We start from the raw sequence: 288,358 nt of genomic DNA on the forward strand, positions 1-288,358 counted from the left end.
TATTTTAGTGAAACTAAAGCCACACTTATTCATCTTTGCTCTGTAAAAAAAAACTTAAATGAGGTGAAAAAATAATCTCTATTGTCATTGCTCACTGATAACTTCATGTCACTGCATAGACGCTAATCAAGCAATAATGACATCAGACTCTTTTTCAGTAAACGATAAATTTGTCTGATGCCGTGAAATACTGATAACGTCAGGTTAATGCTATAGCTTGCAGTGCATTTTCCTCTAAACCATCTGTCTTGACTTTGTGCCAGACAAAATGACACTGAAATAAAACCTATTTCATCATGTTTGATTAACACTTGCAGCAGTGTTAGATAAACTGCTGCCTCAAGGGGGGGGGGGGGGGGGGGGGGGGGAGCACAATGTCATGGTGCACAAACATATCTTTACATGCACACTGTGAATAAAACTTGTGCTTTCCAGAGGCAACTTCTATGACAAAAAGTGTAGACATCATAGTATATGAACATGATGGCTTGTGTAGTCTCTCAATGAGGGTTCAGTTACACCTCTACATTTGTATGGGTGGGGTAGCAAAGTGGACTCTGAAACAGCTTCTTCTTCACTCACCTCCATGTGTTTATAAACCACTTTGAATTCAGTCATTAGCTATTATTAATCTCTGGCTCTCTTCCACAGTGTGTCTTGTCCTGTATTACTCCCCTTACCCCCATCTGGTGATAGCAGATGGCTGCACCTTCCTGTTAAAAAGGAGTTTTTCCTTCCCACTGTCACCAAGTGCTCAGCATATAGTGCAGTTATACTTTGCCCTGTAAAAACAAAGACAGGGATATCATGGATTTTCATTTCCACCTACATATTCTGGTAATTAAAAGTTTTGGACAAATTGCATATAATGCAATTAACACATGGAACATTTTAAAATTTAGTTCAAGTTTGACCTCATTAGTCTCTGTTTGGACAACAGTATCTATCTATCTGATCCAATTCATGTTACAAGTCAAAACACTCATTGTCTTGGTTTCTTTTTTATGATTTTCAAATGACATATTTAGCATTTGCTGTTTTTTTTTAACACACTGTTGTCTTAAACATGTAACAGAGGTGTTCCTGTGCATGAGGAGAGAGAGAGACAGATGATAATGACACACAGGATCAGATGTCCCCCTCGGTGGCCCTGTGAACAACATCTGGAACCCGTCCCTGCCTGGTGACATCACACAACCAGCCTAACCTTTGGCCCCAAACCGGCTAATTAGCAGCATGTCCCTCCATAAGTGCCAGGGTCCCCACTTTTTTTTTTCTCTTTCCATCTTTCTCACTGCCCCCTCTCCACCTGTTGCCTCATGTCACTGTGAGTATGAGTGAGGCTCTGAGAGGGCAAAATGCTCACTGAAAGGCTCTCCTAAACACTTACAGGACCTTTATTTGTTATTATTATTAAGAAGAACGGAATGCCCACTCACCACATAGGGTTTCTCTGCCTTATAGGCCACATGTGAATTTAAGTAAGAGTACAAATTATATTTATGACAGTGTTACATCAGGGCCTGTGTTTTATCGACACACGGGACAGAGAAAAAAAGGTTTTCGTGAGCTATTTTTGTTCGACTCCCTTTCCCTCTCTCTTGCACTCTCTGTTTCTCTCTGGTGGATCCATGTATCTCAGAGGTGATCATCAATCTAACAGACTCTATTATTACTTTTCAACTAAGTGCTTTGATTTCCAGCCCACCCAGAAGATTAAACCCCCTTCTTCCTCTCTTCCCATCTCCCTCCTTTCCCCCACTTATCTTTTTTTTCTCTTTGCTCTACTTTCTTACTCATTTCCTTACATCTGTCCTGTATTTCTTCCCAAAGAGCTTTGTTCTTCCTCTATCCTTTTTAAGGCTTTTCCACTTGAAGAAGTGCAGCCCAGCCAAAATGGAAGGATTTCACTGTGTGTTTCTTATTGATAAATTAGATAATACCCGTTTGGATGCACTGTGACACCGGAAGCTATGGGGCTAAAGGTCAGCTCTCAGGAGACACACCTCTTTTCCTCGCACACTTCAGCTGTGTAGCCAACGGATCTGCTCGCACAAACACGAACCCGCAAACACAATGCCGCATCCCAGGAGGAAACACCTGAAGCTTCATGCAAACTCGTCATATTTCAGTGTAATGATGAACAGTTTAAACAAAAAAAAAAGCAAGCGAACAGGAAGCATGGGATTATCAGTAATGTACCCCACCGGAGCTCCAGAGACCTCTGTTGTTTGGACTTGGGCCTGAGTGGGCCAGTGCATGGAGCATCAGTGTGGAATGATGTGGAAGGCCAAACAGGGGATTGTGGGTGCCAGGTATCTATTACATCAGAGGGGACTGAGGCGCCAGTTTGCCATTTGAGACGTGACACCGCTCCAAAAACCCCACACCCACTGTCCTTGCACTTTATTCTGTTAACTGGCAAGATGTGCTGAAAGTTATGTGGACACTGTGAGCGGAACTGGCTAAACTGTGATCCTTTTGGAGCTGGATTGCAATTATTTTGCACAAATCTAATTTCCTAATTCATTATTCAATGAAATAAAAAGACTACATTTTTCTTGTAATTAAGAGACAACATATCACTACACAGATTACATTTGTATTTTGCTAATGGTTAGTTCATTTCCAGTTTCTAAGAATGCACGTCTTTATTCATGTTGCAGCTAATGCATTAAAAAAATATATATTAATCACTTTATTGTGAACCCTACTTCAGGCTGCATAGTTTAAGGAGTGCAGTTGTGTGCTGTGATCACTGTAACTACATAATTTGGAGGCCTCAAGCAAGACAAAGGTTAACTTAAAATACAGTAGATGTACAGAACTGATTGGTGGGCCATGCATGTAGTTGCCAATGTAATTTTTCAGTAATTATGACAAAAGGTTCAAGAAAGAAAGAAAGAAATTCTATGTATAAATGCACCTGTCTCTCTTTTTTATGAGGAAATCTCATGTTCCGGGTTGAACAGTGATTAAAATAAAACACATGTCCTACATCTTGGGCTCATCCAGGGTCCCTTGGGATCCTCGAAACCTTTGGGGAGCCAGCAAGAAAGATCAGCACCGCTGTCTCCTCCCAGCATGTGGTAACGCCCTCTCTGGTCACAAAGATAAAAAAGTCTGTTCCTTTCTGCACAGTTAGTTGTTCATGAACATCCAGCGTGCATCCTGTTCAATCGTGTCCAGCCGAAGAATTCTGCTCCCATGTTTTGAGCCCGCTTCAGTGGGAATACGGTACTAATATGTCCACCGGGTCTCTCAGCGATGTCGACGACGAGCTCCTGGACGGCATCCTGAAGTTTGGTTCCTCCGGTAAAGATTCCAACGAGAGCACGGAGGAGAGCTCAAACTGCGAGGGCTCATGCGCAAACGAGGAACGGAGAGAAACGCCCGGCAAAAAACGGAAGACAACGTCCAGGAAAACGGCGCCCAAGGGTGTGGCACAACAGGAGGGCAAGCAGGTGCAGAGGAACGCGGCCAACGCCCGGGAAAGAGCCAGGATGAGAGTCCTGTCCAAAGCCTTCTCCCGGCTTAAGACCTCCTTACCCTGGGTACCACCGGATACCAAGCTCTCCAAACTGGACACACTGCGCCTGGCGTCTAGCTACATAGCGCACCTCCGACAGATACTGGCCAACGACAAATACGAAAATGGATATATCCACCCTGTTAACCTGGTGAGAATGGGCTTAAGGGGCTTGTACTTTTTTGCTCCCAAAATTTCCACACTTCCAATTTGGAGTTTTAATATAATAATGTAGTGAAATACCTGAATCACTTTTAATCAAAATCCAATGTTGTTTCGTTATTTTAACGTGGCCTGCAAAGGCCAAATTATAGGCCTCAATTACTCAAGTAAAGTGACAAAGGAGGGCGATCGCTCAACTAGGCAGGTGACGAGGGAGGTAAAAACAAACAAGCAAACAGCCAGCCTCGTGCAAGCGTAATAAATACCCGACAGTTTACAATCACTGTAGGCTGCAGACCAAGAAGTGCAATTGGAAATAATTTCATCGTTAGGCCGTCAGTGCCGGCAGTGATTCGTTGGGGAGACAGGTGAAATTAATGTTGCAATGATGTAATTTTTTAAAATAAGTTTTCGGAGCAAATTGAAAAAAAAAAACCGGATTGCAATTCAAAATTATTTATCAAACGCTAGAACTGAACTTAATTAAATATGAATATTGGAGCCAGAAAACGTTAAATGTTCCACGTTATAGCTTTATATTGTGGCCTTTGTGTCTAAAATGTTTGTTTTAATGACACCCGAGAGCACTAAGTGACAGTGTTTGCTCCAAATGAATGACGTTTTTATTATGTTTACCTAGTGGTTTAAGGTGATTTCACGCATACTGGCTTTGAATTTAGGTTTGATTTAGTCTAAACTCTTTGACAGTGCACGCTCTAACTGGTTGCGTTTTCCTCCGCAGACGTGGCCTTTCATGGTTGCAGGTAAACCGGAAAACGATTTGAAGGAGATGCTGAACTCAACGAGGTTGTGCGGAACTACGGCGTCTTGATGCAGCTCAGTGGCAGCAGCTCTTTGCCTTGTTAAAGGAACAATGAAAAAAAATCCTATAGTGACTGAAATGCAAGTCTCATCTCTGCAGACTTTGAGTGGGAATAACGGAAGGGCATCCCACTCTCCTTCGTTCCCGTAAAGAAAAAAAAATCGTTTATTTAAATGCATTGTGATCTTTTATCTTTGCTGGTTCAAAGATAAACTTTGTACTTTAAATTGCTTTTTTTCGTTTTCTTTTTTCTTTTTCTTTCTTTCTTTTCTTTTCTTTTTTCTTTTTTCCTTTTTTTTCAACAAACAGTAATAATCTGCAGATGCGTTTTTACTGATGCAGGCCTGAGTTTTGCAATTGTCTTATGATGGATGGATGATTTGATGGATGGCTGGATAAGGCACATGAAACCTGCTCAAATTGTTGTACAGATTACATGAAGTATATGAAATATATTTGTACCACTTTTACACTCTGTGTAATCAGTCCTTATTATTTTTTTTCTTGTGTGGGCCAATAGTTTGACCTGGCAACCCGCCTTATCGCTCCATTCCTTCAGAATAGCAGACCCTGCCCACCAACAAAGCGTAGGTACAGATAGCCCGGGTCTCCCTCTGTTGTGTCTGAAAGATAACAGTGGACAAAGCTGTCGTTACATAAACAAACGTTTGCCTTGGTAGATTATGTAGGCGTTATAAAGGAGTTACTCTTCTTGTGGCGTAAACAGGCCAAACAGGCCAAATCACGTTTATCTCGTTGCTAACTTTGCTGATGGGGTAAATGCAAGAAAGGTAAATAAACCGGGTGCCAGTGTGAGAAGTATCATTGTTGTCATTGACTTTTACTTTTTTAAAGTTATTTTAACCTGTCAGGGCTGTTTAATAACAGTTTATTATCTTATTTATGAAGCTACACCGCTAAAATATGAGCAGCCATCGTCGTTTTTCGTTAGCTTAATTGCATTTTGCCTTATCAACTCACGCGCATGCGGTGATTGGATTGACTAATTAGCATTCGGCCAATCAGAAGGGAGTCGCTGGAGGTCAGCGGACGAGTTTTTTGGGTTTTTTTAGACGTAGAAAACCTGCTTTAATCCCGCCCAGACCAGTTGTTTTAATTTGCTCGGGTTATGACCGCTGTGTTTACATCACGTCGACAGTTATTTATGCGCTCTGACACAAGGCCTCTCCCCCTTAGTCTCTCTCACTTTTCTCACTGCGGTTTATTGGGAATGAAAAAAAAAAAGAGAGCGCAAAAAGGGAGAAAGCACTAGTTTTCACTTACTCCTTAAAAACAACTAACTAAACACCTAGGCTATAACCTATATGACCTCTGGAGGTCGAGTACTCTTTCAAGTCAGAAAAAATAACACGTAGTTTTCATACTTCTAGAAATGTAGAGAATTTTTAGGCAATTTTTTTCATTTATATATATATATATATATATATATATATATATATATATATATATATATATATATATATATAAAGCCTGTTTTCCAAGTTGTTTTGCTATAGCTAGTATAATTATTGGCCGATTTTCCATCCATATCTTTTGATCTATTTATGATATATTAGCTACATTGCCGTAGATTCAGCCATTCAATAGAAGAAGATGTTTTGTTTTCTTTTACTTATTTATTTATGTCTCCAGAGCGCTGTGAGAATCAGCCAGTGAGCTCATAATGTCTCATCAGAGCCTTTCAGTGAAATGCTCTGAACTCTTCTGTTTTTAAATTGACATTTCCATTTAAAAACTCTCAGTTTGAGTCAGTTTGAGAGTTTTCATTTAGGATATTGTGAGTTGTTTTAAGACAAAACAAAGATCTGAGGAGGATCTGAATACTACATCAGGGAGCAAAAGAGCAAGGCAAAAAACATGAAGTCAATCCAGTCAGTCATTTTTTTTTTGTATTTTGCTCATCTTTTTTATGAGTGAATTTGGAAAATAATAATTTTATAAAATATTGCCAACTGAAGCTTCCATTAACCCCTGGGCGTATTCTCAGTTTCCTTGATTTTTACACTATCGTCTTTAATGATTAGGACTTCCCATTTCAAACTACCAGCAGGGATGTAGGTGAGTTTAATCACACACAGTTGTTACATAAATAAAAGAAGAGGAAGAAGAAAAATAAGAATAGTAACAAGTATCCTTTAACAGGAACAATAAGATTAAGTGCAGCAGTAATAAAAGAGTCCCACCGACATCTCTTAAAGGACCCTCACCTAATACATCAGCAGGAGTACGGCGGGGGCCTCGCCACCACCCCAAAGGGACCACCAAGGAGAAAATAAACTTGGCTGCCTCTCTCCTGGCTCCAGCTGCAGGGAGAGAGCAGGAGAGGAGGAGAGATAGAGGAGGGAGAGAGGGAGGGAACTGTATGAGAGAAGGGCTGGGATTCCCATACTTGCTAATTGTTTTGTTGGATGGCTGCCCAAAATTGTGGTGTGGAAAAGGTCCACACACTGAGGGGAGGAAACGAAAAAATCACATTTTGTTCCATCTGATCCCATCATGTTTCACATCTGCATGACCCTTGTTTTTCTTTGAAAACTTGATCTCGGCTTTGCTGTACGTCACTACTGTACGACACCATAAGCTGATGTTGTATTTTACTTCCTAGAACCTCTCTAAGGACTGATGCACTGACCAGCCCATCTACAAACCACATACTCTCGCAGAAAACAACAGCATTTAACCCAATGACTCACATAACTTTGTGCTTTCTATTCTTACTGTCCAGGCCTATCCACAATGCTGTCTCTGGATACTGCATTTGCCATGCATGAAGTATCTACAGACTGCCATCTCCTGGACAAAATTTAAGTGAGGCCAAAATCTGCAGGCTCGTTTGTTATAGTGACTTTTAAATTCACTTCAAAACATTGTACTTTTCTACAATGACATTTACTTGTTGGATAATCCACAGTTAAAATATCTGCACATATGCATAAATATGATAAATACTCAGATTATTAAGGAAACTATCAGGTTTAGCACATAGTAAACATGTGATACTAATTTTATAAATTAAAGAAAATATTTCAGGAAAACTATGATTTAAAATAAGTACGTATCTTAGTTATGAACTAATTTGATATTTTATTGGATTTTTAAAAATTGCATTTGATTGACATGATATATTAAAAATGTAATGTTTACCACAGATTAGATGATCCTTGATGCTGAACCAAATAGGACACATCCCAAACCTTATTATTATTATTATTATTATTATTATTATTATTATTATTATTATTATTATTATTATTATTATTATTATTATTATTATTATGTTATTCATTTCTTATTCTGCCTGACCAGATGAGGTCATGCAGGAGTCACCATTGCACACAAGAGAGGGCTGATATGATGTAATCCCATCCCCACCTTGAATACATCTGTGACTCCTGCCGCACACGCTTCCCCTTCAGCTCACCTAATACGTCTCTCAGCATGTTGCTTATGAATCAGGGAGTTATCAGGGTCGCTCTTATAAATTTCCATAAAAGGTGGATTTTGGGGTTTGTGATTTGCTTATTTCTTCTGATTGTCTATTTCTGATAACTATTCTGTCATAAGATAAGATAAGATTTAAATTGAACTCTTCTACTACTACTATTACTATGTAAGTAAGTATCTTTAAGTATAGATATGTACATGCATACACACATGTACACACTAAACATATATCTATCTATCTATCTATCAAGCTATCTATCTATATATATATATATATATATATATATATATATATATATATATATATATATATATATATATATATATACTGTGTATACATACACATGCACATGTCCATACATATATATGGTGCATTATGCATGAATTGGTGACCGTGGAAGTCCACTGGATGTCCACAGTGCCCAAGTGACTCATGACATCATTGTTGAGGAGTTATAGAGTCTACCTGCTGTCGGGATGAACAATCTGCAAGAGTGCTCCTTCCTGAAGCGAGGGTGTCTCAGTCTCTGACTGCTCAGCACACTCACAGACTCATGCAGAGGGTGATGTGGGTTGCTCATGATGCCTGCAACATCTCTTTTTATACCAGTAGATGGCAGCAGAGGAGTCTTCTTAACAAAAAGTACTATTGAGAAAGGCACTGAGGGCACAATTAGAGGACAGCATTTACAAAAACTATAAAGATGGTAACGTAGAGCAGTAACTAAATGGAGCACAGTAAGCCAGACGAGCTAAAGCTAAGGTACTTATTGAGCTTTATTTATGAGGACCCTCTCATTGGGATCTAAACACATACCTCAGAAGTTAAAATATAGGTCTGCTTTACCTATATAAAAAGCAGACCTATATAGGTCTGCTAATGTCCTGTAGGTGCCACTACATTTCTATATAACAGGCAGTAGTGACTGTGCTAGCTGTCTGTAGTAACTGCAGCAGTTACCTGAATAGTACTGTAGTAGACAGCATTTAGTAGTTCATGGCACCGATATCGCACGTCTTGCATGATCTTATTATTATGGTCGATAATGAATATGTGTTGTTGTTCTGTTTTCAAATAAGAAAGAAGCTCTCATTGAGCCTTGAATCTAATTTGAATTTAATTATTCAAAATTGGAAATTAAGAGAAAGAAGACAAAGTTTGGAAGGACAATCTGCTTTTCAGTTCTGTATCAATTAAATGTCAGTTTAGCACATGAGCACATTAATTTGTTAATGTTCATGACGTGTAAGGCAATATTTGAATAAATGTTTTAGTGAAAGATTTGCTGTCTGCTTCTTCGCATTAGATCGGTTACAGTAAGTGCAAACGAGCTGCTTTAAATTATGCACATAAAGCTCAATGCTCAACTTGCATTGTAAAAAAAAATCGCCACATATCCTAACATGATTAAGGCAGGGCAACAGCTGGTAGTGGTGTCAATTTGTATCAGCTGACATCACTGCCTGAGCAGACTGGCACAGCAACCACCAGAATAGAGGAGATGCCAAAGATAGCTGGGGCCTGCCCAGATCAGACTCATGCTCATGTTTATTGGGGTGTGTGTGTGTGTGTGTGTGTGTGTGTGTGTGTGTGTGTGTCACTGTTGGCATCACTTTGTGATTATTAAAAAGGGCACAGCAGGTGTCTGCCATCAGACTTCTGTCCTTTACGTCAGTGGTGTCATCTATGGAGTCAACAGCGCGTCTTCATCCCTGAAATTGTTGATATCATGGAAAACTTTTTTAGATTGACAGAACTTCTTAAATAGTAAATGCATTCAAATCAAAGCAGGTATTTATTACGTTTCACCTTTGCCATTATGTGCTTCGGGTTCTATATCGTATTTGTTTCGAGATATATGTGACATTTCTGCACAGAAGAAGAAGAAACAACAGTGACTTCAATGAGACATGAAAAGCTTAAACAGCCAGTTTATTTCACAGTTAGTCAGTTGACCAAAAATTGGCAACTACACTCACCGGCCACTTCACTTGTTACACTTTACTCGTGCCCAGTTGGACAACTCTTCACTGTATAGATGGAAGTAACCCTCAGAAGATGGGTGCACTGCCAGCAATAAATGAATTACATTTTCAATTAAAAACATTTTTTATAGCACCACATCACAACAATAGTTACTTAGACTGTGTTAGTTAGTTAACACATTTCAAACTGTTAACACCAGAACCTAAACTGTTGACACAAGGCAGGATGGATCCATGCTTTCATGTTGTTTTTGCCAAATTCTGAATCTACCATTTGAATGTTACATCAGAAATTGAGACTCCTCAGACCAGGCAATATTTTTCAGTCCTCTATTGCAGAATGTTGGTGTGCTTGTGTGAATTGTAGCCACAGTTGCCTGTTCTTAGCTGTGGCCTTCTGTTGCTGTAGCCCATTTGCTAGAGATTCTATTCTATATCTCTTAACACAAAAGCATCTCTATTACACAAAGAAAAGATCAGCATGAGAGCATTTTCCAAAAAGAAAATGCTTCGTTCTAAGGTGAAAACATAATCCCCCAAAAGCCCTGAAGTCTTAGACCGAAGCTACTGGCTAGTATTCCCAAGGTGATGTTGAATATTGAAGAAGATGAGCTATATCGGAATAGGAAACTGAGGCTGATGAGACTCAGTTTCTCTTGCAACATTCAGAGGGTATGGTCAGAATTCACAGATTTTTCAGTAAGGTCACTTAAGCATGACTTTCCTCAGACACCTTCAGAGATGGAACAAGATTCATCCAGCCTGGGTGCTTTCAACCATCCCCATCCTCCAACAGAGCACAGTTTTAAAATAACAAATTTCCTGGTGAAACCAAAACATAAGCTCGAGTAGATGCTTGCATCTTTATCCTTGAGATATTCACCGAAGGCACAGATTTATGTAGCCTCACATTCAGCAGACTGTGAAGGAATTCGAGCTAAACATGGTGGTTGTCAGTTCGCACTTTGGTGCTTATGTTACAGCAATTAAAAACTGCTTTTATATATGCACCAGCCTGCAATTGGAGGCCTTAGTTTAACAGTGTAGAAGACAAATAAATGATTATTATTACTATTATTTAATTTAGCTAGACTGCTGGGCCTGCGCGGTCAAGCATTTTGATCATTTCAAATGTTGAAGTGCAAAGTTTGTGAAGTGTTGCATTGTAATTGGATTTTTTAGGGCTTAGGGAGTTTTGATAGTCAAATGCATTCTGGGATCAAAGAGCAAGAAAAGGGTAAAAAAGGTCACTCTAACACACACACATACACACAGGAACACACATCCGTGCCGTTAGAGCAGTGTTAGTAGAAGGAAGGGGCGCCTGACTAAATTATGTTTTCCCAGGTGGGCACAATTACCTGTGTGTGGAGTGTGTGCATGTGTGTGCATACACGCAGTCCTCTGTATGTGGGTGTCTGTGTGTGCATAAGAGTTATCCACATGTTGTTTTTAGAGGATTCAGGTCTATTACAATTAGGAAGACATGAATCAAAGCCTGACTCGCGCAGTTCTCCGCAGCGCACTTGCAGGTACGGATCAGACTTTTTAACAGCAACGAATCGGGCGGATGCTTTTCTTATTATTAGCACTTAGAATAATATCGTGCGGACAACTGTGGTACCTAAGCAATGTCCTGAGTTTATTTAACAAGCGCCCATTCATTCTCTGTCAGAGCAGAGCACTCACAAAGCCGCAGTGAGGATAATGATGGGTCACCGCATAGGGGAGCACAACACAAGCTCTCACTGTTGAGTCACGGAGTTTATGAGAAGCTGTGGCTAATCCTCACTGAGCGTGCATGTGTATGCCAGTATGTTGGTGCAGCGGCATACGGCATGTGCAGGATATCAGTGACACAAACACCTGCTTTTGTGCTTATCAAATTGGCTGTGATTGCATACGAGAACATACTATGTGTGGCCTCGCGCGCATGTGTGAGTATGTATGTGTGTGTGGGTGCACATTTGAACAGGCAAACTTGTGTCTCATTAGAACCTGGAATCACTCACAGGTGACTTTGTTTATTTGATCTCATCTACATCTAGGCCTCTTCCCACATGGACGTCTGACCAAGTCTCACAGAAAGAAGAAAATCTCTCTCTCCTATTAATTCCAAACAACATTCCTAGGATTGTAGCGAAAACCCAGAAGAAAAGGAAAGAGGAAGAAAGAACAGATTTATCAAGTCTGTGACCCGCCCCGATGGCTTTAACAACGAGCCGTTTTTATCTACACTCCACCAAAAAAGGGAACACCTCGCAATGCCGAGCACACATGGGCTCAATTACCGTCCCGTGAAAAGTGAAAGTCGGCAATAAGGAAAATATTCCTCTAATCTGGGGTCTTCCTCAAGCTGGGTGTGAAGGAAATTTAGGGGGTCCCCTGTTTTAATTGGGTCCAGATTCGACCACCCTATTGACACAGGCCCAGGACAGTTTTTTTTTAGTGGGCTTATTTTGTTGGAAGGGGGGGGACTATTTTGGTTGTACGTGAATAAATGTCTGATTTTGTCGAAGGCGTTTCTGGAAAGCCAAGTTGGACTGCCCGAGTGTTATAGGAAGCAGATGGACAGGACTAAGGAAAGAAAACAGAGAGTCCCTTAAGAGAGGCACAGTAAGGCTCACAGTAAGATATAGAAAGAGTTAGCATGACAGATGACAGCAAGCAATGTGAACATGAGAAAACGGCCTCACCGTACTCCTCAAAATATGTGCATGTATGACTTATACCAGAGTACACAGAACATTCAAATCTGATTGCTTACTGTCTTGATGAGTTTAGCACACCAGGCCAGAAGTTTGGGGGGAAAACCCAAATCCATAGACTCTCACTGATTCACACACATAGTCACGTACACAGTGACAGCTTAGTGACGCAAGTCACACCTGAACGTCATCGGCACTGACAGCTGAGAGACACCCCTGAGGGAAGAAAAGTAAAACAAAAGACACCCCCCCCCCCCCCAAAAAAAAAAAAAACGACTATTGTTCACATAAGCAGAAAAGATGACATTTAATTCACTCTCATATTTATTTTTATCTTAACAAACAACATATTCTAAAGAACCCCAAAGGGGTTTCATGTATGGCAGGTAGAAAGCCTTATTTTCTTGTCTAGGTAAAATTTAAAGATAAAATAATGACACCCTTCTGAAATACTCACAGATTCAGACTCAGAACGCATTTACACTTTTCCTGCATTTCCTTTACATTGGTCTCTTTTTCTCTTGTTTAACCAAATGCTGTCACTACTTAAAATTGGGACCCTTGGCATTGAAATAAATCAGTTTCAAAGATATTGCCGTGCTGAATAAGACCTGTGCAGTAGCAATAATGTTCCACTTTCATGAGCTTGTACAGGCAAATTTGCATAAAGTAACCGACCTATTCAGCCCTGGCCTTTGATTTTAAAACGAGTAAGAGATAAAAGAAGCTACGTTAGCTGTACTGCACCGTCCACTTGAACATTGTCTCCTCAGTTGGACCTGGACAAAAGCAGAGCAGTTTGCACACGCTATAGTCAAACGGAGGGTTATTTGACCTCACTTTCAGCAACTTACAGTAGTTAACAAACTTTTTAGTTTGCTCTGGGGTTTCCCAACATTCAGTGCATGTTCAATTAGCCCCAATCTCACCAGGCCTCAAAGAGCCAATGAGGAGGGTTAGATACGTTTTGCTGTCATGCATTGTGTGTTTTGGCCTCAAAACAGTCTCTCATTACAGAGACACATGCGATAAGGGGAAAGAAATCAACTCTAATTTACTGTAGAGCTCTTGACTTGGTATTTGTTTTGGAATCTAGAAGAGCTTCTGTACTAGTTTAATAAAAATAAAACACATCTGCAAAGACCTTGGCTTATTCATGATATAATATAACAGTGACGTGATGGATCTGTGTGGTGTGATTATTTGTATACCTAAAAGAAGAGCAAAGGACCCCAAAAGTCGTTACTTCTGCCCATTAGCAGCGAGCTGTTCAGGAGAAGAACACAATGCCCACCTACTTACCCATTCACTTCACGCTTCTCTCCCTCACTTCTCTCCCTCTCCATCCCATTCTTTCTCTCTAGATGCCATTTGTCCACCGTGGTACTCTGATGCCCTTCCGGAGAGTCGAGTATCACGTTTCTTCCCCAGTGTCCCCCAGTTCCCTCCACCATGCATTTTTAATGGACACACTCGTGCAACGGACAAATGATTTTTATTTTTGACAGGGGAGGGTGGGCTCCAGTTACATAGGGATGGAGAGCGAGCGAGCAACACACACCCACAAGAACACGGTGAAGAATGTGCGCACGCACACACATCATGGAAACAACTAGGAAAGAAAATCAGAAATGCTTTGCACTAAAGTCGCAAAAGATGAAACATTTTCACAAATTTATACAGACAAATTTAGCAGAGATTCTTTCCTTACATGTTTCCCAAGACAAAGACCACACATACAGACACACACACCCATCCTCCGCTTACCAAAAAGTAAAGTGGCTGATTAATTCACCACTTGGACTGCAGTGGTCCAATGTCTAGGATGATGAAAGGGGCAAGCAGCACACTAAACCAGCCTTCATTAAACCAGGATTAGAGTCCGTCTAAATCCATTAACTCTGGCTTAAAACCACTTTAATTCCAATTAAATCAGAATTAAAATTCACTTTGTGAGATTATGTACATCCTACACTCTGTGATAGCAGTCTGCTATGTGCTAAATTGTCAAATTATGTGTGTGTGTGTGTGTGTGTGTGTGGGTGTGTGTGTGTGCGTGCGTGTGCGTGTGTGTGTGTAACATTCATTGAGATAGGAGATCTATAACAGGGTATACTTAACAGAAACCACAGCACTATTATTAAAATGATATTCCATTTAATTGTTGTGGTCAGAGGGAAAGGTCAAGAACAAGACATTTGTCAATATTTAAGCTTAAAGTAACTGAAGATAACACAGGAGGAAATAATTTGAAGTTATATCTTATAGGGGACCTGTTATTCTTATTTCCAGCTCCAGATCTTTATTCCTGAATACTACTACAGTTAGTTTCCATGCCTTCCAGATTAAAATAATGCTTATGTATCATTTACTGGTGCAGCTCCTTAGCTCATCCTGCGCATGAAACTAGCGGCTTTAGCTTCTCTTTTAAGCCAAGTTTGTTGTGATTGGCTGTTCCTACATGAAGGAGGTTTGAATAGGAGGTGGGTGTGGCTTCTGCGCTCACAGCAAGAGCTGTGCCTTGTAGTTAACCACAATAAAGATATTCACTCTTACTGACATCCAATGTCCCAATCGTTTAACTTTATTTGACTATTTGAAATTTTGTTTCTTTGAAAATTTTAATATGAACATTCACCATTGTAACAAAATGTGTGAGTCATACAGTTATGGTCTGAAGTTTACTTAAACTCATTATGGGCATGAGTGTTATGGTAATCTGGGGTACCTAATTTTTTTTAACAGCTTTTTTCCTTTCCCCAGGGCACACGAGTTTGAATCGAGGGTAAAAAGTACATATAGGGGCTCAAATATACACATACACCCCCACTGATATTTGTTTAAATGTTCCTAAGACAGTTGCACCTCGATAAGATATTTCTGGTATCCATCAACAAGCTTTTGGTATATTTCTGTGTGGCTATTTGACCACTTCTCTTAGACAAATTGGTAGAGTTCATTTGAAGTGATTGGGTTCTTGATGAACTATTGTTCTATTGGTCTAAACTGTGTCCAAATTTCAACCATTATTAAATCCATTATGTGCAATGTTCCAGAACCACTGGCAGCAAAAAATGCCACCACCATGCTTTATGGTAGAGTGTTCTTAGGTTTGAAAGCCTCACCTTTACTCCTCCAAACATATTTCTTTTCATTCTGTTCAATTTTTGGCCTCATCTGATCATACAACAGCATAACAACATAAAAAGCAGCTGCAAATTTTAGTCAAGCCTAAAGATGTAGATTTCAGGGCAAGGACTTATTTCCCGGTCAGCACTCTCTCTCCATCAGTGGCAATGTAAAACTAACTTCACTGTGGATAGTAACACTGGTTCATGATCCTGTTCATGACAGCCTTCTGAAACACCAAGGATCAGCTTGGGCTTTCTTCCAAAGTGGTGACACATTTGAATGTACTTACATACAATAGTTGTGTTGTAGTTTGTATTTCTTCTTCTTAGATCTTCTTAGATTCCTGGACTTTCCCATTGTTCTCAGTATTTCTCAATCCAGCGAGTCAATCAAGTCTCTTTTATGCTGGCCAAGAGAAATTTTCGGTTGTAGTCAGTCGTGATCAATAATCAGAGGTTAATAGTCCTTTTCGAACTACACGGCAGTGTAGAACCTTCTGTACCACATGTTAAAGGATTTACATGAGTGTATGTATGTATTTGAGCCTGTATATATTGTGTGTGGGTTAGCAAAATTAAAAAAAATCAAACTTGTGCACCCAATTATAGTTTTTTTTAATTAATTAAAGATGTATGCTGTATAATCGTTTCACCCTCGAAAAAGGACAGTTTGCAGAAATCGTTCAAAGCCCCAAGTTATAAGCTATATGACATTTATGATGAGTGTGTGTGAACGTCTGACCACAGCAGTACATAACACAATGAAGGGAACTCCCATTGATGATTAGTACTGCTCCTATATGTGTCATTTCAGTGTAAACCGCAGTGTCAGGTGATTTCCTTACAACAGAACAAAGAAAATGTTAGAAAGTCTGTCTCCAGTCCACATGCTGTGACGCAACCATCTCCTGGCTTTAATTTAATATTTACTTCATAGTTATGACAGTCTTCTCACGGAGGTTAATAATTTTCACAGAACTAAGAAATAAAAGCACGAAACAAACAAAAAACTAAGAACATTATTTGAGCAAATATTTCTATTAAACAGCACAAACTGAAAAACAACTATCTCATTTCAGTGTAGAAAATATGTGCTCTATAATATATATTATAGCATGCATGATGGATGCTTTTTTAGATGTGTTAGTGCATATTCATTAGACAGAATCAGAATGCCCATGAACTGATTTTCTCTCCACACAAACAAAAGGTTCCTTTTTAACACTTCTTCCTACATCTAAAGCTCTGCTTTAAAGTAGAAGTAAACATAAGTAAAGTCAGTTTGATACTTTCCCCCGCAAAAGAGAGGAAATGATGGGGAGAGAGAAAATGTTCGGCAGGTTAGCTGAAAGAGCATTCCCAGGTGTGACCACAGCGTTCCCTCTGTACATTTTAGCAGACCAATGTGTGTGTGTGTGTGTGTTTGAGGTTTGTAGCTTGCAGCCAAACTGGAGCTGAACTTCATTCCTCCAGCCAATAACAACAATTTTAAACTCAAACGCACACACACTGACACACAAACACAGACTTTGTTAAACACATTTGCACGTTGTGAGGTGACAAGTGAGGGTGAAAATGATTTTCATTTGAACACGCAGCTTTCGACGTTTAATTATGGGTAACTTGTCCTTGGAACTTTCTCAGTGTGCACTGGTAAAAAAGCAAATGGGTGGTTTGTGTTGTTGTGTGAGCGAATGTGCAGCGGTGAGTGTGTACGATGCCTTAAAGCGTCCCTGACAGTGTGTTAGGACATTAGCTCGGTTTCACTTTTTTCTTCTCTTAATCCTCGCTCTTTTGGCTTCAGGTTTGAATGAAAAAAATTTGGCTGATTATGTGCTTGATTATGTGTCTGCGTCATGACAACCAGAGCTAAAATATGGAGTATGTGCTTGTATAAATGCATGAGCTTGTGTGGTTAATTGTGTGTGTGTGTGTGTGTGTGTGTGTGTGTGTGTGTGTGTGTGTGTGTGTGTGTGTGTGTGTGTGTGTGTAATGCGAGCCTCTTTGTGACACAGCAGTTGGCAGATAGAGGGGACTGAGTTACCCATGCTCCTTTGGGGCATCTACATTATAGAGTACTGCCTGGGGCACTGCAGCGGTGTGCATAGGTGTGTGTATGGGTGTGGATGTGCATACTCATCCCCTGGTAAGGAAACATGGTGGTTCATGCATGGGGAAAGAAAGATGGCAGCCTGTGGTAGAAAAAGAGGTAAACATGTGAGTCTATCATATGAAAGATAGTAACCCACAGTAAGAACAAACAAAGAAAAAAGCACTGAAATAAAAACAGAAAAAGTAGCACAGAAACACAGGGAATAATACTACATATTATTTCTTTTTGGAAGTAAATTTGTTTTCATTCTGTATGCTTAAAATCCTTATTTGTAAGATCTGCTGTTATAAACAGAGTGACAATAATACTAAACCCTGACTGGCCCGTGCACGACTTTCACTAATGCCATCTTAATCCTCCCGTTTCATTATAGTCTCATTATATGGAAATCCAAGTAAAACAGTTGACAACATTGCAGAAAGAGAAACTTGTTACTGAATTGTGGAAAAACATCAATAAAGTTAATTCTGACAGCAATCTTAAAGCTGCGCAAATTATTATGTTTACATTGGCGGTACATCGGATGACTAATGTTTAATGTGGAATGCATTTACTAATTGCTAATTTGGCTTCATAGCCTGTAACATTACTGTTTTGTAATCATTCTCATCGCATTCATCCAGCATCTAGGATGGTGGGGGGGTGAAAGGTATCGTATGCCATTGGTATACCACAAGAAATGAAAGACATAATGTGCAGTTAGAGATCTAAACAGCTGCTGCTCAGGAAGTAAAGCTGAGAGTTCATTAATAGCAAAGTTGGTGTTTGGTCTCTGCACACCGAATTGATCTTAGGCAGGGCTCATTTTTCTTTCAGATACAGTGAAAATGCTTTTAACAAGAATCCTGCTTTATTGTTAAAGCAAGTCATGCATTACTTGTTTACGCTCTGCTTCGATCAGTCGGTTGTTTAGTTCACGGTATTCCAAACAGATCTATTGCCAACAGGGAAGTTGGGAAGTTTACCTATGATGAGCAAGGTGTTTCTTAACTCTCTCATCCACGATTTTAAATACTGATACTTATATATTGACAAATAGCTAATATTGACCGATATATCGACAGAGCTCTAAATATATCCATCTGTTTGAGTGTGAAAAGAGATGTGTGAATGGTTAAGTGTGGCTTGAAATGTGAAGCACTAGATATTAGCACTCTAATGAAAAATTGTACTGACTACATGAGATAAGTATGTTTTGTTACAGTGTAAGTGTAAATAAAGATAAGGTAGATTTTAATGGAATACTTATTTGGGAAAATGTTAGGCTTGCCTCGTTAGGCTGAAAACAGCAGCAGCTGCTGGACGGTATCTAACAGATGGTACAGGTACATTGCTAAGACACACACACTCTGCTTGCATGATGCAATGCATCACATTGCACACTCTATGCACACCCTACCTGTAGCATAAGCTGCGAATGAACACAAATGAGATATAATGGCAGTTTTACATACCCGTCATCTAACTTTCTCCCCATTCTCTCTTTGAGACTTGTTCTCTCACTGTCCCTCCTCTGTTCACCAACTCCATTCAGCCTGACCTTGTTATTTGAATGAGAGGAGTGGACCACCCTGGGGAGGAATAGGGGAGATCACATTACCCCCAAAAATGTAGAGGGCCTACAAAAGAGCCATGAGACATCAGGGTGAGGGAAAGAGGGCAGCAGTGAGAGAGAGAGAAATAGGAGAGCACATGAAAGAGTGCATTAGTGAGAGGGAGAGAGAGAGAGAGAGAGAGATTGATTGGGATGAAGAGATGAGGGGACGGATAAAGAGAGGTGGAGGTGAGATCAGAGAATGGCTGAATGTGGAAAAAACACTTCTTTATATTATAACAGTCAAAGCTTGTACAGGACTTCCACCGGCCTTCTGAATATGATTGAAAGTCTATATTCAGTCTTTTTCATTCAACCTGCCATTATTTTTTCTGTTTTGGCCATTATTTGCAACCAACTTCCTGAAATCTAGAAAAAAATCAGACCATTACAGAGGTTTCGATCAATCCCCGACAACCCAATTTCATTCTATTTTTTATCCAAGTTGTCCATTTCTGTCAATTCTTCTAAACATTTGGCTTCACATTTGACTTTACAGTGATCTCTCTTAAAAGAACCAAAGCATTTTTATTGCTTTATGTCTACTTCCTGGACTGGAAATACTGTTAAAGTAATCTTTGTAGTAGGTAAAAAAGATGCAACCTTTAGGACACAGGATTACTAACTTACCAAGCTTACTGCTCTGTGGCTTTCCACTGCAATGTAAAATTATTCCTGATATGTAAGAATGCATATTGTGCTTTCTCTGCCCATTAGATAGATCGATCCTTCATTAATCATTTGCAGGAAATTACATTGCCACAGCAACTACAACACGGACATAACACCACATATCCCAAACAGCAAAACAATATTAATTCCCAATAAAGTTTGTAACATATAAAAGAATAAAACTGTCAATCACTAATATTATAATAAAATTCATATCTGTTATTAACCTCTGTCTCTCTTCCACAGCATGTCTTTGTCCTATTTTTCTTCTCTCACCCCAACCGGTCGCAGTTGATGGCCGCCCCTCCCTGAGCCTGGTTCTGCCGGAGGTTTCTTCCTGTTAAAAGGGAGTTTTTCCTTCCCACTGTCGCCAAAGTGCTTGCTCATAGGGGGTCATATGATTGTTGGGTTTTTCTCTGTATCTATGAAGCGCCTTGAGGTGACTTTTGTTGTGATTTGCAGCTATATAAATAAAATTGTGCAGGGTAGGTCATAACTGATTTCAGCTTCTAGAGCATTCATCTCTCCATAAACTGCTGGACTCTCTTCTCTTCAGACCTGACCACATAGCCAGGCTTCTTGATAAGTTTTTCTATTTGGTTCCTGTCTGATGTGCAGACACCTAATCAAACAGAGCATCCTTTTATTTAAAATCCTGCAAACCACACTATATTGGGTGTTGGAGCTAATGTATACCTGTTGATTCAGAACATATATAGCTACAATATTCTTCTGTATGACCCTGTAATTTATAGGTATGAATGTAGGCTAATTATGGAAGACATAAAGGTATTCTCAAATATAAGTCAACCATTGAATTTCTCATAAGTTAACTGAGCTTCTTTCCTCTCACAGAAGTAAATCAATCTTTCAGGAAAGCTGCAGCTTCCAATACTTGTCCTTAGGGGGCGCTGTGGGTCAGGACTTTGGGAATTTTTTGGAGAGTCTAACTCTTCCTTTCACTTTCATTGACATCTAATGATAATTATAACTTGGGTCACATCAGGGGCACATACACACACACACACACACACATAGGTTCACTAACCACACGCACACACTGCCTGGTTAAAAACATGAAGACATTAGCAGTAACTTGACGCTGAGTGAGTATTGATCTAGTCTCAGGGGGCTTAGAGAGTGAGAGAACACCAGACAGCACTTTATCAGAGCACTTGAATATCGCAGCTCAACGAGCGTTAAGTGTGTGTATTAGTGTGCGCCTTTATGTTACAGATTGCAACATTTGCAAAACAGTTTGTTAATCATTTATTACAGGGTGAAAGCCCAGTCTCTTAAAGTCTAGCATCGTTTTAGTCAGAGAAAGATTTTATTTGGCACTAACTTTCTTTCATTGCTACATTTTACTCAGATTTTCTAATAAATTATTACTTTCCTCTCTTGCATCACTTTTCCTCCCAGTGTCCTCCTGTGAGGTCCTGACTGGCATGTTCAATCTGCATCTATAACATTATACAGACCAGACTGAGGAGCAATCAGGCCTGTGTGTGTGTGTGTGTGTGTGTGTGTGTGTGTATCAGACCAGTGGGGAGTTCATGATTATGATTGCTGAGGACACGTACTGCTCAGATTCTTCTCGGTGATTGCCTCCAAACGAAACATAATGCAGAAGAGAGAGAGAGATGACAACATCCTATACTCAGAGTCTTGTTTCTTGAAGATATCCAGACCACAATAACAAGAGTAAAAAGTGACCAAGAAGGACCTGAAAACAAGGAGCAGATGGAAAAACAACCGCATAAGAGTGCACACGTGTGTTTCCATGCTCATGCTCATTTATCTATATATTACTTTATGTACACTGACTGCTGTGGTGTTTTCAGTAACTGTAACAGGTTGTTGTGCGTATAGCTGTTTTTCTTATTCCACCACTTATTTTAACTGATTTGTATGTCCATCATCTATCCATTTGTGCACACTGTACAAAGGTTTGCAAGCTCTTAATGAAAAAAAAAGAGTCAGGTTTTAATAATACTGTGAAAAAATTAGAAAAACAGATATTTGCTCCCATTTATAGTGCATATAATTAAGTTGTTCTGTGGATTCCAGCTTTTTCTATGTGTCTTAGTTCTCTTTGTGTAGTTTGAGCCTGACTCAGTGAGTCTGGGACTATACACGGCTCTGTGGAGACCATACTGTCGCTCAAGCTACACTACAAGGGCAAAAGTAGTGGACCACTTACATCGCACTTATAGGAACTGCCTAGCCATGGAATCCATGCCATGAAGCTCCCAGTGCACAGTTTTTATGCTGATAACAATACCCGCTCTGCAACTTTGTTGCTGAGTCTGCACTAATACGACTTGATACTTGATAATGGATTATCTACGGGCAATATTAGCATCATATTACAGTATCACTCTTGTATTTGCTGATCTCTTTAGAATGACCCATTCTTTTGCAAATATTTGTAAAGGCACAGTGTATGGTTAGGTGCTTGATGTTGTGGCATTGGGACCAGGATTCAAAGATCAAGAGGTGTGGCCTATGAGGCATTTTGTTCATATAGTGTATTCAGGACCAACCTGCGTGTTTGGGGTCATTTCCATGTTGCAGACTGAATCTGAGGTCACTGAAATGATACCTGATGGTATTACATGATAAATAATCTAAATCTCTACAAGGGCTCTTTAGAAAATTGGCAGTATTGCACATTTGCAACTCTTTCATCACCAACTGAGCACATACACTGAGACACACTGTCATCTCCTCAGAAGCCAAGCCAAGTCTGACTACAGAAGCGCTGGTCCGAAGTACTACAGATCTTATGTCTCGAACCTCAGGGCAGTTGGCACATCTCTCCCCTCCCTTTGCTCATCTCGCTTGTTTTCTTTCTATTCCTATCTAAACTTGTGACCTGCTTACTGTTACCACTCCTGCTCGGAGCCGTGTTGTCAATCTCATTGCTCCACTTTTGATATCTTTGCCCTGCTTCATTAGTTCAGTCCTTCTTTACCTCTGACCTGTGCGCAGTGATTTATGAACAGCACACTCACATAAAGTACCTACATGTTTGAATCCCATGTACAATATACACACAACGATTATATTTATGTCCCTCTTAATTCATCTAAGGAAATTATCTGGTGCTAAAAAAAGTTCTTGACTTTCTCTGTAATGTTTTGGGACAACACTAATGTCCACGAACTTACAAAAACAACGGCTTGAGCTTTGAAAATTCTCAGATTTGATTTAAAGAGAAATTCCTTTAAAATAACATTTGACATATTCTGCTCAGTGGCTCAGTTCTCTGTTCAAATATCAAATTATTGATTATTTAAAGAGGATATTGAGAGAGAAAAACAGTTGCTACACTTTTAAAGAAATTGACTGTGTAGGGAAAACAGTGTGAGTAAACAACAACAACAACAAACCATAGAGGAAACACATTTTTATTCCAGAAATTGCAATTTGTCACAATTGAGTTTGCAGTAAGGTCTGTACATTTACAAATCAATTTTAACTCAGAAAATATGAACAATATACTGATGATTAAAACAACTTTTAAAATAGCAAAAGCAAAATTCCCTTCATATAAATCTGTAAAATACACGTTTCTCAAATTAAAGTAATTCAAACATAATTCCCTCACACCACAGTTAAGCAGGCTTGTCAGTCATTCTCCATCTCGAACCTTCATTAACTCTGACAAAAGCAGACTCACACTCCTGTAAAACATGCAGAGGAGTCCAGACTAAATGAAGCCCGTATGCCCCGTTTTTTCATTCTTTCCTTTTCTCCCTCAGTGTTTTCTTCTCTCGATCCCTTTTCTCTTTTAATTTGGCCCCTCTGTTTGTTTTTCTTCATTCTTTCATTAGTTGAAAAAACATAGCAGGCATTCCAGCTGTAATACCACCGAGATTCAGTATCAGCACGGCTGTGGATTCATACATGTGAGTGTTTTAGTGGGCTGAGAAAAAGAGAGCGAGATGGTCGTACACTAGTGTCATGTGGTATTACCTCATATACTATGTATACATGTAGACTGATATTAGCCACAATATGGGGCATTGTGGAAATACTGTATATCTATTACATTCAATCACTGAAAATTTTGGTTACATTGTAAATTTCCTCAACATTACAAAAAAGAGAGTTTCAAATGAGTCCTTATTTTATGAGGACTTTGTAGTTTTGCAGAATGTCTATTTTACTTGTGTTATCCCTACTGACAATTCAGGTGGAAGAATTTTTGTCTTACCACGAAAGTATGGAAAGAGCTTTTCAGTAAAAGTGTATCTGATAATATGTACGGGCACTTTCCGGTCAAGGTCAAAAAATGATAGTATCCCTTTGTCATAATCTAAGTTCACTCTGACCTTCTGAGGAAATGAATCTTTCATTACCTCTTTGACATAGTCTTCTGGTGTAAGTTCATGCAGAATGTTAGTGCAAGAACACACATATATGCCCCAGATCTTTTCAGAATAAGAAACACTGGTTTGAGCAGCCACACCAACAGCCCAGTAACCATCTACCTCTACATCCCAGCTGTGCTTTCCAGAACTAAAGCCTTCATATCCAAGAATATCTGAACCACGCAGCCTTTCAGGGTTTTCAGGAAATAATGTAGAATTGCATGATGTTAGACAAGTCAAATGTTCTGATACAGTCATTCTCTGGGCACAAGTGTTGGGACCCATAACTACAGGAGCTATTGGGTAAAGAAATAGAAATAATAGGGTTTTAGTACAACATCTTGTTCTTTTACTTAATGAAAACATTCAACAGGTACTTGCAAAAGTCCCAGGTACTTCAGATATAAGGTCAAAAAGGGGAGTCAGAAACAACAATATTTTGCTTACTGTATTGGATTAGAGTCTTCATTTTTATCCAGACTGAGAAGAGCAGTTTCCCAAGGTGTTTGGCCTCATCGATCAGAGCTCCTGATGGAGTGACTGGATCTGAGAGTGTGCACTGAGATCTGAAAGAATGGCCAAACAAAACTAAACAAAACAAATCAAATGCACCGCCATTGATTTTTATTTGATTTATTTATTTTGCCTTTTTGTTCACGTGTAGTCACTCAAAGAGAAGTGAGTGGTTATGATGGACGGATTTTCATACTTGAATACATCATTAACCAGCACTTTCTTGTACTTACTGCGCCATAGTGGATTTGATGTTCTATCAAATAAAGAGGAAAGAAATTATTTTTAAAAATCTGTACTTCAGATTTTGTTAGATGGCAAAATTTAAATCAAAAGTATTAATTACCACACATACCATCATAAATGCCATGTCTCCAGCTTTCATATCCTCCTCTAAGGTTATGATTTTTTCTGTAAGTGAGAAGATCTCAACAGTCATGTTTACGATCTTCAGGTTCATTGTCTGACTCTTGAGTGCTGCCTCCTTCCTCACTGCATCTATCCTCCCAGCTTCCTCGGCTCTCAGGAACTGGTAAAGCTTCTGAAACTCTCCTTTGATGGTCTTCTCTGTATCCTGGGCCTGGAGCTGAGGAGAAACACAATTCTGATGGAAGACAAGATACAATGTTTGTTTTAGCTTCAATAACATTTTATGTCTGTAACTTACCTTAATGTGGTTAGCCATTTTATCATATTTGAGTTTTTCTGCTTCAAACGTCCCCAGTTTGCTCTTTAAGTGCATCACCTCAATCTTGATTTTAGTCTACACATAAAGTAAATAATTATTACATAGTATAGAGGAAATCACTTAGTTAGATTTCACTTAGATTATTTACAAAACATTTGTTAACTTTTGTTAACTACCAAATTAAAAACAAATATCCATGCACTGCTTACTCTGTGCTCTTCTGCTGCTTCGTTGATGGGGACACAGTTGCGTTTCTTGCGTTGTTTTGAATCCCTGCAAACCACACAGATGAGCTGCCTGTCATCCTGACAGAAGAGTCTGAGTTTCTCGTTGTGCAGACTGCAGAGGTCCTTAGATGCTGATGCAGCCTGACTCCTCTCTCTTCTCAGGTTGTCAGAGAGGTTTCTCAGTGCCAGGTTACGTGGTGCTAGGGTTGCCAACCGTCCCTTAAAAAACGGAATCGTCCCGTATTTAGAAACAAAAGTACACGTCCCGTATTGAGCTAATAAGGGACGCACTTTGTCCCGTAATACAGTGAGAATCAAAAGTAGTCTATAAGTTTTAATGTAATTAACGCTTTGTTTGAAAACATAATTCCCAGCCCCGCCCCTGCTTTGTGACCAATGAGCTGACAGCACACTTATGACAATTCGAGTATGACAATTCAGATTACCGCTCATCTCATTGGTTGAGGAAAGGTCGCTTGCGGAGAAAATACCGGAAGACAACAGATGACCACAACAAAAAGCATGGCCAACAGGGAAACAAACGCCGACACTGCGGTGCAAGTCTCAGACGACAGTACACCTGAAGCTGGGCAAACACTGCGATTTTCAAACTGCACGATTGGCTCGCATGGGTTATAAGTTCGTAGGTCACGATGCAGGTCTCACACTATACCGCCCGATGCTCTGATGCGACCTGAGTCACACTGTGCCTCCATAAAATGAAGGTTATAACAGAAAATCTGTCGCTCGCTCTCCCTCTTTGTCTTTCACTCACACAGACACACACCACCATCAACTTTGCTAAATTACTAATGACAAACATGATCAGGCAGCTGTGATTGAGCAGCAATGTAAATCCAACTATTTTCACGGTTGTTGTGGTCGTGATAATTTGGTGATGCCACATCGAAAAGGCTCGGATGAGCTTTCCAAAGTTCTACAAGTTGTGCCTCCATCGCTTGAGTCCAGATCACACGCTGCACAGCCGTGCTGCTCCGTCTTTTTCACCGACGTTTACGTGTTTGCGCGTGAGCAGTGTGAGCGGCTGCGGTGACACCCTCACGAGCGATTGATGATCGGGAGCTGGTCGTGAGGTGTTAATCGCTTCTCGTTACCCCACGTATACTACACGATGCACGATGAAGGCCAAAATCGGGCCGATCACGACTCAAAAATCGGCTCAAAATGGGCCAAAAATCGCACAGTGTGAGCCCAGCATTAGACCAGCAATGTTTGTTCCTCTCAGAGAAAGAAAAAAAGGCTGCAAAAGTGCAGGGAAGAATGGGAAAAGGAAAACACCTGGCTGGAAAAGTGCACGATAACATCTATAAAGCGCACTGCACTGTGTGCCGGCGCACTTTTTCCATAGGCGTGCTTCTAATGGTGGGCACATGAAGAACATGAGGGGCGTGAAAGCTCGGGGAACCCTTAACCAATTTTTGTCTACCAGGCCACGGCAGAACCAGATATGGTAAACACTGGTTTGTTTGTTTTTAAACCCTCTGGTTAAGGTTAAAATGGGCATGTGCAGTGAATATCAGCGCTATGTGGCCAGAAGTGTGATAATATAATTTATTTTGTGTAATAAACAACTGCAAGGATAGATGATTACAACAAATAGATGAGTAATACATAAAAGTAATACATAGATGAATAATGATGATGAGTTATGACGCGTAATCATGGGAACAAGTGGGTTTACAAACGGGAGCAAAAGCTGAAATAATGCCTCTGCTGAAGCCAATTGCACTAAATGCACTAAATGTGCACTGTTACAAGAATATTTTTCTTTCTATTGTTTTCTATTAATTTATATAATTTTAAGTTAAGCAGGACAGAGTTCTTTTAAAGAAAGATTTACTTTTATTATCAAAAGTTAAGCATGACAGGCTTCTGTTTAAGAAAGAGACCTGTTTTATTGTGTTAATGTTGTCATTTTGAGCTAAAAATAAATGGCTAAATGATTTTTGTTTCCCATGTGTTGATATCACAAAGAATACGCATCTACTTAAATCAAATTCAAGTCAAATGGTTAAAAAAAATAATTTCACAACAAAAAAAGAGCTAAAAAATTCACCACACTGGGAAGGGTGAAGACAACTGGGTCGCCCGGCCCTGGCCACGAGGTGTCCCTTATTTATTTCTCAGGGAGTTGGCAACCCTACGTGGTGCCCAAGACATAGGAAATATTTCTTTACAGACCGGGCAAGCCTGAAGGCTACTCTGCCTCCACCATTCCTCAAGACAGTACTTACAGAAGCTGTGACCACACAGCAAGACAACAGGATCCTTAAATATATCACAACAAACAGGGCAGGTGCAGTCCAGCTCAGACTGTGATACATTAGAAGCCATTTTGCTGTTTTGTCCTCTGGATGTCTTTTTCCGTTTTCCCTTAAGCAGCCTTACTTTCACTTTCACTTTCAAAGAGGCACATCTGTTTCCTCAAATGTAGTACTCACAGTTCAAGTAGCTTCAAAACCTCTCATAAATTGACCTTACTAAATGTTGTATTTACTGTATATTCTTTTACCGATATTCATTTGAAAATCCACATACGTAGGACAGCTGTGGGTGCGGACCTCCTTCCTGTCCACTAAGGAAAAAAAATAGGGGAGGAGCTTTGTTTGACCCTGTGAAACATAATCACATGGCCTGCTCTGGCCAAAGAAGGAGGAAATACTAGTTTTTTCCAGTTGGTTTCTGTTATGCAAAAGAAAGAAAGAAAGAAAGAAAGAAAGAAAGAAAGAAAGAAAGAAAGAAAGAAAGAAAGAAAGAAAGAAAGAAAAAGGAAAAAAAAAAAGAAGACCTGATTTAAGAAATATTACATTACTATAAGGTTCCCTTCAGTTTCTTAAAAAAAAGTCTTAAGGAAAACCCTATTTGGTGATAATAATCATTCTTTTATTTATTTTTATAACAATATCACACTATTTTGTACTAGAAAGGTATCTGTAAATGCTTAATTCATCATTTGTAAAGCATTACTCATACTTAGTTTGTAATTTATAAATACAGATATAAATGTTTTTGCTTAATTCAAAAGTTCATATAGTTCATAAGTTCATGTTATTATTTAGAAAGTCTAAGTAAGTAAGAGTCCTCAGCTAACAATGTTAGCTTGATGGCGATTAGCCTTCAGTACACAGCACACAGCAATAGTACATCGAAGATACTGAAGTGGCACATAACACAGATAGCTACCACAACTAACACAAGGTAGTTGCAGTAGGCTAACATTAGTTTTTAAAAAGAAGTTGCTTCCAGATGTTTCTTTAGGTTGGAAGTGGAGTCATTTGATGCTGAGAGCAGCTTGGTTGCTGGCGAACAAACCTTGCATTGAATGGTCAGATTTTGCTCATCCCTTTTTCTTCTTTAAATGTGAAGTGGTGTCAGAATTTCCAAGTAAGAAATGCATTCCTGCCCGTGCACTTCTGGCTCTGGGTCCTTTGTGTAACTGACGCCACTAAAATTAACAGGATGCTTACATTAGAACCTCTTATTTAGTGTTTTGTTTGGGTTTTCTGCGATGCGTGGGATTACCAATATTAGAGAGGGAATAGCCTAACATATAAAACAGGAAAAGACCACCGTGTAATCCGTTTATTTCAACAAAGTAACTGTATTCTAATTATCACCTTTTAAACAGTAACTGTAACGGAATAAAGTTACTCATATTTTGTATTTTACATAACACCGGTACATATATTACCAACAAACACCTGCTGCATAGCTATGCTAAAAGTGATCAAGGAAAAAAATTAAGATAATTTTCCTTGAAAATGGGACTGAATTTGGCAAATTACTGGAGTTGGAGTTACTGTCTTCTATGACACAATAGCCTTTTCAATAAAGCTCATAATTAGGACTGCATCAGAGGACACTGAACCATCCCTTAGTTATGCTACATTAGATGTAGGGAGTCAGGTGATCATTGGGGTTTTACCTTACAATGTAAAGTGCCTTGAGGTGAGTGTTCCAGTTTGGTGGTACATATATAAAAACGGAATTGATTGAACATAAGAAATTCTGAAGCAGATACATACTGGGTAAAAGTCGTATATGGGTACCTAGAATTTGAGATCATATTTTTTTCCCAAATTGCTGACTAACTTACAAGTCAAGTCACTGTTACAAGCAAAAGCACATCACCAATCATTTTCTTCCATTCTCTTCCCCCCACCAATCGTTTTTCTCATGGCCATGCATTTGCGTGAAGGCACACACATAAGCTACATCCATCAGATTCTAGACAGTGAAAATTTCTAATGATTTGTCCTCTGACCACTGCAGCAGCTATCAAAGGCTAACTGTTTTAACATGACAGCACTCACCACCATGTGGCTACTACAGTTCCCGCTCTCCCCGCTCTACTTTAAAAAAAATGCGGAGTCTGTCTGTCCCCTCCCGCTTAATGTAACCAACTTGAGACATGGCATTGATTTGATTCAACTGTTGGGTTATCTACATCTCTCACACTACGCAGTGTGAGGTCAGTTACACAGCTTTTCCCACTTACCTACAGGCTGGCGTAATTATTAGAGCAGGGTGCTGTGGTGCGACTGTTTCTATACTTAAATATTATGTCCATAACTATAAAACATTCAATCCACATAAAGCCTAGTGTTCTGGATCTGGCCACAGTAGCATCCCAAGGGTGGTGCTGTAAAGCCGTCCAGAGCCACAATTAGATGGAGAGAGTTGGAAGAAATACTGGATGGTGGCCGGGACTGAACGAGAGCACAGCTGATGGTAAACTAATTTTGTTGGCCTGATACCTCTACCCAATACACACGCATACACACACAAGCCACATGCTTCTAAGTGAAACACAGACACTGCACTGTGCTTTCACACATGAGAGTAGCCTCTCGAGCCTCTGAATGTAGGACGAAATCACACACTTTCCTGCTCTTTCCATCTTGCTTCTCAGCTGCTCTAACACACACTTGATCTTCATCTCAGCGAGTAAGGCATATGCTCCATCATCTGCCTCCAGGGACAAAAGACTAAATACTGGGAAGTAGTTCAGTGAGACACCAAGTGTTGGAGAAAAGTGTTGTATGATATTTGAAATGTGTTTGGAGACTTTGGAGAACATTTTTGATACAGTATACATATATATATTAAAAAATCTCATAGCATTTTTTTAGACCTCTAAAGCTCATCTCAGCTCATTAAAATGAAATAATTAGACATTATTCATACATGCAAAAAGGTGTAACTGTAAACTGACCTCATTTAGAATCCGCAAATCCATTAATGCAAATCACTCCTCGCCTCTGTAAACCCTACTCACAAGTTCTCTTGTGACAAAGGGGTGGGCTACACTGCTGAAGTGTGTGTTTTGTTAAGCAGGAGAGGGCCTCATTAGTAAGGCCTTATCAGTGCCTTATTAGTAAATCAGGAAGTCTGTAACCCAGCTAGGGCACCGTTCTGGTGGGTCAGAGGAGAGAAAAGACCTCATGTCCATCCCCTCCTGCCTGGCCATGCAAATCACACACTACATTTCTTTCAAGTGCAACTGTTCTCCCTGGATATGTCTTCTTCTTCTGTTCAGTGCACAATAAAACTCACCTCAAGGTGCTTTATCCGGTCGTTAAGTGATGACGTGACGAATCCTACTTCCGGGCCTAAAGTAGTCTGCGTTCAATATGGCTTTTGTGTTGTTAACATGTTTAATGTTTTGTATTTTCTTCTATTTAATCTCAAAAAGCTCCTAAAACAGTCAGTGATCACTTTTGACCTGGTCATTGACAAAATGTGCAATGACCAGTGGGGGAGGAGGGGAAAAAGAACAGAGAAAGACAGGAGAAAAGACTTGACTCACATTAAGAAGGTGAATTTAATAACCATAAATATTCTTAAGATAAATGTGTCAGATAAATGTTTCTCATACAAGTCTTCTTAATGTCAAGGAGTGCAGTGTGGCAGGCAGGAGTAGGACCCAAAATACAGGCGCTCAAACTCAAGGTGTTAACTCAAAGTCACAGCTTGCTTGGCTAGGCTTGGCTAGGCTAGGCTAGGCTAGGCTAAACTAAACTAAACTAAACTAAACTAAACTAAACTAAACTAAACTAAACTAAACTAAACTAAACTAAACTAAACTAAACTAAACTAAACCTCACCGGGAGATCCACACAGCAAGAGGGACGACGCGACACTGACTCAGAGAAACACAGGGTTTAAATACACTGGGAAGTAACGAGGAGAATGAGACACAGAAGGAGGGCACAGCTGGGAGAAATCAGGACTGACGAGACAAGGAAAGCAGGACGCATTCACATAAGACACGGACCTTCAAAGTAAAACAGGAAGTACGACATAGAGACGCAAACTTGACACGGTGGAGACAGCAACTAAGAAACACAGAGACAAACCATAAGGTAGAGGACTCTAAGAACCGAAAGACACAGAGGTAAACTCAAACATGCAGACACAGACTTACACAGAACAGAGGGTACACAGAGAAACATGAAGGGCAAGGGATCGAAACTAGAAACCATAGAATAACGCACACAAGTACAATAATACAAAAAGCACAAAGAACTAAACATGCTGGGTCAGGGGACCCAGGACCCTGACACTTAACAAATGATCAAAATTAATAAAATATGACCAGTAATACATTTCAAGCATTTGTGGTAGATGGCTGCCATTTCCTAAGCCTGTTTTCTTCCTGTTTAAATGAGTTTTTTCCTTCCCACTGTCACCAATTGCTTGATCATAGGAGCTGGTCTACTTCTTGGGGTTTCTCTGTACTATGGTAGGCTCTTTACCTTTACCTTACAATATAAAGTGCCTTTACATGACTGTTTTTGTGATTTGGCTAAATAAATAAAACTGAATTGAATTGAATAGTTTACCTTCTGCATTTGAATGTAAATTGTGACTGCACCGTTTATGATGTATATAAAGGCTAGTGGGTAAGATGAAACACAATTTTATTTCTACATTGTGGCTCATTCTAGATAACATCTTTCAAAAACTAAAGGACTACACCAATGGTTGCAGCAACCGAACATCACCGAGAAGAGCAATGTTATCCTTACTACACCTGTCCCCCTCCTCTTCCTCTCTGCTCGATGTGTGTTTTTGTCACTGTGACACACAAATTGGGGCGGAGGATGAACAGAGGACAGGCAGGTACACGTGCATCAGCTCTGAAACAGAGCAGGGGAAAAAAGCTGCTCAGCCTCAGCTGGCAATGTGGCTCCTTAGGCCTGCTACATATGAAACTTTCACTATCTGAATGCAAACTGTTATTTTTTTTTTAATGATTAACTAAGTTAAAACAAAACAAAAAGAAATTTTGAGGAGCAATGTAACCAGAGGAGCAGCTCTGCAGCAGGGCATTACATGAATTTACGACGTGTGAAATGTTTCCTTTGTTCCTCCCTCTGGCAGCTTGCTCCGGGCAATTACAGAAGGCAGTGACCTGAAATGAGATCATTACCCCCACAACCTATCATCAGCCCACATCATTTTTGTCCAGTATGATATGATTGACACAGGAAAACTTTTCATATGCTCTTTTTCAGCTCTTGCAGTAACACGGGGTTAGTGGTAACATGAAAGTAGCTTTTGCCTTCTGCATTTCCACCTTAAACAGCTGTTAGAAGTGTAATTTATCATCATGTTTTCCCAGTATTGTGGTAAAATCTTACACCGAGCCGTGGCACCTTGCCAAAGTCTAAATTGCTCCACACTTCTTCTGTTTTTTTCTGGGCACTCGGCCCCTGAAATAAACTCCATTTGCCATTCCATTTTGCAAACCAATTTGAGATGTAGGGTGGGGGCAGTAAAGGGAGAGGTATAGGTTAGCTGTAGTAATAACCATAAATCACCTCTGAAATGCTGCCATGTCACATGCCACACTGCACCACTAATGACCGGACCCATCTTTCACCGGGTATTTTTATCTGTGTGCCCTGACACTCGACTTCTGGAATCGTCCTCTCGTTTTACGTCGTCAGCACCTCGGCCAGGACTGAGCACAAGTTCCTCACATATCTATAAATACCAGCCAGCTAAATGGCATTTTCTCTCAACCCACCCCCTGCTTGGCAAGAACCGGGAGCTCTGTGACTTGGCACACAGACTCACAGTCCTACGCCACGAAACATCTTGGGGCTTAGCCCCCCCGCACCCCACCCCAGCGTCACCCTCCAGAGAACAGCTGGCCAAAAAAATAGATCCATCTGCCACTGCCTTCAAATTCCAAAGTGGTCTCAGTTTAATTGAAAAAGCGTCAATCGGGCTTCACAAAATCGTGTAAAACATGACAAATATCGGCACACCGGCTCTGCTTTAGGCCGCCTGTTGGATTAACTCTTTAGACTGCTGATGTAGCTGAAGCATTAACATACCGTACGTCAGCGCATGTCGGCTCATACGCACAGGCGGTCTCACACACACCAAGAGGAACACACAAACACCTGTACATGCTTCCTTTGTGCAGAATGTTCTGCCAAGTTTTTTAAGCTTGCTGACATGCGGCACTAGAGACTGCAGTTCAGCAACAGCTTCTTGCTATTCTGGGATGTGTCACAGCACGAGGTTTTAATTCATTCTGCCAGAATGTGTCAATCACTTAGCGGCAGGGTCCAGGCCCGGGTTCTGCTGCTGGACTGAGAAGCAGGAAGGCACAACAGGCTAGGCCTTATTAAAGGAGTCAAAGAAGGATTCAGCTAAACTGTGATATTCATAGACTTTCTTCACAGGTGGGGTGTTAGAGGGGGCGAGGGGGTAGCACAGGTAAAACAGACTGACACGTCCACAACAACAAGTTGGTTGTTTACATAGTTTAAACTAGGTGACAAATAAGAAAATGAGACTGATATTTCCAAGTGTTTATATTAAAAGAGAGTGGGGGTACTAGTCACAGAGCACTGTGCTTCACCTCCTTTCAAGATAACACTCTAAGTCTATTTTATAAAGCATTTTATTTCTAATTGCTGTGTATTTGAGAGTAAATGCAACTACAGCTTTCTCTTTCTTCTACCATCAGGGTACCATTTGCCATGCAAGTTCCTGTACACAAGCCATGCCAAGGGTTTGAATTTGACCCGCCCAATGCGGTGCCAAAACACACATATCAGTCATCATGCGATGTCATGCCAGCTACAAATGGCATCAAATGACTTTGCACTACTTATCCTGTCCAATTCCATGTGATAAATGATGAAAAAGTTAAATTGTGCAGCAGTGTGACTTTGGAAGATGACAGACCTCATTTCTGTGCCCTGTCATTTGCTGATCACTGTAAAAAATGAACATCGTGAAAGCGGCTATGAAACTTAATGTGAGATACGTCTTTCCTTTCTTACCCACAAACACAAAGAAAGACATTTACTTCCATTAGAAGGTATAGTTTTTGTAAAGGGCTGCTCCCACTTTCCTGCCTTTTCTTTAGGGCGACTTTGACTTTTTGTCTTTGGGACTGCCAGTTAAACTGCCAGCCAGTCCAACGAGAAACATTTTTTTTGTTTTTTAGCATTTGTGCAAAGCATTTGAAACCACAGAAACTTTGGCTCTTTTCATCTTACATAATATTACCAAGAAAACTTTGCACATAAACAAAGATTGTGTGTTTGTGAGTGTGTGTGTGTATGCGAGGGAGAGTAAAAGAAAGTAGTGCAAAGCATTTTTCACTTTCTTGTATCTGTGTGTGTGTGTGTGGGAGTCTGTGTGGGCATGCGTGTGTGAACATTAACAGGATCTCTAAAGCAACAATCAGCGATCAGTCAGAGTGGTCGCTGACATCATGATCTTAAATAAATGACAGCATGGTAAAAGAGCGCTGATCCGAAGCCAGCGGGGCCCAACAGTCGGAGAATCCATAAGCCATAACAAACAATATTTCAAATAAACAGATCCCATGGCCAAGCCTGTCATCTTTCTGGGGCGTCTCCAAAACAGTCCTGTCTGACTTTACTCTCATGCTGTTTTCTGTTTGTTTTTTCGTTGCATCTCCAGCGTGTTTTCTGGCATCGTTGTCCTCTGTCTGATCCCCTGCCTGTAACTGTATACAGATTAACCACCACATTTTCCTTCGATGTGTTTGCATAAGTTTGCATTTTTGCCTTTCATGTTTACATATGTACTGTGTATTTTTAAAAAGCTGGCTTTCTAGGGATGTTGTTTTTTGCTATAAAAATACAGTAAAAAGTGTATATATACTTTTGCTATACAATTTTGTTTTCTGAATCCTTTATAATACTTGATTAATGGACTAATTGGAAACCAGATAGATAGATTGATAGCTAGATGTTTTTGCTCCTGTGGGATATATAAAACTGTGAGCACATCATTTGGGCCAAACTATTAATAAGAAATCATTTTGGTCCCCTTCACCCCACCCCACTCTGAACCCCATTACTTCTTTGGACTCTTGCCCGGTAGTATCCGCATGGCAGCTGGACGCATGCGCAGGAGCAATCTTCAATAATGTCCCATGCCTCTGAACTGCCTGGTGCTCAAACTTGGACGCGGACTGAAAATAATGTTGTTTCCCGCGGGGGCGAGCGTTCCGGTCACCGAAAGCGAGCCTCGGGACTCGTGTTTGAGTTTGTAAAATTGTTTTAAGGACTCTGAATAACTCGTCGGCTTGTTTTTGGACTCTTGCTGATAATGGCAAGCAGTAGCTGAGTGTTTTGAACCCGGTCAGTGACAGCCTGCAGACGGCAGGGAGAGCTGTGTGGCGATCACGCAGTACTTGATTATGAGCGCTCGCAAGAAGTGAAGAGAATCTGGGAGCTGATTTCTCGCTGGGACGACAATAGGTTTAACACAGGTATGTTTAAACTAGTTTGTGTTTTTCCCAGACGGCTGTGGCTTTATTATTAGACACTTAAATAGTAGGTCAGGTGGCAGAAGCGAAAAAACTGTCATAGTTTTGTTGAGTTTGATTAATTCCGATTTAAAAACATTTATATGAAAAAAACACAATTCAGTAAAATGTATCAGTAACATTAAAATGAATTATCCTCCATCAAAGAGTGATAGACTGTCCAGTTTTTTATAATATTATTATTAATATAAGTCTTTACCTTACGTTATTGTTGTTGTGAGGCCAGTGCATGCCCGTTAATAACGCTGATGTGTTAAGTGTGTGTTCATTTTTCTCCGACTTCATCCCAGCCCCGGAATCTCGGCACACCGATAGATCATCTGATATTATACAAGTGGACAAAAAATAATAATAAAGATTTAGTGGTTGCTGTAATTTTGCTGAAACATGGCAATAAATGAACAGACAATTACGTCAGATCCTTCCCCGTAAAACTGAATAGTTGTGCAAAAGGGTTTTCTTATTAAAAAGAAAAGAATGATAAAATTACAGTGATTATTTTTTGGTGGTTATTGGTCATACGTCAGTCTTTAACTGCAGGTCAGTGCGGTCCATCCTTTTTTTCCCTCTCAGTTTGTGGACACGTGAAGAAGTTTAGTCCCCTTGGTGTCCCCTCAGTCTCCTCAGTCTTCATCCCTCCGCGTGTCCATGGCTTTTTCTCTCCATCTCGCCTCTCATCCCACGTGGAGTTTGTGTTTATATTTGATATGTAGGAAATGGGAATCTTATACCACTGCCGGGCTCTCAGGGCTTGAATGGCCCCTGGCTATTGGCCTGCCTCTAACAACATGACAAGTTACACGCCGACTCAAAATCTGATAGGGGCCTACTGCGCCGTAATCCATACAGATTAGATTTCACATTAAGGGCTCATACTTAAACAACGCGCATTAATGCGCAAGATTTAGAGTGTGGAGAATTTTTTTGGAAAATTGTAAACTCCTGCACTGGCCTTCTATCTCATTTTACATTGCGGCTCGGTTATTCTAAGGATGATAATCCCACCAGAAATGTGAGATATTTAGGATTAAATATTTTAATGCAGCCAAAGGGGATTTTTAGTGGGTGTTATTATTAGTTAGTATTTAAATTTTTTGTTTAAATGTTTTTTTGGTTCTTTGTAATATCGGTTAATTAGAGGCCATCTTAAGGCATTAAATAATCCCCTATATATACTGTACTTAACACGTCACATTTGTTTCTATTTATTCATTTTATTTTTCCTCTAGTGGGAGAACTCTAAGAGTATCCGTTTCATTATCTGGAAACTGTTTTATGTTGTTTAACCCTGACCCGAAACGGGGAGGGCTGCAAAACGCACTGTTTTATCCCTTTTAAAATGACCAGAATAAAGAACAGCATCGCACTCTTACATTTCTTTTTTTGTACTTAAAAAAGATTAACTCGTATATGCATATCGTATTGTTTATAGAAATGTTGCGTTAGGCTTAAACCTGCCTAGCATAAAATATTTAATTCTGATATGAAGATTTGAGTCTTCATATCAGGTAGTGTGCGCTTCATTTTTATTGTATTTTTATTTATTTGTTTATTTTAACTTTTTAGGTTAAAAGCAAATGTGAATATTGACCATTTAAACGTCAGAGGCCTTAGGGTTTTTTTGTTTTTGGTTTTTTTTTTTTGGGGGGGGGGGGTGTAAACAGTTTAAATTTTGCACAGACTAATCCTTAATCTTGGAAACTGCTCGTGTCATTTAAAGATCGATAGCTGCATATAAGCGATTGCTAAAACAGCGAGGTTAAACTCAAATTTAACATATGATTTTTCTCCGCAGCCACTCCGACCAGCAGCAGTCTGCGGTTTGTTCAACATTCTCCTTCCTTCGGCTTTTATAGCGTGAAATTACCGCGGTGTAGCTATTTGGTCCACTTTCTAACCCTCCGCCGTCCCATATGTGTTTCTTATGTCGCTGTCAATAGCCATAGTGAGAAATATAATTCTCTCTTCTGGGACACCGAAGGAAATGGCAGGCACTATTGATTCCCTGTTTAGTGTCAGGTAACTGCTGGGTGGGTTTTAGGGCCGTGCAGGGCAGCTGGGGCAGATAGACAGAATCATTTAATAAGAATTAGTTCTGACATTTAAAAAAAAAAAAAAAAAAAAGATCCCCTTTTAATCAGCAAACCTCCTTGTGGCTTATTTGTGCTATATTTTAATAATAATTTAAAAAAAACTAAGGAAAACTAAGACAAATGCTCCATTACAAGCATGAAGTAAACTTTGCTCTTTGTGGGTTTACTGCCCATCACGTTTCCGCTAAAGAAGAATAAATCATGAAGGGAAGGGTGAAACCCAGCCAGATCGAATAGAAGGCTGATTATGTCCTCCACAAAGGTGAGAGAGAGAGGGCGGGAGGGAGGGAGAGGGTGGGGGTTGAGGGAAGCAGGGAGGCTTGGGCACAAATCAATTCACCTGAGAGACGCATTATTGTCTTCGGTTTCAGGCTAGGAGGAGCTGAGCGCTATGAAAAATTAAAAGGATGCCAGTTAGTTTAAAGGATCGAGCCAGAAAACTCCACAGTGCACACACATGCAAACACACTGGGCAACAAAACACTGCGCAGACTGAAGAACAACTTGGAGTGCCCCAATTTTGTGCTCATACCTGTCCATATTTTGGGAAAAACATTTTAGACCCTGATCAGTCTTTGTGGTAAAAGTAAACAAATCCCTTGTATCTGTCTTTTAGAAAGAGCAACACACTTGTATGCACATTGTAGTTTTCACTATTACAGTCAAAAAGTGTTACAGTAAAATAATAAGTGCATTTTGATGGAGAACTTGAGATAGGTACAGTTAGTGGCACTCTTTACCACATTGCTGGGAACAACAGATCTAATGACGGGGAGGACCTTTGTGTTTGCAGGTTGTGTGTGTGTGTGTTTTTGCAGCTTATTCTTTTTTCTGACGCCTTTTGCGCAACATACCAGAAAGGAGCCATTCAGTGTCACCCTGTTGGGATAATGGCACCATTTTCCATTGTTTTGTTTTGTTTTTTTGCAGTCCTTTGTTGCCGCGTCACTCCGTGCGTGACAGTAGCGACAACAAGACGAGGAGGCATTGTGGCTTCTGTCCTCATCTGGCTGATCGCAACGCCTCATCTTCGCTTAACTTGTAGACAATCACCTCAGGCTTCTCCGAACTCCTCCGCCAACCTGTCTCCTGTCTAGTATTAATAGGGTCACTCACTATCTTCGTGCGCTAGCCAGCCACTGTGTCTGTGGTCCAGAGGCAGCCAAGCGGCCCTATCACTTACACTTCTCCATTTTCATTGTTGATATTTACTTCTGCAATTATCTCCCCACTTCACCCTCGGCTGAAGATGATATGCTGAAGTTAACGCTGTCGCTTCCCTCCTTCGCTCTCCTGTTGCTCACACATAAACGCAGTGACTGAAGGGCTAACCGACAGATGCACACACACGTACAAAGTAACTTAAATGCTGAACCGTGCGCGATTTCATTCACGATATAAGCCATGAAACTCCCAAAAGAGTGGTTTGTTTTTGCTGGGATTTTGGTGGAAAACAACTCAGTCTATCAGATGATCTTGTTTACTTTCAAGTAAACAAAGCGTCACTTTTAGGCTTCTGACATCTATTTTATTTCCCTATTTTCTTTTTTGGCTTTCAAGTGTGTGGCAGATCAAAGCCAGAGGAGCCATGGAGGCCTCACAGGACCTCAGCGAACAGATGGTGAGTTAAAGGCTACTGTATGTAAGTGTGTGTGGCTGAGCGAGTAAGTATACCTTGTATCGGCCACACAAGTGTGAGGAATGGGTGCATTAGAGACATACATTGTGTGTGTGTGTGTGTGTGTCCAGGCTAATACACAGCAGCTGTGTTTCAGTGAGCGTACAGTAACCATATGGCACCAGTCAGAGTGAATGAGACTTCAGGAGAAACAATGTTGGGCATAGACGTCAATTTAACAATCATGTGTGAATTTTGTGAGCCGAGGTGTGTAACGCAATTCAAATCACTCATTAAATTGAAAAACGAGGTAATTAAAAAAAAAAAAAGACAGACACACAAACGCACACACACGCACACCACACTTGAGCCCGAGGGTTTGTGAGCGTCCCAGGACAGCGGGCCATCTCTGCGTCACGTCAGCGCAGCGTCCCAGTTCTGCTTGTTTAAAGATCAGGCCGTATTGTTGGGAAAATGATTTTGGCGGCGAGCGAGGGCCACTCGCATTTCAAAGTCGTTAGTCAGCCACCAGAACAGGTGTAATTTCATCTTCTTCTCCTCCTCCTCCTCCTCCTCCATGAAGCAGCGTTCTCTCTCCCTCCCTCTCTCTGACCTGCCAGCCTCGACAGTAATAATAGCGCAAAGTGGGACAGAGCCCACGAAGTATGTTGTTTTTTTTTTTCCCCCCCGACTTTTTGTGCTGCTCTGTTAGCCTCACTTCAGGTTGGATTACAGGCGGACCCCAGCGGAGTACATGTCACTCATACATAAAATGCACGCGCGCGCGCACACACAGACGCGCACACTAAAGAACACAAAAACACAGAAATAAAGAGAGAACAGAGAAAAACATCCATCTTGTCTTGCCGCTATCGCGACATCAAATATTGATGTGCATATTCCACAGTTACTTCACCTACTTTAAATAGGGCAGTGATATCATCTATAAGTGAATTTGAGCTGCGGCTCAAAGACATTGATTAATTGTTCGTGTTGGAAATGAGATATCGGAGCAAGGACAGAGATTTTTATTAGTTCGATGGTTTTATAGGCTCAGATTTGTGACTGGCTCAGCATTTTCTGTAAAGGGGCCAAAGCTTACTTTGTAACTTGGACAATGGGAGAATTCAGGGTTGTTGGTATTTAGGAAACTCGGTATATGGTTTTCACATGTGGATATAGCTAAAATCAATACAGGTCAATATAATAGCCCTGCACTAATACTACTTTCAGTTATTGGAAAAATTGAGTGATATTTGGGGTCATTAGTTCCAGTTCTAACACCCGACAGTATGCTGTAACTGTACTTAAGGACTGAGACTGAATTACTATAAGGTGGCCACTGTTTTCAGATATATGGCTAAACTTTGAACTGCAGTCTAATTTCAAAGGTTTATCAAAAAGATAAAGAAAACTGCAGTTTTGAAACTGTTAAACCAGCTGACATATGCCATTTTTCCTTTTAAAAATGGTACAAAATATGTCAACCTCAAATACATTTAACCTCTTTTTCAAGGCTTTAAATGGAAATTTAATTTGCAGCTTTGCTCGTATTGTTTCAGTCTGATTACAGCTGAACCTTTAAACCTTTGATTCTAAGTATGAATGACAGCTTTAACGTCTGACTGAACATTTTAAATTCTAAACGTATCCTATACTTGTAAAAAAATTTTCAAGCTTTCCTTTTGGTTTTAGTCTTTAAACTGAAATTGGCTAATTTTTTCCCCGCACTCCTTCATTGAAATAGGCGTGTCTCGGGTGACTAAGAAAACAACTCAGACCTCACACACAAGGTTTCGGGGAGTTGTCTGTTGATATTTAATACCCCCACTCCTCCTCTTTACCCTTTAAAGTACCCTTACTTCCTCCACCCTGCCCTTTTCCCACCACATCCATCGCACGTCATCTGGGTTACGGTCAGGCGTCCTCTCTGGCCGCCTGCCTGTCGAGAGCCAGCCTGCCGTCTGGGGTCCTCTGGGAGCGCTGGAAAGGAGCCTGAGATGGCGCTCGCAATGGTTCGCTCTGAAGCGCTGCTTACAGCTTCTTGAGGTGTTTCGCTCCACCTGTTGTCGCATATTTTGTTTCGCTTTGGAGAAAAGCTGTTGTTTTTAGGTGATGCTTTGCGAGATGATGTCAACGAATACAACGATTTGTATTTGAATTCAGCCGTGAACATTAAGGAGATTGGAATGACAGATCAGCGTCAGTCATTCAGTGCACACACAGAAAACAGAAAACGCATACAAACTCCACACACAGTCTCAAGAGCTCCTGATCCAACAGACCTCCGATTGAAGTATCCGGTCTTTGGCTTGGTGGAGGTGGAAGCAGTGAGAGATGGGGGAGCAGGAGCATTTGTTGACCCCAGGGAGCTTTGCAGGATTTAAAATGTTGAGCCACCTGAAGGGAAAAAAAGTAAGAGAGATGGAGAAGAAGGAAAAAGCGTCTGAAACACGAGGGGAAAGGGTTCTTTTAGCTTTAGCCTTTTCCTCTGGTGCACTGGGAGAGGCCCCTAGTATGGCAGCTGTCCTAGTGTGTGTGCATGTGCGTGAGACACAGAGCGAGAGACCAAGTAGAAGAAGGAAAGGGGTCAGGTTGCACCCCTCTTTCACCCCTACAACCCCATACAGACACATTCACACAAACTTACAAGCAGCAGCAGTAGCTTAATATGACTACAGCCCAACCCTGATTGCTAAGATTGCACTGGCGTCATAGATGGCCGTTTCAAAATCTGCCCGGCAACGAGACAGATCACTGAAGTGTAGAGTGTAACAGCTACCCCACTGGCATCCCTCTGGTAGGCTGGCATCCTAGCTGGGGCACCGAGGGGCACTTCAATTTCAGCTTGGTGTACAGTGCTCCTCGTAAGATTTATGTGTAGCTGACAGCTGAGTGTTGCTGAGTGAGTCTTCTCTCTCTGTGCAAGAAACGCTGCAGATTATTTTGAGTAAAATCAGCACAGGAGAAGGCAGAGGAGTAGGGAGGGCAGGATACAAAATATGGCATGCACAATGTAGACAATAAATGCTAAATGATATTAAACTGCATGCAGTTGCAGAGAAACCGTGACAAGAAAACCAAGCAAATGAGAGCAGATTTGGAAAATCATAGCATAATAGCAGGAGTTATGATAGTTTTAAGATTGCATGCAGAAGAATGCTCAGAATTTCAATATGTACATATATTTAATTGAAGGAATGCCTTTCAAGGACCGACAAACTCTGAGCCTCCATCCCAAAGTTTATATTAATGTGGCATTCAGGTTGACTAAACAGTATATTGTTAAAGCTACAAACTTTAGCATGAGCCCAATATGGTAAGTGCTTACAATTTTAGCGGAAAATGCTAGTTTTTGGCCAATGAGTTAAATCGGGCTTAACATGGCAACACCGTTTGATCTAAATGGTGCGTGTGTGTGTGTGTGTGTGTGTGTGGGGGGGGGGGTGACATTAAACTGGAGAAATTCACTGAAAAGTGTGTTAAACAGTTGGACACATGTTTCATCTCTACAGGACTTCTTTCCCCAGTCACTAAATCACCCATCAGCACCTGAACCACTAAATAAGCTAAACCTGTTGTTGCACTGATGCACCAATGGATAAGACTCACAACAGATTCCCAACAGCTCCACCCATGGGGCATTGCATAGTTGCGCGTTACTGTAATAAAGATGTAGGGAAGTGCACAGCACAGTGTTTTTCCTTGGCTTAGTGCATCCATAACATGAATCGTCCTGGTGCTGTGAAGGGAGGGTTGTTCACTATGTTAGCCTTCATGTAACCTGCAGAGGGGAAAAAAACACCCCAACCCCCTTTAAACCTTATTTCATGACCAAACTTTAAACTGTTATAATGTGTTATTGCATATCAAACAATGAATAATTGATTATTTTACTGTGTGTTGTTTCCTCCCCTCTTTGAATTTAAGTAATTGAATCAGTCTTTTTTTTGTTCTTCTTTGCCAAATGTTGAAAAACGGGCAAAATCAGCGCAGGTGATCGTTGATACAGGATCTTACTTTTGGAAAAAGAACTTCTACCGAGCTTTGTGTGTTCACATTGTTATTATTTAAGACGCGTGAAACAACCAAAACATCTGTCTTTCGCCAAAAGCCCTTCAGTCCATGCTTTGGTACAGATAATTTATAACTCGTATATGAGAATAGAGTGAGAGTCTGTCTGGCCAGAGAAAGGCAGCTAGGTGTGAGGTCAGCGGGTCACAGACAGTCCCTGAGCCACTCAAAGCCTGACAGAGTCAAAGCCCCCAAAACAGACTGGAGAATCCATCTAGAAGCCAGAGCAAGTGGCGTGGGTTTTCTAGAAGAACACACCAGACAGGAAACCACATGATATGTGTGCTTTAGTGTCTGGTGTGTGAGAGTACGAGTGTGTAGGTGTTTCTTTCTCTGTTATACGCATATACTCTCTGTGGTGTGGGTTGGCTGAGGTCATCTGAGTGGAGACTGTCTAATACTGTGGCCATGCTTGTTTAATGGAAGTCAATCAGGGCTATGTATTTCTTGCCAAGACTCATCACTTTATTGATTACTCTGAGACTTCTCAAGAAAATCCCTATATTGCCAGATGTGACATTTTAACATAGTTGGTTATTATTTCTTTCTTTTCTTTTTTTTGTAACTGACGTGCTGAACTGATGCTTTGAATTTGCTCCGTAAAGACAAAACACGTTTAAAATGTAAAAGCATAACCCCAAGAAGAAGTAATTATTAAAATAGTAAAACATTTTCTTCTTTGTTTGCAGTAACTTCCATAAATAGAGCCGTCGATATAGCCCACCTTTTGTTCGGCCCCAACTTCTGGCTAATGCTCATCTGCCATTGGTTCCAAAAAGAGGAGCATATTTCCTCATTTTGCTGGGAAGGAAATGAAATTGCAACAATTGTGCTTTGGTAACGGAGGAACCTTCTGCCTCGCCTGCCGCAAGAACTTCCTCTGTTGCTCTGCTGGGAGATTGGATTTCTTTCTCTGCAGCAGCGCAGAATCAGAGAGGTGGGAGAGAGGGGTCGGTGGGGCTGTGACCTGTGTCTCTGTGCTGACTTGACTATTGCTACAACTAATGGCTGTTTTCATTATCTGCTACTTTGTTTCTTGTTTTAAGCAGAGATTAATGTCTTATATTATTAGTGTTCATAGTCACGAGCATGGCCAAGTCACATATTTTAAAAAATCCATTTAAAACCAAAAGATCTTCAGTTTTTCATCGAATCTGACAGTTTGGAATTGGAATTTTGCATTTGTGTGCAATTCGTGCTTTCCTGTCTCTTAAGAGTATTCCTTCCTAAATACATTAAAATAATATTAATATTAATTTCTTACATGTTTGTGCTTTGTATTTGGTGCTGGTGTTAGCCTAAAGTTCTGCATGGAGTAGAACAATGACTGGATACACTGAAAGTAAAAAATTCATTTATTAATCTTAATATTCATGAAAGACTTTTTGGTTTTGGTTTTCTGCGACCACATCTGAACTGCATCATTGCAGCAGTGATATCCAAAGAGAAAAAGTATTTTTGTTGCTGTTGTTGTTTTTGGTTTTGTTGTGTTTTTCTTCTTCTTTTTTTTTTTTTTTTGCTCCATGTCCTTGATTTTTTTTTTTTTTTTTTTTCTTCGATCTGTCTGACTGACTGTCTGTCCCACCTTCTCTTTCCCCGCCGGCCTACCCGCCTCTTCGTCTCTCTCTGTGTCTCTCTGGCTACAGAGTGATGATTCAGGCCCTATTGTGAAGTCAGCAATCCGATACAGAGCAAGCCCAAGAGCGAGGGTGGGGAGGGAGGAGGGGGTGGATGGAAGGATAGAGACAGGGAGAGAGCAGGGGGGGGGGGGGGATGAGAAACAGGATTATGGGTGTTCTCGTAGCGGCGTCCGTGCTATTGCGAGCCCTAGGCGGTTTGGCACCCTTACCTGTCCTCTGCTTTACCTGTTGCTCTCATTCTCCAAGTTCACTCTGTAGTCTACGTGTCTCTCCTTCTTTGTTTTCCTTTATCTTTATCCTCCTCACACCCACCAAACTCCTCACTGACCCTTTTTTCTTTTTTCTTTTTTTTAAGCTCCTTGACCATCCTTTTTTTTTTTTACACTTACATACTCTCTCTCTCCCCTCAATCTGTCTTCCTTTTTTGTAGACATCTGGTATTGTGAGTGATTTTATTAGGAAGTTGATATGAAGTGTTTCAAGCCCTGGTATGATCGAACAGCTTGCCACTTCTGAGACATTTAACTCCTGTTCGCTCTCCGTGGTGCATAGGCCAGCCGTAACTTCTAATAATCAGCGGCATAAAGAATCCATGAGCAGATGGTGTTTGCATGTGTGGGTGTGTGCGGAGAGAGACCATACCTTTCTCTGCACTGAAAGTCTCTCCTTGTGTCCCTTTTTTTTTTTTTTTAAGGATATCTACCTTATGTTGTACCTCTCGCATGCATGCACACTGTGATGTCATGAGCAGCATTATTTAACAGGCAGCTGGGAGGCCATTCATCATTTAATTAAAAGCGTCTGAAAGGGATCTGAGGCCTAATGAGATTAGCTTTAATTATTGATGCCGCTGCTGCTGCTGCCCCACACACACACCACCTCCAGTGATGACCACCACGGATATTTAGACCGTCTAGTCTTTCAGCCTTAACACAAGTAGTTGCATGCACTTTTTTTTTTTTGCTTTCCAGTTCTTTTCTTCCCTACCTGATGTCTTCCCAGACACACGCACATCCCATTGATTTTTGTTTCCCTTTGGGATGTCAAGGTGCTTTGGCGGGGGGGGGGGGGGGGCAGTATATTTGAGGGGGGAGGGGGCTACGGTATGAAGACCAAGCAGGGGGTGCGGTAGCTGTGGTCAGGTTGGCGATGGGGGTGTTGCTTGAGGCTGGTGTTGAGTTTCTTTAGGTCTCGCACACCAGCAGAGAACTTGCTGCTTTATTTCTTTCCCTTTAGTTTCATCGCATTCATACATATCAGTGGATTTATTTTGGATCCATTCTGTTAAGTCCTTGGTTTTCATACTGTAGCCTGGGCAGAAGGTAATATTTTGTATGGCTTGTGATAACAACTTACTTCATGTCACACTATGAAACATTAGTATAGAACCAGACCCAGACAGCATTTTCTTCCACTCTGGCTGTAGCTTATCATAGCAGGCCAAACCTTTTTAATGTTAACAAGGATCTGGTGTCGCCTTTATTAATCGTTGAAGAACACTATTAGGTACACCTTGCTAGTGTCAGGTTGGACCAATGTCTTCAGGATGGCCATAATTCCTCATAAAATAGATTCAAAAAGATGTTGGAAACATTTCTCAGAGATTTACGTCATGTTGATATGAGAGCATCAAACAATTGCTGCAGATTTATCAACCTCACATCCATGATGTGATTCTCCTGTTCTTCCACATCCCAAAGGCGCTCTATTGGATTGCGATCCGGTGACTGTGGAGGCCATTTGAGGGCAGTGAACTCAATGTCATGTTCAAGAAATGAATTTGAAATTCTTTGAACTTTGTGCCGTGGTGTGTTATCCTGCTGCACGTAGCCATGAGAAGATGGGTACACTGTAGTTATAAAGAGAGCAAAAATAACAGTCAGCTAAAATATCAACTAGGCTGTGATCATGCTCAGTTGGTACTAGAAGGCTCAAAGTGTGCTAAGAAAATATCCCCCACACTATTACACCAGCACCACCCTGAACTTCTGGTACAAGACAGGATGGATCCATGCTTTCACACTGTGTACCCCAAATTCTGAGCCTAACATCCGAACGTTGCAGCAGAAAATGAGATTCATCAGACCGGGCAAAGTTTTTCTAATCTTCAGTTGTTCAATTTTCATGAGCCAGTGTGAAAAGTAGGCTCCGTTTCCTGTTCTTTGCTGTCAGGAGTGGGGTCTTTTATTACTGTAGCCTATCTGCTTTATCTTGTTGTCCATTCAGATGTTTTTATGCATGGTTGGAATGACTAGTTAAGTTCCAAGGCATTCTCCTCTGACCTCTGGCATCAACAAGACATTTTCACCTGAACATCTGTAGCTCACTGAATATTTTCTCTTTATTGGGCCATTCTCAGTAAAGCCTCGGGATGGTTGTCCCGGTTCGACCAAGTCTAGATGACTTGGGCCGCAATCACATGTTGTTCAGATAATAAAAACTCTGAAGACCTCTGCCCTTTAAAAACCTCTTTCTATTTTCTGTTTAAAATGTAATTTATAATTAAAATTCAATCTATCTGTCCAAGGTCATGACGCGAGAGAAAGGGTCACCGGTATGTTTAAATAGAACACCATTAAAAAAATGAAAAAGTAGAATATTGGCCAGGTAAAATGGTTCCAAGTTAGGCAGATTGCTTGATCAAGGCTTTTAGAACAGCTTATAACACCACGGTCCAGAAAAGTCTTCTCACTTACTGTGAAAACTGATATTTCTTCTCTTTCACCTCAAGGCTTTTACATTCATATCACACTTCCCAGGAGTTTCATATATTCTAGTCATAATTTTTATGACTGCATCATGGGGTCTAAACCAGTGATTTATGGGGATAAAGCTAATGCAGGTGGGGAAAAGATGACAAAAGAAAAATTATTGCGTGAAAATTACTTATATTACCTTACATGCAGGGAAATTTGCAAATTAGTTTGCCATTGTGCTGAATTTTCTTTTAATAAAATTTAACATTGGTCCTTTAAACAGCATACTAAATCGCAATGCAGCGCAGATATGGGAGTCGCTTAATGGCGCATACTTTATATTGTCATTTAGATCAATTAAGGGTCACTGATTAATCATTGTGTCTGAAAAAGGTTAACCAACAGTCGATTAAATAGCATTTTAAATTATACTGATCCTTCCAGTTCATTGTCCACTTACCTGACCTACTGTCAGACTTTCAAGAACTTCATATTAAGGTGTTTGTTCTGGAGTGTGGTTCTATACCACTAAGTAGTTGAGTGATGTGCTCAGTATGTGTGTGTGTGTTCGTGCACGCAGTCAGCCATGGAGTGGTTTAAGTTTCTCCCAGTTGTTTTTTTAATCACTCTCATCAGATTAGCTGAGCTGGGCCAGTTGAGGCCAAACGCACTATTAACAACCCAGAACCAGTGTATACACACACACACACACACACACACACATCCATCACTGACTTTTCATTTGTCTCCACTGAGTAAAGCTGCATTAAATCGTGTCTGTGATCTGTCACTCCCTGAGACAATGAGGAGCCAATTTAAATAGGCGATATGAAGACCACCAGCACGGTGAGCAGCATGGAGATTGGTCTGTTCCCCTCTGTAGCTCTTCCTCCCCCAAACACGTGGATTTACTACCGCAGTTCGACTGAATAAAAACAAACGCTTGGGACTTCAAGATTAGTAAGATGCACTAATGATATCTGCGGTTTTGCTTAAACATAAATGCCCAGAATTTATACTGTGATAAGACTTAAATGGAAAAAGAAAAACAGTTTTATTGTAAAAGTGCAACTTTTATCAGTGAGCCACATGGAACAAAAACTAGATCCACGAGGCGGGCGATAGTCATCGATTTCTTGTAGGCAGCCCACTTAGCCTTTAGTGGCTCATTCTGACCTTTGTCAGCAAGCTTGTTAGAAAGGAGAAATAATAAAAAAAACAAACTTGTTTTTTATGTATTTTTATATTTAAAAAAACTCTCAGTTTACTTTTGGAGAAGCTGATAACAGAACAGCTTAGAACACAGTATTGTGCAACATTTTGCTGGCTTCATTTATATTTGTATTTAACGGTTTATATTTTTAAATGTCTTTAATTGATTAGCATAATGTAGCTACTGCTTGTTGTAACAATAACTATTTATTCGGTGAAATCTTTCACTGCGGTTAGTTATGCTGTCCAACTTCATCATATTAGTACAAATATATTCCCCTGGCATGGTTTGCTGAAGACATCGCAAGTCACTCGGTGTTGTTAGTTAGGCTCTCTTTCTATGTAGTTAAAGTTGTGAATAACACCAGGCTGGCAAATTTATGTAAGCATGGCCAGGTGAAGCGAAGTATACCTGGCTAGAAAGACATGGAGGGAGAGAGAGTGAGAGGGGTTTTCGGAGAGTACCTATTTCACCCAAACACCTCCTCCTTCTCCCTGCTCCACAAACTGTTCTCTCCTTTCACTCCCTCACTTTTTTTCCCCTCCTTTATAGCTTCCTACTACACCTGAAAAAGGGGCATTTTTGGAGGCATAAAGAGAGGGATAGATTTACACCTCCCCAGGCTTGGGGAACTGTGGGGTGTAGGAGGAGGGAGGGCTGGAGGGTGGAGGCTCGGCACAATGTATTTTACATGAAAGGAAGGGGATAGAGTTACCATCCCGATAACCACTCATACGAACGTGGAGAGCAGAGAGCTTTGAGCAGGGGACAGGTAAACGGGTGACTCTGTGTGTGTGTGTGTGTGTGTGTGTGTGTGTGTGTGTGCATATGCGTGCACGAGGGGAAAATGCAGAGTATAGATCGAGATGGAGCTTGTGTTTGTGTGGTGAGTAACATTCTTCATGAATGTTTTGTGGTCGACACACCAGCCGATGGCGCAGGCAGGGATGGTTGGGTGATCGTGTTGCACAGGTGTATGCGTGCATGCCCGTGTTTGTGCGCGTGTGCAACGACTGTCCCTCTGTGTCCCATTAACGACACAACTAAAGACTACACAGCTACATTCTTTTTCTGATCCTGATGTTTTTTTAGCCTTTTTTAAATGCAATTTAATTAAAACTGTAGGATTTATTTAATACAGAAAAACATTTAGTGTCCATTTACATTTAATTCAATTCAATTTTATTTATATAGCGCCAAATCACAACAAAAGTTGCCTCAAGGCACTTCATAGATACAGAGAAAAACCCAACAATCATATGACCCCCTATGAGCAAGCAAGAGTAAATTACTTAATTTACAGTTTTCAAGTTTTAGGATTATCATCAGTAACTATTTAGAGCAGTTGTGACAATTTTTTTTCACCCTTTTTAGAATTTTATCCAAATCATATAATCAATCATATGAAAAAGAAGAAGAAAAAACTCCATAATTAAGCTGGTCACCCCTCTGTAATAGATTCCTTGGGTCTGGCTCTTTCAGGTTAAAAGGAGGATGTTTTTATTTAGATTTTTTCTCCATTGTTGCTAGGTGCTCACTCACAGCACCACCTGGATCATTGTGTTTTTAACTAAAATGCCCTGTAAGGCCTGTTTTAAAGTAGTGGTACTTTAGTTCTTTAAAAGGACGTGCTAAGGATATAAAGAATGTGAATACTTTTAACACCACTAAAGTTAGCTTACTAAACCTAGCCAAACACTGGCCTTAGCTGGGAATTCTGGTGCAATAATGTCTTGAGATGAGGTTTTTGGAGATCTGGAATGTTCATGCTTTTGTCTGGAAAGCATTTTAGTGCAACTTCTGTTGATTTAAATGTGCCATATGAATAAAACACATTTGATCTGACTTGACTTGATCTTCCTGTCTAACTTTAACTGATGAAGTGAATGAGCCTATGCTTAGGCCAGATTTAATAAATCAATTCTAAATTTGTTAGATCAACATCAAAGTGCTCAGAAGTGGATTTTTAAAGTGTGATGATGGAGCTAAAAAAATATAAGTAAATCATGAAAAGCTAGATAAAAAGGGAGCAGGGTCTGTCTTAGTCAGCCCTCCTGTCTGAGGTAAAGAGATAAACTGCTGTTGTTCCACTTGAAGAACACAGTTATTCTCAAGGGCCTCTTTAAAGTGAATGAGCCACCTCCAACAGGCCCTTTGAAAACACTCCTAAAGTCAACAAAAACCAAAAGTAAGTGCTGCTATTTGACTGTATTAATATAATGCCCTCTTCCTCTGCTCAGTTCACTGCTCAGATGTGCCCATGCCCCACTCCTGTTTTCTTTTTTCTTTTTGTATGTGTGTGTGTGTGTGTGTGTGTGTGTGTGCAAGTGCATTTCATCAGGCGTGTTTTGGGACGCCTCCCCTGCTCCCTTCTCCACTTGCTGTGAAAATATTTCATCGGGGATGTTTTTGGACGACCCCCCGCCCCCCGATCGGGTCTAGCCTTGCTAATAATAAAGTGCTTGAGTTGTCAAGCGCTTCGGCAACACCCTAATCTGTTCTGACAGCCAGTCCTCCACATTCACTCTCAAACGTCCAGTACACACACACGCGAACGCATGTCGGCATCCACATATAACACACTTTCAACAGACATTCGCCATGATCTGTGCACACAGGTCCTCCAGACAGTCTATCAATCACGGAGTTTATTGGGGCTGGGGATAAATGCTTTGGGACTGGGCCGCATGCTGTCACTATGGTGAGCGAGCTAAAGGTGGCTGGAGCACAGTTGGAGACAGTGGCTCTGTTCCAGATTGGTCTCCAGGCCTGTATAGATTTGTTGCTGCTCCCTTAGCTATTTTCTATTGCCGTGTACACACACAGCAACATTCAAAATGTTCTGAATGTTGTTGAAGGATCATTCATGCCAATTAAAACTTCTGTTGTGTTATAATCGTATCTAGCCACCATTTGCAACTATTAACAGTCAATTCATTCTTGATTGGTCTATTTAAAGTGGCATCACCAGCATCACAAGCCTACACATCATTTTTTACATCTCATATTTTCCAGAATTTTAAGTGCTTTGACATTAAAACCCATCCACACACATATTGAAACAGCAAAAAATACAATAACTAAAACTAAAATGTTAATACTAACTTTAGAAATGTGATGCTTTGTGTGCATAAATCTAAAAGAGACAAGATCCACTGGTTTCCCCAGCATTATGCAACAATATGAGGTCTAAAATGTGAACAGGAGGAGTTTTGTTGTGCCTAAATTCATTTAATTTTTTCACAAGGCACCTTCATGTAATATAAAGTTATTTTCTTCCCCTCTGGGTTAAACAGGACTAAGATTGGGCCACGTCTCTCCAAAATGTGCTGAGGGAGTCAGATGTCAAGAGTTTGCTTCATGAAATATTTTTCTCCTCAAGTGCTTTTGTGTTAAATGTGTTTTTGTTGTTGTTGTTTTTTTTTTGTTTTTTTTTAGGTCCTTTCAGCTTTAAAACTCAGATTTTTTTTTTCTTCAAATCATGGGGAAAAAAAGTAATGATCTCTATTTTTCCCATTTTAACCATAGCAGTATAAACAGAATAGCATTAGTCTTGTGTTTACTGGGAAATCTCAGAAACATGTATCTCAAAACTATACGCATGATCCTGTGCTGATACAGAAAAGTAAAAAAGCCAGTTTTGTAATGTGGGCGATCCGATCCCAGTATTGGTTCTATGGTGACGTTTAGGTAAAGAAGTGAGTGTCAGAAATTTGCAGTGGCCTAGATTAGGCGCATGTATGAGTGTGAAATCATTCACTTTTGTTTGCTTAACTCCTAGTGAGTGTGCAAATGTGTGTTTGAGTCTGTCTCCAGGGGTTAAAGTGGGATTTGGCATGTTGGGGAACCCTAAGATTGGTTGTAGAGGCACCGTATGGGTAAAAGAATTACTTGTGAAGCTGTGATCAGCTGACCCAAGCTGCTACCCTGATTTATGGCTCTCTGTAAAACATAAACATTTGCTTATACAAAATATAAGCAAATGTTTCATGAGCCATGGCTGATTTTCCAGTCCGCAAAGACTGTGAAGCTAATATAAAAGGTAGAATTCAGTGAGTAAATCTAATCAGCATCTTTACCTTAAATATAAACAGATTTTTGCTACCTTTTGATGTAACCTAACACTGATCTTGAATGCCGTGTCTCCTGTGTACCAGTCCAGCATATAGTGTATCACTGTGAACTTCACCATAATAGCACAAGCCAACCTGTTTAGCCTGCTCTACAATGCTTGAGCATTCCGTACCTCCTGTCCTCTTTCTTACATTTTTCTCTATTTTGTGACAAACATTCCCGTTTGTGTACTTGCTGATATTTGTTCAGAGGCTCACAAAGATGCATCTTAATTTATCTCCCAAGTAAAGACAAAAAAAAGTTACTGCTTATAGCTGCATTCAGTACCGCTAGCTAGTTGAGAAGCAGTTTATATCTACACCTTGAACGCATCACACGGATGAGAGGAAAGGATGTGTGGAGGGTTTAAGTGGGCTGTGGGATGTCTTTATTTTCTTGTTACTGAGCAAGTATCTCCATGAAACATTAACTCGTTTGACGGTAACACGTCTTAAGATGCCTTTTGGAGTTAATTGCTCGTTAGTTGACAGTGCCGGAACGCCGGCCCAGATCATTCCGAGCCCACTTTGACCCCTGTTGTTGTGAAAGGGTGCCATCTTCAGACAGAGGAAACTGGCCGCTTGTGTGTCTGCGTGTGAGTGTGATTTGATATTACACTCAGTCCATTGCGCTAGCTCTGTTAGACCACATATGAGACAGATGTGCAGACGTGTGTTTCCAGTTAACACAGATTGAAAGTATGCGTGTGCGCGTGTGCTCAGGTGCACATGTGAGTCAGTGGGTGAGATGGGGGAGGGTGTGTGGGGGTAGTGGTGTGTGTGTAGGGGGGTCTCCTGCATGGTGTGAAGTTTATGGTCTGGCCTGTACTTTCTACTGCACAGCAAGATATTGACACTGCGTCCACACCATTTCAGCTTCATGGAAGTAATCACGGCAGAGCTGCCATCAGCAGGATTTATATACGTGGATGTCTTTGATTTTAGGAAACATCCTAAAAACGTGTGTACAGCTCAGATGTTTCCTAACTTAGTTACTTCTGTTTTTCATTTAAATTCTCTTCCTTTTATGTTTTCATTCACAATCGAGTTAGGGAATTAAGTTTAACGGTGCCTATGTTAGGATTGGACCCACACATAAAAACAATGACATCTGTTACATTTAAAAAGTTCTTTGGGTTTAAACGTAAGCTTGAGTGAGCCTGTAATGAGTGACAGCTGAGAGAGGGAGAGGGAGAGAGGAGGAGGAGGAGGAGGAAGAGGAGAAGAGAAAAAGAGGGGGTGGAGGCAAAGGAGGAGGGAAATGGGACGAGTGAAATGTTCCCCATTACTGGAGTCGAGAAGACAGAAGCTGAGCATGGATTGACCTTAGAGACAGAGAGGAAGAGAAAACGCTTGGTTTTTGTGCGGTCGTCCTTTTCTAGCCCCTAGATATTTCTTCTGAGTGAAAGGGAGCGTCACAAAAGGAAGCAGGAAAAAAGTCGTCATTTGCTCCCTTAAAGCAGAAACTAGATAAACGTAACACCTGGAGTGCAAAGTGAGGAGAGGCAGGTAGACAGAGACGAGCGCTTAGTGTGTTTTCCGATAGTGTGTGAGAAACCAGCGAGCCTGCCTGGGAAGGGGAAGTTGGTGGATCGTACAGCTCTGTAATGCTTTGTGGAAGTAAAGGACTGCTAACGGACCCGATTACACCCTGAGGTAAGAAAAGGATCTCTCGGTCTGTATGGACGTGAGTGCGTTCCACGCTCAGAGTAATGCTAGTTATTTTTATTCAAGCAACTGAGATATTTTCAATATTCTTAAGTATTTTGCTCATTTGTGAACAAATGTAAGTTGGACATCATTTGACACAGCACTCGGAGAATTTTTAAAGGTATGGCGACAGCAGTGTTACTGGATTAACATTTGTTTTACTTAAATAAGACACGCTTTTACCGTAATTCTGTGTAAATACATTTTTCTTTGTGCTTTTAATACAAGGCGTGTTTTATTTTTCATAGGACTGTTTTCACATATACTGTAAAATATTCCACTTGTTTTTTTAAATGTTAATGTAGAAAATGTAACCTCATCTGTATTTTCCAGTTTTTGAAAAAGTTTATTTTTTTTTACAATTTTGATCAAAATAGGATAGCGACAGAAATTAACAAAAAAAAACCTTTAAAAAAATTGTGAACCATAAAATCTTATTTGTAGACAAATGTAGAAATTGTGTTTTTTAAAACCATCAAATATTAAGTCTGTGTGTAACTCACTCATTGCTGATGTGCTGGATTATGTGTTGTTCTTCATTCTCCATCCTTGTTTTGTCTTCCTGCACTGAGCTTCCATAATGTATCAAAGAAAATAACAAAAAACTCGTTCAAGCACCATTTTTATGAACACTTTTGGATTCTGTAGTGAACTTTTCTTTTTAGAAGAACAAGCAAGAGAAGGAAACACAACTCTGACTAGACCAAGGGCAGCTTCTGCTTATTTCTCACTCTCACATACGCGTTAGTGCTTCTTAAGGCCAAAGAAGGCCTCACGTTATTATTACATCCATTAGATTGAACAAACATCATTAGTTACACAAACACAGCAGTGTATAATTCCCTTTAATAAATCATTGTTATTAGTGCTAATTACCTGTAGCACTTGTATTTTTCCCGTAGGGAGTGCTCGGGCTGCCTAGGTAGTGTTCTAGACCGGTCACCTGGCCAACCAGGTCAAAGGTCACCTATTTAAATGGCTCAAGTGACACAATTGGGGTCTTCGAGCATAGTGGCCACCAAAGAGTGGACTCAGAGGTGTGTCGTTTCAGTATTAGAAATGAAAATTGGTGCGTTATACTACAAAATAAAGGAAGAATAGCATAGACTATCTAAATGCGGGGCTTAGTCATCATTTATTTGTAGCTTTTTTTAATGTGCTGCAAGTTGACATCAATAATGTAGTTTAATAATATAGTCGATGAAAATGGTTAAAGACTGTATTGATCAAAGCCAAAACAAGTGGAACAAATGAAAGCTGGATGTAACAGGAAAAATAATGCTTTTGATTGTTTTATTATGTTAAAAAGAAATTGTGATGTGATTAGATCAGTAAGTTAGTTGAGTAAAATCAATGTGTGGAATCTGTTTAAATGTGAAACTAGTTGTCCTCGATCCGACTGAAAAAGATAAAAGTGGCGAGATGTTAAGAGAGGTGAGAGCCTCTAGACCGCGCTCGACGCGGAGGGAAAGCGTGCGCGGGGATAAAGCACGACGATAAAAGCTTTTCAGGATCAAAGCCCGCGTGTGCTTTCACAGATCATGCCGGGACAGAAACAGCCCGGCTTGTGTATTTTCAAGTGTGTGTGTGTGTGTATACGCACGAGAGCTGTGTGTACACCTGCGTGCTGTATGTAGCCCTATGTGTATGTTACATGTGCATTGCAGTTTCTCACGGCCATGGCGCTGATGTCGTGAGTGACAGCCTTGTTAAATTTCACTAAAGCATGAAACGTGACATGAAAGTGGCTTGTGTGTGTGACTTAGTGTGTGTGTGTGTGTGTGTGTGTGTGTGTGTGTGTGTGCGCGTGTGTAAAGTGATCCATACTAGGGCACCGGCTAACCTTTGAACCTCGTCTTAAACAGCTAAGTGCTGCTTCTTATTCACTCACAGCAGGACCCTCTAATCAGAACCATAACAGCACAGTGTGTTCTCCACACACACACACACACGCGCGCGCGCACACACACACACACACACACACACACACATAAATATTGAAATGTCTACATACCTGCAGTTCAGAGTCTGCTTAGCCATGCACTTTCTCTGTATACTTACCTGTGATTGCGATAATGTGCAAATGACTGCTTGAATTTGGTGCGGGTGTGCGTCTGTATGCGCATTTCCATGTACGGGTGTGTGTCTTTGGCACCCCACACGTGCCCTACACCTCAACAGTGTGTTGACACAGTGATTATAGGGCAGCTGGTACACATTGGCCCTGGCTCCGCCCTGCATTTACTGTTCTAATTAGTTCCTGTTGCAAATAAGACAGAGGAATTTTAATAGAGAACCACTGGTCTGCAGTCTAGCTGCACATACCCTCACACACAGCAACAGCCTGCGTGTGAGCACGGGGAGAAAGTTTGCGGCTGAAGACTTTTTTTTCTTCCCTACATCAGTGAAGAAGTAAAAAGTTCCAGCACATTAACTGACATGGCCAAATGTCCCCCCCCCACCCACACAAAAAAGTTAAGGCTTGTTTTAGTGTCTGTGGTGACCTGTTTAACGGCGAAGACTAAACCCCGTGCTTTGACCTAACATGACCCCACCGTGACCTTTCAACTCTTTAAGGGTTGAAAATGAGGCTTGAGCGTGAGCTGGAGTGGGGTCACGGGTGAACAAGGGGAAATTAATATCTGTCACTTAGATGCCAGTTAGTACTTCTGTCACAGTGGCGGCTACAGCTACTGACACCACGTCCTGATTTATTTCTTTTTAAACATTTAACATTTGAAAATGAGAACATTTGTAAGTCACATTTAATGTGATGTAATTTCCCGTTGAGATAACTGATGATGCGATTTGGGTTTTTAATGCCTCCTTGGCAGAATTTTCTCTGTATTTGATGTTGTTCAAAATGTGATGATTCTAGTATATGAAAAAAAGAGAAAAAGATCTGTGTTCAGCTGCTCACGTATTAACACGGCGGGTAGTGGCACATGTTGGAATTGGCAGATTTTTATGCGGGATGCCCTTCCCAAACGCAAGCCCGAAGGGATTTGTGTCTCCTCCCAGGATCGAACTGGCAAACCTTAATTTCTTAGTTAAATGTGTTAGCCCCTTCGGTGTTAATACTAATATAATCTGTCCTGTTTGCAAACTGGTTTATGAGGCTCGTTTATGACACACTAAATGCGTTTTCTCATGAACTGTATGTGTGTGTGTGTGTGTGTGTGTGTGTGTGTGTGTGTGTGTGTGTGTGTGTGTTTAATAACATTTCCTTTCCTCTGTTGTCTCGGCAGGTAAAGAAATCACACACTGAATCTCATGTTCCAGACCCTTCAGACGTCAGGTACGCTCATGTGTCTGTTTGCATAATGTGAGATACAGAATGTGCTTTTTCAGAACTTTGTGTGTGTGTGTGTGTGTGTGTGTGTGTGTGTGTGTGTGTGTGTCTCTGTGTGTGTCCGTCCTAGTTCTTTAGTCATGGTGCAGAGAGGTGAGGTTTCACTGCAGTTGCAAGCAGTGATGAGGTCATCAACACTTCCCCAAGACCTCTGTGTCCTAAAACTGCACACCTACACACACAACACACACACACGCACTCACAAAGAGGAAAAGATATACTGATTTGATCAAACAGACAATAAAAAGGGAATGTGCTTTACACACAGTCAGTACATCAATTAGTCAAATTAGGAAATCAACTATATGCACTAAAATGCTACACCTCTGAATCTTTGAATTCAGGAAAATCAAGCACCCTTAGTGCAGTCTGTCTGTCTCTGTACAACAATGTCCCCTCCAGTTTGTGGAATTCCTCCCCTCTTGGGGATTCTACGATCAGCTGAAAGCTTTATTATTGAGGCATTATCATCAGCACAAAAACTGTGCGCTGGGAGCTTCATCAGACATCGAGAGTCAAAAATCTTTACAGTGTCAAAAGACTGCTGTAGCATGCTGTGTCTAGTTAGCTGTTGATAGCCTGAAGTGCTGGCAAATGTAGACTGTTTTGTTTTTGTTTTTTAATTATCCACTTTAACTACTTATCCTAGACTGAAATAGCTTAAATTGCAGAAACCAAGTAGCTGCAACCTGACAATTTGGAGATTTGACTTACTGCATGCCAGGATCCTGTAGCTTTGCCATTCTTCTCTTACTGCCTGTTTCCCTCTTTTGTCCCCCTTTGGTAGCTTATTGATGAAGCAGTTTATACTTCTTAACAGCTGCATTGCAGCTTTTTACAACTTTTCTTTTTCTTCTTCTTCTTTTATTTTACCTTCAGAAGGAATTGACAAGAAGGCACTTTCTTGCATAAAAAAATCCTCTGAAATGGACTTCTGTTTATATACTGCAACTTATTGAGTTAAGAGGGGGGAAAGGAGTAGATAAATCAAAAACAACCAGCTACAGGCCTAAATCTGCTAATTTAACAAAACGCGCCGTGCATCTCGGTAATATAGAGCATATTTTTTCAATGACCGAGCCATGATGTGAAAACCAGAGAAGAGTTTATGAAACACCACAACTCTTGCCATCGCCTCCCGAGAGGAGTGAAACAGAGGGAAAAGAGGAAAAAAACAAGAAGGGGAGACAGAATCATTTCCTGCTGTTGAAAGACAAAAGAAAAGGATGGATGACGGGGTTTAAGCACATGATAGAGAGAAAAAGAAATGCGGGTTGGGGGTGGGAAACGAAGTGGTGGCGGCAACATAATCTGTGAAAGTTCTTAACTTTTCCCTTGATACACTTAAGGCCTTTGTTTGAAGGTAGGACTTGGCTCGTTTATTTTGTCCGCCGTAAACTGTCGTTGACGTCCATGCAATGAACGGGAGAACAAAATGAGTGTTTAGCCGTAAATAAGGAAACAAAAAGAAGAGTTGACCGAAATGGAGAGAGCTGATTTAGAGTGTTTATCTTTCACGCATTCTCCATTTTGCACCGTTTAGCAGGGTCTTTCTCATTTGCTGAAAGCTATATGTTTATACCCGTCAGTCCGACTGTGGGTTGCAGTCATGTGTGGAGATACTATCTGCCCATAGCATTGAGATGGCCTTCTGCCAGACCGCCACACAGATGCACACGCTCTCTTTTCGTACACACACACACGCGCGCGTGTATAAACACACACCGAGCAGCAGCGGCCCGCATTTGTTTTATTCTTCTTCCATCTCTGTCATTTCTGGCTTTGATGTCTCACACAAGAGCACAAGTGTGACCAACCTGCGGGCAGCATGAGTCAGTGCTCAGAAATATGCACACACACACATTCGTAAGAAGTATTGTCCACACACAGACCGATTCAACATGAAACTATAGTCTTGGTCCGAATGTACTGAAATGTGGGTTTGTGGTAACAGTGGTGAAAAGTCTGAATAAAGTATTTAATATACATTTGCTTGAAATCTACAACTATAAAAATGTATTAATAGGATTTTTACCTCTTAGTTAGGGGTTATAGAGCCTATAGAGAGAGCAGTTGTTGCCACAATAAACTGTAATACACAAAAGGCAGACTTTTATTCCACTGTGTGCATCTGCACTCTGTTCATGTCTTACTTACTTCCACTTCCAGTCATCCGCGCACACACGCAGACACACTCTCACTTTACCATTACCACCTTGTGTGTTGGTTCGTCCCAGTCATGCATGTGGAACACATTGTAAAACTAAAGCACGCTGGAAGGCTGTGGGTTTGTATTGGAGCCCAGAATTTATACATATACACACACACACACACACACATACCGCCACACCATAAAAGAGCCAGCAGGCCCACATACAAGGTGTAGCCCCTCTGAACACATGCTCATGTAAGCTAACTGGTGCTGAGAAGTATGAAGTTTATGACTGTGAGGATCTACAGTACAGTGGGATCTTAACATAATGTATGGTCGATGTAAATTTCCACCTGTGAGAACATATTGGCATTGATCTGCTATTCATTAAATAGAATAAAAACAACACATAACAGTAGAAGAGAGTTTACCTCTTTTTCCTTGCCATCTTCTGTCCCCAAATAGGTCTATGGAAATGCAGGACCTAGCCAGTCCTCATAACCGAGTGGGAGGTGGAGATTCAACAGGCTCCAAGCTGGACAAGAACAACCTTGGCAGCCCGTCTATCACCACCAATGGAACAGGAGGTGAGAAGATGGGATTTCTAGGACGTTTTCTTAGGGGCTCCAGTATTTTGTATTCAGCTGTGTATCTGAAACTCAAAGAAAAAAATGTGTTCGACTGCTTAATAAATCTGCACACATTCCCAGAGGAAGTCAATATGATGGCAAATGCATAGATTTAGTTGTTTTCTGAGAAAAAGTGGGCTTATGGGCTCATGGCAACCCCAATGCTTCTTCACCATCCCACGTTACTTTCAAGTAGCTGAGCAGCTCTCTCCCAGTCTAAGATGCCAGTTTAAGTAAAGCACAAAAAAAGAACTAAGAATTTTAAAAATTAAGTTTTATTTTTCCAAAATAAAGGTTGACGTTAAATTATATGAATCTTTCTTTGTTTGCAATCTTCTTCCATGAAAAAGGACATCTGATGTGCTGCTGCAATAGATCTTTGCATTACTGACTGCCCACTGTGTCACAAAACCACTGTCTGACTATGGCCAACTGTAGTCAAAGGCATGACCTAATATCCCTGTGTGGATGCTTTTCCCACATCGTCATATTAATGTTGGTCCAGAATGAACGTTACAGCTGACCAATAATGTTGTGATGTCATAGCTTTGTAATGTTGGGGTGGGGGGGGCTTTTGTTAGTATAAAATTCTCTTCTGGAACAAATGCTAAGCATTTCAAGCATTTTCTTTATTCATTTATACAATATGATAAATATTGTTTGGGTTACATTTAGATTTAAACTTAGGTTACCAATGTTGCTTAGCTACAAGTGATAGTTTCATTATAGCATTAGCTAACCTCTTGGCTAATGCTAACTGATTGCTCAGACAACATCATCCGTTAGATGCAATGTTTATCCAGGAACAACACCAACATGGGGTATGTCAGATACATAAATATCAAATATACTATATAAGAAATAAATAAATAAAACCTATATGTTTCCCTTTTGAACTAAACAAACAAGATTTGTTCATTTTTAAGCTTAAAAAGGTGCTGGTAAGCCAGATTGGTTACATTTGGACAGGAAAAAGCCAACAGTTTCACGTGTTTCAAGGCTAACTAATCTGACCCTCTGAAAATGATCTTAGTCCTTTCTAACTCTAAGCTAGAAAACAAATTTGCCAGTATGTGCGTTTACTTGAAATGCTGCATAAAGGTCCATGATGTATTAAAGTTAAAGGGTGAATTATTTCTTCGAAGAAAGGAGAAAGCCATTGATGCAGGAACAGTGAATTTACTGATTTCTATTTTTTTTTTACGTTGTGTAAAATGTAGTTGAAAGTCTAAACTCCTCCATTCAGAATACTCATTGTCTTTTATTCCTTTTTTTAATGTAATCTTAACGCCAAAGGAGGTCCAATGCACATGTTGAAAGTCACTTAACGCAAGAGCATTTGATGAGAAAAATGTAATGCAATGAAATTTATTGCAAAATCATCAGTCAGAAATCCTTTCAGCATGTAGAGATAAATACTTTTTGAGGAATTTATGGAGATGGAGGGACACACGCACATACAAATGCATGCATACACACTTTCAAGCTGGCATGAGCTCTTGAATAAACCACCGGAGAATGTGTGTAAACACACGGCGAAGCACTTCTGCACTCCTCCGCTAACGGCTTGGCAAAGTGTCTGTAAGTGTGTGTTGGAGAGCAAGCTCAAAATCCCACTGGAAACTATTTCCTCTACAAGAGCATTAAAGCATCACTGCTCTCTTATATGTCAACACCAGTGAGCCCGCTCCTCTCTTTTTCTTCTTTTTCTTTACTCTGAGTCTGTATGTGTTTCTCCTTCTTTCTATTAATCTTTTTTTTTCTCCTCTCACCCTTGATCTTCCCACTTTCTCATGCTCTGTCCTCTGGAACCATTTCTGTCAGGACAGTTTGATGATATAGCCCTGGACATGGTGCTTTTGTTGAGGGCCATCGTTTGATCTATTGCTGATTTACCAGGCGGTGGAAACCACTTCTAATAATAATAATAATGTCATGGAAAAAGTGAGATGCTGTATTTTAGTCATTTTGATGTGTTAACATACTCGCAGTCACACATGCTCAGTGTGGGCTAACAGCACACGAGACTGTATTAGAGCACATTAAATCATTTTTGATGAGCTCACAGTTAATGATTTAAGCAGACAGAGCTCGGGCTTCACAGAGAGCCAAAACAATCTACATACTCAACATTCCCCTCACCTGACATCAGCGAACGCTCAGGCCCAAAGGCCATCTCCATAGCAATTCATTTGTCTTCATTACAGCTTGTCCAGTGGATTGTATTGTTCCCTTAGGGGATTAATGAAGTTGTCCTGAACTCAATTGAGTTTTCAGATGGTTGCTAGTGATGGGCGTTTGCGAAAAGAAGCCCCTGAAAAACATTATGTAGAATGATAAACTGATTAACAGGTGTCCTCTTCTTTTAAAAAGCGTAATCACGTGATGATAGATGAGCTGCTAATTAGAAGAATAGCTCAAGACTTTAGCAAGAACATATTTGTATAGACAGAAATACCAGGAGATTAATCTCATAGTTGTTTGTTAAAGCAGATACAGTTGTCATGTATTATAATAAAATAGCTCTGTCTTAAAAGTTGCATATCCTTCTACTTTGACATGTTAATGTTAGTCTCACATGTCCCCAGAATGTATATGTATTTATATTTCTCACTCTAACTCAAGCTATCTAAATGTGCCTTTTTGTGGATGAATCAGGGATTAAATGTGTTTAACCAAAATTCAGTTCAGTTTCATTAGCTACAACCAGTCCTGGCTACTACCAGACCTGTTGAATCAAGAACTTATTGAAACAGAATCTGTATGATAAAGTGAAATAGGCTTATAGACCTCAAAAAGTCACAGATCATGCCACCATCTATAGAAATGTAAGACCTGTTTAGAATCGGTTAAAGTCACTGGTTGGAAACTGCCATTTCTAAGGCATTGGGACTGCATGGTGAGAGCTATTTTCCACAAATGGAGAAAACGTGGAACCATGGTGAGCCTTCTCCGGAGCGGTCAAGCTACCAAAATTACTCCAAGAGCGCATCAACAATTCATTCAGGAGGTCACAAAAGAACTGAGAATAACATCTAAAGAACTAAAAGGCCATACGTTCCTTCAGTTATGGTCAGTGTTCATGATTCAACAATAACAAAGAGACTGTGCAAAAATGGCACCCATTGGAGAGTTCCAAGGAGAAAACCACTGATGACCAAAAAGAACACAAAGATTCACATTTGCCAAAAAACTTGATGATGCCCAAGACTTCTGGGAAAATATTCTCTGGACTGATGAGACAACACTTTTGGGAAGATCTGAGTTCTGTTTTATCTGGCATAAAACTAACTCAGTATTTCATAAAATTAGCAAACCAATAGTCAAACATGGTGGTGGTAGTGGGATGGTTTGTGGCTGCTTTGCTATTTCAGGACCTGGACGACTTGCTATAACTGATGGAACCATAAATTCTGCTCTCTACCAGAAAATTTTGGAGAATGAGGAGAATGTCCGGCCATCAGTTCATGCCGTGATACTCAAGCAGGACAATGATTTGAAACACCAGCATTCCACCTCTGAATGGCTCAGGGAAAAAAGGTTTTGGAGTGGCCTAGTTATAATCTGGATTTCTGATTGAGATTCTTTGGCATTACAGGACGATCATGCTTAAAAACCCTTTAATGTTGTTGGATTGAAACTATTTTGCAAAGAAGAGTGGGCCAAAATTCCTCCGAAGTGACATGAAGATGGGTTGCGGTGTGACTTTGTGTGACCAATTGAGGCAACATCAGTTCTTTCTTCTGAAACATGCTCAGTTTCAGAAAGTTTTTATTGGATCTTTGATATCATAAAGAGGGGATATCCTTAATATGGTTCTCACAGCCTTCTGGTTATGGATGTGAGCACAGGAGCCCAATCCATCCGTTCTCTTCCGTTTATCCAATTTAGGGTTACTGGTTGGCTGGAGCCTATCTGAGCTGTCTTAGGGTGAGAGGCAGGGTACACTGGGGAAAACACATAGAGATAGACAACCATTCGCATCACATTGACTCAGCCAGCTATTTTTCTTTTCTCTTTTTCCCTAAGGGGCAGCCAATTACAAGAAAGTTTGCATAAATGGGATGACTTAAAGGGAAAATTATTCAGACAGAGAATGAATTGAAGGGCTTACCCAAAATCGAGTGTGAGATAAGGGTTATTTTGACCTACACCCATATGGATATAATACCTTTGCTTTAAGACTCAAACTAGACTTAACAGGTGGGAAAATTTTACCTGGCTTTGTCCAAGGGTAACAAAATCCACCTACCAGCACCTCTAGAGTTCTGAAATCAGTTTGGTTTAATCTGTACAAAAAAATCAACAGGTTGGAGGTTATATATGCCTTTACTGACATTTTGTTACTAAGCTTTTGCAGCGCTGGGAAGCAGCTGTTCTACCAGTTTTATAAGCTAACCATTTTTTTACTCTAGCTTCATATCTAGCATAGAGACATAAAAGTGTTACTGACTGTCTTAATAACTTGGCAAGAAAACATGAAAGCAAGACGATGGGGAAAAAAAACACAAGCCTTTAAATATTCCCATAATATAACTATTTCGGGAATGTTTTTTTTTTTTTGTTTGTTTGTTTTTTTTAATATTTAACGCAAATGTCTACGAAAAGATCAGTACCATGTGACCCCGTATACCTTTGACCTGCATCTGGTTTTCAGTGGGTCGTATCCTCATCACCTTCCCACCTTGCACCCCTATAGGTGAAAGCATGACCGTTCTTAACACGGCTGATTGGCTGTTGGGCTGCAGCAGCCCATCCCCTGCCACAGGCTCCAAGGAATATGGTACAGAGGTGCATGTGTGTGAATCCCAGAGCAAAAATTTTACAGCAATACAGTAAAAGCATAAGGGATGCCTTTCTTTAGTTTTAGCTAGCCACGGTTGTTGACTTGTTGTTAGTTGTGTTTTTTTATTTTGGGTTTTGTTTGTTGGTTCTTGCCAGAGTTGCTCTGACTGATTTTTGGTTTGCTGTGAATTTTTTCTCTGCTTTCTGAATCTTCGTTGTTTTTCTGCATCCCAGTTTATTACTGTGTGTGAAGTTTCTTTCTCTCTTTTTAATTTTTTTTATTTTAAATACAGTATATTTACAGGGTTCCTACCAAAGACCCTCTGAAAAGAGGTGAATTTGATAAATTTGCAGGGGGAGGGCAATAAATCGCAAATATTTGCTAAGGATCACTTTGCATTAATCCATTTTTGAATGTGTCACTTACATTTTATAGTTTTCAAAGTCATCCATATCTTAAAAACAGCATCAGAAAACAATGACGAAGTAAAAAGCTTTGAGCATAGTGGTTACAGAGAGCCATTTAAAGACTGTGAAATTCAATAGCGCTTGCAATGGGAACCCTGCACGCAGCATTAAGTTGACATGCTGGAATTGCATGGACGTTTTCTGCTCTTACCCGCTAAGGTTCGTTTCTGTCTGTGTGTTGTGGGAAGTCTTTACTGCTTTACCCTAATACTGACCTTTTCCTTTTCCTTTAAGTGAAAACAGAGCCGTTGAACAACAGCGATACAGTTACTACGACAGGGGACACAGCCCTGGATACATACGCAGGCTCAGGTAAAGCACAGACCCTTGGATAAATATGCACACAATTCATAAATATCACCAAAAGTCCGTACCTGTCAGTCAGAGTTTATTCATTAATCTAGCATTAAGAATCCAAAAGGAAGACTAGGAATTTGCAAAGCATCATGGGCAGGATAATGGCATGTGGACTTGTGACAAAACCAGAAGAAGAAGTGTATTTTGCATAGATTATAGTTAGTTATTAACTTGCTTCCCCAAAACAGCTATTGCTAATTTTAAATTTGCAGGCTTGAGTTTAATCTTTTGACCATCTTTTATTTATTTATTTTTTAGTAGTAGTAGTTGTATAAGTAGCTGTGATACTGGTCAGAAAGCTGATCAATATATAATATACATTCTATGATTCAGGTGAATACACTGCTTTTTAAAAACAGTGTAGGTTTGAAAAAATCAAATTCCTCTGCACTTGGAGTTGCTGTAAGACTGTAGATGGGGAAAAAAAGTACAGTGAGTTGACAATTTAATCAGCCATAGATAGACACAGAAATATAAATGCCTTCTGGTCTCCGCTTGACTTGCTCTGTTTTTGTTCAGACGCACAGAAGTCACACAAACACCATCATCCATTTGAGCTCACTGGTAGACCTGCTGAAAGCTTTAATCCAGTGAAATATTGCCTGTCCTTGGATTGCATCATCATCAAAGGCTGGCAGAGGGATAAGAGAGGGGCAGAGACATTTTACACTTGTCTTTTTTTTTTTTTTTTTGGACTCACACACGTCCCCCATTCTCTTTCACACTGTAACACACACACAAAGCCATTCTACAAAACAGAGAGAGGGGTTTAAACCCAGCAGGGTGTTTGTCAGTACTGAGCTCTGACATCTCAATGACCACAAACAGACATTGTGTTTTGCTATGAGGCCCACTGTAAGGGTTTCAGGGACTGCGGTGATCTCTAAAGGAAGAACTTGGCTCCCCTCCATTCAAAATGCTTCAAATTATGTTTACTGGAACGGCATCTCGGCTCAAATAAGCTGGAGGCCCCGAATTGTCCTGCTCAGGAGCGGTTTTGGTAAATGCTCAGAAAAACAGCAGATTTGAGTTGACACCATCCGTAACATGTTTTTGCCTTGTTGTTTTTGATTATTTTGCTGTTTTTAGTAATCACCAGCAGCGGCTACAGCCCTCGTTCAGCCCACCAGTACTCTCCCCCTCTCTACCCATCCAAGTAAGTCCAAGTTTTAAAACTGAACAAGCATCTTTGTTTACATTCTGTAAGGTTATCTAAAGTTGAATTTTACTCAATGAAATAACTCCTAAATGCTATAATATACCGAGTGGCTAATTTACCTACTGCCACTGTCACTTTCCTCTCTCTTATAGGCCCTACCCTCACATCCTCTCCACGCCGGCAGCTCCTTCCATGCCGACGTACACCGGCCAACCTCAGTTCAGCAGCATGCAGCAATCAACCGTCTATACTGCTTATTCTCAGACAGGCCAGGCCTACGGATTGTCTACTTATGGTGTGAACCAACACACGCTGAATAAGCCACATAGTTCTACCCACACATGTCCATACAAAAACTGCAGAAAAAGTATTTTTCGAAGATTTACAAACTAAACTGCAAGTGTTGTGTGAAAGAAGGAATCTTATTTATATGGTATTATTTTGTGGTAGAAGACATTGTTCAAACTCAAACCTAAGTTTTCCCATGCAACTGGGTTGATGTGTTGTGCTGAGTGACTGGTTTGGACGCCCTTTAAAAACTAGAAGTAAACTCATTATGCTGTATTCTATTTGGGGAGAAATTAAATATTTTCACCCATTCAATCATTGCAACTGGGTACAGCCAAAGATTCGAATAAACTGAACTGAAAGTGAACTCGGAGCAGAATGAGGACAATATGCAGTTAGATCCATAAGTACGTGGGTGATGAAACAATCTCTTGTAACTTTTCCTGTTGTACACCACCGCACTGGATTTTAAAACAAGCAATCAAGATGTGATTGAAGGGGCAGACTTCCAGCTTTAATTAAATTGAATTAACAAAAGTATTGTATTAACTGTTTAGAAATTACAGCCATTTTTATACCAGTCTCCCCATTTTTAGAGGCTCAAAATTAATTGCGCAGTTGACTGTTGAGCAGTTTCGTGTCCCAGTAAGGCCTATTCATTTGTTATTCAATGAAAAATTAAGCAGATAAAAAGAGAAGAGTTGATTCAAAGTGTTTTTATATTACATTTTGGTTATTCTTCATTAAAACTGTCAAAATGAGGTGTAAAGAGATGTTGATGTAAGTGAGGGAAGCCCAAATAAAGCTATCAGAGAGACAGTGGCCAAATCACTGGTAGATTCTTAAAAATCTACGGCGTTACTGCCCATCTCAGCAACACCAAGTCTTGAAAGAACACAGAGGCTAACTAAAGCGGATGAGGACAGAACTATTTCCGTGGTTAAGAAAAACAACTTCAGAACATTTAAACACGTCGGGAACACTTTCGCAGAGATAGGTGTTTCATTGTCAAGGCCTACAATCAAGCAACGCCTTCATGAATGGAAATGCAGACCAGCAAAGTGCAGACCGCTGGTTACACTCAAGAACAAGAAGGCCAGAGTGGACTTTGCCAGAAAACATCTAAAAGAGTCTGCGCAGTTCTGACAAAAATCTTTGGACACATGGAACTGAGATTAATGTGTATGGGTGCCAGTGGAGCTGGGTCACTAGTGTTTATTGATGATGTGACTGCTGATAGAAGTAGCAGGATGAATTGTGAAGTATTATGGGCTTTACTCTCTGCTCAGATTCAGCTGCAAAACTGATTGGATGCTTTGCAGTTACTGATGACAAAACTGAATGCAGCGAGACCCTCAAACAAGCAGCAACTGAAGGTGGTGGAAGTAAAGGCCTGGCAGAGCATTTCAAGCATGGAAGGAGCATTTAGTGATGCCCATAGTATCTTGACTTCAGTCAGTCATTAACTGCAAAGGATTATAGTTATAAAAATAATCCTTATAATTAAAATTCGGTTAGTTAGTTCAGTTTATTTCGAGCCTCTAAAACTGGGGACAGTGTATATATAAATAGTTAATGCAATACTTTTCAAATTCAAATTTTATTTGTCACACACACAACCATACACAGTACGACACGTGGTGAAATGCTTATTGCTGTGCAATGCCCGACCATTAAATGATTTACATATTTACAGATTACTACAAAATTTGCAGATTTTAACAATTTACAGTTAAAATGTGCAAATAACAGTTTACGTAAGAAATGATGAATAAAAAGAAATGAGAAGAGTCCATTGTTGGCATGGGAGAGGTCCATCATAATCTTCCTGGCTTTAGTCTTGCACTGCTTGGTGTAGATGGACAGCAGGTCAAGCTCTGATTGAATGATGCGTTCAGCCGAGCGCACCACTCTTTGCAGATCTTGTCTGTCCTGCTTGGTGCCGTTCCCAAACCAGGTGCAGATGTTTCCCGTCAGGACGCTCTTGATGGCGCAGGAGTAGAAGTTCTTAAGCACCCTCAGTGGCAGATGGAAGTCTCTAAGTCTTCTGAGGAAGAAGAGACATTTGTTAAACTCTGCAAATTAAAGCTGAAACATTTAATATCATTTTTTTTTTTCCAATTGCCATAGACCTCGGTGTGATGCTTCCCGGCATAAAAACAGAAAGCGGCCTAGCCCAGAGTCAGTCTCCTCTGCAGACAGGCCTCAGCTACAGCCCCGGCTTTACCACACCTCAGCCTGGACAGACTGCCTACTCCCCCTATCCAATGCCAGGTCTGTTTATAGCACAGCCTTTTATTTAACTTAAACATTTTTGGTATTTAAGTTCTTGCTAAAGGGGGATTGATTTTTGAACAGGTTCCAGTTTCACTCCTTCCTCAGGCCTCTACACCACCAACAACTCAGTGTCCAACCCCGCCAACTACACTGCCACACAGCAGGTACGACCGCATGCATTTGTGAACACAGGTTGGTCTATCAAACGAAGCTAATGTGTTAGCTCTTTGTTGTCATTTAATGTGATTATCTTATAATGCTGTCTCCAAAGCAGAAAGAAAGAAAGAAAGAAAGAAAGAAAGGGAAAAAAGGATCCGAATTTCATATTAGTTGCATTAGGATTTCAGACCAGAAATGGTTTTCCAGGCATGCTCCCACGCAATTTTCATCATCACAATGCAACCTTGCAACAGGGAAAATTCTGGGAGAGAAACAGACAATTAGTCTTTGTGAAAGAGTGTTATGGTCTGAATATTTCTCTATGTCCATATGATGAATTGCATTGTGGTAGTAAAAATGCTTAAAGGGGGATTTTAATGTCTCACTATGATAGATGTGGCTGTTTACAGGAAGAAAGTCAAGGTTTGGCCCATGTGGGTGGATTAAGGGGGAATATAGTGTGTGCGCATGTGTGTGTACTTGTATTACTCATGTTGTGGGGACATAAATCTTTTTAAACAGTCACACTGTGGGGACCTGCCTCCCTTTTGGGGACAAAGAAGCAAGATCCAGTTGCATGAATTGCAACATTTAAGTTGGTTTAAGGTTAGGGTTAATCTTGTTGGGTAAGCAAAGTAAAGTCGAAGTCATGGTTGGTCTCCAGGAAACAAATGCAAGTCAAAGTAAAAATCTCTATGTAGAAACAAGCTTACTTTCTATGACTCTGTTGCATTTACATTTTTTCTTTACTTCTTTCGATACTTCAGAGCGTGCGCACAAGTGTTGCACTGTATGACTACACACCAACTGCGCCTTCTTATTGTGTGTGGCTTTGTTTAAGGACTTCTGGAGATGGATGTAGTGACAGGTTTAGAGAGCTGACTCATAAAAAGCGTCCATCTCCACTGGGTCTGTAAAAAGCAGCAGCACGAGGTTTTAATTGTTTCAGAGATATAAAATACAGAAAGGCAGGGACAAAAGATTAGAGACATGAGAGGGAACACTTGTAAAATCTGTCCTCAGAAGTCAGACCGGTGCTTTCAGGAAAACCTCCCCGTCTCCCTGTTTCTTTTTGTTTGCTTGGTATGTCTTTGCGTGCTCATAATTCTTGTTATTTTCCGCAGGATTATCCCTCATATACGACGTTTGGCCAAAACCAGTATGCTCAGTATTATTCCACCTCCCCTTACGGGACGTACATGACCTCCAACAACGTGGATGGCACCGGTTCCACAGCAGCCTACCAGCTGCAAGATCCCACCCCCGCCATAACCGGACAGGCTGCTGAACTTAACCCAGGTTTGTGTTAACATGGGCATAGTTTAGAAAGAAGCAGTCGAATTACCAACACCACACCCCGGCTCTAACTTCATAAATATGCAAACAAATGTCAGAATTTTTTTTTCACCACTTCTGATTGCGGTTTCATAATCTTGTTTCCACAGTTTTAAGTTAACCGAGTTCAAAGCCCTCCTTCTACGATGATGAAGCACAGGAAGTAACTTTAGACTGTAGCCATAGTTACCTGGCATTGCGCTGGCTAATTGGAGAATCGACATGTGTTTACATTAGCGTCCGAGACTTTGATTAGAGACAAGTCACGTTAAATATTGCACTTTGGTGGGCAAGCCGGAGGAGAAAGCGGGAAGCAAGAAGGACTTAAACTGCACACTTGTGCTCAGGAATATGGATTCGTGTTCGGCTTTTCATTTTTTCCATATTATTATTTGGTTTATTTTGGCTGTAATTCAGGAAGCCTGATTAAAGGAGCTTATCATTCTTCCTGTCACTAGCTCTTTTTCTTCCGCTGGCTTTCTCACTTTTTCTCTTTCGCTCTTTGTCCAGGAGTGTCTTTTCTTTTTTATCGCCAACTTTTTCTTGTGTGTGAGTATCTTTATCCCCCCCCCCCCTTTTCACTCTCTCCACCCCACCCCCCCTTTTTCTCCCTGATTGAGACATAATAATATGCGAGCCGAAACTCAGAGTCTGGTTCTAGTTACCGCGCAGCAGTGGGAGCATATGGCGTTAGGAAAGTGTGCGTGTGTGTGTGTTTGAGCCTTTGGGAGCATTCCCATGTATTCTCCTCAAGAAAATTGTATGTACTGTATCTTAGCAAGAAGCATCACATTACCTAACCTAACTAATTTATTGCACACTTCAATCTTCCCACTACCCCGTTAAATCTTTGCATGTGCACGCTGTCATGAATCAGTCAGAATACCGGTGGTACTTTTGTTTAGGTTTCTTGGTAGCCTTTAAGTTGATCCGTCATGCCAATTACCTTGAATTATTAAACCTGACAACATGGCTTATTACTGTACAGGGTTTGAATTATTGCTTCTCCTGAAGTGGCTACAACTCCAGAGCACCTGTGGGATCACCTCAAACCGCATCATTAGTGCTGCTTTTAATGGAGTGACTTTAGTTTGTGATTGCTTGTGCAGTTTAAGACAGATATTTGATCACATGTAAATTTAAAATGTTTCAAAAGCCCTGTGTGTGTTTATATGCACTCTCAGGGGACTTTGATACAGTGCAGAGCCCTTCCACACCCATCAAAGAGCTGGATGACAGAGCCTGCCGGAGTGGGGGGTCTAAGTCTCGGGGCAGGGGCCGCAAGAACAACCCCTCCCCTCCTCCTGATAGTGACCTGGAGGTAAGAGACTAGAAAACATACACCGAGAGCACCGAGATTACTGAATGAATGCTCCCTTCAATTCTCCATGGACACATGGTATTTTCTTTGATCTTTGTCCATTTTCTTTACTTTAGTCTCCAAATTCAATCAAGGAGAAGCTATTAGAGTCATTGTCATTGTCAATACAGGCCTGAATGTATATATTGGCCCTTATTTGCTAATATGCGTATATGTAAAACAAAAAAAAGTGTAGATGCTATATTAACAGCAGATTTATAAAATCTGTACACCCGACTATTTTATTTGTACTACTGCGCGTTATATTAGTAAATCAAACTGTGAAACAGCAGGGTTGTGCAATCTGCATCCTGCTCCGTCCCAGTTTCTCTATATAAGGAAGCATTTACCGTTAGATGGAATTAGATTAGATGGCAGGGGAAAAAAAGTGGTGACAGCGTTGTGAGAGTTGAGCCTGCATGTCTAAAGCAAGAAAGCAGGAGACAGACTGAAAAAACTGAAACAATCGCGTCCAAAGACGAGGACAGAAAAGGCGCCCTCTTCATAAAGCGAGGCTCCGGCTGAAATAACAGAGGTTTAGAATATTGTTTCTCCTGAGAACGCTCACTGTGGCTCAGGTTTGGACATCAAAGCTGATGTGGAAAAAAAGGCTAACAGAATATAAGAAAAAGAAGAAAACAGATGGACGACAAGGAGAACATGATCTGTCAGCCTGTGATGAGAAACTCATTAAAAATAAATAAAAAGCACCAGTGGGATAGTGCCAAGATATTAGACTGTAGGTGATGACATCCAGCAATAATAGAAGTCATTTTTAATGGAAGACCAGATATTTTAAGATAAGAGAAAAGGACTGCTGGGATATGTTTAAGTAAAAACGTTAAAGTCTGCATCTTTATATCTCCTATTTTGTTTTCTTTACATACAATTTAATTTTAGGTTAAATCTGACTGTAATTCTGAGCATTTTATTGATTTATGGTGTTTTTGAAAACAGTAAATAATAACCAATAGGCAATAATAGTAGTATAATAATCATGCTATCATCTTACTATGATGATTGTAGCCTATGTTTGTCTGTTTCCTAACTCCACCTAGACAATCATAATATTTTCATGTACAGATTCACTTCTACATTTGTTCATGAAGTATAAGTAAATTCAGGAATGAAAATGTTGATAAATCAGAACATTTGTACTTAATAAATAAATGTACTTATTAAATAAGGGCCATTTGTAAAATCATAAGAATAGACTCAAATTTCTTGCATTGTGTCTTTTTTGTTGTGATGTGCAGAGGGTGTTTGTTTGGGATCTGGATGAGACGATTATTGTCTTCCATTCTCTGCTCACAGGCTCCTATGCACAAAAATATGGCAAGGTAAGACTGTTTTACTGTGTTTACTTGCTACGTTAAGTTTACTGTTCGTAAAACTTATGTATCTACGCTTGACTGCCCATTGGATTCACGAGCAATGAACCTTCACATCGTGCCAGATTTAAAGCTTGAGCATCAGTTTGACTACTAACACAACTCATAATAGATCATCCATAATAACCGAGCCATCGAGAGGAGGGCCTAATCTTGAACTTTACAAAAGGTGGGCATGAAAATAAAGCCAGTGTTGTTTCTTGAACCTTCAACTCCCCAAGTGAGTCTATTCATGTGGATACTCATTTAAAACTCATTTGTTACAGTAGAACAGGAGGTAAACTCACCCAGTTAAATGATGACACCTAATGTTACGCATTATTAGAGGTGTGGCGTGTTGGTGCTGACACCAGCAGCTGCACCCAGCAGCTGTCTGCTAAGCTGCACCTCAACTATGTAACGCAGCCCTGAGTACACCAAATGATTCGATAGTTTGTGCAGCTAGCTTTAGCAGCAATAACTTGTTAAATTGTTTGATGTCCACAGCACTTAAGTGACGTTTAGATCTGGACTTTGATTGCCTTGTTTGTTTGTTTTTTTCCTTTTTCCTTTTTCAGTCATTCTGTTGTAGATTTGCTGCTGTGCTTGAGGTCATTGTCCTTTGCGCGACCCAATTTGGGCCAGCTTTAGCTGCTAGACACATGGCCTCAAATTTTACTCCAGAACACTTTAGTATAAAGAGCGGTTCATGGTCAACTCGATGACTGCAAGGTGCCGAGGTCCTGTAGCTGCAAAACAAACCCAAATCATCACCCTGTGTAACCGCTGTGGCAGACAGTTGGTACGAGGCATTTGTGCTGATATTCTGTGTTTGATTTTCTCTAAACATCACACATTATGGCCACACATCTCCACTTTGGTCTCGTCTGTTCAAAGGACATTGTTCTAAAAGTTCCTGTGGTTTGTTCAGAAGCAACTTTACATCCCTAAATTCTGCCTCCATGTTCACCCTGCCCGGGAGCCTTTCTTCTGGTAACACTTCCAAGCTAGCAATTCTTGTTCAGTATTTTTTCTAATTGCATTGTCATTAGCATTTAGTATGCTACCACAGACCTGTAAAGTCTAAGATGTAGCTCTTGGGGTTTTGGCTATTTGTCTCAACATTTCACGGTATAACTTTAAGGTGAATTTGCTGGGGAGATTTGGGCACACCTGAATGATCTGCACTATTAAACAGCTAAAATTCCTGCTGTTATAAGGGCGCTCACATTTGCTGCATAGTTAATCAAGGGTATACTTACTCTCTTGAAGAAAACATATGGTGATGGTTTGCTGCTCAGGCTACTGTGCCCTGTGGTGTAGGGAGGTGTGGAGTTTTTTTTTCGTGGTACATGGCCACATTCTGAAAACACATCCCACCACCTTCTTTATATTTACAGGTGGAAAATAACATTAAATGCTAGGTTAAATTTTAGCTTTGAAAGTTAATGTTTTCTAGAAAACATAGATTAAAATTGGTAATTTACCATAAATTGGTAAATTATATAATGTAGTGAGGATCTATCAGTGAAGCAGATTTTTAGGGACCAATACTCCACCTTCATACACCATCTCTGAAACCAGACTTTCCATTCTTACTTTGATTTGACAATGAGCACGCAAAGTGAATAAGCTTCATTTGTCTCTGTAGATTTTTCAAAATGACATCAGCCACTTCAGGAATGTTACGGTCAATTTGGGATGATAATCTAATGGATTCTAAAACAAGTCTTTAAATGTAGCTATTAATAATTGTCAATGCTTTCTTTAATTGAATGATAATTTAATGTGCTAATTTCTTACTTGGGTTGATGTTTATTCCGCTTTTCTCTGTGAACTTATTTGGTGGTCTCTCCTCCCATAACAGCATCCCTGTTTATAGTTCCCTTTATTTTAATAAAAAATGTTCTTGGCACTGATCTGTGGTCGTCCCGCGTAGCCAAGGCTGCAGATTTTTATTGGGTGATGTCGTTTCCTGTGGGCACCGGCGTGGCCACCAGCCCGCCTGTATGGGCTTTGCATCACAAATCCGTTCTGATATTGCTGTTTGGCAGTCGAACAAAAGCTGGCACAGCGCACGCACAATTTGGAGCAAGACTTGCATTGAGCCATAGGAGCCCAGGCTTTTTACAAATAGGGTTTGCAGGCATTGATGTGCTTCCTAGTTGTTCTGCAGTTTGTGGACTTTAAGGTTTGGCAATTGGGATTTAATGGGCATAAGACAGGCCCTGGTGAGTTGTAAAACGCCATGTTTAGAGCGAGGGCACACGTGGTCTTGATGGATAATTCAGCCTCTTTGTGTTGTATTTACTGTAGAGAAGCACTGAATTGAATGGTAATATCACAAAAGAAGCTTGTGACAAGAAGAAGAAGAAAGGGGGCAACCGTGGCTCAGGGGGTTGGGAAGTGCATCTTTAACCGGAAGGTCGCCAGTTCGATCCCTGGGCTCTCTGTCCTGGTCGTTGTGTCCTTGGGCAAGACCTACTGGTGTTGGTCAGAGGGGCCGATGGTGCGATATGGCAGCCCTGCTTCTGTCAGTCCCAGGGCAGCTGTGGCTACAACCGTAGCTTGCCTCCATGTGAATGAATAGTGGCATTGTAAAGCGCTTTGGGTATATATAATAATAGATTGGATTTATATGGCTATATAAATCCAATCCATTATTATCAAGAAGTGAGGTTTTGCATTTGTCTTGACTTGCAAACTAGTGAATTAGATGTTTCCAAGAACTCAAATCGGGGTTTAATGTACCCTCTCATAGCACGCCACGTTGGATTACTCGAATGGCTCATGACAACTGGCAAATCATCGGCATTAAAAAAGGATATGCCTCCTAATATTTGCCTGAAAATATTTGCGAGAGAATTTCTTTCACCTCGTTTTCTGCCGCTGCCCTTGAGAAATATAGCAGCAGCTGTGTCTGTTCACACCTCACCCAAAATAGTGTTTACACTATTAACATAGAAACCACAAGACCTAAGTGCCCCTCTCATGGAGCTTTGAGGATACAGCTGCTCCAAATGATGTTTTGCCTTTTCGTCAATACAAGCATAGACGTCTTTATCACACAAGCCAATCTCACTCTCTGTTTCTTACTATACTTAGTATGCTGCTCACATCATGAGGAAGTGTTGAGTTTCCAGAGCTTAAGTGATACCAGCGAAGGTGAAGAGTGCATCTGGATTTTTGTGCAGTAATATTATAATAGTTATTTAGCAATAACAAGTAAGAGTTATTGACTTTTGTATGCGCGTAGAATATAGCCAGCGATGAGTCATAGTGGAGATTTAACAGATGCTCTTCAATCTCTGTCGTTCACTGTGTGTCAGAGATAACAAATTTCAGTAACATGTGTTGTTACGGTACAAAACTCATTACCTTTTTATCTCAAAGTATATGTGGCGACGGTTTTGATAAAATGAAAAAGACTTTAGGCGATCGTCCTCAGTCTTCCTCACCGTTAGCAAATTTCTGATTTAAGATGCCCATCCTTTTGCACTTTCTGACACTCATGAATGCCGCCAGCTTCTCTCGCTTTCCGTGCCTGAGCACCTCGCCCGCTCACTTTCACTCTCCTTCCTGTTAGTTTCTTTCTATTCTGGTCGTCTGACAGCGTCAGCGAATCATGCGGCAAGCTGTCGACCCTTGCTGACCTATCACAGATGATGTTTTTTGCAGCTGAGTGCTAGCCTGGCAGAGCAGGCCGCGTTCTCCAGAACGCCCGCACACACAAACCATTCACACACCACAAACACTCCAGGCATCTCCCTTCGAGGGTACCTACAATTTGCAACACACACACATGGAGGGACACAATTTTGCCCCCCCCCCCAAAACGTAAGGAATGCTGATGGGACAGAACAAGTGCAACCTGTCTGTCAGCGTCTGCAGTGATGAGTGGAATGTACCAAGTATACAAATAGGGGTTTGTTGAGGGTGGGGGGTCTAAAATGGTTTTTGAGATGGGAGTAAGTATTAACTCTGGAAATTTGTTGTCATGTTGATGTCATGATGATGTTATCTTCCTCTTCTCTTAGGACCCTCCCATGGCGGTAACACTGGGTCTGAGGATGGAAGAGATGATCTTCAACTTGGCTGACACACACTTATTTTTTAATGACCTGGAGGTGAGTCACAGCTGTTAACGTTGTCAACAGTTGAAGTTTTTGCTCTGTCTTCAGCTTTTGCACAAAGCGTAATGTTGAGAATGTCATTGTTCCACTGATTTGATATACACACCTTATCATACACCAGCTTGGACTGAGCAAACGGTAGGGCACACCACTGTCAAAATTCATGCTCACAGTCACATCTAAAGTCTCTATTGTTTTCTCTTGTTCTTAACTAATTGTGAAGCACTTTGGTCAACTCTGTTGCTTTTAAATGTGCTATAGGAATAAAATCTGAATAGAACTGAATTGAATTAACATAATGACTTTGGGCTGTGGGAGGAAGCCTGAGGTCCAAACCATTACCCAGTTAGATACAACTGCTGCCCTCTAGTGGTGAAAAGGAAGTTAACATACTGTAAATGTCACAACATGTCTATATTCTATCTTCAGCACATTGTGCTTGCAATAATTGTTATTTGTATGTGTATCTGTATACAGGAATGTGATCAGGTGCATATTGATGACGTGTCATCAGATGACAATGGCCAGGACTTAAGGTGATTATTTAAAAATTAACTTTTGTGTAAAGTTGTAGTATTCATTCATTTCTGTAGATCATATATTCAGATAATCATTAACAACATTTGTCCAGTTTGTGTTTTAATATTAACTTGATGATTAAATTTTTAAAAGTATGTAGATGATACTTAACTGCATTCTTACAAATAAATGCTTGCCGTTATGTTTGTGATACCAATACCAAAATACAAATAACCATCTTGGTTTTTTTTCTACCAGAGCAGATTTTCAAATAAAACATATTATTATTATTGACAGTACTTACAGTTTTGCAACTGATGGCTTCCATGCAGCTGCAACCAGCGCAAACCTGTGCCTGGCTACGGGCGTCCGCGGTGGAGTCGACTGGATGAGGAAACTGGCCTTCCGCTACCGACGAGTCAAAGAGTTGTATAGCACGTACAAAAACAATGTGGGGGGTAAGCCAATCAGAATAGACTCAGAACAGAGTTGAAAATGAGTTTTACTTTAGTTAAACTCTACAGGAGTTGAAATGTTCTAAAATTATATTCACACCCTGTCTGGGAAAGGGGGGAGCATTCAATCCTGATCATCTATAAGATGTTAAAAAACTGTTTTGTTTTGGGGTTTTTTAACTTTGTATAGGACTATTTAAATATTAAAGTTAATTAATAACAGAATAGAAGAATAGAATAGTCCCTTGTTGTCACAGGGAACACTGTGCAATGAAATAGTGGAACAGTATAGACATAGATACAAATACAGCAAATACAGCTTGTTTTTTAATGCTCAAACAAAATTGGAGTGCATTGTAGAGTGCTTATAGAGTAAAGAAGTTGGTGCTGTGTTTTAGGTCTGCTGGGTCCTGCTAAGAGAGACGCCTGGCTGCAGCTCAGAGCTGAGGTGGAAGCTCTGACTGACTCCTGGCTCACCCACGCACTCAAGTCCCTGTCCATAATCAGCTCCAGGTGCCACTTTCCATTTTATTTCCACGATTTACACAGATGGCAATGTCTCTTCTAGTCCTCTCTTCCTTTGATTTCCGTGGTTAAGAGTTAGGGTTGGAACAAAGCACCAGTGGACACTAGAGGCACTCGTGGATCTATTCATGCATTTACCTACCCGCCTCCACTGTGCATAATATGGCCTATTCTTTCTCTTTGTCCCTCAGGAGTAACTGTGTAAATGTGTTGGTGACCACAACACAGCTCATACCAGCGCTGGCCAAAGTTCTCTTATATAGTCTGGGATCTGTTTTTCCTATTGAGAACATTTACAGTGCAACAAAAATAGGTAAGCACACGTATACACACGCATCTGTACTCATGTGTACACAGTCCATGAATTTAAAACAAAGAGTAAATTAATGATTTCATTCATGGACTGAATTAAATAATACAATATATTGTGGAATGGAAGTCACTGGATAGATACAGTACTGTGCAAAAGACTTGAGTCACTCCTCATATCTTTGTTTTTCTAGGAAAATGGGAAATAGGTGCAATTTATTAAAACATGTGCAAACACAAATGGGAAAACAGTCCATTTGTACAATTCACACAAGTGTTTAATATGACCACAAGTCAGTGACCACTTTTATACACAGCCTGGACTCTCTTATTTAGGCTTTCTGGTAGATTCCTTGAGCAGTCATCAGGAATAGTTCTCCAGGCTTCTTAAAGACATTCAAATCTGCCCCTCTCCGTCAAGAGTATGTGTGTGTGTGGGTGTTTTAAATCCAGGTATGCTTTTACTGCATCCTTTCCTTTTTTTTATGCTTGAATGACTCATAGGTCAGTGTTAAGATGTTAAATGGCTTAACGAGCAAAAAAATCATCCCTGTGAAAATGATCAGATATAAGAACTCGACTGAAAATGGTGTAAAAGCTGCAAAGAAATAAATAAATATCAAGACCATTGCTAAACAAATTGCAAGATAATCTGGATAGCTAGAAGCAAGTGAGGGGTGACTCAAGACTAATTTAAACGTGTGCTCTTATACTACTAATGTCAATGATTTTGATTGAAAGGGAAGATGATCTTTTTGAGGTGGATGACGTCACACAATCCGAAACATAGCTCCACCCAGCAGATGTTTCATTTGCCACATTAGGTGAAGTCACCTGTGTGGGTGTAGAGTGTCTTTAGTATGACTCACTTATCCCCACACTTACAGTATTCTTCCGGCATTATATCCGCACTCAGCTCGTGCGTTCCCGATCTGGCCTCGACACACATGCCGCTCAGGCTGCACGCCTACACTCTGAACGGACTCTAACCTCAGCTGGTTGTGACAGTGTACCGCAACCATGGCCAGTGCTAACTTATTGAACACTCAGGAAATGTGTGTGTCACTATGTGATATGCCTTGATTCAAACAGATGTAACTGATATCTTTAAAAACTAGTGTTTAAGGTCAGATGCCACGCCACTTCTGGGTACGCTATTTTTAACTATTAAATCACTAGACACCATCTTGTTTGTGTGTGTGTTCACTTCGCCCTAGTACGCACCGCTCTACCTCTTCCTGTGTTTTATTTCCATCTAAACAAAGGAAAAACCTGTGAAAGCCATTTGTTTGTCTCCAGGCAAAGAAAGCTGTTTTGAACGTATAGTCTCCCGCTTTGGCACAAACATTACATATGTTGTGATTGGCGATGGAAAGGATGAAGAGCATGCCGCCAGCCAGGTAAACAAATGACACCTGAACTTTGACCCCTCTGACCATGTGACCCTCCTTCCTCCCCCTTGTTTATTTGTTTTTTGCAGGAAAAGAGAGTTGCTTTGAACGCATAATGCAAAGGTTTGGCAGGAAAGTAGTGTATGTTGTAATTGGGGACGGTGTGGAAGAGGAACAGGCGGCCAAAAAGGTAATGGACCCGCAACCTCACCGTGACCCCCGCCTACTCAGCACAGCGTGTGCTCTGATTGGACGAAGCCCGCCTTTCTTTGCTGCTGCAGTTTTGTGTTGGTCCTTTACTTTTTCTGGTCTACTTGCTTTGGTTTTTGTTTTGTTTTTTTCATGGAGTGACAGGAGACTTTTGCAGCCGTCAGAGTGAAAATTTGAGAATGAGCCTCAGCTGCTGATGGATATTTTGCACCAGCTTTTTCAGCGTCAGCTATTCCAAATTTGTGTCAATAACAGATTTTTATTAGATTGACATTGGCATCTGCAATTGTGTAATGAATGGCTGTGTAAATGTACACGCTGACTGGGCTGTGAACAGCCTCATTTGTTCAGAGCAATGATCCTGCCGTATCCTGTGACGTGTCTCCTGTTATGTGTTTTTAACTGATGTTGTAGTTGTATAACAAAAAAAAGGGAGATAAGTAGTGATCTATTTTAAGTTTGCTACACCAGAATATTTTCTTAATCCTCTCTTCTACAGCTTTGGGTTTCATTCATCGTGCTGGGTGCTGGGGTTGTTAAAAGATGGCTTTGCATTTTGGGATATACTCTTTTTTTTACTTTCTTACTGAGCACTAAATACATTGGATTTGGATGGTTTTCAACATTAGCATCATCTTAAAATTGGTTCAGTCCCCCTCCTGGCCCCCATCAGTCTACACACAATACTCCACAAGAACCTAGTATAATAGGATTTTGAAGTGTTTTGTCAAGTTATTAAGAATAAAAACCTGGAATAACCCATTTGCATGACTACCCTTCACTTTTGTTAAAGCTCCTTTGGCAGCAGCAAACGGAAATGAACCTTCAAGCTTTCATTTGAAGATTTCTCCAGTTCTCCTTAGCAAAATTGTTAAACCTCAGCCAGCTCAGTCAGACATTTTCAGGTCTCTCCAGAGGTGTTTAGGTCTGGACTCTGGCTGGGTCAGTCCAGGAGTTTTCCCAGAGCCACTCCTGTGCTTTTTTGGCATTGCACTAGGGCCTTTTTTCCTGCTGAAATATAATCCTGAGCACTCTGACAAAGGTTTTCACTCAGGATTTCTCTATATTTTCTGCCTTCATTATTCCCTCTGTCCTTACTGGTTTCCCAGTACTTGACAGTAAATTACTGATGGAGCATAGTGCTGCCACCTCTGTCTTTGACTGTAGTTGTCAAAGACAGAGTTGACTGTGTTGGAATTAATGAGGTGATTCCCAGTGCCTAGTTTCCTCCATGCGTCTGTCTTCATTTTAGATCAGATTGGATTACTGTCTTAATGAATGTTTCTCCCATCCCTACAAAGGATTTTATTCATAGTGACTACTGGGTTCTTAGTTACATGGCCTCTGTCCCAGTTACGGAGTTTGGCTGAAACAAGGAGGACATTTAATAAAAGTAGGAAGCACCACAACTGTGAGTGTCATAACAACAGGTTTGTTATCATCCATCCATTCATCCATCCATCAATCTTCTGACACTTATCTGACACTGGGTCATCAGTCTATTCACAACACAGGGGTCATGTTTACCTCTGTAGCATCCCTTTTCTTTTAACAACAGTCTCTAAATATCTGGGAACTGAGGAGACCAGCTCCTGGACTTTTGGGAAAGGAATGTTGCTCCATTCACACAGTCCAGTGTCATAGCATCAGAAATGCAGGCTTTCAAACTGAGCACTCTTTAGTCCATTTTACCAAAATTTTGATTCATCTGACTGCAGAACAGTTTTCCACTTCCAAAGCTGAGGTTATTGTACTAAAAATCTTAAAGATACAGTGTCTAACCAGATGCTTACTCTGGATGGCTTTACCTTGGCCTCCAGCAACACTGGGATGAGTCTTGGAGTCTTTTTTGACCAGGATGTCTCCTTCAATGCACATATTGCACATACACCTTACAATAAAAAGCACATTGAGGCAACTGTTGCTGTGATTTGGTGCTTTATAAATAAAACTGAATTCAACCTGATGCTCTTTTCATACCCAATCATCTTAATGGCCTGCCTCAAGTTAACTTGATAAGTAGCAAACTCTTCATTTAGATATTTGTTTTAGCATGACTTTTAGGCTTTTCTTGTCCCCATCCAAACTTTTTTTGTGATATTTCGCTGCCATCAACTTCAAATAAGCCAACATTTCTCATAAAATGGTATATTTTCTTAGTTTAATATCTTTATTAAAATATGGGTTTATGAGATTTGCAAATCATTGCATTCTGTTTTTATTCACATTTCACAGAGTGACCCAACAGTTTTTTGGGGTTGCGCATGAAGACACTATTTCTGTCTAATTTTAGGACAGTATCACAGGACTCTGAAAACTCTTGTTTTGTAATTATTGTGGAGTATTATGTGCAGACTGTGTTCAGAAAAAAACTGAATTCATTTCAAGATTAGTCTAAAACAATAAAATGCAGAACAGGGTGTAAAAACTTCCCACATACAATTTTGGCACCACTGTTAAACCTTTCTAGGAAACTATTGACTTCAAGCTACAGTCAGCAAAAAGTTAAATTAGCTTAGCATAAAGGCTGGAAACATTAGGGAAACTGGTGTTTTAAAAAGTAAAATTTTCATAGTCTTTACAGCTCACCAATTTAGTTATATCGTGTTGATTTAATTATAATGAAAACAAAAGTCAAAAACAACAGCTGCATGGATTTTCTATGGGTTATATGAGTGTTTCAAAGTAAGGCTAGCATCAGTCAAAGTAGAGGCTAGCATCAGTCAGCACAAATCTTGTTATCCTTCATACATTTTTTTAAAGTTATTTGTACATATTATTGCTTATACATGTATGTTACAATTAAGTTGGTGATATTGAGAATTGCCCTTTGTAGATTTTTGTGCTTTTTTTTTTAAGGCTAAGGTACCTATTTTTAAAAATTTTATGCTAAGCTAAACTGACGAACCGCTGGCTGTAGCTTCACCAAGAGGGGAGAGATGAGTGATATAAATTGTGTCATCTGATGTAACCTTCTGAACAGAAGGATAAGCATAATTCCCAAAATGCCACCCTTTGTCTTAAAGCCTTAGAAATGCATGGATTTTTGTTTGCAGTGCAGCTACAAGCTACAGTAGTGTAGCTTGCATGTGGTTAGGCGGTGGTGGTGTGCAACAGTGATAATTGTATGTCTGATTTTAATGATGTGTGTCCACTCCGCAGCACAACATGCCTTTCTGGAGGATATCAAGTCACTCTGACCTGCTGGCATTACACCAAGCACTGGAGTTTGAGTACCTGTAACTATTATAGCAATATGGACTCATTGCATTGTCACATGGACACGGTCAGCCAGGCAGCCCCTTTCTTTTGTATAACTATTTAAGAACACACGACACTGCAAGTGTTTCTGTGATTACTTTCGTTTCCTGTCTTGTTTTTGAATGTCTGGATTTACAAACTCGTAATGGTCTTAAGAGGTTAAAGGAGGTAAAGAAGAGGAAAGTGGGATTAGGAAAAGGCTATCCGACACATCCTTGCTCAGCCCCCCTGGTCCTGATGCTGGGGACAGACCTCTGAAAATCCAGTCTGCTGTTCTTGCAGCTGTAGCAGGCTAAAACTGTCAAGGCTTAAGACCTTCCTTGGACTGGGAGGATATTTTTTTCCCTTAAGATCTAGTTTGTGGTCAGAGCACCCAGGTGGAAATGAGGACTTGTGGCATCACTTGGGGGGAAGATCATTGGCTATGCATTAATTTGAAGGCTTCTCTGTACAGACCATATCATGTATACTGGGATAACAGCTTTTTTTGTAAGGGTTTTGTTCCCGGTGGTATAATAATCACGACAAAAGAATGCAGTCTGTGGTAGAAATTTGTGTAAATTATTTACAATAAACTTACATGACAGTGGTAGGGTTTTGGGGTTGTTTTTCTTTTTCTTTTTGGTCAAATAATTGGAAATTTTGAGGCTCTTTTGTTTTTTCCTTCTGGTTTTTGTATTTTGTTTTCTTTCTGGTGGGTGGGGCTTGAAGATGTGCGTCATGATGTGTTGTGCCTTAATGTGTTTGAATGTCTTTTCTTTATTCAGAAATGTCTATGTATGTAGATATAAAGGAGAAAACTTATCCACATGACCTATGTATCTTCTTTCATAAAAGAAACAAGATCCTTAGCACAACCTGTGATACTCTGAAACTAAAGTCACAAAATGACAGGGCTATAATAAGAAGGGAGAGCAATCTGTTAGTGAGCACACTGAGCCTAAAGCTAGAGTTTAACATCCCTATTGTGCTCTACTTGAACAGATTGCCTTTGAACCTTATACTGCATACCTAACTCCTCTTAAGGTTATTTTCATGGTTTTTGCTTCAAAAAACATGAAAACCCAAAAAACAAACACACACACCACACAGGTACCATTTCCTATTCTGCTGATGTACTGAGAGAGATGACAAACAATAGAATATTTTGATTTTTTTTGTCTAAATTCAGAATAATAACTGTCCCATATTCAATATCCATTTTATGTACATTGAAGAATTCTAGGCCTTTGTTTTAATTTGATTACGGTTTATTTATAGCTCATAAAAACCATCAGAATACTTGATTTCAAGCAGTATAAACACTCTTTCTTTTGGTCTGCTCAAGTACCCACAACCTTAAGGAAGACTGCTGACTTGACAGTTCTCCGGGTCATGATCATTAACACCTTCCATAAGAAGGGTAAGCCACAGAAAGTCACTGTTGAAAGGCTGGTTGTTCACAGTGCCGTATCAACGCATATTCATGGAAAACTGACTGGAAAGGAAAGTTGTCGTAGGAAAAGGTGCACAAGCAATGGGGATGCCTGCCTTGAGGGCATTGTCAACAACTTGGGCGAGCATCACAAGGAGTGGACCGAGGCTGGTGCCACCAGATGGAAAGAGGCTACAAATGTCACATTCCTCATGTCAAACCATTGCTGAACCAGAAATGCGAGGAGCATCTTACTTGAGCTGAGGAGGAAAAGAAGTGGACTGCTGCTCTGTGGTCTCAAGTCATCTTTTCAGATTAAAGTAAATTTGGGATTTTCGTTTGAAAATTAAGGTCCCTGAGTCTGGAGGAAGACTGCAGATTCACCCAATGAAGTTTTTTCAGTCTGATGATTTGGATTTTCATGTCAAATACTAGTGTTGATTATAGTCGGTTCATTATGTTTTATCAAGTCCAAAGTCAATACAACCATTTACCAGGAGATTTTAAAGCACTTCATGCATCCATTTGCTTACAATCTTTATAGAGATGCCAATTTCCTTTTTCCAGCAAAACCTGGCTCCTGCTTGTAGTACCAAACCTAATGGCTCCCCAACTGAATCTAACATGAACACGTGTTCTCTGTAGAGTTGCTAAAGTCAAAGGGAAGATGGAAAAATAATCCGACACCAAAATACAGACAATCTGAAGGTTGCTGTCAAAGCAAACTGGACTTTGATTATCAACTCAGCAAGGCCACAAACTGATGCAGTAATTTGAGGCAAAGGAGACTCCATTGAGTTCCATTTAAATGAAGCTGGGCATTTCTGTATTATAAATTAATGATCTTAGGAAATATTCTAATTATCAGGCTTGATGTATGATTTCCTTGAGTTATAACCCATTATAATTAATCCCAAAATAAAAGGATTGAAATATTTCAAGTCATACTTGATAAAAGACTTATGCAACACACTCGTGAGTCTGGCTTTTTGATGTACTCGATTGTAACCTGAGGAAACGTATGCAAACCTACCAAGCTGCACAAGGTAAATGGTAAGCTTCTCATGCAAAAGGATTTCACATGCATCATTTTATGTAAAAAATAATAATAATACATGAGCGCTGTTATTAGACTTGGTGGTTTTCATGTCATTTTTTGACACTAGTACTATAGCAAATAGAACAATCTAGAAAACAAATTACTTCAATGGTATTAATCTCAACTATTTCAATTCTCTCCAATTAGGTAAAAGCTATTCCTTTATATTCTTTCTTGGATAATGTTCCATTTAAGTGCTTTCATTTGATGTTTGCGTTTTAACATTTCAAAGCTCTGTCCAATGTAATACATTGGGAGGCATTCAGTATTACCTGAAAAACAATTTATAAGTTTTTAAAGATGTTTTGAAAGCTTCAACAACATTCATTATCTGACTGGCTTTTTAGCTTTTCATCAAACCAGCTAACAGACAGCAACACTCCATGGAGCCTAAACCATAGTAAGTGGACTCAACTTGGGGTCAAGTTAAGGTCACCAGGATTTGAACTTTTACTAGATGCTCCAATGGTGTGAATTTCAAAACTGTGCATTGCACGGTTCAAGTTTCACTTGTTCATACTCACAAATTTGGGATCCATGCTGCTTGACCATCAACGTTTTCTGGCTAAGCAGTAACAATGTTATCCAGAGGGCAAAGAGCTTTTTCAAAATTAAAAAAATAAAAAAAAATCTGAAATTCTCAATTTGGAGAAAGAGCTCATGAAATGATGCACTAACCAAGCAACAAGATTGGTACACAGTGAAATAATGCTCAATATCCAACCAAGCAACTCAAATCAATAACACACTCCAGAGCTTCATTTCATCGTTTTATTGACACTTCATTTCTTGGACTTGAAGTATTCCTCAATCACATCCTTGGCCTGGGACTCCTTGCCATAATCCTGTAGGGGGGGATAAATAAATAAAATTAAGGTCAACTGAGCCCAACGTCACAGACATGTATGCCTACAAAGATTAAACAGCCATTTGGAAATAAATACAAGTTTATTACGCAAGGGAAACATAACGAGCTACAATTAACACATGTCCAGCTTTATTTAAACACTACTTGTTTCAGTCTTTGTCATAAATTATGGCTCAATGCAGTGTGGAGGTGATCAGCTTGTTACACCGTGTCAACAACTCACCTCTGAATTTCGTTTAGTTCAGGCACACATGTTTACTGCAGCTGTGGTATAGGTATGCTGCTTAGATTGAGTTAAATACACCAACTCAAGATACCCTGATTTTATAACTACACTAGTAATGACACCGCGGCTCGCCTTCTAACTGGTACTCGTAGGCTTGAGTCTATCACCCCAATTCTCACTGGCCTCCAATTAAACACTGCTTACTTATAAAACTCATAAATAACATTGAACCCAGCTACCTTATTGATCTCCTTAGTGTGTATACTCCCAGCAGAACACTGAGATCTTCTGACCAATTGCTCTTGGTGCAACCTAGGTCACAGCTGAAAACCAGAGGTGACCGTTCCTTCGCTTCAGTTGCACCTAACCTCTGGAATAACCCTCATACTATTCGCACGTCTGATTCAAACCAGACCTTCAAGTCTCGATTGAAAACCCACCTTTTTAGCTTAGCCTTCCTGGCCTCCTAGAGCATGCCTTTTAAGTGTACTTTCTTGCCCTTCCCTTTCTTTGCCTATATTGTTTTATTGTTTTTATCGTTAAGTCTTGCTTGCTTATCTGCGTACTTGTATACTTGGTTAATCAATGCCTTCCACCTGCTAGCTTCTCTGCTATCTGCTTTTGTACTTTACTACTGTTTTATTGGATGATGTGAAGCACTTTGGCTACCTCTGGTTTTAAATGTGCTAGACAAATAAAGTTGTATTGTATTGAGATCATTAAAGGGAAGAGGAATTGCATGGATTGCCTTTATAGCACCTTTTTTGCCTACTGTCATTTGGTACTCTATGTAGCCATCCTTAGGGACCCCGGACACCACAGGCAGATGACGGGGCTTGTACGCTGGCTCCTCTCTAGCCAGGAGTTAAACAGCTGCATGGCATGAGGCACAGCAACTGCACTTGACTGGCAAATATAGTCCTAACTCATAATGTTTCTTTCGCTGTTATGTTAGAGGAATCTCACTGAATTTCCATTTAAGGTTTCCTATATAGATCAAAAGGCTAATCAAGTGAATTCAGACTTGCCAAAGAAAGAAAGCAGCATAATTACCTTAACAACGACGCAGCTGCAGCCAACCACCTTGCGTGGTTTACCCTCGCGGTCGATCTTGCACAGACCAACCCACTCACCAAGCTTCTTGTTGTCATCAACCTGCCAGAGTTTAAAAGGTCACTTCAACTTCATGAATGAATTTAAGTCAATACAGTAAAAATAATAATAAGCACGGGTAGAATAGTGCATTATAGTCCAGGCTCAACTGTATCTCAGACAGAAATTGGGTAACAATTGGCAATCTCCTCACAGTGTTCAGTAGAGGGAGCCAAATTATCATCAGCGATACAGCAGTGCCACAACTGGTTAAAAACAATAAAAGAACGCAGTCCAACTGTCCATGAACATCAAACCAAACCCAAGCAAATTCAGTACCTTGATGAGATTGATCTGATGCTCAGCGCAGAGGGCCTCCACCAGCTTGACGTACATGGGCTCATCACAGTTGGCAGCAAGGACGCAGAGATGGGCCTGACGTCTATGAAAGAACAGGGGGAAAAAAAAATTAACTCACATTAAAGGCTACTACATTATACCATTCACACTTTAAACTGATAGGATGGCTCAGATAGACGTTTGAAGTTAAAGCTCTCTAAAAAGGTTTAAGACTTACTTGTCCAGAGCCTTGGCAGCCTCACGGATACCGCGGGCCAGGCCATCGTGGATGAGTGCGGTCTTGAGCACTTCAGGGAGAGCGGTGTTGACATCCATCACACCTCCGGCAGGACTGCTGTTGGAAGTAAGATAAAAACAATCTTAAAATTTTGAGGAAGATGAGCACAAGAAATTGGGGCCTCTTCAGCTGAGCTTTTGGCATGTCAGCGCGGCGAGAGTCTCACTCATTGTAGAGTGAAGGGGTATCCGACAAAAGATGGGCTCATCAGTCATGCACAAAAGCTCAGCTGGCAGAAAAACACAATAATGAAATTTCAGAATAATATCCAGACTAAAAACTTAAATCTATAACAGGTTTATCAAGCCTTCCTGGCGTTGGCAGCCTTGCACTGGCTCCATGTGCATTACAGAATTCTGTATAACGAGGCATATGTGCTTAAAGCCTTGAACGACATGATATATCCCATCAAGGTGTACATGTTTGGCTTCTAAATCATTTAAATCTGAGCTGAACAAAGGCCAACTGAGTCAGTGTTCTACACAACACTGTCACTAGGTTTCAAATAAGTTACTGCTAGCATGTCAAAGCCCTTAAATACTTTAGATCAGTGAGAAGACTTCAGGTTACTGAAAAACATGCCTGTTTAAGACTCCACATATATTTTTCATACATAGCTGCACTAAAGGCAGGACTACTACTTCTAAACCCCTTGACTGCATTCGCATATGAAGAGCAATATAACAAAGATCAAGGTGATTACACTAGTGATCATTAAAGGGAAGAGGAATTGTAAACGTCAGTGAAGCTGCCGCATATCAGTATCTCAGGTTAATTTTAAACTAGATTTACTATTGTGTGATTGTATAAACCTGTTAAACATTAGCCCCCTGGACCGGACTATGGACATGCCTTATTTATGAGCTTGCTATTATGTGCCTTTCTCTCATTTTTGTACACATTTCTCTTGATTTGCACATATTTCTTGTGACTGTATACATTTCTCCTGTTTGCAATTTATCTGGCTGGTGACCCTTTACATTTTATTCCTGCACAATTGCGTTGTACATGTACAATGACAATAAAGGCCTATTCAATTCAATTTTATAGTAAATTGCTACCTGCGTGCTGGCAGTATAACTGAACCTCTATCCCTGCTAAGCTAGCCACTTGTCTCATGTGAAATATTCTCTTTTACGCTATAAAGCACACTGTTACCAAAAAGCTTATGTTTACAAGGTCACTATCCTCTCCCAAACAAATTTCAGCTGTAGTTTAACTACAGCTCGATTAAGTAACTTTTATTATCAAGTCATCATAGACACAAACGTCTTGCTCACCCTTCCTCGGCCATTGTAGATTTGCGATGGATGGTGAACTAAAAGTTCTGCAATGAAGAAGAAATGTGATATAAAAGTTATTATCCATTGTAAAGCGCCAACTCTTATGAATGTACAACTTAGGATGTTTGATTAATCCAGACGATTGTGTCAGGAGTTGAGGGAACGCACCTTTCCTGCAGATAAGCAGCGAGTAAAGAGGACGTCATAAGCCCGCGACGCGAATTTAAAACCAGCAGGCCCCATCTGCGCCTCACTGTGGCGCCAGATAAGTTGCCTGTTGTAGCTTTAGTTAACAGCTGAAACTACAAGTTGCCTCCTAGATATTATTCAGGTCTGTCAATACAGGCGAAAAACACGTTTTATGACCCACAGACACAATTCAGACAAACACATCTCAAGGACAGATACACATTTATTCATGTCATTAGATAAACTCGTCATATGGGGTACTTCTCTTCTTAATGTCATTCAACATTTCCCATTGGACATTTTCACAGTGTACACACTGATCCTCCTCAGAAACGGTGGATTTTGATCTTACTGGAATTTTCTTCCTTTAAATGTTTAGAGGAAAACAAGCAAACCAAAAAAGTTTAAACTTTAAGAAAACGTTAAAAAAAAAGATAAAACGTAAATAATAATCCATATATGCAAAAGATGCATAATTTTCCTCAGAAATGTTTTTTTTTTTTTTTTTAAATTTTAGGAAATACCTTTTTTCAATAGAAAACATAATAACATAAAATATGATCTCCCCTACCAACTAAAAAAAAAAAAAATACATTTAACCAGCTCTCACATGAATATGGAAACAACAATATGAGATGAGTAGAAAACAAAACAGCATAAAATACAATAAATAAGCATCTTCTTTGATGTACAGGTAATCAGAGCAAATTCATAGGAAGAGTGATGCTGTGTTTTTAAAGGAGCCACATTAAACCGTGACCATGCTACTTCCTGGCTTTTTAGTGAAGTGGCTCAAAAGTTGCCCCCTAGTGGCTGCGGGGGCCCTATGCATCTCTAAAGTCTACTTACAGTTACAGTCTAATTGCTCTGCCGAGAACTTTATAATGCATGTTTTAAGACTGCATCACATTTTATTGTACTTGAGCTTCATTGGAGCTCTGTTGCTTTAACATTAGACACCCTGATTTTATCATTTCAGCCTTAAAGTCAAAAAGAATTGATGGATGTCTTTTGAATCTTTTTCTCTCAAATTCACACCAATTTTCATTTCGCATAAATGATTACTTTAGAAATTTGTTAGTGAGTTTCCATTCTTCATTTTACTACTATAAATCAAAATACTTTTTACACCTGTTCTGTACAGGATGTAGTCATTGCGGATTCAGACAGGGGGGAAAAGTAAACAAGATAGCAAAATTGTCAGGATCCTGGGTCATTTTACCTAGCGTTCTTAGTTTTCCTGTGTTCCTGTGTCATTTTAAGTTCATTTGTTATTCTATGGGTCCTAAGTTGTTCAGGTTAATTTACTAGATTTCCCCTTGTGTCTTTATCCCCCCTTGTCTCCCTCTGTGTGACCGTGTATATAGTGGTGTGAGTTATTGTGCTTTGTTCATACTCCTCGTTTTCTGTGTTTTCCTCTTCCGTCATGTTCTCTCCGTGTACTCTCTGTGTTATGTTTGAGGTCCGCGTCTTGGTGTCAGCATTTTCAGTTTCATGTCCTCCCCACGCTGTCATGTGTAATTGTCCTCAGCTGTATTCCCCGTGTGCTTCCACTTCCCTCATTACCTTCTGTGTATTTATGTCAGAGTCTCGCTTTGTTCCATGTCGCGTTGTCCCTCATGCTGTGTGTTCCCTTGTGTGCCTCACTGTGAAGTTTAGTTTGTATTTTCCCAGAATAGTATAATTTTGTATCTTTTCCTCGAGTCTGCAATAAAGCAGTGCTTTTGAATTTATTCCCCGTGAGTTTGTGTTTGGGTCCTCTCCTGCCTGCACACAGCCGAAACATGACAAAAATAACATCATCATTTACCCTCACACTATATCTTGCAGAGACAAACACAGTAACTTAAACAAGTACATCTTAAGGACAGACTCACATTTAAGTGCTTAGACACAATTTTAATTATATTAATGCAATATTTAAATAAAGGTTGGTCAAAATAATTTAGTCATTCATGAGAAGTGATGCATTAAAGTAAACACTTTTAATAATGCCAGTAAGTTTAGATATGTACTGCTTTAAAGCAAGAACATAAGGTCACAACAGCTGCGCATGAACTGATAACCATGTTCCTAGCAATGCAATGACACTATTTCTATGCTTATCTACTTGTTAGACTATTTTCCTGCTTGTGACATAATCACCCTGTTTATCAGGTCACACGTGTTGCCTTCTTGTTCAAATAAAGATGTGATCTAACTTCCCATCAGAGAATTTCAAATCCTGCAATGATTTACCCAGATGTCAATATGTGCTTAACTTCTTGTCCATTACAAACATAAGTATTCTCTAATTCTAGTTTCTAGTTCTGTTACTGGTATTCAGTAATGTTAGAAAAAAGGCAATATGTAATACAATGGGCCAGGAAGTGTTTTCATAATGTTCAGACCCTCTGGCCTCCGAGTAATAAGACTCTTTAACACGCAAGTGAAATATACCTACCAGCCACTTCATAAAGTACAATTGTTCAATTGTTCATTCACTCAAATATCTAATCAACCAATCACATGGCAGCAATTCAATGCATTTAGTAGGGCAGACATGGCTAAGACAACCTCATTAAGTTCAAACTGAGCATCAGAATGGGGATGACAGGTGATTTAAGTGGCATTGAATGTGTTAAGCGTTAGGGCCAGATGCTTTTGAGTGTAGTTCCACATCGGTAGAAGATCAGTTGAACACCACAGCCTGCCTGTTGACAGTGTCCATCCCACAGTGTGCAGATGTGTACTGATGGCTGCTTCCAGCAGGACAAAGCACCATTCCATTCCTCAAAGCACAAATCATCACAAACTAGTTTCTTGAACATGACACTCAGTTCACTCTCCTTAAATGTCCTCAACAGTCACCAGATCTCAATCCAGTAGTGCACTTTTAGGATGTGGTGCAATGGGAGATTCACATCGTGGCTGTGCAGCCAACAAATCTGCAGCAACTGTGTGATGCTGCCATGTCAACATGGACAAAATCTCAGATGAATATGTGCCACACAGAATTAAGGCAGTTCAGAAGGCAAAATGGGGTCTAACCATGTACTAGCAAGGTGTACCTAAGATGATACCTTGCTGATGATACAATATTAGAACGTTGGATAAATTAACAACTTTGTTTTTATTTCCTATTAATTCAATCCCATAAGCCTATTGAACATGCTCAGTTTTGAAGTGTATCACTGTGTGTTAAAATAATATACAATATAGAAACATAAGGAAATACAGCATAGTTTCATATGCAGACATATGCTCACTGCAAGAATAATAAATGGTCTGATTTGCCAAATGTCATAATAAGTTATTTTAAATTTTACTGTTACACAAATACATAAAATGTAAACCATCTAAAACCCCAAAAAGAGTAGCTTTCTTTTAAAGGCTTTTCTTTCTTGCTGATATGTAACAAGAGGAAAAGCAGAAGTGGTCATATTATTCATACAGGATCTCTGCTAGACTTTTCTCAAAAACATCCTGTTTTGAGAAAAACAGCATGAATTCTGAAAAAAACTCATGGCCCAATTTGTTGGTTTTTTTTCTACTAAAATGACATCAATCTTCTTCCATTAATAAGTTAAGTTAAATGTTTTCTTTTTCTTTTAAATATTTCCACAGGCGTTGTGGGTAAAAAAGATAAAACCCTCTCATCGTCTCATCTTTAATGATTGATCAAAAAGTCAACATGTGTCCAGGTTGGAGTCCAATACAGGTGGACCTTTTCATTTAAAATAGTTACTGGATCTGTTCTTGGGGAACATGAGAACATTTTTATTAAAGATTCTGAGGTCCTTCTGTTAGCGCAGCAGTCTTGGAGGATTTAAAAAGGTAAGAGGCTTATATAAGCACCTTTTGGTGAAAACAAAATGACTAAGGTATTATGGTATTATTTTGCAGTGACTGGCCAACACTGAAGACACAATATGATCCTCATTTTTGATGGAAAACGACATTTTATTTTTCACTTGTCTCTTGGTGAGTTACTGGAGGTTTTTGTCTCAGTTTGACTTCATGTGGACGTGTGTTTTCTTGAATGGAGACTGAGTGAGAAGTGCGAGTTTCAGTATTTACGTCACAATATTATTTGATGACTGAAAGTGTTAAACATTGTTTACCGGATAAATTTAAAATTATCCGGGACCCTCTTCTGTTCCCGATTTGTAAAATATTTGACAAATTATTGACTGCAGTGAAGGCTTTTAACTAAAGAATGCTGTTTTATATCTAAACCTCTGGGCTGTCAGGCTTAATCAGATCACTTTTGCGATATGTATTTTTGCTGCAGGCCTGCTGAGTTTCCTGCAGTTTACAGGTCAGTAAGTAACCTATGAGTATTCAGATACTTTGATTTCTACATTAAAAAGATAAAAATTGTGAAATGTGGTTGAGGACAAGGTAACACATTGTGCATCCTTTGTGGTTTTGTTTTTTTTATATCCAGAATGTGAGAATATTAGGCTGGTCGGACCTTCACGTTGCTCTGGTAGAGTGGAGGTCTTCCACAAAGGCAGTTGGGGAACTGTCTGTCACGATCAGTGGAGCATTGCTAACGCTGAGGTGGTGTGTCGAGAGTTAAGCTGCGGGACAGCTATCGAGGCTAAAAAAGACGCCTTCTTTGGACAGGGAAAGGATGAGATCTGGTTGGATGACGTACAGTGTACTGGGCATGAGTTTTCCATCCTTCAGTGTCAGCACAAACCGTTTGGGGTAAATAACTGTGGCCACAATGAAGATGCAGGAGTGGTCTGTTCAGGTAAGCCCCAATGATGTTTGACATATTTTTGTTTACCCTCACAAACCTTCATAGAAAACCTTTTCTTCGAGAAAATGTGCTAAGACATTTATTTATTTGCTGCCACATGTTAACAGCTTTCTCAGTCCAATATAATGTCACTTTAACAAATGCAACATGTTTAGGTTAGGTAGATGGATTTTGTCACATTCTACCATTTTCCAGTCTTTCTGCCAAGCTAAGCTAGCACTGCATTAACAGTTAAAGTTATCAGAAGTCAGGCAGAATTCATTCACATCAGCAAGATGTCAAAACTGCCCCTTTTCGTAAAATGTGGAACTGTTGTTGAAATTGAGAAATCCTGTACAACCTAAGAGAAAACCAGCTAACACAGCAATTATGTTAGCTCACCATGTTATGTGGTTTAGGTTTCTCGTTGCTGCAACATTTCCACAATTGTTAGGCTTTGAGAACAGCCATCATGGAGTCACATTTGTTCTTCTTGAGTTAGAGAAAGAAGCAAATGTGCTATACTTATAGCATTTAAAGATAACGTACATGTCTTATGATTTAATTTCGTTTTTGCTCCTTCTGTTGTGGAAAGAAAACTGATGTCACATACTTTTATGCATGAGTCGGTATATTTAAAAAGTGTATTTAAACTGTGCTAAGATATATTAATTAGTATGTTTATCTTGCCCAGACACTAAAAAACATTTTGATCAAACATTACGCACACAGTCCTGTTGAAAACAATTTGCAGTGTATAACTCTTGATACATTAAAAGTTTAGCTTTGATTACAAACAATTATTTTGTGCATTATCAAGAATTTAATATCAATTAAAAACAGGTAAATTAACAGTTTGGCTTCTTGGGAAGTAAACTTGAGCTTTTGTGATAGTGGAAGACCGATTTTTTTCGCTGGCAAGAGCATTCTCCTAGTCTTGAGGGTATCAGCAGATACTTATGAGAGCAGTATTAATTTCTCCAATTGACCTTTAACATTCTTTTGCTTTCCCAAAACGTTGATTTTGTTCATCTGCACGTAGCGTTTTTAGTGGGAGAAACGTTTTGTCACTCATCCAAGCGACCTCTTCAGTCTCAGCTCGCTGCAGGCCAGTGGACACTCTTTCAATGATGAGGATGTACACATCGTGGAGGAACGCTGATTGGAGCGAGGAGTCAAGGAGTCCATTTACGTGAAAAGGGAAAGACCATCTCTGAATTGAGGTGGGGGCCTAAGGGTACATCTTTCACCGTCTTAAAACACTGTGATTGCAGCCATTCCCCAACTCTCTGTGAATGGGACTCATGGCCATTGATCAGTGGTCTTTGACCAGTTGTTGTTGATCAATGATCATGACAATTTGCATATTAATGAGCAAAGAACTGACCTCACAGCCCATTGTTCATTCAGTAGGCTGGTTTCAGTTATTGTTCAAATGTACTGTTTATAAGGTTGGGGAGACCTGCAGTCAGCTGAGACTGAAGAAGTCACTTCAATTAGTGACGAAACGTTTCTCCTACTGAAAACGTTACGTCCAGATGAACAGAATAAACCTTTTGGGATTTACTTACCCGGATGATTAAGCATGCATCAAGACATTCTTTTGTTCTCTTTTAGTAATATGCTTTAGATGCCAGTTTCTTCCAATTTGGTTCTGACAAAGTGAAAATCTTCACTAGAATTAGTAGTAGGGATGGGTACCAGACCGAAAAGCAGCGCACATTTCGGTGCTTTATTTCGGTGCTTTTTTTCCCCTGAGCTGTGGCACACTTTCTTCTTCCTTACATTTGTATTGGTGGTTGGCAAACAACTGAAGGTGCATTACTGCCACCAACTGGTATGGAATGATACACTTTAGATTCTAGCCAATCATTTTACGTTTCTGAGGATAGTAGGCGGGTCCAGGTACGTACGTTATTTTAGAGCAGAGCTACAGATTAAAAATGCCCAAGGCTAAGCAGTCAAATGTCTGGCTGTACTTCACAGCAAAAGATGCAAACTCAGCAGCCTGCAACAAGTGCTTTAAGCTGATACTGTGATACTGTCAAAGGAGGTAACACTTTAAATCCGATGAAACACCTGGCGATGCATAGCGGGTTTTTTTAAAGCCGAGAAATGCGCCGTATTTGATAGCTTGCTGCGAGACCTCACACCATGCACATCTACTGCGGGTGTGGTGCCTGTTATCGGACCGGAGTTAGCAACGTCCCCCAAAAAACCGAAGAGTAGAGTCCTGGCCCCTAGCCCTGCCAGTGTAGCAGAAATGATGAAGGATGATGATGGCAGTAGCAGCCGTTCTTCTCTGCGTGAGTAGCTTAATGTTGTTCGTGTGTAATTTACGTTGAGTAGGCTAACCGCGTTATTACATTAATGCAGTGGTTCCCAAACTTTTTTTGCTGGGCCCCCCTTATTTTACAAGAAAAATGTTTTCGCCCCCCCCCCCCCCCCCCCCCTACTTCGCACACGCACAAACACATCCTCCAACCACACACACCCATATTTTGCTCCATTGCGGTTTATTTCACACCTCAAACATTTAGTAAACAATTAAGCAAATACAAGTAATCTGCAATAAATGACAGGTAGTAATAAAATAAACTAACTCTTTTACGCTGCGTCCACACCTACACGGGTATTTTTGAAAACGCAGTTGTTTCGTCCACACGTAAACGGCGTTTCAAATCACCGAGAACGGAGATTTTTTAAAACTCCTTTTTTGCGTTTACGTGTTCATCACGCAATGTCAAAGGTATGTGCCTTTTTTCACGTCACGCTGTGCACCACGTTATTGTTTACATGAGATGAATTGCAGAATGGCAGATAGAGACAAATACTGTTAATCTTCAGGTTTTACACGCTTACACGTACACATGCAATTACTGTCCCTCCATTTAGAAAGGCAGAGGCCTCACGTGTAGTTTTTTTTTCATGTGTAATAATGTTCAACATTGCATCAATACATTTTTCAAAAAATGCCTCTCTGTGCAAAATGGGTTTAAAAACATAAACAACTGTGGGATCCTGTTTGTCCGTGATTTAAACAGCCCAGCGCTGCTCCCTACGAAGGTAAAACCAATTCTGCAGGGAGACCTACCTCGGCACTTGTGCAGGTGAAGCCAAAGGGAAGATTTGCTTCACCATATTTTCTAGTCTTTGGCTTAGAATGAAGTTGGTTTGGAAACATATTCAGCGATGCTTCATCTCCTGCTTTGCGTTTCTGTGGGCTAGCAGTGTCCAAGTGTTTTGTGTTTTTCCCCCCCCCTTTTCATTCCGCGCCCCCCCTGCAATGGCTCTGCGCCCCCCCTAGGGGGCGGGCCCCACGCTTTGGGAAGGTCTGCATTAATGCATGTAAGGTGAACTAGCAAACATCATCATAGCTACATGCAGCTGTCTTCTTGTTTGATGGCAGATACTCCCTTCACCCTGGCCAAAAAGGCTAAAATGACCAAAGAAAAAGTGGAAAACAGCTAAACATGAGAGGTTTTTGGACCAATTTTGTGTTTTCCATTCTTTAAGCACCGGTTTGGGCACCGTTTAAGCACCGGCACCGTTTCAAAAGTACCGGTTTGGCACCGGTATCGGATAAAACCTAAACGATACCCATCCCTAATTAGTAGTATTATTGTATATAGACTATGGGAAATACAGACACACTGGCTGATTGTATTATTATTTATGAAACATATTATTATTTTATTACATTTAATATCCACATCATTTGCAGAACATGTGCGCTTTGAGAAAGGAACCACTCGTTGTAATGGCAGAGTGGAAGTCTACCACAAGGGTCAGTGGAAAAGAATTTGCAATGACTGGGGCAAGGAAGCAGCTCAGGTGGCATGCAGAGAAGCCGGCTGCGGCGATCCTCTCGGTCACAATGAAACACCATATTTTGGAGAAGCACGTGAACTGTCTGCCATCAAAACCACTTGCTCTGGAGATGAGAACTCAATCTCACAGTGCAAACTTAAAGATTTCAGAGAAAGCTGTGTTGATGCTACTGTTGTCTGTGCAAGTAAGTTGTACATGGCCAGTAAAACTGACACTGTTAGACTGTCCCTTTCTGAAAGAAAAACCATGCCCCTAACTTTTCTTAACAGACAGTCAACCCATTCGGCTGGTGAATGGGACTAATCGCTGCTCTGGTAGAGTGGAAATCTACTATAAAGGACAATGGGGAACAGTTTGTGATGACAAATGGGGGATGCAAGATGCAGCTGTAGCTTGTCGAGAGATGAACTGTGGGAATGTTCTCTCAGTCAAGTACAAGGCTTACTTTGGGAGAGGCCAGGATCAGGTTTGGTTGGATGAGATGGAGTGCACTGGTCATGAAATGTTACTCGCTGACTGCCCTCACAAAGATTTTGAAGAACATGACTGTGACCACAATGAAGATGCTGGTCTTGTGTGCTCAGGTAACACAGGCTCTGTTCTGTTTGTTTCTCAAAACTGAGTTTTAATGACAATTCTAATGATGCCAAATTTTGCTTTGCAGAGACAGTCAGATTGATAAATGGGAGTGACGCTTGTTCTGGCAGAGTGGAGGTTTTCCACGATGGCCGATGGGGGAAACTTTGTAGTAATAACTGGGGTCTTAAAGAAGCTACAGTCATATGCAAGGAGCTCAACTGTGGAGCTCCAAAAAATTCCAAAGACACCTTCTACTTTGGTGACGGCTCACTGCGAGGGCTCACAAGTAGATGCTCTGATAATGTGAACTCTATCAGCCAGTGTCAACTTCAAGAACACAGAGGGTCATGTGAAGGTGTTTCTCTCGCATGTGCAGGTAAAAGATACAGATATGCTGCAATCCTGCTTTCCAAAAATAGCAAATGTCATGTTTGGACAACTTTTAAAAGAAAAGGTTGGCTCATGTGGAGTATTTCTTTCACTTAATATGTACTTGTGAATGTGTTTAAAGGTCTGAGGCTCATCAAAAGCATTTAAACTAAAATCCTGAAGGCTCAGTCTACTGACAGACACTCACAAGTTAAAGACAATAGAATGGGTTACAGTTTTGCACTTTAACTTTTTATAAAGGCTTCATAAAGTCATTTCTGCATTCTCTGTGTTTCTGTCTCTTTTGTTGTCCACCAACTACTTCTTTACAATTAGGAGCTGAGCAACTAAAAATGGCATAGCTTAAGACTTTGAAGTTTCTTATCTATATCAGATATTATTATATCACTATGTACCCTAGCAACCACCTAGCAACATGTTAAAATGACCTATTTTTAATGTTTGTCTGCCTGCAACAGGTATCGTTTTATTTCACCACAGTAATAGGTAATTTATATCTACACAACCTCAGTTACTCCTGACATTAGGACACCATCAGGCTGGAACCAACTAGCAATGGACTAAAATGACCTGTTTTTTGCCTTTATGCACCGAGAACTTGTTATAAAAGCATTCTGTTTCAAGACATTAACATCTCCTTTATATCCACAAACTCTGATTGTTACATGATATACACTAAATGGCGAAAAGTATTGGGCAACACTTCTTAATCTTTGAATTCTACCCCCATTGCCAACACTGATTTCTGAATCAGGCTCTCGGCCATGTAGTCTGCTCTTAGGTTGCTCAGACTGCTCATGTATGATGGATAAATATGAAGCTACACAACATGTTGCTGTAAAGCTAGTTTCTGCTGTCCCCAAGATGCCAAAAATGAATAAATAAAAAAAATCTGTTACAACAATTTTTAAAATTGATGACAACCTTAAGAAAAAAAACCCCCAAAAAGCAACAGCTTATAATATTTATTGTTATTTGTTTAATGTGTGCCCTCAGGTCAACCACCGCTAAGGCTTGTGAACGGCATTCACCGATGCTCTGGCCGAGTGGAGATTCTGCATGACGGCCTGTGGGGAACAGTGTGTGATGATGAATGGGACTTAAGAGCTGCTGAGGTGGTGTGCAGAGCCATGGACTGTGGAACACCTCAGAGAGTTAAACCTGGTGCCTTCTTTGGTGAAGGACAAGGAGTGATCTGGCTGGATAATGTCAACTGTCTGGGTAATGAGACGTCTCTTGGGCAATGCGGTCATCGCTCCTTTGGAGAGAATAACTGTGGTCATGATGAAGATGCAGGAGTGATTTGTTCAGGTACAAACTATTGATGTTTCATTTCACAAAGTGTCTTTTTTTATTTTTTACCTTTAGATCCCAAAAAGTTCTGGATGTAGCATTTTCTTTGGATATTTATTTCATTTTTTTTTTTTTACTATGTACTCCAAAAAATGTTCAGTTATTGATTACATAGCAGTTATTTCTACAACACCAATATCAGATGGAGCTTCAATTAATACATTTCTTTCAGATGAACACCAACGAATTGCTGATATTTTTTCTCTACTGTGCTTTGTAGCTGCCATTCGACTAATGAATGGGACTGACATGTGCTCAGGAAGAGTGGAGGTCCACCATGGGGAACACTGGTCACAAGCATTTAATGTTAACTGGGGAATGAATGAAGCTGCTGTGGTGTGCAGAGAGATGAACTGTGGAGATCCTGTCAAGATCTCAGAGTCATTTGGTAAAGGTCGAGCTCTGAGAGGGTACGAGATTCGCTGTTACGGCAGAGAGAGTTCTCTCACGCAGTGCACGTTTAGAGACCATACCAGATCTATAACCGATGGTACTGAAGATGCCTCTGTGGTATGCTCAGGTAAAGTCTGATGTCAAATTGAAATTAGACTTTCAAAAAGAAAATGAATCCATTATATTCTTCTTTTAAAAAAACTAAGATGGAAATTGTTTCTGGCCCTTTCACTTAACCTTTAAATATTGGTACAAGGGCTTCAAGTTACATGAACAAATGCAGAAAACTGGACTAACTTTAGAAAAAAGACCAGTGATTTATTGAAACACCGTGTTCATGCAAAACACCAGATTTATAATTATGCAATGAAACCCCAAGCGGTGATTTGTCAGGTACCAATCTAGATATGGAATATCTAGAATAAATATGGAAACTATGTTCAACTAAAAGGTTAGATTAGAAGGCACAAAACCTAAGACTTTCCAACAGTCTTATATACTGAGTTTTTAAGGTGTGCTATGTTTTTGCGTATACTGTCAAAAGCTCAGTAGGCTTAGTCCCGACATACCACACAAAAATTCATCCTACTCAGACATGAAGCAAAAGTATCAAGATTTCACACTCACAGTCACTAAAATAATCAAACACTAAGACACTGTGTATATACAAAACTAATGTCATATATAAATAATACCAATAGAATCACTCAGGCTTTTGACTGGCTTTATTGACAACCACCAGTCAGAAGAATGGATACAGCATGGCAACCACAAGCCAAAAAAAAGGATTTAGCCTCTCTAGCCAAGCATAAAGATAACTGTAATGTCTGTAAACATGAATGAAATCTTAGAAGCCCATTAACCACGGGTCCTCCTCGTATCAAACAAGCACACTCATTCATAGAGTTCCTCTCTCAACTGTCATTTCCATTGGACCAACTTCTACAGATATCACATACATGTCGATATATTACAGTATGGCTACATTTTCAGCATAAAAGATGTTTTACGTGCTTGGACTGTCCACTGCTGTTTGGATCTAGCACAAAATTAATGTGATGCAACACAAAAATATTAACCACTTAATCAGTCGGCAGTACATCCCTAGTTCAAAGCAAAACAAAAAGTCATACAGTTCACTATATACAGTTGTGTGTGTGTCAAGTTGTATTTCATGTACATTAATATAACAGATATCATTTCCAGGAAACGTGAGATTAACCGGTGGATCCACTCGTTGTGATGGAAGAGTAGAGATTTATGACAAAGGCCAGTGGGGGACTGTGTGTGCTGAATCCTGGGACATGAATGATGCAGCAGTGGTGTGCAGACAGTTGGACTGTGGGAGGCCTCATAAGCTTATTCAGCTTGGCCCTGGTACAGGACAGACCTGGAATGATCAAATTGAATGCAATGGAAAGGAGCCTACATTGAATCAGTGTCCACAAAGAGGTCTGGACAGAACCTGTGACACAACTGTAGTTGCCGGTGTTTCCTGCACAGGTAAGAAGAAGCAAAAATAAAATGCCAAAATGTAATTTTGGCAGCTTCTTCTTCTGCTTCTTCTTCTTCTTTTTCTTACTTTTTAAGATATTGTCTTCTGAATTTAAATAATGTATAATATATGTATAATATATATATGTATAATATATCTAAGTACGTCACAGTTTAAAAAAGAATATTCTTATATACCTGTGGCTATATTTTTTTGTTTACTTCACAGGGAGCTTGGCAGTGCGGTTGGTTAACAGTACTGATGAGTGCTCTGGGAGAGTGGAGGTACGTCACGGCGAGCAGTGGCACGCAGTATGTGACACAGACTGGACTCTAAGTAAAGCTGGAGTGGTGTGCGAGCTGCTGGAGTGCGGACGTGCCATGAATGCTCCTGGTGCTGCTTTTTTTGGCCAAGGCAGTGGGTCAGTGGTGGAGGCTAGCACTTCTTGTTTCCACAGCGTGACTTCTCTTCAAGAATGCTCGGTGAAGGGTTTTACAAGAGAAGTCTGTGGGCATGAACATGATGCCAGCGTTCTCTGTGCTGGTAAGGCCTTTTATATCAAAGTTGGTTTCATAAATTTCCAAATTATAACACTGGATTGAAAAACCGTCGTATTTAATTTGGTCAGCCATGTGCAGATTAATGTTTAACAAAATTATTTTCTTTTTGTGTTTTTTTTTCTTTAGAAAATGTACTTTTTTTTTACACCTATCTGGCTTAGGAAGTAGGATTAACCAGCAACTGTTTTGCCTATTGCTTGCTATGTATTGCCAAACAGTAAGCTCTGTAGTGGTCACTGTTAGACAAAGCCAGTCTAGGTAATGCTTTCTTTATAGCTAAGCTAAGCTCAGCTAGATTACTAGTTATTTATCTTACATAGACTTGAGTAGTATGGACTTCATCCATTAAAAAGCGAAAACGTCATATTTCCCATGACTTGAACCAGTTGTTGCAATACTCCTTTTGCCTAACATAATGGACTAATAAACGATATAATATCCAATTAATATTATATTTTGGTATTTGTTTTTTATGCATTAATACAAACATTTTGTATAATATATGCAGAAGAATCCTTTCAAGTCCTTTTATAATTTTGTCTTCTTTTTGGTTGTTTTAAGGACTTTCCTTTGCACTTGTATTCACTCTTTCTGCTCTGTTATGCAGCACAAGTCCGGTTGGTGGGTGGCTCAAGTGAATGCTCCGGCAGAGTGGAGGTCTTCTATAAAGGACAGTGGGGAACTGTGTGTGATGACGATTGGGAAATGAGCGATGCCGATGTGGTATGCAGACAGCTTGATTGCGGTCATGCCATTTCAGCACCTCTAACTGCCCATTTTGGTAGCGGCTCTGGTCCAGTATGGCTGGATAATGTGGGATGCTCAGGCCAAGAGTCTGCACTTACTCATTGTTCACACGATGGATTTGGAGAAAATAACTGTGGGCACGATGAAGATGCCAGCGTTATCTGCTTAGGTAAGAGACATAGCTCATTTTGAACTGACAAATGATCTCATTGCTCCTGAGAAAGTTGTTTTGGCTGTTACACAAGAAACATTTATTATCTGCTTCAGGTGGTCAACAGAAGCCCAAAATCACAATAAGTCCTGCTGCAGAGGTTAAGTGGGGTGACAAAGTTGAAATTACCTGCACGCTAGTAACAGAACGCATGGGTGGGAGATTTCTCCTGAAAAAAACCCAAGGGTCATTTCAAATGGAAAAATTCTCAGATCATGCATCTGCAACATTTGTCTTCCCTAAAGTGGACTTAAGCCAAAAAGGTTCATACTACTGTGAATATCAAAAGGTGTTGGCCAGTGAAGTCATCTACTATCCTCAAGGAAATCCTGCTGACCTTTCCGTTGTAGGTCAGTAATTTTGTGCCTTGTTTCCTCTGTTTTGCACAATTATCGGAAATTGTTGTTTGCGGTTAAACTGGAAAAACCCAACATCTCCCTGATGTCCCCCAATGGAACTCACCAATCCTGACACAATTTCTGTCTCATGAGGCAGCACCCTCACTGTCACTTGCTCTGTTCATTCTATATACCCTAGAGGCGTCTTCTATTTCACACATTTAAACACAAACACTACTGAATCAAAGTCAGCATTTGGCCACTCAGCCTTCTACCTGGCCAATTTTGAGCTCGCTGCAATAAGTCACGAACAGCACGGAGAGTATGCCTGTCTCTACAGCGTTAGCATCACCAAAAAATCCTTCAATTCAGTTCCTTCGTTGTTATTTCTTCTTTTCTTGCTGATAATAAGTTAATCAAGTGCATTTGATTAGCACTACATGGAAGCAGTAAGTTGTGGACACTGCTTCTGCATCACTCACTGGTGACGAGTATTTCACTTTACTGTGGAGCCATTTTGGTCCACTCTTCTTTCAAACTTGTTTTAATTCAGCCACATTGGAAGGTTAGCTCCTGTTAAATAAATGGAACACATTGTAATATGCCATGTATAGTTGTTCATCCAAGGTTGTGTTTATCAAAGACCTGCCAAGAACCAGAGGATTGTTTTTATCATCGTGTCTTTATACGTAAAAAGAGGGTGTGCTGGTCATGTGTTGCGGGGATGAGGACCAGCATGGCATCAGAGGCATCTGCACAGCACACAATAGTGGGCTACTGGAACAAGAAGGCATAAGTGGACACCAACAGCTTGAATGCTGCTATGCAAGTAATCCCACACAAGGTGTTACACGAAGAGAACAGAGGATGTGGTCCCACATAAACTTCACAAATAAAAAATGTCACTGAAGGCCACGTGCAATTCTATTCTGAGCATTTTTTATTTTAAAAAAAAACTGCATTTCTAGGACTAGCTCTGAGGAAACTTGAATACATGATATATTATCACACAAGTGTGGGTAAAAACAAAGTAAAAAAAAGAACAAAAAACACCTCTTTAACAGGTTTAGTTGGTTATGGCAATGTAGTTGTTGTCACTGTTCCTTTCAGAGCTTAAGGAAGTCCTCCAATTGTTCCATCTCTATTGCATTGTCAAATGCACTGATGTCCTGTAAAAGAGAAGACATGCATGATGGATTCAGAGAAACAGAGTGAAAACACTATTAGTACAAAGGCATTATTAACCTATTTAAAAATATTGCACTGTGTACTGTACATTTGTCCAATATGACATACAACACGACAAGCCAGACATTCAGATAACTGAGATCACCATTAGCTACAGTTATGCTTACTGGGGTACGCATATGTTCATGTTCACAACCCACAAAGAGACACAAACCATTAAAAACACAACTCAACTGCACATGAACAAACAAAACAGCACCCTACTGTTGGGTACGCATTTTTTAATACAATAAGGGTTTCTTGTTTTATCTTTCTTTGCATTCTTTTATAGCCCAATTCTTTCAGTTGAATTTGTTCTTGCTCTGGATAATAAAAAAGGAAAAAATGGCAGATTTAAGAGAATGAGAAAAACAAACAATATTAAGATGCTTTGTGGCAGGAAAAAGTTGAAATCTTAAAACAGCTTCTGCTGTGGCTGATTGGCTTACTGCTGTCAAATAATTGATATCTTTGGGAAAGACTATCTGGGCTGTTTCACACCTTTTTCTGATGTTGTCTTTATACCACAGCATTTTTGAGCTTTAACCCTATAATGCCCTTGGTATTATGTTAGATTCATGAGTGTCTGAGACCTCTATCTCATCAACACGATCAATACTTGCCATAATTTCAAAATATTATGGACAAAACTCTTTTTTTATCTAAAAGTAACATTGTTGTTAACAAAAAGTTGCCAATGTATCGAATGTGATACAGAAGATATATAATAAATATATAATAAAAAATATACCATACACAACATGACATAGGAAAAAAATTGCCTTTGTTATATGGGTTAATAAACATCTCAGTTCCAAAAAAATCATAATTTTCTGGCTATTTTTGATGGGTTGGGTCTTCAGGTATTTTTGGCAATATTCATTGTTTGCATGCTTGTAGTCTTTATCTGTTATAAAAAGTAAATTGAACACAGTCTATAGTGCAGTTAAAAGGGTTCAATGTTTTGGAGATATTTGGTCCTTAACTAAAGTATTACACAAACTAAAGTTTGCTATGGCGAAACGTTAACATGCTTCATTACTTGTGGGTACATAAATGTCTGTATCTAAAGCTGCCAATCGGGTTCTTTCCTCCTATCTTTCAGTCTTCTGATATAACTGTATATATACCATTTGTAAGTTGGAAGGATGAAAGGAATACTCTGCAAGCAAATAGTTTGTCTCACAAAGTTTAACTGGAAGGTTGAAATCCCATGAGTGATTGAATGAATAGGGAGTGTCCAAGTCAAAGTATTGGTATGTATGCATTTCTCCATGTATTTCTGTCCCCTGGCTTAACTGTGTGAACAACCAGTAGTTAGCATACAGTGTAAATATTGATTTTAAAACTGTGTCCACGCCTTAGACTAACCACATGGTTTTCTATTCTTTTCTTGTGTGACGCCATCAGCAAGCGTGTAAATAAAACACACCTGATCATAATTTTAAGTTTTGAATCACAGGTTCAGCTTATTATTATTCACAAGTTATTCTATGAGACTTACTCCACAGTAGACGTCTCCATTGAATATTTGTGGAGGGAGCGCGGTCGGATCTCCTGCTCCCTGCCTCATTAAATCCTTATCATCAGAACTCTGAGAAATGTCCACAGATTGAAAGGGGATCTTCTTGGCAGTTAAGATAGAAAAGACTCTCTCTTGGTTCTTCTTAATCTGAAAAGGCATCTTTAATCCGTTATCAAGACTAATAGCTGTGTGACTTGTTATAAAAAGTTTTCTTTTATAATAAAAGTTGTTGAGTTGCGCATAGAGAGCAGTAAGATTGTCTATAAAAGTAAATACTTTACACACATCTCACAATATTTTCATAGTATCAGTGATATATATTAATCACTGGCTAGAAATAAAAGAACAAGGCAAGTAAGATTTTGTACTGTACCTGTGTAGAACCACTCACACTTGTAAAAAACACTTTGACTGGCATTTCTGCTATATTAACAGGAATCGTCCAATACAGAAAAACACTGAATGACAGAGTGGGAATGACAGAAGCGCAGCGAGAAGTGGAAAGTCACAGAGTGATCCTGTGCTAGATATGCAGGCACTGCTGGTGCAACCACACACAAAGTAAACAGGTTTGGACAACTCTTACCTGTCTGCAAGGACACACCTACAGGACTGAGTGCACTTCGAGTTGTGGCATGTCTGCTTCAGTTGTGAAACCAGTCAAGTACACAAACACACACACTCTATTTCATATCTTAGTGAGGACATCTATTTAACATAATGCTTTCCCTAGCCAGTTACCCTAACCCTAACCATCAAGAATGAATGTGTTACCCTAACTCTTAGCCTAAACCTAACAATAAACTAATTATAACCCTGACACTAAAACTACATTTTGAGCCTCAAAAATGCCTTCAAACTTGTGGGGACAGGCATTTTGTCCCCCTAACATAGTTTGATAGATAACCACATTGCTACATTTCCTTAGGCACTTTCATTTCATCAAAGTTCACAGGTAACTGTTGTACTTTTTACACAACTGCGTAAGTTGTGTTACAGACAAATTTTGGCTTGTAAAGTAAAAGCACTAAATAACAGACAAAAAGTTGCCAGGATTTCATTTAGCCCTCTATGCATGCTCACCTTGGTTGTCACTAGGACACTGGTGAGTTTACCCAAAACAATTGTTAATCAACGAGGAAACTATACACACATATGAAGCCTTTGACTTCATATACTTACTCATCCATGTCTTTACGGACCTTGCTTTGTGCACTGGTGTGCAGTCATGTTGGAACAGGAAGAGGCCATCCACAAACTATTTCCTCAAAGTTGGGAGGATGAAACTGTCCAAAAATGTCTTGGTTTGCTGAAGCATTAGGAGTTCCTTTCACTGGAACTAAGGAGCAAACCGACTCGACCAACAACCCCACTCAACAAAACTTACACTCGGCACAATTTGACAAGTACCGTTCTGCTGGGAAATGTCAAACACAGACTTGTCCATTGGTTTGGCAGATGGAGAACTGTCCCTCCAGAGAACACGTCTCCACCACTCTAGAGTTCAGTGGTTACATGCTTTAAACTTTAAAATGAATTTTACTGAATTTTATTGAATTTTATTTTATTTTATTTGTATTCTTTCACTTATTGTTGCATGTGTGTTGTTGCTGCCTGTGTTTGATTGAGTAATTTCTGTAACTGTGAGACACTTGTTGCTGCCTATCTTGGCCAGGTCTCCCTTGAAAAAGAGGTTTTTAATCTCAAGGGGATCTTCCTGGTTAAATAAAGGTTAATAAATAAATAAATAAATAAACCACTGCAACCAACGCTTTGCTTTTCACTTGGTGATGTATAGCTTGGGTGCAGCTTGACCATGGAAACCCACTCCATGGGACTTTCTACACAATGTTCTCAAGGCCACATGAAGTTTGGAGGTCTGTAGTGATTGACTCTGCAGGAAGATGGGGACCTCTGTGCACTTCAGCATCCACTGACCCCACTCTCTTATTTTATATGGGCTAATTTAATTGCTGTAAGCACTTCCACTTTGTTATAATACCACTAGCAGTTGACTGGAATATTTAGTAGTGAGGAAATTCCTTGTTGCACTTGTTGCACAGGTGGGATCCTATCACGGTACTACGCTGGAATTCACCAAGCTCATTCACACCCATTCTTTCACAAATCTTTGTAGAAGCAATGTACAAGCCTAGGTGCTTGATTTTATTCACCTGTGGCCATGGACGTGTTTGAAACACCTGAATTCAATGATTTGGACAGGTGACTGAATACTTTTGGCAGTATAGTTTAATACAAGGGGGAGCAAGTGAATCAGAACCCAGGGCACAGACTCAGCAGGTCCAATCAGAAAAGGGTTATTCCCAGAGAAGGAAAACAGGAATAAACACCATTAAAAAATTGCACAATAAAAAAAAAAGTTCTTTAAAAACTAAAATCCAAAATGTCTTGATGCATGCTCAATCATCCACGTAAGTAAATCCCAGTAAAGACTGAGGCATTTTCAGTGGGAGAAACGTTTCGTCACTTATCCAAGTGATGAAACGTTTCATCACTTATCCAAGTGACTTCTTCAGTCTCAGCTGACTGCTGACTGCCATTTGCACAATGACTGAAACCAGCTCACTGAATGAACGATGGGCTGTGAGGTCAGTTATTGTGCAAAGCTACTGTGCATCAAGATGTGCATTTGGCACTTTTAATTTTGTTAATCTAAATATATTGAACTTTATGTAGCTTATTTAATCTACAAATGTATTTTGACCAAAGGTCTACTGAGATATTTTAATATTACGATGATAATTTTTTTAAAAAACAGTTATGTACAAGTTAAAAATTTATATTAAATGAAATATGTAAGTTATATATTTTTCCAGTATCGACTAATGATACTAATGATGATAGTCAGTTTTGATACTCTTTGATACTTGAATGACCTCTATAAAGTATATATATGTAATCTGTGATTATGATAATTAAATTATGATGTGCAAATGACCCATGTTCTATATGAAGTACATATTTATTGTTATACCAGAAAAAATTAAGAAAGAAAAAGCAACTTATCATGAAATATAGTCAGTGTTAAAGTCAAACATGATATTCATAATAGGCATCTTTGTAAAGGTCCTTGAACCTTGAAGTGTGAGAATCACTCAGTGAAGACAAAAATTACCAAATAAAAACACGTGAAAAAGACTTTTGCACGAAAGAGGAATACTCTGACAGGATAAGCATACATGTTATTTTAAACAAATCATTTAAAGTTCTCTTAAAAGATTGGAAACAGCTCAGGTTTAATGAAACAAAGTCTATTTGTTGACAAAAGAATTTAAAAAACCGACAATCCTTAAACAGTCCTAAAGAGCAACTTCACACAGAATGAAAGTGTTTACTTTGCTGATCTGAAATAGTTTGGTAGTCATTTTGCTGTTGCGTTGAAAATTATGGTTCAGAGTAGGTCATTGCAACATCACTATGGATGTGGTTTAGATGTCAAAAGAGAAATGAAACTTTTTGCAAATATTTCACTAAAGTTCTGCTTTTTACCTCTTTATATTTACTAAAACCACATTACTGAGGTTATGTTTTCATACATGTTATCATGAAACAACAAGAGGTTCAAGCTCATAACACACTTTTCCAGCCAGGTCTTCGGGTGCTCTCTCAGCATTGCTATCAGTATCTGCATCAGTTTTACTCTGTTCTGGGCTGGGAGTGCATGGCTCATACAGTTGGTTATTCCTCTCTCTAAAGGAGAGAACAAAGAGCACAAAATTGGCAATTATAATCATATCATATCATATATTTTTTAAACTTTCTTAAATTCAAAATATTTGTGCATGTTTGAAATGCATGTTTCATTTTTTCCCCTTACCCTTCATCAAGTGCTACAGTGGTTTTGTCCTCCATTTCTTGTTTTATTGCTGCTCCAAATCTGTTACTAAACTGAACAATGACTTCTGAAAATGGAGCAAACATCACCATAACGTTAGCAGTCATTTTTTTTAACATTGAAGTGAGCCGATGAACTGGTTCAAGGTGCTGCTGAGGATCAACACTGACATTATAAAGAAATAAAGTTGATAACAGTGTAATCAGTTGCTCAGTTACACCTCAAGAAGACAGTGAGCAACAATGCACTGGTTATGAGATTCTGTTGTTACAGTGTAAATTCCCTCTCAGGAGTTATGCATATCACACCAACTGGTCTGGAAAGTATGGTAAATATAAATATCTTTAACAAATGATGAAGGTGAGACAGCCAACATATTGCCACTCACAGTCATGTGAAAAAGAAAGTGCACCCTCTTTTAGTTCAAAGGTTTTACTTGTCAAGACATAATGGAAATAATCCAGTCTTTATCAGATCTTAAAATGATCTAACTACAACCTCAGCTAAACTACAAAATATGACATGTTAAACCATGTCGATATTTAAATCACAAAAGGTAAGCCATGTGTGTATTGTGTCTTTTCAGTGTTTCACTTTGCGTACTCTTCTCACAGTTTTCTGCATTACAGATGTGATTGAGAAAAGTGAAGGTATTGTAATGGATATTATAATAACTTTTTATGAGTTATTGTCAATGGAAAATTGTACTTAGTAGTCCGTATATTCTTTTAATGATATAAGTTTGCATATGGTAGAATACTGCATGTAATCACTTGTGTTTAGAAGTATATAGTTGGTGGCATATTGAAAGAATGTCTCATCCTAGGAGGTCTGTAACATTCCAGGGTGTTCCGGCGTTCACCCCCACATCCTAGGAGCATGGGAAAGGTTGTACCTTGTCTTATTGTTTTACGGTAGGATTAACGTAGCTATGTCAGTTTTAGTCTAAGTGCCTTTTTTACATATAGATGAACTGTTGGACTTCCAGACCAGCAGGTTTAGGGAAGTCGTTTATGGGATCGCACTCTGACACACACACACACACACACACACACACACACACACACACACACACACACACACACGTACACCTCCACATTCCAATGTAAGGAACAAGCACCCACTGAAGTATAAATAAAGACGGGGGCAGTCTCTCATTTGCGAATCTTGGAGCCTCACTCTTGGTGTGTGAGCTCTGGAGGCTGCCCTTGCTAGCAAGAAAATCTGTGTGTTTCTCCTCTCTGATTCTCTGCTGAAGAAGTGTTTTAGAATATATCTCTTAACAGTTATTAATCCCAAAGGTACAATTTTGTGATTTTTTCTGAAATAAAGTTGAAAAGGTTTAGTAGCAAAGTAGTTCCTTAACCAGTTTGATGTGAGTGAACACTGCTCAATTGAAAGATTTTCAGTGGGTTTACCAGAGAATGATGCTGGTGTTTATGTCATGTCTACAAGTGCCACCTTATACATTATACATAGTAGATTTGTCCATTGATAACATCAAAATAGTTTAGAGCACTTTCAAAGACAATATGTATCATAAAAAAGACGATAATGAAGTTATAAAAACTGTTTCTTACCAGAAACCCCCCACTTCCTTCTCCAGACCAGGAAAATAATAACCACGAGGAGTAGCAAAACTACTAGCACACCCACAACAGCTGCGACAACTGAAGAAGATGAGGTTGCTGTAGGAATAAAAAGAGTTAGACACAATAACCATATAAATAATATATAAAGTAATATATATTTATTGTTTTCAATTTCAGATCTTACAGGTAACGGAGATATAAAGGGTCCTTGAAGGATCAGAAGGGAAGGACATTGCAGAGATGTTAACGCTGTAGCGACACGTATACGATCCTTGGTCTTTAAAATCTACTGAAGGGAGCTCAAAAGTGGCCAGGTATAAGACTGAGTAACCAAATGCTGACATTGTTTTGGTATTGTTCGTGTTTAAATTTGTCAAACTGAAGAAACCTCTAGAGTAAATGGAATGAATAGAACAAGTGACGGAGAAGGTGCTGCCTTTAGTGACTGATACTCTGTCAGGACTGTAGACCACCATTGCATGGGGGGACACCAGGGAGATGCTGGGTTTTTCCAGTTTAACTGCAAACAATATAAATATATAAATATATATTAGAAAAAGTCAAATTTCCAACAAGTATACAAAAACTGTGCATGATATTCACTGACCTACAACAGAGAGCTCAGCAGGAATTCCTTGAGGATAGTAGATGATTTGATTGGCCATTTTCTTTTGATATTCACAGTAGTATGAACCCTTCTGACTAAAGTCCACTTTAGGGAAGACAAAGGTTGCAGAAGCTTGATCTGAGAATTTCTCCATTTGAAATGACCCTTGGGTTTTTTTCAGGAGAAATGTACCGCCCATGTGTTCTGTTAATAGCGTGCAGGTAATTTCAACTTTGTCACCCCAGTTTACCTCTACCCCAGGGTTGATCGTGATTTCAGGCTTCTGCAGAGCACCTAAAAGAGAAAATTAATGTTGTGTAACTACCAACACGGTATTCTTACAAGCAATGAGATCATTTGTTAGTTCAAAATGAGCTATGTCTCTTACCTAAGCAGATAACACTGGCATCTTCACCATGCCCACAGTTATTTTGTCCAAAACCAGGATGTGAACAGTGTGAAAGTGCAGACTCTTGGCCTGAGCATTCCACGTTATCCAGCCATATAGGGCCAGTGCCTCTACCAAAATGGGCACTTGCAGGTGCTGAAACGGCATGACCGCAACCAAGCTGTCTGCATACCACATCAGCATCGGTCATTTCCCAATCGTCATCACACACAGTTCCCCACTGTCCTTTATAGAAGACCTCCAGTCTGCCGGAGCATTCACCTGAGCCACCCACCAATCGGACTTGTGCTGCATAACAGAGCAGAAAGAGTGAATACAAGTGCAAAGAAAAGTCCTTAAAATAATATTTTTGTATTAATACATGAATCATATAGCTCATATACAGACTTTTTCAACTAATAACAAAATACTGAAGTATAATATTACTTATATTATATAGTTTATTAGTGACTTTGATTGAAAATTAAATATTAAAAAACATTTTAATATGTTTTACATTTTGCTTTTTAATATATAGAGTAAGATAAGCAGTGCTGTTTATTTAACGGGTTTCAAAATAACTGTAATTCAATTCAATTCAATTTTATTTATATAGCGCCAAATCACAACAAAAGTCGCCTCAAGGCGCTTCATAGATACAGAGAAAAACCCAACAATCATATGACCCCCTATGAGCAAGCACTTTGGCGACCATATTTCTAAGCTTTTCAGCACCGAGTACAATGACCTCAGTTTTATCTGAGTTAAGAAGCAGAAAGTTAGTGGCCATCCAGGTCTTTATGTCTTTAAGACATTCCTGCAGTTTAACTAATTGGTGTGTGTTATCTGGCTTCATGGACAGATAGAGCTGGGTGTCATCTGCATAGCAGTGAAAATGTATGCTATGTCTTCTAATGATGCTGCCTAGGGGAAGCATGTATAATGTAAACAGAATTGGTCCTAGCACTGAACCCTGTGGAACTCCATAATTAACCTCAGTGTGTGAAGAGGACTCTCCATTTACATGCACAAATTGGAGTCTATTAGATAGATATGATACAAACCACGGTAATGTAACACATTATTTGGTTAAATAATTACATTAGCTACAATTATGTCATTAGCATGTGGTTTCCCAGTTCAAACAGCCTGTTTCTCATCACCTGTAGTTTAAAACACCAAGATAGTGACTACGAAAAAAGTCATCTCAAGGCTTCATAACAAAACATCAGGGCAGTAGTTGATGAAAGTTAGGGTTACCCTCATCATTCATACCATCTATGACCTTAAGAAAAAATGTGCCAGAATTTTGAACACACAATGATAAAAGTCTTTACCTGCACAGAGAACACCAGCATCATGTTCATGCCCGCAGGTTGCTCTTGTAAAACCTTTGCTCGAGCATTGCTCAAAAGAAGTCATATTATCAAAGCATGAAGAGCTAGCCTCCACCACTGGTCCACTGCCTGGGCCGTAAAAAGCAGCACCAGGAGCATTCATGGCACGTCCACACTCCAGCGTCTCGCACACCACTTGAGCTTTACTTAGAGTCCAGTCCGTGTCACACACTGTGTGCCACTGCTCGCCATGACGGACCTCCACTCTTCCAGAGCACTCATCGTTAGTGTTAGCCACCCGGATAGCCAAGCTTCCTGTGAAGTCAAGTAAACCAAAAATGTAGCCACAGGTGTGGAAGAATAATCAACAAAATAACTGTGATGTGTTTAGGTATGTTGTACACTGTCTTGAAGCATGCTCAATCATCCAGCTAAGTAAATCCCAAAAGGTTTATTCTGTTCATCTGGACGTAACGTTTTCAGAGGGAGAAACATTTCGTTACTCATCCAAGTGACTTCTTCAGTCTCAGCTGACTGCAGGTTTCCCCAGTCTTATAAACAGTACATTGCATAATGACTGAAACCAGCACAACTGAATGAACAATGAGCTGCAAGGTCAATTCTTTGATAATTAAAATGCAAATTGTCATGACCGTTGATCAACAACCACTGATCAAATATTAATGATCAAGGAACAGACCTCATCATGTTCTGTTTATAAGGCTGAAATGTTTCTCCCACTGAAAACGCTACCTCCAAATGAACAGAATCAGCCTTTTGGGATATATTGTACATTATTTAAATTCAGAAGAGCTGCCGACATTACATTCTGGCATTTTTTGTACAAATCCAATTCCTAAAAAGTTGGGACACTGTTTAAAATCTAAGTGAAAACAGAATTCAGTAAGAAAATATTTTATTCACAATAGAACCATGGAAAAAAAATCTAATATTTCAACTGACAAAATGTAAGAAAAATATTTGCTCTATTTCCAACTGCTCAAAGCGTTCCCAGATATAAACATCATCTTGCATGGAAACACATGTTGCTTTAAAACTTATATGCAGCATTTTGGTTCTTTCCAAATTTGTAAGCTGCTAATTTCATAGTCATCAATGCTTTTCCAGAAGAATGTTAAATGTTGGTGTTTTCTAGGTTCTATTGTGAATCAACCATGGATTTATAAGATTCTCACATTACTGAATTCTGTTTTTATTGACATTTCACATAGTTTCACAGCCTTTATTGTATGCTTTTCTTTCACCTGTGCAGAAAACACCAGCCAATACAGTGTTGTTGCAAGTCCTGTCTGGATATGGTCTTTGTGGACACTGAGTAAATGTAGACTCTCTTCCATTGCATTCAATTTGATCCGTCCAGGTCTGTCCTGTACCAGGGCCAAGCTGAAGAAGCTTATGGGGCCTCCCACAGTCCAACTGTTTGCACACCACTGTTGCATCATTCATGTCCCAGGATTCAGCACACACAGTCCCCCACTGGTTTTTATCAAAATATTCTACTCTTCCATCGCAACGAGTGGATCCACCGTTTAATCTCACGTTACCTGGAAATCATTGTTTTCAAATTAATGTACGTGAAATCCAACTTAGGGGCCAGGTCAGAAACAGAAACACTAAATCCTGTTTACATTGTCTTAGCCTTTGTTAAGTTTCAGTGTCTGTGTGTCTGAATTCATGATACTTACACCTGCTGTTCGAAGAGGAGGTTAATCATCTGAACAGCTGAGATAACTATGTATTTCATTGTTGCTTTACAAAGTTGCAGGCTAATTATTTTGTGTGCTTATACATCTGTGTGTACTTTGGCTTGCCTGATTCTAGTGACCTTCTTAGAGTACATGCTCAGGCATAGCTCACATGTCTGAACATAGCGACCATGTTTTTGGTATTGGTACCAGATGCATCAACACATGGGTTTCAACTATGAAAAAATATCTGTCTGGTTGTTTGCATCAACACATTAATTGGAACCACTGATATTTAATATTTTTTAAGAAGGCTATCATTGATTCACTTACATTTTGAAACTCTAATTTAATTTGACATAAAGTCTTACCTGAGCATACCACAGAGGCTTCTTCAACACGGTTCGTGGCAGATCTGCTATAGTCTCTAAATGAGCACTGTGTGAGAGAGGTTTCTCTACCATTACAATGGATCTCGTACCCTCTCAGATCTCCACCTTGACCAAATGACCCTGACATCTTGACAGGATCTCCACAATTCATCTCTCTGCACACCACTGTAGCTTCATTCCTCCCCCAGTTGACATTAAGTGCTGGTGACCACTGGTCACCATGGTGGACCTCCACCCTTCCTGAGCACATGTCAGTCCCATTGATTAGTCGAATGGTAGCTACAAAGCAAAGAGGAGAAAATCAGCAATGAGCTGGTGTTCATATGAAAAAAGTGAATTCATTGAAATCCGTGTGATATTCTTATTAGTATTGTAGAAATAACTACAGTATAATTTATAATAAAATGCTAATCAGAAAAAAAACAAAGTAACATCTAAAAGTAAAAAGAAGACATTGTATGAAATGAAACATCAACAGTTTGTACCTGAACAAATCACTCCTGCATCTTCACCATGACCGCAGTTATTTTCTCCAAAGGAGGAACGTCTGCAGTGCACAAGTGACGTCTCGTTACCTAGACAGTTGACATCATCAAGCCAGATCACTCCTTGGCCTTCACCAAAGAAGGCGCTGGATTTGGAAGTCTGAGGTGTTCCACAGTCCATGGCTCTGCACACCACCTCAGCATCTCTGAAGTCCCATTCATCATCACACACTGTTCCCCACTGGCCGTCATGCAGAATCTCCACTCGGCCAGAGCATCGGTCAGTGCCGTTCACAAGCCTTAGTGGTGGTTGACCTAAGGGCACACATTAAGGCATTAGCAATAAATATTACAAACTTTCAAATTGATTCTATTAAGCTACATGCAGTTACATGCATATTGTAAAAAACAGACTCATTATTCATTTTGAATAATGAGGGACCCTCTTATGTTAAAGACCTCATAGTACCATACCAGCCCAATAAAGCACTTCTCCCTCAGACCAGTGGCTTATTTGTGATTTCTAGGATAATTAAAAGTAGAATGGGAGGCAGAGTCTTCAGCTTTCTGCCCCCTTTCTCCTGTGGAACCAGCTCCCAGTTTTGATTCAAGAGACAGACACCCTATCTGTTTTTAAGATTGGACTAAAAGCTTTCCTATTTTGTTAAAAGTTATAGTTATGGCTAGATCAGGTAAGCCTAAATGCTCTTTAGTTATGTTGCAGTAGACCTGGGCTACTGGAAGTTGCCCATAATGCATTGAGCATTTCTTCTTCACTCACTTCTTTTCACTCTAGATGTGTTTATAGAGACAGACAAACTTGTTTGATAGGATCTTTTTTATCTTTGAGAGCAAGTGACTCCAAAGGGTAGTGGTTTATATGTTTTGCTAAAAAGCAAATATTCCTGGTTTGGGCATGGGAAGAGACATGGCACATGTTCGGACCACAGTGTGGTCCTATGTAGGCAGCCCACTGTAGGTTTGCCGAGTGTCCACACATGAACCCCAAGGGTTATATTAGCTAGGATAGTGTCGTAGGATAGTTTAATGTGTTCTGCTGACTTAATAACTGTTCCAGACCTCTAGCATTAAAGTCAGCACAACAACTGTGTGCTAGGAGCTTCATGGCATGAACTTCCATTGCTGAGCAATTCCTGAAACTTTCATGTAAGGTGGATGTGGCCCAGGTGGATACAAAGTATAACTTTGTATCCATCCAAAGTTATACTTTGTATCCATCCAAAGTTATACTTTGTATCCATCCAAAGTTATACTTTGTATCCATCCAAAGTTATACTTTGTATCCATCCAAAGTTATACTTTGTATCCATCCAAAGTTATACTTTGTATCCATCCAAAGTTATACTTTGTATCCACCTGGGCCACATCTACATTTATACTACTACTACTACTACTATTCTTATTCACTCAATATTTTCTTATAATATAAATGACTTTTGCTTTTATAAATTACTAAATGCATAACTGGAAACCATTATGTTATCTTTAACTTGTCAGTGTCTACCACTGGGTTGGTAGATTTAATATTTCTGATGAGCCTCGAACCTTTAATTTAATTTACTGGTAAACAATTAGTAAAAAAAAAGATAATAGACAAAAGCTATTCTTCTTAAATAATCAAACATGACGCTTGCTATCCTTGGAAAATAGTGGCACAATTTATCTGTATCTTTAGTCTCTTACCTGCACATGCGAGAGAAACACCTGCACATGATCCCATGTGTTCTTGCAGTTGACATTGGCTGATAGTGCTCACATTACCAGTGCATCTACTTGTGAACCCTCGCAGTGAGCTGTCACCAAAAAAGAAGTTGTTTTGGGGTTTTATTGGCACTCCACAGTTGAGCTCCTTACACACAACTGTAGCTTCTTTAAGGCCCCAGTTATTATTACAAACTTTCCCCCATCGGCCATCGTGGAAAACTTCCAGTCTGCCAGAACAACCATCAGTCCCGTTTATCAATCTGACTGTTTCTGCAAAGCAAAATTTGGTGTTGTTAAGAATTTCTTTAAAACTCAGTTTTGAGCAACAAACAGAATAGAGCCTGCGTTACCTGAGCACACGAGACCAGCATCTTCATTGTGGTCACAGTCATGTTCACCAAAACCTCTGTGAGGACATTGAGCAAGGGACTTCTCATGACCAGTGCACTCAATATCATCCAACCAAACCTGATCCTGGCCTCTCCCAAAGTAAGCCTTGTACTTGACTGCGAGAGCATTGCCACAGTTCATCTCTCGACATGCCACAGTTGCTTCTTGCATCCCCCATCTGTCATCACAGACTGTTCCCCATTGTGAATTATAGTAGATTTCCACTCTACCAGAGCAGCGGTTAGTCCCATTCACAAGCCGAATGGGTTGACTGTCTGTTGGGTTAAAAAAAATGTTGAGGGTAAGTTTATTCAGCAAGGGGACAGTCTAACAGTGTCAGTTTACTTAGTTAGTTGTGGGCACAAGTGTGACTTACTTCCACAGACAACAGTAGCATCCTCACAACTTTCATTGACTTTTAGAACTGAGCACTGTGAGACAGAGGTCTCATTTCCAGAGCAGATGGTTTTGACTGCGGTGAGGTCACGTGCTTCTCCAAAATAGGGTGTTTCGGTCTGAGCGAGAGGATCACCGCAGCCGGCCTCTCGGCACACCACCTGAACTGCTTCTTTGCCCCAGTCATTGCAAACTTTTTTCCACTGACCTTCATGGTAGACTTCCGCTCTGCCATTACAACGAGTGGTTCCATTTGTAAACCGCACATTTTCTGTAAATGATGTTAATAAAAAAATTATATTAAAAAAAATGTAATAACAAATATCTCTTAAATATAAAACTAAGAGGTAAGTCGGTGTTAAATAATATGGATGGATGGATGGATGGATGGATGGATGGATGGATGGAAATTTTTTTGGTAAGTTAGCTTGCTAATTTTAAAGCCTTTTTGGCCAGGAGCTGGTTGGTTAAGGCCAGAATCAAAACTGGAGTCAGCTATCACCATCAGACAGGTTTATCTTGTTTGTTTAAGCTGATTTGCTTAGTAATCAGTGATCAGTAATAGGTATACGTGTACTTCCCAGTAAGCCAAATTCTTAATTTACCTGTTTTCATTTGACACTTTCACTAGACATTAAGGGCAAAAATAAATGTTTGTAATAAAGATTAGAAACATTTATTTTGTGTATATTAATGTATATGTTATTATTAGTACTATTATTATTATTATATATCATTATAGTCTTGTGTATAGGAATGCATATATTGTACATGTTACATTGTACACTGTAAAATATGCTTTAAATGTAGGCCTTCACAACCTTTAAATCTTTATAGCAAGGATCAACACATAATAAATCTATTAAATATCAAATTCCTGGTGTGAACTACTTTAATAGTCCAAAAAAGTGGAGGAAAACACTATTACCTCTTTAGTTGGACATGGCAAGAACAAAAGACTAAAAATTAATGTTTGTGATTGTGTGATAAAATCTGTACTCATATTTTGTGCAAATAAATGGATCTTCTCTATAATATACACAGATAGCTGTCTGTATTTCAATACCAAACACATGAACACATGATTGCATGTTACAATTTATATAGGCTTATGATGGCTTCTACAGCAATATATAAAATTCAGTTTTATCAGTTATATTTTTGTTTCACAGAAATATAATCACAGAGGAACTTAAAACAGGAGATACTATAATGCCGCAGGCTAACATAAGTGCTGTGTTAGCTGGTTTTTAAGTTGTGCAGTATTTCTCAATTTCAACTACAGTTCCACATTTCATGGAAAAGGACATTTGGGGGTTTTGCTGAGCTGACACCTTTCTCATATGAAGGAATTCTGCGTGACTGCTGTCAGTGGTAATGATAATGGTTAGTACAGTGCTTGCTTAGCTTAGCAGAAAAATCAGAGAATAGTGGAAACAGCCCGATTGTCTGAGAATGACAAAATCCACCTTCTCAACTAGTGTAACATTTCATGTGTTGCTTGTTTAATCCTTAAAAAAAATCATATGTAAACATGTTGCATTCATCAAAACAATATTATAGTTGAACCTAAAGTAAGACTGGCAAAGTTCTTAATAGATGCGTATAAGGAAAACACAACAACACAAACATCTTCTTTGAGAAAATGCTATTTGATAAAGTTAAACCTCACATCTGAAGTCAAACATTATTTAGGCTTACCTGAACAGACCACACCCGCATCTTCACTGTGGCCACAGTTATTTTGCCCAAACGGTCTGTGTTGACACTTAAGGATTGAAGACTCATGGCCAACACACTGTACATCATCCAACCAGATCTCATCTTTTCCCTGTCCAAAGAAAGCACCTTTTTTGGCCTCCATAGCTGCTCCACAGCTTAGCTCTCGACACACGACCTCAGCATTGGCAATGCTCCACTGATCATCACAGATAGTTCCCCAGCTGTCTTGGTAGAAGATCTCCACTCTACCAGAGCAACGCGAAGGTCCGACCAGCCTAATTTTCTCACATTCTGGATATGAGAAAAACAAAACCACAAAGGATGCCTTGGCCATAAAGACATTACAAAAAATTTAAAAATATATATATTTGTGTGTTACTTACTGACCAGTAAACTGTAGAAAGCTTAAGAGGCCTGCAGCAGAAATAGCAAAATGATGTGATTAAGCCTGACAGGCCTGATATGTAAATCTAGATATATTCTTCAGTTAACAGCCTATACTGCAGTCATAGCTATAATATGTGAAATATATTATAAATACAGAACAGTCTGGAATATTTTCTAATTGATCCAGTAAAGCATATTTAACACTTTCAGTCATCCAGGAGTATTTCAGTGCAGACACTAAAACTCCCATTGGTCACTTATGATGTTAACAAGCAATCAAACTATGTCCACTCAAGAAAAAACACAAGAAGTCAGACTGAGAAAAAACCTCCAGTAACTTACCAAGAGACAAGTAAAAAACAAAATGTCGTTTTTCATCCGAAATGAGGATCATATTTGGTCTTCAGTGTTGATCAAATGCTGTAAAATATTTTTGTAAAATTAAAACAGTGGCTTTACCTCTCCTCCTGTGTTTAGAAAAGCTTTTTAAAGCCTTTTTGTTTTTATCCAGAAGGTGATCATATAGTCCTCTTACCTTTTAAATTCACAATGTCTAGAACACTATTAAAATGAAATCAAAATTTAAACTAACTTGCTCATGTTTGAAATACCCTAAGGATAAAAGGCCCCATGAACATATCCAGTAATTGTTATGAATCAAAAGGGACCACCTGGACTTGGACTGCAAACTGGATCCATGTTGACATTTTGATCAATCATTAAAGGGGAGATGATGAGAGGGGATTTTGTTTTTTACACAAAGCCTACATTACTATTTAAAAAAAAACAGGTGTGAAATTGAGCAGAAAGAGAAACAACCATTTAAAATAATGCTGGAAAAGAGTTATAACAGTAAGAATTATTTTTGCACGCAACATAGATAATTAGGAAATAGAGATCACAGGGACGATTTTTGTGAAATATTGATTGGTGAACTTGACCACTGACCACCCTCGTCACCTGCCTCCTCCCACCTCTGGTTATCATTCACAGCAGTGCTTTCATCTTTCATTTGTACATGTTGCAACAATCCTTTTATTTAATTCCACTAAGCAGGATGAACTCATGTGCAAACAACCTTTTTTTTAATAAAAAAAAATAAAAAGTTCTACATCTCTTAGGAAGCCTCCAGAGAACAGCTGATTTCAGATATTTGACGTGAATATACAGCTTAATTATAGTTGTTTTTAGTATCACAATAACTTTTACACATGTTTGTGGAATTTCAATGTTCATATATATCATATATTAATGCTGATTTGGCACTTTGTGCTTACAGTGTGATATTCTGAACCTGGATTATTGTGCAGGATATCTCTATTCTCCTCTCTGTACATCTAACACAGCATAAGAAAGAAGTCTTTTGTTATGTTAGATGAACCAAACTTTAAACTTTAAATAAGCTATTTGAATATATTTTGCAAATAATGTTCTTACCTTTAAAATAGATTATTGTAGGTTTTGTTCATCAGTATAATGAAGAATAACTCTGGTTTGAGGTACCAGATCTCCACTTGCTAAAGTTTGTTCCTTCGCTAAACTGTTCAGACCCAGTTCTTGTCCTGTATTTTATTATTCAAGGCGTTCTCATCTGGGATTGGGTATGCAAAGCACTTCCTGTTGTGAACCTCTGAGTCTCAGTCAGTCTTATAAATCTGTTCCTTTTTTGTTGTAAATACTAAAAGCATACATTACTTTAATTAGTCAGATTAATAAGAAATTGATGACTAATTATTGCTTTAAAATGACCTTTCGATTAAATGTTTTGTTGTTTTCTAAGAACGCTGTGTTCATTCTTTACTTGCTATTTCCTAATTAATTTGTCCATTCAGCATTTTAGTTGATTTTGGCAGATTTTGTTATCTGTTGTCACACGGAGCAATTTCCGTCACATTATCTTAACTTCCTCTTTTTCCAGCCTATGCTTCTCAATGTATTCCTTTCTTTTCCTTCATATTTGCTTTCCTGATAGAAAACAACATTTTAACAAGGAAAATGTCAAATATTGAGAAGAAAGTTAATGGTTTGTTTCCAGTGTGTTGCCATTTACATACTTTTGTTCAAAGAAGAGGGGATCCTACAAATAAATGGCCCTATCTGCTTTTTTGAGACGTGAGCAACTATTGAGCAATAAGAGGTGATGAGTAGTTGTCCCATTCTTGTCTGATAGGATTATAGCTGCTCAACAGTCACGAGTCATCTTTATAGTTTTCATTTCATGGTGTGTTTCAAATGTTTTCAGGTAGTGAAAGGTAGTTCAGCATGTGAACTCTTCTGCAGTGAAGCCATGCTGTTGTAATAGTTGCAGTGTGCCGTTTAGAAGTGTTTCGCTGGCATATCCAAGGCCTTACCTGAAAAAGACATTGTCTAGGTAGGCGCATATGTTGCTCTAAAACCTAGTGTTTTCACTGCACGGATGGTGAGTTTCCATTGCAAGCTGCCAATTCCATAGGCTCTAATGCAACCTGTACCATCAGGGATGCGGGCTTTTGAACTAAATGTTCATAACAAGCTGGATGGTCCCTCTGTTTTTTAGTCTGGAGGATGTGTTGTCCATGTTTTCCAAAAATAATTTCAAATTTTGATTCCTTTGACCAAAGACCAATATTCCACTTTGTCTCAGTCTATTTTAATTGAGCTTTGACCAAGATAAGACTGTTCATAGATGACTTCTTCTTTGCATGGCAGTGCTTTAACCTGCACTTGTGGATGCTACAGTGAGCTTTTCCACACTGACTTATTTTTGTATATCCTATGATATACTGTGAATCAATTTTTGTCAGACAGAAAAATCCAATGTGGTTAGCAAAGGTTATCATTGTCCCCTCACAGCAATAAACTTATGGGTTTGAATCTTGAAGTTTGCATGTTCCTTTGTGTCCTCTCTAGAGGTACTCTGGTCTTCTCCCACAGTCAAAGACATGCATGTTAAGTTAACTGTTAATTGTAAATTGACTATAGGTGTGTTTGTGAGAATGGTTTTCTCTCTCTTAATTAGTTTTGCAACAGACTGGTGATAGCTAAGAAAATGGGTGGATGACTGGCCAAATATTTCAGCTTTGTTTGGTTTGTGGTTGCGCTTAGACTTGTGGCCAAAGTCTATGCTTATGTTTTCATATATTGCATAAAATGAAGTCACATATTAGGTTGATTACTTTAAAGTTCATGTGTGCATTTCTATAACACTCTCCATTCATTTCTTTATACTTCAAAACCAGAGTTTAGCATCTTCAGTCGCATGTGTGGGAATAAAATGATAGAAAAAAATAGATACATTTGTTTGTCTATTCAGTTTTATATTATTTGTTACAAAGTCTCAGTCAACAGTCCTCAGAGGGAAGTACTTGGTTCATCTGTTAAAAGCTTGCATGCAGTGAAAATGTCCTTATAGGGGCTGTTTGAAGAAAAAAAATGGGTTGTAGCCAGCACAACCAGAGGCTGTGAATAACGTGAAAGTACTAACTGGCCCAATGAATTGAACTGAGTCTTGGCAATCTTCTATTTCCAAAGTTTGTCAATGGCAGAATTTGAAACTAGTGTTAGAGAATACTGGAGTTTGAAAGGACAGCAGGTTAAACACATATTGACATTTGGGTAAATTATTACAGGATCTGAGGTTCTCTGATGGGAAATTACATCACAAAGCTACCTGAAAAAGAAGACACTGTGTGCAGTCTGATAAACAGGCTGTTCATGTCACAAACAAGATAATAGTCTAATAAGTAGAAAGGCGTGTATATACCAGAGTTATAATTAGAACAGCAATTGCAGCACTAGTACTTTTATCTTGTTATTGGCTTGGATTTGTGTTAATATTAGACTGTTGAAAGGACCTCATGCACTTCCTTAAGACAAATACTTTGAAGACCTTAAATTATGTATTAAAGGCAATACTGTACAGTTAGCGACTATTTTTAACTTTCAAATGCTCACTCTACTTCAGCTTGAATTGTTCTAACATTTTTGGCAACTCCAATAGCAGCCACTGCAGTTTCCCCACAGAAAATAAAGTCAGATACACTTACCAATCACTATGTTAGCTACACCAGTTCAACTGCTGGTCAATCCAAATATCTAATCAGCCTTTGACATGGCTGCATCTTAGTGCATTTTAGGGAAAGAGACATGCCTCCCAAAGTTAAAACCAAGCACCAGAATGCGGAAGAAAGGGGATTTAAATGACTTTGAACATGGTGGTTGGTGCCGGACAGGATGGTCTGACTATTTCGGAAACTGCTGATCTACTGGGATTGTAACAAAACCCTACTGTGGTATAGGGAAAATATGTGGTATAGGGAAAAAGAGAAAATCACTGCATAGATCCATCCTGCTTGTATAAACGGTTCAGACTGGTGCTAGTAGTATAATGGTATATGGGAACTTTGGCACAGTTTGGGACCTTTAGCATCGGTTGTGCAGCTTTCAAACACCAAAGCCTACCTGAGTGCAGCTGCTAACGATCCTCTTATGACCTCAGTGTACCCATCTTCTGATGACTGGTTTCAGCAATGTAATGTAATCAAGCATCTTTAGGATGTGGTTGGGGGCAAGTTCAAACTACAGCACTTCTGTTCCATTAGGCTATTATACAATATCACATTTTAAGTAGTGATGGGCAAATGAAGCTTTCTGAAGCATTGAAGCTTGTATTGCAAGGGTTAATTATTAAATGGTATTAAACAGTCCTCTTTGGTGGCATCTGGTGGCCAAAAACATGAAGAGCATCTTAATTCTACAAATTAAACTGCTTCATTATGAATTCCCACTCAAGAGCTCAGTTGACAGCTTCTGTTTAATACCATGTGACAGTTATTCAATTCAATTCAATTCAATTGTATTTATATGGCGCCAAATCACAACAAAAGTTGCCTCAAGGTGCTTCATAGATACAGAGAAAAACCCATCATATGTCCAGCCCTAACTATATGCTTTAGCAAAAAGGAAAGTTTTAAGCCTAATCTTGAAAGTAGAGATAGTGTCTGTCTCCCGAATCCAAACTGGAAGCTGGTTCCACAGAAGAGGGGCCTGAAAACTGAAGGCTCTCCCTCCCATTCTACTTTTAAATACTCTAGGAACAACAAGTAGGCCTGCAGGGCGAGAGCGAAGTGCTCTAATAGGGTGATATGGTACTACAAGGTCATTAAGATAAGATGGGGCCTGATTATTTAAGACCTTGTATGTGAGGAGCAGGATTTTGAATTCAATTCTGGATTTAACAGGAAGTCAATGAAGGGAAGCCAAAACAGGAGAAATATGCTCTCTCTTTCTAGTCCCTGTCAGTACTCTTGCTGCAGCATTTTGGATTAGCTGAAGGGTTTTCAGCGAGTTTTTTGGACATCCTGATAATAATGAATTGCAGTAGTCCAGCCTGGAAGTAATAAATGCATGAGTATCACACAGTGTGATACTGGGCTACCATTGTGGTGCTGTATTATTTTGGAGTGAAAAAAATGTTGTCTATTTGTTTATTCATCAAATTTATCATTTGTCATTGTGTTCTCCCTTTGTTTGTGACTCCTTGACATTTGTAAACAGTTAAATAAAAAATTATTCTAAATGTATATTTACACTCTTAGAATAGGTTGGGCGTAATGCTTGTGCAATGAGGTACCTGCCTCAACGTGATTATGTAAAAACCAGTGCGTGTCGTACCTTGGTTTGCTATTTCTTGTACCAAAACACCACAAATCCCGCAAACAATCACTTCCTTATCCGTGCTCGCATTCTCGCCAGTCTGGACTTCGTAAGTTCACACGGGAGTCCGGACGCAGCGCGATCATTCGAATGGCAGTGTACTTGATGACATCTTCTCTCCGGGGTTTTTACTGTCATCCCCTCTTAATTTAATTGTGATTAATAAATGCAATAGACATTACACATGATATTAAAAAAATACACGTGATGCAGTAGATTTCTTTAAGGAAGAAAAAACATAATTTTAAAAAAGTATCTTAAACACTGACAAAATGCGCTTTTACGCATCATCTGCTTCATAACGTCTAATAAGCTTCATAGTTAAGCACAAGCACTACGTGACAGAAACACAAGCTTAATTTCTCTTAATAAAAATAGTATACATGTAATGCCTGAATAAAAACAAACCGGTAAGATGTTAGAATACTTATTTTTATTTTAGTACACACTCAAAACTTAAAATAGACAGCTGGGAGTCACGTGACTCTGACCAGATTAACTAAATGTGGGTTTTTTGGGTGGGGGGTTGAGACACCTGAGCATCAGCTTCAAATGGACAATCACTAATTTTATGATTCTAAAACAAATAGGAACACACTTTCATTCCATTAAAAAAAATGGAAAAATAGATTTTTCTCCTCTACTCTTTTCGATTGAGTAAACTTTAATCCATCTTGAAATAAGGTTGTAGAGTCATCCTAGGGTAAAAACTATCTATTCGCTGCTGTTAGCTTTGGTATCACACTGTGTTACTTGAAATGTCACAGTTAAAAGATATATTGTTCTAAACCTGGCTTCAGTTCTCCCCAAAGAAGCATATTTCTGAACCACATGATTGTATAGCAGCTATTACTGAAATATGGTCACCCAGACCTGACCTGATATGGTTGTACTTCATCACTGAACTAAAGTGGAATTTACAGATATCTGTACTTTACATGAGTAGTTATTATTCTGACAACTTTCTACTTTTACTCTCTACATTTTAAAATTAATATCTGTACTTTCTACTTCTTTCCTCTTCAAGACAGGTTTGTTACTCTTGGTTAGTGGGCCGGTCCGGAGGAAGTGCAGGTGTGCCTAAGTTGTGGCCTTGGTACCATATAACATTTGATAAGCATTACAGAACAGGAGTGACCATAAAGGAAGTAATGTTTGTTGTGTTCTTTTTTAACTGTCAGGTAATTTCTAATGCAACATTTGAAATTACATGCAAGCAGCAGAAATTAGCTTCCTCCAAAGGATGGCTGGGCTCTCCCTCAGAGATTCAGGGACAGGGACACAGTACAGTGAATATTCTGATACTGGATGACTGGTTTTCTTTGTTTTCAAGAAAGCATCCCCCTTAATACGCTGTTCTATTTTGTTAGCTGCATGAACAGAAGATGCATCTGGTTTATTATAAATAATATAAAGTGCCTCAATTTTGTCCACTTGCCTCAGAGACACCATCCTGCTGAAATAATCTCTATGAGTACTGTGTCATCTCACAGTACTCATGGTGGAATTCATTATTTCCTTCTATTCTTTTCTTAGCATCAGGGATGCTGAAAAAGACTTCCTGTATAGGGGTCATGGGCCCTGAAGATTCCCGCTGCTATAGAAATTTTTGTTAAGAAAAAAGGGAGAATTTTCATCAATCAGCAAAAACTTTACCAGATATTCTAGGCCAAATGTGTCGAACTTGGCCTTGGCCTTGAGGTCCGGTGTCCTGCAGGTTTTAGATGTGTCCTTGATCCAACACAGCTGATTTAAATGACTAAATAACCTCCTCAACATGTCTTGAAGTTCTCCCGAAGCCTGGTAATGAACTATGATCAGTTGTGTTGATCCAGGGTGATATCTAAAACCTGCAGGACACCGGCCCTCGAGGCCTGGAGTTTGACACCCCTGGTCTAGGCAGTGAGCCACCATAAGTTTTTCTGTAATTCTGCAAATTTATCACGTAGAAAAACTGAGATTTGTTATTTAAATGATACTTTTTTTATCGTATATTAACAAATCTCAGTGATACAATGTAGTAAAATTTCTTTACACCAACAGAAAGTGAGGTTTTACTCATCTGGCCCACTTACTGTAACATCATCATGTGCTCCTCGATGTAAAATGAGTTTGACATCCTTGTTCTAAAAGCAATAAGCCGAGACATTCTGTTCTGATCTTTCTTAGGTGATGCGAAAGACTCAATGCCAGTTTTTGCAAATGCTTCATTGCAGTTCTTGCTGCCAAAAGGTGGCAGCAAGAACCTAATAACAACCAGTTATTAGGTTACGTGGGTGTCAAACATAAGGTTTGAATAGCTTTTTTTCTCCCATAAATTAAACCATCATTTAACAGTTACACTTTGTATTGACACAGGTTATCTGTGTCTAAAATTAAAATTTGTTTGATGATCTGAAACATTTAAGCGTAGCAAATATGCTAAAAAAAAGAAAGAAAGAAAGAAAGAAATCATTGCAGATAGCAAATATTTTTTCATGGCTCTGTATAAAATGCTGTAAAACTACAAAACAAGATTAGTTGTTTGTTTTTTTACAGTATATAAGTAAAATTATTTAAGCTAATGTAATAATTACTTCTTACTTAACAAGTACTATCAACTTTAACCCTAGATTAAATGGCAAAAAATTATATGTCCCATAATAAAAATAGTTTTTCAATATACCTTTTGCATAATGAAATACTTCAATATTTCGTAACAGATTAATGAATCTCTCTCTCTCTCTCTCTCTCTAGAGAGAGATGTACACACACACATGCATTGAAAAAACAGTCCTGAAAAATAAAGTACACCCTCTTTCCATTTGAAGGCTCAACCTCAGCTGAACACGACATATTACACTGTGTGTCGTTTATTTAACAAACGCTAACCCAAACAGCAGAAGCAGCCTCCAAGTTTATTCTTACTGCTTCCATGGGAATTAAGAGTGCAAGAGGCAGCCAGGTGTTAATCAGTCAATCAAATGCACTTTATTGGCTGATCATCAGCAAGAAAATCAGAAAGGACAACCATATTTAATTCAATTACATTTTATTTTTATAATGCCAAATCACAAAAGTCACCTTAAGGTCTATAATAAATGGTTTATATTGCAGCGATATAGAGGGTCCCAACTGAAAAAGAACATAAGGACTTTTTGGAGATGCTAACACTGTAGAGAGAGATCTACTCTCCTTGGTGTCATATTCTATTGTACAGAACTCACAGGTATGGAATGAACAGAGGCAAGGGAAGGTGCTGCCTCAAGTGACTGATATTGTGTCGGGACTTTAGATCACCATTGTATGAGGTGACACCAGGGAGATGCTGGGCCTTTCCAGTAAGGCAAAAAGTTGTTTATCATGGTATGTATATCAGAAATAGTTAAATTTATCAACAATTATACAAAACTGAGCAAACAAAGCACAAAGTTACTGATCTATAGTCAATATAGTATATAGTACTTATAGTACTTATATTGACTTATAGTCAATATAAGTCAGAAGCATTTCCATGAGGATTTCCATTTCCATTTTCTTTTGATGTTCACAGGAGTATGACCTAATATCTACTTTAGGGTAGATGAAGATTTGTGATCTGAGAATTTATGGGAGAAATATCAAACGCATGTGTTCTCTTATTATAATGTAGATAATTTCATTTCCGTTACTCCAGTTTACCTCATTCATCGTGATTTCAGGCTTCTGTAGAGCAACAGAAACAGAAATGAAATGTTTGTTATGTATTAACCAAATGGCAAGCAGTGAGCTAATTTGTCAGTTCAAAATGAGCTATGCCTCTTACCTAAGCAGATAACACTGGCATCTTCATCATGCCCACAGTCATTTTTTCCAAAACCAGGATGTGAACAGTGTGAAAGTGCAAACTCTTGGCCTGAACATTCCACGTTATCCAGCCATATAGGGCCAGTGCCTCGACCAAAATGAGCACTTTCAGGTGCTGAAACGGCATGACCGCAACCAAGCTGTCTGCATACCACATCGGCATCGCTCATTTCCCAATCGTCATCACACACAGTTCCCCACTCTCCTTTATAGAAGACCTCCACTCTGCCGGAGCATTCACCTGAGCCACCCACCAACCGGACTTGTTCTGCAAAGGAGAACAGAAAGAGTGAATACAAATACAAAGGAACATCTTTAAAACAAACATCTACATGCAGTTCTCAAAAGACATATGTGCTCTACATGTGCGCACAATATATTGTACAATATTTTCACATTAATATGTAGATCATATGGCTTACATGCAACTAACAGACTCTTTCGATTTTCAATAAATAACAATTACTTACGTGTAATATTACTTGGATATTATATAGCATTTAGTCACTTTTATTTAAAATGAAACATTAAATGTGTATACTACTCAGGTATATAGTATGTAAGATAAGAAACTAATGAACTACATTAGGGTAGCTGTGAAGGAAGAAATGCCAACCCTGGCTTTTACAAAACAAACCTGTAAGCACCTCTACAGCCTACATGTACCAATTTATAACAAATTATACCAAGCAGCTCTTGGTTTTACCTACTTCCTTACCTTACAAGCATGAAAGTGCTGTAGACTTTTTTTTAAAAATTTGTTCAGGATAATGTATAAAACATTGTATTTTCAAAAAATAACAAACTAAGCATTTATTTGCATTGTGCAAATGAAATCACAATTTTTCATGCCTCAGTTTTTGTGGAATCAAATACTGATGAATTTCCTCTATAGGGATGGGTGTTGATAAGATTTTCACGATTCCGATTCCATTTTCAATTCTGTTTAACAATTCGATTCTTTATCGATTCTCTTATTGATTCTTTTTAAAAAAGGAGAACACTAAAGTCGATTAGCTTAGAACTTTGTTTTATATCTTCTCTTTGAACAAGATAGATATTTAGGAGTAACATGGCCTTACAAACCCAACAGTGAGATCTTAAGAGATCCACAGCCTATGGCTCTTCAATGGGGTGTCACAGGGTCCCCAGGAAAAAAAATTGTAAATGTAAAATAATAAAATAAATATTCTTCTGTAAATAACAAAGTATAGCATAAATTATTCTGTAGCAATTACACAAGAATATCCAGTAATGTCCCTGCCTACAATTAAACACATTCACTTACCGAAAATCGGGGGCATCTGCTGTGGCAACCCTTGTGTGCAACCCTTTTACCACAAACTTAGTCACTGCTTGGTGAAATTTGTCTATCCTGGCCTGAAAGGAGACGCTACCGGTAGACTGCAGCGAGAACTGCCAGCATCTGAGCCAGCCAGACTCTGTCTGTCTCTCTAATCATGGTCACCTAAATGCAGCGCACAGTAATAGCAGGTTTTGTAATAAGGCAGATCGCGCTAACATAATATGCACTGTTAGTTGATTATTTACCTGCCGCATTAACGGGAGAGGACGTGCAAACGTTACCGCTGCTGCTGGGTTGAGATTCACGAGTCGAGTGGAATTAAAAACATGACATTCATTTAAGGTTATCGCGTGTTTTGTGAGCAAATGCTTTTGCATATTTGTAGTGTTTCCTCCCTTAAAGGAAATATCTACTTTGCAAGTATTGCAAGTTGCCCTGTTGTCATCTGTTCTCGTAAAGTATAATCAAACTTTTGAGCGTTTGAACCACTTAGGCGCCGTGTTTCCTGCCAGGTAAATGACGCTCCGCAACGTGGTGACGTCATTTGGGAAGACTGGAATCGATAAGGGAATCGTTTGCAAAAATGGCAAACAATTCCAAGGAATTGAAACATTAGGAACCGGTTCTCAAGAAGAACCGGTTTTCGATACCCATCCCTATTCCTCTATATTATGTATTGTATCATACGTTAAAACAAAACATCAAATTAGTTTCAGGTTCTTAAAAATTAACCTACATGCTTTTTAACAGCCACCAGGAAGTGACATCTGTGGTTTGCAAAATGCCTCTTGTCCTACCGAAGTTTGATGGAAAATGAGTTCTAACTTGATGCCCATGAAAACTTTCATTCTGAATTCATGGTCTCAGTCATTCAGTTAGGTCAGATTGATTAAAATAATAGTCAGGAGTGTACTGGTGAAAACATTTGCCTTACAGGTGAAAAATTCCCAGTTTGTGACTGGTATGTATAACAAACTCAGCAAAACAAGGTCACAAGTTAGTGTAACCCCGCGCTGGGGGTATCAAAGCACCAAGATGGTGATGGTGAAAACACTTATCTCAAAGCTCCATAACAGATGAAAGTTAGGGTTACCCTCATCATTCATACCATCTATGACCTTAAGAAAAAATGTGCCAGAATTTTGAACACATAATAATAAAAGTCTTTACCTGCACAGAGAACACCAGCATCATGTTCATGCCCGCAGGTTGCTCTTGTAAAACCTTTGCTCAAGCATTGCTGAATAGAAGTCACAGTCTCAAAGCATGAAGAGCTAGCCTCCACCACTGGTCCACTGCCTGGGCCGTAAAAAGCAGAGCCAGGAGCATTCATGGCACGTCCACACTCCAGAGTCTCGCACACCACTTGAGCTTTACTTAGAGTCCAGTCCGTGTCACACACTGTGTGCCACTGCTCGCCATGACGGACCTCCACTCTTCCAGAGCACTTATCAGTACTGTTAACCAACCGGACAGTCAAGCTTTCTGTGAAGGCAAATAAAGAGCACATGTATATATTGTGGTGGGGCATGGACTGCGGTGCCGTGCGGATGCACCTGCACGGCATCTGCAATCACGCCCTCTGTGTTAAAACATGAGGAATCAGTGTTGTAAGTTGGTGTACGTGTGGTGTGATGAATGTGTGGCTGACAGCCGAGAGCTGCAGCCACGTATAATAAAGATGTTTCTAAACAACGACCTCTGGATCTGCCATGACTCAGTTATGCCACATAAATAAAAGAGAAATTCTGCTCAGAAAAAAAAAATCCAAAGTCATATCTAAAGATTTAAAAAAGACACAATATTTAATGACAAAATAGTTTTTACCTGAACAAATCACTCCTGCATCTTCACTGTGGCTGCACAATAATCTTCCAAAGGGGCGATACTTGCAGTTCCCGAAGGACGTTTCATTACCCAAACAGTTGACAGAAGAAAGCCAGATCTCTCCTTGGCCTTCACCAAAGAAGGCCTTAGATTTTGCACTATGAGCTGTTCCACAGTCCATGGCTCTGCACACCACCTCAGCATCTCTTAAGTCCCATTCATCATCACACACTGTTCCCCACTGGCCGTCATGCAGAATCTCCACTCGACCAGAGCATCGGTCAGTGCCGTTCACAAACCTTATCGGTGGTTTACCTGAGGGCACACGTTAAAGTATTAGCGATGAATATTTCAATCTCTCAATCTTTTTTAAATCCAGAGTTTTTTAAGGATATCTTCAACATGCTGTATGCTGATAAGGGTCCATCATTATTAGAAATGCAACCAAAAGAGGTTAATGGCTGTCCCCCTTTTAAGAGAATAGCTCATACTGGACTGTTCGTATGTCCAAGAAACTTTAACATGTGGTTAACTTCAGCAACAGGTGTATTTTAACCCAAAACACAGTCTTTCACCAAATGTAACCAGGAAATTTTGGTGCTAAAGCTCAGGTCCATTTATTGTTGATTTAACTGAGGAAATCACTAAAGAATTAACAATAAATATTACAAGCTGTCAAAAAGATTCCATCACGCAGTTTTTTAAGAACTCAATAGCTTCTCGTGAGGGGCCGTGCTGACACCTGCTGCTCCCTGGCAGAGAGCACCATGCCCCTCCCGTGTTTTAAATGCACTTTAGAACAGCACGCAGCAACACCAAATATGAGCAGGTGGAGAAAGGTATGGGGTATTCACACCCATGTTCTCTGTTCTTCATCAGGGCAGGGGGCTGGGAGGAGGAGTTGGCCATCTGATTGGGGTCTGGGATGCTGGGCCTCCCAGCTGCTGCAGCACCGGGGATGGTCTGCTTGTCTCCGCCCGAGGGAAAAGGATAAAATCTCTTGGGTCTAGGGGTAGATTACCCCTCTAGAGGTGAGGGTACCTGGACCTGACGTATAGAGTATGCTTGGGTAGTGTTAGTGTGATTACAGTGTCCATTTCTGTTTGTCTTCACATTGGGAAATGGGAAATGGACTGGTTCTTATATAGCACTTTTCTACTCATCTGAGCACTCAAAGCGCTCTACACAACTTGTGCATTCACCCATGCATACCCATTCCCCCCTCCTTGGACTCCCGTGCTCTTGGGGGCCTCTAGATATTTGGGGCCTGGATCTCCTCCATGCCTGCTTCATGCCCTGGGGGACGGGGCTATGGCTCCCCACACCCTCTAGCACAGACGTTCCCAAAGTGTGGGGCCCGCCCCCTAGGGGGGGCGCAGAGCCATTGCAGGGGGGGCGCGGCATGAAAAGGGAAAAAAAAACAAAAAAAAACAACGCTTGGACACTGCTAGCACGGGGCGCCCACACAAACGCAAAGCAGGAGATGAAGCATAGCTGAATATGTTTCCAAACCAACTTCATTCTAAGCCAAAGACTAGAAAATATGGTGAAGCATATCTTCCCTTTGATTTCACCTGCACAAGTGCCGAGGTAGGTCTCCCTGCAGGATTGGTTTTCCCTTTGTCGGGAGCAGCGCTGGGCTGTTTAAATCACGGACAAACAGTATTCCACATTCTTGATTTGTAGTTCACAAACACTTGTTGTAATGACTAACTACTCCTGACATTTTGGAGATGCTAGCGCTGATCCTGCCACGATTTGTTCCCCCGGTTCAAATCACGGACAAACAGGATCCAACAGTTGTTTATGTTTTTGAACCCATTTTGCACAGGGATTTTTTGAAAAATGTATTGATAGCAATGTTGAATATTATTACACAGGAAAAAAAAACAACTACATGTAAAATAATTACACCGTGATGCCTCTGCCTTTCTAAATGGAGGGACAGTAACTGCATGTATATGTAAGCGTGTAAAACCTGCAGATAGTCAGATTAACAGTATTTCGTCTCTATCTGCCATTCTGCAATTCATCTCATGTAAACAATAACGTGGCGCACAGCGTGACGTGAAAAAAGGCACATACCTTTGACGTTGCATGACGAACTCTATATTCCTCGTCCACACATAAACGCAAAAAAGGAGTTTTAAAAAATCTCCATTCTCGGTGATTCGAAACGCCGTTTACACGTGGACGAAACAGCTGCGTTTTTAAAAATACCCGTGTAGGTGCCGACGTAGCATAAATGACTTTATTAGTTTATTTTCTTGCTACCTGCATATTACTTGTATTTTCTGAATTGTTTACTAAATGTTTGAGGTGTGAAATAAACCGCAATGGAGCAAAATATGGGTGTGTGTGGTTGGAGGATGTGTTCTTGCGTGCGTGCGCGCGCGCGCGAGGGGGGGCGCGAACATTTTTCTTGTAAAACAAGGGGGGCCCAGCAAAAAAAGTTTGGGAACCACTGCTCTAGCAGATTGTTACGTAGAGGAACATTTTGAATACATGCACACTCACGCACACAGATGTGCACACAGGTGTACACACGGGTGCTCATAGAGACAAACTATATCTTTCTTGGTTGCTACCTCAAAGCACGTTGTGCACTGCCAGTCTTGCGTGCTGCACAATCAGTGTTGGGGAGTAACGGAATACATGTACCGCCGTTACGTATTTAAAATACAAAATATGAGTAACTGTATTCCGTTACAGTTACCGTTTTAAAAGGTGGTATTCAAAATACAGTTACTTTGTTGAAATGAACGGATTACACGGCTGTATTTTCCTGTTTCATAAGGTTATGAACTCTATATTTTTGGTGTCCACGCCGGTGGAAACCCAAACAAAACACGCATTAAGAGGCGCTCATGTCTGTGTCTCAATCTCGCGTCCCATGTCACACACACAAAGTTGACCCAGACAACAAAGTAAAGCTAGTATTTGGCTACGAGCCCGACACAGAACCCGATGTATTAGCCAGAGGTCTCTTTACGGTTATATGCCTTTATGGTTTCGGAGCTGCGGACCTGTTATACATTTGCGCAGAATACTTTTCTATCTGAGATCGCTGCGAAAAGTGCAGCCTTACCTACTGTCCACCCTACTGTTACTCATTTATATTAAGATTTAAAAATCTAGTTGATATTGGTATGGCGAATAACCTTCAGTAAAAGCAATAAATCACACAGCAATAGTGAGCCAATGTGTGAAATAATGACAGATGCAGAGTCAGCCTATTCCAAAACAAAAACCATAAATACATATGTTCAGTCGACCACAATTGTAGACAAGGGAGTGACAGAAAATAAAACACATGATGAGGGTCTGTAAAATAAGATGGGAAGTACAGAATAGAGAGAGACAGACTAGACACACAGACAGAAATGGAGAAGAGACAGACTACATACAAGGAACTGTCTAAAAAATTAGACAAGAAACTAAGAACTACAAATATGAATAACTAAACTAGGACACACTGGAAAATACTAAAAGACACAAAAGTCTAAAAATGTAGAAAGAAAACCACCAAATCATAAACCAACCAAAATATCCAAACTACGGAAAAAAACAACAGAAACCATGACAATGAGAGAAGGCCTATTCAAAACATCAGTCAGTGTAATCCCAGCACCCGTTTCAAGCCATATTAAATGGGAGGGTTAAATCAGAAAGAGTACATGTTTTGAAGTCAGCACCAAATCAAAAATACAGATTCATCTGCTCTGCTATCTGTTTCAAAGTATAATCAGTGGCTAAAAAATGTTATTATAAAAAAATAAGCGTGTAGTTTACCAGTTACCCTCCCACCACCACCACAACCACAGTTGGTGACATCACATCACAGCAATATTTTATACTGTTTGTGATCTCTACAAAAATTATGTTTGAATTTTGAACATAATAATAAGGGTTTACCTGCACAGAGAACACCAGCATCATATTCATGCCCACAGGTTGCTCTTGTAAAACCTTTGACTGAGCATTGCTGAAGAGATGTCACACTGTCAAAACATGAATTGCTAGCCTCCACCACTGACCCACTGCCACGGCCAAAAAATGCACCACCATGACGTTTCATGGCACGTCCACACTCCAGCAACTCACACGCCACTTGAGCTTTACTTAGAGTCCACTCCGTGTCACATACTGCGTGCCACTGGTCACCATGACGGACCTCCATTCTTCCAGAGCACTCATCAGTACTGTTAACCAAGCGGACTGCCAAGCTTTCTGTGAAGGCAAATAAACAGTGTATGTAGCCACGGGTATGGAAGAATGACCAACAAACAACTGTGATGTATTTAGGTATATTGTACACTATTTAAATTCAGACAATGTATTTAAAAATAAGACAATACGGAGAACATTTTAGAAGAAATTTCCATACTTCATTCATAACAGATCATAGAAAACATGTCAGAAGTTTAAATTGAGAAAATGTACAACTCTAAGAAAAATATTAGCTTATTTTGAGTTTTATGGCAACATGTTAAAAGAAACTTGGAAAAGGATTGTTTCCCACCATGTTTACCATTCTGTAGAATCCTCCCTTCTCTTAACAACAATTGGTGAATTGTCTGAATTGCAAGCTGGTCATTTCAACAATAGCCATGCTGTTGTAATTAAGCTTATTGGTAAGTTAAATAAGGAGGATCTATGGTCTCACATTTGTCCGCTCCCAGGTGCTGCCGGCTAAATCTAAGCTTCACATCACTCCCACTTTTCCATGCTGTCAAGCTGTTCGCGACATCACTAGTCTAGTCGGATCACCTTTTCCCCAGCCTTCTCGAGGCCAGTCGGCATTCATGCCGCATACTTTAAATCTCACTGTACCTCTCCTTTGCAGTCTCCTTCCTGCAATCGTTTCCATGTCTTTTTCACGTTCATGCTATTAGTTGCATCATCTTGGGTTATGAGGTCAGTTCCTTGATCATTAGTATGCAAATTGTCATGACCATTAATCAACAACCGCTGATCAAAGACCATTGATCATTGATCAAAGACCATTGATCAGAGACCATGAGTACCATTCACAGAGAGGTGGGGAATGGCTGCAATCATAGCATTGTAAGATGGTGAAAGATGTACCCTTAGGTCTTCTTGACTCTCCGCTCAAACCAGCATCCCTAATGCTAATAATTAAAACCCTCAACCTTTTCTATTAGTCTAACAAGCCTGCGCGACTGGCAATTGTCTGCTTACTGATTCTCTACTAGCCAAATTCAGGCTTTTCACTCATCTTAAGCCATCACAAACTTTCCCCTCTCAGATCAGAAATCAATTTGTGCACCTTTTCTGGGCACTTTAGGCATCCTAGGTAATAAAATCCTGCTGAAATTTCCGGGCTCCTCATCATTTAAACATTAGCTTCCTCCCCTGTTTGGCCATCTAAATTTCTTTCGTCAAATCATTTTGCCTTCTTTCAAGTCATGTGCATTTACTTTAGATTATTTATCCTGGCTCTCCGTGCAATTTTTACTACTTTCTGTCATTTTATTATTTTTTTCATGGATTGGTAATAGCATTGGTAATATTTATTAGGAGAAGTCCTCCTGAGTTTCTGCTGTTTCCTGTCCATCACAGGAATGATTCAACCATACTTCTTATAAGGTAAAATTGGCAATGTGTGCATCCCTATATTCATGCCATTATAGGACCATCTCCCTTGGCTGCTGCTCTAATGGAGGGTCCTGTTGCTGTAAAACCTGTATACACATTTCACCATTTTTGATCTACTTCCAGATGTTTCATAGGCATTTATGCCTTCATATTGATACTGACGCTCATTCTATAATGAACTAAACAGGGTGCAGTTTGTTTTCTAATAGAAACTGAACTAAATGCTGATAACAAATCCTTCACATCTTTATTTTGGAGGATGCAGATTCCATGTTTTCAAAAAGAATTTCAGATTTGGATTAGGCAGTTGTATTTTCTAGGTTCTATTGTGAATCAAATATGGGTTTATGAGATGTCCAAATCATTACATTCTGTTTTATATATATTTTACATAAAATAAAAATTTTCAGAGTTGGGTTTCCATGTTTTTCTTACCTGTGCAGAAAACACCAGCCACTGCAGCGTTGTTGCAATGATATGATTCTTTTGGACACTGATTCAATGCAGACTCTCTTCCATTGCAATTAATTTGATCAGTCCAGGTCTGTCCTGTACCAGGACCAAGCTGAATAAGCTTATGAGGCTTCCCACAGTCCAACTGTCTGCACACCACTGTTGCATCATTCATGTCCCAGGATTCAGCACACACAGTCCCCCACTGGTTTTTATCAAAATATTCTACTCTTCCATCGCAACGAGTGGATCCACCGGTTAATCTCACATTACCTGGAAATCATAGTTGTTATATTAGTGTAACAAATATTATTATATTGTACATCAAATCTAACTTTTGTTTTGTTAATTACATTAATTTGTCTTTTTTTTTTTTTTATCTATAGGGACACACAGACTGTCATGGTCCTGGGTCAATGTACCCAGTGTTTGGAGTTTTCTTGTGTTTTTGTCATTTTGTATTATGTTTAAATCTGCTTTGCTGGTCTTAAGTTTATTCTATAGTACCTAGGTTGTTCTGTTTAGCTTTTGTTTATTAGATTCCCCCGTGTGTCTTTGCCCTCCCTCTGTGTGCCTGTGTATTTCATATTTCTTAGTCCAGCATGAATATACCATTCAGTTTATTCTGTATTTCTAGTCTTGTTCTTGCCTTTGTGTTTCCTCCCCTGTTAGGTCAGCCTTGTCTTCATGTGCATCTGTCTGTTCCTCTAGTCAGTCTACATCCCTGTGGACCTCCTGTTTTACATTGATAGTCTCTTGTCTCGTCTTTGCCGTGTTTTCGTCTTGTATTTAGTGTCTGCATCTTCCTCTGGTCATCGCATTCTCTCTCATTCCATACTGTGTGTTCTGTTTGCCAAGCCTGCCTTCCTGCCTAGTTGATTCCCAGTTTAGTTTATGTTAGTGTTCCTTGTTCAGCAATAAAGCTGTTTGTGATTTCATGTTTCACATCCTGAGTTCTGCATTTGGGTCCTCCCTTCCTGCCTGTCTCACCCAGTTTATGACAAAAGATCATGACCATACTATGGACCCAGCAGACTTAATGTTCGGGAGTTTTGAGGAGTATGTGCGCCAAATCATCTATCTGTCTGCGTGGGCAGTGGATCATTCTGACCCGCGAGGGAGAGAAGGAGGAGTGCCAGCAAAGAGGTCCGCAGCCTGGTACATTCCTGGCCCCAGCCAACCTGCCAATAGGAGTGGCCGCTAGTTTCAATCCTCCATCCCTCCAAAGGGAGGATCCCACCGTCAACTCCCCTGCCTCGACATCACGGTCCAGCTCACCCTCCCCGACACAGACATTTTGCACACCAGGGGTTCTGCTGGCACCCTGGCAACTTGTGCACGGTTCCCGGGAGGAAGCGGTGTTCGCGCCATTCCAAGTCTCAGCCAAAGACAATTTTTTCTTCTGAGCCTGCACTTCCTGTGCCAAATGCATAACATTCCCTCATCGTTGAACACTAGTTTTAAGTCATCTGATATGTCAGTGGAAGCAATCGAGACTGTGAATTTTTCATCTGATGCTGACTTAAAGGGAGGAGGCTGTTACTCTCCCTCGTGACAGTCCACTTTTCTAAGCACAATAATTTGGAGACTGATAGCTACATTGTCTCTTCCTTGGACTGTATTGCTCCTAGTTCAGAACCTGCTAGCCATTATACTCCTCCTAGTGACTGTTTTGTGACTCCGCCTCTTCTGTCATCTGAAGTCTCTGGTGTTGCTAAGCCAGCTGCCTGAAACAGCGTTATGCACACCTGGGTTGAACAGTGCTGGACAATTTGTAAAATCTGCACTGGAGGATTAGGGTTTCTGAGAGTGACTGTAATTTCAGGGATTCCTGTGTTTCCAAGCTTCTGAGTTTCTTCTGAGTTCAAGTTTCTGAGAGTAATTTTGTAATTTTGGACAGGACAGGCACAAACCTCAGTGAGGTTTGCGTCTCAGGGCTCACTAATGTGCCAGGTGACAGAAGACTATGTTCAGCTTTCCTGAGCTAACCTCTCCCAAGACTGCTAGTTCTAACCTGGAGAGCAGATTTTCTAAGTACAACCAGCCCTAAGTATATATTTTTTGAAACTGTGTTTGGCACCATTAACCTTGTTTTCCCAGTGACTCTGACTCTGCCTGGGCCTAACCCGGAGACTGAGCTGGACGTCTCCAGTTACTCTTGACCCCGGGAGATTCTTTCTTCTATTCCAGCTGGAGGCTCTGGTGAGCCGTCTCTGCCATCTGTTCCCAGGGCTGCTCGGGCCCGGCTTTCCCCTGCACACGTACCAGCTCCTCAGGTTAGGGTGGCTAAGGCCCAGCTGGTCCCTGCTTTAGTCCCCAGGCTGACGGAGGCTCCATTGGTCCCTGCACCCATATCAGCTCCTCGGGTGGTGATGGCGGACAACCTGCCTGTGCTTGCGCCTGTACCGGTTCTGAGGCGGAGAGCAGCTGTGACCCTACTGACTCCTGCACCTGTTTCAGTTCCTTAGGTGGGCAGAGGTCCAGCTAGCTCCTGCTAGCCGGTTCCCACGGTAAGGGCAGCCAAAAGCTAGTTCGTCACTCCATCGCTATCTGTTCCTTGGGTAGGGAAGGCTGGTGTTCGGCCAGGACCAGCACCTGGTTCCTGTTTCCCGGAGGAGAGCACTTCAGAGTGAGTCACCTGCTCAGTCGACACCTGTTCCCGCTGGAGGCTCAGGAGAGCCTGTACATCAGGGGTGTCCAAATTGGCCCGCAAGTAATTTTATAAATAGCATCTTCTTAATTCAACTTTTGCTTGAGTGTATTGCACTTCTTAGTTTTAACACCAGGGGGAGCTACTGTTGATCAAGGCAGCTGCTCCACTAAAAGGACAATCACAGAAGAAATTTACCCCAAGTTACTAAACATGGCAGAACCAAAGAAGCAAAAGGTAGAAAGTGAGTGCAGAAAATTTCAGACATAGTGGGAGAGTGAATATATCTTCAAAGAATTCAAGGGGAAGTGTGTCTGTTTGATCTGCATAGAAACTGTGGCAGTTATGAAAGAGTATAATGTACGACATCATTATGAAACCAAACATCAGGCCTATGCATCCTACACTGGTGCTAAGAGAGAACAGAAATTAAAGCAAATGGTAGCTATCCTGCAGGGTCAGCAACAGTATTTTTTTCGTGCTCAAAAGGTCCAGGAAAAGGCTACATTAGCCAGCTATGAGGTCGCCCAACTCATCGCAAGACATGGCAAGCCTTTTTCAGATGGAGACCTCATAAAACACTGCCTCGTTAAAGTCACGGTCATGTTGCTTTAATTAATTTATTATTAACAACAATATAAAATTATGCACAAAAGGAATTATTAATGTAAAAAAACGTGGTTTTATTTATATATTTTTATATATAAATATATACGGTGGCCCTAGAGACAAAGCACGTACGAACTCCAAAAAGCACGTACAAATTACAAAGCACGTACAAACTCCAAAACACATTTCTAACATTTCTGGACAGAGCTACCTAGATCACTTAAATTACACAATTGAAAGCATATGTGTATTGTTTGTGTATTTATACCTCGCGAAAGTCTGTCTTAATTTTTTTTCTCCCATGGGGGCTCCGTACCACAGACACCGCACAGCTGCTAATTTTTTTGCGGAGAGTGGACGATAGCATGAGCACTTTAGGTGAGTAAAAAACATATTCCACAGTACCCGTGTGTTAATAAGCATGCATGTGCAGGTACACATGCTACAAATATCAATAGTGCGCAACAATTCTGTCACTACCCTGCTTTTGTGCACCACCTTCTTATATGCAATTTTCTTGTTAACACACAGAGTACACACCGCTGTGCACAACGCGCACACACGCAAAGTTAGCTGATCTCATCAGATGCAGATCTGCTCCTTGATCAAGTGACATTTTCCGGATTTTTGGCACGAGTAGTGTACGATCAGCACCGCAGCTGGATGGCCGGATTTACTAAAATTATATGAACTCCTGTTAGTTCAGTCTGTTAATGTTGATAACCGTTTCAAACGAACGTTTATAGGTGTGTTGCTAAGCCTAATAACTTAAATAAGAAGCTTGAAATTTACCAGTCCCATTTTCCCCTTTATTGTTTTTTCTCTGCACTGTAAATCTTCTGTCTAAGAAGAAATCTGAGGCTGCTGTTCTGAGAATGAGCTACCAAAGCTTTTTCTGAATAGATCAATAAAGATCCATTTATGGAAAGATGTGGTGAAGGCAGTTTTGTCTTTAATTATATTATATTATATCATATACTTTTAAGTGATTTTTCTAACTTTAACACACTAAAGTTGAGGCTATATACCTAATTTCTAGTAAGTGGCCCAGCCCCTCCTATATTTTTATGTATGTGGCCCTCAGTGAAAAAGGTTTGGACACCCCTGCCGTACATCCATCGCCTGCTCCACCATTTGCAGCTTCCATGACGTCACCTGCAGCGCAGTCACCTGCGGCTTCCATGCCGCCACCTGCAGCGCCACAACATGCATGCCTGCTGCTGCCACACCCCCACTGGTGCAACCGTCTGCTCTTTTGCCTGTGGCTGCCACACCACCATCTAGTCCAGCTCCTATGTCTGGTCTTGCACCCACTAAGCCACGTCCAGCTTCTTTCCTCACGGTCAGCTTCCGTACCAATTTTACCACAATCCCTGGCGACGTCCACACGGCTGTCCTCCGGACCTGCTCTTTCACCGTCCACGTGGCCGGCCTCCGGACCTGTTCTGTCCCCGCGGTCTTCTATGCAGTCAGCCTCTGGAACTACTCTGTTTAGGACTATGGTGCTGTCGATCCCCAGGTCGGCCCCCTGAACTGCTCTACTACAACATTAATATTGATATCAAGGTTTTTTCTTTCCATTCTCAAATTTTTAATTTGTAAATGAAAAATTAAATTAACTTTAATATTTTGTCTATTAAAAAGGATAAGGCCATGTCTGTTATGTGGCGCCTTTCCCCCTTTTTCTTTTAAATTTCGTTAAACTTAATGGTGGTGGTTAGTATAAATGTGCACATATATAAAGGGACTCCTGTGTTCCCCCATCAATATATCAAAAATCCTACCAAGTAAGTCAGGAAGGAAAAAAAGAATTTAACAGTGTGTTGACAAAGTTTCACTGTAACTCTACTGGTTCGTGAATACGAGCTCATGACTTAATGTGTGGCTGAGTTTTGGCCTAAACAGAAACTGTCCTTTTTTTTTTGCTCTTTATTTTATGTTTTGTGTAGTAGCAAAAAATTACCTACTTTTGATTGAGTTAATTTCAACATGCTTATCACTCAAAGTGGTCTGCAGAATTCTATAATCAGTCTACTTGAAATTAAGCCTAGATTGATTGATGTAGACATTTACATGTTTTTTCTCTTTCCGCTTCACAATTTTTCCGTTTTTACGGAAACTACTTTATTATCAATTTTTACGTTGATAATAAAGTAGTTAAAGCGAAGGGGTTGTATTACCCTCGCTGGCTGATATTAGTACATTGTCAAATGAAATAGAATTTAACATTGTAAGTGGTCAATATTTATCTGCTATCTCACATTAAAGTTGTGTTTGCTAAATGCTGGTAATTTTAATAGTGAAATAACTCTGTGACCAGGCATTAAATAATTGCCATATCACAGTTTCCCAACAGTCATTTTGACCTGTTTAAAGAACGGGTTTTATGATATGTAATATTAATTAAGAGCAAATCACTAAGGTGGAAGAAGAAAGTAAAGCTGTGACTTAATGCTTAAAACGTTGGGTCTGCAACACATATAGCGAGGCTGCTTATATTATAGTTATTATTAATTTATTTAATGACTTTGCTTTATTGACTTCATTGCTTTTAAAGTTACGATACTTACTTCTTATCCTTGAGCATGATGTTAACCATCTTAACATGAACTCATGAGATATACAATCCAGGCTAAATCTTTTGTGTGCTTATACACCAAAATCATTGGTCTCTTAGTTATGAATATCCAGGATGCATTTACTTTTTTTAAACCCTAGTATTTATTTGGCATAGTCTTACCTGAGCACACCACAGAGGCATAGCCGGTAAAGTCTCTAAATGTGCACTGTCTGAGAGAGCTCTCTTTACCATTACAGTGGATCTCATATCCTTTCAGATCTCCACCTTGACCAAATGACTCTGAGATCTTGACAGGCTCTCCACAGTTTATCTCTCTGCACACCACTGTAGCTTCATTCATTCCCCAGTTAACATTAAATGCTGGTGACCAGTGTTCACCACGATGGACCTCCACTATTCCTGAGCACACGTCAGTCCCATTGGTTAGTCGAATGGCTTAAAAACAGAGAAAAGCAATAGTTAGTTGGTGCCATAAACTGTATTAATTGAAATCCATATGATATTCTCACTTGCGTCGTAAATGTAAAAAAACAACAACACTGTATTAAATGAAACATCTATAGTTTTTACCTGAACAAATCACTCCTGCATCTTCACCGTGACCACAGTTATTTTCTCCAAATAATCGATGCCTGCATTGTCCAAGGGACGTCTCATTACCCAAACAGTTGACATCATCAAGCCAGATCTTTCCTTGGCCTTCACCAAAGAAGGCACCAGGTTTAACTCTCTGAGGTGTTCCACAGTCCATGGCTCTGCACACCACCTCAGCATTTCTGAAGTCCCATTCATCATCACACACTGTTCCCCACTGGCCGTCATGCAGAATCTCCACTCGACCAGAACATCGGTCAGTGCCGTTCACCAGCCTTATCGGTGGTTTACCTGAGGGCACACGTTAAAGTATTAGCGATGAATATTTCAATCAGTCAATCTTTTTAAAATCCAGCGTTAACACATTATCTGAACTACAACCACAAGAGGTTATTGGCTGTCCCCCTTTTCAGACAATAGCTCATACTGGACTGGTCATATCTTTTTTTTTTTTTTGCCTGTCCCGTCTTTTGCCATCAGAATTATTGTCTAAAGGCGAAGAAAGATGCCCATTGGATTTACTTTACCAAATTGACCATCCCAGCTTTTATTGTTTATTTTATTTTATTAATTTTTTTATTTTCACTTGATAGATACGGGACAGACTTGAATGAGGAAAAGAAAAGGGAGAAAGGAAGAGGGGGAAAAAACAGCGGAGAAGAGGGACGGGGATAAAGGGCAAAAAACCAACTAAATACGCAGACAAAAAAAAATACATATATCAATCACCTGGATCACCTGTTGAGAAAGAAAAAAGAAAACAAGCAGAAGAAAACGAGAGCAATACAATAAACAACATCACAATGATATATGGGAATATAACAGTAAATACTAAATATTAAACATTATTGTGCAGCACGTAAGATCGACAGCGCACAGTGTGCTTTGAGGTAGGAGCCAAAAAGGGTGTAGTTTGTGTGTGTGAGCACCCGTGTGTACACCTGTGAGCATGGACGCGCTTGTTTTTAAAAGGTTCCTTAATTGAATGATCTGCTAGAGGGTGTGGGGAGCCACAGCCCCGTCCACCAGGGCATGAAGCAGGTATGGAGGAGATCAAAACTCCAGACATCCAGAGGCCCCCAGAACACAAGAGACCAAGGAAGACCAACAGAGGGGCAGCTGCGCCACTATCCCAGAAAGAGCTGAGGAGAGTCCCAGATGAGGGGTCACTCAGCAGCCGCGGAGCAGAAGCCAGGGGGGGTTGCAGTGACATGCCCGTGAGCTCCGTCGGCAGCCAGCTGCGCCAGAGTGACCGAGCCCCAGGCCGAGAGGCCGAGGGCACCCCACCCCCAAAGTGGCCCGAGCGAGCCCCAGGCTCCAGGCCCCGATAAGCAGTCACCAAGGAGTGAGCCGGTGTGTACCTGGGCGCCCATCCCTGGACACAAAGAACCACCAACGCACCGATGTCTGAGGGCGTCTGCCACTGGCAGGGGAAGTGGTGGGGGGAGATAGGCCTCCATACCTTAGAGGGCCTGAGATGTCCCCAGTGGCATCTGATACCCAACCTGACATATTCAATTCAATTCAATTCAATTTTATTTATATAGCGCCAAATCACAACAAATGTCGCCTCAAGGCGCTTCATAGATACAGAGAAAAGCCCAACAATCATATGACCCCCTATGAGCAAGCACTTTGGCGACAGTGGGAAGGAAAAACTCCCTTTTAACAGGAAGAAACCTCCGGCAGAACCAGGCTCAGGGAGGGGCGGCCATCTGCTGCGACCGGTTGGGGTGAGAGAAGGAAGACAGGATAAAGACATGCTGTGGAAGAGAGACAGAGATTAATAACAGATACGATTCAATACAGAGAGGTCTGTTAATACATAGTGAGTGAGAAAGGTGACTGGAAAGGAAAAACTCAATGCATCATGGGAATCCCCCGGCAGCCTACATCTATTGCAGCATAACTAAGGGAGGATTCAGGGTCACCTGGTCCAGCCCTAACTATATGCTTTAGCAAAAAGGAAGGTTTTAAGCCTAATCTTAAAAGTAGAGATAGTGTCTGTCTCCTGAATCCAAACTGGAAGCTGGTTCCACAGAAGAGGGGCCTGAAAACTGAAGGCTCTCCCTCCCATTCTACTTTTAAATACTCTAGGAACAACAAGTAGGCCTGCAGAGCGAGAGCGAAGTGCTCTAATAGGGTAATATGGTACTACAAGGTCATTAAGATAAGATGGGGGCTGATTATTTAAGACCTTGTATGTGAGGAGCAGGATTTTGAATTCAATTCTGGATTTAACAGGAAGCCAATGAAGGGAAGCCAAAACAGGAGAAATATGCTCTCTCTTTCTAGTCCCTGTCAGTACTCTTGCTGCAGCATTTTGGATTAACTGAAGGCTTTTCAGTGAGTTTTTTGGACATCCTGATAATAATGAATTGCAGTAGTCTAGCCTGGAAGTAATAAATGCATGAACTAGTTTTTCAGCGTCACTCTGAGACAGGATATTTCTAATTTTAGAGATGTTGCGCAAATGGAAGAACGCAGTCTTACATATTTGTTTAATATGTGCGTTGAAGGACATATCCTGGTCAAAAATGACTCCAAGGTTCCTCACAGTGTTACTGGAGGCCAAGGTAATGCCCAGTAACACAGACATACAGGCACACACAGATACAAACATCCATTCCCACCCTCATGCTCTCATATGCAATTACTCAACACTCAACCAACGTGGAGACAGACATAGAGAGACACTGTACACACAATCACACTCCCCAAGCGTACTCTAGGTACCTTGCACCCAGACCCACGTGGTGTTACCCTTTTCCCTGCGGTGGGGAGAAGCAGACCGCCCCGACTCCACAGCAGCAGGGAGGCCCACACTCCAGACCCCAGTCGGACGGCCAACTCCTCCTCCTGGCCCCCCGCTCCAGCAGGTCGCAGAGAACGGGGGTGTGAGAAGACTCCAAAACCTCCCTCCGCCCGCTCATATGTAGTGTTGATGCATGTGTGTTCTAAGGTGCATTTAAAACCCAGGAGGGCGTGGAGCTACCTGCCAGAGAGCAGCAGGTAAGCGCACAGCCCCTCTTGATAGCCCTCAGTGTCTACGTGTATTTAAAATTGAGAGGTGGGCAACGACGCCAGGGGTGAGGTGTACACCCTGATGGTCTTTTGGAGTCCATGTAGCGTGCCCACCCCCAAAATCCTATATGTATGTGTTATGAGAGTGCGAGTAATGTGAATGTCTAAGTTGTGAGATAAAATTGAGGCACAAGAAGCCAGAAGGGGACAGAGGGGGGGATGCCTCCCCTGCACCCTGGTGACACACCTTTACCCCAAGGCCCTGCATGTGTGGGTGATTGTGGTGGAGCGGGAAGAGGGAGGCAGCTGGAGATGGGGAGGGAAGGAAGGGAGGGGCAAGTGACCCCTCCCTGGGGCCAGCTCCCCCGCTGACCCCAGTAGGCGCCCCCATACTCCGCAACCCGCCAGGGAAAGGGGGCCCCGGCCTCACAGAGCCCGGGACAGCCCACCTGACCCCACCACAGAGAAAACTGCACCCACCCCGTCATCCACTCATCTTCCAGACTACACAAGACAATAGACGCCCAGGCTGAGATCTTCCTCCACCTCTCCTGTATCTCCCCCTCCTGCAGAGTGAGTTCCTGAAGAGAGGAGAGCTCCTGCAAGGTGTAACAACCCCCCCCCCCCCACCACCACCAGTTGAAGAGCCCCCCAGGTGGCTCGATGCACCGGCGGCACCCTGGCCCCCATACACCCACCCGCCCACAACCCCAGGAACATACCAACCAGGACCCAAGCCCCCGAGGCCCAGCCAGGGCCCCAGCCCAGAGACGGAGCGCCCCCAGAACCTCACACCTGTCCCGGACCCACCCAGGGGCAGCCAGGCTACCAGGTCAGTAACCCACATCCGTCAGCACAGACCCTCCCCTAGCCCCGCTGCACGCAGCCACGAGGAAACCGTCACCTAAGAGCCAACAGAGCTCCTAATAGGCCATGACCGCTACCCCGGGTTGAGCCCCCCAAGAAAGATGCTCCCGGGGAACCCCCCGACGCCCTAAGCCTGTCCCTACCCCCACACCAATCACAACAGCGAAGGTGGGACCAAACTATGACCCCCCCACCCCCACTAGGTGATGGAGCTAATCAAAGGAGCCCAGAGCAATTGATCTGATGTGGTGGCAGAGGCTGTATCGAGACTAATGTAATCTAATAGATAATTTCTATATTGGTTAGAATTAAGATTATTTTTATTTTTCCAGTTCATGAGGACTGTTTTCTTGGCTATGCATAGGGCAGTGAAAACCATATGGGCTATATTCTTATCTGTAGTGACATTATCTAAGCTGCCCAACAAACACACTAAAGGGGAAGTTGGAATTTTACATTTCAGACACTTTGATAAGTCTTCAAATATCTCGCGCCAAAACTTCTGAACTGGTGGACAGAACCAAAGAGCGTGGATATAATTGTCCGGTGTATTGGTTTGACAGTGTGAGCAGTTGTTGGTAGACGTAAAGCCCATATTGAACATCCGATGACCTGTATAGTGCACTCTATGTAGTATTTTGTATTGAATTAATTGAAGACTGGGATTTCTAATTAGATGAAAGGTTTTTAAGCAAATCTGAGACCAGAAGTTTTGGTCTAAGTTAACTGATAAAGCCGCTTCCCATTTTGCAATAGGAAGTGATATTGATTCATCTGTTTTAGAAAGCATTCTGTATATTTTGGATAATAATTTGGAGGTTTTAAGAGTAAGAAATTGAACCACACTTGGTGGTGTTTGTAGTTCAACTTGGACTGGTCATATCTAGATATCCAAGAAACTTTGACGTGTGGCTAACTTCAGAAACAGGTGTATTTTAACCCAAAACAGTCTTTCACCAAATGTAACCAGAAAATTTTGGTGCTAAAGCTCAGGTCCATTTTCAGAAGAGAATTTTTTACAAAATCAGCTGAGCAGCACTAGTGCTGACACCTAAAGAGGATTCCCAAAATATAATTTAACAACACTGTCTTCCTGTATTACTTGGCTAAAACAATCTTAATGCGTAAATATATGCTGTATGGACAAAAATGTTGTGCCACGCCACTTAATGATTGAATCTTGATGTTGCATTTAGTCCCACTGTCAGAAATTTATAAAATCAAGCACCAAGCCATGCAATCTACCTTTTTCAAACATTGGTATTATTATTTTCTCACTAAATTCGATTCAATTTTATTTATATAGCGCCAAATCACAACAAAAGTCGCCTCAAGACGCTTCATAGATACAGAGAAAAACCCAACAATCATATGACCCCCTATGAGCAAGCACTTTGGCGACAGTGGGAAGGAAAAACTCCCTTTTAACAGGAAGAAACCTCCGGCAGAACCAGGCTCAGGGAGGGGCGGGGCAATCTGCTGCGACCGGTTGGGGTGAGAGAAGGAAGACAGGATAAAAGACATGCTGTGGAAGAGAGACAGAGGTTAATAACAGATATGATTCAATGCAGAGAGGTCTATTAACACATAGTGAGTGAGAAAGGTGACTGGAAAGGAAAAACTCAATGCATCATGGGAATCCCCGGCAGCCTACGTCTATTGCAGCATAACTAAGGGAGGATCCAGGGTCACCTGGTCCAGCCCTAATTATATGCTTTAGCAAAAAGGAAAGTTTTAAGTCTAATCTTGAAAGTAGAGATAGTGTCTGTCTCCCGAATCCAAACTGGAAGCTGGTTCCACAGAAGAGGGGCCTGAAAACTGAAGGCTCTCCCTCCCATTCTACTTTTAAATACTCTAGGAACAACAAGTAGGCCTGCAGTGCGAGAGCGAAGTGCTGTAATAGGGTGATATGGTACTACAAGGTCATTAAGATAAGATGGGGCCTGGTTATTTAAGACCTTTTATGTAAGGAGCAGGATTTTGAATTCAATTCTGGATTTAACAGGAAGCCAAAACAGGAGAAATATGCTCTCTCTTTCTAGTCCCTGTCAGTACTCTTGCTGCAGCATTTTGGATTAGCTGAAGGCTTTTCAGCGAGTTTTTTGGACATCCTGATAATAATGAATTACAGTAGTCCAGCCTGGAAGTAATAAATGCATGAACTAGTTTTTCAGCATCACTCTGAGACAGGATATTTCTAACTTTAGAGATGTTGCGCAAATGGAAGAAAGTAGTCTTACATATTTGTTTAATATGTGCGTTGAAGGACATATCCTGGTCAAAAATGACTCCAAGGTTCCTCACAGCGTTACTGGAGGTCAAGGTAATGCCATCCAGAGTAAGACTCTGGTTAGATACCATATTTCTAAGATTTTCAGGGCCGAGTACAATAACCTCAGTTTTGTCTGAATTAAGAAGTAGAAAGTTAGCGGCCATCCAGGTCTTTATGTCTTTAAGACATTCCTGTAGTTTAACTAATTGGTGTGTGTTATCTGTCTTCATAGATAGATAGAGCTGGGTGTCATCTGCATAGCAGTGAAAATGTATGCTATGTCTTCTAATGATGCTGCCTAGGGGAAGCATGTATAGTGTAAACAGAATTGGTCCTAGCACTGAACCCTGTGGAACTCCATAATTAACCTCAGTGTGTGAAGAGGACTCTCCATTTACATGTACAAATTGGAGTCTATTAGATAGATATGATACAAACAACTGCAGCACAGTACCTGTAATATCTACAGCATGTTCTAATCGTTCTAATAGGATATTATGGTCAACAGTATCAAACGCTGCACTAAGGTCTAGCAGGACAAGCACAGAGATGAGTCCACTGTCAGAGGCCATAAGAAGATCATTTGTAACCTTCACTAAAGCTGTTTCTGTTCTGTGATGAGCTCTGAAACCTGACTGAAACTCTTCAAATAAGCCATTCCTCTGCAGATGATCAGTTAGCTGTTTGACAACTACTCTTTCAAGGATTTTTGATATGAAAGGAAGGTTGGAGATTGGCCTATAATTAGCTAAGACTGCTGGGTCTAGAGATGGCTTTTTGAGTAAAGGTTTAACTACAGCCAGCTTGAAGGCCTGTGGTACATAGCCGATTATTAGAGAGATTTCTTCACCTGCACAAACGCCGCCTGCGGTCTTCTCCAGAAATCTGTTAAAAAATGTTTTAGTACAACTTTGGTAAGCCGCACTGCTTGATGGATTGTCAGAGCATTACGGCTGCCATAGTAAGGAGCTTCGCGGAGTAATCTGGGTCCAAAACTCCGTCCTCTCCAGGTCAAACGAACACTGAGAGTTAAAAACGGTCTAAATTCTTTCATCTTTAATAAAATCATCAGCGTTGCTGCTTTACCAGGTGTTACAATTAAATTTTGCATCCATGAAAACAGAATTTATTAAATTTAACGGAGTTAGAAGTTAACAGGAAGTTAGCTCGTTAGTTTCCACCTAAACATGACATACTATGTTCTGACTGAGAGATTTTTGAAACTAATTAAAACGTACAGCTCTGCTACCACTTCCAACATAAATGAAGACAGGAAACTAAACAGCAGTGGCGTTTGGAGGGTTACTGAAGTTGGACTACCTGGTATATAATGTTGTGCTACGTGATTGCTAGCGACACAGCTATGTTAGCATAACATTAGCACAGTGAAGCTGGAGAATGAACGCCAACTTTTTTTCCACTCGATAAAAGTTAACGTGAGGGATTCTGGTGGTTAGGGACAAATGCAATAGCATAGCAGGATGCTATACACGGGCCAAACTTCAGTCAGGAGAACAACTGAGATTATTCAGTACAATACAAGGTTAGTTATTAATATACTGCAAAAACATGGGAATAGAACAGCTGCGAGAGAATTCAACATTAATGAATCAATGTTACGGAAGTGGAGAAAGCGCAGTTTTTGGCTTTCCCCATATTTCAAAAGTGCTTCATCTCTTTGCTATGACTGTCGCCCAGCATAATTTGCGGATTGTAATGGTTGTAGCCGCTGTGATGCTTTCGACCAAAACAGGCGCAGCTTGATGACATCATCAACATGCGCTCTCGCGATAGAGCAGTATAGTCAAAATCTCTATTGTTGGCCAAATTTATATTGTTTCTATCGTATATCGTTTATATCGCTCACCCCTTGTTGTCAGCATATTTCACCAGTTGACAGTTGGGCTGTGTGAATCAGCAGTCATCGGTGTAGAGAATGAAGAGCAGGGGGGAGAGCACACAGCCCTGGGGGAGCCAGTGGAGGTGGAACAGGGACCAGAAAGAGAGTTGTTGACCCGAATTATCTGAGTCGTGTTGGTCAAAAAGACCAATATCCACAGCATTAGCTGATCATCCAAGTGAAATTGGGAGGAAAGTTTAGTGACCAGGATATGAAGCTGCAGAGTGTTGAACACTGATGAGAAATCAGCAAACAGAAGTCTGGCAGAGGAGTCAGGGAGTTCCAGATGTTTGTGGATGGAGTCCAAGATGAAGATTTTTGCATCATCGACACCTCTGTGTGCACAGTAAGCAAATTGGAGTGGGTCCATCAGGGGGTCAGTTGCTATTACAATTAGATGTTTTATGATCTTCTCCATGGCCTTCATCACCAGGGAGGTGAGGGCTAGGGATGGGTGTCGTTTAGGTTTTATCCGATACCAGTACCAAACCGGTACTTTTGAAACAGTGCCGGTGCTTAAACGGTGCTCAAAACGGTGCTTAAAGAATGGAGAACACAAAATTGGTCCAAAAACCTCTCATGTTCAGCTGGGTTTTTTTGTAAAAAGATAACAATGTTAGCCTTTTCTGCAGCTATAGGGCATATATGGTATCACTCTTGGCTGGAAGCAGTGCTTAATCAATGGAAAAAACACAAACTTTGTCCAAAAACCTCTCATGTTTAAGTGTTTTCCACTTTTTCTTTGGTCATTTTAGCCTTTTTGGCCAGGGTGAAGAAAGTATCTGCCATGAAACAAGAAGACAGCCGCATGTAACTATGACGGTGTTTGCTAGTTCACGTTACATGCATTAATGTAATAAAGTGGTTAGCCTACTCAACATAAATTACACACAAACAACATTAAGCTACACACTCAGAGAAGAACGGCTGCTGCTGCTGCCATCATCATCCGTCATAATTTCTGCTACACTGGCAGGGCTAGGGGCCAGGACTCTCCTCTTCGGGTTTTTGGGGGATGTTGCTAATTCCAGGTCCAATAACGGGCACTACACCCGCAGTAGATGTGCACGGTGTGAGGTCTCGCAGCAAGCTATCAAATACGGCGCATTTCTCGGCTTTTAAAATAACGCTATACGTCGCCAGGTGTTTCATCAGATTTGAGGTGTTATCTCCTTTGCACAGTATCACAGTATCAGCTTAAAGTACTTGTTGCAGGCTGCTGAGTTTGTATCTTTTGCTGTGAAGTACAGCCAGACTTTGACCGCTTCGCCTTGGGCATTTTAAACCTGTAGCTCTGCTCTAAAAGAACGTACGTACCTGGGCCCGCCTACTATCCTCGGAAACGTAAAATGATTGGCTAGAATCTAAAGTGTATCACATCTCAGGGGAGAAAAAAAAGCACCAAAATAAAGCACCGAAATGTGCGCTGCTTTTCGGTCTGGTTACTACCGTTTATGTCAGAACCGGTACCCATCCCTAGTGAGGGCCACAGGACGAAGATCATTTAGAGACTAGGTTGTTTCTTTTGGGGATGGGGATGACTTTGGAGTGTTTCCACAGCTGGGGGATGGTGTGACTGTCAATTGAGTGTTGAAATAGAGTCCGGAACACACTTCCTAGTTGCCCTGCATAGTTTCTCAGAACTCGACTGCTGATGCTGTCAGGGCCGGGTGAGCTCCTCTCCCTGGTCCTCCTGAGGGTTCTCACCATGTCCTCAGTCCTGAAGGTGAGTGCAGAGCTGCCAGGTTTTAGTGAGGATCTGGACTCCTCAAGCTGGGTGATATTATCCAATAAAATAGGAAACGGGTACAAAAAACTAAAAGGTGACAAAGTCCAACTGAAAACATTTGGTCAACAATGTAGGAGCCCTGACAGGGTGTTAGTGGTCCATGAGAGGTCCTCTGCTATGTGAGTCCCCAGGAACTTGAAGGTGGACACTTGCTGAACACAGTCCCTATTAATGTGGAGAGGAACGCATTTCTGCCTGTGCCTGCTGAAGTCAGTGACCATCTCTTTAGTTTTGATGGCGTTGAGCATAAGGTTCAGTACACACACAATCATAAGTGTACAGGCCATACAGGAGAGGGCTCAGCACACAGCCTTGGGAGGAGCTGGTGCTGAGGGTTAGGGTGGAGGAGCAGGTAGTGCCGATTATAACTACCTGAGGGTTGTTTGAAAGAAAAGAAAATCTCTGATCAAGGAATAAATCGAGGCGGGCGTGTAGGGGTGTGGCAATCTATTTGCCCTGTAAGGGCCAGGTTCTACGAGAGGCAGGTCTTTGAATGCCACAGGACAAGCCTTTCAAATGTGTGTGTCTCTGCTGTTTGTGCTTAAAGACTCTTCACCCTGGGGTGCGCATCGCTTTGCTGTTCTGCTATGTAGAATTGTCATGCTATACTCTGTATGTATTTTCTTGTTGTTCATATGATTCAGTGTATTAAACTCTTTTCTAAGAATTGTACTTTTCCAGAGGATCTTTTTAAGTTCCTTGATTTTAATCTAAAAAAAAAAAAAAAAAGCTGGATCTCCACATCGTTGGTTTATAAAGGTTATAATGATGGCTTCAAAATTTGCAACTTCAGCCTCCAGTCCTAAAAGTCTGAGGGAAGATGAGTTTCTAAATCAGGGGTCGGCAACCCTAGGCACGCGTGCCACAGTTGGCACGCGAAGGGTTAACTGATGGCACGACCATAGCTGGACTAGCCATCGGGCATACCGGGCATTTGCTCGGTGGCCCGATAATTTTTTTTTTTTTTTTGTAACGGTATAAACAACGAAAGGTGGTGGATTGGCCAGATGCTGGCCGGTGTGTAAAAATAACTCAGTTGTTTGGTGGTGGCTATGGCGGAGCTTCCAGAGATTCAGTAACATTAGCAAGTGGTGGAGGCCAGCAGGTGGATCAGGGAGAGGGGAGGCAGGAGGAGCACAGACCCGAGGCAGCCGCCGGTCCGACTGTCAGTTCAGGTAAGAAGATATGACCTGCAGTCTATCTGGGTCAGATATAAACCAAGTTTAGGTGGAGTTTATTTTCGTTGTGCTAACTTTTTACAGTCAGTTACAATAACTTGTGCTGCGTACTAGCTAGCATGACAGAGTTTCTATATAGCTGGGTGGGTGCTATGGTGTTACTGATAGTGAACTTTATTTCATTCATAAGGTTAGTTAGTAGAGTTGCCAAACATCCCGTAAAAAGACGGAATCCTCCCGCATTCAGAGAAATTATTACGCGTTTTGTGTTGAGCTGAGAAGGGACACAGTTTGTCCCGGACTTCAGCTAGGATGGAAAAAGACACAAAGGTGGAGTTATTCTGTCGTTACGCTGCACAGCTGCCTCTTCTTCTCCTCTCATTCTCCACCCTCCCTCTCCTGTTGCTACTTTAATCATGAAACTGATCAATGATCAGCTGATCGGCTTTTCTCTCTTGTTTGTTTATCGCCCACTTTGCGCCAGATGTCGCGCTAAACAACAGCAGCATGTTTAAGCTTGATCAGCTGTTGTTAGAATTTATTTAATATTAATTTCTAGTATCAGCTGATGTTTGCTGGAGCCACACCCGTAAAAGCTGCTGGTCATTTTGTCGGTTTGGATATGTGGTGAGAGGGAAACATGAAGATGAAACCAGAAGATGTCCTTACTGAATCATCAGAGCTGAACAGGTGATGGAGAAACAGGTTCACCTTTTAGGTGACATGAATAAGTTGGAGGGAAGTTATGAACTGTTTCTGAGAGACAAATAACATCAGGATCCTTTTCTATGTAGCTGATGGCTGGTAACTGTGCAGGGGTGGATCTAGCAAAGTTCTGCCAGGGGGGCAGGTAGGGCATTAACAGGGAAAGGGGGGCACAAAGAAATACTTTTCTTTCTTATTCTCATTTAAAATGTCTGGCTGTTATTAAATAATTATCTGAAGCTTACAACCAAAGTTTTTATCTGACATAAAATGTATAGAAATCATACATATACCAACAACATTGTACATCACTGTCACAACAGCATTTGTTTTTATTCAAAGGCTTTATGGCTTTAATACCTGGTGGGCCGGTCTTTAGTCAAAATGCCCAGGCTGGGTTTTTTTGTCCCAGTCCAGCCCTGGGCACGACACGCAGTGAATTAATCTGAGAAGTTGCATCAAAAAATAAATGGCCGCACCAGCGGTGCACATCGCAAATCAGCTCGCATAGACACATTAGTTGTTCCTCTTCTTAATGACGGTATCTTAGCTAACAACCCCAACTACCAGATTCAACTTGTAATTGGCTAAAAATAACTTAGCCTACTGGTGAGAGGGACGTTGTTAGCTTTCCACATTCCGACACTTCAAAAGCTTCAGGAGCTTTCCTCTCAGCACAGCATCAGCACCACGGAAATACACGGATACATCCATAGACTCGAGACACAATGCATTTTTGGGACTTTCAGGTGTTTGGACCAATGTTTTATTTTCTGATCAAACCAGAAATCTTTAATGAGCAGCTAGATTTGTCTCGCATTAACTGGCTGAGTTAATGCCAGTTAATGCAACATCGAAGCAGCTGGAATCCACAGCTGTGCGTGTTCATGGAGCTTGCATTTTCACCTGCTGGACATCACTACCTGACAAGTTTAACTGTCTTCAGAACATTGCAGAGGCCTTATTGACAGTACTTGGCTCTACATATCTGTGTGAGCAGATATTCTCTCACATGAGTCCTCAGGTAGCTGTCTGAATGCTGGACACTCGGAGACCTGTGTCTCTGAGTGGGAGACCAAAGATCACATTAACATGTGTGTCTCTGTATTAACAGACATGCCATATTGGCTTAGTTTATTTTTCTTATCATTGTTGTGAGGAAACCATAAATAGCATTTGTATTTTCTGTTGTACAGTTCATTTGCTGTTATGGAGTTCTTGTTATGGATAAAAAGTGTCTTTTTTGTTGCAAAATAGCTGATAACTATGTGCTGATAGCTACCAACATCTGCAAACAAATATAATTCTATAAAGTGGTAATATATATTGTGTAACTGTTCATATAGAGCGTTATTAAATTTATTGCTAATGCAATCATATGGCACACTGACTTCTGAGGAAATTTTAAATGGCACTCGCCATCAGAAAGGTTGCCTACCCTGTTCTAAATTGACCTCTATGGACATTTTCATACTAAGAGTATTGCTGCAGTCATTGAATTTTGTTAACATTGATTAAAATAATAGTAGTTCTGCAGCATACCTTTTACTACAGTGGTAATACATGCAAAAGATTCCCAGTCTGTAACTGGGTGGAGACCCAGTTATTTTGAACACAATAAAGAGGCTTTAGCTTCACAGTAAGCACCAGCACTCTATCCATGTTCAAATACTAATAGACACAAAATACTAAAAAATGTAGGAAGGAAACACATATGACATGACAATGAGAGAAGGCTGATTCAAACATCAGTCAGTGTAATCCCAGATTAAATGGGACAGTTAAATCAGAAAGAATATCTGTTTTGAAGTCAGTACCAAATCAAAAGTTCAGATTCAGCTGCTCTGGTGACTCCTTGGGAAAAAAAATTTAAGTGCAGTTTGTAAATCACAGTCATTATCTGTTTCAAAGTATGCTCAGTGACTAAGACACTTGTAATTATTAACCAGTAAGTGTGTAGTAGAGCAGTCTCTCCCCCCCCCCCCCCCCCCCCCCCCAAAAAAAAAGGCTCTATAATGGTACGTCACGAAGCAGTTGGTCACATCACATCACAGCAATACACAATAGTAAGGGTTTACCTGCACAGAGAACACCAACATCATATTCATGCCCGCAGGTTGCTCTTCTAAAACCTTTGACTGAGCATTGCTGAAGAGATGTCGCAGTGTCGAAACATGAATTGCTAGCCTCCACCACTGACCCACTGCCACGGCCAAAAAAAGCAGCACCACGAGCTTTCATGGCACGTCCACACTCCAGCGACTCACACACCACTCCAGCTTTACTTAGAGTCCACTCCGTGTCACACACTGTGTGCCACTGGTCATCATGACGAACCTCCACTCTTCCAGAGCACTCATCAGTACTGTTAACCAAGCGGACTGTCAAGCTTTCTGTGAAGGCAAATAAATAACATATGTAGCCACAGGTATGGAAGATTAACCAACAAACAACTGTGATATAGTTAGGTATATTGTATACTATTTGAATTTAAATTCAGAAAATGTACAACTTTAAGAAAAATATTCACTTATTTTGAGTTTTGTGGCAACATGTTCCAAAACAGTTGGAAAAGGTTTGTTTTCCACCACGTTTACCATTCTGTAGCATCCCCTCTTCTCTTAACAACAATCTGTAAAGATCTGGGAACTGAGGATACCAGTTTCTAGACTTCTACCTACTCAAACGTCCTGAGTCTTCTGTGTCATGTTTTGTGATGCTTAAAATGTTTTCACTTGGTTTTCACAGTAGCCATCCTGTTGTAATGAAGTTTATTGATAAGTTCAATAAGAAAGATCAATGGTCTCACATCTGTCTGCTCCCAGGTGCTGCCGGCTAAATCTAAGCTTCACATCACTCCCATGCTGTCAAGCTGTTCTTGACATCACTAGTCTAGTTGGATCACCTTTTCCCCAGCCTTCTCGAGGCCAGTCGGCATTCATGCCGCATGCTTTAAATCTCACTACACCTCTCCTTTGCAGTCTCCTTCATGCAATCGTTTCCATGTCTTTATCACGTTCACACTATTAGATGCTCTCATCTTGATGCATGCTCAATAATCCAGGTAAGTAAATGCCAAAAGGTTGATTCTGTTCATCTGTATGTGGAATTTTCAGTGGGAGAAACGTTTTGTCACTCATTGAAGGGGCTTCTTCAGTCTCAGCTGACTGCAGGTTTCCCCAACCTTATAGACACTACATTTGCACATTGACTGAAACTAGCCAACTGAAAGAACAATGGGTTGTGAGGTCAGTTCCTTGATCATTAGTATGCAAATTGTCATGACCATTAATCAACAACCGCTGATCAAAGACCATTGATCATTGATCATTGATCAAAGACCATTGATCAGAGACCATGAGTTCCATTCACAGAGAGGTGGGGAATGGCTGCAATCATAGCATTGTAAGATGGTGAAAGATGTACCCTTACGTCTTCTTGACTCTCCGCTCAAACCAGAGTTCCTAATGCTAATAATTAAAACCCTCAAACTTTTCTATTAGTCTAACAAGCCTGCGCGACTGGCAATTGTCTGCTTACTGATTCTCTACTAGCCAAATTCAGGCTTTTCACTCATCTTAAGCCATCTCAAACTTTCCCCTCTCAGATCAGAAATCAATTTGTGCACCTTTTCTGGGCACTTTAGGCATCCTAGGTAATAAAATCCTGCTGAAATTTCCGGGCTCCCCATCCTTTAACTTCCTCCCCTGTTTGGCCATCTAAATCTCTTTCGTCAAGTCATTTTGCCTTCTTTCAAGTCATGTGCATTTACTTTAGATTATTTATCCTAGTTCTCCATGCATTTCTACTACTTTCTGTCATTTTATTTTTTTTTTCATGGATTGGTAATAGCACTGGTAATAGTTATGAGGAGTCCTCCTGAGTTTCTGCTGTTTCCTGTCCATCACAGGAATGATTAAACCATACTTCTTATAAGGTAAAATTGGCAATGTGTGCATCCCTATATTCATGCCATTATAGGACCATCTCCCTTGGCTGCTGCTCTAATGGAGGGTCCTGTTGCCCTAAAACCTGTATACACATTTCACCATTTTTGATCTACTTCCAGATGTTTCATAGGCATTTATGCCTTCATGCCTTCATATTGATACTGACACTCATTCTATAATAAACTAAAAAGCGTGCAGTTTGTTTTCCCATAGAAATTGAACTAAATGCTGATAACAAATCCCTCACATCTTTATTTTGGAGTTTGCAGATTCCATTTTTTCAAAAAGAATTTCAGATTTGGTATATTTAGATTCTATTGTAAATCCCATATGGGTTTATGAGATGTCCAAATCATTACATTCTGTTTTACATATATTTTACGTAGAATAAAAAAATTTCAGAGTTGGGTTTCCATGTTTTTCTTACCTGTGCAGAAAATACCAGCCACTGCAGTGTTGTTGCAAAGATATGATTCTTTTGGACACTGATTCAATGTAGACTCTCTTCCATTGCAATTAATTTGATCAGTCCAGGTCTGTCCTGTACCAGGACCAAGCTGAATAAGCTTATGAGGCCTTCCACAGTCCAACTGTCTGCACACCACTGTTGCATCATTCATGTCCCAGGATTCAGCACACACAGTCCCCCACTGGTTTTTATCAAAATATTCTACTCTTCCATCGCAACGAGTGGATCCACCGGTTAATCTCACATTACCTGGAAATCATAGTTGTTATATTAGTGCAACAAATATTATTATATTATTACATTAGTTATACATTAGTACATCAAATTTAACTTGACCCCCACCACTGTGTGTGGGCTGATTTACATTTTTTTAATTACATTAATTTGTCCTTTTTTGTACTATAGGGACACACAAACTGTCATGGTCCTGGGTCAATGTACCCAGTGTTTGGAGTTTTCTTGTGTTTTTGTCATTTTATAGTATGTTGAAGTCAACTTTGTTGGTCTTAAGTTTATTCTGTAGTACCTAGGTTGTTCTGTTTAGCTTTTGTTTATTAGATTCCCCCGTGTGTCTTTGCCCTCCCTCTGTGTGCCTGTGTATTTCATATTTCTTAGTCCAGCATGAATATACCATTCAGTTTATTCTGTATTTCTAGTCTTGTTCTTGCCTTTGTGTTTCCTCCCCTGTTAGGTCAGCCTTGTCTTCATGTGCATCTGTCTGTTCCTCTAGTCAGTCTGCATCCCTGTGTACCTCCTGTTTTACATTGATAGTCTCTTGTCTCGTCTTTGCCGTGTTTTCGTCTTGTATTTAGTGTCTGCATCTTCCTCTGGTCGTCATCGCGTTCTCTCTCATTCCATACTGTGTGTTCTGTTTGCCAAGCCTGCCTTCCTGCCTAGTTGATTCCCAGTTTAGTTTATGTTGGTGTTCCTTGTTCAGCAATAAAGCTGTTTGTGATTTCATGATTCACATCCTGAGGTCTGCATTTGGGTCCTCCCTTCCTGCCTGCCTCACCCAGTTTATGACAAAAGATCATGATCATAGTATGGACCCAGCAGACCTAATGTTCGGGAGTTTTGAGGAGTATGTGCGCCAAATCATCTGTCTGCGTGGGCAGTGGATCATTCTGACCCGCGAGGGAGAGAAGGATGAGAAAGAGGTCCGCAGCCTGTGCATTCCTCGCCCCAGTACGCGGGATTATTGCCAACCTCGTTATAGGACTTGCCGCTAGTTTCGATCCTCCATCCCTGCAAAGCAAGGATTCCACCGTCAACGCCTCTGCCTCAACATCGGTGTCCAGCTCACCTGCCCCGACACAGATATTCTGCACACCAGGGGTTCCGCTCCTCAGCCCAATCCAAGTCTCATGTAGCATATCAAAGTCTCAGCCAAAGACAATTTTTTCTTCTGAGCCTGCACTTCCTGTGAGTAACACTGCCTCGTCGTTGAACACTAGTCTTAAGTCAGCATGCCTACAGACTCCATCTCATATGTCGGTGGGAGCAACTGAGACTGTGAATTTGTCATCTGATGCTGACTTAAAGAGAGGAGGCTGTTACTCTCCCTCGTGACTGTCCACTTTTCTGAGCACAATAATTCAGAGACTGATAGCTACATTGTCTCTTCCCTGGACTGTATTGCTCCTAGTTCAGAACCTGCTAGCCATTATACTCCTCCTAGTGACTGTTTTGTGACTCCGCCTCTTTTGTCATGTAAAGTCTCTGGTGTTGCTCAGCCAGCTTCTCAATTAGTGACTACTTATTTGGTCTCCCAACAAGCTAATGTTAAGGGCAATAGGGAGACAACCTCAACCTCTATGTCAGCCAAGAGGCTGGGTTTGAACACTGCAGAGCTGGCTGAACAAGTCAAGTTTTCTGTTCCATGTTCATCTGTCTGTGTGCCAAGCTTTTAAGCCAGTTATCCTGAAAATTGACAGTGTTACCCCACCAGAGCTGCCTGAAACAGCATTGTGCACACTTGGGTTGAACAGTGCTGGACAGTTTGTAAATTCTGCAACGGAGGGTTATTGTGACTGTGTTTCTGATAGTGACTGTAATTTCAGGGATTCCTGTGTTTCCAAGCTTGAAGTTTCTGAAAGTAATTTTGGGCCTGTCCTGGAAACCAGTGAGGTTTGCATCTCAGGGCTCACTAATGTGCCAGCTGATGACTGTACTCCTGTGCCTATCAAGCATAACACTGACTGACACACAACCAGACTGCAAAGTACTAATTACCACCAGTAGTGGTAATTCTAAAGACCCTCCTGTAGCAACAATGGTTAAGGTAGCCAAGGAGGCTTATAGCCATAAGCAGGCCACCTCAAAGACTAAGTTCAGCTTTTCTGAGCTAACCCCTCCCAAGACTGCTAGTTCTAACCTGGAGAGCTTAAGAACAACAGATTTTCTAAGACCAACCAACCCTAAGTCTATATTTTATGAAACTGTGTTTGGCACCATTAACCTTGTTTCCCCAGTGACTGTGACTCTGCCTGGGCCTAACCCAAAGACTGAGCTGGATGTCTCAGGTTACTCTGGACCCTGGGAGATTCTCTCTTCTATTGCAGCTGTCCTGCACCGTCTGGTCCTGTGCCCATAGAGCCACTACAGAGCGCCTACAGGCTTGTTTCCCTGGCCCTCAAACCTGCAAAGGCGGCACGGTGCTGTCACACTGATGGTAAAGACAGCGCCCTTTTCTGCGGTGCCGCCTTGCTGTGATCCCAGCCACCATCGATGAGTCGGACCCCCGGGACAATGGGTGGGGGCGCAGCAGATGCCGTTTGTGAGTTGGGAACTATTGCCTGAATGTCAAAGCTCCTTGTAGCCAGGAGAATGCGATCCGCTTCTTCTGCAAGTGAGCGGTAATCCTTCGCAGCCAGTGACAACAGGAGTTGGCGAGGCTAGCTTGCACTGGTGCCAGCAACTGTCGGAGTAAGAGGTGATGTGATGGCTGCATGCAACCACACAATTGAGATACTTGGGTAATATTCATTTGGTCTTTTGTCTTATGTTTACGTTATGCTCTAAAGCTTCTGTGATCATAAGTCAACTAATTTGATATTTTGAGTTTACCTGTAATGCATGACAGCACTAAGCTATAGCCCAAATGGTGGCATAGACTTTGCTTTGCATTGTTTGTTATTTTATATGGGTATATGTTATATTAATTATAGTTTGGACCCGGAAGCAGGGTTTATCACGTCATCATTTAAAGATTGGATAACCCACCTGCTGTGAATGTTTTAATGCAGTACAGTTGTTATTATTATCACTTGTCACATCCTGTTTATGATAGTCAAAATAAATAACATTCATATAAGAAATAAAATTGTCTGTGTAAATTGTATGTGGTATTAGATAGGTCTGTCATAAGGGTGGTACTTCAAAAGCCATATATTTTATGACTTGGTACTCACAGTGAAAAGTTTCTAAAATAAAACTTTCCTTTTTTTTTTGCTCTTTATTATATCTTTTATTTAGTATCAAAACGGGTTAGGGTTTCAAAAACAAGGAGAAAAAGAAAACAAAGAAGCAAAAGATGAAGACACATAAACAAAAAATAAACAACATTAATATGGAAATCAAGAGTTTTTTCTTTCCATTCTCAAATTTTAAATTTGTGAATGAAAAATTTACTTTTTTAAATCCTACTTTTTATCTGACAAGTCTTACCTGAGCATACCACAGAGGCTTCTTCAATACGGTCCATGACAGATCTGCTGTAGTCTCTAAATGAGCACTGTGTGAGAGAGCTCTCTATACCATTACAGTAGATCTCATATCCTTTCAGATCTCCACCTTGACCAAATGACTCTGAGATCTTGACAGGATCTCCACAATTTATCTCTCTGCACACCACTGTGGCTTCATTCATTCCCCAGTTAACATTAAATGCTGGTGACCAGTGTTCAGCATGGTGGACCTCCACCCTTCCTGAGCACACGTCAGTCCCATTGCTCAGTCGAATGGTAGCTTAAAAGCAGAGAAAAGCAATAGGTAGTTGGTGCCATAAATTGTATTAATTGAAATCCATATGATATTCTCACTGGTGTCGTAAATGTTTAAAAAAAACACTGTATTAAATGAAACATCTAGTTTTTACCTGAACAAATCACTCCTGCATCTTCACCGTGACCACAGTTATTTTCTCCAAATGATTGATGCCTGCATTGCCCAAGGGATGTCTCATTACCCAGACAGTTGACATCATCAAGCCAGATCTTTCCTTGGCCTTTACCAAAAAAGGCCTTAGATTTGGCTCGCTGAGGTGTTCCACAGTCCATGGCTCTGCACACCACCTCAGCATCTTTTAAGTCCCATTCATCATCACACACTGTTCCCCACCAGCCTTCATGCAGAATCTCCACTCGACCAGAGCATCGGTCAGTGCCATTCACAAGCCTTATTGGTGGTTTACCTTTGGACACACATGAAAGTAATAGCAATGGATATTTCAATATCTTAGTTTTTCAGTGTTAACAGATTTTTAAGGATTATTTTCACCATGCAGTATGCTGAGAAGAGTCCGTCATTATCTGAACTACAACCCAAAGTTAATGGCTGTCCCCCTTTTCAGACAATACCTCATACTGGACTGGTCATATGTAGTTATCCAAGAAACTTTAACGTGTGGCTACTTTCAACAGGTGTATTTTAACCCAAAACACAGTCTTTCACCAAATGTAACCAGGAAATTTTGGTGCTAAAGATGAGGTTCCAGACAAAAACTATTACAAAATCAGCTGAGCAGCACTAGTGCTGACACCTAAAGAGGATTCCCAAAATATAGTTTAACAACACTGTCTGCTTGTATCACTTGACTAAAATAATCTCAGTGTGTAAATATATGCTATATGGACCAAACTATTATGGCACATCTCTTAATCATTGAATCCTGATGTTTGATTTAATTCCACTGTCACAGATGTATCAAATCAAGCACATAGCCATTAGGGTTGCAACAATACATGTATCAGTATTGAACCGTTCGATACAGTGCTTTCGGTTCGGTATGCATATGTATCGAACAATACAAAATGTTTATTTTATTTTATCAACTTTTCTTCTGACGATGCTGTCTGTGTGGAGAGCTCAGTGGATCTGCGTTCGACTACTCCGCCAAGGCTGCACTGTCGAGCGCAGATCCACTGAGCGCAGCTCAAGCTAACAAGACAGAAGCTAAGCTCGTTGTAACATGGCAACTGCCTCAACGCTCCCCCACCGTCATTTAGATCTGGCGTTTGGAACTATTTTGGTTTTCATGTGAAGCATGACCCTGATGGACAAAAGTAAAACAGTATGTCGGATGTGCCACGCAATGCTCAATTACATTGGTGGGAACTAGTGCGTTAGCACAGTTAACGTGTTGATGCCCCACGTCCAGCCCCACGCATGGGGTGATCTGTGGTAACTCTTTAACGGAGATTTGCTGCATTACGGCATTAACGTCATTTTAACAAGATTAACGCTGACAGCACTAGAGGGAACAGAACGAATGTGACTGCACATTTACACCGACATCATCCTAGTACAAAGACAAGTGGCAGCAGACAAAAACAACAAGCACGCATGCTACAAACTTTACCCGAGTCATTTAAACAGCCGTTAGCACATGATTCTCCTTATGGGGACCTGATATGTTTAATATGCTGCTGAGAATATACCCCAGAAGAAGCGTATAGTATAGCTTTTATTTTGGAAAGATCTCTGTGATAAACTGTCTTTTCCAAAGATGAGTGATTTCTCAATCGGATAGATTTATTTTTTATTACTTAGTTGTTTTAGCAACATTAAATTTAGAAACTGTACTTTTGAGTTAAAATATATATTTCTAATTTTAATAAATGTCAAATTAAAAAGGCATGAACATTTTTTTGTATTGAAAAAATATCAAACCGTGACACCAAAGTATCGAACCGAACCGAACCGTGAATGTTGTGTATCGTTGCACCCCTAATAGCAATGCAGTCTATGTTAGGTTTAATGTATGTGTTGTAGGTTGCCATTTAAAAAGCAGAATGCTTCTGTTTGCTCTCTATGTAACCCATGCATATGAGTACGTGCACGACCTCGATAAGGGGAACAAGCAGCCTTGAGAAGAACGGATTCTACCGACAGCATCCTGGGAGGGCTGCACTCCCATCATATAACCACACACATTGTATAACCATGCTTGCACAATTACACTTTGTAACCAGATATAGTAATTTCTCTTAGGTAATACAGCAACAAGTGTTATGAATATTCATGTGTTTAACCAATAAAAACACCCTGAAGGGGGAAAGCAAGTTGAAGTGGGTTGGAGACAACTGCTTCCATCTCGCGAGTGAAAACTTGAGCTCTGTCTGACCTCGTTCCTGAGTGAGTTTCTGTTTATCCAGCAGTATCAGGGGTAAAACTCTGACAGTCTGCCTTTTTCAAACATTAAAACCTACATTTTAGAATACTAGTATACATATATTCTTACATGCTTTCACTCATGCATTCATTCCACAGAATAAAACAGTGAGTACAATTAAATAGCAAATATAAAAGTATACTGTAAATATACTTGAAATACAGTTCTGCTAATAAACAGGATATTGCACTTGTTGGCTGACGTGTCTTACAACGCTAGATACTGGAGCCTCGCCCAGCCCTAGGTGCTGATTGAGAAGACCTGGAAATAGTAATGGGAGAGAGCCTGAGGTTAGGTGTTCTGGGTGAGGGTAAAAATCTCTCCCCTGGCCTTGGAGACCAGGTCTTAGCTCAGGGAGAGGGGCCATGCCTGGCTCCACAAAAGGGACCTCGCCCACCTTAGTGTAATAAGGATCATCTTTAAGTCTTTTCTCTGACTCATAAAGTGAATAATGCTGCCATTCATAATCTATTGTGTCTATTCTTAGTGTAGCCTCCTGATCCCTTAGTGATAAATACAGTGAACAGCAAGCTTTCTTCCTTGTGGCGAACAGGTCGACCTGTGGCTGGCCAACCCAGGTCCAGGTCTAGGTCACCATCTGGGGGCGCAGGGTCCAGTCCCAGTATTGTGGGTTACGCCCTTAACAGCAGATCTGCTTTCCATTTCAGAGCTCCTGGGAACTGAATAGCTCTCAGTGACAACAGATGAATGCTTCTCTACATGATCAATATGAGGGCATAATGTTTTTCAACATATTTTTTTTTCCCATGCACATTCCCACGCACTAGAGTGACCTGTCTAATATCTCTCCTTTCTCTCTCCTTCTGTTACAGTGGATGCTCCTGTGAGAGTCACTCTCCCTGCCCCACTTATAACTAAGAACTCTATGTTTAATAAAAGCGAGTGCCTTGGAAGTCTACTGTGTCTCCTTTTGGGATCCAAGTTCTGCACTCAGCTGCACAGCCTTGACAGTCTGCCTGCAATGGAGATGACAGTGAAGGCGCCAGCTTTTCAGGACCACAAAACCAGCTTAACACCTTATCTCCAACCTGGTTTTTTGGTTAAAAGAGTGGGTAGCTGGGAACAGGACCTATGCTAACACCCAGTGGCCAAGGTGTTGGATTGGTCCATTCTGGCTGGAATAATGATATACAGTACATGACACAGAGAGGATTCCTGATAGTGAGACACTGAACGAGAATACTCATCTCAAAGTTCCATAATGCGACTTCAAACAGTTGTTGACATCACTACAGCGATCTTTTATACAGTCTATGATCTGTTGAAAAAATATTTGACAATTTTGAGCACATCGTATATAAGGCCTTACCTGCACAGTGAACACTAGCATCATGTTCATGCCCACAGGTTGCGCTTCTAAACCCTTTGACCGAGCATTGCTGAAGAGAAGTCACGTTCTCAAAACACAAATTGCTAGCCCCCGCCACTGACCCAGTGCCTTGGCCAAAGAAAGCACCGCCATGAGCTTTCATGGCACGTCCACAATCCAGCAACTCACACACCACTCCAGCTTTACTTAGAGTCCAGTCTGCATCACATACTGTGTGCCACTGGTCACCATGACGGACCTCCACTCTTCCAGAGCACCCATCAGTGCTGTTAACCAAGCGGACTGCAAAGGTTCCTGTGAAGGCAAATAAACTTAAAATGTAGCCAAATTCTGAACAGGTGTGAAAAAATAAGAATAATAAAAAAAATGATGTAATTTGGTATGCACACTATTCAGAAGACAATATCTTTAAAAATAAGAAACTAAGAAAATTATTAAACAGCTAATGTTATATTTGGCATTTTATGGAGAAATCTAAGTTAGGATCCTTTATGAAATGTAAGTTAAAACAGAATTTAATGATAAACCTATATTTTAAAGAAACTATAAAGAAACTAGAAAACTGTCAGTGTTTAAATCGATAAAATGCACTAAGAAAAATATTAATTTAGAGACAATAGTCTGTAAACGTGACAGGTGAACATGGAAACACAAAGGACAAATGCTGACAACACTGATACTGAAAAGGGAACTAAAGATCGTATAACAATTTTCAAAATAAACCAGGGAAAGAGCCAACAGACTGGAGAAAGTGCAACTAATTTAACAAAAAAGATTAAAGACAATACACAGGCACAAGAGAGGCAGGAATACATTGGGAATACAATAAAACTGAAACCATGAAAAGAACTATATGTGAAACCAAAACCTGGGAGTACAAAGAAGCAAATCAGGAAAAGCAGTACTAAGATGCAAAATACTAAATTGTATTTTCTAGGTTCTATTGTGAATCAGACATGGGTTTATGAGGTGTCCAAATCACTACATTCTGTTTTTATTTATATTGGAAAAAACATCAAACTTTTTATGGAATCTTGTTTGCATGTTTTCTTACCTGTGCAGAAAACACCAGCCACTACAGTGTTGTTGCAAGTTCTGTCTTGAAGTGATGTATGTGGACACTGATTCAATGTAGGTTCCTTTCCATTGCATTCAATTTGATCATTCCAGGTCTGTCCTGTACCAGGGCCAAGTTGAATAAGCTTATGAGGCCTCCCACAGTCCAACTGTCTGCACACCACTGTTGCATCATTCATGTCCCAGGATTCAGAACACACAGTCCCCCACTGGCCTTTATCAAAATACTCTACTCTTCCATCACAACGAGTGGATCCACCGGTTAATCTCAGATTACCTGGAAATCAGAGTTGTTGTATTATTGTAACAAAAGTGAGGAAACACCTTATGGGGAAATGTAACTATTGTGGAGAAGATGAAACCTTAGAACATGTTTTTTATTTAACTGTCAGAAATATGATTCAAAACATCAGTAAAGTGGAAGGTAAACAGCATCTTAGAGTTATACTGCAATAAAACTCAAGACATTCATAAAAACCTAACTGTGCAACTCTTACTCGTTCTATTATCTTTACAGTTTCTTTCACTGGGCTGTTCTTTCAGATTTAGACTTTTGATTTAATGTTTTTGACAAGCCTATTATTTAATTCAGTATTAAATAAAAGGTAAAACTAAAGAATGCACATAGGCTAGTCTTTTCTTAATGAGCAAACATGACCTTTGTTATTCTTAGAAAGCACTAGAGGAGCATATCTATAGTTTTTGTCTCTTACCTGAACATACAAGAGAAACACCTTCACATGACCCTTTGTGTTCTTGAAGTTGACATTGGCTGATAGAGTTCACATTATCAGAGCATCTACTTGTGAACCCTTGCAGTGAGCTGTCACCAAAGTAAAAGATGTCTTTGGAATTTTTTGGCTCTCCACAGTTGAGCTCCTTACATAGGACTGTAGCTTCTTTAAGGCCCCAGTTATTACTACAAAGTTTCCCCCATTGGCCATCATGGAAAACCTCCACTCTGCCAGAACAGCTGCCCGTCCCATTGATCAATCTGACTGTCTCTGCAAAGCAGAATTTGGGTTTTTAGGATTTTCATTAAAACTCAGGTTTGAAACTCAGAATAGAGTCTGTGCTACCTGAGCACACGAGACCAGCATCTTCATTGTGGTCACAGTCATGTACTCCAAAACCTCTGTGAGGGCAGTCAGCGAGTAACATCTCATGACCAGTGCACTCCATCTCATCCAGCCAAATTCTATCTTGACCTCTCCCAAAGTAAGCCTTATATTTGACTGAGAGAGCATTCCCACAGTTCATCTCTCGACATGCGACAGTTGCTTCTTGCATTCCCCATTTGTCATCACAGACTGTTCCCCATTGTGAACTGTAGTAGATTTCCACTCTACCAGAACAGCGATTAGTCCCATTCACCAGCCGAATGGGTTGACTATCTTTTAATTAAAAAAAAAAAATTAAGGGTAAGTTTATTCAGAAAGGGCACAGTCTAACAGTGTCACTTTTACAATTAATTACTGATAGTTTTGTGAGCACATGTGTGACTTACTTCCACAGACAACAGTAGCATCATCACAACTTTCATTGACTTTTAGAAGTGAGCACTGTGAGACAGAGGTCTCATTTCCAGAGCAGATGGTTTTAATTGCAGGCAGGGCACGTGCATCTCCAAAATACAAAGTCTCAGTCTGAGTGGGTGGATCGCCACAACCAGCTTCTTGGCACACAACCTGAGCTGCTTGTTTGCCCCAATCACTGCAAACTCGTTTCCACTGAGCTTCGTGGTAAATTTCTACTCTGCCATTGCAACGAGTGGTTCCATTGACAAGCCGCACATGTCCTATAAAATATATAAAACTAAATGGTTAGTCTATGACAAATAACACAAAAAGTATGAAATCCACTCTTTGTATTTGCTAATAACCTGAAGACTATAGACAGGGGAGAACATTTATAGCTAATTTTATGCCAAAACTGAATTCAGTTATGAAAAGTGATATTTTCCAGTTTTTGGTTCCAATTAAGGGGACTATCTCTCTAAGGGGAAGTAAGTCTTTCAAGAACTTATTTTGATCATTTTTAGGTTTATTTGGGCAGGACCTGGTTAATTAAGGCCAGCATCAAAATTGGTATTTTTAATTGACATTAAATACACAAAATATTTTTTTGTAATCAACATTAAACTTTTAAAGCAAGAGTTCTATACTGGCACAGCTGTTTTAATTAAAAAAGAATGGAGGTAATGTACGAAGAAATGTCACTGAAGTTGACTGGAAAGGTAAAGAAATTCCCATTGCATTTTACTACATTTTAATATGCTGGCTCATATTCTTAAGTTCTTTATTCTTGGGGCAAAACATATGGTTATGTTGTAACACTGGTACTCTGAGTCAGAGTAGCCTGTTTGGCGCCCCCCCCCCCCACACACACACACACAGTATTGTACATTAACATTGAACTTTTGTCGGAACCATACTGAATTTCACCAGAGAAACATACACGCACACCAGTGGCGGTCCTAGCCTGTTTGGCGCCCTGGGCGAACACTCCCTCTGGCGCCCCCCCTCAAGGCGCTTCATAGATACAGAGAAAAACCCAACAATCATATGACCCCCTATGAGCAAGCACTTTGGCGACAGTGGGAAGGAAAAACTCCCTTTTAACAGGAAGAAGCCTCCAGCAGAACCAGGCTCAGGGAGGGGCGGCCATCTGCTGCGACTGGTTGGGGTGAGAGAAGGAAGAAGTTGGCAGAACAATACTGAATTTCACCAGAGAAACACACACACACATATATGAAGAAAGAGAGAGTATGCATTGTATGCAAACGGCTACCAAACAGCCATCATAATTTGTCATACAATGAGAACAGGAAGAATCAACAATTGACAATGACTAATTAATATTAAAATCTGTAACATAATGAATTGTTTGGAGTTTAGTCTGTTACTGTTACTATTGCTTCTTGGAGCAACTGTGACCCACATAATTTCCTTAGGGATTAATGAAGTATTCTGATTCTGATTCTGATTGTTTCAGGATACATGACCTGCCATTATCCAATGACACATCTGCTTACCTATATCATCTGCTCGTTTCTATTTTTTCTAAACTGAGGACCTGATAGCTTTGAACTTTCTTGTCCATCTTCCATTGATTTTAATTTTGCACTCCAGTATGAACATAAGTCCCCCAACCCGAGAATCACCACAACATAACCTAATAGACCTACACCTTAGTTCACAGATTCACTTTATATAGGGTTTATTTCTGGGATTTCGCACAACCCAGATTCGCACAACCCCAATTCAAATCATGAATAGATAATGGGTTTGGATTTACATCATTATGAATGAAATGTGATCTATTTGGAAGCAGCCGGTCCCCCTCCCCTTTCCACGGGTTGTGTGTGAGACTTTAAATCATCAAAATATAAAATATAAATTTTAAATTGTTATTGATCCCTTTACCCCAGTGTATATTTATTTTCTTACTCTTCTTATATTTATTGTTTGTTTACTTGCACTGCTGTAAATGGAGCCTCATCGTCTCGTCTCTCTATATACTACATAGTTTGTTTTTATTTTGTTTTATTTTGCGAGTTGGTTATTAGACGCTGCTCCAGCCAGCCAGAAAATCCCCAGCCGCCCCGCCCTCTTCACCCTGTGCCGCAAGCAGCAGGCGCACCTCGCAAACGGCGCCCTTACTCTCAGCAAATGGGCGATAGAAAACCGATCGGTGCCCATGCCATCCCCAGTATGCGCTGGCATGACGCCGCGCAGCATGAGTACGAGCAATTTTTATTTATTTTTTATTTTTTTGCCGATAAACTGTTTACCTGTTTACCAGAGGTTTGTTTGTAGAGTTGTCATGGCGATGACTACCCTCAGGGATTTTGGGGGGTATACTGTAGGGCTGGGTATCGATTTCGATTTCTATAACCGATTCAGTTTGATTCAATTTTGACTCAGACAGTCAATTCTGATTATTTATCAGTACATATCCATATTTTATATCTATGTATAAAAGCAAAGTTGACAGTTGTGAGATTTCATTTCATCAGAGCACACAGCAGCTGCCTTTGTATCAAAGTAACTGAGCATAAAAGAGGCCTGTTTTTTAAAGTAGATTACCCCCTTAATCGTAGCACAGCAGCTGTGCAGTGAAACAAAAGTGAGTTAATGTTTTTCTCCTTAGAAATGTTTGAGTTCACAAAAAAGAGAGTTTACAATGCATTTAATGCATCAATGTATGTCTTCTGGGCATCAAGTGCACTTCACTGTCAGTTGAACTGTGAATTCTGGGATGTAAACAATGTGTTCGTTTGTTTTGCCCTCCTTTTTTGTATTTGTTTCTGGACAGGTCGCTACTGTTGTCTATACTGAATGAGTTAACTGATGGAATCAGTGAATGCATTTTGATATTTACTGCTGTCTCAGACCTTGAAAGACAGTTTTATTAGGCTGAGCTAGTGGAATAGTTAAACTTAAACATTTTCATTCAAAACTATAAAATTAAAATATGTTTCTCTGAGTATAGCCGGAGGGTTAAAAACCTACAAAATATATTTTCTGTGTCCTTTCTCATTCCCCATGACCGGGCCACATAAACATGTTGCATTCATTAAGATAATATTATACTAGACTGGCAAGGTTCTTAAAATGTGTGTATAAACAAAAAATAAATAAATAAATGAATACATATCTTACCCCTCCTTTGACAAAATGTGCATGGGGTACATGTAACGTACAAAAAAAAATATGTCAAAACATTATTTAGGCTTGCCTGAACAGACCACTCCTGCATCTTCACTATGGCCACAGTTATTTTGCCCAACTGGTCTGTGCTGACACTGAAGGATGGAAGACTCATGTCCAACACACTGTACATCATCCAACCAGATCTCATCCTTTCCACGTCCAAAGAAAGCACCATTTTTGGCCTCCATAGCTGTCCCACAGTTTAGCTCTCGACACACCACCTCAGCATTGGCAATGCTCCACTCATCATCACAGACAGTTCCCCAACTGTCTTGGTAGAAGACCTCCACTCTGCCAGAGCAACGCGAAGGTCCGACCAGCCTAATGTTTTCACATTCTGGATATAAGAAAAACAAAACCACAAAGGATGTTCAATGTTTTACTTAGACCTTAACAACATAAAGGCAGTTTTTTAATGGAGAAATCCAATTATCTTAATATTCATGGGTTATTTACTGACCTGTAAACTGCAGCAAACTCAACAGGCCTGCAGCAGAAATATATAGCAAAGTAGTCTGATTAAACCTGACAGTTAGGAGATGTGAACTTAGATACAAAACAAAACTCAACAGTCTACACTGTAGGCAGACCTATGATTTGTTAAATATATTATAAATATGGAAGACAAAAGGATCCTGGATAGTTTTAAACTGATCCACTGAACTGACTAAATAAACTCCCACTTCACACGCACAGTGGGACACACAACCAAACCATGTTTCCACTCAAGAAAAAATATGTCCACTGAGAAAAAACTCCAGTAACTCACCAAGTGACAAGTGAAAAATAAATTGTTGTTTTTCATCCAAAATGAGGATCATATTGTGTCTTCAGTGTTGGTCAAATGCTGTAAAACATAACAGTGAATTTGAAAAATGGCTTTACATCTCTCCGAACCCCCTGTCTTTAGAGAAGCTTTGTTTAGTCTTTTTGTTTTCACCAAAAGCTGATAATACAGTCCTCTTTAAATTCGCAACGACAAGATATCTTTTAAAAATGAAATCAGTATTTGTAATAAATTGCTCGCCCTAAGCATAAAACCCCAATGAACAAATTCCTTGTTATGAATCAAAATCTAGCTGGACTTGGATTACAAACTGGAGAGATATTGACATTTTGATCAATCATTAAAGACAAATCGATGAGTGGATTTTGTTTTTCACTAAAGCCTACATATACTATTTTTTTTAAACAGTTATCATATTCATCATAAAGAGAAACAACATTTTACATGATGTTGCAAAAGATAATGAAAGACAACAAGAACAAGAATGATAGTGCAGATCTCCACCAAGGTGGCTCATTCTCTGGCAGTTTTTACTTTGAAAGGAGTAGTATTTGTATAGCATATCTTATGTACAGTATATAAAATTTAAAAAAAACGTTGTTGCCTTTGTTCTTTTTAAACATGAGTAGTATGTTATGGAGCATAAACAATGCAAAGTGCAAGTTTTCATTATTTGCCCTGTTTGAAACTCATTTTAATATACTTACCATAATTTTGAAAATAAACGGTTGTCATTTTTTTATGTGAATATACTACATATGTAGCATTCATTTCATTGTTTATAAAATTTATTTAAATGTTTCTTTTTGTAAATGTTGCCAATAAAAACAACAAAATTATTTTTAATGAAATTTTTAACATTTTCTGACCTTGAAGAAGAGGTCAGAAAGAAGTAATGCGATGTTTTGAATCCTTATATATCATTCCCTATGTGCCTATATGTCGTCAGTACAAGCAATGGCATTAGGTAATTTGTTTTGAAGATCTCTATATACATTACTATAACTTGACCTTCAGAACAATCACTTGACCTTGAAGGAGAGATCAAAGGTCAAATGTGACCTCTTACTTCTGGTATTGGTACTTTTTGGTACTTTCTAAATGCTAACAATACACAGTTAAGTTTTTGTCAATAGCCATTCATTAGGTTAACCTTGAAGAACGTACTGAATGTAAGGTAAATTTATATTGATTGTTAAGATGACCCCACTTTACACCCCTACAAAATTGGCATAATTTATTCAAAACTTTGCAAGCTGTCATGTTTATAGATAGAATGAGACATACATAAACATGCACACATGCAACAGCTACCAAGAACATACCTCCTTTGGCAGAGGGAATTATTTACTCACAACAACATAGATAATTGGGAAATCAAGGTCAAAGGGATGTTTTTGTGGTTGCTTGTTGTGAAATATCAGTCAGTAAACTTAGCGACGGATCTACTTCTGTGCTAAACCTACTTGTAGTTATCATTCACATCAGCTTTAATTTCATTTTAAGGCCATTACTAATGCAGACTGCAGCCCCAAAACCTTCAGATGGCATCTGAGACTGAAGGGCTTCAAAAACAAAAAATGTCTTCAAAGGTATCATTTCCACGAAAGCCACAGAACTGACCATTTGGACTTCACAAGAGAGCACCAAACATGGGACAGCCCACACACCCACACCAGTAGCTACTCTTTGTTTCTCACCTCCCTCTGGAATACAAACTTGAAGTAATCAGGACCCTGGAACACCAGACATAAAATATTCCCTCTAGGCCAGAAGAGTTAGAAAGAAACTCAGAAGAATTATGACATCCTAGTGTACTTCAGATCGAGCCACACCCTCAGACAAAAACTGGTTCATCCCAAGGACAAAACTCACAAACAGTACAATATAGTGTATCCTGTGCAGTGCAGCGAAGAGTGCTCAGACCTCTAAATTGGAAAAACTCAACATTCCCACATGGCACAACATAGAAGAGCCACCTCAACAGGACAAGAAAGAGGAGTGAAAGATGCCATCAATGTACACTATGAACGACCATCCTTGAACAGAGGGGGTGGCTTACGCACCAATTGTCAACCACCTACAACACAGTTTTGAGATCCCTTCCCTGGTGGCGAGACAGATGAGTTACATGTGGTGAGACACATGATTAACAATGGGTTAACGACGCTCTTAAAGGACAACTTCCACTAGGGATTAAATACCTGGGACTCTCCACCATTTGTTTTTTTGTTTTGTTTTGGGTTTTTTTTGTTTGTTTTTTTGCCTGTCCCATTTGGTTCTTTAGCCGTCAGAATTGTTGTCTGAAGACCAACAAGGATACCCAATGGATTTATTTTGCCAAATAGATCATCATGGCATTGCTGTATTGGTCCATTTGATCGACCTTTGTTTTTATTATTTATTTTATTTTATTTTCAGTTGTTACAGACAGGACAGACATGAGTGAGGGATAGGAAAGGGAGAAAGAAAGAGGAAGGAAAAGAAAAACAGAAGGGGAGAGGGACAGTGAGAAAGGGGGGAAAAAAAATATCTCCGGGATCACCTGTTGAGAGAAAAAGAATAGAAAACAAGCAAAAAAAACCCAAAACAAAGCAACATACTATACACAACACCATCGCATTAATCTAGCTAAGTGTAAACAGCAGTAAATACTAAATATTGAATGTTGTTGTGCAGCACGCAGGACAGACAGCGCACAATGTGCTTTGAAGTAGCAGCCAAGAAAGGTGTGATTTAAGTCTATGAACAGTGAACACCCGTGTGCACACCTGTGTGGATCGGCGCGCTTGTATTCAAATGGTTTCCCCATGTAATGGTCTGCAAGAGGATGTAGAGAGCCATAGCCCTGTCCCCCAGGGCATGAAGCAGGCATGGAGGAGATCCAGGCCCCAGACATCCAGAGGCCCCAGAGTGCAAGAGCCCAAGGAGGACCACCGGAGGGGCATCCGTGCCACCTTCATGGGAAGGGCTGAGGATCCCCAGACGAGGGGTCACCCAGTAGCCACCGGGCAGAAGCTAGAGGGGGCTGCACCAGCGTACCCGCTGGCTCCGCCGGCAGCCAGCTGTGCCAGAGTGAACCGAGCCGCAGGCACAGAGGCCGGAGGCCCGAGGGCCCCCCGCGCCCCGGAAGAGGCCTGACCGAGCAGCAGGCGCCAGGCCCCGCCAAGTAGCCACCGGGAGTGAGCTGGCACATGACCTGAGCGCCCAGCCCCGGACACCAAGAACCAACAATGCACCGACCCCTGACGGCATCAGTCACCGGCAGGGAGTGTGGTGAGGGGAGATAGGCCTCCACACTTGGAGGGCCTGAGAGTTCCCAGAGAGGTGGAGTCTAAGACCCGACCTGACATATAGACACAGACAAACAGGCACACACAGACACAGACATGCATTCCCACCCTCATGCACACATATACAAACACTCAGCACTCACCCAACGTAGGAATAAACGTAAATGGACATGTACACACAATCACACTCCCCAAACATACTCTATACCCCGGGTCCAGGTATCCTCGCCCCCAGAGGGGGAAACGGCACCCAGACCCAAGAGATGTTACCCTTCCCTCCGGGGTGGAGGCAAGCAGACCGCCCCAGGCTCCGCAGCAGCAGGGAGGCCAATCGGACAGCCAGCATCTCTTCCCAGCCCCCCCGCCCCGATGGCTAGTAGAGAACGGGGGTGTGTTAAGACCCCATACCTCCCTCCTCCCGCTCAAGTGTAGTGTTGCTGCGTGTTGCTCTAAAGTGTATTTAAAACAAGGGAGAGCATAGTGCTGCTGCCAGAGAGCAGCAGGTGTTAGCACGGCCCCTCCCGAGAACCCTCAATGTCTACATGGATTTAAAATTGAGAGGTGGGCACCGGCGCCCACCATTTGTTTTAGAACTGAAGAAGCTTCTTGGATGAGAGGTGAAACACCTTCAAGAAACGTCCATTTTGTCTGCTGGTTAGTTGCACAGAGAGCACCATAAAGCACGAAAACTTAGCATAACTAGCATGCAGAAACTTTAAGCATGATGTGTAAGTTGTAGTTAATATAGCATTGAAATTCCAGACACCATTCATGATTATGTTAAATGTTAAAATCTCTGCTTTCCTCCAGAATGTGGCAGTTACCAGGCAGGCTGCAACCCAGCACAGGTCACAATTCTGATGCAGAGCTAACACTAAGCAACAGTTATAGATTCACACTTACATTAGCATCTATTTTAATTCAATTGACCAACGTCACTAACAGCATGTCTTTGGACTGTGGAAGGAAGACAGAGTTCCCAGAGGGAACCCACAAAGGCATGGCTGCCTGGCTCAGCTAGAGGTTTCTTCCTGTTAAAAGAAAGTTTTTCCTTTCCATTGTTGCCAAGTGTTAGCTCAAAGGGGGTCATGTGATTGTTGGGGGGTTCTCTGTATTACTGCAGGGTAACATCACACAGTTGCTACAAGTTTGTTGGCTGCAGAACCTTTTTTTTAAATTCATTTAAATGTGTGCATGTCTTCATCATTCTTATGTTCAGTTTGAACTTATGCAGTTTGTTCTGAACATACCTGGCTGCCTAGTGACAAAGTGAATGTATTTATAATGAAACTTGGGCAGGGTTCTGTCCTTTAATTAACCAGCAGGCAACACATGGCCGACCAAAGTGCTGTACAGCAGAAATATAAGAAGTACAACAAGAACAATAAATAAATAACAATAAAATAACAGTGTCAGTTACCCACTGAGTCAAAAGCCTGGGGGGGAAAAAAAGGTTTTAACCTGGATTTAAAGACTACTACTGAAGTAGATTGCCTAAAGTGACGAGGAAGATCATTCCAAAGCTTCTGGGCCACAATAGAGGACGCTCGGTCTCCTGTAAGTTTCAGCTGGGGTTGAGGGACTGAGAAGAACAGCTGCTCAGCTGACCGGAGTAAACGAGGGGGACACTGGGCTGCAGCAAATCGAAAAAATATACAGGCACAAGACCATCCAAGGTTCTAAAAGACAGTAAAAGGATTTTAAAATAGATCCTAAATTCAATGGAAGCCGGTGTAAGGAGGCCAGAACCAGAGTAATACGCTCAAATTTTCTTTTACCAGCTAAAACATTTCTTTATACATAGAAAAACTAAGATTTATTATTGAAACAGCACTTCTTTTTATTTTATAAAGAAATGTCAGGGCTAAAATATCTAATTAAACTTGTTTTCACTAACAGAAGGGGGACGTTTCACTGGTCCTACCCATTTAAGATAAAAGAGGGTTGTATGTGGCCCATTAAGTAAAATGAGTTTGACATTCTTGCATTCTTCCAATAACTTCAGTGCTGTATGTGCATAACATACAAATAGTTTTGTTTATTCTCTAATAGGCAATTGATTTAATCAATTGAGTTTACTAAAAGAAAGTGGAAAAAATTCTGCTAAAATGTGTTCATTTAAGTATTTTTTGATTAGCAAAATTGACTCAAATAGTTTTTCAGTTGTGATTTAATTTTCTGTCACTTGTCTAACAAACCAAGATGGACAGACAAATGGCAAAAAATTCACAGTGGTTAGCATTTTTGAGGATGGTTCTAACTTTGACTTCTTCCAGGGAAGTTATGTCTGCCTTTAGTGATAGGAAACTGGAGTTTAGTATCTTGAACTGGCTACATGAGAATAATGTAATAAGAAAATAATATATTTATCAGTCCTTTATTTATCCAGGTAAAAAAAAATCTCATAGAGATTTCTATGAGACCTGGCATATATAAAACTGTCTGTTCACTTAATTTAATATTATTTCTTACAAAGTCTCATTGCTTATTTAAAAAGAAAATCCTCTGAGAAGCTGTTTGGTTTATTTGTTAAAATCTTACATGCAGTGAAGATGTCCTTGTAATCAATCTTTCACTATAATGGGTCACAGCCACAAAGATTGTGGCTTCGTGGTCTAGGGTGTCCAAACGGAGCCAGACATTGTAAACAACGCAATTTTCTATTTCCAAATTTTATCATTGGGAGAATCGATCTAACATTAGAGAATACTGGCGTTTGAAAGGACAGGAGATTAAGCACATATTGCACATATTGACATCTGGGTAAATCATTATAGAATCTGAGATTCTCTGATGGGAAATTACCTCACAAACCTACCTGACACTAGCAGTATATTATCATGTTGTTGGCTCATATTTGTGCTAACATTAGCCTTTTGTTCTTCCTTAAAAAAGTACTTTATTGGAATACATAGTGGGAGTCACAATGACTTAATGAAATTGGAGAAACTGGTACCTTTGATGCTGTGAAATTAGGCCTACAAACATCCCTTCACCCGTGGACACAAATTTATACATTTCTGTTTTTAATTTAAGGCATTTTGACCATCTCTTTTACATATTTTATAGACAACACTGTATCGTCAACACGTTCAACGTCCAACTGTTCACGCTGCTTCAGCTTGAATTGTTCTGCCATTCTTCACAGGTCCACTAGTGGCCACTCCTGTTTCCCCACTGAAAAAAAGCCGGATAAACTTTCCCTCCACTACATTAGATACACCAGTTCAGCTTCTGGTCCATCCAAATGTCCAATCAGCCAATAACATGACAATATCTCAGTGCATTTAGGCATGTAGATAAGATAAAAGCAACAGAATGGGGAATGGGGAATGGATTAGCCATAGCCTGTGCTTTAAGGTAAGCCTTAAGATAGACACGAATGCCACTCCGTTTGCCCCGCATCCTATAGCGTTTCTTGTACAGGGTGGGTAAGGGCAGGCAGGATATCCTGGTGGAGGAGTCCAATCATGACAGGGTTGCGTCTCCCGGAGTCCAGCATGGATCCGAACCAGAGAAGCGAGAGAATCAAAGATTTAAAAGTGTTTGCCGGTCATAAGTAATTAGTGCATTGCTACCTGATGACCATATTACCAAGAGAATGAAGAGTACAATGCAAAAGTCAACAAAGAGGGGTCGAAAGGAGAGGCGAAGACGGCCTGCCGAGCACACTGGCGCCATCTTTGAATTACGCCTGAATATTAAAGCAAGGTTAAAACACATACATTGGACCATATAATTGCTAAGATATGTACACAGTAATGATTATTTCTTGGAAACTATCACTGTGTTTCACTTTTCTTTTTTTTTAATCTCTGGTCTCATGTGCACATCAATTTATCAGAAATATTTTCACACCCAGAATGAGAAAAATCAACTGACACACACACACACAGTTCTTGGAATTCCATTTGCCCTATAAAGCTCCGAAAACTCCTCGTCTTAATTCTTCCTTTCAAAAGCAAAGCCAGGGGAGTAATCCACAATCTCAAGATCTTCTATTTTTTGGCTTCCAAATGCAAATCCTTGTTCTACAAATGGCTTATTGAATGGCTTAGAGAGGCAGCTGCTGCTTCTCATTGGTTCATCTATTGATGGTGAGGACCCAGATGATCCCTTGAAGCTCTAATTTTTCACCCTGTTCGACCAGAATGATAATGTAAGTAAAAGCGGACACCTGATTAGTATGCTGTAATTACATTTAAAAAGAACACTCCATACTTCACTTCGAAAAACTTCATTTATATTGAGACTCGCTATTGTGAGTCAAATGCGGTGTTTTCAAGTTCAGACCCACTTCCCTCCAGGAAAACCAACATCGGCAGACTTTGCGAGCTGTAAGTACGACTGATAGTTCAATTTTTAATTCAGAAGCAATATCCCAAACTAACCTAACAAATGGAGGCTTTTGTCTTGCTTAAACTGATCTTTTTGAATTTTTAATCAAAGAACTAGGTCTAGGGTGTCCAAATGGAGCCAGACATTGTAAACAACGCAATTTTCTATTTCCAAATTTTATCATTGGGAGAATCGATCTAACATTAGAGAAAACTGGCGTTTGAAAGGACAGGAGGTTAAGCACATATTGCACATATTGACATCTGGGTAAATCATTACAGAATCTGAGATTCTCTGATGGGAAATTACCTCACAAACCTACCTGACAACACCGTGGGTGGTCTGAAAAACAAGCAGATCATGTCACAAACAGGATAATAGTCTAATAAGTAGAAAGGCGTGTATATACCAGGGTTACAACTACAACAGCAATTTCAGCACTAGCAGTATATTATCATGTTGTTGACTCATATTTGTGCTAACATTAGCCTTTTGTTCTTCCTTAAAAAAGTACTTTATTGTAATACATAGTGGGAGTCACAATGACTTAATGAAATTGGAGAAACTGGTACCTTTGATGCTGTGAAATTAGGCCTACAAACATCCCTTCACCCGTGGACACAAATTTATACATTTCTGTTTTTAATTTAAGGCATTTTGACCATCTCTTTTACATATTTTATAGACAACACTGTATCATCAACACGTTCAACGTCCAACTGTTCACCCTGCTTCAGCTTGAATTGTTCTGCCATTCTTCACAGGTCCACTAGTGGCCACTCCTGTTTCCCCACTGAAAAAAAGCCGGATAAACTTTCCCTCCACTACATTGGATATACCAGTTCAGCTTCTGGTCCATCCAAATGTCCAATCAGCCAATAACATGACAATATCTCAGTGCATTTAGGCATGTAGATAAGATAAAAGCAACAGAATGGGGAAGAAAGATGATTTAAAGGACTATAAATGTGGTATGGTTAATGGTGTCAGACAAGTTGGTTTTCTGGGAATTTTCTCACACAACCATCTCTAGAATTTCTGGAAAAAATATCCAGTGAGTGGTTGTTCTCTGCATGGATCCATTCTTGTATCAAGGCTGGTGCTGGTGGTGTAATCGTGTATGGGGTTTTCTGTAGTTAGCTTTGGGCCTCTGGGTGTCAATCAACAAATCTGCAGAACTGCGTGATGCTATCATGTCACATGTGCCAGAATCTCAGAGGAATGTTTCCAGCACATTGTTGAATCCTTGCTATGACAAATTTAGGCAGTTCTGAAGGCAAACAGGGTCCAACCTGGTGCTATCAAAGTGTGCCCAATAAAGTGGCCAGTGAGTGTATCATATAGCTGCTCCCCATTGGAAGTAATTCATTCTCTGCCTGAATTTGCAATATGTCATCTTATATTTCCATTAAGTTCCTGTTTGAGAAACCTTACAGGAAATGTATCTCTGATACCTATCAACAGAAAGCTGAATTCAAAGGGTAAATGGTAAATGGCCTGTATTTGTATAGCGCTTTTCTAGTCCCTAAGGACCCTAAAGCGCTTTACACATCCAGTCATCCACCCATCCACACACACATTCACACACTGGTGATGGCAAGCTACGTTGTAGCCACAGCCACCCTGGGGCGCACTGACAGAGGCGAGGCTGCCGGACACTGGCGCCACCGGGCCCTCTGACCACCACCAGTAGGCAACGGGTGAAGTGTCTTGCTCAAGGACACAACGACCGAGACTGTCCAAGCCGGGGCTCGAACCGGCAACCTTCCGATTACAAGGCGGAAGGTCGTTGTAATCGAAATGTCTTATCTTAACACAAGATAAGACATACAGAGCCATTGAAAATGGATTTTCTAAATGTTCTCTTCAGTTGTCAGTCTGCTATTCTCAGTTTGAGTTGCTTTTAAATCAATACTGACTCTATGGTAATTCTCTTATTTTAATTGTTTTAAATTCTAATAGAATAATAACATGCATATGAAAATCAGAGATGCAAATTAACTGACAACATCATAATCAGCATTGTTGTGCAAAATATGCTTTACAGTAATGTGTCACATGAGTACAAATCTAAAAAGCTTCTTACAAGCAGTCGCAGGGAAAGTTCAAACACAGTACATGCAGTGACTTTGTTATTTAACATATTCTTCGCAAAAATTTCTAAGTTTCACAATTTTCTTTCACATAAATCAGCAAAACGGGAATGTTGTGATTGTCATGAGTGATGAAAGTATATGTTCAAAGCCGTTTGACTGATATATGTGCAACTCAGACATCCTTTTACACACAATGGCACAACATTTAGGGGGAAAAAAATGGTGTGTCCGGTTTTTCCTTCATCTGTAAACCTAAAATCAGCTACCATCCAAATCCATCTGACTGGGGAGAGTCATGTAAATAATATAATCAACCTTGGTGTTGGGGAGCGGTAACATAGAATATAGATTAATGAATAGGAAAGGACAAAGAGCTGGACCTGATATGCTACATATATCAAATTTAAACACACAGAGGGTAGTTTGCTCACATTTCACATTTATAAATATAGAAAGAAGGGGAGGCACAGGTTGTCATTACAAATTCTCAAACTTTCACCAATAACTAGATGATCAATGATCAATCTTGTGTAGTAATAGGATGATACACACTGTCACGGCTCAGTTACTAGTAATTGTGTTTTAGCAATAGCAAAATTTGATTAAAGAACAGAATTAATCCAGATTGTGACACAGCTTAATTCTGTCTAATATGGACTTTAGTGTTAATAACTATTTTAAAAAATGCACTGGTGAGCCTTTGAACTGCAGATTAACAAAACCCACATCATCCTGCTGTAAATACTCACTAGCACCAAATGTTTATTAGTTAACAGCTTAAAAAAAGAACACGTACACTTGTACAACAACTGAAGACTGCTGGAGCTGAGCGTCACACAGTGTAGGGAGGTCACAAAGCACTGAGAAACTTGTCCTTTTGATTTTATTTATTTTTTAAACAATGCCAAGTAAAATAATACCAGGCAAATTATTTGCAGAAACTTTGGCAGTGGATTAATATAAGAGCAAGATCAAGGTGATTCAGCATAAAAATATTTAGAATTCTTATTAATTCTTAATATGCTTTATGATTCTTGGGTCTCATCTGCTACGTTGTCAGGTGCAGTCTTTTGTTTAGATGGCTACTATCACTCTCACAGGTACACACAGGCTTAGGTTGTTTCAGGTTGTCATTAACAGCTGCTGATTGAGACAGAAACACAAAGACACACTGCAGCGGTATATTCAGATGATCTGTTCTACACTGCTGCACATGATCTTTCCCTTCTCTACTCACTGCATTTAGGTTATCCAAAGGGCAGAAGCTGCTACATCGTCTAATAGCTCAGAATATTTGCTACTTTATTCTGAAACAGTGTTTGCCGCCACAGTGTGTTAAACAAAAAGGAAAGACAAACTGATTCATCAAGCTAATCTCCTGTGTCAGTGAGTAAGTCAGACACTTGGAAACTTGGTGATGGTCGAAAAGTGTTTAAGGAGTTTTTCAAGTCAGAAGAGGTCACACGAGGTAAGTCCACATGTAACAGCTTTTGGCAAAATGCTGTAAGGAGAAGTGTGGAAAAGGAGGCAGCAAGATCCAGGAAGAGATACTAATTCTGGACAAATACCAGCAGTCTGATCTATGACTCTGAATCCTGTTGGGGGGGGGGGGGGGGGGGGGGAGAGAGAGCACAATAGTCAGTTTGCTTAGTGTGAAAAAGTATTTCTTATATCTGCTGCACCAGTTTTTTTGTACTCCAAAACCAGACAAAAGAAACAAACAAAAAAAAAAACTGCTGGTCTAATCAAATCACTTCTAACTCAGTTATCCAATCAAGATCTAGGCGAGGAACAGAGATGGGTGTGACTTGGAGAAATCAAATATATGCTTTTTAGTGAGGTTTCAAAATAGGTCTCTTTCATATTTGATAAATAGGTCCTGTAATTCTGCATTCTTTCAAAAGAACCAGTATAGCTGGTCTTCTATGTAAAGACTGACTTTTCTTGCAACTCTTAGCACTAAAGCTAACTCTTTCTGAAGAAGCATCGGAACTATCATTACATAATAAATTCTAGGAGGATATCTAAGTGAAAGACATAAAAGATTAATATTAAGGAGAGGAGATATGCTCACCGAATCCACAACTACAGGATTTCATGATTTTTCTGAATTCTCTATTTTCAACTCCTCAAAAAAGCTGATGTGCATGAAATTAAAAGTATGTAGTACATAAGCGACAAACCAAAGTTTGCTGATGAAGCAGTAACACCGGGGGTTAAATGTGACTGGAAACCATGTCAGCGGTTTGAGTTACAGTCAGAACAATGTGCTTCGTGTGTATGCACATTCACTTACTTTAACAGAGGGTTGGGAACTGAGCCCAAGGAATGCAAATACAGTGTTGTTCTCTTTAGACAGGAAGAAGTCTTCATAGTCCTGTCGGAGGAGAGGAGAATGTTAGGTTTTGAGCAATTGGAAGATTGAAAGGTGGTTATACGCTTCCCTGAAAACCAGGCCTTCTGAGTCTCCTTTTAAAATATTTGTTTGACATTGTAGATCAGTGTTGAGAGTCTTGGCCAGTCAGAGTGATGTCAAGCAGAGCAGATAATCTGCCCCATCCGTGAAACCGGATTACGACAGGATTACAGAGCAGCCTGCAATCTCAATGGAGGACGTAAACTGGCAACTGATCAAAATCACCATCATGTAGATTGCTTAGATTGATATATTGACACACATCAGTGTAAACTAATGGCATACCCTTATAATTGGCAAAATCCATGCATCAAGCATTCTGTAAAATGTATACCTCAGCAGACATATATATTATATATATTAACGATTTGGTGGTATAAAAGTATGGTGACCCCTTTTTCTTTAAATTTTGTTTGTATGTTCTATAAACTTGGAAAAAGTACAAAATAAAAAGTAATTTAAAAAAAGTATGGTGAACCATAAATCATGATATGAACATTAATTTTGTGTTTGCTGATCCACGTAGAGTCAAGCTGTCCATGACTTATATAAAACAAGAATATTGTCTTATTCTTGAGGTTTCAGAATACAAGCCCACAAAGCATTGGTTGTCTCTGGCAAATGGTAAATTTAGCTAGTTCTCATTCTTTTCTGATTAGAGCCATTTCTCACTTAGAGCTAGGGAGCAGTACACACTGAACTGTGAAATCATTTGCTTTTGTTGGCAGTTGCTTGCTTCATTTATTATAAAAGGTTTCATCTGAAACTGAGTGCAGGAGAAAGATAAAGCCATGTGTTTTGGGTGATTCTGAGATATAAGCCAAAGCATTCAACTAGCCAAATTTCCCTTTTGATATTTCAGCTATTTTGAACTTTTGACTGTATTTTCACACGTTTTACAGCTTTTCCTAGTGATAAAAACCTAACCCCAAATGGCCATTCATACTACACAAAAGTAATTAAGTGACAGATTAACAGTTAAATGAGAGATTTCGCACAACCTGCTACAGAAATGTCTGCTTTCTAGTGTGGGTTCACTGTTAAAAATGAATTAATGAAAACTTTTTATTTTATAATTAAAGGGCACAATGAGCAATGAGCTACCTGAACCTATCATGTTGAACAACTCAGACGTACTGTTGAATTACACTTCTTTTTCTTATATTAAGACTAGGATTAGAAATTGAGAACCAGTTCATTTACCATACTGCTTCCCGGTAGTTCAATTCCTTGGAATTGCTAGTCTGCTTGCCTATTGATCCTGCTTATCGGTTCCACTTGCACTAACGCTACAATCCGCTGATTGCAGTTCACGTGTCGGAGGAAAATAGTGGCGCAGTCTACAGTTTGAATATGGACGTTACCTTAATTTTATTCCATAAAAAGATGTGATGGTAAAATGGAAATTGTGTCCAAGACAGCAAAACTGCATTATGCTGCTAACACTGATATCAATAACGCAATTGGATTCAATTCCCCTCCCTAATTAAGACATGGTTAAATGTCTTTACACGGACAGAAAGGAGAGTTTCACTGATCTGGCCCACAATGTAATAAGAGTTGACATCCCTGTTTTACAGCAGCCTTGCGGGAGACAATAGTGTAGATAGAGGGCAACAGTCCTCTAAGCTTTGTAGTGCAGATTTTCTTTCATTTGCTTTTAACCTGGAACAACTCACCCACCACCACAACCTTCAAAGTACAAGGTCAAGGCATAATTTCAAGGCTTAAGCTGGAGATCATTATTGTCATAGATTAATCCATACTGCATTATGCAAGTATGCCTCTGGGGGCAGAGGGCAGTTTTTAGGTGATTCCAGCGAAATCAGTAGCTATCTAACCAAGATAAGTCATCATCAGACCATAGCCAATGTTTATCAGATACAACAGGAAAAAAACATACAACTGAGAGTCTTGTTAAACACTGGAATGGAAGATGTGGTCAAAATATATGTGGTTATAAAAAATGTGATAAACATAACCCCATCGCCACCACGTACACCACAGTAGCGATCATCGTTGAAAATCTGTGGAGGCAGCGGGTTGCCCTTCTCTGGTTGCTTATCCCTGGGGATGTTGCGGTACATCCAGAGCCGTTGCTCCTCCAGCATTGTAATGTCTACTTCCTGGAAGTCGATTCGGTTGGCCTCCAGGAAACCAACTACTGCCTGCTGCTGTTTCTTTACCTAGATGGCAATTGATAAAAAGAAAGAAAAGGGAAGAGAAAGATAGAAAAATTCTTAAAAGAATCCAAAAAAGAGAAGTGACAAGAATAGAGGATTTTATAAAACCAAAAAGCTCAAGCTCAACTACACTACTTTCCCTCTGTCATGGTTAAAATGCTCCATATGTGTGTTGTTAAGTACAGTTAGAAATGGTCGTTTCTATGTGTGTGTTTCATATCCATTGCCTCTGTGCACTGGCACCTGGCTAAGCAGTCAGGTATTTAATGCAGCCCTGAAATGACAAATGGTAAACTGACACCAGTGTGTGAGTGGAGCGCTCTCTGCCCCTCTCTCTCTCTTACACACACACACACACACACACACACACACACAGGGAGTACAGTGTACGCATTAACTGAAGATCAACTCTGTTGGTAATAAGCAGGATTATTGATTAGATTAGTAAAGGGCGTTGCATTTGAAATCCAATACTCAACATCCTTTTCTACTGTACGTCTTGTCTTATATCAATACGATTGCCAAATTACAAGATTTGGATTTAAGGATAATTATTCATCAATTAACCTATCAGTTACAATCATTATTATTCCATTATTAAAGTAACAAATCGGAATATTTCTCATCATTTCGACACGACTCAATCATTACTGCAACCGATAGTACAGAAAGTATGTTCGCCTGTTTAACTGTGGAAGTACATTTAAAGAGACACTTACTTTATAGGCAAGCTACAACTACAGCTGTATGCAGGACTTTACCCCATTCTTAAAAGTGCCCTATGGATCAAACTTTTTCAGCTGTGGTCTAGGATGGACGCAACTACTCCCTATAGTAGTGACCCAAGTACTCTGGGACAGAGTGTGTTTGTGAATTGTGGGAAAGAAAAGTCCAAGGATATTTTTAGAAGACAGAACACTCCCACGCTTGGTCATAAACGCACTTTAGATGCACGGTCCAAATGTCTCAGACCTGCAACTGTTGGCGAGTGTTTGTCTCTTTGTCCTCCAATCCTTTATGGATGGCCTTTTCTTGTTTCAGAATATGCAATCATTCAGAGTTTGAAGTCGTTTGGGTAGCAACATCAATCGTAATGTAATACTAAATTCTATTTGCCACTTCCAATTTGTTTATACATTCATGCAGGCCATTGTTGTTTATGCAAGCATAACAATGGACTGCATGCTTGAGCACTCATTATCATCATAAAAACAGATTAATTAAAACAATTTGGGCAGAAGACACCCCCCCCCCCCCTCAAAAAAACCCCAAAAAAAACAAAACGATGAATTGGCTTTCTTGTGACCAAATGTACCATCAATTATCCATTTCCTTATTTTTTCCCCCAAAAAATCTGTCTTAATGCAAAATATTTTTGCTGTGTTTTTACATTTACTCAACATTAAGGAGCCACAATGATCCTTTTGTTCCAACTTAAAAGACAGCAAGGGATTGTTCCGCTCACTTGGTCAAAAAACACACACCCAAACAAAGATTCAAGTCATCTATTGTCTCGCTCTAAAAGCTCCTCTGTGTGTGGTCATAAAACAGCTTTATCTGGACCGATAAGATACTTATAGGACAGTAAATGATGGTTACTGACAATCTTTAAAGAGACAAATTTGGGGTTTTTTTTGTCCAGGTCACAGGTTTAACCTTCACTTCACTTTTACTCCTAAAAGCATACAGTTTGTCACAGTGCTAGTAAACAGCACGGCATATATGAGACGGTTGGTCGTCCTTTGAGGTGAAAGACAGGCAGCGTGGGCCTAAATAATGAAAGAGGTGCCCCCTGTGAGTGCGAGCGAAAGAGTGCATCAGTGGAATGGGTGAGTTCAGATTTTGTGTCCGTGTGTGCGTGCATACATGTAGGATTTAAGACAAACAATCAAGCACACAAGAGTAAACGCGCTGTGTTTGAGAGGACTTAATGAAACATGGGGATTAGTTTAAGAGAGAATTAATCCTTCAGTCACAAACAGGGAATATAAATGACGTGTGATGGAAAAGCACTGCTACTGATAATTAATTACACCTATGTTGGGGATTGGAAATTTTTTAAATTCTAAAAAACATGCATGTTTTAGGTTTTTTGTTTCTGGTTAAGATAAAGATCAGAAGGTTATGTGCATTTTTTTTACCTTCACACTATGCCTAAAATCATGTGGCACACAATGATTTTTCCTAAGAGAATGGTTGCCCATGCGAGCCCAAAGCCAACATTTCAACAGTTATTAGGCCACATAATGCAAAGAGTTTTAATTAATAGAAACTATGATCATAGTAGGTCATTTGGGTGATACTTAACACATAACACATCTACTAAAGAGTGGGGGGATAACCTGATTTACATCTCATTCATTCTGTGCTCATTAGATTCCGCCCCACTAATTTGCTGAGATTAAACCGTGAGCTGCACCCCCCACCCAATGAGGACACACACACAGTTTTTCCTAATTTGCAGCATTTGTATTTTGCATTCTCCAGATTTATTAAAACTGCAGCTTTTCATGTCATCTTCTACCATCTCCATCTTTCATTGCCATTATCTACTATATTTTTCCAGCACACGCACACGCCTCACCTTTCATCTTTATTCAATCACATGTAACTCAATTGAAGAGCATTCAAAGTGGATTACATTCACATGAGCTCAATACTGGTTCAATGGTGGACTTATTCCACCGAGCATGGCTCTTTCTTGTCTCTGGGGGAGAAAAAAAAAGGGCGTCTGTCTGTTTTGAATGTATGTGTCATAGGGTTAAAAATAACTCCTTTGTAAACTCTCAAAGATTGGCCTGCCCTCTTCAAGAGACGAAGCATGATAACATAAATATTACTCATTTGTCCCATTACCTAACTCTTTTAGCATTCTTGCAGGAGTGTTGTGTGATGGTTTTTCTGCCCACGCTCAATATCAGCTGGACTTTCTCTATGGCAGGCAACTGCAGTTTGCCAAAAGGGGCAGCAGGACTGCAGCTGCATCTGGTTCATCTGATTGTGCACTACATTACAGACTAATAAAAATCTGTGAAAACCTGTCAAATGTTAGAAACAAATCATTTTTACAATAGAAAGGAAAAAACCACAGAAAAAGTACTCCAACTAAACTTACACTGGACATGAACCACAGTTCAACATCTCACTGGGAAGAATCACTCTCTAGCTGCCAGCAGGTCTACTATTTGTTTATCCCATAAAAAACAGACTGTTCTTTGTGTTTATACATCAACCTGATCTGATAATAGTTTTAATATCCGCTCTAATATATTCTGGGATGCCACTTAATCACATGGACTTAAATGCCCTTTATATTTATGCTGGGTCAATCAGACAAAACTAGATATTTACAGGAATTTCTGAGGGTATAGTTAACGTAAGAATAAGAAGTAGGGTGTTTCTGTTATTTTGTCAGTACATTTAGAGGAAGCCTAACGGGATCATCATGCTTGTTTATGCCCACAGAAGAGACGGGGTTGTTTGTTTGAGCTTCGCTGTGTTCCTTAAACCTCATACGAGGCCACAAGCCAGACTAATTGTAATACAATTGAGATGCAAGTGCATATACAGTGCTTTTAGAGAATTAAAAATGAATAAATAAATAAATAAGTAAGTAAATAAAGCTTTTAACAGGATCTGTCCACAGCACAGACGAAGACTTCAAAGTCCACCTAACCAGAAATGCGCGCCTTAGCTACCGAGCAGCCTTCTCACCTGTCTAAATGATGCCGACTGATTTCAGTGCCTGTCTGCAGTGGCTGAGCGCGAACAAGCGCACTCGTAGTCCCATTACATAATTGAGTTCAGCCGATAAAGTGGCAGTGAAGATTTACGCACGGCGTTTCTGAATGCACTGTTTCCAAGCACCTGTCAACAAGTTCTGTGGCACATTAGCAAACACTCACCGCGAGAGAGCCAGTTGAGGAGGCGACGTAAACCTTGATGACCATTTTAATCCCGAATTACTGTCAGACGATCAGCAAAACAGTTTGGTGGCAGCGAGCCTCGTTTATTGCCACCCTTCAAAAAAAAAAGAAAAGAAAAGAAAAACGCTAAATTTGTGAAAACTATGAAAATGTGCTTTAGATGAGCAAAGACACCAAGCTCCAATATTCAAACTGAGCCATCACAATAACACAGCGTGCGCTTCTGCTGACTGTTACACCCACACCGCTCACAGCTCAGCTCAACGCACGTCATTACATTAAAAGGAATATATAAACAACATCCATTTCCGGTCTCACTTTCAAATTAAAACAACCATGTCGTTAAGTTACTGAAGTTAATACCGAAGTATTTTTGTGCCTGATTTGTATATCTTTTGTAAGTATACTCCCGAGTCATATTCAGGTGGATCCACCATAAAAGAAATTTATTATTTTATAAAGGTCAGCACTTTTCTGGTGAAGACGTTGCTTTTATGGATCAAGTATATTTTATGAGCATTTCCATTTTAAAACCATTTTTATGCAGCTATAGGCCCAAATACTCCAAATGCAAATAATATTGTGTTAATTAAGAGAATTGTTGATTAAATTAGGCGTGTTTTGTGCTTTTGTTGTCTGGTATGCACGCACCTGCAAGCAGGGACGTGCAGAGAGGTTTAAAGGGGCGGGTGCTCAAAGTTAAAAAGGGGCACATTGAGCCAGGCTGAATAACAACAACACACATTCATCAAGAATCTAATATGGGAAGGGCAGGGCTGTGTTGATCTGAGACTGTAGACAGTAAAAAGTCCATAGGAGAGATGGTAGCTGATTAAACAAGTGTCATGAGATAATAACAAAATGCAAAGATTGGTGACAGCACTTGGAACCATAAGGCAACAAAAAACTGTGAGAAATAATTTAGGCTCTGCCTGTGAATCACTCTTTGCTTCTCTTCTTCCTTCCATCCCATCATCTAATGTATCACTCTCCACTTGCTGTCTATCTGAGAACAAGGCACAACTTACTATTGCAATAAACTATAATCTAATTATCCACACCTAACAACTCTTGCACTTAATCTATAATGACAGAAAAATGTTATAGCACTGCCTTTAGTAGCCTCACACAGCTCCTACTGTTTCCTCCTCATGTCCTTACCAGGCATGTCTGGACAATGTTATACCATGAGTAATAATTTTAAAAAATCCATATACATAAAACACACACAGTGACATTTTAGACCTTTTTCAGAATACTGTATATACTATACTATGGTGCTGATCCAGAATCCTTACATTATTATTTATTACTAGAGCTACAATAATAAAGCAATGAGGAGGGGGAAGTAATAAATATGAAATAATGTATTTATGATGATTCCATTTGTTTCAGTATCCACTCTGTGCAGGGGGAAAGCTTATTAAACTGTAGAGATACAATAATTTTACTGCTGTAAAATCCGAATTTTGTCTTATTTAAAATATAAATCTAATATAATCTGCTTCTTAATGTATGTTCTTTAAAATACAGCGTGTGTTTTTTAATATAATTATAATAATGCATAATTATGTGGACATGCATATTAGATCGTTTTTAGTGAAATATAATCCCTCCAGAAAGGCAGGAAAAGCCCGGAAACTTACTTTAAAACTAAATATGTTCTAAAAACTTTAAAACTAAATATGTTCCCTAAAACGGTGACAGAGCTACAGACCCATGACAGCCTTACACAGGTAGCCAACAGCTATGACAGCTTACCAATGTGTACGTAATAAGCTAATACTCCTGTGTGCTACACACTACAGTGTACGCTGTACACCTACTTACTGGTTTTGTCGCATCAGTCTGTGTCTCTGAGTTAACTTGTGTTTCTCCTACAGCTCTGGACCTCAAAAAATGCGCGTGCTCTTTGTGAGCTTGTTCCCGGCTCGTAACCAGCGCGTTCTGCCGTCAAGGGCGATCATTGGTTAAATGTGATCATGTGACAGATGCAAGCCAGATCCTTTTATTTAGCAAAACTGTGATTAATAGTTAAATATTATTGTTGAGGGGCACAGACAGGACTCCGCACGCACACACACATTAAAATTTTTATTTATTTTTTTTTTAAAGTTGCCTCAACAAAAGGGCACTTTGGGCACCCATCAGGAAAGGGGCGGGTGCTCAAGCCCCTCTAGCCCCCCCCTCTGCACGTGCCTGCCTGCAAGTAAAAAAGTTTTTATATTCACATAAAAACACATATAGTTTTTATTCAATAACCCCCAACCCAACCCAACACACACACACACACACACACACACACACAACTGCGATAAATCCTATATATTTACAATACGATTTAATAGTTCTTTTTCGGTCATTTTTAATGATCATAACCATCCATAACACGTACAACAGCGCCACTCTGGTGGTAGGGTAGTATTGCAGGGAGAGCTGCGGTTGCCATGGTACGGCGTCAGCAGCTACTCTGAAGCAAACATCTAGGCGTGGATTGGAAAAAATGCTATTAGAAATTCTATGGCACTAAAGAGAAGGACTACTTTTAGCCGACGACTTGCTTTTTTTTCTCTTGTTATTGATAAAGCGACAGCCATGACAGTTTATTTCAAAAACGGGTGTACGACCCATCTTTATTTTATATCTAACGGCAGCTAGGTTAGCTAAAGTTCAAGCTAGCTTGCTAATAGCTGTTTAGCTTGCCGTAGTCGATCCAATCAAAACAAGAAACGGGTAAGTGTTGCACTTTCAGGCGGAAACTGAGCAACATTAACATACATTTGTAAGTTAGAAAAAAAGACAGTTTAGTGCTGAAAGACACCGAACGCTACAGCACACTCCACCTGTTGATGATGGTGGTGATTTTGTGTTGCTATGCTAATATTAAGTGGCTGTTGTTAGCTGTTATTCACCTAGCGGCACCGTTAGCTTTACAGTGACACTGATATTATGTCGTCGAAGAGCTTTTTAAAGTTTCGTTTGCCTTTTGCTTGCACATAATTGAAATGTGCAAGATACATAAACCAACAGAGGGTTCGGTGAGTTATGTGATAAAGTCCAGGTGATACATTTTGTTGTTTTTATTTGAAAGGCAATCTGTCAACAACAGAGTACCTGGAACAGCACACGCTTTACTTTAATCCCGTCAGTGGGACCCACAAAGTGCAGGGCAGTGCCGCTGCTGTAAGCCAGGGCATCCTTTGTCTTCACTTAATATTGAGACTAGATTTTATTAGAATGACCAGGAATCTAGAGGAAATGCCAATGATAGGCTGCTATTTCCTCCAGGTTCCTCCTCAGGCAAAAGATGCGATGAAGACATGAGGACAAAGTCGACTAGAATTTGATATATAAGGTGACCCTCACAGTTACTTGCTTATGTTTTCTGGTGATTCTTAATGTCCTGTCAGCAAGTATACTTTAATAGGAGTGAGAATTCCCTAAATTTTACTCTATATTGACTTTCTTCACAGAAATATATTCTTTTTCCAACATTTTAGCAAGATTTTATTTTCTAAAACAACATTATATATACAATATATGTGAATATGTAAAATTACATCTTCTTAATAAAGGTGTGAATAAAGGATACCCTTATTCACATCACTTTAATTCTACTTTTTCTTTTCTTTTATCTTTTTTTTATTTATTTAATTGATAAGCTTTGTGCACTGTGCTACATTCAGTCGTTAAAAAGTCACCAGGGCAGATGGAGGCAATGTACCGTTTAGTTTTCTACTGCAGAGACCACTGATATCATATGGGATTCAGTCTCATGGAAAATTCTGTCTCACACATCTTGTTGCTTGGTGACCAACACACATAAAACTAAAAACCTAAACAAAACCAGTTAGCTTAGCTTCTTTTAGCTTTAAGAATATTCTTTTTGATTGAACATTACTCATTATAAATGTAGAGCTCAGTTCAAAGGTAACAACCTAAATTTTAAAGAACAAAATTCACTACACTCCATAATCGGTTCTGTTTCTCTGTTCTTGTTTTTTAAATCCAGCATGTCTTAAGTGACAACATGGAATCTGAAAAAGTAGCTCACCCATATGAAGACAACCGGGATTTAAGTCGCCAGTCCTGCCGTAGTACAAAGAAAGATTCTCGGGCTTCATCTGTCCAGGAACACAAACAGAACTTCTGGGACAAGATGCACAGCGAGGATACAAAAGTTGACTCAGGTGATGTCAGATCTATAACCAGAACTTGGCATTCAGATCCTGATCGGGATCGGATGTCAGAAGGAGAGGGAAGCAAAAGTGGTGGGTCATTTTATTCTGAGAATTATGAAAACGAGTCTCGTTCAGAGCGCTCTGTCTCACCGTACTCCCGGTCCCGGACTCCTTCACCCACCCCACATAGAGGGGTGCGGGCAAAGAGGATCTCTGGCAGCCCTCTCCACAAGACAGGTATGTGAAGAAGGAAGGAAGTGGATAAACAGTTAAACTGATGAATGAGGCTAAAATCTCATTCATTCAACGATTAAATTGACTGTTTAGATGATGGCAGTGTAAGGCACATTTTGACTGCCTGATTGACTTAAAAAAATCTTTTCATAGGAGCTTTTGTCATGTTTTTAGATTTTACATTATATGTCTTTCTCTGCTTTGCAGGTGGTTTGGGGCGCCGGGGCTTGTCTCGCCCACAGCGACCAGGTGGTCACCCCCTGACCCAGCAGTATCAAAGGGGGGTGCGTTCTCACAGCAAGGAGTCCACACCGCCTAAAGACCTGGACCTGGTGACCAAGCGGATGCTCTCGGCCCGCCTCCTAAAAATCAATGAATTGCGCAATGCTCTTTCTGAGCTGCAGCAGCGCACGGACGAACTGCAGAAAGAAAATCGAATTCTTCGACAGGTAGGCCTGTTTCAATATTTGGTTTAAATGCTTTGAAGGAAGAGTGTTCTTAAATAATTTCATGGCTATTATTCATGTTTGTAGTAAAAAAGAAACAGGATAAACAGACTTTTTTTACAGGAAAATCAATTACAATTCTCCTTCTTCTTCACCACTCGCAATGCAAACTTTGCCATGCTTCAGCTTCAGGTGCGTCAAGAGAAAGCCCTGCAGCGGTACGATGATACAGAAAGCGAAATCTCCCAGCTCCTATCCCGGCACTCCAACGAGATCCACGTGCTGCGTGAACGTCTCAGGCGCACCCAAGAACGGGAACGGAAAGCTGAGCGACAGCTGAGGGACACCGAGGAGCGGTTTCAGAGGAGTCAAGTTACGATTTTACGGCTGAAGAAGCTGGTCGAGCAGCGGGATTTAGGAGCCAGAGAGGATCTCAGCCGCAGGCTAGAGGAAGAGAAGTTGCGGGCCCAAGAAGCTGAACATAAGCTTAAGGTAAATAGACAGTGGAATAAAAGATCTAACCTTCTTCTGGATCTTCTGGATTCCGATTAAATACTTATTGACCTGAAATTAAGTCTTATTAACCCTGATTTCTCAAGCCCCACATACTGCTTTGTTGTATGAATGATTAACCTGGAACATGTTGAATGTTGGGTGTCTGGTTTCCAATATAACAAACTGATGCACATTTATGTGCAATCTCTTGTCAGTGAACAATCAAAATTGTAATTCTCATTTATTGTTTTTATCCTAAACCATGGGTTCCCTTTCAATGAAGCAGCTTTCAATGAGTGTTTGTGTTTGAAGGAGGTGGAGCGTAGCATGGAGCTAAGAAATAGCAGTTATCAGAGACAGCTTGCCGCAGAGAAGAAGAAGACACTTAGTGCCCAGGAAGAGATCAGGGCTCTCCAGGAGGAACTTGAACGACTGAACAATAAACTCAAGGTACATGTACAAAAAGTAACCTTAAAAAGTAGCCGCTGCCATCAAAAGCAGGACTGTGCATTAAAAGCAGATTGCTCATTGTGTAAAACGGTATTTTTTGTTGAGTTTTTTTATTTCTTCTTAAAATGTTCAGGAAAAGGAGAGAGAACTCGATGCGAAGAATATTTATGCCAATCGCATGGTGAAACCCTCACAAAAAAAGGAGACTGAAAGTGACACAAAGCACAAAGGTAACAAATAACTTGCTGAGGCTTTTTGTGTAGTTCATTTGACTTTATATCAAAAAGTGGATGCCAGATGGTATCACGAGTCACAAAATTCACTTTTTGTGTTGGATAGAATCCTTTGGAAAGCCTGGATTTTTTTCCCACATTGATATTTGATACATGTTTTTGCTGTAACTTCATCGGCTGTGTCTGAATCCATACTAATAAATATGCATGGTGGCTAAAAAGCAACCAGGATTGCTTATAACTAATGCTTTGTGTAATGGGATGGTCAGAAATATGTTGAGTAAAAGTGATTTTTTACTTTTCCCACACATAGTTCCCAGCAGGAGCAGCTCTAAGGCGATACAGACTGAAGGCAGGATGCTGAGTCTGGATTTTCCCACACCTCCCCCTGCTATCACAGATGCCAGCGAGTACAGGGAACATCCACCTGATGAATATTTATCACTTAAGGTGTTGTGTCTACTCTTTCCTTGTACTTACTTTGTCCACATCTTTTACCACTAATTGTTGTCATTCATCACTTTTCAAATTTCTGCTATCAGGAGCTTAACAGAGCGGTCAATCAAGCAGAGGCAGAAGACAGGGGACCAAACTGGGAACAAAAAAGTAGAGAAAGACATGAGGAGAAGGAGTTGGTGAAGGAAGAGAAAGAGGCCAAAAAGTACCTTGATCAGGAACAGAAAGCGCTTGAAGTTAAGGCAAAGCTTTTAAGAAATGGTAAGCCAAAGATTAGTTAAGAGTAGTTGTAGAGCATATACTTCACTTATAAAAAGCATGTCAAAGCAGCATTGTTTGTACTTTAATCTGAGGAACGCTATCCCAACAGGCTCGGAGAAAGAAAAGGATGAAGAGGGCCAAAAGTGGACGAGTTCCCTGTTCAACCAGAATGGGGATGATAACTACAAGAAGCACGGTCATGTCCAGGGAGAGGTGGAGAGATGGAATCAGGAGGCGCTGGCCTGTCAGCAAGCATCAGAAGAAGCGCGGCGCAAAAAAGAGCAGCTGCTGGCAAAGATGCGGGAAATAGACAGTCAGAAACAGGGGGCCCAGGATTCCTTGTTTGCCTCGAGTCCTTCTGAGTCCAATAAGGGTCTCGGTGAACATTCTTCTCCACGCCCTCCTGAGCAAAGGAACCATAACTCTTCGATTTTCAGCCTAACTAATTCAGAGGAGCCGGATGGTTTGCATGCTGGGAGCAGAGAAGGTGGAAGGAGGAGACTAGGCACAGAGGGTGGAGCAGTTACAGCAGGGATAGGGAGGAGAGCGCTCCGGTCTCAAATCTCCAGTGATGACATGGCATTTGGAGGTTACGCACCTTCGTTTGTACATTCAACTTTCCGTGGTTCCTCTGGCTTCCCTCCACCTCCACCCAAAGAGGACAAGGAATCTGCGTTAGAAGCAATAGGGGTGTTTAATATCAGTGCGGCAGAGGAGAGGGAGACAGAAAAAGCTCAGGGAAAGGACAGGAAGTCAAGTCTAATGCACCAGCTGTTTGGTCCCCAAGCCACAGCTGTTGGTGATGGCGCGAATACCTCCAATAAACTGGAGCTTCTTAATAGTCCTCCAACAACCAATGGAATGCGTTCAAGAAGGGATGGACTGCTCAACTTCAACTCAGGATCTCCCACTGCTCCAGCAGCCTCCTTTAACACCCTCCATGTTGCAGATAGCAGACCTGCCATCCGTGCCATCACCTCCTTCGAAGACGAGATTGAGGAACTCACATTATGAAATTAATTTAGATTGAAAGTAGTCTGGGTCTTTGATGGCAAACCATCAAATCTGAGAGGTTATTTATGAAATATAAGAACAACCCAGCATTAAAAATATGAGAACATCAAAAAAAGAAGAAACTTGCAGAAACTGATTGTTTCATCCATCGGTCCTTTTTAACTGCCTCTGTCCAGTTGGATCAGCCCCTCAAAACACCCCTAAGGTGGACAAGCGGTTAAGAAAAAGGATCAATGGGTTAATGTGCAATTTGTATGTTTGTTACATTGTTTTTCTTAGACGTTCCTTTAAAACCAGCTTAACTCTCATAACAGTGATTTTTATTTGTAGCACTTGTGAAAATTAAAGAGTAGCTTTTCTGATTAAAAATATTCCATAGTTTGGGATATTTTTTGTCTTTGTCAGATACTTTCTAATCATAGATTTTCCCATAATCTGAAAGGGCTGCAGTAGGGAGGAAGAAATTACAATGCATGGTACATAATAGCAGCCTTCCTACAGTTCCCCCTTCTCTGTTTAAAACACCTCCTACCAGATGGCTTCACACTGGATTTAAACTCTACTGTATCAGGTGAATGCCCTCTGCTCAAGGCATTGTATCATCACTTTCTACACATATTTGATTTAGTTTTAAATAAACCACTAGATCTGTCATTGGCCAGTTTTTTCAGTCATCAACTAGATTTATTTTTAAACAATACCATGGAGATGCAGGAGTCTCTCCCTTTCAGATCACTTGAATTAAAATCCACTTGAAGGCCATAATGGATGTGTTCTCCAGTGGTGCCAAAGTATGTTTCCCACTCCTTTAATTCTTTTGCAGATATTATGACATAAAAATGTACCCCTAAATGACAAGACAATCACACCATGTGTAGATCGGCTGTACAACATCTGACTGTTACTGTATGATAAACGAGTTATCAATTTTATATGTAATCTTACCAGCACTCTAAGCACATGTAAGTCCCAGGTCTTCCTTTCGCCCAACCCATTTAGGGGTTGCCACAGCAAATCACCAGCCTCCATCTAACCCTAGAGCCACAGCAGTTCTCATTACCACTTTTGTTTAATTGGTTGTTTTTTTGTTTTTTACATTATGTTCACTATGTTCACTAATCTACAAGATTGTGCAAATAATGATCTGTATTAAACCCACCAATTCCAGCTTAGTCCATGCCCTGCACCAGAAAATGTAACATCAGCCTAATGTTGCCAGATCCTTCTCGCTTTTCCTTTCTGCACTAAATGTCTTGTGATGGGAGCGCTTTACTTTCAAAAAGGCAATCAGCCCTGTAGTAAGCAATCTGATGGCTTTATTGAAATGAAATGAAGACACAAAATGCTCTTATTTTAATAATCATTTGTTATTACACTCGAGCTACATTCAGACAGCACTTTTTAAATGTGACACAAAGCTGTCACCGCCCTCAGTCTAAAGTTGATACCTATTATTTACTTGTGAAACTCTTTGTATTTATTCTGTGAAGCTTATTTAATATGAAACATGTAACCAGTGACATTTTGTCTAATGTTTAAAATTGTTGAATGAATTAAAGGTTTGTACAATAGTGACGCTGTCTCCTGGTCATCAGACTGTGGCGCACTTGCAGTAATATTCATCTAGCGGGAAGTCGGATTCCTTGGACGTCTCCAAGCAACCACAACCTGACGCAACCTTCCCGCCCCTCCTCCGGTAGCTCCCTGCTCAAAAATAAGTGCATCGCAGAGCCATAGAGGGGATCTTATCAGGGAGAGAGAGACTGGCGGTGATGGTCTGCGCCGATGTGCCAGGATTCAGCGTGGTAAGTTGGACCGCTGCTGGGTGGTTCCTGAAAGGTAAACGAAGTCGTAGTCTACGTGCGTAGCCGAGTTTTCAGGTGATCCCCCCCTCAGGGTATCACCTTGTAGCACGCTGCCAGAAAAGCAGGAATAGGCTGAAATGAATCACATGCAAAATAAATCATCGTGCAAGATGTTCCAGGGGATTTAGAAGGAAAAATGTTATCTTTACAGATGGTGTTTGTTCCCCAGTGAGCGCAATAGTAATCACAATTGTTTCTTTTATGCTGTGAGAACTATCAGTATGTTATTTTCTCATAAATAAAAAATAATTAATTTAAAAAACACTTTTTATTACATGCCCGCTTTCACTGTCAGAACTAAATGGCACTTAAAATCATAATGGTTCTCTCCATTTCAAGTTCTATAATAACAAGTCCTGTTTTACCTTGGATCTATATATTTCAAATGTAACTCTCAAGAGTGTCTTTGTCACTTCCATTGTGCGTTATGATCAAGTTAATCGCTTCTTTTCTGAATACAGTCAGAACTGTAGAGCTTCGATGTCTAATTTAGGGTTGGGGGGTATTTTCATAATTGTTTATTAATGCAAAGATTGGTTCACTTTGAACTATAGACTGCTTTATTGGGCTTCTGTTGCCACAACACGGGGGAAAAAATCAATACGCTGCAGCAGTGTTTACACTACTAACACGAACCTGGAGATAATTTCTTTCGGTTATGCTCAGTATCAAAGATGAAATTGAAATCCCTCCCAGGGTCAGGTTATATTATAGATTGGAGGACTATACGCTAAAGCTTCATTTAGTTACTCTGTGGTTGTGTTTCTTATGTAGACATGACCTCATGTTCCAGATAGGAGAGCCAGACTTCCTAAGCTGCTCAGCCAGACCAGGTTTTGGCATCTCATAGAAGTCCCAACACCACAAAATATATTTTATTAGTGTGGCAACCGGAGTTTAAACCAGAGGAATGTATGGGTGATGTGTGCTGATTCACTTAGGACATTTGGATAGGGACAGCTGGACTTCCCCCACTGCCACCCCCTCCCTGACATCTAACATTTGACAGTGTTTTTATATGCCCTGGGTGAATTTGATATTCAGGATGTAAAACTTGGCTTCCTAGAGAGGCAGAGTTCCTGCTGGCCTATTCAAAAAAAGTGACTGGCTTCACCAGGCCAGCCAGTAAAGAGGGGTTTGTGGGGTTTAAAAAAAACAACAACAAAAACTCCTCTATTTCTTTATAATTGTGATCACAGCTCATTATGTGATACAGACACACTTTTCCACATCCTTTCTAAGTGTTCTGGATAAGCAGTCCCTATTCACGATCTAACCAGTTCCTCACTGTACACGAACGGTCCTTACAAAGTTAAAAATGCCTGCCTCCAGCTTTAATGCTCTCTCTACACAGTGCGGTCTGCAGCAATGCACTGATTCATGCAGATAACGAAGACAGCATCCATTCCCAGGCTACTAAAAAGTCAGCTACTCATCACAGTCTATTTTCCATTGCAAAGCAGCCAAGCCGGCTGTATCATTAGATCCAGGGGCAGGGACTTCACTGCTGCTATTATAGAATAACAGCACACCCCAACCACTTATTGCGATCTTATGGACTCAGTAGGAAGACACTGAGCAGTAAGAGTGCTTTTGCTATTGCTGCCCCCAATTGTAACTGGTCTTGCATTCCAACTCAACACGTCCTGAGAAGGTTTTTATTTTATTTTTTTAATTTTTTTAAAAAAGCACATTCACATTCAGTGTGGCTTTGGGTTCATTGAGGCAATAAGCCTCATGGACAGGAGGTCGGAAATTGCTGATTCATTTATAGCACCTCTGTTGTTGCTATGGAAACAGTTTGTTTCTGTTAAATGAAAATCCAGGAGGTATTTTATCCCCCTCTGTGTGCCGTCCCCTAATTTCTGATATTAGAGAGGCCACATGCTTCATCCAGATCAGTTTATAGAAATACAATGAAGGTCTTTCTAGAGTGTAATCTCATTGGGGGCCCAAACTGAGGTGCAGTTTTTTTTTTTTCTCTATGTTGGCACATTAGGTTTGTCCTTTGTTATTCTCAGCAAATGTTTCATAACCTGTGTCTTTTTTCTTCTACAGATCTAGAGATATTCTGCATTTGAAGCATCTGATTCCACTAAAGACTGAAGACTGGGTCTCCTGAAGAGTACGAAGGGCAGAAAAGTGAATGCTGGACAGACAGAATGGAAGCCTGATGTGATTTTTAGCGACGAAAGAGGCCAGATAGCTTTTTTTTGTTTGTTTTTGTATTTAACAGGTTAAAAATGAATTTGCACTCAGCTCCACAGATCGTGGTTAACAGGACAAATGTCCAGGACGAGGCAGACTGTGGGGAAGGTGTAGATTTGTCTACAGATGACCATCTGATGACTTTGAAGGCCTTAACAGAGAAACTAAGACTGGAGACCAGGAGACCCTCCTACCTGGAATGGCAAGCCCGGCTTGAGGCAGATCGCTTCAGAGACTCAGAAACTGGGAAAGAACCAATCACAGTTGAGCCTAAAGGGAAAGTAGTTAGACACAAGGAGACTTCAGTGGACCCAGATGTGAGTCAGCCCAAGTTGCCGTCAGGTGGACTCAAGGGATTTGAAAACATTGATGAAGCTCTAACCTGGCTCAGAAGAGAACTGGTGAGGCACTGTCTAAATTATCACCACCATCTAATCTTTATTTTGTTCTAATTTCTCATAGATTTTCAGAAATGTTTTGGGTTACAGTGTAATCAGCTTGCAGCATGTTTTTGTACTAACACTTCATAAAAGGAATTAAGGAAACAGGGAACATGGCCGTAATGAGGGATTTAATATTGGCTCCACGTGTTCAAAAGAGGAACACATGGGACTTTTGATAAGTTCAGGCTGCTTATACTAATACAGACAGGAAATGGAGTGAATGAACTGCAGACTTTCAGTTTGAAGTCAAGGGGTTTAAGAAAAGTATTGCATTAATTGTTTACCTGTTTATACACAGTTCTCTAATTTTACAGGGTCAAAATATTTGGACAATACTTGGTTACTTAGTTGAAAATCTAGAAACCTATGGACATCACCACACACTTTGTTTCCTCTCAATGAGGTGCTCTGTCAGCCCCATTCTGAACCCACCTTCAGTCGCTGCTTATTTGTGGGTCTTTCTGCATTCAGGTTTGTCTTCAGTAACATGAAAAGCATGCTCTATTAAGTTGAGATCAGGTGGTTGACTTGGCCATTGAACAATCTAATTTCTTTCTCTTGAGAAACTAATGGTTGCTTCAGCAGTTTGCCTTGGGTCATTATCTGGTTGCACTGTGAAGTGCTGTCTGATCAGTTCTGAAGCATTTGGCTTAATCTGAGCAGAGAGTGTAGCCCTGTACACTTCACAATGCATTCTGCTTCTTCTATCAGTAGTCACATTAGCAATATGGGCATGTATGGACCATGCCCATGAACCATGCCATAGCAGTGCCTCCATCTATAGTCTGCTGTAGTCTGCTTTACGCCATGAGCAAAGTCTAATCTAACCTTCTTGTTGCACCTTATTGCAAACCCTCTGTATTTCCATTTATGAAGTTGTGTCTTGATTATAGACCTCTACCATGGAAATAATTCTGCCATCACGCAGCCCTGACTTGGCCTGACATTTCTTCAGACGTCATGTTGCAATCAAAAGCTATAAAATACAAATAGAACACACTGAATCAACTTCAGATATTGTGTCTGCTTCGGCTGTCATTAAATACTGAAACAGTAATCACCTGACCATGGCAGGTGATTACATATAAAGGGGGAATAGTTCTTGTTCCCTTGTACCTACAGCTTTCTGTTGTCCTGTAATTAGTACAGCACAGAGTTAGGATAGAGTCTTATACTATACTTGGATTAATTCAATTGTATGATTATGACTGCAATTGATTTATTTTTCCTTATATTTTTCTTTTGGTTGCGTAATTTAGGAGGCATTGTTCCACACTCAAAGTTCAAGTAGAAAAGTTTGCGCTTCTTAGCTAATTAGAGTTTAACAGTGCACGCGATGTTTAATCACCAGGCAGAAGAATCCCATTCATTCTTATTGGTGAGTGAGATTGATTGCGACCCCAGGCAGCAGAATCTGGCATTTGTTGCGAGCAATTTCTGCAACTGTAATCATTTTTACTCTCCTCAATTACTCTGCACATTCAGCCATAGCTCGTATGCTTGGACTGTGCACACAAAGAAGCACTGATAAAAGGCGGACTCACAGTATGTGGCTACAAACAAAAAAGATGATTGTCATCTTTGTGTAGATGTTTGGACACAAACAAAGAAGAGCACCACGGTATCCCACCGTGAGTCTTCTTTTGACAAAAAAGGACCTCACAGAAGCACCTCTGGTCAAGCTCCACAGGTGGACTATACACAGTATGTTGGTGTGATTGAGTCCTCCATAAATAAAAAGAACAATTAAGCTTAGAATAGATTAGTTTTAGCTTTCATATCTTATTCATTCATATCTTTTAGAGAATGACACTTTGACGTGTCCATTCGGCTTCGTATAAAATGAACAAATTCATCTTGCATCCCGACACCTTTGTCTTCTCTTTCGCAGACGGATATGCGCTTGCAGGACCAGCAGCTGGCGAGGCAGCTCATGCGGCTTCGGAGTGACATCAACAAGCTGAAGATTGAACAGACGTGCCATCTGCATCGCCGAATGCTCAACGATGCCACCTTTGGCCTCGAGGAACGAGATGAGCTGTCGGACCTGTTGTGTGAATGCCCGGTCACCCCGGGCCTCGGCCTCTCTGCCCCGTTGAGACTTATCGGAGTCACCAAGATGAACATTAACTCTCGCAGATTCTCGCTCTGCTAGTGGTAACGACGGAAGAAAAACAAAAATCCTGAATACAAAAGACCCTTTATGTACTTACTTCTCTTGAGTGCAGCCGGCCAGCCGCAGTGATTAGATAATGATCAGATCTTTTCTGTTTTCAGAGATAAAACCACATCACACCCATTTTTATGCTCACTGAAATCAAAGAGAGAGATTTAAGAGATGAGGAAGAGTTTTAGTAAGTGTGTTGTTTTTGCCACTAAACTCAGCCCTGGAGCAGATTTCATACTTTTAGCCTTCCACGACTTGAAGCAGAGTACATGCAGTTTTTGAATCGGTGCAAAAGCAGTGTTAGGCATGCTTCTGTTGTTTTTAAAACCATATTAGTACTGATTACCTTAAGTATTACCATCTACTTTCTGCCATACTTTATCACGCACAGATTAAATATTTATATATATATTTTCACCACATTCAGACCTCTTTAGGACATTTTCAGTGACAATCACAGTTAGTAAATTTGTTTCTACCTTGTAAGTTGTGTTGTTGTTGTTTTCAAAGAGATGCCTTAATATTATAGAGACTGAGCGCTGTATGCTCATTTGTGTTTGTAGAATATCATGGATATAATGGTTTATTCGGTGTAATGATTGTCAAATTACACTCCTTTCTGAGCTTAGTCTCTGGAGCTTTGCCTTTTGCTCTAATAGTAATCATGTGAGTTGCCCTTGTCAGTCTGAAACAAAAACATGCTTTGTTTTCGCAGATGAACACTAAATTATAACTCATGTAGGTCTCTGTGAGCGCCCATCGACATGATTATGTGCGTCTTGCTATGACCCCTTTTTTATGCTGGAATCACAGTTATAATTAACTATAATTGAAGGCAACCTTTTCTTTACAAGACACTGACTTCAGGTTTGCATCTATAGTACAGTACTGTGCAGATGTTTTTCTTTAGACATTGGATTTTTTCACGTGTTTTTTGTCCAACTCCTTGTACCTTGCCCACAAGGTGATTCCCAAAGAGCTAAAACTTGGCGTGTCTCGGCATTGTGTGCAGTGTGTTCTTAAAAAATTAGGACACTGGACAAGTGAAGGACAAAAGAAGTCTTAGGTCTAAAAATTATCAGCAGCTGATGAACAGTATCTGAAAGTCATGTCCTTAAGAAATAGGAAAACAAATCTAGTAAAATTCTGACACAAGACCTAAGAGATGAATCTGGCCCTTAGGCCTTTGTATATACTGTCCATCAGAAATAGTCTCAGTGGAAGGGTGGCTGTCAAGAAGCTACTCTTAAGGCAGGGAAACATGAAGAAAAGGCAGTTGTGTGCCAAATTATACAATAACCAAACTGAAAGCCAGGGGCAACAGGTCTTCTGGAATGATTAATCCAAAATTTTAATTTTCAGTTCAGTTAGCTTGAGCAGGTGTTATCAATATGTATGGAGGAGGTCAGGATAGAGGTACAACAGTGAGTGTCTATGATGATCATGATGATCCCCCCCAAAAAACACTGCAGATACAGTAAAAGCATACCTGGATAGAAAAACACACAATGGATTACTCTCCTTCATGGATTGGCCTCCCCAGAACCCGGAGTCCAACATTATCATTTTTAGAAAGAATGGAACAAATAGCAGCCAACAACCAAAGAGGAGTTTTGAATGTCATTCAAGATGCCTGGAGAACTATTCCTGAAGACTCCTTAAAAGAAATGTTTGCATAAGAGAGTTCAGTCTTTGCTGAAGACTAAGAGTCACACCAAATATTGATTTTCATGCTCATTAGAATTTTACACACTCTGCTCTTTCCTACTATACTGTATTTCCATCTATCCATCTAGCCAAGTTACAGATGTGGGTTGGTCAAAGACTTTTACATATTACTGTATAAGTGCATGAAATTTGTTTAGTCATGTTTAGTCCAAGGGAAATGAATGCACAATGAAAAAGGTTTTGATGTATAACAAATGCAATATCAGAGATTTAAAGCTTTCCCACGTGCCTTGGCTTTTATTTGTTTTCAGCAGTGGTATTAGCAGAACAGATTACCTCCTGTAACGCCCTCTGAAATAATAAAAAAGACCACAGTGTCTACTATAGCTTAGATTATCTTAATACTTAGCCTTTGCCCCATTTAACAGTGTTCTCGAAAGATGTAAAGGAAAGAAGTAGTCCATCAAGAGATGGATGCACTAAATGCATTACTTTCTCACTGTCTAATTTGCTGCCTTTAAAGGAAATTTTTTACCAGTAGCATCTTATATTTTCCCTATACAGCCTGCCTCCCAAACACAGTGAACCAGATGGAGGTAGGATGGTGTTTACATCACTAATGCTCTTATTTAAACACCAGTGGTAAGTGTGTCGGAGGGGTTTGGTTGTTGACTCAAGACAACCCTACTCATATCAAGCCTTAATTAAAAAATAAATTCTTAAAAAAACAGTTGGGAGAAAGTGGAGAAAATTAGGCCTTCTCACCTCATTACTTCATCTAACATGTTGGATTGATTTAGTTCATTCATGAGGTGTAAAAATCTCTTTCCAAAAGGGGCAGGCTGCTGATTCCTCTGCTTGTGCTAACAGGTTGCTTTGAGAATAGCATCCGCTTTCTCATCTATCACTGTCAGAAAATGTATTTCTGTTTCTTTCAAGCGAGTGAAACTGCCACCTAACAGTACATGTGAAGACAACGGTCAGCTTTGCATGCTAGAGTTGATTTACGTCGTTTCCTGGTCCCTGTGTCTCTCTCCTTCTGAAGTGGTTGAAGCGGCCTGAGTCGTGAATGATTATGCTGAGCCTGGATTTTCATGCATGAGCTCCAGCTTTCTTGGGATTATTGCAGATGAAAGCCACAACTCTTTCTACATGAAAGGCTGCCAATGGGCCCATTACATGCATTTTCTAAAACGTTCTGGGCCATCAAGGTGATCTAAGACCTTTGTTTGTAGTTACCATGATTTTTTTTAATGTTTTTAAAGTAAAATACTGGAAACAAATCAATGCAGTTGGAGCCAGATATTTTTATAAAACGGTTTAGATTCCAGATTCCAGAGTCTAGCAGCATCGTATCAGTGCAGGAACGTCTTGGGTTTGAATCCACCAGCTGGTGGGAGCTTTTTACTCTGGAGTTTGCGTGTTCCCCCAAGTACTCCAGCTTCCACCCATAGTCCAAAGACATGCATGTTAAAAATAAATCAATTTTAAAAAGGTGACGTTGAATGGGGCATCAGTGTGCAACCTTGCCTCTTGCCCTCAACAACTGGGATAGGTTATATCCCAACCATGACCCTCGACTGGACATGTGGAAGAAAATGGATGGATTCCCGCTCCGTTCAACAGCTGTCCCTAGAGTTGGTTATTTTAATAATTTCATGCCTAAACCATCTCATTTACATGACAAAAAACGCCTTGAGGCAACTGTTGTTGTGATTTGGTGCCATCTTTAAAAAAATGAATTGAAATTGAATTGAACTGAATTGAAAATGACATGCATACAATCATTCACTGTCAGTTTGAGAAGCATAAAATCTCAAGAATAAAGGCCCAGTGTGGTATGCAATAAAAACTAGGCCACACTGAGGGTTAAATAGTCTGCTGTTTTGGGATGATTGTGAGAGATGCTTGATCTCCGTTCTGTTTCAAGAAAGTTGTGATACTGTGTCTTCCACTTCGATTTTATGTATACTGCATACTGAAGAGGAGTTAATCTAGCAAAAATGGATGTAACAGATGTGACACCACAGAGCGCCACTGCGCGCTCGAACACAAACAGCTAACAGAGATCTCACCAAGGTGAACCACAGGGTGAGACTGGCGCAGATCCCAGACTGCATCTCATGCCGAGCCTTTGTGTAGGAGTGTCTGAGCACATCTCATCTCAAAGATTTACTGCTAGAGTGAGATGGTTTCAAACCACCACAGTTTGGAGAAGAATGTAGTTTTAACAGGACATATAGTCTTGGAAATTGATGGGTTACCCATCAAATTGACTGTCTTTGGATGCTGACTTACACAATGTGATGACAACAAGTCCTACTCGGTCACTTTGACTCTTTGTAAAAAATTTTCTTTAACAGATTTACTGGAAATATCTAGCAAGTAGTGACATTTTTAGTATCAACTGGTTCCAAAATAAGATCTAAAGCAGGTGGATTTGATGCGTAAGAAGGCACATGATGAATTCAAAAGGTTTTAAGTTTGACCACACTAATAAATCCATGGAGTGCTAAACTGATTCTGACTGTGCTGGTGTTTGGAAAATGGATTTTGAACTAAGGTATGAGTAAAACATAACCCGGAGCTTAAACATACAGCAGTTTCCTTTGTGAAATATCAATTTTGGAAAAGTTTTTTTTATTCTTTGGATTAGATTTAAGCATTCACGAAGTTTCGGATCAGTACTCAGTGAGCTAATCAATCATTAATATAAAATATTAATATTTTTAAAAAGAGATGTGATCAAGCAGCCCCAAACTGAAAAGTGAAGGAGACTTTTTCATGTCTACAAACAAGCAGCTGCACACATCTCATCTTCTATATGTGACTCATGCAGTGTTGATGAGGAACTGCAGGAGCTTCTGTCATTGTGTGCAGTTAATTGGTAAACTCTTTATAAAACAGCATGGGATCTCTTAATGACTTAATTAGTCCAACTGATCTATTTAATAATTACTTGCTTCAGTGAGGTGCTGTACTGAGTAATTATCTGCTCAGTCCAAATTGGATTAAGATGAGAATTTATAGGCGGCCAATTAGTATTCCTCCAAGTACTGAGTCCAAGTACTGCCAGGAAACAGTTCAATTACATCAAAAGGGGATGTAAAAAAAAACAGCAGTTTACTCCCTTTCTGCATGACATCATAGCACAGCTATACAGCGAACACTTGTTAGGACACAAGACTGAATGTGTACTTGTTATATCCCTCTTTTGTTCAAAGAAAACAGTGTCTAAAGCCAAAGATATTATCTGAACCAAAGTGTAGTTTTACTATGGGTACCTCTACTCCAATCCCATAAATGACACAGAATGACTCCAAAGATTAACATAGTACAGTGCAGAAATCTTTAGCCACCCCACATTCATTTATATTTTAACGGGAAAATGTGAAATAGGTGCAGCAATTTATTGAAACGTGCAAGGAAATAAAGTGAGTAAGGAAAGACATTCAAAGCTCTTCTTTGGATGTTGGCCATCTCTTGTTACATTCTCTGTCAAGATGATCCAACACTGCTTCAATAATGTTGAGTTCCAGGCTCTGGGGAGGCCAATCCATGACTGATTTAACTAAAGAAATGTGAACAAATTATGTTTTTGTGACAGGCTGCTCGTAACAAAGTGTCTAAAGATACAATTTAAAAGATAGTTGGTTCTTTGGTAAGTTACTTGTTAAGTGGAGACAATACTGGTTCATCCCTTGAGTTGGGCATCTCTTTTTACACTTGAAGGATTTGTGGCTCAGTGTCGAGTAGCTTGAAGAACAAAGATATTCCTGTGAAAATGGTCAGGTTCAAGGACTGAGGGGTGAGAAAAGCCGAGTTAAAGTCTGCTGATGGGCTTTTACGGAACGGAATGTGCTCAACTCGTGCTGTCCTCAAAATTTCCCGTCCCCAAGACTCACAAAACTAATCCCTGACTTTGTGGGCATTCAGCAGCATCCAGCCTGGCTGCTTTGATGAAGCTCTGAATGAAATTCCACTGCAGCTTAGGTGCATCCAAGCAAATGATCATATTTGAACTACAAAACTTACCCTTGTGTCAGTTCTTATGTATAGAGGTCAAATGAAGAGCTAGTGAACATTGATAACGCAGCAGACAGGTGGTAAGGGATAATACTATATTGTTTTTATGCAACATCAAGATGCGTGTAAATTTTGCAATAAGATACAATCAGTGTAAAATAGCTGTTATTTAATAACCATGTTTTGCTGAACAACTGTAGTTACAGTTCATAATTATCTGTCTGTGAGTGACAGACAGCAGGCAGCAGTACTGCAGTGTGAAGGCACAACATAACAAGATGACCTGCATGTGAAGAACGACTTTTTAAACGTTATAAATTTACATCAGCCATCAACTAACTGGCTTTGTCAAATACAGTCCTCACTCACTAAATGAATGAGAATTTGTTTTTACAGCATTTCATCGGTCAGTTTGAGTAAGGCAAAAATATGTAAATAAGTAAACAATGATAACAAATGATAGTGTAAAACAAAGCAGTACACAAACCTTACTGGAAAAAAAATGGCGCAAAATGTTACACACACCGTAACACACAATGTGAATGAAGAAAACCAAAGTTCTCTTTGTGGATGAAGCTGACTGATCTATAGCAAACACAAAAACAGCCCCAGGCTTCACCTTCTAAAATGTGTACACAGTCCACAGTCCAGGATTATCCACAATTTTCAAAATTACAGATTTCAAAAACTGAAGATATTCGCTACATTGCTCATAGCAGTGGCAGATACTGCCAATAAATGAGCACAAAACCAAAGTAAAAAATTTAAAATAAATCAGTCTATAAAACCAACAATCCAACTCACTGCGTTTCATCTACAGGGTCTGCATAAGTGCATTTGTTGACTTAATAGTAACAACTTAAGGCTTTCCTTGAGTGTGTAGGGACTATGGAACATCCTCTTGACAATTAGAGGAAAATACAATAAATCAAATCTTAGGTCAGTGCTGAACGACCACCTTCATCTCATCCACTCACATCATGCCTGCTGGAGTGGCCATCAGTTCATGTCCACAGCTCCCCAAACTACCCCCCTCTGTTCCCCATGTCAAGGTGTCACTGGATCCTGGTCCATACTACAGCCGAGAGCTTCAATGTCATTGCTGATATCGGTGATCATACGGTCCCATTCATCCCCCTCAGAGGGCTCGTGGCCTTCGTCCGAGGCAACACTGTCACCACTTCCTCCTGCTGCTCCGTTGCCATTGGTGGTGGAATCTGAGGCAGAGCTTGCTGTGCGCTTGTAACGACCAAAGCTGTCAGTGATGATGCCTCGGCCGTCCTTCACACCGATGGTCTCAAGGAAGTTTTCAAAGTGTTGGCTGTCCTTCTCTGGTATGAAGGGCCGCAGGCCTGCAAGAGGAAGAAAAAGCTGAATTACTGCACATTTTATTACATGAAGTATTTAAGTTACTTTAAAACACTGACAGGGACTAGAAAGAGAGACCATATTTCTTTATATTGGCTTCTCTTCATTTGCTCTGTTAAATCCAGAATTGAATTCAAAAATCCTTGAACTTGAGTAATTAGGCTCCATCTTATCTTAATGACCTCATAGTACAGTCACTGGTATTGCCCCATCAGAGCTCTTGGATTGTGTGCTTACTTGTGGTTCCTAGAGTATTTAAAAGCAGAATGAGAGACAGAGCTTTTCAGGCCCCTCTTCTGTGGAACCAGCTTGAAATTTGGATTCGGCAGACAGACACAGTCTTTACTTTTAAGCTCAGGCTTAAAACTTTACTTTTTGCTAAAGCATATAGTTGGGGCTGGATCAGGTGACCCTGAAGCCTCAGTTATGCTGCGATAGGCATAGGCTGCCGGGGATTCCCATGATGCAGTGAGTATTTCTTCTTCAATTCCTGTTCTCACTCACTATGTGTTAATAGACCTCTCTGCATTGAATCATTACTTGTTATTAATCTCTGGTTCTCTTCTACAGCATGTTTTTTTAATCTTGTCTTCCTTCTCTCACCCCAACCAGTTGCGGCTAATGGCTTCCCCTCCCTGAGCCTGGTTCTGTTGGAGGTTTCTTCCTGTTAAAAGGGAGTTTTTCCTTCCCACTGTCTCCAAAGTGCTTGCTCATAGGGGGTTGTATGATTGTTGGCTTTACTCTGTTGTATTATTGTAGGGTCTACCTTACAACATAAAGCACCTTGAGGTGACTGTTGTTGTGATTTGATGCTGTCTAAATAAAACTGTATTGAAAATTGAATTGAATACACAAGATCTGTTACACCTGTCTTAGGTCACACACACACACACACACACACACACACACACACTCGAAAGTGTGCTCTACTTCAGTCCCACCATGCCCTGAGACCAGACTATTGGTGTGTATGTCTGAGGTGTTGCTGTAGCCTTACATAAGCGCACCATCTGTGATCTGACTGTTCTTCGTGAAAATCTCGCCAGAAACAGGTACTAAGATAAGCACTCTAATAAGTGCTTGTTCCATTCATGTAGCAGCTCCCTGTCCTTAGCCAACAAAGCTGCAGGCTGTCCTCCAGGAGTGGAAAGAAAAAAAAATCCTGATACTTGCAGTTTATGTAAACGCAGGTGACATGCCCACAGGAGGCAGTCCTTCCATTAAAAGATCTCATTTCTTTTTTTTCATGTCACACTTTCCCCTTAAACCTAATAACTGGTTGTACAACCTCTGGCAACAAGAACTGCAATCAAGCTTTTATGATAACTGGCATTAAGTCTTTCAGAATCTTGATCCACTCTCCTTTGCAGAATTGTTTTAATTAAGACAATTAGCCATGGGTTAGCCATTCAGAGGTAGCTTTTCTGGTATGCCCTGCTGCAAAACCCACGTGATCTCCTTCAGGATTTTCTAGTAGAGAGGGTTCCATCGATTACTACAAGTTGTTGAGGTCTTGAAGCAGCAAAGCAGCCCCAGGCCATCACACAACCATGTTTGACTGTTGGTATGACGTTATTTTTACACCAGAGCTATTTTTGTCTATTAAAAATGTTTGATGATCTGAAACATCAAAGTGTGACAAATATGAAAAGAAAAAAAAAGATGAGAAATCAGGAAGGGGGATACTTAAAACCACAAACTACTTTTTTCTTTTTACAAGTATATGTACGTTCATACCATCAATATTAGAGTACCATAAAAATATTGTTGCTTGAAGTTGGTATTTTACTTTTTAGTATATTTTCTGTGCTCTTCTCCAAGATGTACTATTTAAAATATTGCTGTAATTAGATCAGTGGATGTAACTACTGTTACATAAACTGTGACTACTATATTAATCGCACAGACACCTAAAAAGAATAACACATAGCAAACTAACTGCTAACACTTTACACGTGATGATATGAAGTTTAAAATAATTGAATCTTCAGTTGTTATGTGGGCTTACCGAGCAGAAGAAATTTCCTGCTGTCCCCATAAAGTTGTCGCAAATTAATGCAGAACTCATGAATGGAGGCACCGTTACGGTATTCATGGAGCAAAGTAGCAAACTGCTGGATCTCCTGTGATGAGAGCTTTGTCCGCAGCTAGAAAGGGAGGGGGAAAATTAAAAAATAAAAACAAGAATGATTACAGTTTCGTATCAACATAGCTTTCAATATTCTTATTCTCACAAACAGAATTGGACAAAGAAAAGAGTGAAGCGAAAGCCATACTGTGGTCATGTAGTCCTGCAGCAGCTCTGCAGCTGTGGTGCTGAGCTCGCCTTCGCTTGCAGTTTTGGTCTGAGGAGATGCAGGAGTGGAAGCAGATGGAGAGCTTCCTTCTGTAACCAGGAACTGACTGAGAGACCGCAACACACTTAAGTGATGAGCAAAACTTTCACAGATGTGACAAAACTTTGAAAAGAAAAATGGAACTGCACTGTAGCTGGACTGAGCTGTGTACTCACAGTGGGCTGGGTTCCTCTTCAAAAGAGTCTTTAACATCTACTTTGCTCGAAGAGTCATCTTTAAAGTTAACAAAAGGAAATATTAACAGACTGATTGATGGAAAATCTTAAATTTCATTAGCTTAAAAAACTACAAAACAGCACCAACCTACATGTTATAAAAAACATTTTTTAAGCTTCTTATCAAGTAAACCAAATATTTAAAAGTCTGTTAATTTTCCCATCACTTTTGTCCATATGGAAAACAATTTTCTGCTTTACCACTGTACTGAGAAAGGTGTCTGGTTGGTGTAGTTGCGCCATCAAAAATGGCTCTGTCTAAGAAGTCGATGGTTGATTCTGTGTAAACAATCTGGAAAACCTGGCTAAGCAAAAGACACAACTCCTCGGCTGCTGCCTAAAAAAAAGAAAACGAAAGAATAATACAGTTAGTACACAGTTTTTATCATGCAAAACACATCAAAAATAAAATGATCTCTTAGAGATGGATGAATGCATCATAAAAAAATTACAGTTTGTAGATTAACATACACTTGTTTCATCTTTTTAAATTACCAGGATATAAAAATAAATAAATAAATAAAAAAAGAAATCAGGGTTTTTGCTGGTTCCAATTCAGGTTCAACAGTGCTGCAGGTGGCTCGAAGCCAACACTTCAATTTAGATCTTTAAACCCTGTCTAGCATTTCCAACGGAGTCTGTAGTTTGCCTCACATGCAAAATGTTACCTTATTATCAACTGCCAGCACAAGCAGACAGCAGACTTCAACAAGCACAGTTCCACTTTCTGACAAGGAGCTCCGAGTTTGAGACTTATTGAGATCAGGACATGAACTGGGACAGGGCGAGCCCCCTGACTCCTGGGCTGAAAAAAACAAACACACAAACAAACAAAAAAAACAACCCACATTTAAAATGAGCATATAGTCAAAACTTTACTTATTCAGTTTTTATGCATGAATCCTGATCCTTAATATCCATAATACTTTTAGCAAAAGTCAAACCTGAAAAGCTTTGTTTTTACCTGTTTTTATCACTACAAGGTGTAACGAGTCATCCCTGATGTAGGAGACAGCAGCAATATCGTGGATGGGCACTCTTAAAATGATGTCTTCTCCATCTCGCCATACCAGCTTGATGTTGTATGCTGACAAGCTCACGACTGCATCCTGCTCTGATGTCAGCTGGCCTGCCAACTGATGTGACTTCTGAAATACCAGGAGGGAAATATTTAAGAAATATGCTTTCATTTGTCACTTTGTGATATACAACTATTCACCACCCAGTTAGCACAAACATCTCATGTTAGATATGCAGACAAGCCTGTTGAAGTTCAAACCGAGCATTAGAATGGGGAAGAAAGGCGATATAAGTGACTAAATGTAACCCGAGTTTTCCAGAAACTGTTGACTTACTGGGATTTTTCCACACAACCATCTTTAGGATTTACAGAGAATGGTCTAAAAACTGGCAGTTCTCTGTATGACAAATGCTTTGTTGCTGTCAAGTGGAAAATGTTCTGCCTGCTTTGAGTTCTTGGAAGGGAACAGTAACTCAAATAAGCATGTGTTAAAACCACGGTACGCAGAAGAGCATCTTTGAATGCACAACAAACCTTGAAGAAGTTGGGCTACAACAGCAGAGGACCACATTGGATACCACTCTTATCAGCTAAGAACGGGAAACTGAGGCTAGAATTCACACACAACATATTGTAACATATTCTACTCAAATGGCCTCCAAAAATCACCAGATCTCAGTCCAATAGAGCACAGAAGATTTGCATTATGCACCAACTGTGTGCTGTCATGTCAAAATGGATCAAAATCTCTGAGGAATGTTTCCAGCACCTTGATGAATCTATGCCTTGAACAATTAAAGTAGTTCAAAAGGCAAAAAGGAGTCTAATCCAATTCTTGCAAGGTGTACTTAATATATTGTCCACTGAGTATATGTGAGTTATGTAGGAATAACTTTTCAACAGTTTTGAAATAAAAATCAGGAGACAGGGGGAGTAATCGCATTTAAAGATTCCAATAAATCCTCTTACTCAGGTACTTACTCTCGCATTGTCAATTAACTGCAGGACCTCTGTCCTACTTGATGGGTTCAAGTATCCTGGAACTGATGTCAGCTGCCCCAAGTACTGAAAATGATAGAGGAAAAAAAACCACTTCATATTAGAGAAAATTGCACCAAAATCTAAATAAAAAAAAAAAAGAAAGAAAAAAGAAAAAAAAAAAACAAGAAAAAAACAAAAACAAAAAACCAAAAGACCAAACCTGATATAAGTGAACAAAACGACTAGAGCTTCAAAGAAAACATAAATGGTCTTAATAAGATCAACTTTCAGGGTCAAAAGTTATTTTTACACTTAGTCTCCTCCAGTAGTTTCTCACAGTTTAATGGCTCTATAGAATCTTAAGTATATGCGTGGGAGTTTAACATCTGTCCTTATCACACTCACTTTGACTTCCTTCTCAATGTAGTCATTGAGCAGGATGTCTGGGTCGATGCGGTGGTCAGGCTGAGAGAGTGAGAAGGTGTGGAGGGCCCTTCGCTCTGTGGCCTTCTCCTGGGCTTTCTTGTCCCTCCCCTTCTCTCCTTTCACGAAGACTCGCTTGAATGGAGAGACGATACCAGACTATTGAATAAAGAAAGAAAGAGCAAAGGTGAGTGAAGTAAGAGGACAGCAGTCTGTGTAACAGTAACTTGAACTCGCCTTTTAAGTTTGAGTAAATACAAGTAGTAATTCCCTATAAGACCATATAAGAAAACATACATGTGTGACAATCTAACACTTGCAAGGGGAATTACGAGTTCAGTAAGAAAAAGGGAAGCTACGTTAAATTTTGTTGACAGTTCTTCTCGCCTGGCCTATAATTTCTGCTGAGCCCGTTTCCCCTCACTGTTCTGCTAGTTCCAAAATAAGACACCACAGAATTACAAACCTCAATGTTGTGCAATACGTTATGCTACAATACTAACAAAAGCACATGTAAACAATACGTTTTGTGATTTTGATGACCTTTTTCAGGTTTCCTTAACTGGAGCATGCATCAAGACATAGAAAAATCAATTTTCATTCTCTCTCAAACATCTCTGTTTTTAAGTCTGTTTATTTCACTTCATTCCTTTGTCTGCATATAGGTAGTACAACATTATGCACCAGTGTTGATCTCGTATATGTTTGAAACCCAAATACAGTTACTTAACATAAACTCTGACATATTACCTTTGGAAAATGTTTCAAAAGCATAAAAAAGCGTGTAAAAATAATAATAATAAAATCATACCTCGTTCTCCATGAACCCGCACTTCGGGGATACGCCTATGCAACAAGCTCGCAGCCTGGCCACAAATGTTCAGACACTGCCTAAACTAAAGATCACCTGATGCCTCCACTCACATGCAATGACAGCTGCCAACTGGCGAGAGACACTCAGTATAGCACACGGGGTATAGATGTCAGGGGTGTGTTCCCCACAAAGGAAGGGAAGTGTCTCTGACTTTATACTCAAGCACAAGAACAGGAAGGAGACCAACCACAGCTTCCTGCAATGACACGTGTATTGATGCTTTGAATATTTAGACACTTCTCTGCAGGAAACTTGTCATGTAATTTTGAGAACTGTTTGGCAGATGCAGAATGCAATTTTAGTAAATGTGATTCAAAGGTACAATTTTACTTCAAAATAGGGGTGCAACGATACTCGTATCGATATCGAACCGTTCGATACAGTGCTTTCGGTTCGGTACGCATATGTATCGAACGATACAACATTTTTAATTTATTTTATCAACTTTCCTTCTGATGATGCTGTCTGTGTTGAGCGCTCAGTGGATCTGCGCTCGACAGTGCAGCCTAGGCGGAGTAGTCGAACACAGATTCACTGAGCGCAGGGCAAGCTAGCGAGACAGAAGCTAGGCTAGTTGCAACATGGCAAATTGAACCTCCCCCACCCTCATTCAGATCTGGCGTTTGGAACTATTTTGGTTTTCATGTGATGTATGACCCTGAAGGTAAGCCTGTCATGGACAAAAGTAAAACAGTATGTTGGATGTGCCAGCAATGCTCAATTGGTGGGAACTAGTGTGTTAGCGCAGTTAGCTCGTTAATGTGTTGACGTCTTCCAGCCCCACTCATGAGGTGATCCGCGGTAGCTCGTTAACGGAGATTTGCCGTGTTGTGACGTTAATGTCATTTCAGATTTACGCTGACAGCACTAGTGGGAACACAACCAATATGACTGCACATTTACTCCGACATCATCCTAGTGCAAAGACAAGTGGAAGCAGAGAAAAACAACAAGCAGCATGCTACAAACTTTACCCGAGTCATTTAGACAGCCGTTAGCACACGATTCTCCTTATGGGGACCTGATATGTTTAATATGCTGCTGAGAATATAGCCCAGAAGAAGCGTATAGTATAGCTTTTATTTTGGAAAGAGACATTTCTCCATAATAAACTCTCTTTTCCAAAGATGAGTGATTCCTCAATCAGATACAGGGCTCGCAAAATCGCTAGCCCGACGGGGCTTTTTTCCAGTCGGGCTACCAAAATCTATCTCTGCCCTGCCCGTCGGCCTATCCTAGGAAGGAAAAATATATGTCAATGCTTTTGCATTCTTTTGGAAATGTAGCTGGGTAATTATGTCATTGGCATCGGCCACTGTCAATATGTGACATACTGAAATCGCGTTTGAATTTGCGCTTGTTTTTTGCTTTCACTTTGCAATCGCGTGAACTGTGTATAGAGAGCGACAGTACTGATTGGTGAGTGATGATAATTTGCGCACCAATTCCTCTGACATCGTCTTATCAATCGTTAGCTTACTATGCAAACATGACAAGTGAAATCTCCCGCAGCTTAAACATGTGAGAGGTTGATCGCGCAGAGAATCGCTGAGCGTTATGTTAGTGCGTGTGTAAAAGCAGCAGGATATATATTTTAGTTCTGCTGAGCCAAATAAGACAGGTCAGCGTGAAGAAGTGACAGCCAAAGAAAAGCTTACCACAAAACGGAAAGGTTATGACAAATCAGACTATAAGGAAAAAAGAAAGTGCAGCTTTATGGTTTCATGGACAAAAGAATTTCTGTGGCTGCAATATGACGAGCTAAATAACCAGGGCTGCACATAAGTGGTCCGCAGGTGCGCATTCGCTGTCAAAATAAAAACCCGCACAAGATAAGAAGTTGCAACGCGTGTTTGCGTACATAAGATTTTCAGGAGGACAGACATTTGTTTAGAACTCTTAAAGATGTCGAAGAAGCTCCTTTAAGCAGTTACTGTGATGTTCCTCCACCTCCAAAGAAATGTCAGAAGGAGTCCGAACCACAAAAGAAGCGCGTATTCTCTGAAAAGTGGTTGCAGGAGGTGAGCTGGCTTCAAACAAATGATGAACGCACAGAGATGTGGTGCAGAATGTGCCGTGAAAATTTAATAAATGACAAATTAATAAAAAGGCATGAACATTTTTTTTGTATCGAAAAAATATCGAACCGTGACACCAAAGTATCGAACCGAACCGAACCGTGAATTTTGTGTATCGTTGCACCCCTACTTCAAAACTAATAACATTTCAATGTGATTGCTTGTTTCTATCACAGTCATAGGACTCTGCAAGACTCTGAAAGCACATTTATACATACTGCTGCTAAACCACAGAATTAGACAACTTTGTCTCTTTCTCCTCAGCTAACCACAGCTATGACATCTGCAACGCTGTTTACAGTGCAGATTTCAGAAGGTGAAAAGTGCAGGCAATCTAAAGACAGATGTTCATTTTTTTCAATAAAACAGGCAAATTATAAATAGTAAAAACTGTTCTCTGCAACAATAAAAGCAAATCAAGAGCAGACATTTAGAAGTTTGCAAACACCATTTACAACAGGACTACTTTAGTCATTTGTAGTTCTCAAATTTGTAGCTAGAATTTTTTTTAAACAGATTTCTATATCTTTTCTCGTGATCTGAGAAGATAATGTCATTAATTTCATTATATTAGTTTCTTGCTTTTGTAGAATTTCAGTGACAGTTGTGTTTTTTTTCCTCATATGTGCCTGTGTGTGAGAGTGTGTGTGTATGTATGGAGGTATGTGAGTGTATGTATGTCTTTGCTAATTGAAGTTAAGCATTTTTGCCATAGTCCCTGGCAGAAATAAGTAATTAAAGGAAAAATCAATTACGGAGTCAGTTACATGCTGGTAAAGGTGGACTTTAAAGAACTGGTTAAGAAGTAGGGTTGGGCAATTGGACAAATATATCGACTATTGACGATAGGCTGAGCCCATCAGCGATCGTTTTTACAAGGGCGATTTATTTATTCATTTGCCCATGACTAAGTTTGCTAATAATGATGGAGCTAACAGAAGCAGTCAACAGAAAATAATAATAATAGCACTGTTTTAGCAACATGCTTTTTCATCTGCGAGCCTCAGAGTGTGCCCAAATGCTTTTTAATGGAGCTGCATTAACACTGACAGCCTTAATTTTTTGGGGGGAAATTAGTTCGCCCACAACATGTTGTGCTATAAACACGCAAATCAGTCCGTGCTACATTGCTCCGCCCATCAAAAAGTCTGCGCATGTGCGAATATGTCGCCCATCGTCGATTATTGGACTGATGATTGTTGGAAAATTTTTACATATCGCCCAACCCTATTAAGAAGGCTGACCCAAGAAACAACATTCCAGGTAAAATATAATTTTCAGTTTCATATTTGACAATATTGTGCAGACTCAGATTAAGTTACAAGGCTAGTTATTATTATAGAGATTGAAAATGTGACGTCATTCCGGGGTAAAACTGCAAAGGATTCTGGGAACGAGTGGCAAGCGGTACTAGCGCACGCAGGCTTTCACATGAAAACAGTCACACAGCGATAAAAAGAAACACAAAAAATGGCACCCTCTATCAACCGGGGTCATACCGATTTTAAAGCTGCTACCGCAGCGAGATTTGATCGGTTAAGAGAGAGAGCGCGATATCAAAACAGCCACGAAATGTCCCGCATATATGTGCCCAAGGGTTGTATTGAAGCAATCAAGTGATGAATAACTGTTTTCCAGTATGTTGTTTTGCAATGTTTTTTGGGGGTTTTTTGCATTGTTGATTTGGTTTTTTTTACCGAAGCAGCTAATAAAGCATAATGGAATACAATTTTGCGTCTTTCCTGTAAGATTCTATAATAGAATAAGACAATAATGCCAGTTATAAATAAAGACGATGAATTGAATGAATTACGAAACACTCATTTGATTTCTATTAGATCTGAAAATGTTGTGTAATACTACAACCTGAAATGACAAATAGATTGTGTTGGCCTGTACAGGAGGTAAAGGAAAAAAAATGTAACAAAAGCTGTGAAATGGAATAGTCCAAATCACCAAAGTAAACTGGACTCGGGCTTGTTGCGGGGATCTGAAGTTAATAAACATCTTGTGAGTGTATGCACTAAAACTTAGGACCATATAATAAATATGTGCGTGATGAAAGGTGGGCAGCACGCTAACGTCCTTACTCCACTCTGTATGCTCGTATGGGTCTGGCCCTTTAACTCAGCGGTCCCCAACCCCCGGGCCTCGGACCGGTACGTGAGTTGTTTGGTACCGGGCTGCGAGAGTTGAGGCTCAGGTGTGAAATGTATGGTTTTCAGGGTTTTTATCGGTTTTCAGCGTTATTTTGTTATCGTTTTTATTGTTAACTCGGTTTTCCTGGGTCTTTTCACGTGTGTTATGAATAAATCTTCTTTTTTTCGGTACCGGTACTAGTTTTATTTTGTTGTATTTATCCGCGACACCTTAAAGGCTGGTCCGTGAAAATATTGTCGGGCATAAACCGGTCCGTGGCGCAAAAAAGGCTGGGGACCGCTGCTTTAACTCCTTTGATTTTTTCCTCATACTTTTTTTTTTGCCTTTTCGTCACATCTGTCTTTGTACGGACCTGCCGTGTTCTCCGTTGTTTTGTACATAACTGTTTTTGGGGCAAATAAAATGCAAGTAGGGATTAAAACTGCAGAATTAATGATTACCGGTGCTGGAAATACTAGCACTTGATGCAGTGTTTTGATTTTGTTGCCACTCATACCCAACATGCAATGCGCGAAAGTCACGTGGGTCTGTCAATCTCTATAGTTAAGCATTAAGCAGTTATATGTTATCTTTTTACTGAAAATCTCCAAGGAACACACTACCTACGCTACGTTTATGCTTTACCATTGACTTGTGCTCTTCGTATTCTTGCACTTTAATGCTGCTGCTGGTGACTTGTGGTAATAACAGTCACACTTTGAAAGGGTTAGTCTGTCATCGGTGACACTTGAAAAGGATGGAAATCCCCTTGATTTTGTTTGCGTCAATAAATAAATGCTGCTACCGGTGAGCTGCAGTCACTGATTCAATGTTATTCAGCATCTTGTTTTCTATATAATCAGAAATATCATCACAAATTTTCTTGAAATATTATAACAATATTTTGATGCCATCTCACCCACTCCCAACTGTGCAACTCAAAAACTCATGTTACAAACCTGGCTTTTTTATATCTATGCTAAGAAATATCAGCACATAAGAGACAAACTAAATGCAAATTTAAAAGCCATACATTCACTCACACAGACACACATACGTGTGTGTGTGTTAATGTATGTTGTTTCTTACGTGCTGATATTTCTTAGCCTTCAGTCACTATAGAACTCGAGCTCTATCACCCACTGCATTATTTAATAGTATGCAACCATTGAAGTACATTAACATTTTATGGCCTTTACTTGTGAAATGCGAGACTATATTTGACCCCAGTAAATGGCCACAAGCTGACGTGTTTTTTTATTCATAAAATACATATAAATGAAGAAACTGCATAGTTTCTGTGGGGTGTGACAATAATGAGTATAGATAAGACTTTCACATTTACTTCAAAACAATGCGAGAAAACCTAGACCAGCTGTAAGAGAAGCCAGTATTCTCAATTCACTGAGACCTATTCAGAAACGCGGCCTAAGAATAACAATTAAATCCTACAAATAATCATTCACAGTAAAGTATTCAAGAACATTACCATATACAGTTGTAGAAAAAAGTTCAAGGACCCTTGAGGTTCACTAGAATTTCTGCATGAAATATTCATAAAAGAAGGTGTAATCTTCATCGTGTCCCCTTTAGGGTCCAATCTGACACTTCTGTCAAACCTGACTTATTCTAATATTCTTATTCTCTGACAGCTTAAAAATAATGCAAGTATTTCATTTTTAACTTTTCAATTGCAACTTTGAAAAAAAAAAAGTCTCTGCATAAGGATTCTTTAACTTTGCATTAAAAGGTGCCATCTATGAGCCAATAAGAACTTGATGACATGTTGAAACCAGAAAGGAAACAAAATGAGTCTGGTGCTCAGTTGGCTAGCATGAGGGGATTGAAATGTGCCATTTTTTATTATTTTTTTTACAATTTGTATTCAATCATTAATTTATTCATTGAAAAGATGCCACTCTTTTAAGCATTGTCTTGTCACAGAATGCATTACATTAGATTTAATCATACTTGCGGAGACAGTTACATTACTAAATTGTACATTTTAAAAATAACTATAATTATGGTTTTAAATGGTTAACTTAATTATAAGTTAACCATTTATAATTACTTGAAAACCTGATTTCACATTTTGTAAAATGAACCTAATGTTTCCGAAGAAAAATAAGTTTGTAGAATTAAAAAGGTTTATCTGCATTTCACTTGTTCAAAAGCTATACACTTGACAGGGTTCAAGACTATAGATTTAAAATACATATAGGGTGTGTGTCATAATCATATGCGAGTAAGACTTATTCCACATGTAATTTTTGCAATGTGGACTGCAAAAACCTGAATACATAATATCTCAAAACTGGTCAGAATCCATAAAGAAACGTATAATTCTAAGGGGATGAAACAGCAGTTCATCCAATCAGGGATGACAGAAACTCAAAACAATGCGTATTCACACTATAATGTTCCTCTAAGGCACATACCGGTAATTTTTAACCAAGACTTTGCTTGCAGAATACCTGCCTTAATGCCTCACTATCTGCCAAATATACTAACAAGGAGGATCCATTAATGAATCAGTCAGAAGAATAATAGCAACACTTTATCGACTTAGGCAACTGAGCTTTTCCATAAAATAAATCTCAGCCAAATGTAATCCACAGTCAGCACCAAGTGGTACAAACAGGAACTGCACAACTCATGTTTACATTTTTAAAACCCTAGTAACGTTGCACCACATGGTAAATAGGTGATCAGCTGTTTGAACAATGTCCACTCATAATGCAGATTTGCAATGAGAAGTAAAAGGAACTTCCACATAATGACAATCCAAAATTGTGGTTAAAAAGCATCCTACTGGAGTCTGTACAATCATTAGTGATCAGATATTTTGGGTGTAAGGTTCAGTGGAAATTATGTCTTATCGTGCTATGTGCACATTCTGGTATGTTATCATTGCTGGAAAACCATGTCCTTGAGAAAACAAACCATCTAGGTTATCACTGGACTTCTTCCCAAATATCCCCTTGCATCAAGAGGAAGCTGAATTAGATAGGAAGATGCATTCGTGTCCCTTTCGTGGAAAAAACGACTGAATGACTAACACAATCATAACAAAGCGTCAGACATCTCAGTTTTCATTATGCTTCTTTTTCATGTCCTGCCATCCCGTTTCTTCCTGTTCCAGCCAACAGAACAGGAGCAATAGCCCTCCCCGTGTCTGCTCTAATGAACAGGATAAAAGGAGTGTCTCCCAAACAACTGTCTGCTGCGTGTGTTTACTGTAACGACCTGCCTCCATATCAAACGGGAGCATGTACTATATCAGTGTATCACTGTGTGAGGGCAGGTTTGTTGGCACGACCAAGCGGTGCTTCTTCCTTTTAGAATGACTGACACTGATAACAGCTGCCTTTGACAGCAGACCCATGCCTGCCATATCAACGAGCTATTACTTTGGGAAACTCGGTTGTGCTTTCCTCAGCTTTTTGGTGAACAATATCACTGAGGTATACCAGCATCAAGCTCGCTGTTTAAAGCCCAATATCCAATAATATATTCGCCTAATTGTTAATACACCATATTTTCCATAACGAACATCCACTACATTTAAGCGCACGAAAATATAAAGCGAGCAAATCCTTTACAACTTCCCAAACTTTACTTGTTTCTTACTATAATTCTTTCGGTGCGTTGCACATTTTATTCTTTTATACGTGACGCCGGCTGATTGAAAGCACAGTCTATCAGTCCCAGTCGTATTGGGATTGATTCCCGGGTCCGCTGGCCAGCTAACGTAAGCTAAACTTTACTTGATAGTTTGCTACTTATCTTAGCCAGTTACCAGCTCAGCTAGCTTAGCTAATAAGGTAGCAGGTAGTCAACCTGCTATAAAAGTGCGCAAATTGTCCAACTTACCTTTTTTACTTTTTTCACATCATCCTCCATTTCTATGGGAAGAATTTCATCTTCATATTCACTTCAGCTTATAGACCCAGGTGAGACGTGAAGGTTTTAGCCAAGCACTCATCTAAAACCAGTTAGCTTGCTAGCCTAGCTTAGCCAAGCCTAGCATTGGCAAAGTGATGCCCGATTTTGAGCTGATACCAAAACGCCATGCTAATTCTTGTGTAACTCTTCAACCATTAGAAAAAATCCCGGTGCTCCACCATTGTGGAAAAAATGAAGCCGATTCCGTGCAGTTTAAACGGTCAAAGAAATAGTTTGTGAAGAAGACAAACTCCAACAAAACAGTCAAAACTTTTCAACCGTGCCGCCATTTTGGGCGTTTAACTGTAATCCAGGCCCAGCATGCCTTGCTTTGCATTGCACAAACCAAAACAGGGCAGCTGTTGTGCTTTACAGCTGTCAATGCTGCCAGCTGATGGGAGAAACCAACTTCACGAACGGAGTAATTTGCTATTAACTGCAGTGAAAAATGAATTATGGAAACACATAATCTCAGCTCAGTTTAGAGGGTGTTTGCGTTTTATATAACTGGTAGGTCTCTTCATTGTTTTAATGCTTTACGTTTACTGCTTCATACTCCTCTTTGCCCGGGATTTATTAAATTGTTTAAAATCGAGTTTGAGCCTTCTTTGTCAAAAACAAATCTCACTGGATTTTTAAACAATAGCCTACTGACGTGAAGTCATCAGAGATTAGATTGACTAACAGCTGATGACTCTGAGAGCTTTTAGTTATCCGAGTGCGGACATGGGGTGGAGGTGAGTGTCAGGGATGATTTGTCACGTAGCCTTAAGACCTGCTATGATGCATCGTTTACAGAGGCAGAGGTGTAGGTTGCAGAGTTAAAGATGCTAAAGTTTTTTGCTGTGAGTGATGAAGAGGAGCAGGATTAGAAAGGATTATATCAGAGGGACAGCTCAATGGTGGTACTTAGGCTCTGTTTTCCCAAACACGTGAACAAAGCAGGTGAAGGCTATTCTTTGCTGTATGTTATTTCACACTATGAGGAACTGGTCATCAGTGATTTGTTTCTCTAATTAAATTTTCATCCGTTTCTTCTCTTTGACCCTCACTGTGCAGAATTATGTATGTATTAAGAGTGTTAAACAACTGTAAATCAAACATTTCTGTGTGCACAGAGTTAAAGCTGTATACCTGTGCATGAGCTATGACTTCATGCTACAGGCAAATTACACAAGTGTCTGTGAATGGGCTGTCATTCATGTAGGAAACGTCTTGACTCCATTGTTTAATATTTACATATTGATCGATTTTGGGGTTTTTAAAAATGAAACATTTAAAAATGACTGAATTTATTTAGAAACCTAGAGGATTTAGAGAGTTTCTGTGAAGAGGAGTGGGCCAGAATTCCCCCTGAGTGACCAGCTATACAAAAAACGTCTTACCGCCATCCTTCCCAAAAAGGGTTTCCTCACCAAGTAAGCCATGTTTTGCTTAGCTCCTTAAGGGAAACTCAAGGTTGATGTGATTTTGCACAATATAAATAAAATGGAATTGAATTGCTTGGGGATCAAATACTTATTTAACTCAATAAGATACAAATCAATTTTAAACTTTTTTGTAATGTGTGTTTTTTTTCTGGAGTGTTAGTTAATATTTTGTGTATCTCCTTAAAAATAAGAGACTGTTCACTCATTTATAAGTGAGCTAACAAATTCCACTTCTGCTCCCTCTCTCTATTTTTTTTTTTACCAGTTGTCTTTAACAGTCTATGTTCAAATATGAAAATACACTTACTTAATTCAGTTGTAGTGGATCTGCAAAACTATTGCATTTTGTCTTGTATTCTGGAGAGCCAATGGGTGTGTGTGTGCATGTGTGTGCAGGGTTTAAACAAGCTCAACTAAAGGATGTACATTTCTATTGTGAAGCATTTCTCGAACATACAGTTGTGTTTACTTTTACTCACTTACTTACTCATCCCAACCTATGTGGGTCACGTTCAGAAACAGCTGTTCCCTTCTTACCCCAGCTGGTAAAAAAGTCCGACTGCAGTCACAGTCATCTGACAAAAATGTGAGACATGCATGTGAAGACATTACCGATATATAGTGCACTTTCAAATACTATATTTATTTTTCTCTTCTGGGATGAACAGTCTGATATATGAATCTACAGTAAGGCTTAACATTACATTTTCAGCATAATATTTCTCTTTTCATCTAAAAACCAAAACATACAAAAAAAACTTTAGCACCATATGTTATTAATAATATTCATATTGTTCCCAAAAATAGGGCGTAGGTACAATACTGGACATCAGTTTTGCTTCTTTTGTTTTTTTTTTAAAGAATGGGGATTCCATGAAACAATTTACTTACATTTTATATTTAACAACAACAAAGAAATCATTCCTTATATGTACTCAATCACAACATGGGTCGTATGGGTCCACTTTCATAAACATGCTACATTTGTAGCAATTTTTGAGTACTAACATTGTGCCAACTTTTTGGAATACCCCGGATATACCATATAGCCTACGGAGTATCCTGATAGATTTGTGAAATACACCAACAAGCTAACACAACCTATAAATTGATTGAATATAAACAAAGCAATATTTCCCAACACCTTTGATAACGATTCCAAAAAATCAGCAGCAATTAATATGACAACCATAGTCGCTTCGTTGGAATATCAAATCCATTTTCAAACAAAATATTACAGCCAATTCTACAATAACAACAAAAATAGATACACACAGATTAAGGACATATAGATGACAGGAATTTACAACACAGCAATCACGTTCTATATATATATATTTTACCCAAATTCCATTAGCAGAAGTACATTTGTGCTCCTGTGTATTTGCTAAAAAGATGCATTTTGTCATCTGCCATTTTCATTCTGTCCAAAAAGAAAAAATCCTAGTGCAGACTGAATTATAGTAAAACAAAAACGTACCGTATGCGGAACCCAGTAGAATAAATCTTATATGAGCAGTAGAGTAACTATTGGGTTTTTTTGTTTTTTTTGTGCAGACTGGGAAATCAAAATGGCACCACTGAGAGCTGAGTTCTGCTGTAAACTGTGTGGATTTGAGGTGCTGGCTGTAGAGCATTTTGAGACTGCACGTTTGTGGTATGCAGGATCTCTCAGTCAACTGGAAGGCTAAAGCCAAAGAGTGGACTCTTAGTCCACAGCGGTAGCACCTTTTTAAATGTATTTATTCAGCACCAGGTTATGAACAAAAACGTAAAGAAGGAATAAAAGTTTTTTTTTTTAAAAAGAAAACAAAAATGCACCGTTTTTTAACATCTGAACATTCTGCCCCTGTGGTCAAACGGATGGTCATGACACAAAGGTATAGACTCGAACCAGGTCAAACACTACAATGGCCTGTTGCTACACATTAATGCAAAAATCAGAGGGTTTCTTGTGCAGTCGAGAGCACTTGCATGCTAAATGCTGAGGGTCACCTCACGATGAGTCATAAAGGCATGCTGGGAGGTGGTAGAAAATCCAGAAAATGAGGTTATTCAAAAGAGAAGCAGTGATTGGGCCTGTTTCGTGATCATTCCATAGTAAGAAGACGTAACAACTGATTTTTTGCGCTTTTTGTCGTCAGTTTCTTCCACGTCGTTTTCTAAACGCAGGCATTTTTGTTTTGGCTAGAGGACATATTGTTCACACAAGACACAGAAAACGACACAGAAAGTTTACGCCTTAGCACTACAAATCATTCATAACTGCAAGACAGAAGAAGATGTAAAGGCATAGACGAAAGTACAAAAACAATCATTGGCCAAATCTTTCGGTAACTTGGCTGGTTATCTGCGACCGTGACTCTCCATCAAACACTTCAGAACTAACGCTTTTAAACGGACTATTAACTGTTATATTGTTACTCGCCGAATCAGGTGGGGTTGGCGTCATACTCGAAAAGATGAGGAAACCTGGGTTCAAGTACAGAAGATGTTCAGTATTGCCTTACTGTTTCTCCTGTGTCTTTGACATAACCAATTACTGGGTTTCACACAATACCCATCACTTGATTCTGTCACACAGTAAAGTCCAGATGTAACACCATAATGAGGAAACAGCGCAGTCCTCGAGATGACATCTTAGATGAAACTGTAAGACTAAATAGCACTGTCAACGGAGGTGTTAGCTCACAGAATTGGGAACCTGGCTTGATCTGGTTTAGGGTGGGAAAGGGGTCACAGACAGGAAGAATATTGTTTGGCGTTATCATCTTGGTGGGTGTGCTGGCACATGAAACAAGTAAAGAAAGACATTGGCATTTGTTGTTTGCGGACCTGGCTGCCATGGCTGGTTCGAAGCACCCAAAGTAACAAGGCACAACAAGGACTGAGAAGAGCAAGCTTTGCTGTTCAAATCCTCTTGCTGTGTTTTGTGGCTCTCGGACGATGTGGTGTTTGGAAGGTAACCTAACAGAAACTGTCCTGTGCGAGGGATTTCTCTGTGACCTTGTTTATGGTATAAAGTGTGGCAGCCTGAATGCTACACGAAGTAGTATACTTCCTACTCCCGCTTAAACCTGTGTGTAGCTTAGCTCTTGAAACCCGTGTTTAATTTAAAGAAAACAAGAAAAATACATAAAACGTAAAATCTGCTTATTATCTGGCTTCTAGCTAATCATTGTTACTAGTCACAGATTGTGACAAAGTGGTGATTGCTCTGTAGAAATATTTAAAATATACTGCATGTTCTATAAAAATCCAGAATTGTACATATAGACTCTTTGTAATTACTTTAACTGTCATTACTAGGGATGCACCAACGTAATGAACACTGGTATCAGTAGCAACTAATATCGGCATATCTGCAAAAAGAATTATCTTTACCAGTTGGAGCGGTCAATATTCATCTGTTCTGTCATGACTAAGTGAAAAAAATTTGCAAGTATAGATATCTTTGACTCTCTGGCGTAAAAGTGATAATAAATAACAACAACGTGGAAAACATTGGTATCGGCATTAACGATCAGTGCATCCCTAGCCATTATTATGCTTATTTTTATGACACGGTTACGCAGGCGTAAATATTCTGCGTCACGCGTCAAGCACCACTAAATGAAATGCAGCCCAGTTGTACATAATCTTGTTTTTGACTCAATATAATACTGTCATTCCACACACAACCACACATGCACACAAAGATGAATGAGTCACAGTGTATTTGCACCTGATTTGGACATGTGTCCACCTCTGGAAAAGGTCAGCAGTGTTTAGAAAGGATGCACTATATGCCAGGCAGCCAACTACCACAAAAAACTGCCCCTACGCCCGTTAACCACAATGAATAATCATTCCCACGAAGGAAATGAATAAATAAAAATATGCAAACCATAATTTAGTGGTACAGTCCCAGCCGAGGAGTCGTCTAGGATGCAGTATGTTAAGGAAAAAAAATGGAGACCCTTGAGGACATGCCTGGAGATGAGAACTGCATTGAGACACCCCTGAGTCAGCTGGTTCAGTGGTCTTGTTTTTTTGGTCCTGAGGAACCCCTGTATTGGCTGTTTTAAGTGTTTTTTTAATTGTTTTTTAGATTTTTTTTAGTTTAACAATATTTATTATTCATTATTTACTTATTAATGAACTATTAACATGGCTGTTCATTCACTACAACATAGAGGAACTATACTCTGGCTACTGTGGTAAACAGTGAACAAGTTGGTTATTTGCATACACATGTATATCTATACATATGGTGTGTCGGATGTTTACTCCAGCCTAGCTGACCCAACAGCTCTCAATTACTCAGGGCTGAACATCGCTTTTACACTGAGGGGTAGCAGACCCTGGATGTTGAAGCTCTTGGTCATGGCAGTGTACCTCATTGCATGTTCTCATGTCAGGATCTCAGTTTGTTTCAGCCTCAACTACGCTGTTCAGTTACCAGAGAGTGTGAGAGTGTTTTCACGGGAACGCACCAAGGCCCAGCACCGCAGAGACGGGGAAGAGGGCGAAGCAGCAACCGAGGATGGAGCCGAACAATCGGCAGGAGAACAGAATCGTGGAAAAGGGCTGGGGACACACGCATGCACCCAGAACCGTTCAAGCATATTTGATAACACTTCAGTACACGCCGGGCCAAACATTCACCTTTTCATACAATCATTCAAGGAATCATACGTAACTTCAGTCAGGCCCTTTGCCACGATCTGCCCTCGTGTTCTTTTCCAACCCTGGCAAAAACCCTCTTTCACCTTTAGCCCTGAGTCACATGGTGTCTGCCTTTTACAGTACGATGTTAGCAGGCACGTGAGGCCACAGCAAAGCAGAAAGCCAGTGAGCCAGGGAGAAAAAGGAATCTCTGTGTTACGTAGAGCTCTTGGGCATCCCTTGTTGGGTGCATTTGTACTAATGCCTCATACTAAAGTCATGCCAAACACTACAATGTAAAAAACACACATTATATACGTATTCAGATGACTCATCGAGTAAATAGATACAATTGAAGTATGAAAAGCATTCTTTTTTTTTTCTCATGAATCGTAGCCCTCTCTAGAAATGTTAGTCGAGCTCCTTTGACTTCGAAGGATCACTGCGTTCACTTCTTCGAGTGAATTCAGTGTCTTCCCTTGGGTATCGGTTTTGGAGAGCTCCTGCAGATTCAGCAGGAGATGTATTTAAGTGTATAATTGCTGTACAGCAGGCCTTTAGATGGCACACGTTTCGCACAGACTCATTCAACTGGTTCAAGGGGGGAAGGGCAGAATAAATTGGAAAGACAGTACTGTAAGATACGATTTGGCTTTGTTTCAACTGCGATATAGCAGGTGTCAGCACAGTTGCCCTGTACACCCATATAAGAGCATCATCTCTTTTAGGGCACACTGATGTTGAGGAGAATATACCTTTTAACATGGCGATGTTAAAAAAGTGTGTGTGGCAAAATATAAAGCTATGTCAGTAACTATCAATGTGGACACAAATATGCACTGAAGTATAATAGCACAGAAATATCTTCTCAGACCTCTTTCCCCCCCTCCCAATAACTTATTACAGGGCTTTGCAGCCGATAAGTGTGTATTACCTAAACCATTTTTTTAAAATATAAAAACAACATAGGGAGGTTGAAAAAGGATTCAAAAGGGAATGGTGGAGGATTCCTTGAAGGCTGTCTCTGCACTTTGCTCCATCACTCTTTGTTAAACACCTCTAATCTTTTTTGTGTTTGGAATGTTTTTCATATGATTTTCTACTTCCTCACAAATTTAGAAAACATTGTGCTCATTTCTACTACAGTCCCTTCATTGTGTTTTGTTATCTCAAGTGCTGTCACAACCATATGGGGAAAAAATACAATTATAAGTTAAGGCATGCTGTTGGAGCTTGCCTCCACTGGAGGGCAGTCTGTACTATAAAAATGGATTGTGTGGGTAAAACTGATTGAAGGTCAGTGTGCTTTTTTTCCCCTTCCATGCAGGCTGTAGTTTCGATTTGAAATTTGTAACAAAAGTGGCATAGCCGGGACGCTCTTGTGCCATGTAAGCTTGCCGAAGGGAGATATATTCAGAACTGTGTCTTTTGGAAAAAATTATGATTGTGTGCATTGTTAGAATTTACAGAATCATTAAAGGAATTTTAGGCTAAGGACTTCGTAAACATTATCATATAGTTCAATGAGTTACATAAAGAATGGTGGTAAATGTGGGCATATGCAAAGACCTGCCCCCTCTCCTCCATCATTCCCAGCAGGCTTTGCGCAAGTCCCGGGGACATACAGTATGCCCTTCACAAGTATTCACAGGTTCAATCACCAATACAGTATAATGCATTAAACACATTTCATAATGAAACATTCATATGTTATCTACACTCTCATACATAATCCCCCTCTACCAGTGCAGAGGGATTTGTTTATATCACATAACATATTTTAGGTTCATAATTTTCTCTCTGTACTGTATGTTTATTTCCAAAAATAAATCATGACTGTGTGTTTAGACTGTCTTAACAGATTTCCGGTTGACAAAACACACATCTCCTGCAGGAAATTGAGTGACCACGGATGAGAGAAGGAAAGAGTCGAAATGCGGGATGGAAAGAGATCATATCTGGAGAGAAGGAAAGGAGAGAAGTGAAAGAAAATAAGAGCGTGTTTATCATAATGTGGACGAGGGGATGACAGAGCTGTGGCAGAAGCCTTCAGAGGGAGGATTCATACTGCAGGAGTTCATAAAGAAGTGGACCGTCCCTGTACCTGATGCCCACCGCATTAGGGCTGACATACTGCAGCACATTTATGGTCCTGCGCAGGCGCCGATCCACAAAGTGCGCATCCCAGGCTGGGTAACGTTTTCTGGGCATGTCTATCTTGATGAGTGGACCCTCAGGTCGGATGGGCCTACCAGCTGCATCCACAGGCTCTGTGGACCTCACCTGGAAAACTGGAAGGCAGGTGTCTGTGGCTGTTTCGTCTGACTCCACATGTTCCCCTGCCAGACCCCGTGTTGGAGTGGCCTGGGAGCCACGGGGCCCTGGTGTGGGAGCCATCGGCTCAGCTTCAGGGGGTAACGGAAGGCCCCACAACAACTCAGCACAGCAGGAGCTGGCCAGCACCCTCAGTCGGGGGCCCATGGGGTGTAGGACCCCGTAGTAGAGAACCATACAGGCCACACCTGAGGCAAAGCACAGGAAGACGCCGCAGAGGGCAAAAGAGGCATAGGCGTCAGTGGTGGCTGGGTCGCGATACGCATACCAAAGGGAGCTGAGGATGGCATTTTCTAACAGTACTACTGTGTAATAGGCCACCATTCTGTACCGTGTCCGGCCCTCTCGTACATTGAACCAACAGAAGACATAGACCACGGCCACCACCATGTTGAACAGTACCTCCTCCCACTTGGACATGCAGAAATCAGTGCTGCCATGGATGACCCAGAAAGCCATGGCACACCAATGGAGCACCACAAAAATGCCAAAGTAGATGTGGAAAACAGAGGCAAATAGGGCAAAGGAGAGCACCCGTGAAGAGATGGTAAAAAGGCGCCAGAACAGATGCACCAGGGCACCTCTGTAACTCATGCTCTTCTTGTCGTCACGTGAATCACGCAGAAGCTTGTGGTAAGAGGCTAGCACCCATGCCAGGGACAGGAGGGAGGACACGGCAGAAAGACCTAGAGAAAATGAAAGGAGAGAGGAAACAAAAGCAGAGGAAAGCTAAGAATTAAAAAGATACTGGTTCTAAAAACATCCGAGAGAAGTTTCCAGTTTCATCTTTAAGCATGAATCATAACCTGAAGATTTATGGTTTTATCCTGGACTTGCTGCTGTTCCTAGCAAACGTTATGTTTTATTACATCCAAAGCAATCCATCACATTTTTTCAAAGGCATATTATTACCAGGATGATCCCACGTCATCCAGTCAACACAGTCTCCGTTTAGTGCACCAATTCAGTTTCCTTAAGACATATAATTGTACAGACAGCAGATATGTCAGAGCAGTAACCTGCTGCATGAAAAATGATAGAGTATTATCTGCAGAGCAGAAACATACTGCCTCTCTGCAAATGTATTGATGGCGTTTCTAAAGACACCCCAGCGGAGAAGGGTATCACTTGTTATGATTGAATTGCCTTCCTTGGGGAACTGTATTCCAAGAGAAAACTAGAATTGCAAAAGAGGTTTCAGTAACAAGAGTGGTGAGTGTTGGAAACCTGATACAAGTGGTGAAGACTGCTGGTAACACTAAATAAGCTGATATGTGAACTCCACAAAAAATGGACTGTCGCTTGGAGATTATGGAGGCATGTGACGACCTCGGTACGCGTTTGATGCATTACACACAAAAAAAGAAAATGTCTTGAACTGTCAGCAAAATATCAGAATCAAATGTTCCTCATGCACAGCCTTAGAGAAGCCCTTACACTGCAGCCACTCAGTCTTGTTGCTCTGGATCATGATGCAGAGCTGCAGCACCAGCTGAGGGGCGCTTTCTAAGAAAGTCTCCAGCAACCGCAACATGTTGACATCGGCATACTCGTACATCATAGCCCAGTAAAAACGCCGCTGGTTCTCCTTCTGCCGGTGGCTTTGAATGCCGAGGTACATCGTGCGGATGTATCTGCAGAGAGAGAGAGAGAGAGAGGGGTGGAGGAGGTGAAGAATTTAGACAGTTCCAGCATTCAAGTCTTTTACGGTTTACACAATAATAAATACTTGACATTATTTATGCAAAACAGGCAAAAATGTAAGTATGAAATCACTTTTTTTGACAACACTAGAGAGCATTCTTAGCAGCACTAAAAAAGGGAAACATATCTACATGCTTTACCAGCAATATATTGATGAGTTCTGTGCCTCAAGCTAACTTTTGCTAGTCTTTCTCAGTGCAGTGCGCTGTAGAGTTAAAACTGAGAAAACAGAAAAAAACCAAGAAGGAAAATAACCATGGTAACCTATCCTAACAGTCTAAGAAATGCATTGCTTATTTTATTAGGCACAACTGTTAAATCTAATACACTCCAATACAACATTAATACAACTTTATGAAGTTCCTTCAATTTCAGTTTTTGTAGATATGATAGTTTGTTTTTTATTATTGAGGTCATTTTGGGTTTATATTTATATTACACAGAGAATATGTTAATGGGGCAGACCCAATATCACAAACACATTTAAAGATAATGCAGGTAAGAACCGCTCGCTTTGATCTAATAATAAACAAAGTAGCATTATCACTTTTTGACAATTACAGCAAAAAAAAAAAATAGAATCACAGGTGCATCTAAATACATTTTTGGGTGACTATGCTGTATATCCAATTGTGTAATCACATAATCAGCTCTTAATGCGGAAAATTCGATTTTCAGATTGCTAACAGATTAAGTAGACTTTAATGGTTCAAATATTTAATGGATCTTGCAAAACCTTGTGAATTTTCAGTGATAAAATTGTGATAAAACAAATAAATCAAACAAAAAGAATGATTTGTAGCATAGACGGAGCCCTGTCTAAAGCAGAAAAACACACCAGTGGTATGATCGCATTGAAAACGCACGATCATCTCTCTGGCCTTTGAAGGTGCGGTGATCGAACTTGTTATGAAAATAGGACACGGATAGTAAGCAAGGCAATAATAATAATAATTCTATGTCTGCACATGACTCATATTGTCAGCTGGTGCAGTGGCTACTTTCATGACTGAAGGGGTTTCATAATGGTGAAGTGACTCTGATGAAGCCAGAGAATTAGGAAACGCAGCTGAGATGTGGCAGCTAACTGAATCTCACTTCTGGTGCAATTAAAGCTGTACTACTCTCCATACCGTGCCACGTTCAAATTATAATGAGATTTCAGAAAGTTTTCCAAGTTCAGCCTTGTATGAGCTCACTGACATCCCTACTGTGGTCAGGAACGTCTCACAACACGCTCAAAAATCCTCTGTGGAAATATCAATCCACCCAACAGAACAAAAAAAAATGTAAAACAACAAAATCAAAGCAGGGCTGTTTCTTCTTTCTAGAGAAAACTGTTATCATAAATGAGTTTGACAGTTATAGTGGTTTATAGTTATCTTAACAGTCACTTCCTCTATTGCATATTGGGTGGTAGCTGCAGGGTCTATCTGCCTGAGCTGGCAGAGTGGCCAGATAAATCCAGCACTTGATGTGAAGGCAGTCAACCGAGGACAATAGTGTAGCAAGGACAGAAATAGACTAGACAGTAGCACTCCCCCAAACAAACAGAGAACTAAAGCATCTAAATGCAGCTCCTAAAAGTGAGACCCAAATTCACTGCAGCGTAACAAACACAACCAGAAAATGCTTATAAGTGGTTTTCAGCATAATTAGCTTTTGCATTTGGGTACTGGGTAAGAGATTACAGTTTAATTTGAAATGCGGCTGAGAACAGTGCACTGTAAAGAATGCATTTGTCAAATAGAGTCTGACTGATTTTGGTCACTGTTTTGAAGGAGATTCCTCCTTACCATAAAACTCCAATTAAGAGACAAGACTTTCAGTTAAATGTGAGAACACTTAATATACATATGGTACATAATTACTTGTGCTCAAGCTGTAATTGATGACCTCTATATATGCTTTGTTTCCCCGAAATGACAATATGATTATCCTCCAGCATAAGGATCTATGTAGTGTAGCAAAATGAGGGTGTAGATACACAGCTTTATATCTCAGGATAGGAGTCTTTGGCCCATCAAATGTAGCAATGTAGCAATATTTTAACATTTCCTTTAGTAAAACCTGACTTCTTAGTGAACGTCTTGACTCATTCTTTCACTACATGACACAGTTTCCATTTTTTTTTCAGGTCTTGCTGTTTTAACACAGCATAATCACTGTCTTACTGTAGGTGAGCTACAGCCATCCCAAATTGTGCTGCAATTGTAAGGCCAGTACTTTGTTATATTACCTTATTCCACTTTATAAATCTGACATATGTACATGACATTAGACAGCTGATAATGCTACACTATTTAATCTGCAAAGAGGAGATAAGGAGGAGTTCAGTATGCATATTATGCATATTAAAACCAGTGTATGAGAAATGTATGAGAAACATTAAACATGTCTGCTTTTTCTGCTATTTTTGGTCTTTTAAAAATGAAAATATTAGGAATATTTAATCATATTTTGTAATTTATACCCCAATAAACAAAACTTTTAATGATACATTAATGATGCATTTTCACTTTGGCTAAAACATAACTGACAGCGCAGGACAAAAAATCTTAATCTGCAGAGTTTAGACACTAGCTGTATAATGAGGTACATGTTCATGGTTCAACAGTAGGTTTCTATAGGTAGTTCATACTGTCATTAGCAGAATTGAAAATGTGGTTGATAAATAGAATATAAATGGCATAAAACATACATAACCATGAAATGCGCATACAGTATAAAGTTTTTGAACTTACTGTAATAGATCTGTTCTGTTCTTAAAGTTGTTATATAAAGCCCTTCCATGCAGTGGGATTGCATGGAGTAATGGAGTAAAGCAGAGCTAGATCTGGCTTGGCAAGGAAATTAGGAGCACAGGGATGAAGGTTTTTCTCAGGACAGTGGATAAGAGGAACAACAGAGGAGCAAAATGGGCAAGTTTTTTGGCATCAATAGCTCTGGGCTGCAAGAGGCACCATTATATTCAGAGGTAAAGGCTGGCATTCCGTGACATTTTCTGTGAGACTGGTAAATGTCAGATGGAACAAGTCAACCCCCCTCCCTCACTAATGACATGCCACAGAGACCTACACAGGCCCTTTGTCTCCATCCCCCAGTTTCCATTAGCCTGTGTTCCACAGATACGTCTCACTAGTTTGTAGTGCCACCATCAGAAACAGTAATCTTCATGGCCTTCATAGCTTGCGCACTTAAAACAAATCTAGAAATGAGCAGCTGTGGGTTAGCCACAGCAGTGTTTTGGGCTAAATGCTACTGCCAGCATGCTAACATGAGTGAAATAATGCTAGCAGGCTGATGCTAAACAGGGTCACCATCACAATTTAGCATTAGCACTTTAATACTAGTGGCACTAGTCATTAATGTTGTGGTTTTCCTTTTTTCTGTGAGACATATTGTGGCACCACAGTGGTGCAGTGATTAGCACTATCAGCAAGACTCCACTGGAGCCTCCCTGTGTTGGGTTTACTTGTCTGCGTGGGTTCTCTCCAGGTGACCTGGCTTCCTCCTACAGTCCAAACACATGCATATTATGTTAACTAGCGATTCTAAATGGGCAATATGTTTGAGTGCTTGTCTGTCTCTCTGTTTTAGCCCTGCAATGGACTGCCAATCGTCCACTGTGTACCCCACATCTTGCACTGTGAGAGCTTGGGTAGGTTCCTGGCTAAAAATGGAGGTCAAAACTCCACTCCCTGAGAAACAGCTTAATTACGCATGCTAGTTGAGCAGTTTTTGAAAAATGACCAAAACTGATAAAAATCTGGGTCAACAAAACAAAACATGTCAAAGAGAATATTTAATGAAAAGGTTAAAAAAAAAAAGTATGACACATTTTAATGCCCAAGGACAACAGTTGACAGGTAACAAAGTACAGGTAGAAATAATTACTTAGAGCAGACACTCACAGGGGTGCGAAAACAAAGAAAAAGGGGAAGCAAAAATATTAAAAGAAAGTGATTACCTAACTAAACTAAGTGACAATAAAAATTAACGATTAGACCTATAAAAAGCCACAGACAGGATGTGTAGGAAACAAAGAAATGGAAGAAAAACTACAATAATGAGACAGGAACTAAAAAGAAACTAAATGACAATATGTTAGCCCTCAATTTATTTTCAGACTGCTTCAGCACGTATACCTAGGACACAAAACTAAACGACATTTGTCATTTACTCTCGTCTGCTGTTTTCGTTTCTCAGAATAAACTCATACTGCCTTGGATTCAGCAAAAAAACTTGTAGAGTTAAACACTTTGGGTTTCAGGGCTGTCAGAAAAATCCAAGCTCACTTCATCATGTATCCAACACACACACACACATAGCACGTTCCCTTCCTGCAATCTCACACACATCCGTTCCCTTCCTACAATCTCACACACATCCTGCGATTGTGATGCATACTGTTAACACTCCCACTGTGCCTTTTCAGATGTAGTAACACACAAACGTCTTCTGAGAAAAAAGCGTGCACATACACACAAAGATGGATACATGATTGCGCACACATACTTGTCAGCACGGTAGGTAATAGGGGGGATTTCCTTTCTTTTTCCAGGCACATTTGTCAGATGGATCCATCTCTGCCCCTCTCTCCTCGTCCCCTTCCCCCCCTGACCCTCTCTCCACTTAGGCTGGGGTACTCCTCGAGTCCCTGATGCGTTTTCCTCTTCCCTCCTTTCCCTTTTAGATCCATAGCTCCTCTACAGGGCTCCTCATGAATTATTTGTGGTGAGATCATAGCGATCACTCATGGCTCGTTAGGCAGCGTACGCATGGCCTAACAGCTCAATGCGATGCCGGGGTCATGTTCCAAGACCAGCTGTCTGCTATTGTTGTCAGAGTGCAGGCAGCCATTAAAAGCTCCCATCACCATGGCACGTTGCACCCATGTATACAATCACAACCATGAGGTCTTTCTACCTTTTAAATATACTAACCAAACCAAGACGGGAGCGCTAAAGGACAAATCCAGACATTGAACTGTATTATTTGTATGACATCTTGAGATCAGAGCATGAGCTGCTGTAAGAGATGGATGGAATGACAAACCCACACCATGTGGAAGACTTGGCTGCTTTTTTCCTCCTTCTCCTAAAAAAGTCATTGACCCCTGAGTCATCCAACCACCCTTACACAAATCTCTCGAGAGTGCGGTTAAAAGGATCACACACACGCACCTTGCCAAGTTTAACAGCATCTGTCTTCTCAGTCATGCTCGTGGGAAGGCTCAGCAGCTCAGGCTGTATTCATATCTTGTCATAGGCTGATTCATAAGACAATCACAAGCAGCATGAAGCAGAGCTCATGCATCAGCTGAAACAGGTGGGATTCTTGCAGAACACTAAGCACAGGGGACATGTAACATACGCAGTCTGTGGGTATATAAAAGTGTGTGTGTGTGTGTGTGTGTGTGTGTGTGTGTGTGTGTGTGTCTAAGGTGGAGGCAATGCCAGCTGCAATGAGTCACTCCACGGGGCCACACATCGACTCTCAATGAGGCTTAAACCTCCTTTATCAGAGTTTTACACCTCTATTTTACTTTTTATGCCTTTATCTCTTTTCAGAACACTTATACACTTTCTTCTGGGATGGGATTAAGTTTTCTTCTGTTCTAGGCAAAGTGGTTATAACACGTACTACTTCTTCCAGCACCAGCCTTTATGAATTTAACTGTAGAAAACGTCCCATTGCGAGTCCATACTTTCACAATATTACCACAACCTTGAAAATTCAGTGTATGTTGAGACCTGTTATAACAACCTCAGTAGAACTCTCAAATAGCACTTGCAACAATTATTTAATAATTAATGTATTAATTAGCCCACTGACAGAAAATGAACAAAGCCTAATCACTGTACTAATTATTATTAGATAAAAATGGTCTTTAAAAATAACAAAATGAAACAAACAAAAAAAAAAAAAGCCAGACATTGGAGATTTTTGAAAGGAAGATTTACTGATATTTTTTTTCTCTTTTTCCATTTCAGGCTTGCAGAAGGTGCTGGAGGTAATCCCAGCTGTTATAGGGTGAGAGGCACTGTACACCCTGGTACACCCAGGTCACCAGCCTGTCACACCACTACTACAGAGAGACAGACAGCTACTGTCACTCACATTCACACCTACAGCCAACTTAGAATCACCAATTAACCTGAAAGTACCTGCAGAGAACCCCAGAGAGAGAACATGCAAAGAAAGAAAGGTCCACATAGATTCAAACAAAGAAAGAAAAAAAAAAGGGGGGGGGGGGGCTTTAGACTAAAACTTGGTTTTGGATGATGGTGATGTTGTTTACTCTTTGATAAAAAAGTACTATAACATCCATCCATCTTCTTCCGCTTTATCCGGGGCCGGGACACGGGGGCACCAGCCTAAGCAGAGAAGCCCAGATCTCCCTCTCCTCAACCACCTCCTCTAGCTCATCCAGGGGAACACCAAGGCGTTCCCAGGCCAGCCGGGAGATATAATCTCTCCAGCGTGTCCTGGGTCTGCCCCGGGGCCTCCTCCCAGTGGGACATGGCCGGAACACCTCACCCAGGAGGCATCCTTGTCAGATGCCCGAACCACCTCAGCTGGCTCCTTTCGATGTATTATAACATAACAATAAATTTTTTGTTCAGTTTATCTCTTTCAGCTTGTACATTCTTCTGGCCTTTCTAACTTTACAGGACAACCTTTCCTATCATACAGAAAACTGAATATTGTAACTGAAGGATGGCTGGTCGAGGAGTCAAAGTCACACACAGACTTTCACAGAATTTTCACGTGTGTGTGTTTGTATATGTATATGTGTGCAAAAAAAAATTGTGGGCCTCATTATGAACACATATACCAACACTAACTCCAGAAAAATAGTTTTGGGAATGCACAAAGTGATGTAACACACACACAATCTCTTCTTTACCACAGTCGCATACCGTATGTGAGCACAGGGATGGATGCTTCTGTCTTGCACAACATCTCACGGAGATGTCAGCAGGGGCAACAAACAGATAGCTGTCTATGTATGATTGGCTACATAGCATTAGCATTACTTCTAGTCAAGCATCAGAAGTAATGCTTGACTTTTGAAGGAAAACATTATGCTTTCACTCTACCAGTGAGGTCAGTACGGGTCTGCTCGTTGCTCAAGGACATTTAAGGAGGCCGTCTTATGAATCAGTCAGTTTTCTTTTTCTTTTTGCCCTTTCCAGTCAATGGAAGTGTCACAACTCTGGCAGGAGCTTAACAGTGATGTCAGTGTTGTGTTATTCATCAGTTGCCAATTTGTAGCATGCCAGTGAAAACTGTTACAGCAAACATCTCTTCCAGTCAACATTTTAGCTTCCAGTAGGGAAAAAAGAAAAGGGGTCAAAATGTTTTTTTTTTTTAAATGTTAACATTTCCAGCACTTATAGGATTTTTGCACTTTCCAGAAACACTTTGTGGTTCAGTGCGGCTCAACTTTACAGCATACACTGATCCTATATCAGATATGTATTTATCCTCCTTAGGGTGAAGAATAGCCCTGGATGAAAAGCTGGTAGAGTTTAGATGAGTCCCACAAGCGAGTCAGATACACTTACATACAAACACACACCGATGTGTGACCAGTGTCTTCGGGTGATTCTGACACTGAGAGGTGCTGGAATTTTGAATGGAGACCAGGTTGACATGATGCAAGCTGAAAGCGACGGGGAGCGGCAGGCTGAGATGCGAGACGCTTTGTCAACTCTGCTCCGCCTTGTCAGTTCTTAGAGTTTCTAATGGTTAACCAGCTCTGACGTTTCGACTAAATGTTATCGCTGTAATTGTAACACGTCTCACACACACACAATGTTTCATGTGGTCCGTTTGTGATTTACGAGGGATTTCTTTGATTTTCCATTGAATTCATTTTGTTGGATCAAAACTGGCTTTAGTTGTCTGAGTTTAGTCATGAAACTGAAGACAAAAACAGCGGACGCTCACAACAAATCATTCTTACTGTTTTTTCAGTCCAGTGAGAGCAAATGTTCAGCATCCAGCAATTGGCCACCGCCATCATATCTGTCATTCATTATTACAAGTATTGAAACCTGGCAATAAATTCTCAACAAACTTTACGTGACGGCTACATAAAGTCCAGTTCTAACAGTAATATAATCAGTTTGAGCTCTTTGTCTTTGTATCTGGATTAATTAGCCAACAAAATATTTAACAATACAGTTACTCGTTGTAAATTACAGGTTTGTGTTTTACCATTATGGCATGTAGCCTCACGGTTAACTCTGGGTTTTCTATACTGCAAAGGTAGCTCTCTTTTTAATGAGATGCATCGCCATGGTAACTAATGCTACAAACCTAGTTCCAGATTAGAGGTCAGCACTAAATCACCATCTACTGACCAATCAGTGCTCCAGAAAATACCATTACCATTCATCCATGGATACCATACCATCCATACCTGGATCATCCCTTGGACCTCTGGGCGTGAAGTTTTTAAATAGCGACTTATGTCTTTGTCTTTCCCTGTTAACCATCAGTAATAAATATATATATGTAACGTTGGACCCAAGAAACATACGCTGGAGCGAATATGATGACAGCAGAACTTTTATTTGACACTGTGGTTTGTTTACTGGGACACAGACACTCCCGCTCTCTCTCTGCTGTCACGTCCGCTCCCCTCCTCCGACTGTCACTGCCAACATATAAAGAGACACAATCACTGTCAGATCCCAGCACACCTGTTCACCCCGGCCCTGCGCCGCCCCGGGAGTTCACTGCGTCACCCCTCCTCTGCAGCTGGCCAGAGACCACACCCACGCCACAATATACTTTTCCTATTAGCTCCAAACTATTTTAAAACAATATTATTGTTCTATAAACATTAAACAGGACATGTACACTGTACTTGCTGAGCTTATATCATATTTGCACACAAACATATGATAACACAAACATAAATATTCACAAAAGTGTATATTTGAATACAGTTTTTATATTTAATCTTTACTTTTAGACTGTTAAACACTAATGAGTGTGCAGCTGAGAGAATAAAAAGTAAAATAAATTAAAATTATTTAATCATTATAATTTTTAAAATATTTACTATATATTATAATTCATCAGATTCTCATTTGTGTTAATGACAGTTTTTAAATTACAAAGTCAGTATTTTTGCTTCGATTTTAGTCCTAGATTCTAGGACTACATTAAAGACATAGGATGTAAGTTTCTAGTTAGCTTGTTAGCATTCATGTAGCTAATGACTCCAGCTCATTAACTTGCCCTTGTTCTGTAATAAATTGGTATTGCTATAAAAACCCAAACTGAAACTTAGCATCCTCAAAACTATGAATGAAAATGTATTAAATTGTGGTTCTTTACTTGTTTTCCAGTTATGAGTCCAAAATAAAATAAAAAAAATCTGCATCTTCTGGTCCTCTTAGTAAGACTTAAGTTCTATTTTGTCATGATGCCATCTGACAACTGAGGAAGCCTAAGGCGATGTACCAGAGATATACATAAAATAAATAAATAAAAAATTGGTCAGATAAGCATATTATCTACTGCAGCTCAAGTTTAGTCCGTTAACTTTATAGTTTATATGTTTTAATCAACCAAACGAGCAAACAATTCAGCACATCTTAAACACTAATTGTTAAGTTTAACCATCAGAGCTATGCTATTTTTTGGTGGTACTTTTGTGCCATTTTGCGTAGGTTTGGAGGGGGCATGCAGCTAATGCCAAGGTTGACGTGGATTTTGCTATGCAGAGGTCAACCGGACATCACAAATGGGAGACGCATGGAAAAACATCGAAGATAAAAACATACAGCCTAAAGGTACAAATGGTTGCTGCACTGAATGTTTTTATTTGTTTCTAACAATGGAAGATAAACCTACTCAGTCTCATTTCAGCTCTTCCCACGTTATAAGTTCGCCATTCTCTCTGGCTTTGCCGATGGATCAACGAACAACACCACAAGAATGTCCCACAAACCACCTGTTTGTGACACTGCCCCCTGGTGACAGTAAAAAGCAAAAACATGTAAATGTTCAACCAATTAAGAACTTCTTGGCTTAATATAATAGCTCCCCCTTCTGATAGTGCAACGTCTGCATGAATGTCCATTTCATGCTTTGGAGAGGCAAAGCATGAAACAGACAAGGTGGACTGGCATGTCTATTACACATTTTGACGTGACACTGGATTGAAATGTTGGTCCGTACAGCTGTTTGTAGGCGACCACTATAAAACCACATTGGATCCTTTAGTAGTAGAGTGATTTACCAGATATAGTTTACAAGGTGAAAAATCTTCTTTCTGTTGTCTCTTAGGCATCCTCCACAACAGAAATAGAGGTAGTTAGCATTGCTCAGATGTAACCCAGCACAGACTTCTATTAGAAACACAGAAGTACAGTTGTTACATGGTGACAGTATCAGGGGTGTACGAATAAATTCATCATATGCCACATGATAAGATATGAATGTTTCACCAGCCCTCCCCCTTCTATCTTTCCCATACTGTCTTAGATGTCTACATTACTTTCTGTGCTAAAAGTTAGACACCATCTGAAATATGAAACCAGGGGATGCTTGGTTTATTCTAGCTTTAAGAACTGGCTGCAGATCTCCTAAACAAACACTAAAATGTGAAGAAAAATCTTTCTTACAACGTTAAACCCTTGGAACAAAACCAACTTTGCGCTGACTTTAATCATGTATATTAGCGTTCCCCTCTGCTATACACGTTCTCTTTTCCTTTCTGTGCAGCCAGTCATTTGTCACCATTAGCAACAGTCCTCAGGTACCCCAACCCAATAAGCTGTGATCATGTGACATGGTGCAGCCACTTATATTAAAGGAAAGCAGAGAGAAGGGGGTAAAATAAGAAACAAGACAAAGGGTTATAAGGTGACCATGTTTGGCAGACAAGGAGGCGAAAAAGGAGCAATAGGAGAGATAAGAGGAGGAAAGGTAAGAGGAGAGAAAGAGATTTGGTCACCTTGCCTTCAGGATGGATGGAAGCCAGAGATTCTGAGTGATAATTTGAGGTCAGTAATGGACGAAAGCATGACAAGGATAAGGATGTGCAGATTCAGCTACTGATTGCTTCAGCATCCATTAACAGCACCGGGGCTCTCCAGCATTCAGATGGTTGATCAAATGAAAGGAAGGCTTAATTCAATCAATTAGTTAATTCAATCAAAACTACATATTTCAGCTTTAAAAATGATCCAATGCAGATTAGAAAAAGACTAAAAGCGTACAACAAATGTGCATCCTTGAAGCAGTGTGAAGTGCCAAATCTAGAAGTTCTATAATTTATCCATAATTCCTCAGAAAGATGGTGATAATCGGTCCAAAAGCTGCCACACAAGCTGTTAAAAGATAAATAAACAAATAGACATGAATGCTCACTATTAATTAGTGAATCATTGGGATTTTTTTTTTCAGTACTGCCTTAAAATAGCAACAAATACAAAATTTAGCATTTTTACCCCTAACAAAACCATTTAGCTCATCCATAGTTGCTTTTTCATTTGTTTTTGACCTCTTAAAGATGAAAGCGTGAGCTGCAGGGATATTTCAGAAAGACCTCAAACTCATTACAAATTGCAGCTGATATCACAGCTCTTCATGTCAAAGGTCCTGTTGAATTTTAAGATAAGGCACACACACACACTCACACGTGTTGCTATATGAGGTCCACCACAACTGATGACAATTTTGATGTTAGGAGCTTAAATAGTAGGACAGGGATTTCTTTGAGTATAGTAGTTTGTTACTCTGTATCATTTTCCTACCTCAGACTACCTTTTTAGTGGGAAGCACCCTGACAGCTTAAAGCGAAATCCCGCTTTACTCTCCCTTTCCTGCTGTCAGTTTTTCAGTCTCCTCGCCCCTCCTGCGCTGTTCTTGTAGCTGATCTACAACTAGAGGACAAGCGAGATTATGTACGGATTAAGAAGAAAGGCCTGACCCACTTGCTTTTCAGGGACCCAAAAAAGGCCCATGTGGAGGCTGGCTTTCATTCAGCATCTGTGCCTCTGACACTTGAAGTTCACGTGTATCGCTCTTAAGACTATAATTAGCAGGGCTGGCTTATGGTGTTTAAATGCTTCCTTGACTTACTGACTGATTGAGAGTTCCCTGTGTAAATCTACCAGTATTATCCCATACCCAAGAAATAGACTTCACAGCAGTTTTTTTTTTAAATTTTTTATTTATTTATTTATTTATTATTATTCTGGGCTTGCTTGCAGTTTAGGTGGCATTTTGCATTTTTCGAGCCCCAAAGATAATGCAAGAATGAAGGCGAGAGTCAAGTCAGCATGCAAAGAGGAAAAGAGGAGTGGACACGGGGGCTGAGGCGGTGGAGATAACCACAGAGCGAGTGGAAAGAGAGCGGCCAAGAGGAAGGGAGAGGATAGAGAGAAGTGACAGTGTGATGTAGTGACAGAGGAAGTGCAAGAAGGCGAGCAGCAGCCAAAGTGGCAAGACAAAGACACAAGGAAAAGCTACATGAGGTAGAAAAGAACCTGGGGAGTGAGAGGACAGTGAGAGGAGAGGAGTGAGAGAGAATGAGACCCAGGAGGTAAACTAATCACTGAGCACGCAATGCAATTTTCTGGCTCTGTGCCTCCACCCCGTCATACTCCTCCCTCCTTTGCACTCCCTCCCACCATGCACCCCCCCCCCCCCCCTTCATCTCGGGGGCTCTTTTTACTATTCCGCTCACACACGCTGTCTCTCGCTCCTCTATCTATCAGGCTGTACCATTTCATTGTCCCCCCTTCCCTCTCTCTTCTGTAGTACCGCTCTGTAGTTCCCTTTGGCTCCCAAAAATGGATTGATCCACTCTGGCTATCAGCATTTTAAAAAATATGCTGTGGATGACAGAAGAGGGAGCGACTTGGGTGATTCTGTATCATGTTTAAATGGCAAAATGTATTATTTAGTGCTAAATAAGGTTTGGGGGTTTTTTAGGTGAGGGCTGTTTTCTTCTTTCTGTGATACGGCTTGTTTGTGATAAATCGAGTGATTGTGGAAAATACAACAACAGGAGAAGGGAAAAAAATTATGTAAAACAGCATCTGTGCATGTGTGTGCGTAGAGTGTGCTTTCCCCCAGGCGAAGGAATTTAGGAAACGTTTGATATCGCAGCAGTAAAGGTTTAAAGTGTCTCGAGTCTCTCTCCCGAGAGCGGCGGCGGGCGGCTGCCTGCCTCACTGTTTTGCAGCGCCTTGATGATGATGATAGATGTTCACTCCAGACATGCAAATACAGCAGGCGGCTCCATAGAACCGCGCACATGCTCACACTCACAAACACGCACACAGGCACACACATACCAGCTCATGTGAATGCTTAACTATAATCAAGTCATCCATTCATATATTAATCTTCCATTTATGGGGAAATAACCCAGAGAAAATGCAGAAAGCTCCCGCTCACAGCAGTCTCAAACCTGCCTTTTTTTCACAGTCGCGCGGGATGAAAAGCAATATTAGTCATATAACGTGTTAATTTGAGAGATAGGCATGCTTTCTCGAGGAGAAAGGTGTAAATGTGTGAGGAAAGTGAGCAACTCATTATTGACATGCACTATGTCACCTCATTCATCACAAATGAAACTGCTCTCACACTGCTGAGGCACACAGGGACACACAGCCATACAGGTATAATGTTTATCATAACGCAACAAAATGTAGACATTGTCTGTTTCGCAGACAAAAAACAAAAAAAAACGCGTTCATATTCAGACAAATTCAACTTCAACTTCGGCACAGATCAACATATCCTTCCCTGAAACATGTAATTAAACCCTTAAAAAGCCACCTAAATACTTGCACAGCTACCATCCTTACTTTCAAGCAATAAAAAGCACAAACGTACACACATAGACACAGTAACACACACACACGCGCGCGTTCACACACGATCAGATTTTTACACCAGGCTTCACACCATCACACAGCGCCACTATGGGAAAGCCCTGAGCCCCATTGCTAACCTGAGGGGATCTGGTGACACAAAGCATATGTGTTAGCCTCAACTGCTACTCTGTGACAGGCCCATTGAGTATAACTTGTTGTGACAGATCAAAATATCTGCCTTGCAGGTGCAGGGGAAAAGACAGACAGACGGAGAGAGAGAAAGTGAAAGAGAAAGCATATTACATTGTCATCAAAACAGAAAAGGTGTTTTAGTCATACTGGAGCGCTTTCAGGTTACCAGTAGGTACTATTGCAGTAGCAATAGCTACTGACAATGAGGAAAAAATTAAAAGTCATCACAGTTCCCACAGAGCAGCAGTGGAAAAAAAAAACTCTCCTGCCTTTTGCAGCATTTTCTCCCCTCATAAACAGCTTCCTCCCATCACCCCAAATTTTTCTAACACAATATGATATAAATCCTCTGAGACAGTGGACTAGATTCATGGTGTCAGCTTTTCCAGCTCTTAAAAATGCTTGCACACAAACACACACACAGGGAGGCAGTCATAACACGCATGTACAGCTGAGATTGGGAACTCCTGGGTGCCTTTGCATTTCTGGGCTATTGGGGGATGTAGATGGATGATAGGAGGAAAAAGATGTGTGTGTGTGGTGGGGGGGGGATGGGCCAAAATCGATAGTGGTATCCTGAGAACCCATCCTTTCCTCAATGAATCTATGCAGGGGAGAGTGGATGCTGACAGGACAAAGCCACCTCCAGACGCTAGAGCGAGGCCTCATCCCCATCTAAGGTTCTTTTCATCAGTGCACTGGAGTTACTGATTGGCCGTTTGAGGAGACGCAAACATCCCTTGCAGTCAATAAAAGCAGTGTCTGTGATTGCAGCTGTATCTGCTTGTCTCTGCCTCAGAGCTAAAAAGGGCTGAGATGTGCGATAAGACACACACACTGTGATGAAAATCGAGCACAAATACTGCGTTGATGATATGACAAGAATGATCTGTGTGTGTGTTTTTTTAAATTGGGTACAGTAGCTTGATAACAGTGGTTTAATCTCACCGGGATATAAAAAACAAATTCTGACAAGTAAAATGTTTGGACATTTGTAGTATAAAACATGCAACGCAGCTGTGAGCTGGTTGACTATCAAGGTGTGTTTGAGTTGGAGCCGAGTATTCTGTACACTGCTCGACCTTTTATTCGAGGTTTCATTTTACCAGGGATGTTTAATAAACCTATAAACACCACCTTGAAAAAGATGATTATTCAAATTACACCAGTAACATGGCATCTGTGTAAGTGAAGGTCAATGAGATTTTGCAGATTTTTTGGTCGCAACCTTGAAAGATTGTTGAAGTATTTACATTTGGATCCATAATTATTTGGACAGAGAAGACCTTTTTCTAATTTTGGTTCTGCACATCGACACAAGGAATTTTAAATGAACAATTCAGACGCAGTTGACGTGCAGACTTTCAGTTTTAATTCAGTGGGTTGAGCAAAAACATTGTGCAAAAACGTGAGGAACTGAGCACTTTTAACACAATCCCTTCATTTCAGGGGCCCAAACGTAATTGGACAAACTTAATAACTGAAAAAAAATAAAACATTCATTTGTAATACTTGGTTGAAAAACATTTGCTGGCAATGACAGCCTGAACTCTTAGACTCATGGACATCACCAGATGCTGGGTTTCCTCCTTTTTAATGCTCTTCCAGGTCTTTAGTGCAGCAGCTTTCAGTTGCTGTTTGATTGGGGCCTTTCTGTCCAAAGCTGAGTGCACCAGAGCTTTGTTTCTGAGGATTTAGATTTTGCCACTCCTAATAATGTAGCAATTTCTCAGATGGGTTTTTAACAGATTAAGGATGTCTTGTTTCACCTGCAGAAGTCAATTGTCCAATTAATTTTGGTCCCTTTAAGAAGAGGGTGGCACATGTTAAGGAGCTAAAACTCCTAAATCTTTCATCCAATTTGAATGTGAATACCCTTAAATGAAAGCTGAGAGTCTACACATTATGTAAGTTATTTCCAGTAATTGCAATATGTTTCAGTAAACAGGTAAAACAACCCAAAACTTGTGTCAGTGTCCAAATATATGAACATAACTGTAAGCTCTGCTATTTGTCAATACTTCGCTTAAACTGGGATTAATTTATTTATTTTTTTGCTGTTTTAATTATTCTGTTCATCAGCATTCATTCAAAGCCATGTTTTTGTCAGATTTTGACCTGTGGCATACCACAAGGGTCTATTTTGGGCCCTATCCTCTTTTCAGTATACATTCCCTTAATGAGAATCAAACTGCGCACTGTCAGGAAGCTTATTTCCGAAGTATTAGTTCATATCTCGGTTCTCTGGGTTCATAGTGTAACATACGGGAAAAACGTTTGTTATATTTTTTCATTCTGCTATGAAATTAGATTTGGAGATGAAATTTGTTGTCAAAGCTAATAATAAAAGATAAGTCAATTAAAACTTTTAGCTAAAGTTAAATAGTTTATTTCTTTTAATGACCCTGAGAAGGTGATCTATGCTTTCATCACTGTAATTCTTTGTATGCCAGATTGGGAAAGGCACTGTTATCATGATTGCAGTTAGTAAAATCTGCTGCTGTTAGACTCCTGACTGGTAAATGACAACATGAACACTGGCCACCTGCGCGGTTTAGAATTCATTTTAAAATCCTTTTGTTCACCTATAAATACTATAAAGTATTTCTCAGAGATCCTACAGTTTTATATTCCTTGTTGAATGCTTAGGTCAGCTGAGCAGGAGCAGTTTGTCACATCTAACACCAGCTGCTGGTTTGTACAGCAGTTCAACAACTCTGGAACAGCCTCCCTCTGCAGATCAGACAGTCTGTTTCACTAACAGTTTTCAAATCACAACTCTTCTCTGTAGCCTCTTCATTTTCATTAAAATTTTCAACTGTGTCACCCTTTGAGCAGTGCAGGCTGCTGTTTTTGATTATTTATAATCATGCTTTTAATTATGTTCTCTTGTTTTGTAATTTCATCTTTACAATTGTTTTATTGATTGTTGTGCAGCCCTATGGTTAATGTTTGCTGTGCTTAAATGTGCTACTATATATAAATGAATATAACCTGTGTACATATATATATATATATATATATATATATATATATATATATATATATATATATATATATAGCAAACGTAGATTTTTACACGCACTATATATACTACACACACATATATATATATGTGTGTATATATATATATATATATATACATATATATATATATATATATATATATATATATATGTATATATATATATACATATATATATATGTATATATATATATGTACATGTGTGTGTAGTATATATAGTGCGTGTAAAAATCTACATTTGCTTGGTTTTGTCAACACCACCCACACATACACTCTCTCTAACATCACAAGTTACACTGACTAGATATGAAATCTATTTCCAATACACATGTATGATTAATACATCCGGTGTAATTAGTAGCTCTAATCATGTCATGTTTGCTGCCCGCAGCTGGCTGTGCATCGGATTATTTCCTTTTCTTCTATCAAATAACTGACCTTGGTTACAGGACCAGTGGTCTGGATCTAAGGGTAAATAATGTTTGGTTGTTTACATGTCTCACAGGTCAGCTGCTAAAAACTGAATCTGGGCTTATATTGCACATGTATCCTGCTCCCCCACATCTCTCTTGTGAAGCTCAAAAGGAAAGCGGGACATATTGTTCAGCTATTATGTTACATCACCGTGTGTGCCACAACACTTATCAGGGAAGTTTTTATGTCAACACTCCAATCATACAGATTGCTTCTCTTACCTGAAAAAAACTGATAAACCTCAATGGAACCATGTTTGCCTCCATTAAAGCTTGTTCCATGTCATGTGAAACACAGGTTGGCCATTACCGCTGCAGAGCACTTTAAGTTCAGTGAGTGGACAGATAGAGCTTGGATGAAAGAGGAGAGGGTCTGCGGTTGTTTGGATGAGGTTGTGTGTGTGTGTGTGTGTGTGTGTGTGTGTGTGTGTGTGTGTGTCCAAGAAAACGAATAACAAGAAGAAGCAGTAATTAATTGCATATTTGTCACATCCACATGTTTCAGATCATCAAACAAAAATTAATATTTAACAAATACAACCTGAGTAAATAAAAAATGCCATTAAAAAATGATTTCATTTCTTAAGGAAACAACAGCTATCCAAACCTACATGGCCCTGTGGGAAAAAGTGATTGCCCCCTAAACCTAATAACTGGTTGTGCCACCCTTGGCAACAAGAACTGCAATCAAGCGTTTGCGATAACTGGCAATGAGTCTGTGGAGGATTTTTGGCCCACTCTCCTATGCAGAATTGTTTTAATTCGGCCTCACTGGAGGGATTTTGAGTATGAACGGCCTGTTTAAGTATCTCAATCAGATTTAAGTCCAGACTTTGACTAGGCCACTCAAACCTTCATTTTGTTCCCTTTGAGCCACACACAGGTGGACTTGAAGACTTGAAAGTGTTGTTTTGGATCATTGTCTTGCTACATAACTGAAGTGTACTTGAGTTTCGGGGCACAAATTGATTGCTGGACTTTCTCCTTCAGGATTTTCTGTTAAAGAGCAGAGTTCATGGTTCCATCACTTACTATGGGCATCCAGGTCCTGAAGCAGCAAAGCAGCAGCCATAGACCACTTTGCACCACCACCATGTTTCAGTGTTGCTGTAACAGGACAGTTTTTATCTTGCCAGTGGACAGAATGTTTCGGGGAATCATCAAGATGCTTTGTGGCTCTTACTAGATGAGTCTTTGATGCACTCTTGGAGTAATCTGGTAGGTCCTGCTACTGGTTCTCCACTGTTTTAAGTTTTCTCCATTTGTGCTTTGTTGAAGTCCCAAAACCTTTCCACAATAATAGATGTCAATTAATTTATTTCTCAGTTGTTTCTTTTGATCGTGACATGATGTGTTGCTTTTTGAGATCTTTTAGCCTACTTCACTTTGTCATACAGGTTCTAGTGATTTCTTGACTCAACATCTGAGTCAAGAAATCATCTGAGGCCTGATTACTGCCAACATGTCTGGCAGTAATCAGGCCTGGGTGTAGCTAGTGAAATTAAAATGTGGTTAATCACAGGTAATTCATGATTTAAAAAGGGTGAGGGGGAAGAAATTATTTTTTTCATGTTACCTTAGTTTATTATTAAAATTTGCTTGCTCATCTGAAACAAGTCAGCAAACCCTCATGTGGCAAATATGCAAAAAAAAAAAACAAAGGAATCAGGAAGAGGGCAATTACTTTTCCATAACCCGCCACGTACCATAACAATGCGGAAGGTCACCTTTCGCCTTCCTCAGGAACGCTGCAGGACGTGACAAAACGTCGGGATGTTACGCCTCGGGAATGAGAATGGTCTCGTACCACATATGATTTCTTAGATGATACATAAAAGCTCAATATTTATTGAATTTTATGCCGATTTTATAGGCTCCTTATAATATTACAGCCGTAGTTGCTTTTGTTTTCCTTTTATAACTGCACAATAAACATTTAATTCCAGGGTGTTTTCACTCACTGTACACATAAGTGGTATAGATATTGAAACAGTATATATTTTAACAATATTTTAAACTTAGTTATGAACAGAAATATGATGAAGAACCGAGAGAGAGTGTGGGGGAACACTGGGTAGAGCTGATGACTCTTGGGAGTTGCTAAGTGGTGGTAACTGGATTCCAACATGTTGCAGTCTGGGAAATCTGCTGATGAATAGGAGGAAGAGAAGACTGTGGAAGAGGGATGACAAGAAGGCAGGCAGGATGAAAACCTGCCTGTGTAATGTACAGGCATCATGCCAAGGCGTCCATTTCATTCACAAAACCCCTGAGCATGTGCAGCCTTAGGCTGAACAATCTGCTCTTACTTAGCCCAGGGGAAAAGGGAAGAAAGCTCTCACTTCACCTACTCTTGCTTTCTTTCCACCTTTGTTTTTTTCACCCTACTTTTCAAAAGCTGAACTATAGGTAAGCGATTAGTGCTGTTAGGACTGACACTTCATGGAAAGAGTTGTGTTGTTTTGTTGTGTTTTGGTTTTTTATTGCATAATATGGTTTTGGTCTTGCTGGAAGATGCACTTTCCAAATGCCCCACTAGTTGTTTCCTAAAATGTCTTACAGGACATACTAAAATGTTACCTCATTAATCAACATTTCTTTGGATCTTTCCACATGGCCAACAAGAATGCTGCTTTGAGAATCCCTGGCTGGTTTTACTAACTTGTTTTTCAAGTCTAAAATGACTCATTTGGCATGGGACCAACTACATCTTCATGCATCTGCATCTGCATCTGACAGTATATCACCTACACGCTTGTACTATCAGGGTAATGTAGCTGCTGTAATTAACCGAACCAAATTACTGAGGCCTGTGTGCCAACATTGCGTCCTTCTAAAATTACAGTAGACTCTTCAAAATGGAAAAATGTGGTTTTACTTTTTCATAAAAAGCCTCCATCTGACATGAGGCTGCTCAACTGACCCTGACCCTCGGGTAATTTGAGTCAGAGGAGCTGCTCCAGTTAGTCTGGTCATCATTTTAAAAGAAAACCCCCCAGCTTACACAAAAATGATATGCCGAATGATCAGCAATTTAACTTAAAGCAGTTTCGTTTTTTACCCATACTCTGAATCATAAAAGAAGCTGGAGCTACAAATTTAACACACTTTAGTGCATGTTTGTTATTTATTGATAGCCACCCAGGATTGATGCATTTACTTTGACTCACCAACTCAGTGACTGTTGTGTTCACGTACGTCCCTGTAGGTGTCTATGTGTAGGAGTATAGTTTAAGAAAACACATTTCTTAGATCATGCTATTGGGGCCTTTGTGCCTGCACACATACAGACTCCAGAATCTGTGCTGTGACGTATTAAATTTGAAATTATACAACCCGCAGCTTTAGATCAATATTGAAAGACTGTGAGACGTAGTTATTGTAAGACGTCAAATTTAAAATGATGATTCAAGTGGAGAAGATAAAAACAAGGAAAAATCTGCCAGACAGTCCAGACAGTGTCCGTGTCTCTTCCTTCATACAGCACACAACAAGAGATGGTCTGCTCCAGAGTACACCACATCATAGCTAACATTTTCTTCTGATGAAAAGAAAATGATAAATAAATAAAAACGAATGCATGAGGAAATGTATTGACACTTTTGTCAGTGAATAAAAGAGATGCAAGTATGGTAAGAAGGGAGCCAATGATAACAAGTATAACAAATGATTCAATCAGAAGTAATCTCACTTTAAAGTGAGGTTGGATTGGATTTGATTTGCCTCTTTTTGGGGAGTTACAACTAGCTCCCATGCTCCCTTTTTCGCATTAAAACACAAGAAAACGTGTTTTAATTGCTTTGGTTGGAGGAAAAGAAGAGCAGACATAGAGACACATTTTGCATTCGATGTCAAGGAAAACAGGACCCTTTGTAAACCATGTGGAGCAACTCTCCAGTAAAAGCACAGCAAACTCTTACACTTTATATTTTAGTGAACGCAATCAAGTTCACATTTTGTCTATTACACTTTTATGATATTTAGTTTATTAAAACTAGACAAATTTTTAATCAAGGCTACGGCTTAAACTAAGTCAAAATTTGCTGTCCAATGTTTTGCAGTTCACATGATGTATTTAAATATATAACCTTAGATCTAAAAGAGGGTGTACTCTTTTTTTTTTTTTTTTTTTTACCATGACTGTATATATCAACTAGCTGTGTCTTAGAGACAACTGTGAACTAATGAAAAAGGAGAAAAAAAGAAACAGTCCAAGGGGAAAATGATGGTGGTTTGGCTATATATGGCTGCGAATGAAAGTGACCCACTCTAATGTTGCTCTTTATTGATGATTTCACTGCTGATAAGAGCACATGGATGGGTGCAAAGGTATACTGAAGCATTCTGTGCTTGGATTACACCAAATGCATCAAAACTCACTGGACATTTCATCATTCATCAGGGCAACCAATGGGCCTTTCAGGGTAAAGTTTTGGAATAACTCCAGCCAGCAGATCTCAATCTTGTAGCAGAATACCTGATTAAAGAGCTAAAAGTGTTTGCAGTGAAAGCCTGAGAGAGCATCACCAGGGAAAATAAACCTCTAGTTATCTATATGGGTCGGAGACTTCAAAGTTTGGATGCAGTGTGCTTTTAAAAAAAAGGGCATGTCTCCCACAGAGTTTATGGCATCATAATGCAAATCTCCTCAAATTACAGAGGACTTTTGGTACGTTTATTTAATATGTTTTATGTTACTTTAAATCAAAGGGAATCATGGAGCTGTCTAAATACTTAAAATCTGGATACATGTGTAGATTTTCCATTTACACACTTCACAGCATAAGAAGTAATGGTTGGGTGGTCAACCAGCAGGGGTAGAAAAACACAAACAAAAGCTAAAAGCATAAGGATATTAATAAGGAAAAAGTTCCTGTTAAATGTGATTCCGAGTCTTGTAGTTGGAGCATGACTTTTGGAGCTGGTGGTGTTCTGGGGAGAAAGAGGAAGATCAGGAGGAAGAAGACAGGCAGAGAAAGTAGGACAAAGATGGGTGGGCTCGGCTGTGGAACGATGGCGTCTCTAATCTGGACTGAGCAGCTGCTATTAGTCCAGCACTCTCACATGATGTGAAAGCAAAAAATCCTACTCGTGCTTTAACATTGAAGAGGGAAATCAAAAACACACCGGCTGCTGTTAGAAGCAGCACAAAACCTTCTACAAAATCAGACGTTGAAACAGGATTCTCTCCAGCTTAGTTGTGTCAATATTGCGATACCTTTAAATAATTTAGTACAACTTATCGGCAGATGAAAAGTGGTCAAGGCAAAGCCTACTATGAAGTTCACTCCTTTGGACTGTATTTTTAGCCATAAGCCTTAACTGTCTGTTGGCTAAATCCCTCACAGTAAGCCTGTTAAGTTTTACAGTTTTCCCAGCTTGCCAGAGCAGTGTGCATGGGGCTGTCCGCTTGTTAAGGGGTGACGTATCGACCTTCCAAAAATACAGTTTCTGGATGCGAGCCTGTACAGCATTAGCTGAGGCTATCATCTTTAAAATGCTGCAGTGCAGTATATCGTGTTGTTTTTATAAATCTGAGCCCAAAGAACTACATCTGTGGTCAGATGTTTACACACACTCATCACGGGCAGCATGAGCAGTTCAACAAAATCATTAAAAGCCCATGGCATTCACGCCCACGATGAATGTTAGCTAGATAGCCACTAACTCCTACAGTAAGTGCCCTTGATCATAACACCAGTACACTCAACATTTCGACAGTCATAGTAGGTTTAATACCATGGATCAATGCTGCACATTCAGTGTGCTAACAGATAATGTCGCTAAACAACGGTATCACTAGCCAGCAGACCACTACATTAGCCTAGCAGGTTAATGTTAGCCATTGTTAACATTCTCTGTGGACCACATGCAGCATAGTCACAGACAACTGGTAACAACTACAACAATTGAAATGTGTTCTTTAGGTACCAATATATATTGTTCTAGTAACAAGTATAACAACTAACACATACCTTCACTGGTTATGGGTAAGGTTCCACTTTAGCCCCATTAGCTAGATTGTTCAGGCTTGTATTGTCAAGGATACCTTGTGGGCCCAAACTTAAGCATCCCTGTCTTGCTACATCAGAAGGTAAATGTGGCATCAACTAATTTCATCAATTTCATTTCACATTTTTGTTTTGAAATGACATAGGAAATGCTATAAAGGTTGTACTTCATTTATTGCAGCAGGTTAAGTAAAGAGACCTTTTGGTAACAAGGCATTGCATTCAAACTATCATAAAAAAAAACCTTTTTCATTCAAAGTTTTGCACATTAGCCTCTGAAATGCACATTGTTTTTCAAGCAAGTCACCAAAGCCCATTTCCTGTAGCAAACCCTGCAGCAACAACGCACAGAAGCACCTCACACTGAAATATTAAATAGCAAATAGGAAGCGACAGTCTCTCAAAATCTCAGCACTTTGTAGGAAAAAAAAAGCTGTCAATATCCCTGGAAGCACACAGAACCTAAAAGAGAGAAAGTGACAGACAGTGACACACGGAGAAACAGAAAGACAAGATGATATAGAAAGGACAACTGACATCTTTTTCTCCCTCACTATGGGCTAAGGTGCTTGTCTGTGACAAGCGAATGCCGATCTATATCTAAGGAGGAGAGCTAAGCCATGTTGTGGTAGCTGTATTCATCCAAGAGGCACGGTGAATATACTATAAAACTTTAAGCCTAGCTTATAGAGTGAAAAAGAATTTGAAGGAGAAATTGGTTAACTACAAAGTTTGAAGCCAGTGCATTTTTAATATGACTATTTTTTTCAAACAAAATGAAAAATCCATCCAAACTATACAGTCAATCCCAGGTGCTGGTCATTTACCAACTCAGTGCTGGTTATCCCAGCATTTGTAAAGACATGAATGAAAGTAAAAGTAAGATGGTGTGCAGTGCAGTCCAATACATTCAGAAAAAACAAATCAATTAAATAATTAAATAAAAATGTGTGTTTTTTAATTTTAGATCAGTGCTACTGTTTTGTTAATCTCCTCTGCTCTCTATTGCAATATGATCTTTCTCTGCAATAGTGACAGAGAGCAGAGGAGATAAGGAAAACAGCAGTAGTGCCTCTCAACATACCATAACTGATGGCTTTTAAACTGTGCTATAAGAAAATGCCAGATGGTCCCTTTCTTCTTTAGTCTGAAAGGACATAGCATCCATGATTTAAGGGGGCCACGATGTTAATCTGGCCTGAGAGCCAGCTTGTATGCCAGCTCTTTTCTCTCTGTCAGCATCTATCTTATTTGCTTATTTTTTTTAAAAAATTCAGTTTATAAATAAGCTGATTGTGCAGACCTTTGTCGCTTGTGTCCCTTCATATGGATTCCCTCTGTGTCACGGTCACAATGTATCCCAAAACTAAACATCTTGGAGAGGATAATTAGCTGGTGTGTATGTGCATGGTTGTTTCTGTTTGCAACCAGGTCACCTCTCCAATTCACATCAGACCAGATCAAACGGCTGCATCTCAAGTCTGTGACACACTTTCATCAAAAGCAGCACACAAGAGAGAGAAATCTTTTTAGAAAGGCTCAATATGTTACGGTCGGGTTGCCTTCCTAAAGCAGCCCTGAGCATATACAGCACTAGAAGCACACACACATGCACACACACACACACACACACACACACACACACACACACACACACACACACACACACACACACACACACACACATAAATACTACTGTGAATGGAACCAAATTCTTTTTTTAAAGAAGCACACATTGCTGTATTCAGCATATATATATATATATTCTGGTCTGCACATTTAAATAGATGGAATCTAAGGCAATACAAGGAGCCACAATTATAGGGCTTTTTTCAAAGCTTTATAACAGGACTGACCTTCACTTTCTTAGATTTCCCTTTTTTTCACTTTATTCTAAACAGTTTGTGTCTGTGTCAGAGTGCAAAACAAGGCAGAGTTGACTTCAAACAGTCTTGTTCAATGAAAAACATGTTACAGCCCCTTCAGCTTTATCTTTGAAACACCCTGGACTGAGCATGCTCAGTGGTACCCAGTCAATAAGTCATTAGTTGAGGCTTCAATGGCAGTTGCTCACCTTGTGAGGCTGTGCGTTGACCCAGAGTCTGACTGGGGACCCCCAGAGTACCTCCTTGCACATGCCTTCATCTCACAGAGATCCAAAGGATAAATGAGAAGTGCCTTTAAAGGTAAGCTGAAGAGCTGTCTATTACCTTCTGAAACCAAATTTTAAAACTGCCGATTGGTGAAATAATGGAAATCTTAATTTCTACATGATATAAAAATGTCATATAGCAGTATCATTGCTATAGCAAAGCCATGTGCTTACGTCCTCTAGTGTATAAAAAAGGATACAACCAAGAGTCTGAAACCAAGAGTCTCGTGTCAGCATCTGAAGGCGATTTAGTATCTAAAAAATTAGCTACTTATAAAACCTCCAAGAAAACACAGCACTTTGTAAAATATGCAAGAAAACTGCTAAAGCTAAAGGCACAAACATTCACACATTGAATTAGGTAGTGTGTCATCAGTGACAGTAGCTCATTGAAAAAGAAGGATAGGAAAACACCTTTTATTTACATACACTTATAAATGCTGCTGCCTGTAAGATGCAAGCATCAATAAAACATTATTCAGTATTTTTTTTCCTAAACCATCAGATATTCTGTTATTGCAAATTTTACTGAAATATTGTGATATCATTTTGAGGCCATATCACCGCACACTAGTAGTGTGATATATAGTGACACTTAGCTTGTGGGTGAAATCACTTTATGTATATATTACATAATTTCCTCTGGGATTAAGAAAGTATTCTGATTCTAATGTAGATAGAGTACACAGCCAACAGACCGCTGCACATAAAAAGAAATCTCATGCTGGCTAACTTTAGATAGAGACAGGCTAGCTGCTTTCCCTGTTTCTAAGATATAAAGCGGGGATGAAAACATATGAATCAAATATAAGACAGCTTTGGAAAAAGTGAAGGAGAGCATAAAGTTTAGAGTTTTATTGTATTTTCACAGGTTTGACACCATTTTTCTATTGATAAAGACCTCCCCCAAGGCCATTCATACTACACTGAAGTAATTAATAAATAAATAAACAATCAAATGCCAGACAATTCCTGTGTTTTCAATATTATAAAAAATTATGATTTTTACAGTGGGTTCACAGTAAAAAACAAACAAACAAATGGACAATGAGCTATCAGAACATTTTATATAATTTTACACATTCATTTCTTACAACTTGTCTAAATTTCATAAAAGTGAGTGAACAACAGGTGCGTAGGAGGATTTTCTTCCTCTTTTTTTAAATAACATCAATTATATCTTCTGCACACTGTCTCACAATTATTTATCTTTTTTAAATCACAATGTTTCGGTCCAAGTTTGTACTTGATGAAGGTCGGAGGAACCAAAACATTGTAATTTAATAAAGACAGTGTGGGAAGTTTATAATTTATCTTTTTATTATGTTTATTTCTTGCAAATTAAGTCCAAGCAGCATTTCTTTAACATGTAGAAAAACTGAGATGTAATGCTAAAATTTCACTTCTTTTCTTTATGTTAAAATATCTCTGGGACTATATGTGTTGTTAGACTTCTTTGCACTGACAGAAACTGGAGTTTCACTGGTCCGGCCCACTTAAGATCAAAGCAGACTGTAGGTGGCCCACAATGAAAAAAGAGTTTGAGATGTTATTGCTAGCTGCAGCTTCATATTTATTGAATAAACACAAGAGTGTTATCAAAACTAAACTCTGGGAGCTCCATGTACTTTCTTACGGAGCCCCGCAGGGGACATGGGAGAAAAAAAATTAAGACGGACTTTTGCGAGATCTCGCAAAACTAACTCGGGATCTCGCAAAACTTTTGAGAGATCTCGCAAAACAAACTCGGGATCTCGCAAAACTTTTGCGAGATCTCGCAAAAGTCGAATTCCAACAATGGTGGCAGCTACTTAGTTGTAATATTACTCTTTCTGGGTCACAAAATATACTTTTAAGATATTCCGAGGCGTGAATGTAGTTGTGTAAACGTCAGATATCTGCTCGGTTTACAAGACATCACATATTTGCAAAAGTGCTCCGACGTTTTCGGAGATGTATGAAACTTTTGCGAGATCTCGCAAAAGTCCGTCTTAATTATTTTTTCTCCAATGTCCCCTGCGGGGCTCCGTACTTTCTCCCTAAGTAGGTCAATCAATAAAACTCATGAAGATCAACACCATTGGTACATCTGAAATCACTGACACAGTGCTAAAGTGTATTATATAATCTTAGAAAACTACATGCCCCTGTGGAAGTCCTATTTGTGTATAATCGAAGCTTAGAAATGCAATTCATAAATAAATAAAAATCTTATACTACAACCAAGACAGGAATAGCTTCAACCGGGTCAAGTTGAACTGTGTAGACATTGTAAAAAGATGTGATAGCAGAATTTAAAAGTAAAAACTCGCAGCAAGATCAGTCATTCATGAGGGCTGGAGACTGAGATCAAAACCTGTATGCACTGTGCACAGAGGCTTCAGAAAGTCTCTTTCATGGCTCTTCTCACTATAACCCACACTGAACCCGTCTGTCTTTTTAACTTCAACTCCTCATTACTTTCCTTTCCACTCTTAGTCATCCTTCCCAGATTTTCTTTTTCATTTTACCATGTGTGTTTCTACCCCTTCCTCTGCATTTCTCACCTTTTTCTCTTCCAGCGATTTTACCCAATTATGAAAAAGCTCAATGAGAGAAATGCAAAAACTGCTACTGTGATGACAAACTGCTCATCTTTGTTGTTTTAATGCTGTAAAAGTGGCAAGAGCATGCACATTTTTTCTGTAAAAAGAATACAAAGGCAGTACATTTTATAATGAAAGTGTGAAGAGTGATTCAAAAGAACAATGTGAGGTCTTTAGTTATTTAAACATTTCATGGGCCAAAGGAATAGGGAGGCAGCTGCCTTATACACTTCCACACCATTAAAACTAACAGGTGAGCTGAACAACATACTGAATAATGAATATCTTGTTAAAAAGGCAACCATCCAGCGGTTAGGCACAGAATGTGATGTGTTGGAAGAAGGAAAAATGGGCAAATATTAGGAGCTGAGTAACTCTGACAAGGGCCAGATTTCGATGGCTGAATGACTGGTTAAGAGCATCTCCAAAGTGGCAGGTCTTTTGGAGTGTAAATGTTATGTAAATGGTACTTATATACTGGTACTTATATACCGCTTTTCTACTCTATTTGAGCACTCAAAGCGTTTTCTTACTACAAGCCTCGTTCGCTTACTCACACACTTTTAACATTCAAACACTCACACTTGAATGGATGCATGAATTCGGGGTTCGAAACTCTTGAACAAGAATACTTCAACATGTAGACAATAGAGGAACTAAGGATCAACCCACCAACCTTTTAGCTCTAGATCCGTAGGTTAGTACCTACCAAGAACAAAAATTGTTCAACCAGATAGAGAATCATGAGTGTTTAAGGCTCATGTATGTGTGTGAGAAGCAAGAGGTTGCCCCTGTGGTCCAATCCCATGTAAGAGCTCCTGTTTACTAAATGCTGAAAATGTTAATGTTGTCTACCGCAGAAAGTTGTCAGAACATGCACGGCATGCTGCCTCTGGGATCTTCGTGATTGAAGATGAGTGCTAAGCTCTGTTAATGTGAGAAACATATGAAGCATCAGAACTGGACCATGGAACAATGAAAGAATGTGGTTTCAGTGATGCAGACACTGAATGTGCTGTTTGCATGTGGGCAGAGAGCACAGAAGTATAGGATTTTGGGAAGAATGCAAGCCACCTTAGTCATTTTGATGATATTGAAAATGTTTTGGTGGTGAAGCTTTGATCCTGCCATTCATGTGGCGGTTCCTTTGTACAGCCTTAGGCTACGTTCACACTGCAGGTCTTAATGCTCAATTCTGATTTTTTGATCAAATCCGATTTTTTTGTCTGCTCGTTCACACTACAAATAAAATGCGACAGCAAACGCGCTCTAGTGTGAACGCTCAAAGCGGCCCGCATGTGCAAAAGAAGATGTCACACACAACACGCTCTGTTTAGACCCAGAGCAAACAATATTGTTTGACTGATGGCCGTTAATATAAAGACTTTGGACTTTACGTTTCCCAATTTTTGCTTTAAGTTATTTTGTTATTTACATAATAATGTGAATAACCTAATAATTATCCTTATTGCTGTTTTAGAGGAGCGGTGCTTCAAAGGATAGTTGCAGATTTCTGTCAGAATCTGCAGATTATACAGTACAAATAAAATGTTCACGTTTCTCCAACGTTGTCTTCCCAACAGTTTCACTGACATCTACACGGGATGGCCAGGAAGCGTTCGCGATGTCTTCTCGGGCGCTGATAATCAGCGTCTGTCTTGTGTCAGTGACGTAAAAGACGGATTTAATGCGACATGACCATTCAAACAGCAGTCGCTTTCTAAAACATCGGATATGTATCGGATTCAGTACCACATACGAAAGTGACCCAGATCGGATTTGAAAATATCGCATTTGTGCCATTCACACTGTCATACCATGATCGGATATGGGTCGTGTGGGGTCAAAAAAATCGGATTTGATGCGCTTTCGCCTGCAGTGTGAACGTAGCTTTAATGCTGCTATAGACCACGCCCGTTCATGGCTGCAAGGAGTTGACTTGGTCTCTGAATTTCCAAGATCCCAGTCTCCTTGTCTATCCATATAGATATGGTACAAACATTGGATCTATTGAGGCCCCAAATTAGAAATAACACAACTTAATTCATCTGCTGCTCAAGGGTACCTTCCCAAGTTTTGCTGAGCCAGTTTATTGGAGTTCACACAGTATTAGGCATGTGGCTGACTAGTGTACATATATTTCAGGAGATTAGAACTAGGTTAGTATTGGACTTCTACTATAGCCTGTGGTAACAGGCTATAGTAGAATATCTTTCATACATTTTCCAATTTCTATGAACAATGGCACTTTCTCCCACAGCTGAATCAGTATTAATTAGCTCTTCAGACATAAGAGGATCCTACCTATAGTAAATTAAAATTGAATAGAGGAACAATAGGAGACATGTAAAGGTTTTTTTTCCTAACCATAATGTGATGCATTGGCTTCTTTCCCCTCCTTACTTTTGGCAGCCACATAAGATATTACTGTGCTCAAAGCCAATGTGTTTGTAGGCCGTTCAACCCAAAGGTATTTTAGCCAAGGAACTGACGCTTGATTTAAGTGTACAGTTATGCCAGTTTAATAGAGATTAAACACTTTCTAGTATTGCAGTTAGCCAATTCATTAAATGACCCCGAAACAGCATTAGTGTGGCAATGATGTGACAATACAGATAGTTCAGATCTGATAATGACTGTTTCAAGTTTTGCCCATTTGTAACCTACATTCATTGATTCATTACAAGGGCACCGGGTATTCCCACCGAAAGCTGCTTTTGTATTATTTTCCCTGTTCATCAGTGGGTACTCCCTGTAAGTGAATTAACTAAAAATGTAACCCATGCTATAGGAACTGCATACTTCACATTATTGCATATTTCACTATTCACCTAGTTCAAGTAGTTTAAAGACTACTAAAATTTACAATTAACTTTAGCTGCCAGCAGAGATTTGAAAGGCACTTCACATCTTACTTTACCTTATGTGTTCTTATTATATTGTTTCCAGCATGACATATACATGTGAACCACCAATGAAAAATATTTCACTGCTTTTATTTTTAACCTCATAGGACCTGGCGTCCACATATGTGCACGTCACATTTTGGGTTATTTAGACCAAAATACTCAATTTTGCTCTACAAGGGCCTGATATCCACTTACGAGGACATTATACTGCCACTCTTCTATAAAAATTTTAAATGAATATCCTCATATGTGGCTCTTATTTTTCTTAAAAACAAAAATAAGGTAAAAAAAAAAAAAAAATCTGGTAATTCTTTGTTTTTACATTCATTGGGCCCCAATATGCCCAAATACCAAAGAGAAATTAAAAATCCATGCCGTGGAAGAGTTCAGGTCTTAGGAGGTTAAGGAAGAAATAGCCTATACCTGGACTTGACCAGCTCTTAATATGGCTGTTGTGTGCATTTTTCCAAGTCACTTTACTCATCTCGATATCTCGCTAAGCAAATGTAACTATTCGACCGCACACTGTGTTGGCATGTTAAGCAAGGCTGAGGCTGATGGAATTGCAAAAATGATTCTATTTTAAGGGGACTCTTCATCCATCCAACCCTTCATCCATTTTGTTAAATACTTATCCTACTGATGCAATAGGTCACAACTGCATCAAAAGGACTAACACATCAAGACGGATTGTTTGTTCCATTTGAAGTCGGAAGTTCTGTGTTCGGAATTTTAAAATGGAACACCCCCTGAAGTCATATTTCATACTCCTAAAGTTGGTGCCATCCCAACAACCCAGAGTTAACAATCCAAGACGGCAGTAGTGTGTGTAAATGGTTTTCAAAAGTGTAAAACAGCTGAGATTTGATTTATCTCTTAACCAAACAGCAATATCATTAGTCCAGGACAGCAAGTCTGACCTCCAGTGGCAAGAAAAGCTTGCAAATATGAAAATCCAAATGTATGAACCACAATTTCATGGTAACAAGCCTTATTGTAACCAAGTTATTTCACACAAAAAAAAACCCCCAAACAAATGTTCATCTCATGGTGACACATTAGAAGTCGACTCCAGATGTTGAGATGGAAGCTTCCATTCCACATGTGTAGCTCAGCTAGTGAGATGGCTAGAGTGCCATGGAAACGTTTGGAATTTGCGTGTAAAACGCACAAGAAGAACAAAATAGTGAAATGCAAATTATTCCTGACTCAGAAGTCTTTGTCAGCTGTCAAGAGCTCTATTTTAAATTTAAAGTAGAACAACTCTAAAACGCTTGTGGTGAGGCACTTTGAAGAAGAGATGGATGCCAGCGCTGTAACTGAATCAGCAACAGCTAGTGTTTAGTTCAGCTACAGCAGTCGCTCTTAATTTGGTGCACAACCATGCTTTGAACTGGAACAGGCTGTGTATGTCTGTGTGTCTGTGTTCGTGGTAGTTTTTTTCTATGTATCTTTTTAGCAGATTTGCTTCACACTTGGCGGGTGCATAGGGATGCAGGGATATGCAGTGTTGAGTTTGAGCCGTTTTCACATTTGGCTAAAAGTGGTTTTCTATTACCCCATCTACTGATTGCCTGCACTCAAAGTGTTTAGAGGACATTTGTAACTACAGAAAAACCTTTCCTGAGATTTACTTTACATTAGACTAATGAAAGTAGGAAAACTTATTGAATTATTTACTAAGGAAGATCTTTGTTTTTACTTTGCTTTTGAGTAGATACCATTTTACTCTCGCCAGCATTATTTGGATGACTACTTTGAATTCTACAGGAATGGGATATTTGCTGTTACTAAGTACAAGTACCTTTACTTGATTACATTTTTTGGTCTACTCCTCTCACCACTCATTCACAAGCTAGATTGTGATGAGTGAAGGTGATGGACTCATGAGACTTCAAGTTTAAATATTGTCCATACAGTCTGTGACACATGTCATATATTACTACTATAAAGTACTACAACGTTAAAAACTGATACTGCAATCTCATATTAATAAGACTGCAACATCACTATTTGCTTTACTGTCAAACAATGCATGTACTAGATCCTGAGCACGTGTTAGTCCACCATCATGTGTCTTACCCTACATCCTTGTGTCCCCTGTCAATTTCCTGTCTCCACAAAGCTCTGTGTGAGCGAGCGACTGTGAGGCAAACTGTAATTTCTGAGGAGAAGAAGAAACTGTCTGAGAAACTGCACAGCCTCAGGCCTTACACACAGCTCCCTTACCAGATTCTCAGAGGAACAGCCTGTAACCTATGGCGTTATTTTTGTGCCACTATTCTGAGCGCACGTAAAAGAAAATTTGAGCGCACGTAAAAAAAGTTTGCAGGTGCAAGTGTTGCATTTTGAGGAGAAATTTATTTTGAGCGAAGAAAAGCTGAATTTGAGTGAACAAAATTCATTGCTGCGTGCAAAAAATGTATTTCAGTGTTTGCTATTATCCATACACACACACAATAGCAGACCCTCTCGCTCAGTTTTTGCATTTGCGCTCGCTCGCAATGTGTTGCTCGCGCTCTCAACATTTCTGCCCGTGCGTGCTCAACTCTTTCTCTACACCGTTATATTTGTGCCACAAAACCAGCCAATCACAGACTTGGATGCAAAAATATCTGATTGGCTGTTCTGGTTCCAATCAGCTCGAAATGACAAAATGCAATATCCCAGAATCCATTTCGTCCAAAGCTCAAACGAGGCAGTGGCGGAGGAACACAGAGTGGCGGAGTTTGAAATATTACTCTTTCTGGGTCACAAAATAAACTTTTAAGATATTTTCATGCGGGCAGCACGGTGGCATCGTGGTTAGCACTGTTGCCGCACAGCAAGAAGGTCCTGAGTTCAATTCCAACATCAGGCCGGGGTCTTTCTGTGTGGAGTTTGCATGTTCTCCCCGTGTTTGCGTGGGTTCCCTCCGGGCACTCCGGCTTCCTCCCACCGTCCAAAGACATGCAGCTTGTGGGGATAGGTTAATTGGATAATCCAAATTGTCACTAGGTGTGAATGTGCGAATGAATGTGAGTGCGAATGGTTTTCTGTCCCTGTGTGTTGGCCCTGCGACAGACTGGCGACCTGTCCAGGGTGTACCCCGCCTCTCGCCCTATGACAGCTGGGATAGGCTCCAGCGACCCCTGCGACCCTGAAAAGGATAAGTGGAAGCGAATGGATGGATATTTTCATGCGAGAATGGTGCTGTGTAAACTTAAAATATCTGCTCGATTTATCACGACATCACATATTTGCATAAGTGCTCTAATGTTTTCCTGCCTGTTACCCACCAGCTGACCGGGTGGTCACTCGGGTTACACATAATATGGCTCAACTGACAAAACATTGGCTGACTACACCACCAGGTATTATAGGAAAAACCATAAAGCCTTTGAACTAAAACAAACACTGTTGTGACAGTGATGTACACTGTCTTGTTGGTATATATGCATGATTTGTATCACCTTCATGTTTCCAAACCGATATCATGAGCAGCAGCTTTTACATCTGTGGCTCCAGCAAACATCAGCTGATACTAGAAATTAATTTGAAATAAATTCTAACAACAGCTTATCAAGCTTGAACGTGCTGTTGTTGTTTAGCCCAACATCCGCTGGTTTCCTGTTTCTGGCGCAAAGTGGGAGATAAACAAACAAGAGAGACGATCAGCTGATCATTGATCAGTTTCATGATTGAAGTAACAACAGGAGAGGGAGGGGAGAGAATGAGGGGAGAAGAGGCAGCTGTGCAACGTAAAGACAGAATAACTCCAGCTTTGTGACTTTTTTCATTCTAGCTGAAGTACGGGACTAATCGCGTTCCTTTTCCTCTTAATACGGATGTATTGTAATTGGTCCAGCCCAGAGCTGATCATGACCAATTGGCTAATCCACCACCTTTCATTGTTTATACCATTACAGAAACAAACATAAAAATGAAAAATCACCATCGGCCCACCGGGCAAATGCCCGGGATGCCCATTGGCCAGTCCAGCTATGCGGTCAGCTGGTGGGTAACAGGCATCTCCGAAAACGTTAGAGCACTTATGCAAATATGTTATGTCTTGATAAATCGAGCAGATATTTGAAGTTTACACAGCACCATTCTGAAAATATCTTAAAAGTTTATTTTGTGACCCAGAAAGAGTAATATTTCAAACTCCGCCACTCTGTGTTCCTCCGCCACTGCCTCATTTGAGTTTTGGACGAAATGGATTCTGGGATATTGCATTTCGTCATTTTGAGATATTTTTGCATCCAAGTCTGTGATTGGCTGGTTTTGTGGCACAAATATAATGGTGTAGAGAAAGAGTTGAGCGCGCACGGGCAGAAATGTTGAGAGCACGAGCAACACATTGCGAGCGAGCACAAATGCAAAAACTGAGCGAGAGGGGCTGCTATTGTGTGTGTGTATGGATAATAGCAAACACTGAAATACATTTTTTGCACGCAGCAATGAATTTTGTTCACTCAAATTCAGCTATTCTATATCTATACCTGACAGCTTAAATGAGAAAAACCTATGTAACTGTTGGTGGAGCCAATGACAGATTTCTAAAATCACAAGATACTTACATGGTACCCTCCAACCTTGAGCTCTTATTACATAATTTGTATAGCCTGTCGTTTAATTAACATTGATTCAGAGGAGGAACATAATACAGAGGCCCTACTCTTCAGTTAAAATATAAAACAAACCCCCACCCTACGATTCTTTACAGTCTTTATTTATTTATCTTATGAAAATAGAGTGATATGCGACGATTTTTTTGCTGAGTGCTTTTTTCCCCTGTTTTCTTCAATTCAGATACAGCTGCTTTTCATTGTTTGTGCTTTGCTTCACCCTGTCAAAAATTCCCCCTGTTTAGAAGTAGATTTGATAATCTTATGATTTATACTTTTTTAAATTCCCAGAACAGCATTATTATCTAGTATTACAACCTGGGGTGGGGTGCAAACTATTGGAGACAAAATATCAGATACATCCTGTGCAGCTTCTTTATCGCCTTATGACTGTTTGCAATATTTCTGCTGACCTTTCTGAGCAGGTCTTCCCAGGCTGGCAATTACAGCTGTAAACCTTACGACACAGATCTGTACAACTGAATCCATAGGGTTTAGGAGTTTGAAAAATGCATCCTGCAGAAACTAATATAAATGAACATTACTTGTAGTATTAGTAAAAAATATGCAGTCAGAATGATGCATATTACAAAGACATACTTTGTAGTATATCGAAACATAGAAATAGTGTCCAGAGGAGATATGAAACCATAAGCAGTGTACAGAGAAGGTCTGTGGGACACACATGCCTCTGATCAGCTAGCATAATAAGCAGAGTAAGATGAAGCATCTTGTGCAAAGCGCTAAGTGACATTTCTGCCGACCCTGACTCTTCAATAAGTTGAGTGGACCCCTGCTGGGTGGTGCGTTGGAATGACACCATCTGCAGAGGGCTCAAAACGCCCCCGCACTTGGACCTCAGCGGGGGTCTTTGTGCTTACAGAAGGGGATGCTATGGTAACTAGATGAGCCTCTTATGTGAGTTTTTTTTTTTTTAAACATCCTTATGCAACTATACCTGGATGTGAAATGGAAGTGGAGTTGGAGTGTGTGCGTCTGTGACACAGAGACAGAAAGATGCTGAGAAGCTAGAAAACAAACACTTTCCTGCACTACAGATTCTGAGGATACCCCTCCTCCCACCACCTGTCTTTCTTGCCTTTCTCCTTCCTTCAGCATTCCGTGCACAAATGTCGGAGCAATTTCTCATATAACAACTTGCTCAACAGTTCACACCGATTCCACACCTTGTGCAAAGCTTAGGGGACAAGTGTCTGCGAGCAGAGAGAAAAAACAGAGACAGTGACAGGTGGGGAAGACAGGGGTACAGGCAGTTGGAGACAATGGGATGAGTCAACAGCGTAGAGAGGCAGACCTCAATGCAGAGACGAATGCTGTCTGGAAGGCTTCTGGAAAGCATCACCATCATCATTTTCTTCCCCTCAACCTGAAATCTACCACAAAACCAGTAATCAACAGTGCTGCTGGAAGCCGACATCCCGCAGAGAGAGGAAACGATTAGTGATGGTGGTTAGCACCCAAAACGCTGCCACAACCAAAGCCACCAAAATCTAACGAGCATGTGGAGATTGTCGTCTAAATCATCATAGCTGCTGTATTTGATTACTGGGCCAACAGCTTGTTTGGGGGGACAGGAGACAGTAAGGGAGAGGGGGTAAACATCTATATGGGTTTGGTCTACTTGAAAAGGAGCTGTGGAATATGAGCTCAATCAGAAAAGTCTTATTTCTTGCAACCTGGTGACTAAAAGCTCTCAGGGGAGCAGTCACTTGCAGCCCACTTGTTGCCATGGTGATTAAATGTCAATCAAGAGATGGCAGGGCTCTCAACATTGGATTTTACACCCACATGCACAGGCACTAGGTCTCACACTTGCCTTATTTGAGCTAAAACGACTACAGCAAACAAACATAAACATATGTAGGTGGAGTTCACTGATCGTGTCATGAAAATTATCCAAGCCTGATGTCAAAAGGATTGTTTTTCTTTAGCAAATTCAGTGCACTTGAAAATTATATGCTCACCTCATTTTACCTCAAATACTATTTTGTATTTTATTTGATCCTTACTTATTACACATACATACAAACATACACAAACATTCTGTCTTTCTGTCATTCAATATTTTCCATGTACTACTTGCGCCATCTTCTTCCCTCTTTGTCTCTGCGGCTCAGCAACTGTTACTCAGTCTCAGTGGAGCTGAGCGAAAGTGACCTCGAAATCGACTGCTAATACAACTGTCATCGCCTGCTGCCCGCCAAGGCCCACCAGGGTAGGTCTGGGAAAAGCAACAGAGGAATGAGAGACAGAGGGAGAAAGAACCAGAGGCGCATGTGAGCAGATTCATGAGAGAAGGCGGCAAGAGCATGTAGGAGAGAGAGAAGAGTACAAATGCGAGATTGTAGAGCAAAGAGAAGGACGGCAGACAAGCTCAGTGAGACAGAACTTATGTCAGTGGGTGAGGAAGAGAAGAGTGGGCCGCTTAGCCAGACTGCTCAGGCTATGGTGAGTCACCGAGGTCGTCCTGTGACAAGGCTGCACTTTGTAGCATCATGGTCAGCAGGTCAACAGATGGATGCCTCTGAACACACAATGATTTCCACCTCACCGGACACAACAGGGTGCACACAGTACTGTTATGCACATGTGCATATTCAACTACAGACGGGCATTGTTGAGTGTATGGCATTACAAAGTGCAACATTACGTGTTAATTGTTTGTTGTAATGAGTATATAATTACGAAATACTTTTTTTGGACTCTTTCTTCTTCCCTGAAGGCCAGTACACACAAAGTGCTTTGCAAATAGTGTCACAAAATTCTATTTTTTTGGGATATGAACTTGTTATGCAATGTATGCATGAAAGCGTTGCATTAGAAGATTTTTTGTCAAAAACTGCACTGTGACAAAAATGACACTGGGTTTGCCCATCTCTCAAGAGAAGGCAGATCTGTTTATTTGCATAAGAAAAATAAAATAAAAACGCTTATGTGGAATTATGTGGTCGATGTGAATGGCTGCATTAAGAATAGGTGAAACAAAATATTTACATATATATTTTACGTGTCCAGTGCATAAAGGCTTTAAGACTCAAACTGCTTGGTTAGTAGCTGCATACTAGCAAAAATGTATCCTATAGTTGTATCACTCACGTTAGCTAGTTTGACGGAAGAGAGGAGTATCTTACCATATTCATATTATTTTGTGCTAATGAAGTGATAAGGCCAAAGCATTCTACTTAACATTTAGATGAAGCATGGAGGTGAGGCTAATTGTGGTACTGTTAGTACTGTACTGCTAGCTGTTAGTTCGGTTCAATTTGTAGTGCTGAGGTAAAATTAACAAGCTTGTAAGTGGTTAAATGTGCAGGAAATACTACTGATATCACCTCATTATGAAATAGAGACGTCACCAGAGCTGATACTTAGGCTACTATTTAATACCAAAATTCTGAGAATGGAACAGTACTTGTTGCTCTTTGCTACCATTGGTAACATGCAGCATATGTACTGAGGTGGCAAGTGCTTTGGAAAAAGGCATACAGCAACAAGTGTACTAGTCTAGCCTTATGTGCTTCATTAATAAGGCAGTATGCAAACCATGTTGTCATGTTTTTCAGACCAATGGAGGAAATGCTTCCAATTTAGTGACATCAGCCTCCAGAACTTTTCAAAGAATTTCAGTCAATTACATTTCTATTACTCAAACACAGTAAAAACATCCAAAGTTTTTTACTTTATCTTGAAATGGACATTATTTTTTTTTGTGAGACAGATGGCTCTGCAATTGTGAAATCAACTTTTGTTCCATAGGCTGAACTGTTTGCAGTGGCTAATGTTAACATAATGTAGTATTAGTCGGCTACTCGGCAAACATCCTAACATTTCAGTTTGTGTCTTGTAAACAGGATATCATTTTATAATTTTAAATAAATGGATTGCTAAAATGTTGGTATATCATGTTTTTAATGATAGAGTTTATATTCAAGTAGATGAGATCGTCATTTTTTTAGTATTGAATTTAGTATTGAGAATTGTGTAATTCAACTGGTTTTGGTACTGAATACTAAATTTCTGGTAACGTGACATCCCTACTGTGCTGTTAGGCAAAGTTTCACACACGCTGTCTAGAATCGTAACCCAACAAGAGCAAGCAAAATATAAATGGTGCTAATCCTCGTTCCCACTGCTTCACACTCGGCTGCGAACTGTCCCAGTGCAAGCTGGAGGCCTTCACCCAATGAAGCCAACAGAACCACATCATCCGCGAAAAGCAGAGATGAGATTCTGAGGCCACCGAAGTGAAAGCCCTGCGCCACTTGGCTGCACCTAGAAATCCTGTCCATAAAAATTATGAACAGAATCGGTGACAAAGGGCAGCCCTGGCGGAGCCAGGTATCCTTGAGAGGATAAAGAGCTGGTCCAGTGTTCCGCGACCAGGACGAAAACCGCATTGTTCCTCCTGTATCCGAGGTTCAACTAGCGGACGAACTCTCCTTTCCAGCACCCTGGCATAGACTTTCCCAGGGAGGCTGAGGAGTGTGATCCCCCTGTAGTTGGAACACACCCTCCGGTCCCCCTTCTTAAAGATGGGGACCACCACCCCGGTCTGCCAGTCCAGGGGTAATGCCCCTGATCTCCACGCAACATTGTAGAGGCGTGTCAACCAGGACAGCCCTACAACGTCCAGAGCCTTCAGGAACTCGGGGCGGACCTCATCAACACCAGGGGCTCTGCCACCAAGAAGTTGTTTAACTGCCTCAGTGACCTCGCCTCTGGAAATTGGCGGGTCATTCCCCTCATCCCAAGACTCTGCTTCCTCCTCGGAAGACGTGTCAGTGGGATTAAGGAGGTCCTCGAAGTATTCCTTCCACCGCCTGACAATTTCCTCAGTCGAAGTCAGCAGTGCTCCGCCAGCACTATACACAGTGTAGGTAGAGCACCGCTTTCCCCTCCTGAGACGCCTGACGGTTTGCCAGAATCTCTTCGAGGCAGTCCGAAAGTCTTTTTCCATGGCCTCTCCGAACTCCTCCCACACCCGAGTTTTTGCTTCAGCCACTGCCCGAGCCGCATTCCGCTTGGCCTATCGATACCTGTCGGCTGCCTCCGGAGTCCCACAGGCTAACCAAGCCTGACAGGACTCCTTCTTCAGCCTGGTGGCTCCCCTCACCTCTGGTGTCCACCATTTGGTTCGGGGATTACCACCACGGCAGGCACCAACCACCTTGCGGCCACAGCTCAATGCAGGAGCTTCGGCAATGTAGATGCTGAACATGGTCCATTCGGACTCAATGTCCCCAGTCTCCAGGTGGAGCACCTTCCAGCACCCCACCCAGGGACTCTAAGAAGGCTGGGTACTCTGAACTGCCACTCGGCGCATAAGCGCAGATGACAGTCAGGACCCGTTCCCCGACCCTAAGGCGCAAGGAACAAACCCTCTCATCCACCGGGAAAAACCCCAACGTACCGGCAGCAAGCCGAGGGGATATTAGAATACCCACCCCAGCCCACCGCCTCTCACCAGGGGCAACTCCAGACTGAGACAGAGTCCAGCCCCTCTCCAGGAGACTGGTTCCAGAGCCCAAGCCATGCGTAGAGGTGAGCCCGACTATATCTAGCCGGTACCTCTCAACCTCACACACTAACTCAGGCTCCTTCCCCACCAGAGAGGTGACATTCCATGTCCCAATTGCCAGTCTTGGCAGCTGGGGATCAGTCCGCCAGGACCTCCACTCTTGGCCGCCGCCCGGCACACAATGCACCCGACACCTATGGCACCTCCTGCGGTGGTGGGCCTGCGGGAAGATGGGCCTATGTCCCCTTTTCGGGCTGTGCCTGGCCGGGCCCCATGGACTAAGGCCTGGCCACCAGGCACTCGCCCTTGAGCACCCTCCCCGGGCCTGGCTCCAGGGCGGGGCCCCGGTAACCCTATCCCAGGCAGGGTAAACTGTTCCCTCGATGTTTTCTTCATAAGAGTCTTCTGAATTGCTCTTTGTCTGGTCCCTCACCCAGGACCAATTTGCCATGGGAGACCCTACCAGGGGGCAAAAGCCCCCAGACAACATAGTCCCTGGGACACACAAACCCCTCCACCACGATAAGGTAGCATTTCACGGAGAGGGGTTATAATCATTAAAGTAATATGACAAGATACTTTCAAGTATCGCTACTCAACACTGCTGATGGGCAACAACTTTGGAAAAAAACAATAAAAAGTATCTTCATAAGGTGTTGATCTACCACATACCATCAGAACTTCTTCAGATTATCAATCACTGAATCTACAAGTCTTTGAAACTCTACTAGAGACCATTTTTTAAAAGATATTCCTTCATGTGGTGCCCTAAGGATGGAGACACTATCGTCCTATGAAAGACCACTCCCACCAGGGTAGACATGTTTGATCACACAATAAATGTGGTTGCTCACTCTGAACAAACTTTATAATATTTTTTGGTGTTTCTTCTCTCTAAGGGGACAAGAGGACTGAAATCATACCATGAAATGCCTCTCAAAGATCCCCTGAAGCATTACGGTAGCTTGATGTGATAGTTATGGTAAACAGGAAAAATGCACAAAACTTACTGCAACATCATGCTAATTTCAAAATAATAAATCAAAATTGAGACAATGCAAGCCAAACATTTCTGCATTGAAACGCTGGATAGATAGAGACAGTAGGTGGGTGACAAATGACTTGTGTTTTTTGTTTTTTTTTTTTTTTTAAGTAAGCTATTTTTCATTGGTATCCTCAGAGGCATTAAAATTAATCTGCCTTAACATCTTGGAGGTGACCTTGTTATGTGGAGGTACTGGGTTGCTCAATAAGTCTGAAAGACAGAATGACAGGATCATGATAGCTGAAAAACTGTATGCTCCATCTGACTTGAATAAGTATTGCTAACCTCCCCTTTCTAAGTGGCTTTTGGATCTTTAAGCCAAATATAGGCTTTCCTCCACTTCTTATTTCAACATCTAAATTCACTACAAACCTCTCTTTTGTTCCTTTTTTATATGGCCAATGCTTGATGAATATTTTGTCTCATGATAGAGTGAAATCGGAGTGGAATTTCATACCCAAATAAATACTTCAAATCCATTTTCTCTTATTGAGCACATTTGATGAAACATACAGGCAGAGAGAAGAAGAGACACAGAGTGAGCAAGAGAGGGTTTGTGCTTTTTGTTCTTCATCTTTCTACGCATGGTTGAAGCTGAGTGTGCTTTTAATGAAAACAGAGCACTGCCACTGTACGGCAGCGCCGGTCTGACTGGTCAGTGTAGGGCTCTGCTATGAATCTAGGTCACAGTTTGCAGCAGGGCATTACCTAATTAACAGTTCTCAATACACGCGTCTACATTTTAGCTC

At 40.2% G+C, this 288,358-nt stretch overlaps 13 protein-coding genes, 3 long non-coding RNA genes and 2 other non-coding genes across 31 annotated transcripts in view; 5 read left to right on the forward strand and 13 right to left on the reverse strand.

The window, feature by feature from the left end:
* The first annotated feature begins 3,111 nt into the window (after positions 1–3,111).
* tcf21 (transcription factor 21) lies at positions 3,112–4,804 on the forward strand. Its single transcript, XM_085132176.1, has 2 exons — positions 3,112–3,680; positions 4,434–4,804. The coding sequence occupies exons 1-2, from the start codon at positions 3,246–3,248 to the stop codon at positions 4,521–4,523; spliced, it is 525 nt and encodes a 174-aa protein (XP_084988302.1). The 5' UTR covers positions 3,112–3,245; the 3' UTR covers positions 4,524–4,804.
* An 18,776-nt stretch (positions 4,805–23,580) lies between these two features.
* LOC146501521 (E3 ubiquitin-protein ligase TRIM35-like) lies at positions 23,581–28,619 on the reverse strand. Its single transcript, XM_085132116.1, has 7 exons — positions 28,156–28,619; positions 25,973–26,190; positions 25,743–25,838; positions 25,431–25,661; positions 25,309–25,331; positions 25,010–25,128; positions 23,581–24,858 (listed from the first exon to the last, which is right to left on the reverse strand). The coding sequence occupies exons 1-7, from the start codon at positions 28,343–28,345 to the stop codon at positions 24,350–24,352; spliced, it is 1,386 nt and encodes a 461-aa protein (XP_084988242.1). The 5' UTR covers positions 28,346–28,619; the 3' UTR covers positions 23,581–24,349.
* A 7,805-nt stretch (positions 28,620–36,424) lies between these two features.
* On the forward strand, positions 36,425–87,296 carry eya4 (EYA transcriptional coactivator and phosphatase 4). Of its 7 annotated transcripts, XR_014869188.1 has the most exons (21): positions 36,426–36,785; positions 40,496–40,556; positions 59,247–59,296; positions 61,968–62,089; positions 66,831–66,914; positions 67,619–67,696; positions 68,831–68,897; positions 69,053–69,195; positions 71,319–71,462; positions 71,547–71,629; positions 72,749–72,923; positions 74,144–74,280; positions 75,576–75,659; positions 79,727–79,816; positions 80,300–80,358; positions 80,639–80,799; positions 81,195–81,309; positions 81,513–81,634; positions 82,930–83,030; positions 83,111–83,211; positions 86,394–87,296. XR_014869188.1 is itself a non-coding variant. In XM_085132110.1 (20 exons), exons 2-20 carry the CDS (start codon positions 40,524–40,526, stop codon positions 86,472–86,474), a joined length of 1,929 nt encoding a protein of 642 aa, XP_084988236.1. In that variant the 5' UTR covers positions 36,426–36,785; positions 40,496–40,523; the 3' UTR covers positions 86,475–87,296. The 7 variants fall into 7 exon arrangements, 6 of the variants coding, with proteins under 6 accessions (XP_084988232.1, XP_084988236.1, XP_084988235.1 ...); XM_085132110.1 differs by lacking the exon at positions 83,111–83,211; XM_085132109.1 differs by lacking the exon at positions 82,930–83,030.
* Positions 87,297–89,762: 2,466 nt separating this feature from the next.
* On the reverse strand, positions 89,763–93,375 carry rps12 (ribosomal protein S12). Its single transcript, XM_085132112.1, has 6 exons — positions 93,280–93,375; positions 93,109–93,155; positions 91,769–91,885; positions 91,531–91,633; positions 91,153–91,254; positions 89,763–89,850 (listed from the first exon to the last, which is right to left on the reverse strand). Exons 2-6 carry the CDS (start codon positions 93,120–93,122, stop codon positions 89,788–89,790), a joined length of 399 nt encoding a protein of 132 aa, XP_084988238.1. The 5' UTR covers positions 93,123–93,155; positions 93,280–93,375; the 3' UTR covers positions 89,763–89,787.
* LOC146501524 (small nucleolar RNA SNORD100) lies at positions 91,362–91,445 on the reverse strand. The gene has a single exon (XR_014869655.1). It is a non-coding gene; the product is annotated as a small nucleolar RNA SNORD100 (small nucleolar RNA).
* Positions 91,969–92,045, reverse strand: LOC146501525 (small nucleolar RNA SNORD101). The gene has a single exon (XR_014869653.1). It is a non-coding gene; the product is annotated as a small nucleolar RNA SNORD101 (small nucleolar RNA).
* Positions 93,376–96,972: 3,597 nt separating the features above from the next.
* On the forward strand, positions 96,973–108,853 carry LOC146501526 (scavenger receptor cysteine-rich domain-containing protein DMBT1-like). The gene is made up of 13 exons (XM_085132105.1): positions 96,973–97,116; positions 97,186–97,263; positions 97,574–97,600; positions 97,730–98,041; positions 101,754–102,044; positions 102,130–102,444; positions 102,525–102,815; positions 103,826–104,140; positions 104,403–104,702; positions 105,782–106,078; positions 106,299–106,613; positions 107,238–107,546; positions 107,645–108,853. The coding sequence occupies exons 2-13, from the start codon at positions 97,212–97,214 to the stop codon at positions 107,944–107,946; spliced, it is 3,126 nt and encodes a 1,041-aa protein (XP_084988231.1). The 5' UTR covers positions 96,973–97,116; positions 97,186–97,211; the 3' UTR covers positions 107,947–108,853.
* A 22-nt stretch (positions 108,854–108,875) lies between these two features.
* On the reverse strand, positions 108,876–111,235 carry LOC146501527 (SH3 domain-binding glutamic acid-rich-like protein 3). The gene is made up of 3 exons (XM_085132115.1): positions 111,052–111,235; positions 110,658–110,825; positions 108,876–109,095 (listed from the first exon to the last, which is right to left on the reverse strand). The coding sequence occupies exons 1-3, from the start codon at positions 111,094–111,096 to the stop codon at positions 109,033–109,035; spliced, it is 276 nt and encodes a 91-aa protein (XP_084988241.1). The 5' UTR covers positions 111,097–111,235; the 3' UTR covers positions 108,876–109,032.
* A 2,407-nt stretch (positions 111,236–113,642) lies between these two features.
* On the reverse strand, positions 113,643–127,230 carry LOC146501528 (scavenger receptor cysteine-rich type 1 protein M130-like). 2 transcript variants are annotated; one of them, XM_085132104.1, is made up of 17 exons: positions 127,099–127,230; positions 126,004–126,081; positions 125,662–125,688; positions 125,254–125,565; positions 123,533–123,823; positions 123,117–123,431; positions 122,746–123,036; positions 121,042–121,356; positions 120,536–120,835; positions 119,724–120,023; positions 118,459–118,773; positions 117,122–117,430; positions 116,734–117,027; positions 116,311–116,646; positions 116,115–116,222; positions 114,517–114,601; positions 113,643–114,389 (listed from the first exon to the last, which is right to left on the reverse strand). In XM_085132104.1, the coding sequence occupies exons 2-17, from the start codon at positions 126,053–126,055 to the stop codon at positions 114,242–114,244; spliced, it is 3,798 nt and encodes a 1,265-aa protein (XP_084988230.1). In that variant the 5' UTR covers positions 126,056–126,081; positions 127,099–127,230; the 3' UTR covers positions 113,643–114,241. The 2 variants fall into 2 exon arrangements, with proteins under 2 accessions (XP_084988230.1, XP_084988229.1); XM_085132103.1 differs by lacking the exon at positions 127,099–127,230 and adding an exon at positions 126,197–126,563.
* Positions 127,231–134,369: 7,139 nt separating this feature from the next.
* On the reverse strand, positions 134,370–181,629 carry LOC146501529 (scavenger receptor cysteine-rich domain-containing protein DMBT1-like). Of its 3 annotated transcripts, XM_085132100.1 has the most exons (21): positions 181,535–181,603; positions 181,277–181,354; positions 180,968–180,994; positions 180,533–180,844; positions 177,300–177,590; positions 176,872–177,186; positions 176,506–176,796; positions 175,770–176,069; positions 174,695–175,009; positions 171,070–171,384; positions 170,640–170,939; positions 166,932–167,222; positions 164,633–164,947; positions 150,796–151,110; positions 150,385–150,660; positions 144,368–144,658; positions 142,229–142,543; positions 138,314–138,628; positions 137,657–137,971; positions 135,140–135,448; positions 134,370–135,039 (listed from the first exon to the last, which is right to left on the reverse strand). In XM_085132100.1, exons 2-21 carry the CDS (start codon positions 181,326–181,328, stop codon positions 135,032–135,034), a joined length of 5,268 nt encoding a protein of 1,755 aa, XP_084988226.1. In that variant the 5' UTR covers positions 181,329–181,354; positions 181,535–181,603; the 3' UTR covers positions 134,370–135,031. The 3 variants fall into 3 exon arrangements, with proteins under 3 accessions (XP_084988226.1, XP_084988227.1, XP_084988228.1); XM_085132101.1 differs by lacking the exons at positions 138,314–138,628; positions 142,229–142,543 and having other exon boundaries at positions 181,277–181,617; XM_085132102.1 differs by lacking the exons at positions 166,932–167,222; positions 170,640–170,939; positions 171,070–171,384; positions 174,695–175,009 and having other exon boundaries at positions 181,277–181,629.
* LOC146501530 (uncharacterized) lies at positions 151,831–154,462 on the reverse strand. The gene is made up of 2 exons (XR_014869190.1): positions 153,727–154,462; positions 151,831–153,532 (listed from the first exon to the last, which is right to left on the reverse strand). It is a non-coding gene; the product is annotated as an uncharacterized LOC146501530 (long non-coding RNA).
* LOC146501531 (uncharacterized) lies at positions 155,065–164,626 on the reverse strand. Its single transcript, XR_014869189.1, has 2 exons — positions 163,610–164,626; positions 155,065–162,226 (listed from the first exon to the last, which is right to left on the reverse strand). It is a non-coding gene; the product is annotated as an uncharacterized LOC146501531 (long non-coding RNA).
* Positions 181,630–183,789: 2,160 nt separating the features above from the next.
* Positions 183,790–199,828, reverse strand: sh3bgrl2 (SH3 domain binding glutamate-rich protein like 2). Of its 2 annotated transcripts, XM_085132114.1 has the most exons (4): positions 199,526–199,825; positions 195,438–195,623; positions 193,318–193,398; positions 183,790–192,616 (listed from the first exon to the last, which is right to left on the reverse strand). In XM_085132114.1, exons 1-4 carry the CDS (start codon positions 199,568–199,570, stop codon positions 192,602–192,604), a joined length of 327 nt encoding a protein of 108 aa, XP_084988240.1. In that variant the 5' UTR covers positions 199,571–199,825; the 3' UTR covers positions 183,790–192,601. The 2 variants fall into 2 exon arrangements, with proteins under 2 accessions (XP_084988240.1, XP_084988239.1); XM_085132113.1 differs by lacking the exon at positions 183,790–192,616 and having other exon boundaries at positions 192,636–193,398; positions 199,526–199,828.
* A 2,130-nt stretch (positions 199,829–201,958) lies between these two features.
* On the forward strand, positions 201,959–208,891 carry lca5 (lebercilin LCA5). 3 transcript variants are annotated; one of them, XM_085132409.1, is made up of 11 exons: positions 201,959–202,279; positions 202,638–202,729; positions 202,835–202,901; positions 203,559–203,964; positions 204,169–204,410; positions 204,594–204,899; positions 205,215–205,352; positions 205,486–205,582; positions 205,899–206,035; positions 206,128–206,302; positions 206,412–208,891. In XM_085132409.1, exons 4-11 carry the CDS (start codon positions 203,577–203,579, stop codon positions 207,314–207,316), a joined length of 2,388 nt encoding a protein of 795 aa, XP_084988535.1. In that variant the 5' UTR covers positions 201,959–202,279; positions 202,638–202,729; positions 202,835–202,901; positions 203,559–203,576; the 3' UTR covers positions 207,317–208,891. The 3 variants fall into 3 exon arrangements, with proteins under 3 accessions (XP_084988535.1, XP_084988536.1, XP_084988534.1); XM_085132410.1 differs by lacking the exon at positions 202,638–202,729; XM_085132408.1 differs by lacking the exons at positions 202,638–202,729; positions 202,835–202,901 and having other exon boundaries at positions 201,960–202,279.
* A 682-nt stretch (positions 208,892–209,573) lies between these two features.
* Positions 209,574–215,947, forward strand: fam167ab (family with sequence similarity 167 member Ab). The gene is made up of 2 exons (XM_085132414.1): positions 209,574–211,790; positions 213,724–215,947. The coding sequence occupies exons 1-2, from the start codon at positions 211,425–211,427 to the stop codon at positions 213,985–213,987; spliced, it is 630 nt and encodes a 209-aa protein (XP_084988540.1). The 5' UTR covers positions 209,574–211,424; the 3' UTR covers positions 213,988–215,947.
* A 1,453-nt stretch (positions 215,948–217,400) lies between these two features.
* ccm2 (CCM2 scaffold protein) lies at positions 217,401–235,434 on the reverse strand. 2 transcript variants are annotated; one of them, XM_085132413.1, is made up of 11 exons: positions 235,023–235,434; positions 226,870–227,128; positions 226,041–226,217; positions 225,636–225,719; positions 224,598–224,781; positions 224,302–224,438; positions 223,835–223,970; positions 223,574–223,631; positions 223,338–223,464; positions 223,070–223,208; positions 217,401–221,045 (listed from the first exon to the last, which is right to left on the reverse strand). In XM_085132413.1, exons 2-11 carry the CDS (start codon positions 226,879–226,881, stop codon positions 220,741–220,743), a joined length of 1,359 nt encoding a protein of 452 aa, XP_084988539.1. In that variant the 5' UTR covers positions 226,882–227,128; positions 235,023–235,434; the 3' UTR covers positions 217,401–220,740. The 2 variants fall into 2 exon arrangements, with proteins under 2 accessions (XP_084988539.1, XP_084988538.1); XM_085132412.1 differs by lacking the exon at positions 226,870–227,128 and having other exon boundaries at positions 235,023–235,433.
* Positions 235,435–240,179: 4,745 nt separating this feature from the next.
* The window catches only part of xkr6b (XK, Kell blood group complex subunit-related family, member 6b), a 68,267-nt gene continuing 20,088 nt past the window's right edge, over positions 240,180–288,358 (reverse strand). The window contains exons 2-3 of the mRNA XM_085132411.1: positions 244,943–245,139; positions 240,180–244,191 (exon numbers count right to left, since the gene is read on the reverse strand). Of these exons, the coding sequence (XP_084988537.1) occupies positions 243,221–244,191; positions 244,943–245,139 (1,168 nt within the window). The 3' untranslated portion in view covers positions 240,180–243,220. The remainder of the gene's footprint in view (positions 244,192–244,942; positions 245,140–288,358) is intronic.
* The window catches only part of LOC146501537 (uncharacterized), a 39,415-nt gene continuing 14,235 nt past the window's right edge, over positions 263,179–288,358 (reverse strand). The window contains exons 1-2 of the long non-coding RNA XR_014869283.1: positions 286,192–288,358; positions 263,179–286,154 (exon numbers count right to left, since the gene is read on the reverse strand). The exon at positions 286,192–288,358 is cut by the window's right edge and continues 14,235 nt beyond it. This is a non-coding gene — a long non-coding RNA (uncharacterized LOC146501537). The remainder of the gene's footprint in view (positions 286,155–286,191) is intronic.

This window comes from Neolamprologus multifasciatus, chromosome 15 (assembly GCF_963576455.1).
Source record: "Neolamprologus multifasciatus chromosome 15, fNeoMul1.2, whole genome shotgun sequence".
Taxonomy (NCBI): Eukaryota; Metazoa; Chordata; class Actinopteri; order Cichliformes; family Cichlidae; genus Neolamprologus; species Neolamprologus multifasciatus.

What these genes read in the sequence shown, in the direction of transcription:
- fam167ab (XM_085132414.1), top strand. Translation starts at nt 211,425, where the DNA reads ATGAATTTGCACTCAGCTCCACAGATCGTGGTTAACAGGACAAATGTC. An exon ending in CCTGGCTCAGAAGAGAACTG is followed by an intron (nt 211,791 to 213,723) that starts GTGAGGCACTGT and finishes TCTCTTTCGCAG; the next exon opens with ACGGATATGCGCTTGCAGGA.
- LOC146501526 (XM_085132105.1), top strand. Translation starts at nt 97,212, where the DNA reads ATGATCCTCATTTTTGATGGAAAACGACATTTTATTTTTCACTTGTCT. An exon ending in TGCTGGTCTTGTGTGCTCAG is followed by an intron (nt 102,445 to 102,524) that starts GTAACACAGGCT and finishes TTTGCTTTGCAG; the next exon opens with AGACAGTCAGATTGATAAAT. An exon ending in TGTTTCTCTCGCATGTGCAG is followed by an intron (nt 102,816 to 103,825) that starts GTAAAAGATACA and finishes GTGTGCCCTCAG; the next exon opens with GTCAACCACCGCTAAGGCTT.
- LOC146501521 (XM_085132116.1), bottom strand. Translation starts at nt 28,345, where the DNA reads ATGGCTTCTAATGTATCACAGTCTGAGCTGGACTGCACCTGCCCTGTT. An exon ending in GAGACATGGCATTTATGATG is followed by an intron (nt 25,332 to 25,430) that starts GTATGTGTGGTA and finishes TTTATTTGATAG; the next exon opens with AACATCAAATCCACTATGGC. An exon ending in GAAGACTCTAATCCAATACA is followed by an intron (nt 24,859 to 25,009) that starts GTAAGCAAAATA and finishes TTTACCCAATAG; the next exon opens with CTCCTGTAGTTATGGGTCCC.
- eya4 (XM_085132106.1), top strand. Translation starts at nt 40,524, where the DNA reads ATGGAGGCCTCACAGGACCTCAGCGAACAGATG. An exon ending in CCAGACCCTTCAGACGTCAG is followed by an intron (nt 59,297 to 61,967) that starts GTACGCTCATGT and finishes GTCCCCAAATAG; the next exon opens with GTCTATGGAAATGCAGGACC. An exon ending in GTACAAAAACAATGTGGGGG is followed by an intron (nt 80,800 to 81,194) that starts GTAAGCCAATCA and finishes GCTGTGTTTTAG; the next exon opens with GTCTGCTGGGTCCTGCTAAG.
- rps12 (XM_085132112.1), bottom strand. An exon ending in ATCAGATCAATCTCATCAAG is followed by an intron (nt 91,255 to 91,530) that starts GTACTGAATTTG and finishes AAACTCTGGCAG; the next exon opens with GTTGATGACAACAAGAAGCT. An exon ending in GCAGCTGCGTCGTTGTTAAG is followed by an intron (nt 89,851 to 91,152) that starts GTAATTATGCTG and finishes CCCCCCCTACAG; the next exon opens with GATTATGGCAAGGAGTCCCA.
- ccm2 (XM_085132412.1), bottom strand. Translation starts at nt 235,052, where the DNA reads ATGGAGGATGATGTGAAAAAAGTAAAAAAG. An exon ending in ACATTGAGAAGGAAGTCAAA is followed by an intron (nt 225,720 to 226,040) that starts GTGAGTGTGATA and finishes TATCATTTTCAG; the next exon opens with TACTTGGGGCAGCTGACATC. An exon ending in ACACCTTTCTCAGTACAGTG is followed by an intron (nt 223,632 to 223,834) that starts GTAAAGCAGAAA and finishes TTAACTTTAAAG; the next exon opens with ATGACTCTTCGAGCAAAGTA.
- tcf21 (XM_085132176.1), top strand. Translation starts at nt 3,246, where the DNA reads ATGTCCACCGGGTCTCTCAGCGATGTCGACGACGAGCTCCTGGACGGC. An exon ending in ATATCCACCCTGTTAACCTG is followed by an intron (nt 3,681 to 4,433) that starts GTGAGAATGGGC and finishes TTTCCTCCGCAG; the next exon opens with ACGTGGCCTTTCATGGTTGC.
- LOC146501528 (XM_085132104.1), bottom strand. Translation starts at nt 126,055, where the DNA reads ATGATCCTCATTTCGGATGAAAAACGACATTTTGTTTTTTACTTGTCT. An exon ending in TGCTGGTCTCGTGTGCTCAG is followed by an intron (nt 123,037 to 123,116) that starts GTAACGCAGGCT and finishes TTTGCTTTGCAG; the next exon opens with AAACAGTCAGATTGATAAAC. An exon ending in ACTGTAGCACTTGATGAAGG is followed by an intron (nt 114,390 to 114,516) that starts GTAAGGGGAAAA and finishes TCTCTCCTTTAG; the next exon opens with AGAGAGGAATAACCAACTGT.
- LOC146501529 (XM_085132100.1), bottom strand. Translation starts at nt 181,328, where the DNA reads ATGATCCTCATTTTGGATGAAAAACAACAATTTATTTTTCACTTGTCA. An exon ending in GGCTGGTGTTTTCTGCACAG is followed by an intron (nt 175,010 to 175,769) that starts GTAAGAAAACAT and finishes TTGCCTTCACAG; the next exon opens with GAACCTTTGCAGTCCGCTTG. An exon ending in TGTTGGTGTTCTCTGTGCAG is followed by an intron (nt 151,111 to 164,632) that starts GTAAACCCTTAC and finishes GTGTGCCCTCAG; the next exon opens with GTAAACCACCGATAAGGCTG.
- sh3bgrl2 (XM_085132113.1), bottom strand. Translation starts at nt 199,570, where the DNA reads ATGGTCATCAAGGTTTACGTCGCCTCCTCAACTGGCTCTCTCGCG. An exon ending in CCTCAACTGGCTCTCTCGCG is followed by an intron (nt 195,624 to 199,525) that starts GTGAGTGTTTGC and finishes ATTGCCATCTAG; the next exon opens with GTAAAGAAACAGCAGCAGGC. An exon ending in ACGATGATCGCTACTGTGGT is followed by an intron (nt 193,399 to 195,437) that starts GTACGTGGTGGC and finishes CTCCTCCGACAG; the next exon opens with GACTATGAAGACTTCTTCCT.
- lca5 (XM_085132409.1), top strand. Translation starts at nt 203,577, where the DNA reads ATGGAATCTGAAAAAGTAGCTCACCCATATGAAGACAACCGGGATTTA. An exon ending in GACTGAACAATAAACTCAAG is followed by an intron (nt 205,353 to 205,485) that starts GTACATGTACAA and finishes TAAAATGTTCAG; the next exon opens with GAAAAGGAGAGAGAACTCGA. An exon ending in GGCAAAGCTTTTAAGAAATG is followed by an intron (nt 206,303 to 206,411) that starts GTAAGCCAAAGA and finishes CTATCCCAACAG; the next exon opens with GCTCGGAGAAAGAAAAGGAT.
- LOC146501527 (XM_085132115.1), bottom strand. Translation starts at nt 111,096, where the DNA reads ATGCCAGTCAAAGTGTTTTTTACAAGTGTGAGTGGTTCTACACAG. An exon ending in GTGTGAGTGGTTCTACACAG is followed by an intron (nt 110,826 to 111,051) that starts GTACAGTACAAA and finishes ATGCCTTTTCAG; the next exon opens with ATTAAGAAGAACCAAGAGAG. An exon ending in ATGGAGACGTCTACTGTGGA is followed by an intron (nt 109,096 to 110,657) that starts GTAAGTCTCATA and finishes TCTCTTTTACAG; the next exon opens with GACATCAGTGCATTTGACAA.